This window comes from Monodelphis domestica, chromosome 1 (genome assembly GCF_027887165.1).
Source record: "Monodelphis domestica isolate mMonDom1 chromosome 1, mMonDom1.pri, whole genome shotgun sequence".
Lineage (NCBI taxonomy): Eukaryota > Metazoa > Chordata > Mammalia > Didelphimorphia > Didelphidae > Monodelphis > Monodelphis domestica.
Genome location: NC_077227.1, coordinates 752,614,540 through 752,902,897, shown reverse-complemented (window position 1 = coordinate 752,902,897; position 288,358 = coordinate 752,614,540).

Below are 288,358 nucleotides of genomic sequence, written 5' to 3'. Positions count from 1 at the left end.
AAAAGTCCAAATATTTTATATCTATAGTTGCAAGGTGACAGGGATAAGCAAGAAAGGTAGAGCTGTCCATCTCCAAAAGTTCTGCTAGAGGCCCTTGTATTTTTATTTTATTTTTTAAATTATTTAATTAATTAATTTAGAATATTTTTCCATGGTTACATTATTCATGTTCTTTCTCTCCCCTGCTTCCCCACCCTGTAGCCAATGAGCAATTCCCCTGGGTTTTACATGTCATTGATCAAGACCTATTTCCTTATTATTGATAATTGCACCAGGGTGATCACTTAGAGTCTACATCCCCAGTCATATCCCCATCAACCCATGTGATCAAGTAGTTGTTTTTCTTTTGTGTTTCTACTTCTATAGGTCTTTCTCTGGATGTGGATAGCTTTCTTTCTCATAAGTTTCTCAGAATTGTCCTGGATCATTGTATTGCTGCTAGTAGAGAAATCCATTACATTAGATTGTGCCACAGTGTATCCGTCTCTGTGTATAAGGTTCTCCTGGTTCTGCTTTTGCTCTGCATCAGTTGATGAAGGTCTTTCCAGTTTATTTGAAATTCCTCCAGTTTATTAGTCCTTTCAGCACAATAGTATTCCATCACTAATAGATACCACAATGTGTTCAGCCATTCCCCGATCAAAGGGCATCCCTAGAGGCCCTTTTAGCAGCATGTCAGGTAAGCTCTTCTGTTCTCCCACCATATGGGTATTATACTTCCCTGCTTACTTCATTTCCATCTGAGGTGAGCTATTTTTCCTTTCAAATTCTGGCCTTCCAGAGAAAGAACAAAATGGTTATCTCACCATAGATCTTGAATTTCTTGGATCATACTGGTTTGGACTAGCTAAAGGTACCTTTTCAGAGATGGATATTTATCTTTTTTTTAGGATATTCATTACATCTTAGGTACTTTTACCTCAATTAAAACTTTCTCTGAATATTCATTCAATCGACATTGGCAAATTCCAGATTGAGCTTACAAAACCTCAGTAATCCTGTCTCTTCTAGACTATACATAATAAAAATGGTTATAGTTATTAGTAAATGAAATTTATGATAGATGATTTTTAAAAATTCCAAGTTGAAAATAACCAGTAAGTAGCAATTCTTTCCCTGCTCACTAGACTACTTTCTAAGGAGTAAATAAATTTTTTCCCAGTTAAAAGGGATTAAATGTTTCCTTGAAAATGGCTTATCTTTTGGAAGAGATCAAGAAGAGGAAACATGTAGGTGTGATAAAAGGAGGATTTATCTAATTATCTCTTGGCTTTCTTTTCTCAGCCTTGGATTGGGTTTGTCTTGTAATCTGAGCACTACTTACTCACAACTATTGCTTTTATCCATGCTGATCAGCGCTCTGCAGTTTTTCAAGATTTCCTTTTCAGCAGTTGCTCCTATTGGCTTTCTATCAGGTGGTTCCTGCTAACCATAGCTTCCTACTTCTTCCCATCAATCCCTTTCCAAGGCCAGAGTGCTTAAGTCCAAGACTTATGGAATTCTGGATGAAGCTCACCCTGCATAGCAGGGAACCACCTGGATCCCACACCGTTGAAGTCACCCCAATCCTAAATGGGGTCAAGCATGAACCAATGAATTTCTTCCTAGAAGAATTAATTTAATTTCCCACAAATTCAAGGTATTTGCACAAATGTCATATATGCAGTGTGAAACAACAGAACCATCACTTAATTTATAATAATAGGAGTCTCCAAATCTTTAATCTTCCACTTAATATCTGCAGGTGTAACAATGGATAAAGTCCTAGGTCTGGAGTCAGGAAGAAGTCAAATTAGATCTGAGATATGTTCATCTTCATTCCTACTCCAACAGTTCCTTGTCTCTAGGTGGATAATATTCTTTTTCATAAGTCTCAGAATTATTCTGGATCATTTATTGCTGATAGTAGCAAAGTCTATCACATCTGATCATTCCACAATATTGCTGTTGTTATGTACAATTTTTTCCTACTTCTGCTTATTTTACTTTGCATTGGTTCATGTAGGTCTTTCCATCTCTTTCTGAAGTCATCCTGTTCATTCCTTATAACACAATAGTATTCCATCGCTATCATGTACCACAATTTGTTCAACCATTCCCCAATTTAGGAACATCCCTTTAGTTTCTAATTCTTTGCTACCACAAAGAGAGCAGCTCTAAATAGTTTTGCCCAAGTAGATCCTTTTCAATTTGTTTTATCTCTTTGAGATACAGACAAAGTAAAGGTATTTTTGATTCAAAGAGTACACATTGTTTTATTGCCCTTTGGACATAATCTAAAATTTCCCTCCAGAATGGTTGGATCAGTTCACAACTCCATCAACAATACATTAGTGTCCCCATTTTGCTACATCCCCTCCACCATTAATCATTTTCCTGTATGTCATATTGACCAATCTGATAGGTGTGAGGTGGTATTTCAGCATTGTTTTAATTCATATTCCTCTAATCAAGAAAAATTTAGAACATTTTTATATGATTATTGATAACTTTGATTTCTTCATCTGAAAACTGCTTATTTATATCCTTTGACCATTTGTCAATTGGGGAATGACTTGGATTCTTATACATTTGACTTAGTTCATTATATATTTGAGAAATGAGAACATTATCAGATAAATTTATTACAATTTCCCCCCAAGATTGTTGCTTCCCTTCTAATCTTGGTTGTATTGGTTTTATTTATAGAAAAAACCTTTTTAATTTAATATAAAAATTATTCATTTTATTAATATAAAATTTATTCATTTTATGTCTTGTAATGTTCTCTATCCCTTATTTGGTCACAAATTCTTCCTTTCTTCACAGATCTGACAGTTAAATGATATATCCATTTTGACCTTATTTTGACCTTATCTTTAGCCATTGATCTATACCTAATTCTTGCCAGACTCTTTTCCAATTTTCTCAGCAGTTTTTGTCTACTGCTGAGTTCTTGTCCTCAAACCAGGGGTATTTAGATTTATCAAACTCTAGATTGCTCAGGTCATTTACCCTTAATCTATTACATTGATCCACCCTTCTGTCTCTTAGCCAGTACGAGATTGTTTTGATGATTACTGCTTTATAGTACAGTTTAAGAAGTGGTACTACTAGGCCACCATCTTTCACATTTTTTTCATTAGTTCCTTGCATATTCTTGACCTTTTGTTCTTCCAAATACATTTTGTTATTATTTTTTCTATTTTTATAAAATAGTTTTTGGTAGTTCGATTGGCATGGCATTGAATAAGTAAATTAATTAAGGTAGGATGATCATTTTTACACCCATGAGCAGTCAATGTTTTTCCATTTGTTTAGATCTAGTTTTAATTGTGTGGAGAGTGTTTTGTAGTTGTGTTCATATAGTTCCTGTGTTTGTCTCGACAGATAGATTCCTAAATATTGTATATTGTTTACAGTGATTTTAAATGGAAATTCTCTTTCTAACTCTTGCTGCTGGGCTTTTTTTGGAAATATATAGAAATACTGATGATCTATGACCTTATTTTGTATCCCTGCAACTTTGCTAACATTATTATTTCAAATAATTTTTCATTTGATTTTCTAGGATGTCATAATGTCATTCACAAAGAGTGATAGTTTCATTTCTTCATTGCCTACTTTAATTTTTCAATTTTGTTTTCTTCTCTTATTGCTAAATCTAGCATTTCTAATAAAATATTAAATAGTAGTGGTGATAATGAGCATCCTTGCTTCACTCCTGATCTTATTGGAAAGACTTCTACTTTTCCCCATTGCAGATGATACTTGCTGATGGTTTTAAATAGATACTACTTATTATTTTAAGGTCCTTTTATTCTTATGCTTTCTAGTGATTTTAATATCAATGTGTATTGCAGTTTATCAAAGGCTTTTTCTGTATCACATAATCATGTTATTTCTGTTGGTCTGATTATTGATATGATCTATTATGCTGAAATTTTTCCTAATATTAAATAAGCTCTGTATTCCTGGTATAAATACTAACTGGTTATTGTGAATCATCCATATGCTATATTGCTATAGTCTCTTTGTTAGTATTTTATTTATGATTTTTTCATCAATTTTCATTAAGGAAATTGATCTGTAATTTTCTTTCACAGTTTTTGGTCTTTCTGACTTAGGTTAATTAGCACCATATTTGTGTCATAAAAAAGTATTTGGTAGGAGGCTTTCCTTGTTTATTTTGCCAAATTGTATGGTATTGGGGTTAATTGTTCTTTAAATATTTGATATAATTCACTTATGAATCCAACTGGCCGTGGAGATTTTTTCCTAGAGTTTATTACTGGCTTGTTTAATTTGTTTTTCTGAGATGATTTTATTTTCTATTTTCTCTTTTGTTAATCTATGCAATTTATTATTTTTGTAAATATTCATCCATTTGATCTATATGATCAGGTTTATTTTCATATAATTGGGCAAAGTATCTCCTACTCAGGACTCTTATTTTGTATTTATTGGAGATAAAAATCATTGTTTTTATTTTTGATACTAGTTATTTGATTCACTTCTTTCCCTTTTTAAAATTGAATTAACCAATGCTTTATATTTTACTTTTTCATATAATCAGCTATTAGTCTTATTTATTTAACAGTTTTTTCATATTCAAATATTAATTTCACTTTTGATTTTTAGGATTTTCAATTTAGTCTTTAACTGAGGATTTTTAGTTTGTTCTTTTTCTATTATTTTTATTTGCACACCCAATTCATTGGTCTGTTCTTTCTCTATTTTATTGATATAAGCATTCAGGGAAACACATTGTTCCCTGAGTACTGCTTGGCTGTATCCCATAAACTTTGATATGTTGTTTCCTCATTGTCCTTCTTTTCAATTAAATCAGTCATTTTTTCTATGATTTGTTCTTTGACTCACCCATTCTGAAGGATTAGATTATTGAGTTTCCAATTAATTTTTAATTTGCCTTCCCATGAACCCTTATTGATTATAATTTTCATTGCATTATGTTCTGAAAAAATTGCATTTATTTTTTATGCTTTTCTGTATTTGGTTGTAAAGTTTTAATGACCTAGCACATGGTAAATTTTTGTGTATGTACCATGTGCTGATGAAAAGAAAATAGATTCCTTTTTATCCCTATTCAGTTTTCTTCATAGAACCATTAAATATAACTTTTTAAAAATTTCATTCACTTCCTTTTCTTCTTTATTTTTTTATTTTGGTTTGATCTATCTTGTTCTGATAGGGGAAGGTTGAGGTCTTCTACTAGTATAGTTTTACTGTCCATTTCTTCCTTAAACAGTTTTAGTTTCTCCTTTAAAAATATGACTGCTATACCATTTGATGCTTATATGTTAAGTATTGATATTACTTTATTGTCTATATTTCCTTTTATTAAGATATAATTGCCTTCATTATCTCTTTAATAAGATATATTTTTGCTTTAGCTTTGTCTGAGATCATGATTGCTACTCTTGCTTTTTTAAAATCTCAAGTGAAGCCCAAGAGAATCTACTTCAGCCCCTTACCTTTATTCTGTGTGTGTCTACCTGCCTCAAATGTGTTTCTTGTAAACAACATATCAAAGGATTCTGATTTTTAACTTACTCTATCTTCCACTTCCATTTCATCCCTTTTACATTCATAGTTATGATTACCAGCTATGATTTCCACTCCATTTTGTTTTCTTCTTTGAATCCTGACCTTTGTTTTTTTGACTCTCTCCCTCTACACTGGTGTTTTGTTTTTAATCACCTCCCCATTACCTCTCACTAACACTATTCCTCTTCCCTCCATCATCCTTATTTCCTTCCTACTTCTCTATGGGGTCTTTTAACTACCCTCTTACACTTGAACTTCCTCTTCTCTTATATTACTTCCATTCTTACCACACCTTTTCTTATTGCTCTTCTACTTCACCATAGGGTAAGATAGCATTCTGTACTCCAACAAATTTGGCTGTTATTCCCTCTCTGAACCAGTAAGGTTTAAGTCTTACCCATCACTACTCTCATCCTCCCCTCCACTGTAATAGTTTTTCTCCCCTTCATACTTCTTTATGTGATATTATTTACCCCATTTTACTGCTCTCTTCTCATTTCTATTAGTGCAATTCTCTTTTTCATCCCTTATTTTTTTACATATCATCCTAAACAACTTACTACCACATACCCTCTGTCTATGAATATTTCTTCTATTTTGATAATGACAAAAAATTACAATATCATCTTTCCATATAGTAATATAAACTATTCAACCTCATTGAAACCCTTAATTTTTTCTCTTTCTTATTTACATTTTTAGGTTTCTCTTGAATTTTGTATTGTGAAAGAGAATTTAAACTCCCTTTGTTTATTTTAACTTAATCAATCAATAACTTGGAGTGCCCCACCTTTCATACTTAGTCAAACTCTTGAAGAAACCTTTACTAGAAAAGGAATTTCACACCCTTAAAGACCACAAGTGGCAGTGCTGGGCAAATTAATGAACTTTGATTGATCCTTGAGACTTGACAGAGAGAGCTGATTGGTGGAGAAAGCTGCATTTAAGTGGGAGCCTCTGGGAAACTCAATCTTTTTTGCAGCTGAGCCTCAAGGAGTTTGGAGACTTTTGGCAGCTTGTTTTTGTTTTTGTTTTTTTTTTTTTTTTTGGCAAGTTGGTCTTTTGATGGCACAATCCTTTTGAGGCTCAGTTGATGTGGCTCAGCTTGATTAGACATTCCATTTTGCTGTGGATTTAGTGTTGGTGGCTCAAGGAATTCGGCTTCAGTAACTCTCTTGGGTTAAGGAGACCCTGGACAGAGACACTGGCTCTTTGGCTCTTCTCCTGTCTTTGGTGGGACAATCTCTTTTGTGAGGCACTTGGATGTGGGCTTAGTTAATTTATCTAGGCAATATTTTCTCCCTCTTTCCTACATTTCCCTCTCTTTATCATCTCTACTCTGCTGTAATAAAGCTTCTAAAGCTACTAACAGTCTCTTGACTTTAGTTAAGTTTTATAAACAGTGACCTCAACAATTTTTAAATTCATATATTTGTCAAACCCATTTTAATTATTACAGTATGTTGACATCATATTTTCTGTTTAAGTCTGGCCTTTTCTTCAGAAATGTGTGGAAATCTTCTATTTTGTTAAATGATTATGCTTTCCAATGAAAAAATATAGTCAGTTTTAATGAGTATGTTATTCTTGGTTGTAAACCCAGTTCCCTTGCCTTCTGGAATATCATATTCCAAACTTTCTGATCCACTAATGTGGAAATCCTGACTGGGACTTTGTGATATTTGAATTGTTTCTTTTTGGCTGTGTGCAATATTTTTTCTTTGGCTTGGGAACTCTTGAACTTGGTTATAACATTCCTGGGAGTTGTCATTTGAGGATTTAATCTATTTAATCTATGAATTCTTTCAATTTCTATTTTACTCTTTTGTTCAAGAATATCAGGTATTTTAAAAATAATTTCTTGTAATATGATGTGTAGGCTTTTTTTTATCATGATTTTCAGGTAGTCCAAGTTCTTAAATTGCTTTCCTGGATCTATTTTCCAGGTCAGTTGTTTTTTTTTCACTGAGATATTTCATATTTCCTTCTATTCTTTCATCCCTTTAATGTTGCCATTTAGCATTCCTCTAGGCAGGTAGACGGTACAGTGTATACATGGCAAAGCCTGGTGTTATGAAAACTCATCTTACTGAGTTCAAATGCAATCTCAGACACCTACTAGCTGTGTCACCCTTGGCAAGACACTTTGTCCTGTTTATCTCAGTTTCCTTATCTGCAAAATGAGCTAGAGAAGTTAATGGAAAGCCATTTCATTAACTTTGCCAGGAAAACTCAAAAGAGGTCATGAAGAGTCAGACATGACTGAAAAAAAAAAACTAAGCAACAGAGGTCCCTCTAGCTGTAATGACTGTAGCTTTTATCTGAAATTAAGGAGCTGGGATTTACCTCATAATTAATAAATCAGACAAACATTTATGGTGTGTCTTAGATGTGCCATCATTGTATTAGACACCAGATAAACAAAGACCAAAATGAAATAGTCAGTGCCCTCAAGGAGTTTACTTGTATAAGTGTACTTATACTCATTGTACTGAGTGGAAATAATATGTATTGTGGTAGGGAGATTTTTGGGAAGGGAAGATTAACAGATGGATCACACTAACAAAATATATAAAAAAGGGTTTATTAAACTAAACATGGATAAGGGGAATCAGGGAGTGACTTATTTCTAATCCACCCAGAATTTAGCACACTAATGTTTCTAATCTAAGCAGAGCAAACTTTAAAATATATATTATATAAAGTAAATCCAGGATGAAAAGGTGGAGGAGGATACCAGAAACTGAAGAATCAGGAAGGACCTTTATAGGAAGTAACTCCTTAAATGAACTTTGAAGGAAGTTCCATATTGCAAAAGATGTTTAGGGAGAAGTACATTGAAGACTTTAGGAGAGAGGCTGTTAAAAGATGTGGTAGTGGGAGATTAAATATGTAACATCAAGATCAGTTTAGTTGGAATTCAGTGTATATAATGAGGATAACATGAAGTAAAACTGGTCATTTGGGCTGGGATTGATCTGTAGCAGTAAAGATGCAGAGAGACATAGATGTCTAAGGCTTAAGAAAGGGCTGCATGTTGGAACAGTTCTGAGATCATGGTATCTTGGAAGAGAGCTGTTTCAGGTGAATGATAGGGTCAGAAGATTGAATGAAAGGTATTAAGAATTGAGGACCTAAAGAAAAGTAATCTAGAAGACCTTTTCCTCTCCTCTCCTCTCCTCTCCTCTCCTCTCCTCTCCTCTCCTCTCCTCTCCTCTCCTCTCCTCTCCTTTCCTTTTTTCTCCTCTATCTTTACCTTCTGCCTTCTAATGCAGAACAGTAAGGGCTAGGTAACTGGGGTTAAATGACTTGCACAGGGTCACAAAGCTAGTAAGTGTTTGAGGCCAGATTTGAACCCAGGATCTCCCATCTCTAGAACTATGGAAGACCTTTTCCCAGGAGTTTGTCTATGAAGGAGAAAAAAATATAAAGAGTAATATTTTAAGGGGATGACAGGAGAAAAGACTTTTTTTCATGATTAGGGGGATGTAAACAGATTTGGAGGCAACAGAAGGAAGAAGTCAAAGAGAAGGGTGAAGTTGAAGAGCAAGGAGACAAGATACTCCAAGAGGACCTGCCATGCATTTGATAGATATTCAGTTTTCCATCCTCTCTATCCTTTTGCAGCTATCATGCTTTTTCATCAGATCACTCCCATCTTTGACCTCTGAAGTTGATTTGGAACCTAAATGTAGGACTTTACATTCATGTCTATTAAATGCCACTCTTTGGATTCAGTGGGATATTTTAATCTGTCAAAATTCCTTTGGATCCTTATTTAGCTATCTCCTGATTGTCACAATGAAGATACTTAGCTCTTTCTTTATTGTGAAGATAGAATTGTAATCTCCTGATTGTAACAATGAAGGCACTTCGCTCTTCCTTTATAGTGAAGCTAGAATTGTAAGCTACAATCTATTTTTAGATTTTAACTACAAAAAGGTGTTAAGTACCTACAAAAGATGAACTTAACAAAAGAGGTGTTAAGTAACCCCAAGGGAGAAAATCTAACCAAAGAAGGGCAGTCCTGGAGAAAAGTGTCTGCTGTGATTGGTAGACATGAAATTTAGGGGAGTTGACACAAGAGAAAAAGATCTTTAAAAAGAGGACCAGAAGGCAGAAGAGTTCATTTGGATTTGGATCATTTATTTGGATTCAGACATTTGGATGAGTTCAGAGACAGTCAGTCACCTGGGCTTGGAGTGAAGGATCAGTCACTGGTAGCTGAAGACATTTGGAGATATGGACATTCGGGCATGTGGACATTTGGACACTGACTCGGGGGAACAACTGGAAGGCAGACACCCAGACTTCTTTAAGACTCACCATTGGTGAGTAAAAAGCTGACTTAGTGACCCTGCCTTTCTGGAGGCATGAAACCTCCAGGTAAGGCCCATCTTCTTGAGACTCTCTTACCCTGACTGGGACTTAGAAATTCTAAGTGGTATAAGAAGCCAGAGTTCTCTCTTGTTCTCTCTCATTCTCTCTCTGTCTCTGTCTCTGTCTCTGTCTCTGTCTCTGTCTCTGTCTCTGTCTCTCTCTCTCTCTCTCTCTCTCTCTCTCTCTGTCTCTCTCTCTGTCTCTGTCTCTGTCTCTCTCTCTCTTCTTAATATCTTCCTTCTATTGTAAATATTGTAAATAAACTACCATAAATTCCACTTACTTTAGTAATTCATTTTGGGATTTAGAATTAAATCCCTGGTGACCACCTAATTAATATATTTCAGAATCCAACCACAATTTAATTTAACACTGATCCTCATTCTCTTATTCAGTGTTAGCTCTCTTGACAGTTTTATATTTTTTCCAGATGTGAGCCAAGCATGCCATACTTGATATTTGCACTAGGGTGATCATGTAGTGTCTACATCTCCAATCATATCCCTATTGAATCATGTGATCAAGCAGTTGTTTTTCTTTTTCTGGGTTTTTGCTCCCACAGTTCTTTCTCAGGATGTGGATAGTGTTCTTTCTCACAAGTCCCTCTGAATTATTCTGCATCATGGCATTTCTGCTAGTAAAGAAGTCCATTACAACTGATTGTACCACAGTGTCTCAGTCTCTGTGTACAATGTTCTCCTGGTTCTGCTCCTTTCACTCTGCATCAATTCCTGAAAGTTGTTCGAGTTCACATGGAATCCCTCCAGTTCATCATTCCTTTCAGCATAATAACATTCCATCCCCATAAGATACCACAATTTATGCAGCCCTTCTCCAGCTGAGGGACACACCTCTCATTTTCCAATTTTTTGCCATCCCAAAGAGCATGGCTATAAATATTTTTGTATAAGCCTTTTTCATTATTATCTCTTTGGGGGTATAAAGCCAGCAGTGGTATGGCTGGATCAAATGGCAAATAGTATTTTAAAGCCTTTTGGGCATAATTCCAAATTGCCATCCAGAATGGTTGAATAAATTTACAACCCCATCAGCAAGAGCATGCTGTACTTGAATGGATCGAAGTTATCAATAAGATGCCTGCAAAAGAAGGGCTTGGATTAAATTATCATGCTTTGCCATCAGCTCTGACAGTCTAATTAGCCAAGAGAGTCAATCAATGAATGCCTTTGTGCCTTAGATTTTCCTTTGCCAAAATGAGGACTTTTAGTATTATTTTCAGAGAAATTATTATTTTGTTGTTGTTGTTCATTTGTTTCAGTTGTATCTTACTCTTTTTGAGTTCATTTGGGGTTTTCTTGGCAAAGATCCTGGATTGGTTGGCTGGTTTGCTTCTCAAGCTCATTTTACAGGTGATAAAACTGAGGTAAGCAGGGTAAAGTGAATTGCCCAGGGTCACACAGATAATACATGTCTGACACTGAATTTCAGTTTAGAATTTAGGATTATCACTTTCTTCCCTGAGCAACCTACCTGCTCCTTTAATTACTTAAAAAATCATAACAGTTCCTTGAGTAGACTAGTGGGGACCCCTCTATAGAGTTTGAGGACACTGTGCTGAACATTTGAGATCAAGGGACAAATGAACCTAGAGTGTTCAGATCTTTCTGGAGACAGAAGGACACTCCCTCTTGACATTCCCAGAGAGCTGTGAGTAGAGGCTGACTCCAAACTCACTGGCCCTGGGGAGGAAAGGAGAGAACAGCAGCCCCAGGAAGAGAATTCCACATCCAGAGTCTGAGCAGAAGGCAAGAAAGAATGATAATGGTAGAGACTATCAATTTAATTCATGTTCTCATTTCAGACAAGGAAACTGAAGTGAGGACATCAGGAAATTAAAATTCCTGAAGGCATGCAGCAATTTAGCAGCAGAATTCAGGTTAGAATCAAGGTCACAAGATCACATTGCTCCAGAGCTGAAAGGAACTTCAGAAAACATTTTGTAAAACTCTTTTGTTTTTAAAGATGTAGAAACTGAGACTGGAATCCATTAAAGTTTGCTCAAGGGACATACATAATTATTCTGAGATAGAATTTGAACTTAGAGCCTCTGATTTCAGAGACCACTGACTCTTCCCATTATCTTCTAGGCTACCTATGGCTCCCCATATCTGTGTTGCTCCTCCCTCAGCAATAGGAAGAAGGTAATTATTATTATCTAAGTGAGCAAGTTATTATTCTTATAACTGGTATTGATAGAGAATATAAATGCTTTCTAAGTATTTCATATCCATTCTCTTCAATGATAACCTTCAGAGGAGTGAGTTGCTTTTTCTTTTCTTCTTTTTTTTAATTGTAATTTATTTATTTAGTTAATTTAGAACATTATTCCTTGGTTACAAGAATCATATTCTTTCCCTCCCTTCCTTCCCTCCACTCTTCCCATAGTTGGCACAGTTCCACTGGGTGTTACATGGGTCCTTGATCAAAACCCATTTCCATGTTGTTGATGTTTGCACTAGGATGTTCATTTAGAGTCCACATCCCCAACCATATCCCCTCAACCCATATATTCGAGGAGTTGTTTTTCTTCTGTGTTTCTACTCCCACAGTTTTTCCTCTGAAAGTGGATAGTGTTCTTTCTTGTAGATTCCTCCTAGTTGTTCAGATCACTACATTGCCACTAATGGAGAAGTCCATTACATTCGATTGTGCTACATTGTATCAGTCTCTGTGTACAATGTGCTCTTGGTTCTGCTCCTTTTGCTCTGTATCAATTCCTGGAGGTCTTCCCAGATCACATGGAATTCATCCACTTTATTATTCCTTTGAGCACAATAGCATTCCATCACCAACATATACCACAGTTTGTTCAGCCATTCCCCAAATGATGGGCATCCCCTCATTTTCCAATTTTTTGCCACCTCGAAGAGTGCAGCTATGAATATTCTTGTACATGTCTTTTTCCTTATTATCTCTTTGGGGTACAAACCCAGCAGTGCTATGGCTGGAACAAAGGGAAGACAGTCTTTTATCGCCCTTTGGGCATAGTTCCAAATTGCCCTCCAGAATGGTTGGATTAATTCACAACTCCACCAGGAATGCATTAGTGTCCCTACTTTGCCACATCCCTTCCAATATTCATTACTTTCCTTTGTTGTCATGTTAGCCACTCTGCTAGGTGTGAGGTGATACCTCAGAGTTGTTTTGATTTACATCTCTCTGATTATAAGCGGTTTATTTATTTATTTTTATTTTTACTTTTTTTTTCCAGAAAATCAATCAGCCAGCATTTATTAACCTACTGTGTTCCTGGAAATAAGGGACAGTCTTTGAATTCCAACTTGAAAATTTACCATCTGACTGCAGGCAAATCATTTAGTCTCTTTCAGCCTGAGTTTCTTCATCTATAAAATGGGGATCATAATGTTTATGCTACCTATCTCATAAAGGTTGTATAATAATATCTTGTATCATGTTACTGTGAGCATTTATTCTTTTTTTAAAAATTAATTTATTAAGTAAATTTAGAACATTATTTCTTGGTTACAATTGATTATAAGAGATTTAGAGCACTTTTTCATATGCTTATTAATAGTTTTGATTTCTTTAACTGAAAATTGCCTATTCATGCTCCTTGCCCATTTATCAATTGGAGAATGGCTTGACTTTTTTGTACAATTGGTTTAGCTCTTTATAAATTTGAGTAATTAGACCTTTGTTGGAGGTTTTTTTATGAAGATTGTTTCTCAATTTGTTGCTTCCCTTAATTTTGGTTGTATTGGTTTTGTTTGTACAAAACCTTTTTAATTTCATGTAATCAAAATTATTTATTTTACATTTTGTGATTTTTTTCTAGCTCTTGCTTGGTTTTAAAATCTTTCCTTTCCCAAAGATCTGACATGTATACTATTCTGGGTTCACCTAATTTACTTATAGTTTCTTTCTTTATGTTCAAGTCATTCACCCATTCTGAGTATATCTTGGTGTAGGGTATGAGATGTTGATCCAAACCTAATCTCTCCCACAGTCTTCCAATTTTCCCAGCAGTTTTTTTTTTATCAAATAGTGGGTTTTGGTCCCAAAAGCTGGGATCTTTGGGTTTTTTATAGACTGTCTTACTGAGGTCATTTACCCCAAGTCTATTCCACTGATCCTCCTTTCTGGCTCTTAGCCAGAACCAAACTGTTTTGATGACCACTGCTTTGTAATATAGTTTGAGATCAGGGACTGCAAGGCCTCCTTCCTTCACATTTTTTTTCATCATTTCCTTGAATATGTGAGTTGCTTTTTCTTAGAAGTAGAATGATCCAATGGAAAGAGCCCTCAAATCTGGAGTGAGAGAGAGAATTAATCTGTGATTTCTTTGGTACAAGTAGCTCTCCTGTGAGGAAATTCCCTTTATAAATGCAGGTTAAAACCTTCTTTGAGGGTCAGCTGGATGGCTCAGTGGATTGAGAGCCAGGCCTAGTGGTGGGAGGTCCTGAGTTCAAATCTGGATTCAGACACTTCCCAGCTATGTATGGGCCAGTCACTTGACCCCCATTGCCTAACCCTTACCACTCTTCTGCTTAGAACCAATACATAGTATTGATTCCAAGATGGAAGGTAAGGATTTTTTTTAAACTTCTTTGAAAGTTTCTGGTCTTAGGGAGTTTCTTAGAGCACTGAAAAGTTAAATGACTTGTTCTGGTGGGACTTGAGTCTATGTATTCTCGCTTCAAGGCTATATTTTTATCCTAATAGGATCTGGAGTAGATTGCCATTCCTGATGCTTATTACTTCCTTCATACTGAAACTCTCTGGTTCACAGTCTCCTCACTTGTAACATGACCTTGATATTTATGGTTTCTGAGATCCCTTTCATCTCTAATCCCAATATCCTTTGATTCTATATTAGGAGAAATATTGTGGTGAGGTGGGAAGAATATTGGCATGACTGTCCCCAGATCTGGGTTCATATCACACCTAGGCTACTGAAATCCTTGGTAAGTCACTTGCTTTTCTTAGGGTCTGAGTTTCCTCATTAGAAAAACAAGGCATGTGGATTTAATCAGGTGTTCTGACCTTGTTGTTTCACAGACCCCTTTGGTAGCTTCTCTGGTGAAGCCCATGGCTTCCTGTCTCAAAATCATGCTTTCAAAGACATAAATAAAAGACAAAATAAAATAAAAATAAAACAAAATAAAAGACATAAATAAAAGACAAAGGATATGGCCACATGGACCACCAGACAGCAGAAAGGTGGTGCAGTAGATAGAGCATTAAGTCTGGAGGCAGAAGGATTCATGCTCCTGAACTTAATCCTGGCCTCAAGCTTACTGGCTTTGTGACTCTGGCAAGCCACTTAACCCTGTTTGGCTCCATTTCCTCATGTCTAAAATGACCTGTAGAAGAAAACGGCAAATTTTTGTTTTCATTCATTTCCAGTATCCCTGCCAAGAAAAACTCAAATGGAGGTCCCAAAGAGTCAGACCTGACTGAAATGAGTTCTCAACAACAACAATGACAAAGAAAACCAATTCTACTAAACAACAATTATTATTATTATTATTATTTTAAACCCTTACCTTCTGTCTTGGAGTGAATACTGTGTATTGGCTCCAAGGCAGAAGAGTGGTAAGGGCTAGGCAATGGGGGTCAAGTGACTTGCCCAGGGTCACACAGCTGGGAAGTGTCTGAGGCCAGATTTGAACCTAGGACCTCCCATATCTCTAAGCCTAGCTCTCAACACACTGAGCTACCCAGCTGCCTCCTAAACAACAATTATTGCACAAAATAAAACGAAGAGGCCACATCTTGTGACATCTAGATGAAAACAAGATCATAAATGTCAGGCAACCACTGACTAGATGATCTTTAAGGTCCTTTGCAGAGCTCACATGCTCCTCACCAATGATCTCTTATCTCTTCATTAAAGTCTTTCCCAACTGGAGATATTTGGTTCCTCAAAAAGTAGACTACACTGGGGATATGAGTTATCTTCAAACATGTGAATGGCCATTGTGTAGAAGGGGGATTGGATTCGATTGGTTTCTTCTTTTTTGGTCCAGAAAGTCAAAAGGAGAGTAATGGGTAGACATTACTAGGAAATTTATTAAGAGTGACGCCATTTTTCAGCAATGAGAGCTGTCCTGATGGGCTGCCTTGGGTGGAAGATGATCTTCCCTCTTTAGAGATCTTCAAACAGAGGCTGGATGACTCTATGTTAGATATGTTATAGTGGGGATTTCTTTTGGGGAATGGCTTGGACTAGATGTCCACCAAAGTACCTTCTAATTTTCCAGTTCTATGATTCCAATGATCCATATCCTATATTTTAAGACTTCTCCTAGCCTTGACATTTTCTGTCCTAAGAATTCCCTGAATTCTGATATACTCTTTTTACTTGAAGATATCAGAACTATTTTAGTTTAGAAATTCTGTATTCTAAAATCTTCTAGCTCTGGCATTCGATGTGTTTCCCACATATATGGCAGATCTGTTATAGACACCATTCCAAGTTTTGGCATGATCCAGATAAGCACAGTGGCAGAGGCAGTGGCAGTTCTAGCAGGAATCTGGAGAACAATCTTACTAAAGCCCTTCACCCTGGATGGAATTTGCACTCAAGATGTCATGAATTACATGTAACTATCAGTAAAGTCTGTGGTAAAAGATAGCAAAATCTTCCTGTTCTGAGAATTGGATATGGAATGCTTCTGTTACTCTGGGATTACTTCCTGAATATTGAAGGAGAATCTTTGGCTCTCAGCTTCCCTTTGAAGTCATTGGAATGAATAAAACAAGACACTGGTGGTCACACAAGGCATATTTTTTATTTATGCAGGAGGGTTTGGGAGTAGGTGCTAAACTAATATAAAACATAACATTAAAATTAAGGCAGAGGGGGCAGCTACGTAGCTTAGTGGATTGAGAGCCAGACCTAGAGACTGGGTTCAAATCTGGCCTCAGATACTTCCTAGCTATGTGACCCTGGGCAAGTCACATAACCCCAATTGCCGTACCACTCTTCTGCCTTGGAACCAATACACAGTATTGATTCCAAGATAGAAAGTAAGGGTTTTAAAAATAAATAAGTAAATAAAATAAAATTAAGGTAGACTGTGGTACAAAGTTTTGAGAATGATCAATTCAGTAGTACAAAAATACCAATAAATAGGATCTCAGACTCTAAAAGAAGGGAACAGCTTTCTTTTAAAGTTCTGGGGAGTGGAGAACAAAGAATAGGACTGTGTAGAGAGAGAACAAGTTGTGATTTTTTTTTTTTAAGAGCTCACCATTATGAAGGGCAAAATCGACAATTGGTTATAGAGCTGAGGTGTGGGGGAGAACATGATTGGTTGGAAATTGGGAATGAAGGGCTAACAACAAGCCCCTCCTTTCTTCCTGGGACTAAAATGTATTCATTGTTTGAATCCATCTGTAAGGTTAGAGATAGTTGACTAGACTTCTTTAGATGAAAAAACTAGACATACTAGGATAGTTTGGTAGAATCAGATTCCTTGGTGTCCATCTATATCTTTTAAGGGTAGCTGATTTCTAGGAGGTGAGAATAGCACAGTGGTCAGCAAGAGAACTGTATCTGTGAATTCAATACATTGCTGGCCAGCTGAATTTTGAAATAAGTTCAGAGATAAAGAATCATGACTTAGGCAGTTACTGGGCAAAATGAATTAACTCAAATAGTATAAACTATAAAAAGACAGAATCAGACTGATTATTTCAGAGGTTAGGATGGAGATTGGATCTAGAATTGAGATCTCATCAATACAGGAAATTCTCAGAGGAATTATTATTACCTATTATATTATATTATATTATATTATATTATATTATATTATATTATATTATATTATATTGTATTGTATTGTATTGTATTGTATTGTATTGTATTGTATTGTATTGTATTGTATTGTATTGTATTGTATTACATTACATTACATTACATTACATTACATTACATTACATTACATTATATTATATTATATTATATTATATTATATTATATTATATTATATTACATTACATTACATTACATTACATTACATTACATTACATTACATTACATTACATTACATTACATTACATTACATTACATTACATTATATTATATTATATTACATTACATTACATTACATTACATTACATTACATTACATTACATTACATTACATTATATTATATTATATTATATTATATTATATTATATTATATTATATTATATTATATTATATTATATTATTATCATCTATTATAATATCTATTAATGGACATTGGCATCTTCCCTCTAAATTAGAGTCTTTGTTGCTAGGGCATTGAGAAGGCAGGTGTCTTGCCTTGAATTACACAGCCAGTCCTGGCCAGAGGCAGGGTCTCCCTGGCTTCCTGGTTAGCTTTTCCCCGTCTATGTCACACTAGCTCTCATATATAGGGTATGCCAGTACTTGTGTTCTTCTTTTTTTTTCCTAACGTATTTTCTTTTTGTTATTGTGTCTTGATTTAGGCTCTTGTTGTCATAAAATAAGTATGGGGACAAGAAATTTGCTCAGCATCCATTTCCCAATGCTCCTGGGTAAACAAAAAGGCTCTTTGGACCAACATAAGAATTGTTTTACATTTTGTGATTTTATTTGGAGATTTTTTTCATTTATGACCATGAAAATAGCTTCTATGCAGTGGCATTTTATGATTTACGCTTTCCCCCAAACATTCCATATATATATGGATCCTAACTTGTGATTCTATTAGCACAAAGAAATCCCAGAGAGCAAGCCTCCTCTACCAAGGCATAGCTGTGAGAATTCTGCAGCTTCAAACTTTCCTTAGATGCTGATCTGAGCAGAGAACTGCCGTACTCAACAATCCCTAGTGGCTCCCTATTCCTTCTTAGATAAAATATAATATCTTACAGTCTTTCACAGACAAAGCCTAAGCTTTCTTTCCAGGCTTTCAGGGTATTATTGCCTCTCCTGTACTCCATCATCCAGAAAAACTAAATATCTCTCTTTTCCTTACATCTGCCACCTCTGAGCTTTTGCACTAGTTATCTTACATGCCTCAACTACATCCTCATCTTTCTTCCATCTCATGAAGTCCCATATCCCCCTTTCCTTTTCCCCTTGATATTGGGGCCCTCCCTTCCTCTCTCTCTTCCCCACATGAAATTGCCTTGATTATATACTTTTGTATTTATTCATGAGATATGTGTGCATGTGCCTATGCATCTGTTATCTTCTCCATTAGAATGAAGTCCCTTTCTAATGGAGATGCTTTCATTTTTGTATTTGTACCCTCAGCACATAGTTCATAGTAGACACTCTTGAATAATTGATTGATTAGAAGGTTCTCTGGGGGCACTGAGAAGGTGTGGAACTCACACGGAACATATGTGACAGAGTCGGGATTTGAATCTGCATCTACCATAGAATCTAAGGGACCTTTTGTAGATTTTTCTTTGTATTCTCAATACTTAGCACAATTTTGGCATTAGGCAATTGATTCCTGAAATAGACTATCCACTATACCCACTTCCTCTTGTTATCATTATTATACCCATTTAATAGAGAAGAAGATTGAAGCCACAAAGAGACTGGAGGACTTGTTGAGAGTCACAAACTTAATAAATATTAGGAATAGGACCTGAAGTGTGATCTGTCCTGGCTTCAAGCTCAGTGCTCTAATCCTCCATCCTGCTCCATCATTCGACTCAATTATTTAGAAATATTTCTTTTTTTTTAAACCCTTACCTTCTACCTTAGAATTAGTTCTATGTATTGGTTGCAAGGCAGAAGAGTCGTGAGAGCTAGCTAATGGGGATTAAGTGACTTGCCCAGGGTCACACAGCTGGGAAGCATCTGAGGCCAGATTTGAACCCAGGACCTCTCATCTCTAGACTTGGTTCTTTATCCACTGAGCTATACCCCATAACATTTCTTATGAAAGTGAAGTTTTTAATAATCAACAATGATTAAATGAAATTGATACCTGAAAGCCCCCATCAGATATTCAGTGAGTGTTGCAGTCAGCAAGAAGCAGTGTCTTCATCCATAGAGGAAACTGATTTGGCTGAGACAAAGACTTCTAGCAACATGTCAGAAATCATGATGGGGGCCACAAGGCTTCACACAGGTAACTTTTCTGAGACAAAAGAAGTATTTCTTCCAGATGTTTGAACTTATATTAATTCCCCAACCCTTATGAGGCTACCAGGGGAAGTGCAATGAAGAGAATGGATGCTCTGGAAAGCATGAGGTGCTTAGAGAGTCCCAGATCCTATTTGCCCAGATTTTGTAACCCAAGCTCTCCCCATAGGTGACCTGATCATCTGACAACAGGTCTGTCTCCTCTCTGCTGCCTGGAATTTTGAAGTGGGTGCAAGTCTTTGCCTCTGGCATTCCTTGGATATTTCCTTTTTAGTATTCTTTTTTAGAATGTGATGGGTAGAATTTTTCTCTCTGCTTTTGTTCTATTACAATAATTGTAGGCAGTTGTCATTTATGCTATCTTGATATATGGTACCCAGGCTTTGCTTTTTTTTTTATCATGGTTTTCATAGAATCCTGTGACTTCTAAATTATCCCTCCTTAATGTGCCTTCTAGATATTTCTTAAACATATCAGCTAGTTTACATTTTCTTCTCTGTTTTCAATCATTTGATTTTATTTCAATATTTCTTGCTGTTTCATGGACTCACTCAATTCTCTTTAGCCTATTATAGTTTTTTAGAGTCCATTTCTTGGATAAGATTGGCCAATTTCTCTTCTAAGTTACTTATTATCCTCTAAATTATTTCCTCCAAAACTTTTATTTAATTTACTTTATCTCATTTCATTTCTTTTATGTATTCATGTAATCTTTGTAGAAAATTCATTTTTCCACTTTGAGTCTCTGCCTGTAGTTGTTATGAAATTACTGGCTTCTTGGAGAAGCCTTTCTTATTGGTTAGTGCTTTATTTAGTTTATTTAATCTCTTCAGCATTAGTTGCTGGCTTGGGGACCAGGATCCTTCCACTGATTTGTTTTTGGGTAGTGTGGTTGGTGCTGGTTGGTCTTGCCCTGGGTCCCCTGGGCTTCCTTGGTGACCTCCACCTCTCAAGGTCAGTCTCTGCCCTAGAAGTCCGAAGTACAGAGCAATGGAACCTCAGAGCCCTCTCTGGCACTTCAAATGGAGTTTGAGGGACCTCTGAGACTCTGAACTTTCCTATCCTGAACCTCCACATTCTTCCCCAAGTCCTGTCTGACCACCACTTGAATCTTTCTAGATGTGGGGGGAAATCTCCTCTTCTTGATACCCCAGGAGACAGCATCTTGCATTGTACCCTGATTTTGATGGTGGGTTCCCATCACCATCACCCCATTGTAGTTTCCATGTCGTTCTGAGGAAGAAAACTCACTTCCTTTAGGTTTCACTTGGTTTCCTTTGTCATTAGTCAGTCTGTGGAGAACTTCAGCATTTTAATGGAGTGAGTGTGGGAGTTAGACAGACTTCTTCTTGTTCATGTAGTAATGGCAGCTCTAAATCTCTTTGCAAGGCAGGCTGAGTCTATTATTCCTTCCAAATATTATGAGCAAAGCTCTCTACCACTGTCTCCACAGCTCTACTCTGATGGGAGGTTGAGGCATTATTATATGCTGAAGTTTTTACTTGTGAGCTGGAGTAGCCTACTAGTTTGGGAAGGAAAGCATTGAGTTTGACTTAGGAGACTCGAATTCAAGACCTAACTCTTTCATTGAGTCCATACATGACCCTGGTCAAATCACATGCTTTCTTTGGATTTCATTTCCTTCCCCTTGCAAATATAAGCTGTTGATCAAGATGATTATTAAGTGGATCAGGGTTGATTTTTCTAAGCTCTTTGATAAGTTTGCTGGCATGCAGAGTCCAAACCAAGAAGACCTGATCCAAAGTGGCACAGTGGATAGAGTGCCATGTCTGGAGTCAGGAAACCTCATCTTCAGGTTTGAAGCCAGTCTCAGACTCTTAGCTAGGTGACCCTGGGCAAATTGCTTAACTCTTTGGGGGCAGCTAGGTAGCTCAGTGGATTGAGAGTCAGTCCTAGAGATGGGAGGTCCTAGGTTCAAATCTGGCCTCAGCCACTTCCCAGCTGTGTGACCCTGAGCAAGTCACTTGACCCCCATTGCCTAGCCCTTACCACTCTTCTGCCTTGGAGCCAATCCACAGTATTGACTCCAAGATTGAAGGTAAGGGTTTTAAAAAAAAAAAAAGTACACCCTAGACAAAAAGAAACTAAGTCTAAAACTGAGGGAAAGTCCTGTCCCTGTGATGATCTACTGGTAGAGACCTTCTTTTCCACATTTGATACAGCTGCTACCATCTGGCTGGGAAATTGTGCTTCCTGCTATTCTAATTCCTGGGACTGAGTCTCCAGGCCACCATCCTGCCTTCATCCCTCTGACATCAGGGAGATCTATGTCTGACTTATAGTCTTTCTCAGCAGCCCAACTCTTGCCCTTGGTGTTTTGGATTTTTGGAAAGCCATATGTGCCTTTGGTGTTGTTATTATTGTTTTAAACCCTCACCTTCCACCTTAGAATCAATATCGGTGTATTAGTTCCAAGGCAGAAGAGTGGTAAAGGCTGGGCAATGGGGGTCAAGTGACTTGCCCAGGATCACATAGCTGGGAAGTGTCTGAGGTCAAATTTGAATCTAGGACCTCCTGTCTCTCAGCCTGCCTCTCAATCTACTGAATTACCCATATGCCCCCCATCTGTGCCTTTGTTAAAAAATTTCAGAATTTTGCCCCTGACAGAAAGACTGGGACCTTAGAACATCCTAGTTTTTCCTTTAATTTGTTTCCTCAATGAATGGGAGGTTTACTTTTGCTCTCCTTTAGCCATCTATAACCACAGTTGAACATTGTCTCTTTTTCAATCCTAAACTTCTTGCCTTGGTAATTGTGCACCCTAAAGCAATTCCATTTGATCACAGTCTCCTGATCTTCCATCTTTCTGATGACATCACTCCTCTCAACCCTTTGGTTGAGTTTCCCTTCATGACTGTCCCTCCATTAGCCCAGAGCTCATTTTCCTTTCCCCACAATCTCCTCTAGATAATCAGTGGACCCAGGTATATCCTATATCTTCAGTTCATTTCTCTCCTTGTCTTTCCATATAACCTGACCTGCTGAGCTCCTACTGGGTGACCCCATCAGTAACCTTTTCTATTCTTAAATGAAATTGGGAAGTACTGTGGCCTGGGTATATTAAAGGTATGTGTTATCTTGTCTCAGCTGGGGCCTCTGTGTTATGCAGAAAGCCTTTTATTAATCTCTCATAGAATCATGATTCCATTTGTTGAAATGATTTTCCAAAGGTTTCCCTTCCCTTCGCAAGCCTGCAGGCTACCTTAGCCCCTTCTCTCTGAGCAGAGTACATTGGTACCTTTGCTATTGAGAAAAAAAGCAAGTCGGTGAGTTCCCCGATTTACCCTCTTGCACACCTCAGTCTCTTAGCATCTTCCCTTCTTGCTTCCTTTGCTACTGAGCTATATGACTTACTTTGCTGTTTGGCCCCTCTTACCAAGCTGAGCTCATTTTTGATCTCTTTTGGGAGTCTTCCCCTAAGATCTCTCTGTCTCTGGCTATCACTTTCTCTTTCTTTCCTTCTATCCACTGCTTTCAGTTTCCTCATTTACTGACTCATTATCAAAAGAAACAGTTGACCCAAAGTCAGTCAAGCAATAAGCAATTATTAAATGCCTACTGTATCTCAGGAACTGTGCTGCACTGTGCTACAAAGAAAAAAAAATAGTCATATTTTAAAGGACTTTATAGACTAATGGATGAGTAAGATATGAAAGTTAGCAAATGAATTTAATGGAAGCGATGGCCATTTAAAAAGATTATTGCATTTAACACCAAGCAGAAACTGACATTATCAATTTAAAAATAAATTTTCAATTCACTGTAAAAATAATTTTGAATTCCTTAAAAAGGTTTTTGTTTCACATTCTCTTCCTCCCTCTTTCCCACTTTTCTCCTCTAATTAAGAAGGCAAACAATTTGATATACATTATGCCTATGCAGTCATTCAAAACACATTTCCCTTTTAGTTATGTTAAAAAATGAAACAGACCAAAAAAATCCAAGAAAAATAAAGAAAGTAAAAAAAAGTGTGCTTTGATCTGAATATAGATGTCATTAGTTCTTTCTCTGGAGGTGGATCACATTTTTAATGATAAATCCTTTGGAACTGTCTTGGATCATTGTATTGCCTTGAGTAGCTAAATCATTCACAGTTCATCATCGTACAATATTTCTGTTACTGTGTACACTGTTCTCCTAGCTTAGCTCACTTCATTTGTCATCAGTTCACATTAAGACTTTCCGGGTTTTTCTAAAATCATCTTGCTTAGGATTTCTTGTAAAAATATTCCATTGCAATGACCACCACTTTTATTTATTTTAAATATTTATTTACCAATTACATGTAATAACAAATTTCCACATAATTTTTCTGAAGTTATATGATGCAAATTGTCTCTTTCCCTTTTTCCCTCCCCCCCCCCCCCGAGCTAGAAAGCAATTCAGTCCAGGTTATACATTTCTTACCATGCACATATATTTCCATATTATTCATTTTTATAAGTGAAAAATCTCCCAAACCCCCAAACATAAACTCAAATAAAGAAGTGACGAATCATATGTTTCATTTGTATTTCTATGCAAACAGTTCTTTCTCTAGAGGTGGATAGCCTTCTTTTTCATAAGTTCCTCAGACTTGTTCTGGATCATTGTATTGCTCATATGAGCTAACCCATCAGAGTCGATCATTTCTCAGTTTTTCAGTTGCTGTCTACAATGTTTACCTGGTTGGGCTCATTTAACTCTGCCTCAGTTCATGTTCCAGCTCTTTCTGAAATTATCCTGTTCATCATCCCTTATAGTATTCCATCACCATCTTATACCAAAACATTTTCAGCCATTTGCAATTGAGGGACATCCATTTAGTTTCCAATTGTTTGTCACCACAAAAAAGAGTAGCTATAAGTAGTTTTGTAGAAGCAGGTCCTTTCCCATTTGTTTTTAGCTCTTTGAGATACAGACCTGGTAGTGGTATTAATGGATCAAAAGGTATGCATTGCTTTATAGTCCTTTGGAAAAAATTTCAAATTGCCCTCCAGAAAGGCTGGATCAGTTCACAACTCTGCCAGCAATGCATTAATGTCCCTATTTGGCCACATCCCCTTCAGCATTTATCATTTTCCTTTATTGCCATATTGGCCAATCTGATGACTGTGAGGCAATACCTTAAAGTTGTTTTCATTTCCATTTCTCTAATAAAGAGGGTTTTAAAACATCTTTTCATACGATTATTGATGGCTTTGATTTATTCATCTGAAAACTGCTCAAAAATCTAGTGTTTGAAACCCAAAGGTCCTAGCTTTGGGGATAAAACTCAGCATTTGACAAAAAAAATGCTAGGAAAATTGGAAAACAGTTTGACAAAAATTAGGGTTAGATTAATATCTCACAATGTATGCCAAGATAAGGTAAAATGGGTATATAATTTAGACATAAGAGTGATTGTTATAATTAAATTAGGGAAGCAGAATAGTTAGTCTGTCAAATCTATGGAGAAGGGAATAATTTATGATCAAACAAGAGACAGAGAAAATTCCAATATGTAAAATTAATAATTTTTATTATGTTAAAAAGTTTTTGTACAAACAAAACCAATGCAACCAAGATTGGAAGGGATTAACAACAATCTGAGGAAAAATTATAACAAATTTCTCTGATAAATGTTTCATTTCTCAAAAATATAAAGAATGAATTCAAATTTAGAAGAATCCAAGTCATTCCCTAATCAACAAAGGGTCAAAGAATATGAATATCACAATTAATTAATCATTCCCCAATTGCTGCACATCCCCTCAATTTATAATTCTTTGCCACCATGAAATGAACTGCTACAAATATTTTTGGTACATAAAGGGCCCTTCTTTTTTCTTTGATTTCTTTGGGATGCAGACAAAGTAGTGCTACTGCTTAGTCGAAGGGTATCGTTCCGAATTCTTTTCCAGAATCATTGGATTAGTTCACATCTCTGTTAACAGTACATTAGTGTCCTAATTTTCCCACATCCCTGCTAATATTTATCATTTTCCTTTTTGGTCATATTAGCCAATCTGATCAATGAGAAGTAATATCTCAGATTAGTTTTAATTTGCATTTATCTAATTCATAATAACAAAGCATTTAAAAAAAAGGCTGTCCATAGCTTTGATTTCTTCTTTTGACAATTGTCTGTTCATATATTTTGACCATTTATCAATTGGGAAACTATGAATCAAGTTGTATAAGGCTTTCCAGGTACTTCTGAAAAAATTTGCTCATTATTTCTTATAATATAATACTGTTCCATCACATGCATATACGACAGTTTTTCAGCCATCCTGCAATTAATGGTATTTCTGTGCTACCATGAAAAGAGCTGCTATAAATATTTTTGTACAAATAAGTTCTTAAACTACCTTTTTTTAACTCTTTAGGCTACAGACTGATTGTGTACATATATGTGTGTGTGTGTGTGTGTGTGTGTGTGTGTGTGTGTATTATTGGGTCAAAGAATATTCATGGTTTTATAACCCTTTCAACATAGTTCCAATTTGCTCTTCAGAATAGTTGATCTAGTTCACAACTCTATCAACAGTGACTTAGTGCCCCATTTTTCCATATCCCCTCCAATATTTGTCATTTTTTCTTTTCCATCATATTAGCCAATATGATATGTGTGAATTGGTATTTCAGAGTTGTTTTTATTTTGTATGTTTCTAATCAATTGTAATTTAAAGCATTTTTTAACAATGGTATATAGTTTTTATTTCTTCTTCTGAAAACTGCCTGTGCATATCCTTTGATCATTTATCAGCAGATGAATGACAATCATTCTTACAAATTTGAATCAATTCTCCAAATATTTTAGAAATGAAACATCTATCAGAAAAAACAAACAAACTTGTGCTGATGTGTTGTCTGTTGTCTTCCTATCTTCTCTTCCACTATAAAAGCTTTTTTGTTCTTCTTGTAGGTTAGATAGATTATCTCATTTTACCTATTACTTCTCTCTTATCTCAATACCTCCTTCTTTCTTACTCCTTTGTGGCTCCATGATATTTGAATTATTTTTCTCTCTCTGCTTGCCATATATTCTCTTTGTCCTGGGAGCTCTGGAATATGGATATAACATTCCTTGGAGTTTTCACTTTGAGAGCTCTTGATTGACAGATTCTTTCAATTTCTATTTTACCCTCAGGTTCAATGATATCAGGGCAATTTCATTTAATAACTTCTTGTACTACAATGTCTAAATTCCTTTTTTGGATCATGGCTTTCACATAGTCCAATATGTCTTCACTTACATCTTCTGGATCCATTTTTTCAGGTTATTGTTTTTTCAATGAAATCTTTCACAATTTATTTTATTTTCCCCAATCTTTTGATATGTTTTATTGTTTCTTGAAATTTTCACAGATTAATTAGTTTCCATTTGCCCAATTCTAATTTTGAAGATATTGTTTTCTTCATTGAGCTTTTATACTTCCTTTTTTGTTTGTCCAATTCTACTTTTTAAGATTTTTTTCATGAATTTTTACACATTTTCTCAGTTTACCATTCTGATTATTTATGTAGCTCTTCTCTTCATTGGATTTTTGTGCCTCTTTTGCCACTTGGTCTACTCCTGGTATTAAGGTACTATTGTCTTCAGATTTATTTGTGTGTGTGTGTGTGTGTGTGTGTGTGTGTGTGTGTCTCCTTTACTAAAGTAACTCTTTTTTCATGTTTTCCTTCCATCAATATATTTATTTTCCCATTTTTTTACTCTATCTCTTTTATTTGATTTTTAAAATCCTTTTTAAGCTCTTCTATGTCTGCTTTCTGGGTTGGAGGAATAATTCACATTTTCCTTTGAGGATTTATATATGTAATTATTTTGATTTTGTTGTCTTTTTAATGAATTTTTGTTTTAATCTTCCCAGTCACTACAGTTAACTTAATATGATGGAGTTCTTTTTCCTTTGCTCATTTTCTAGGATATTTATTTATTTTAAACTTTATGTTAAAGTTGGATTCCAAACTTAGGGTGGAAAGGGTACTGTTCCAAGCTTTAGACTTTTAATACTGCTGTATACAAAGCTATTTCTGGGGGATCTGTAAGTTTTCAATTTCTCCAAGATGGTATGATCTAAGGAAATTTAGGGTGGATGCTCTCCTGGCTTGTGCTCTGGTATATGAATGACCACAAATACTCTTTTTCTTTCTGTAACTGTGATCAGCGTCCCTCCCCCACTATGTCTTCACACTCTGGTATGCTAGTACTCATCCCTTCCCTGGGACTATAACCCAGAACAAGGTATAAGCAATGCAACAGTCTTGCATGTAGCCAGCCAGGAAAATCTCCTTCTGTAATCTCCTTCTGATTAATTTTCTGATCTCTTTATTGGCTGTGTACTAAGAGCTTCAAAACCTGACACTAACTATTAATGTGCTTCTAAGGCTCTTTGTTGGCTTGCCAGGTTACAATCTGTGTTGGACTTTATTCCACTCTCATCCCAGTTCTGCTGATTCTCTAAGTTGTTCTATGGTTGAAAAAAATATTTCATGTCTTTCTTTTGCTGGTTTTGCTGCCCCAGGATTCCTTTTGAGTTGTTATTTCAAAGTTGTTTGTAGAGGAATTTTGGAGAGCTTAGGTGTGACCCTGCCTTTACTTTGCCATCTTGTCTATACCTCCATATATATCAAATTTAATACAGACAGGCATAAAGTCTTAAATTTGGAATTGACTTCCTATGATCAAGCTGGGGGATATTTGGTTGTGCAGAAGTTCATTGGAAAAGATCTGGTCATTTTAGTGGTCTTTAAGCTTAGAAGGAAGTGGAATGGCACTATGGTAGACAAGAAGCTAGTGTAATTTTGACTGAAGACAGAGGAGAAAGAGATTCCATGTTATCCTTCTATAGCCTATCTTGTGCAGATCATGTATAGAGTTCAGTGGTTCCTGATTGCCACAAATAATGAATAACATTAGTAAGTTAAATTACATCCCAAAGAAGTCAACCAGGACTGGAAAAAGAGAAACCTTTGATCCAGACCATATGAATTTGAGTTCAGGGAATTGGGACGTTTTGCCTCATGAAAGGAAACCTTATGGAAAGACATCACAATGTAAGCAGGTTGTAGGAAAGTTTTCATATGATAAAGGAATTAGGTTTGAATATTATATCTATTGAGGTCAGGACAATTGTTTGGATATTTTCAGTCATATAAGACAGTTAATGTACCCTTTGGGGATTTTCTTGGCAAAAATACTGAAATGATTTGCCATTTCCCTCTCCAAGTTCATTTTGCAGATGAGGAAACTGAGGCAAACAGAGTTAAATGACTTTCCAAGAGTTGTATAGCTAGCAAGTATATGAGGCTAGATTCAAACTCAGGTCTTCCTGATTCTAGGCCTGTCCTCTATCTACAGTGAGACCTAACTGCCTTCAGGATAGAACTAGAAATCATAACTGGAATTTGCCAATTCCAGGAATTCTGGAAAGACATTTGAGAGGTATTCAAAAATGGTGTTGGCTGACTTGGGGGTCGGTAAGTGTACTCTGATTGGGCGTATCTATAAAAATCTGATTGATGACTCATTGTGGATGCTGCTGCTTTGTGGCTCTGGGGTTGAAAGGCCTCTGAGATTTCCTCTAATTCTGATATTCTGTGATTTTCTTAAACTCAGCTCTCCCCCATTATTTTCTTTTTCTTCCTTCCTTCCTTCCTTCCTTCCTTCCTTCCTTCCTTCCTTCCTTCCTTCCTTCCTTCCTTCCTTCCTTCCTTCCTTCCTTCCTTCCTTCCTTCCTTCCTTCCTTCCTTCCTTCCTTCCTTCCTTCCTTCCTTCCTTCCTTCCTTCCTTCCTTCCTTCCTTCCTTCCTTCCTTCCTTCCTTCCTTCCTTCCTTCCTTCCTTCCTTCCTTCCTTCCTTCCTTCCTTCCTTCCTTCCTTCCTTCCTTCCTTCCTTCCTTCCTTCCTTCCTTCCTTCCTTCCTTCCTTCCTTTCTTTCTTTCTTTCTTCCTTTCTTTCTTTCTTTCTTTCTCTTTCTTTCTTTCTTTCTTTCTTTCTTTCTTTCTTTCTTTCTTTCTTTCTTTCTTTCTTTCTTTCTTTCTTTCTTTCTTTCTTTCTTTCTTTCTTTCTTTCTTTCTTTCTTTCTTCCTTCCTTCCTTCCTTCCTTCCTTCCTTCCTTCCTTCCTTCCTTCCTTCCTTCCTTCCTTCCTTCCTTCCTTCCTTCCTTCCTTCCTTCCTTCCTTCCTTCCTTCCTTCCTTCCTTCCTTCCTTCCTTCCTTCCTTCCTTCCTTCCTTCCTTCCTTCCTTTCTTCCTTCCTTTCTTTCTTTCTTCCTTTCTTTCTTCCTTTCTTTCTTCCTTTCTTCCTTTCTTTCTTCCTTTCTTTCCTCACTTTCCATCTTGGAGTCAATACTGTGTATTGGCTCCAAGGCAGAAGAGTGTTAAGGGCTAGGCAATGGGGGTCAAGTGACTTGCCCAGGATCACACAGCTAGGAAGTGGCTGAGGCCAGATTTGAAGTCAGGACCTCCCATCTAGGCCTGGCTCTCAATCTACTGATTGAGAGTAGCTCTCAGCACTACAGCTGCCCCCTCTCCCCCATTTTTAATACAACAACAACAACATGTGTGCCAAAGCAACACCCTTTCCAACAATGATGCCTCTTTGCTCTGCCCTATCTTTCCCTTTCTCTTCATCTTCTCACCTCTGCAGTATCCAACTCACTCAGTTTTTTTTTCTGTCTATTTAACCAGGGGGGAAGAGAAGAGTATCATGAATAAATCAGGAGGGAAGAAGGGAGAAGTTCTAGTCCTACCTTGGGGTGAGGGAGGTGCCTTGGTGAATGCTAAAAGTAGTGAGATTGCAAGAATAAATCAAAGGAGAGTTTCTAGTTGGTTTGCCTGAAACATCGAATGCGTACAGGAGGAATGAGAGACCGAGAGGGTGTATTTGTTCTTCTCTTTGCTTGAAATAATAAACCTGCTAAATAATACAAAACAGCATTAAATAACACAATATAAGCAACTGCATCCAGACACAACAATAATATCTGGACTTGCTCCCATGAAATATGGCGACCATGATGGCCTCTTGCCTTAGACTTTGAGGGAAGTTCCCCTATTTAAGTCTGCCTATTGCATCATCCAAGAGCTCTTGTTGCCATACAATGGGCACTTGGGTGGGCCTCCACGTTTCTAATTACGGTGGCCTAGCGCAGAGTCAGCCACCAAGAAGAGATGTCTGGATGCTTCTTAGGAGGCAGAAGGCAACAGACTTGTCAGCACCAGAGACAGTTTCATTGTAACCCTGGGGATGCTGCTCTGGGTGACTGAGCTGTCTGTTTCCTATTAACCCAAATTTATTTCACTGAGCAGCATCCAGCCCCCCCCACATGCATACACACATTATACAAGCGCATATCCAAGTGGTTATTTCAGCCAGAAAATTGTGGGTTGCTCTGCTCACAATTAGTGACCCACACATGTCAGATGCTGTTTTCTCTTGGTACCAAGTTCAGACTCTTCATTTTCATTGCGAAATTCTGGCCACTCTGCCTCCCAACAGAGCTCATGCTCACTCCTTTGGGGCATTGCATGCTGCTGAGTTTAGAGCTGAATTTGCCTCTGGTTGTCTAGTCAGCCTCTTCATATTTAAATGATGAAATTGGTGGGAGAAAAAGAAGGGAGCAAGCAAGCATTTATGGAGTGCTATTATGTGCTAGGCACCATGCTAAGGGCTTCATAAATTTTCTCATTTGATTCTCACAACCACCCAAGGAAGGAAGCAATATTATCACTTCCATTTTACTGATGGGGAAACTGAGGCATTGAGAAGATAAGTGACTTTCTCAGGATCATTTAGCTGGGAAGTGTTTAAGGCTGGATTTAAACTTTGCTATCCCTGACTCTAGGTCTGGTTCTCTTTGGTAATGTATCACCAGTTTTCAACATGACTTAGAGAGGGGTGGTGATTTAATCAACATCACACAGATTGATGTGAAATTTGAACTCAGATCTTTCAACTGCAAGTCCAATCCCCTTTCTAATTTATTGGTTGTTTGGAGGCAAAAATTGGTGTCATACTAGGTCCTGGCCTTAAGCTTTCCCCTAAAATGTTTTAGATTAGAAGGAAGGAAACCAGGTCAGGCTTCTCTGACCTGGACATCAATCTGAATTCTACCACTTGCTGCCTATGTGATCCTCCTGGGCAGGTAAATGAGCCTTTCAGAGACAAGATTGGAATCCGGGTTTCCTGACTCAAGTTTTGTATTCTTTCCAATAGACAACGCAGTGCCTGTAGCCAAGTCTCTTGAGAATACTGATAGCATTTCTCACTCACATGTGTAAATCTTGAAATTTCTTAGACTTGTGAATGTTAAAAATTTCCACATTGAGGAATCCTCCATTGGAACAAATTCCCTACTGGAAACATTCCCCATTTTGATGTGAGAACTCGCCAGGATCAGAAATGGGAGGACCTCTACTCCACCCGTACTTAAGACTGCTTTAGGGGAGAAAACTCCTTGCTATGGGAGGATCTCTGCTCCATCCATACTTAAGACTGCTTTAGGGGAGAAAACTCCTTGCTATGGGAAGACCTCTACTCCATCCGTACTTAAGACTGCTTTAGGGGAGAAAACTCCTTGCTAAACAATGAAAGTACTTGGACCCATGCTTATAATAAGGCAAGGAGTTCTTTGAGCCATGCCTGTTTTTTAGAATTGATACAATGGGATGCTAGGTACCTAAAAGGGTCGGGCAAGTTTTCTCCAAATGAGATTAGTTGACTCAGCTGTGTTTTCTCTGGTTCAGACTTACTGAGGGGATTAGTTGACTTAGCAGGAATTCAGATGGGCTGTCTTTTAGAAAACATCTACAGTGATTGGTAGATGGAAGAACTTAGGAAAGGTGACATAGGAAAAAACCTCCTATATAAGAAAAGGAATCTCTTGAGCAAGGGATCCTAGGAGGCTTAGAGAGGCTTGGAGATCCTTGGAGATAGATTCCTTGGAGATAGATCCTTAGAGATAGATCCTTTTGGAGGAGGCTTTTGAAGGCTTTGAAGGAGATTCTTTTGGAGATCGCTTGAGAAGGAGCTCTTGGAGGAATTCTCTAAGGAGGTCTCTCAAGGGAGGCTGACTCTGGCTGGAACTCCCTCTGGGGAGACTCTGTCCCTCTGAGTCCCTTACTTGGACAATCTTATGGTGAGTGATAACTGACTGGTTTCTCTCTTAAGGCTTAGGACTGGGTTGGCCAGGCCTGCCCTGGGCTGACCTATTCTTTTCTCATTAATTCCCTTTCTCTCTCCTCCTTTTCTTTAATTCTTCATTGTATTATTAATTAAATTCTCTATAAAACCCAGTTGACTTGGGCATATTCATAATTTGGGAATATATTCCCTGGCGACCACCTTATATTTGATTTAAAAACCAAGACACTGTAGTGAAATATGTTTCTGTGGTCAAATTTACTCACCCTCTCTTATATCTATCACAATTTATATCTTCCACCATTTTAACTCACTACAGTTTACAACATCAACCATTTTAATTATAACACATGCATATCGCCCTTGATGACTTGTAAAGTACTTGTCAGAACATCTCACTTAATTCTCACACTAACACAGTGAGGTAGGTTTATTGTCATCCCCATTTTATAGACAGTAAGACTAAATGTCAGAGAGCCCAAGTGATGTGCATGGGTGGGTCACACAACTGGTAAGGGAGGAAAGATTGAAACTGTGATTTCTCTGAATCCAGATTCAAACACATCCCTTTTCTGGTCACTGCAAGAAAGAACTTCCTAATGAACAGTCATGGCCAAGGTGGGAACGGCTGTCCCACAGAAGGATTCAGTAAATAAAGTACTTCATCTTGTTTTCCAGTCTCATCTCCCAGGATCCAAAGAGATCACAAACATAAATCCTTTTGAAAGCCTGAGACAGCAATAGGACCACTTTGATTGTTACTGTTACTGATCATCAATTATCTCCTTTCACTCTAATTCTAGTCAACTTGGGTTACAAGCTATTATTTAAACCCACCCCATTCGCTTCCACTGTAGGACCTTTGCTCATGTGGTACCCTAACATCCAGCCTCGTATCTCTTTATCATCACAGACAAAGCTGTGCATGGATCCAGGAGGACAGTAAGAAGTTCTGTGCCTCTGGCGCCATATACCATGGCAGCCAATGGTAGAAGAGTTGATGTCAAGTCACAAACAAATAAGATGATGTGAAAGTTTCTTCATGGGAAGTCAGCTACTCAGGTTCCTGGAAGTACTGAGTTCAAATTTCAACTTTATAACTGGACAACTCATGCTATAACTTCGAGCCTCTGTAGTCCTATAGGAAAGAGGGATTGTCATTCCTGCCTGCCCTCAGTTTCCAGGTCCTTATAAGGATCAAGAAAAATGATGCTTTTCAAGAGATTTGTTTATCCTGAAGGAAGACATCTGTACTAGCTACAGGATAATTTGAGGTTCTCAGTTACTGTACTAGTTTGGCCCTTCATGGATATCATGTGATCTTTGGATGGACACTGACAAAGATTCAGTATTATAGATCTAAAGAAAGGTCAGATGTCCAGTGTGCTGACTCTAATCCTCTGAATCATTTGGAAAGGAGTGTAGGCAGGCCTGCCTGAAGCATCTCCTGATCTCATCCCCATGGAGTGTCCCTTTACCCTTCAGTCTGACAAGTCTATCACAATCACACCTGCCTGTCTTCCTCTTTCTTCCCAGGAGATATCAATCAGTTGAAACATTAAGAAGAAATCCACATCCAATTTTCAGTTTGCCATTTCATGTCTAAGTGGATGAAATCAAGATGTCAGCAATCTGCCAAATGTCAAATTCTTTCTTTATATCATTCCGCACAGGAGGATGACATGAAATCACAAGGGTCTGTGTTCTCCTCTCCCTTACTTGAAATGGGGAGAACAGTGACAGGCAGACACTACCCTCCCCAAGACTGCCAGCTTCTCAAGACATCTGGAGGCACCACCAGTGCAGAAAGGCTAGAAGAAACCAGTGTTTGCATGCCCTGATGGGTGGAAATGGAATTCCGCCTTCAATGGAAACTAGCTTCTCACATTTTCTCTTCTTTTCCCTCTCAGGGTATCAGTGTTTCAAAGGAGTATTTCAGTTGGTCAGTTTTGGCTAATTTTCCAAATTGTCTTTGGGAAGATACCTGTGGAGAAAGATCATCAACCTCACCTGCCACTAGAATGGGCATGAATGTGTTCATAGGCATCTTGACCTAGTAGAACATTTGGTTCATGGTCATTTATTATTATTATTATTATTAGGTTCTAATGAATAGTTTGTAGATGAATTGCTACTATATATAATACCTGAGTGGTAATATGGTGTAGTACATCTGGAAACAAAAAGGAAGTCCGGGATCGAGTAGTACCTTTGACTCTGGATGTCTGATCCTGGATGATTTACTTGACCACACAATGCTTTAGATAACTCTTTAAAACCATAAATTGTAGAGAATGTACTAATACCCATCAGTGGAGAGAGAGTTTTCTCACCCGAGAACTCATTGTAACAATGAAATCAATGCCCAGCCCCCTGTCCCTAATAATGCTACTCACCACCATAATTCCCATTGTCCTACCTAGCTCATGTGCTTTTCTGTGGTTATCTAGGCTGGACTTTGAGTCTTGGACTCAAACAAGTCTTGGACTTGGACTTGGACTTGGACAAACAAGTCATTGTAGGGGTCATACTGGAAGTCTTCCTAGAAGGGTAGAAACTTCTAGACCTGATGCTCTGTTGACTAAGCCTTTGAGAACTACACATTTGTCTGTAGTGGAAGCAACAACTCCTGTGAAGGTACCAAATGACTAATGCATAAAGTTCTAGAAGGACAAAAATAGTCAAAAAGCTTAGGAAGACATTAGCTCTTATTACTACAAAATAAAAGTGCCTGTTCTCTTATCTAGAAATCATTTCTCTGAAAGGCATCTGTTATTAGAAGGAAGTAAATAAGCTTTTCCTAATAATGTCCAATGATGGACCACATCCTTAGCAGAGAATTGGAAATTGAAGGGTTAGTCATCATTTGGGGAATGGCTGACCAAGTCATGTATGATGGTGATGGAGTACTATTGTGCTATAGGAAATGACCAGCAGAATGACTTTGGAAAAATCTGGAAAGTCTTATATGAGCTGATGCAAAGTGAAGAGAGCAGAACTGGAAGAACATTGTACACAGTGACAATATTTTTTGATGAAGAATTGTGAATGGCCTAGTTATTCTCAGCAATGCAGTGATCCAAGACAATTCCAGAGACTCAAGATGAAAGATACCATCAGCCTTCGGAGACAGGACTTATGGGGTCTGAATGAAGACTAAAACAAACTGCATTTCATTTTCTTTCTTCTTTTTTTATTTGAAATCTCTTGCACAAAATAACCAATATGGAAAAATGTTTTACATGATTGCATATGTAAAATCTAGATCAGGTTCCTTACCATATCAGAGAGTGGGGACAAAGGAGGGAATGAGGGATGGAGGATACAAAAGGGGAAGAGAATTCATAACTCAAAATTTAAAAGAAATTCTTTCACAATTGTTTGTATGTTTTGTTGGGAAAATATTGGACCCCATCTTTATCATATTAGAATTCACTAGAAGATATAGAGAATATAAGATCTCATTGGGCTTATTATCCCCTCTGCCCAGCAGCCATTAATGGAAGTACTTACTCCCTCCACTGAGTGGAGTGCCTGGGACACTCCCTCCCATTCTCCCAACTCTATCTGAGAAAGGCAGGAGGGGTCACTTAGTCTTTGGGAGGGGGGCAGAGCATTGAATCCTTTCTGATTCTGGAGGGGGGTAGGGCACAACATGCAGTGTATAAAAGGTTCTAAAAGATTCACCATCACTGCTGTAGCCTATATTTCCATTAGCTTTCTTTCTTTTTTTTAAACCCTCCCTTCCATCTTAGAATCAATACTGTAAATTGGTTCCAAGGCAGAAGAGCAGTAAGGGCTAGAGAATGGGGGTCAAGTGACTTGCCCAGGGTCACACAGCTAGGAAGGGTCTGGGTCAAATATGAACCCAGGACCTCCCGTGTCTGGGCTTGGCTCTTAATCCACTGAGCCACCCAACTGCCCCCTCCCATTAGCTTTCTTGACTGCCATAGCACCCTGTTGTCTCCCATTGAGTTTACAGTCTGGTCAAACCATTAGCTTTTTTTCTCCCAGTTCCTGCTAGCTAGCCAGGCCTCCTTTGCCCTTAACTTTGTCATTTGGTTCTTTTGAATGGCTTTCTAGGATTTTATATTTCTGCCCGTTCACTTTTGTCCTGTGAGCTATGACTCCATGCTCTCCTCTGGACCATTTCTCTATCCTTTTTAGCTCATCACTACATAAAAAAGAGGAAATTAGCTCATCAAATAGATATGAGCTCAGCCTGTAGAGTTCAAAGGTCTTCGGATCTGTAAGGATGCTGGAATTCTCTTCCCTGGAGTAAGGCTACTGTGAAATCTCAGTCCATCGTTTCTATCTGCTCATTGAAAATCCAGTTCTATTCATCTCCGAGTCAGTTCTACCTCGACTGGTTCCCCTGGAGATCTCGTCTCCTTGTCAGCTGTTTCCTGCCAATGGGACTCTTTACAAAGCTGCACCTGCACTCATTTTGGAGGAGGCAGCCAACGTGGTGGAAAGGCTATTGGAATCTTGGCTTAGAGAGATGAAGGAGCTCCCTCCAGGTCAGCTGGCAGAAGCTAACAACTCAGTCTCTAAGAGTCTTGGAGCTCCCAGGATGTTTCCATTTTATGACAGAGACATTTTCTTCTTTTACTTCATATTCCAGAATTTTTCCCTCTGCCCTGGACTCACTAGTTGACAAGCATTTATTAAGCACCTACTATGTGTCAGATTGGAGATTCACTGGATTTAGAGACTTGAATTTTCAATTAGAAGATTCAAATTTTAATGAATTATCTTTCATTTATTACCTTTGTGACCCTGGCCATGTCTCTTTCCCTCACTGGGTCTCAATTATTTTATCTTTTTTTTTTAAAAGCTTACCTTCTGTCTTTGAATCAATACTGTGTATTGGTTCCAAGGCAGAAGAGTGGTCAGGGCTAGGCAATGGGAGTCAAGGGACTTGCCTAGGGTCATACACCTAGGAAGTGCCTGAGGCCAGATTTGAATCCAGGACCTCCCATCTCTAGACCTGGCTCTCAATCCACTGAGATACCCAGCTGTCCCCTCAATTATCTTATCTTTGAAAATGAAAAAAGTTTGATAACTTGAATCCTGAGAGCCCTTCCAATGCAACTCTCCAGGATTCCATCTTCCAGGAGGCAGGGACAACAGAGCCCTAGCTGAGAGGCCAGTGAGGAGACCAAGACAACTCAAACAACATGTAACCAAGAAGAGATCTTTCTCCACTGGATAATCCAGCCCCAATAATCAAGCACAAGAAATGGCCGACAGAGACACATGGGCTTTGGAGGAAACATTTTCTGTAGTGTCTCTCAGCAGCCAAATCTCGATCTTCTATTGTTTGTGGCTTGACAACTTTCCAGATGAAATGTCATTTTTTTCTTCTGAATTAAAAAATGAAATAATGTTTCTTCCAGCCATTTTTCTCTCTCTTGCCATTAGGAATGAATAAGACTTGCTGCCAATATATGGATTTATATTTCTTAGAAATAGTAGAAGTAGACTTGCAGTAAGAGATAGGCTAGCATCAAAGGAACCCATCCTGTACTTCCACGGCTTCTGTGACTCAGGGCTACAGGGCAGGCTCATCTTTTTCATATAAATTGTTCTTGAGGAGGGATGGGATTCTGGAGGGAAAACCATTTACTCACCTCAGTTTCCGGGCCCCAGGGCCAGGGAAGGAAAGGTCAAAAGGATTTCTAAAAGCTCTTAGACATTTATTCAATGAACATTGATTGATTAGGCTTCACTGCATGCAAAGAACTATAGTGTTTCCTGGCAAGAGATACTAAGTATAGCAGCTAGGACTTGTAGTGGATAGAGGGCATGGCCTGGATTCAGGAAGACCTGAGTTCAAGTTCAGCCTCCATAGACTGTCTGTATAACCTTGGTCACATCCTTTGATCTCTGCATACCTTATTTCTTCAGTTATAAAATGGAGATAATAGAACCCACCTAGCAGAGTTATTATAAAAGATCAAATAAATTAATGTTTATAAAGCACCTGACATGTACATGATGCTATCTGAATTCTAGCTAGTATTGTTTTTCTCTAGGTAATGGGTCCCTGCCCCAGTGGAACAGTTAATCTAGGGATGGGGTGAGGTTCAGGCACTGAGAACTTTAATACAGCAGATAGTATCTCATGGAAGGCATGGTAGAGTGGGCAGATGCCTAGATTTGGCATCAGAGGACCTATGCTCCCAAACCAGCTCCTAAGGTACCCCTTGCTATCTGAATGACCTCGGACAAGTCATTTAGCCTCTGGGCCAGGTCAATTTTTTTTTCATTATTGGAATGAAGTTTAGAATTAGATGATCTGTAAGATCCCATTAGTTCTGACTCTATGATCCTACAATGTGAAATATATCACAGAAAGACAAAAGCCAAATTGCCATGCATGAGACAGGAACAAAAATGAATATTTCAAACAGGAATTTAGGTTCCCTGGAGAGAAACTACATTCTAATAAAATGGATTCGGATGAGACCTGTGATGTGATTAAGATGTTATCATTATCATCCCCATTTTACAGATGCAGAAACTGAAGGAAGCTAAGAGATTGTGACTTGTTTTGCCAGACATAGCTAAGTGTCTATAGCAGGGTTTGAATTCAAATCTTCTTAACTCCAAATTTAAGAGCTCTATCTACTATCCATTTCTAGGTCCAGTAAATTCCCAATCTGGCACATAGTAGGTGCTTAATAAATGCTTGTCAACTAGTGAGTCCAGGGCAGAGGGAAACATTCTGGAATGGGAGGAAAAAGAAGTGTGTAATGGAAAGAGCCTGGGAGCTTCTAGTCTCTTATTCACTGAGTCATTGGCCCTTGCTAGCTGTGCGACTTGGAGGGAGATCCTTGAGTTCTTCAAGCCAGGATTCCAATAGTCTTTCCTCCTCTTTGGCTGACTCTTCTAAAGTGAGTAAGTGTGCATGAAAACAAATGCTCTCTCCTGGCTTTGAAGTGAATCCCACACTATCTGCTGCCCCTTCTGACAAGTAAAGATCTAGCAAAGAGGGATGACTGGCTCCAAAGGGAATCGGGATCCTCTTACTGGTGGTTTGTTCCTTGAAGGCAGAGAATCAATTATATATCTATATCTATATCTATATCTATATCTATATCTATATCTATATCTATATCTATATCTATATCTATATCTATATCTATATCTATATCTATATCTATATCTATATCTATATCTATATCTATATCTATATCTATATCTATACCTACATCTACATCTACATCTACATCTACATCTATATATATATCTATATCTATATCTATATCTATATATATATATAGAGAGAGAGAGAGAGAGGGAGAGAGAGAGAGGGAGAGAGAGAGAGAGAGAGAGAGAGAGGGAGAGAGAGAGAGAGAGAGAGAGAGAGAGAGAGAGAGAGAGAGAGAGAGAGAGAGAGAGAGAGAGAGAGAGAGAGAGAGAGAGAGAGAGAGAGAGAGAGAGAGAGAGAGAGAGAGAGAGAGAGAGAGAGAGAGAGAGAGAGAGAGAGAGAGAGAGAGAGAGAGAGAGCTTCAGCATCCCTATGTAGGGGTTATCTAATCACATATTTAGAGCTGGAATGGAACTTTGAGGGCATTGTGGCCTCTACCACCACCCCAACATATTTTAGAGGTAAGGAGTGACTTGGCCAAGATTGTGCAGATAGCAAAATGTAGAGGTGGGATCAGAGCCTCAACTGAACCTAAATCCTTGTTATTTCTATCAAGCCAGGATGTTGAGGAAATCACAACATCTTGTGTCTCCCTTCCCTCTCTAGACTCCCTCAGCTTCTTTTGTATTCACCCTCCCTTTACCACCAGTCACTCCAATAACCTACTCTGTGCAATGAGACTGTGTTTGTCATGGAGTATCAAGATAAATTTTGAAGAGACTCTTCCCGTTGGGGCTTGCTAAGGAAAATCAAGTTGGAGCTCACTGGAGTCTACTGAGAGAATTCCACCCAGAGGTAGATGGGTATAGCACAAGATAATTAAGGGAGAGAAGGGTTCCCCAGAGGACTTCTCACCTGTGCTGAACCATGAAGGACAATCAATATTCTCAGAGTCAGAAATGCAGAAGAAACACATTCTAGGCTCAGTGGATACCCAATTCTGACTCTGCCAAATCCAGCTCATTCCCTTCCAGAATATGGCTGGTCACCTTTAGCCTCCCCTTTCATTTTCCCTTCAGAGTTGCCAAATTCACTCTGTTCTTTCCACCTACAGTTCCCAAGAAGCAAAGAGTGAAGACTTGGCCAGCTCTTCTGAAAGGTTGCCAACTCCCAGTCAAAAGAGCTATTGCTGACTGTTTAATTAATTATTAGGGGTTCAATAGTGCAGATTCCTTTTCCTGGCTGTGGTTGGGTTAGACTCTTTCTGAGATTCTTTCCTTGCAACCTTTGGATCCTATATTTTCCCAGAATAGCCTTACAGGTAGCACACGCTGATCCTCACTTTCCTTCCCCTGAGTTCGGTGTGATTTAGAAATGAAACTCCTCAGGTCATGTTGAAACGGGTGTAAATTCTTGGCAAGAATTAAAAAAAAAGAAAAAAATTGTAGGTTGAAAATGCCATTTTTCCAGGGTGATAGAAGCTTGTCTGAAGAGACGTTTTCGCTCTTTCTCAAATATTTCATATATGCCAAGTGTTCCCTCACCTCCAGCCCCAACTAAGACACACTTAACACAATCCTGATCCTTTCCTGGCATCCAGAAAAACACATTGACTGGTGTGACTCCATGCAAACAAGCTCACTTTGAAGTCCACCGAGTCCAATGTGCTGGATGATTTCAAAGAGGACTTCTTTCCACACCTCTTTAAATTGGATGAAATCCAAGAAGCTGACGATGGGCATTTCAAGCCAAGGATGTCAGTGACCCTTACTTGTTTATGTCTTCAAAGAGAATCATAGAACACAGAATAAGAAAGCTGGAAGTACCCCCCCTAGAACACAGAATAGAGAATATCAGAGCTAGGAGGAACCTCAGGAGAAAGAAGGCTGAGGGTGCCAATATAGATCATGGAACATATATATTCGAAATAAGAACAGAATGCCGATGTTTGGAGGGAACACGAGTGTCTGTTGGGATGGATCTTTGCATATAAAACATAAAGGTTTACAAATGGGACAGAATTTAGATTACATAGCAAAGAATGTCCTAAAAATATAGAACACAGAATACCAAAGCTAGGAATTTCCTTAGAGCATAGAAATTCAAACATGAGATCAGGGAAAGATCTTAGGAAACAGAAGGTCGGCATCTGGAGGAAGCTCATTACACAAAAGCATAGTGGTGAGGAGCTTAGAGCCTAGAATAAAGGATCAAGGAGAACATGAATCACTTTCATCCAATCCAAAGTCTGCCTGAATCCCCATGTTGTTAAGAGGTTCTTTCTTTTTAAATCTACCTTCAATTATTTATTGCTGAGTTTTTATTTTTATTTTTCCATGTTACATGTTGTTCCAACTTTTAATAACTATTTACTCACATTTTTCTCCTTCTCACCCCTCCCTATCCCCCAAGAAGAGAGGAAATATGTGTATTGTACATGTATTATAACATAATATAAATTCACATGTTCATTGTGTTGTGAAAGAAGATACATACCACATAAGAGAAAAAAATGGGAAGAAGTAAAGTAAAGAATGGCAATGCTTCAAATCTGCATCCAGACTCCTTCAGTTCCTTTTATGATGGAAGAGAGGTTTTTTTTGCCATGGCTCCCTTGGAATTGTCCTGGATATTTTCATTATTGACACTAGTTGAGTCATTGATCATACATTATTGCTGTGTACAAGATTCTCCTGGTTTGGCTCACTCCATTTTGTGTCATTTCACATAAATCTTTCTAGGTTTTTTATGATTATCATTTTCATTTTTGTCATTTCTGGGGTCTCTTTTATTCCTTTGTATAACTTTTGTACTTATTTATCAGTGGATATGTTGCTTCTCCCTGTGGAATGCAGGTAATGGGTGGCAAGTGCAGATTGGGTTATGGTGGTTCTTTTCCAAGTCCATACCAAATGGATCTGTAGGTAGGGCATATGTGTCTCTACCTTCAGTGGCCAAATCTTCACTCATGGTGATTTCCATTCATTAAGAATTCCTACAGATCTTCATTGAAGTGGACCTCCATTTGTAATTAGACTCAGGGTCTGGGCTCTTTCATTTGGAAGCTATGAGACTGTATGAATGCCAACACTTCTGATACCAAGTCCTATACTCTTTGGCATTGAATAATATAGAATGAATAGTTAAAAGTGGTGTACTGCACTGGCATCCTCACAATTTGAAAAGAAAGTCAAGGCATTTTACAGTAAATTTGGTGTATTCATTACTTATGCTGAACTTATAGAAGAAAATGAGCAAGATGGCTAAAAAGAGAGGGGGCTAGATAGGCAGGGTAGAGATAAACAGATGATAGAAGCTAGCTAGATAAATAGACTAGAAATAGGCTGGTAGGTAGATAAAGCTTATTATGTGTCAGGAAATGTGCTTAGCTAAGAATACATATATAATAAGAAAAATATAAGAAAAAAAGAAATAGTCCCTATACCAAAGAAGCTTACCTACTATTAGTAGAAAGCAAGAAATGAAAGGGATTTGTAAAGAGGGGAAGGGAAAGATGAGAAACACCCAGAATCCCTCCATCTGGCTGCTGGACAGAGGGGCAGTTGATGAGACGTGCTTGTGGAGACAGGGAGGAGAGTGGCCCCAGTGCTCTGCTCCCCTCCAGCTCTGCTTCCTGTGAGTCAACCACCTTAACCCCTGTGCCCTCCCTTTGGGCTGCTGGGCAGAGGGGGTGGGTAATGTCAAAAATGCATTTAGGCACAGTGGAGAGGGGGATGGGAGCAACTCTGACCAAGTCCCTCTGTCTTTCTAGTAAGAACTCTGGATTGGGGTAAGTGTGGGGGATGGGTGGCATGCATGACCACAGAGAGTGCTCTGTGTGCCATCTTTGACACTTGTGCCATAGGTTGGCCATTACTGCCCTAGGCATTTCCTTAACTGATTGGTATAGGAACTTGCAATCAGGTATGCAAGGAAATCAGGACAAGAAGGCTGCTGCATAAAAGATAACAATGTTTGGAGAGTGCCAGGGGCTGATTGATTTAGGAGTGAAATCACAAAGGATGACATGGGTATGTCCGGCTCCAATGGAGAGAATATCCTTATGGATGAGATCCATGGCCCATTAGTATCCCAGAGTATCTGGAATAGGCCAAGATTTGAAAGGCTCAAAAAGAGGTTTAGGCAAATTGTTTGGAGGTATCTGAGGAGGGGATAGCCTCAGGGGTGGAAGTGGACAAATGTTCTCCAAAGTGAGACCTAAGTTAGGCCCTAAAGCAACAGAAGATCTTCAGTAAAGATATTCCAATTTTTTGTTGTGATGTTTCTTGAGTAGCAGAAAAAATGATGGAGCAGTGACTTTGTTTTCTGTGAAGCTGACCAGCTGAGCATCATATGGGGAAGAGACTAGACATGAGCATCTCCCAGGACAGAGCCCCCAGAGTTCAGTGGGAGAGAGGAGCTCAGATAATCTGTGTTCTGTTATCCAAATTTTCTCCTTGCCTTAACATTCTGTGTTGGTAGAGCCCTTTCAGTTCAGATAGTTTCCATGCTAAGGTCCTGCTCTTCTTCTACTACTACTTCTTCTCTGGTGTTCTGCTCCACCTTTTTGTGTAAAGCCCTCCTCACCATTCCTCAAAGGGACCTGACCTTATCCTGTGACTCAATGGGAGGTGAATTCTTGTCATTTATACTAGACTCTTCAAAGCAGGTCTGATGACTTCCTTTAGGCTGAATTAAACACACCTTGATGTTGTTCTTGCCTTCCCTGTGGGGTGGAAACTGCAAGTGAAGGACAGAAACTACTGTCTTTGTGGCACTAATCCAACCTTTCTGTTTGTTTTGTTTTTGCTTTGTTTTGCCTGAAGCCTTCAAACTGGCTGGCAGGGCCCCCTACATCCCTTGTAGAGGTCCTGGATGGGAATGAGTCATTGGGAGCTGACAGCAGGTCCTTCTTCTCAGGGCCACCCAGTTCACTTTGAACTCAGAAGGGCAGACTGGATAAATTTCACATGATTAGCTTTCTCTCTCTTTTTAACATCTGGAAGCCTGGCTTTCTGAAAGGACAGCCCTAATTCTTGAGCATGAAAGGAATACTCTTGGGGAAGGAGGAAAAACAATGAAAATTAACCCCCATTTAAGGGTGTTTTAGAATTCAAAAAACTTTCAAAATTCAAAAAACTGGGTTTCCCCAAAGCCCAGGGACCTTTGTAGATTCATACTTCTAGAGCTAGACAATCAATCAGGCAGTCAAAGAACATTCATTAAAATGCCTACTATGTGACAGCACGATTCTAAGCCTTGGGAATACCAAGAAAGATAAAAATCTCCATCACTGCTCTTCAAGAGATCAGTCTAATGTGGAAGCTATGCAGATAACTATGTACAAACAAGATCTATGTATATATACAGGTTCATTTGGAAATAATCATCTTGGGGAAGGCAATAGCACAAAGGAGAATCATCAGACTTATTGCCAGAAGTAGGATTCATCCATTGTTCTTTTTTTGTATTTAAATGATTGTTTATTAAATATTTTTGACTTTTTAAACATTATTTTATTTGGTTATTTACAAACATTATTCATTGGAAACAAGGATCATTATCTTTTCCTCCCCCTAATCCCCTCTCACCACTTCTCCCATAGCAAGTGCACAATTCCCCTGGGTTTCACATGTGTTCTTGGTTTGAAACCATTTCCATGTTGTTGGTATTTGCACTAGAGTGTTCATTTAGAGTCTCTCCTCAGTCATTTCCTCTCAGCTCCTGTAGTCAAGCAGTTGCTTTTCTTCTCTGTTTCTACTCCCAGTTTTTCCTCTGCTTGTGGATAGTGTTTTTTAGATCCCTGCAGATTGTTAAGAGACCTTGCATTATCCCTAGTGGAGGAGTCCATTACCTTCGATTGTACCACAGTGTATTAGTCTCTGTGTACAATGTTTTCCTCGTTCTGCTCCTTTCACTCTGCATCACTTCTTGGAGGTCATTCCAGTCTCCCTGGAATTCCTCCACTTTATTATTCCTTTTAGCACAATAGTATTCCATCACCAAGATATACCACAATTTGTTCAGCCATTCTCCAATTGAAGGGCATCCCCTCATTTCCCAATTTTTGGTCACCACAAAGAGTGCAGCTATGAATATTCTTGTACAAGTCTTTTTCCTTATTATCTCTTTGGGGTACAAACACAGCAGTGCTATGGCTGGATCAAAGGGCAGACAGTCTTTTATCACCCTTTGGGCATATTTCCAAATTGCCCTCCAGAATGGTTGGATCAACTCACAACTCCACCAGCAATGAATTAGTGTCCCTACTTTGCCACATCCCCTCCAGCATTCATTACTTTCCATAGCTGTCATGTTAGCCAATCTGCTAGGTGTGAGGTGATACCTCAGAGTTGTTTTGATTTGCATCTCTCTGATTATAAGAGATTTAGAACACTTTTCATGTGCTTATTAATAGTTTTGATTTCTTTGGCTGAGAACTGCCTATCCATGTCCCTTGCCCATTTATCAATTGGAGAATGGTTTGATTTTTTGTACAATTGATTTAGCTGTTTGTAAATTTGAGTAATTAAACCTTTGTCAGAGGTTTTTATGAAGATTGCTTCCCAATTTATTGCTTTCCTTCTGATTTTAGTTATATTGGTTTTGTTTGTACAAAAGCTTTTTAATTTGATGTAGTCGAAATTATTTATTTTACCTTTTGTGACTCTTTCTATGTCTTGCTTGGTTTTAAAGTCTTTCCCTTCCCAAAGGTCTGACATGTATACTATTCTGTGTTTACCTAATTTACTTATAGTTTCCTTCTTTATGTTCATGTCATTCACCCATTTTGAATTTATCTTGGTGTAGGGTGTGAGGTGTTGATCTAATCCTAATCTCTCCCACACTGTCTTCTAGTTTTCCCAGCAGTTTTTATCAAATAGTGGATTTTTGACCCAAAAGCTGGGATCTTTGGGTTTATCATATATTGTCTTGCTGAGGTCACTTGCCCCCAGTCTATTCCACTGATCCTCCTTTCTGTCTCTTAGCCAGAACCAAATTGTTTTGATGACCGCTGCTTTGTAATATAGTTTGAGATCTGGGACTGCAAGGCCACCTTCCTTTGTATTTTTTGTCATTATTTCCCTGGATATCCTTGATCTTTTGTTATTCCAAATGAACTTTGTTATGTTTTTTTCTAAATCAGTAAAGAAATTTTTTGGAAGTTCTATGGGTATGGCACTAAATAGATAGATAAGTTTGGGTAGGATGGTCATTTTTACGATACTGGCTCGTCCTACCCATGAGCAGTTAATGTTTTTCCAATTGCTCAAGTCTAGTTTTAGTTGTGTGGCGAGTGTTTTGTAGTTGTGTTCATATAGTTCCTGTGTTTGTCTCGGGAAATAGATTCCTAGGTATTTTATTTTGTCTAAGGTGATTTTGAATGGGATTTCTCTTTCTAGTTTTTGCTGCTGAACTACGTTGGAGATGTATAGAAATGCTGATGACTTATGCGGGTTTATTTTGTATCCTGCAACTTTGCTAAAGTTGTTGATTATTTCGATTAGCTTTTTGGTTGAATCTCTGGGATTCTTTAAGTAGACCATCATGTCATCTGCAAAGAGTGATAACTTGGTCTCCTCCTTGCCTATTTTGATGACTTTAATTTCTTTTTCTTCTCTAATTGCTACTGCTAGTGTTTCTAGTACAATGTCAAATAGTAGAGGTGATAATGGGCATCCTTGTTTCACTCCTGATCTTAATGGGAATGGATTTAGTTTTTCCCCATTGCAGATGATATTGGCTGATGGTTTTGGATATATACTGTTTATTATTTTTAGGAACAACCCTTCTATTCCTATGCTTTCTAGTGTTTTCAATAGGAATTGGTGTTGTATTTTATCAAAGGCTTTTTCTGCTTCTATTGAAATAATCATGTGATTCTTGTTGATTTGCTTGTTGATGTGGTCAATTATGTGGATGGTTTTCCTAATATTGAACCAGCCCTGCATCCCTGGTATAAATCCTACTTGATCATGGTGGATGACCCTTCTGATCACTTGCTGGAGTCTTTTTGCTAGTATCCTATTTAAGATTTTTGCATCTATATTCATTAAGTAGATTGGTCTGTAGTTTTCTTTCTCTGTTTTTGACCTGCCTGACTTTGGGATCAGTACCATGTTTGTGTCATAAAAGGAGTTTGGTAGAACTCCCTCTTTGCTTATTATGTCAAATAGTTTGTATAGTATTGGAGTTAGCTGTTCTTTGAATGTTTGATAGAATCCACTTGTGAATCCATCGGGTCATCCATTGTTCTACTGAGCTTTGAGCTACCTCTATTAGGCAAGAGCTGGGATAATACACTGAAAACTTGAGATGGCTCCCCATCTCAAAGGGTTTACAATCTAACTGCAGGAGAAAATGCAGAAAAGAGAATTCAGTCACAGAACATGAAAGGGGGATTTTAGGATAAGGTCCAGGGTTACTTATATCATATCACTAGGCTATGTCTGTTCCTGAAGGCCTTGAGTGTGTAGAGGGAGGGAATGTTGTAAGCACTGATGGATCTTGAGTTAGTGGCAGGGCAGATGGTTAAGTTAGGTGGTCCTCAATCTTACTGGAAGGAATAAAGGTGGTGACTTCCATCTCATCATCTAAGTAGTGGGCAGCACAGGGTTGGGGACACAAAACATGAAAGCAATTCACAAGGCCCTCCTTTTTTATCTCTTCCTAAACCTTTGTAGGATAAATGAAGTCTCGTTTCCATTATTCCTTGCTTCTTATGATTGTAGGTACTATTATCTTCAGTTTGACAATGAAGAAACATCTTTATAGAGGTGATATCACAATATGACATAAAGAGGAGCTGAAATTTGACTATGCTCATTAGTATGCATGATTCTAGGATAAGAGTCTTCAAGAGGCTAGTCAAGAATAGAAAGTATTGTCTTGGAAGTGAGTGAGCTCTCCATCTCAGGAGGTATCTTAGCAGGCTAGATGCTCACTCGTCAGGGAAATTTTAGGAGCTATTGCTGTTGGGATAAGATTTGTGTAGATGACCTCTGGGGCACTGCCTTGAAATTGGACCTCATGGACACAAATATGCAAAAATCACAGAAACCCAGACTTGGAGGAGATCACACAGTTCAGCTATCAATAAATATCCTCTATAGCATATTAAAATCAATCCTTTACTCTCACTACATTAGACATAAATGAAAGTACAAGAAAGTTAAGGAATTGAATATTTCATTAAGTATTTTTTGAGGAGCATCTATGGTAGGATAACAAGGGTTTGGCAACCTGTCCAAAGCAGCAAATCAAGGCTTCCATTGTTCACTCATTCTTGTGGGCAGGGTGGTGAATAGCTTTTTGCTGGGAACTTCATCTCTTATGAAGGGGACTGAGTGCCTGAAAGGATAACTCCCCCACAAGAATCTTCCTCAGTGGCCATGGGGAGCTAGTTCAAAATTTGTTCTTTCCAAGTAATGTCATATCTGAACTATTCATTCATTCATTCATGAATGTCTTAACCATTTATTAATTATCTTATATTCATATACAATGTGATTATACATACATATTCATTCAAGGTATATTTTATTATATTCTATTCTCATTGATAGATATTATTATTGCTCCTATTTGAATATAAGCTCTTTGGGACTAGAGATTGTTTCTTTCTTTGTACTTGCAACTCTAGCTTCTAAGACAGTGCCTGGCACATAGGAAACAATATGTTGTTGATTGATTGATATTAATGGCAACTAATTTTTATTTCTGCTAGTTGCTTAATATAAAAAGCAATCAATTCTATTGTTTGCAGAGTACTACGCTCTTTCTGGTGGGATGAAGCTAAGACCAACTCCTACTATCATGGAGGCCATGGCTAACTGAGAGATTATTTATCAGCATGGAGGACTGATTTTAACTTGGGAGAGGGACTCTACTTATTTGATTTGACTGCAGAGGACCAATAGTGGCAGCTGTAGAGGTAGATTTCAACTCCATATAAGGGAAATTGGTTAATGTTTTGAGCTGTCCAAATGTGGAACTAGCTGCCTCAGGAGGTAGTGAGTGCCCAGTTTCTAGTGGATAACCAATTATTTTCACCATCTTTATAGAAGGCATTCATGTTTCATATATGGATTGGGCTAGCAAGTCTCTGAGGTCTCTTCTCACTCTGAAATTCAGTGTCCCTTTGGTTACTGAAAGAAAGCCTTATGTTTCAAGTTTGTCTTTGAATAGCTGCTTGATAAATGTCTACTGAGTTGAATTCAACTGTGGTAAGAATGGGAAAGAAAGAAATGTGATAAGCCATACTAGTTCTCTTTCTCAATATATATATATATATATATACATATATATATATATATATATAATAAAAGAAATAAAAATCTACAGAACCATTGCCATTTTTATTGTATCCATAGAATACAGCCCAGCTCATTAGCAGACATGGATTATTTGAAATGTGACTTGGAGGACCAAAGCAGTTCACTCACATGTTTAATTCTCAATGTCCATTAAAAAGCCTTTCTGTTACCCTGGTCCCATCAATTTCTATTGACTATGTGACCCCAGGGTGACTGTATCTGGGCTTTGCTCTCCCAGGGCTGTGTTATTTAAAAATCCATCTCATTCTCCATTCATCAATGATGGCTGAAAAGAGGCCAATTCCCCAAGAAGCCCATACTCTTTTGTGCTTGCTTACTTTGAATAAACATCCATCTCACAAAAGCACTGAACCTCTGGGGTGGCAGAGAGATCAGAGTCCTCTGTGGGAACAAAAATCCACTTGATGAAATTCTGGATAAAAGTTCACCTAGCCTCTGTAAGAGACTTTCAGGGAAGGGGATGCTACTACTTCCCGGGGAAGCCTATCCCTTGGGATGTCAGAAGGATGTTTCCTTACAAGTAGCCTAAAGTCACCTAAAGCCCATCCATTCTGATTGTTTGTATGGCCAAAAGCATAGGTTCTGACTCCTTAACTCTCACCTGGAAATTTGCAACAAGCTTATTCCAGACTTTTTGCTTCAATTCTATTTCCTACCCAATCCACCCAATCCATTTTGCCCATGGCATGAGAATAACATTCCTACTAATGTAATAAGACTGATGGAAACAATACATCCTATCTCTGCCTTCTTCTCCCATTTCTTCTGTATGAATCTTTTTTTGTCCCTAGTCTTCCTCAATAGAATGAAAACTCCTTGAGGCAGGGGCTGTTTTCTGGCTTGCTTTGGTCTCTTTCGGTTCTATATATGTACTTTAGGTCATTTCCATGTTATTTCCCTCAGTGGGCTGGTTGCTCCTTGAAAGCAGGGGTTGTTTTGACTTTTCTTTGTATCCCCATGTGTTAGAAATGTACCTGACATGAAGCAAACTTTTTTCTTTTTTTTTCTTTTTAACATTATTTTATTTGGTCCTTTCTGAGCATTATTCATTGGAGACAAAGATCATTTTCTCCTCCACCCCTCACCCCCCACCTATCCCATAGCTGACGCGCTATTCCACTGGGTATCACATGTATTCTTGACTCGAACCCATTTCCCTGTTGTTGGTATTTGCATTAGAGTGTTCATTTAGAGTCTCTCCTCAGTCATATCCCCTCAATCCCTGTAGTCAAGCAGTTGCTTTTCATCGGTGTTTTTACTCCCACCGTTTATCCTCTCCTTGTGGATAGTGTTTTTTAGATCCCTGCAGATTGTTCAGGATCACTGCATTGACCCTAATGGAGAAGTCCATCACTTTCGATTGTACCACAGTGACAAAGCGAACTTATAATGAATCCTTGTTAACTGACTCATTCTCTTTGAACTTCTGTACTGGTATCACCCTAAGACGATTGTCCTTTCTAATGTTCTCCATATCTGTAAAACACTTTTCTAGTCTCTCCTTATCAAAATAACAGAGTCTGAGATTTGGGATGGGCCCAAGTGATCATCTACTTTGGTGGCTTCCAAGTGATTTTTTTTAAATTTTGTACTCCTATCAGTAATATTTTAAAAATGTTGAATACCCCAATTATACACATACACAGATATTTATATATTCCTTTACACATTATGTACTACCATACTAATGATTGATAATATGTAACATAATTGAGAATGTAGAAGTTAAATCTTGTGTTATTCCAACTGGATCTATATTTGAATTGTTTTGTTTTGAATGTTTGCAAGATTTTTTCTTTGATTTGGGAGTTCTGGAACTTGGCTATAATATTCTTGAGAGTTATCTTTTGGGATCTCTTTCAGGAGGTCATCTGAGGATTCTTACTATTTTGATTTTACCTTCTTATTCTAAAATAGCTATACAGATTTTATCAATAATTTCTGAAACGATGATATTTAAGTTCTTTTTTTAAAAAAAAACATAGATTTCAGGGAATTCAATAATTTTTAGATTATTTTTCCTGGATTTCTTTTCCAGGTGACATTTTCCCAATGAGATATTTTACATTTTCTTCTATTTTTAAATTGTTTTGACTTTATTTTGTTGTTTTTTTAATAGCTTCCGCTTTCCCACTTCTAATTTTTAAGCCATGATTTTATTAAATGAGTTATTATACCTTCTTTTCCATTTGACCATTTTACTTTTTAGAAAACTCTTTTTCTAAGTGAATTTTTGTACCTCTTTTTCCATCTGGGAAATTCTATTTTTTTTAAATTTTAAGGAATTTTTATTCCTTAGTATATTAGATGACCTATATAATATATCATATATAACATTATATATTATAAAATTAAGAAATTTTAAAGAATGCCTCTGTTCAGTGGATTTTTGTGCTTCTTTTACCATTTGGTCTTTTCTTTTTTTAAAAGATAATTAATTAATTAATTATCAAAATTAATTAATGAATTAAGATAATTCCTTCAGTATTTTTTTGTGCTTCCTTTACCAAGCTGATGACTCTTTTTTTTGTGTGTGTGATTTTTCTGTATCACCCTCATTTGCTTTCCCAATTCTTCTTCTACCTCTCTTATTTGGTTTTTATAATCCTTTTTGAAATCCTTCGTGAATTCTTTTTGGGTTTTTGGACTCTCTGAATGTAGCAGTATTGACTTTGTTGTCTTTTTCTGAGTTTGTTTTGGTGTCCCCATCACCAAAAAACAAACCTTTGTATATTGTTTCTCTTTTTATTTTTTGTTCATTTTCCATGTTTTGCTTTTAACTCTTAAACATGGGCTCTGTAACAGTGGTGAAGGGAGCCCTGTTCCAAGTTTCAGGTTCCTCATGTAGCTGCCTTCCAAGCTGGCTCTTGGGATTTAAAAAGCTTTCAATTGTTCCAATGTGGCATAACCTAAGGAGAGGTGTGTCTAATGCTCTCCTGGCCTGTGCTCTGGTCTCTGAGGAGTGGCACGTGCTTTTTTCCATTGTGTAACTGACCAGGGTCCCTTTCTACTTTGGGACCACAAGCAGTAAGGTATACTAGAGCTCCTCCTCATCCTGAGACAGCAACTCAGGGCTGCCACCTGGGTTTATGTATGGGCAATGCAACCAGAATCTGGCATCCAGAGATGGCAAAGGGAGCCCTATAATTTCTTCCTGAGAACTTGTGTGATCGACACCCAGAAACTTTTGCTGCTGATTCAGCTTCCCCCAAGGCCTGTTGCTAAGGTGGGGCCCACCTTGGCATACTGCTTTGCATTCCATTTCAACCCTGGTGCAACAGACCTTTCATGCCAGCCTTTTCAGATTGTTTTAAGTTGAAAATGACTTCTCTCCAATGATTTATGGGTTATGTTGCCCCAGAATTTGTTTAAGCAGCCTTTACCAGTCTTATGCCTTGGAACCAATACCGATTATTGATTCTTAGAAAGAAGCTAAAAGTTTAGGAAAAAAATCACTTGATGTGGACTTGCTTTCATATTCATATTTTTAAAAATCTCATCATGATTAAATCCTTTGATTCCATCAGCATAGTTGGAGGAATGCTAAACATGCATTGTTTATTCTTTTTTCATTTATTCAACAACCATATGCCAGATACCTACTATGAGCTAGGCACAGGCCATATGATAGAAAGCATAATGGCCATAGAGTCAAGAAAACCTATATTTAAGGCCCAGGTTTTCTATCTACTGGCTGCATCAATCTGGGGGACAGATCTCCTAATTTTTGAGTGCCTCAATAATTATTTAAGCCTTTCCATGGCAGAAGAGATACTCCTTTATTCTCATAGAGGAATTGCTTCATGAGTTTGTTGCTCTACACAGAGGAAATCACAAAAGAACAAAAATAACCAAATGGATTTCCAAGTATAATCCTAGGCACTGCCCTCATTGAGTGACATAGTTATGGTAGCCATGTTTGATTTGCTGTTATCTTTCTCACTATATTGTGAACATGGACCATGTATCATTCTGGCTTGGGCTTCCAGTGCTGAGGCTAGGGATTTAGGCATGCTGGGTACCACATCAACAATGTTGAATGAATGACACATCTATTCATTCACCTCTGTCCTTCAGGTGGAGAGGAATGGAAAAATATGGCTTCCAGAAAAAGAGAGAGGATATCTGTGCTGGCCTTTGCCCTGCTTAGAGCACAGTTAGAGTCTTGTGTCTAGGTCTGAGGACCATATTTTGGGAGGACCAAAAGAATCTAGAGAATGACTGAATGAGGGTAATTGGGGTAGTAAAAGGCATCGAGTCCCCCTGATTCTCTTGGAAGAGTCTTCCACATGGGATTTCTAGGCACACATCCATTTCCTTTCTTTTAACTACAAAATGGCCAGATTTCTGTATTATAACCTTCCAAAGACTTATTCCCCTACATCGAGGAAGAATTGCCTGGAAATTTGGTGTGTGGTAGAAGCTTTGTACATATTCACTGCTACATTCATTCTGCAAGCACTTATCATATGTCCATTAGGTTAGTTACTGGGGATACAAACAACCTAAAAGGGTCACCTTTTCCCGAAGTTTTCTTTTACTGGCTGAAAACAACAGTAAGAGAATAAAAGCAAAAATCCAAGTAATTTCAAGGCAAAAGAGGGGATAAGTCCAACCTCCTCCTCCAAGTGCTGGCACTTGGGCTAATCCTTGAAGGAAGTTAGAGATTGGGTTCGAAGAGGTGGAGGAGAAGAGGGAGAGCATTGCTGTCTAGGAGGCCAGCATTTAAAGGCATGGAGGTGGGATATGGAGTGGCCTATAAAGACAACTGCAACTAGGCTGATTTCATTGTAATATAGAATACAGAAAAATATACACAAAGCTGGGAGATACAATGGAGAGGGACATTAGAAAGAGTTTTTATTTCATGTTAGAGGCAAGAGAGAATCTCAGGATGTTCTTGAGCAGGGAAAGGAAGTGGGGGTCAGCCATGTGACTTAGGAATCTTGATTGGGCAGCTGTGAGGGAGGAGTGGAGTAGGAAGGCCAGGAGAGGAGTCAACAGGTATTGCTGCCATCAAAGAAAGGATGAAACTCAACCAGAGTGGTGGTTGTGTGTGCGAATGGAGACAATGGGGATAGATTTCATATATAACGTGGAGGAATAACTAATAAGAACTGGAAACTCACCAGACTGGGGCTGGTGGTGGTGAGAGTGAGGAGAAGAGTTGAGGATGACTCCAGTGTTGCAATCCTGGTTAGCCATACCTTGTTGATATTAACAGGAAAGTTCGATAGAGGACAAGATTTTTCATTGGTAGGGATGGGGTTGGGAAAGAATATAATGAGTTCTGTTTTGCTTGGGTTGATTTTGAGACTGTCATTAAGTACTTCTCTCTAATGACAATTATTCAACTTTGGTGAATTTAGGAAAATCCTTTCTCCAGCTTTCTAAATCGTAGGTTGCTCTGCTGCCAAACGAGATGGCCAGATTAAGTGGTTTCTAAGGCAGCTGGGTAGCTCAGTCGATACAGCCCCAAGTTTGGAGTCAGGGAGACCTGAGTCAAAGTCTGGCTTCGGTACTTACTGCTCTGTGACCCTGGCTAAATCACGTAATCCCGTTTGCTTCAGTTTTCTCATTTCCAAAATGAATTAGAGAAGGAAATGGCAAACCACGTTAGCATCTGTGCCATGAACACCCCAAACGGGGCCAGGAAGAGTTAGACAGGACTGCAATAACTGAACAACAACAACAAAAGTCAGTTTAAATCAGCAAACTCTTATTAGGTATCTGCTGTGTTCCAAACTTTGTGGTAAACAGGTATATTGTATTTATTTGCATATGCATACACATACACTATGACATACTCTGTACACATATGTGTGCAGATATACACCCATGCAGATATTTTTATATACAGAGATATCATTCCTAAGGGGGATCCTAGGGTCTCAAGGAGCAGAAACATGTGTTTTGTGAAAGTGTATTTTTATAAGGAATACATCTTCTGAAATCAGCCCATGCACTGGGGGCTCTATGCAGTTCAAACGTTTCTGCTAATCTTCAGGAAGGCTGCTTTAATCCCCTTGAATCATCGGGGCCTTACATGTTTAACACTCTTGCTGAAGACCAATGATCTTATTAGGTAGTATAATCCGGCACTTGGAGGTTCATGAGAAATTAAAATGCAGAACTTCTGATTAACCACAGGGTGATCCTGAGAGGGTCTGGGGAACAGACACCATTATTATCAGAGCTGCATCACAGTTCCAGTTAAAGAAGCCCTTTGTTTCCCTCCCTATTGCTGAGACCTTTTTTCTTCCCTGATTTTGAGCAATCCTGTGTTAATAATGGCGCAATGACGTTGGTGATGATGAGGATGAGGATGAGGAGGAGGAGGATGAGGAGGAGGAGGAGGAGGAGGAGGAGGATGATGATGAGGAGGAGGAGGAGGAGGAGGATGATGATGAGGATGATGATAGAGATTATGGTTGTGGTCCTGATTATAAGGCTTAAGTTTATGACACTGGTAATAGTGGGGGAGCCCTGGCAATAATGATTATGGGGGTGGTGACATTGGTAGATCACACTTCTTAATCATTTGCAAATTTGTCACGTTCCTTGCTCACAGTTATCCTGTGAGATTGGTAATACAGGGATAATTATCTCCATGTTCTAGATGACAAAAGTGAGGGATACTCAGGAGGAAAAATTGCCCCCACCCATGGTCACTCACACAGAGAGCATCAGAAGCAGGTATTGGAACCAGTTCTTTTTCTTCCATACCGTGAGGCCTCTCTGACAAGCTCACACTGCTAATTAATGAAATTCCACACTTTTTTTAAGTGCTAAGTATGTGCCAGACACGAGAGGTTATATGGTCTCAGAGTAGATAGCTGAGTTCCAATCCTGCTTCTGACACCTACTGGCTGTGTGAAGCCCCTCAAAGCCCCAGAAAATACTCAGACGTTGAATTTCAGTTGAGTTGAGGTTATGCATAATTAGAGACTTTTCATATTGGGAGTTGTCTGATAATGAAACCAAAGGTCTCTTAGAGAAACAGTCCAAGAAAAGTGTTAAGCAAAAGGGATACAAAAACAGAAACTGATCTCAAGGATCTGAAGAAATACCTTCTTCTGAAGGGATGTGTTCTGAGACAGGCATCAGGGAAATTGGGACAAAGCCTGGAGACTTGAAATCAAAGGGCATGCCACCTGTTTTCAGGTAGGAGGAGACCCTCCTAAAGAAGAGGAGAAGACTTTGTGGGACTTGGACTGATAGCAGAATGAGGTATAATGGGAGGAATTTTTGAGAGAGATTTTTGACTTAATGTAAGAAACCTTTGTTATTTCTATCAATCAAAAAGCCAAGCAAATTGCCTCAGTTGTTGAAGTGTTCTCCTAAATAAGAGGCTTTAAGCAAATGATGGATGATATCTCTTGGGAGAAACATTGTTCAAGAGTTGTTTGGCTGTGATGACCTATGTTTGAGGCTCTTTCCTACCTGAATATTTGGAAATTTGAAATCCGGAGTTTAAAGTCCTGGTAGACCAGCCACTTCTCTCCTGGGCCTTAAGCTGAGCTTTGTGTTAGGTTTTCTCTATGTTAGTAAGCCTGTCTAATTCTCCCATCAATTATCTAACTCCATTACGCTCCACCAGAAATTGGGAATGGACTGCAGTTCTCTATTAAGGTTGAGAGTGTCATCCACCAAAGGATCTTTGCAAATGGTGTCTGCCAGACCCTTATTTGACAAGCCCATTGGGTTTCACTTGAGAGAAATAGGTGTTTCAAGAGAACCATGAAGTACCTGGACTTGAATTGACTTGCCAACAGGAAACTCCCAAGTCTGTCCAAACATACTCATATTAAAAATAAAAATGATGGCTATGATATCCTTCCTGTATAAATGAAGATTTTGAACCCTAGACTTCATTCTCCAGAAGTCCTTAGTATTTCCCAGAATTCCCTACAATCTCTCCTGTGTCTCCACATTGGCGAGATCATGTTATTGGTATATAACTGGCAGGAATGGCTCCCATGTCCTCTCTTCTTGCATGATAATGCAGCAAGTACGGTGGTAAGCTAAGTGCGGGGATTTTAAATGGGTTAATCAGCCATGGGCACGTGGTTTTTATTTTATATCCTCTTTATTCCTTGATTTCTAATGATCCTTAATAAACTTCATAAATATAATATTTTTATTATTAGAGATATAATTTAATTTTTACATTCCCAAAGGTCCTAAGGGGCAGAGAATGCTATGAATGCTTCTGGTCTCATCCGGGCCAATGGTCACACAAAATCTGCTAGATGAACAGAGACCCCCTGGACCATTTTTGTAAAGAATAATTAAAAAATACATGTGTATAGCATGCACGAAACACACATATATAAATGATTAGGATACACATGCACATATGACAGCCACGTGCTTATTTAGGTACATACACCTTCAACTACACACATATATTTGCTGGTTTTCATGATGCATAACTCAACAGAGCTTTTCTTATATGCATATATATACATATATGTGTTTATGATAAACATGTAAGATAGGACTAGATGTGCACCTAGCCATGCTTGTGAATATCTGTATAAGTATGTGATTATACAGACATACATATTTCATATGAATATCTGTTCTAATTTTCATTAGCTCCATCGCCAACAATTTTCTCCTACAACTTCGCATGTGGCTTCCCAGGTTTGGTATGAGCTCTGCATGCCCACGTTGCTTGGCAGCGGCTAGTCATTCATTCGTCACACTCACAATAGGCACTCGTGAAGAAAGCATTCTCTGATTGGTGGTGAGCAATCCCATGGAGTACCCTGTACCCCAATCCAGTCACACGAGAGATTCTGGCCGGTGCTCTGGCAACCTCTAAGCAACTGATCTTCCACATCCCTCCAATATGCCATGGTCTGACTTTCATGGAGAGACTTATCCTAAAAGCCTGCTATATTTCGGGAGACGAGTTAAAAGCTGAAGGGGTTAGCATCAGGTAGATACAGGAGTCAGGAGTAAGGGGCTCCATTTAATCCTCTGAATGTCAATCAGATAGGATGCTGGGTTTTCTAATTGCAGGAACTATTAAATTAATAATAAAATTCTAGTAGCTAAAAATGATGATAAGAATGGATATAAAGGCTTATCCGAGTGTTCCAAAACAGAACCCAAATCCTCTCCCAGCTAATGCCATGTTGATGTCATCACAGGTGATCCCAGTGGGAGCTACTAGGTCTGGTACCAGCACTCCTTTGATTAAAGCCGCCACAAGTGAGTGAGTATTCTGTAGCAGATACTCAGTACTAGAGACCGGGTGGGGTAAGCCGGTATTGGTCAGGGTTCAGTTTAATGACACCGCAGAAATTAACAAGTGCTACAAATCAGGACTTGATTTCTTATTTTGCTGATTGTCTGGGCTTCAGAGAGTGATGGAGAAATGATAAGAATGCAGATTGAACTTCAGTGTGTCCTGTAGACTTTGCCACATTTTATTTTATTTTATTTTTTCAAATCTTGATTCTGCTGCTTTTTATTTATTTTTATTTCTGAAAAAAATTTAATGAATTTTGAATATTTTTCCATGGTTACATGATTCCTGTTCTTCACCTCCCTTCCTCCCCTCCCCATAGCCAATGTACAATTCCACTGGGTTTTACATTTATCACTGGTCCAGATTAATATTTCCATATTATTGATAATTGTACTATGGTGATCCTTTAGACTCTACATCCCCAATCTTATCTCCATCAACCCATGTGATCAAGTAGTTGTTTTTCTTCTGTGTTTCCGCTCCCACAGTTCTTTCTCTGGATGTAGATAGTGTTCTTTCTCATGAGTCCCTCAGAATTGTCCTGGATCATTGCATTGCTGCTGGTAGAGAAGTTCATTACGTTCTCTTGTACCACAGTGTATCAGTATCTGTGTACAATGTTTTCCTGGTTCTGCTCCTCTCGCTCTGCATCACTACCTGGAGGTTGTTCCAGTCTCCATGGAATTCCTCGACTTTATTATTCCTTTGAGCACAATAGTATTCCATCACCAACATATACCACAGTTTGCTCAGCCATTCCCCAATTGAAGGGCATCCCCTCATTTTCCAGTTTTGGGCCACCACAAAGTGCAGCTATGAATATTCTTGTACAAGTCTTTTTCCTTATTATCTCTTTGGGGTACAAACCCAGCAGTGCTATGGCTGGGTCAAAGGGCAGACAGATTTTATTGCCCTTTGGGCATAGTTCCAAATTGCCAAGGGATTCCTTTTTCACTGTAGAGCAAACATGAAGTCTTTTTTAAGAGTAATATTTAAAAATAACAAAAAGCAAAATTAATTGTAACTAGATATGCATCACTTTGTGTTTTCATTTGTTGTGTACCTGCATATGTAAATATTTATATATGTAAGTGTGTGTGTGTATGTGTGTGTGTATAATTGGGTGACAGAGTTAGAGGGAATGATGGATTTGGAGCCTAGAAGACTTGAATTAGACTTGAATTCAAATTCTGTCTCAGCCACTAATTAGCTATGCAAACTTGGGAAAATCATTTCATTTCTTTCAACCTCAGTTTATTCACATGTTAAAACCTACCTCACAGGCTTGTTGTGAGGATCAAAATAAATAGCATAGAAAGAACTTTGCAAAACATGAAAATAGTTTTAAATACTTATAATTAATCTAATATATATGCATCATTATCAGATCATAAAAGATAAATTTGTAATAAAGTATACAATTTAACCAATTTTTTTTTGCTTTCTTCTAATGTTTACAAAGTGAAACTGCCACTCCCTCTCAGTGGTTGGCTTAAAAATACAATTTATAACTACTTTCTTTGCAATTTAATAGAAAGTAGGAAGTATTTCATCTCCCAAATCAATTTCTCTTCCAAGCTTCCTTATCTCCGTTGGACATACTACATTTCTGCTAGTCATTAATGTTTGTATCTTCCATCAGCTTCTACTTTTCACTTTTTCTGGTCTCTGTATCCCATCAGTTGCCACATCCTATCAGTTATTTCTCCACAGTCTAAATTCAGCATTAATCCATATAATCCTCTCCTATTTCTCCCTTTCTCTCCAGGCCCATGGCCGCCATTGCTTTTCAGGCCATCATCCCCTTTCCCTGGATTATTTCAACAGGTTCCTAGTTGGTGTCTTCTCCTGCTGGCTCTCTTCTCTCTTCTGCCCATGTCATATTTCTACTGAAGAATCCCTCTCTTCCTCCCAAGCCTCGGCCACACACCATGACCTGCAATCTTCATCCGTCTATTTATTTCTCATCAGTGGAATTTCTCTATATTTTCTAAGGGCTTCTTTTTCAGCAGCTGCTCCTGTCAACTCCTCGGGAGACTTTCATCTCTATCAATAGCTTCCCAAATTTGAGAATCGGGTTGACTGTCCAACCACTAGTTCAGTTCCTTCCCTTTTGTCTCTCTGCTTCTCCAGGGTTTGGCCAAAGTCTGGCCTACACACTTACACATGTACACGCATGTATATGTAACATGTATATATGGAGAGAGAAGGGAGGTGGGGGAGAAGGAGCTAGAGATGGGGGACGGGGTGAGAGGGAAGAAGAGGGGCAGAGAGAGAGAAGAGAGAGAGAGAGGGAGACTGAAGCTTGGTAGATGAAAACAGGGCCAGCACTCCAGCCCAAAGTCGTTGCCTTTCAATGTCAGATGCCAAATCTTCATTGTGCTCAGCTCTCAGATCTGCTCTTGTTCATTAGGCACAGTGGGGGACACAATTGGTTCCATTGCCCTGGTTAGGAAGCTGCTATTTCATACATATGTGAGGCCCGCTCAGGACGGCTCCTGTTCCACACTGAGGCCCCCCTGACAGGAAGCTCATCTACCCTCCATTAGCTCACAGCAGGTGCCCCTGGAACATGGGGTGACCTTGTGGCTACATGGCATCACAACAGGATTACACAACAGGCTTTCTAGATCTTCACCTTGGCCCTGTTTCCAAATCTAACACAGTCTCTCAGATCTGGGGGACCCGGCATGTAGAAAGAGGGGGGCTCCTCTCCTGGGCCTGCATTTCAGCCCATTTTATCACTTAATTGCAATGGGTGAGCTGCTCAATTCCTTTATTTCTCAGTTTGCCCCAGTGTGACACGGCTGATTTGTACTAGATAATTTTGAGGTCCCTTTCAATGATGATATCATCTATTGGCTGCTTCTTTCTTTTTATTTTTGGAAATCATATTTCTTTTTATTTGTATATATGAACATCTTTCTTTTTATTTTTGGAAATCATATTTCTTTTTATTTGTATATATGAACATCTTTCTTTTTATTTTTGGAAATCATATTTCTTTTTATTTGTATATATGAACATCATATAATGTTCCATAACAATAATGGGATATATTTAAGATTTGACATAAATATATAACACATATCTCTAAAGATGCTTATTCAAGAGAAACAAATTCTCACATTAGCTCTGTCCAAAAATCTGAGCATCCTTCCCCCACCCCCACCCCTGTCTTCCCTTCCACCCCAAGATGGCAGACAATATTACAGAGGTTGTGCATATATCATCATACAAGACGCAATTCCCTGTCTGGAAGGTTTCTTTCAACATTCCCTGTTCTAAGGACCTTCTTTGCTCTGGCACCGTACCATACATGGTGCGAAGAAGTGTCAGAAATAGTTAATATCCTGGCCAGAAGCAGTCATTGGCAAATGAGGCAGTTTCAAATTTTTAGACTTAAACGTCACTCTAAAATAATTCCAAAAGTTTTAATTTCATTTTCTGGTTTTAATGAGGATCCTCATATTATCTCCTTATACCATATTAATTTTCAAACAGCAATTTAAACAATTCTTGCAGTGTGATTTCAGACCTACACCTTTTCCCCTTTGGGATTCTTGCATTTCTTTAACTTGAGGGAAATCAACCATCCCCATCAAGTCTCTATGATAAAAATAATAGTAAAGTCAAAATTTAGAGAATCCACAAAAGTGTGTAATATCAAACATTATTCCCTAGGGAGTAACCAAGAGATAGAATTGATTTTCAGAAGTGAGAACTATCAACAGTCACATGTAATATTGCCCCAAACACCTAAAATTAAGAGATAAAAATTAAAACAATTCTAGAAGTTCATTTCCATTCCCCCAAATTATCAAATAAATTTATAAACAGAAATACTCGTAAAGGAGGAGGTTTTCCCCAATGTCAATTGTGTGGCCCAAGATGTCGTCATAAAGCATTAATGAGATATTAAGCTTACTGGAGAGATGCAAACAACTCTGATTAAGTCAAGAAGAGAACAGCATGATCAGCTAAGCATAGAAATTAGCCACAGTTCTGAGGGTTTTACCTAGGTAGGAACTAGATGCATTTCAGAATTTGAAAGTCAGGCATTGAAAAATAGGAGTGGAGTGCGGGGGAGACTATGGAGAAGGACTTTCTTTCTCTTTACTCCCATTAAGCATCTGCCATAGAACTTTGAACAATACTCACTAAAGCAGTGAGAGACAAAACATGAAACGAGGAGAATCACAAACTCCAGAGAGAAAAACACAAAGAGACACTTGAGGTTGGAAAGAGTTTTAAAGGATGTAATGCTTGGCAGGAGAGAAGAAAGTCAGGCTATAGAGAAGGTATAGATCCTAGAAACATAGCTGTTTCCCAGGAGAGACGCTGTATCCAAGGGAGAAACTTTGCCAGAAGAGACCCTTCCTAACTGGAACTGTATAAAAGTTCTACAAAGATACAATAGTCTTCCTGGCTATTGAGTATCTAGAAATACTAATTTACTTTAGGTCACCTGCATTCCAATTGTGTTTTGCATTATCCTTGTATTCTACTTTTGAACTCACTTGACCTGTGGCTAGTATGTCAATTTGTGGAAAGGTGTGCCCTAGGTTTATGGGTAAACTATTTTATGGCCAATGTTCTTATTATCCTATCATAGATAATACAGAGAATGTCTTTACTAAGACTTATGAATTTCTGCTTAATTGTTAATTGGAATCACACTGATGGGGGCTCATGAGCTATAGTTTTAGAAGTGTAGATCCCAAGAGTTACCCCTTAAAATCTAGGTAATAGCCATTAGATCCAAGAGTACAAGTAAAACGATGGGAAATAAACCATAGAGATACTACATAATTAATGCTAGATGGGCTATGGGCTGACATTTTGTCAACTGATCCAAACATCAGGAAAACAATTTTCAATTATTTTCTAAGCACCATTCAGTTGTCTATATCCTTTAACTCAAGTCATCTCTCTGCTGGGATCTAACTATATACCTCAAGAAGAACAATGACAGAGGTATATATCACTATATTCTTAATTACTTTAATTACTGGGAGATAAGGAGACTTGAAACATATCTAGTGCCCTTTCCTTTGTGAACAACTGGATAAATTATGGCATATGAAGATAAAAATATTTTGCATTTTAAAAGAAAAGACTACCATTAGGGATCCTGAGAAACATGAGATCACTACTATGATAGGACAGAAACCTGACCTGAGATTTCATTTATGTAGGGAACTCTCAGGTAAGGCAACTCCCTCTGTCTATGCAGGTGGTCCCCTTCTCTGTGTTGATGCAAATGGAAGTAACCAATAAGAGGTGACTGATGCACAAGATGAATCTAATAAGGGAATGGAATAAATGTGAAAAGGAAGCATAACATTGACTAATTGCAATGATGACTCTTGGCCTGAAAGAGCTGAAGCAAAAATCAGCTTTTCTTCTTTGAGTAGAGTGGGAAGAAACCCAACCTGCAGAAGGTAGATACAGTCAGATGTGGTTATTATGCAGGCAGGGTTTGCTTTAACTGTTTTTTCTTTTTAGAAAAAAAAAAGGTGGGGGGCAGCTGGGTAGCTCAGTGGATTGAGCCAGGCCTAGAGACGGGAGGTCCTAGGTTCAAATCTGGCCTCAGACACTTCCCAGCTGTGTGACCCTGGGCAAGTCACTTGACCCCCATTGCCTAGCCCTTACCACTCTTCTGTCTTGGAGCCAATACACAGTATTGACTCCAAGATGGAAGGTAAGAGTTTAAAAAAAAAAGAAAAAAAAAAAGAAAAAAGGGATCAGTGTGTGTTGGGGAGGTAGGGTGAAGAAAAGACAAATACAGAAATGACTCTAAAATAAAAATAAGAGAATCAATAAAAACTGATTTTATTAAATAAAAATGAACATTTGGGGAGGATGATCAGCATTATCTCAAAAGTTCTTTTATTTCTGACTTTCTGTGTTACAAGGTCCTTTCCAGGTTTTATTTTCTCATGATTCAGTACAATTAATTTCAAATCAGGTCTATTGGTATGGCTATCTCTGGCACTCATTTAGATCATCTCTAGTTGATAGTCAAAAAAGTCATCATCAGAACAGCCTTGACCTCTTGCTTTAGGTTGGCTGGTTCTGAGACAACAGGCACATATTCCTTTCCTGACCTTGTATTGGAAGTGTTTTCCAGCTCATTAGGATTTGACCAATTTTGAATTCTACTGCCTTGGTTTTTCGGAGTTCTGTATCCTCTCCACAAGAAGTTTAGTCATCACAGCAGGCTGTTAATGGAGAGAGCATGTTGTAGTTAAAAAAACAAACCAAAACAGAACATTGGGTGTAGAGTCAGGAAACTGGAATTTGAATCATTATTTAGAGACTTGGTAAATGTAAGACCTTGGATTGACCACCTAAATATAACTCTTTTAAATATATTTATTGGTCTTCTGAATTTGAAAATCTTAGGGTGGTTGAAATATATTTACTCTATTTTTTTGGGGGGGCAGAACCTAGTTTTAAAAGTTGGATTATTCCCTTATTCAGGAAATTCTACTTACATTATGACAACAGATCTGTATAGTATCATAAGGTTCCTTCATTTGCATATTTCTTTACTCATTTCTTCAGTTTTTCTTTTTTTTTTAAACCCCTACCTTCCATCTTGGAGTCAATACTGTGTATTGGCTCCAAGGCAGAAGAGTGGTAAGGGCTAGGCAATGGGGGTCAAGTGATTTGCCCAGGGTCACACAGCTAGGAAGTGTATGAGGCCAGATTTAAACTTCAATCTCCAGGTCCAGCTCTCTATGCATTGAGCCTGTTAGTTGCCCCAGAATGAGCTTTTCATTTATGTATTTATTTTTATAAACCATCACCTTCCATCTTGGAGTCAATACTGTGTATTGGCTCCAAGGCAGAAGAGTGGTAAGGGCTAGGCAATGGGGGTCAAGTGACTTGCCCAGGGTCACTCAGCTGGGAAGTGTCTGAGACCAGATTTGAACCTAAGACCTCCCATATGTAGGCCTGGCTCTCAATCCACTGAGTTACTCAGCTGCCCCCTTCAGTTTTTCTATTGGATTTTCTATGAGGTTTTCCTGGTGAAGAATTATTTCATTTTCTTTTTCTCTCTCTACTTTATTTAGCATATTTTTCCTTTTTTTCAGTTATAATGAGAAGCTGAGTTTAGAAATGTCGACTCATTCATCCATTGTGCTCAAACTCATCCTTAATTCCTTAACCAATCTTCTTCTGACATGGGCTCCAGTTATCTCACCATCTTTTTCACTCCCCTCTGGACATGTTCCAACCTATTCTTTTTCTTCTTTAAAGTCATTCCCAGAATGGAACACCATTTCCTAGGTGTGAGCAGGGCAGAAAGGAATAGAACTAACACCTCCTTTCTTCTGGATTCTTTTCTTCTAATAATGAACCCTAAGTTGGCATTAACTTTGGTGGCAACCCTGTTACACTGCTCCCTCATATTGAGTTCACTAAACCCATGACTCATTTTCCCTTTTTCACAGATTCCCTATGCAGACACCTGACTTTGGCTGGTTGACTTTTGGGACCATAATTCCATTTATCCTTTAAAATTTTAAATGGTCATCTTAATGCACTAACTAAATTCTCTGAATCATAGCTGAAACTGAAAGGAGACAAGGCATCTGTCAAGCATCCTGGCATAAGCCAATGGATTTTCACTGAGCTTTTTCCTACCTTGAGTAAAAGCTTCTGATATTACCTTCATCCCTCAGCTATTTGCTTCTTCTTTCTCACTTGAAGGGGTGTCCTTTATCCCTCCCTCAATTTCTATACTCAAATCCTGTACATACAGTTTCTGTTCAGTCTTGGGCTTCTTCTTCTTTTTTTTTCTTTTGTCTTTCTTGTGTTGCTATAGATGAATCCTGAGGGCTGCCCAAATGCTAGGGTTAAGAGGCTGAGACACTCGGGCCTCAACCAATTCAAAGTGGTGGCACTTGGCTGAGCTCCAACAAATAATGACAAATAATCTAGATGCTTCCCCTTCTAGGTTTGATATCCTGGTGAAGTGGGCCCATTGGAAATGAGCTGAACAATGCTAACTACTATTTTCCCAATATAATAGTAAGAGCCCTAATATGGGAAATAAGAGACCTGTGTTCTAGCCTCCTGTCTGCCACCAGCATGCTGTGTTATCTTGTATAAGTCATTATCTGTATTTGGGCCCACAATTTTTCTTCTGTCAAGAAGAGAAAATAATTCCTTTCTCATCCTATCTTGTAGGATTTTGTCGATGATGACTACTACTTGAGAGGCATGAGAAAATGGTGAAAAAATTCTAGATTGAGAGTCAAGGGATTGAGTTCCAATCTGAATTCTCACCTTGGACAAGTTTCAGATTTTTTTAGGTCTTACTTCCCCCATCACTAAAGTGAGAAGATTGGAGATTAGCTATAAACTTTCAGTTCAAGGATTCTAAATCGTCTGTGCCAAGATATTTTGAAAAGGATCAGTCACAATGTAAGAGTTAAGAAGGATTTGTATCTAAAAGATAACTCAGAAGAAGTCAAATGGCTAGAATTGCAGTCCAGAAGAACACTGGACATAAAATAATGAATAAAAAATCTTATGACAAAAATAAGGCCAATAGCATCATTAAGGATTCAAAAAATTAACTGAATGAGACACAGATGAAATTTCAGAGTGCAGGAAATGCTTAGAGAATAAAGCACAGAGGGAAATGACCTTTGGGAACACTTTTCTCCTTCCTTAAAATGGTGGGTACAAGAATGGAAGGAAATAAGTATTTATTAATAGACTGCTACATATCAGGCACTGGAGTAGACACTTGCCCAAGTATCATCTCATTTGACCTTTATGGCAACCCCGGTAAGGATGTGTTATTATTATCCCCATTTTACAGTTGAGTAAATTGAAGTATACAACTTTTAAGAACTTTGCCCAGGGAAAAGTATCTGTGGAAAGATTTGAACTCAGTTCTTCTGGACTTCAGGTCTAGTGCCACCTTGCTATAAATTTAACTTCATTCTAAATTTTCTGTGTTGAGATGTTTTTAGGGCCTAATACCCACTTTGATATTTACCCTCTCTGACATACTTCAGTTCTGATTTTAATTTTTCATTTTCAGCTTCTTTTCAATCTCTTTCTTTTCTCTGGTACATGTAGGGACATAAACACTTAAGTGCTACTGCTCGACTGATGGTTCTCATTGCTCCCTCTGATGGTAGCTCTGTGGCAGTCTTGGGGATGATTTCACTCTGTCTTAGAACTCAAAGATGTTGACAGTTTCCTTTTGTTCTAAGGATTGAAAGCAAAGACATTTCCCTCCAAATTACAAAGCCCAGGTAGTATGTTCTTAAATTTCCATTACACACACATGGAGAGAGGATACACACAAAGACACCCAACTGCACCCTTACTTGCTGATTGTACCCTTTGGATATTTCTCTTCATTTGAGGATGTATTAGAAAGGAAACCTGCTTCAAGTTGAAGGATGACTTCCATTTCTGCCTCAAAGAGTTTCATTTGAAAAGAAACACTTTGTGAGTATGAGAAGATTGTCTACAGTTGAGATGTGTCTAAGAGAAACAAGCACTGTAAACTTGTCAGTGGTGATTGGAGGAATGTAATAGGGAATTCTTAATCTCTTTCTTCTAATTTAAGTGGGGACTTGAAGGTCCATTAACCATAGAGATGTGTGAAGCTATACCAACCCACAGTGAAAGGAAGTAGAAACCAGAGGGACAGGAAGTGAGGTAAGAAGGGTATATAAAGGAGCCAGCACGAGGACAGAGAGAGGCTTTTTTGACTTTTTTTGGGTTAGGAGGTGGTTGGTTGTTGGTAGTTGGTCTTTGGGGGTTGGTTGCTGGTGGTGTGGGTTGGTGTTTAGTTGGTGGTTGGGATATATAGATATAGAGATAGATAGATGAATAGATAGATAGATAGATAGATAGATAGATAGATAGACAGATGATGGATAGATAAATAGATAGATAGATAGATAGATAGATAGATAGATAGATTCTGACTACTGAACTGAGCTGAAGGGTTTTCAGTTGGACTTTCTCTAATGGCTGTTATAGGTAGTGATAGGGTAGTTGGCTAGGTATTAGGCAATTTCTTTCTCTGCCTCTTTCCTATATTTCTCTCCTTTACTATATTCATTTTACTATATTCTTTTACTATCTCTATTTTAATTGAACTAAGTTGTTAATTGTTAAAAGCTGCTACAAATTTTCTTTACTCTGGATTAAAGGGATAATATTAATTTACAGCTTTACCATATTCTCATTAAAACTTAAGTTATTAAAAGCTGCTCTCTTATTTTGTCAAAACTCCTACTTCAACTCTTACAGGAGGAAGAGTCAGATAAGAAATCCTGGAGCATTGGACTATAGATTGAGAATTTGCATGACCTTTGTGTTTGGTATCAATCTTTTTTTTTTAAAGATGATGAAACAGTCCAGGTACAGTTAAGTAATGTTAGGGGTAAAATGAGGGGTTATTGACTGATTATATTATACTAGTGGTCACCAGGGGTTAATTCAATCCCATTAAATTACTCAAGTCAGTTTGGGATTTTTATGGTGGTTTAAATTAAAATAGAAGGAAGAAATTAAGAAGAAGAGAGAGAGAGGAAAGAGAATTTAAACTGCTCTATCTCAGGCTGAGCCAGACAGGAGTTTAGAGGCCTTGGCCAAGGGGCCTTTTCAATCTAGCTTGGCTACCAGCCATGAGATCTCCTCTATGCTACCAGTCATGAGGTTTTCTCCAGATAAGGGGTCTCTTAGGAGGATAGCACTTTAGGAGGTAAAGGAAAGGAGGAATCAACCTAACCCACTCACTGAGCACTCTGAGGCCACCACAAGCTCCTCATGATGCTGAGCCCTATGTCTCCGAGAGAGAGAGAGTGAGAGCCAGCTTGAGAGTGAGAGCCCAGAAAGAGGAAATGATGCAAAATATATAGACTGTTCTTTACATCACTTCCTGTATCTCACATGTACCAATGGTAGCTTAAGCTTGACTTAGGACAGCCCAGGGGGTTTGTCAGTTGTTTATGATTTGTCACTTGCTAGCACATGTCAGTCATAGGCCATCATCCTCAACACTTAATCCTTAAATAGGGGTGTAGACATTCCTGGTTGCTAGAATTCTTGACTAAGCAGAGTGGAGAAAATCTAAAATTCATAGTAATTTGGCTCTGGCCACACATATATCAGAAAAACCTTGAACTCAGGGCTTTTGACTCCAAATCCAATATGCTTTCCATTTAGGCACTCTGAATGCTGCTTTTTAAAAGACAAAGAGATTGTAAGGATTATATGGTGGTAAAGATGAGAAGATTTTCTTTACCATCTCATCATATGCTCCTTTTAACCCAGAAATATGGCTTTCCTATAATTGCTTTATGCTCATAATTCATTTATTGCATTGGTTTCAGTAAACCAACCATTTGGCCTTCCCTTTCATCATCTCCCTCCAGATACTTTCTTCTCCAGTCAAATTAGAAAGTTCCATAGACCTAGAATATTCCCTGAACTTCCTAATCCTTTCACCTTTAGCTCACACTGATAGTTATGAATTCTGCGAATGTTCTCCCTCTTCTGCTTTGTTCCCTGATTGATATATTTGCTTCTGGGGGAAGAACCAAGATGGAGGAGTAGCCAGATTAATCCTCTTTTTTTTGTCACCAAGAGAATTCTCTCCAACCAAGATGAAAATATCACTACAAAATAAATACAGGGGTAAAAGAACCAACAAGGAGAAAGAGTGGAATAGCCATCAAGAAAAGAAAAACTTAAAAGGTAGACAGAGAACATCTGGGGCACTGGGGTGAGAGGAGAGCAGAGGCAATAAGAGACTGTAGCAAGGAGGGAAGAGCAAGACAAGAGCAAGCCACACCCCCTCCACCATGCCCCAACCCACATCTGCTGTTACAGGTTTGGAACATAATCCCAAGTCAACATTCAGAACCTGAGATCCTGCCTGGGCAAATAGTGGTGAAAGTCAACCCACACCCCTTGAAATTTTAAACCTGCGGAGAAGTCTAGAGTTCTAGTCCAGAGTAATCTGGGCTAAAGTTGGCTGATTTGTGTGGGTCCAGAACAAATCCAGGAATCCAAGTCTGGGTTTGGGATGAGAACATAGTTCATACTTTTGGGTAAGGAAACAGTTCACAACCCTTCTCCCATCTTTTTGCCCCAAACTAATGGCAACGCTCCAGGAAGGGCAATTAGGGGTGTGCCTGATTGGGTCAAGTACACAGTGAGACCAAAAACTTGAGCCTAAACCTGGGGCTAGAATTTGATCAGCCCCTGACCTGATCAAGTGCAGAGCAAAATTAAAAAAAAAAACAACTTATGTCTAAGCCTGAGGCAAGTCCTTAAGCCATCAGCATCTCAAGGTTCAATTGAATCAGCACGGGGAGGGGCTCCCAAAGCTCTCCGCCCTCAGTCTCAGAAAATAAGCTAAGATAATTCATTGCTGGTGGAGTTGTGAATTGATCCAACCATTCTGGAGGGCAATTTGGAACTATGCCCAAAAGGTGATAAAAGACTGTCTACCCTTTGATCCAGCTATAGCACTGCTGGGTTTGTACCCCAAAGAGATAATAAGGAAAAAAGACTTGTACAAGAATATTCATAGCTGCTCTCTTTGTGGTGGCCAAAAATTGGGAAATGAGGGGATGTCCTTCAATTGGAGAATGGCTGAACAAATTGTGGTATATGTTGGTGATGGAATACTATTGTGCTAAAAGGAATAATAAAATGGAGGGATTCCATGGAGACTGGAACAACCTCCAGGAAGTGATGCAGAGTGAAAGGAGCAGAACCAGGAAAACATTGTACACAGAGATGGACACACTGTGGTACAAGTGAAGGTAATGGACTTCTCCATTGGTGTCAGTGCAGTGTCCCTGAACAATCTGCAGGGATCTAAAAAACACTATCCACAAGCAGAGAATAAACTGTGGGAGTAAAAACACCAATGAAAAGCAACTGCTTGATTGCAGGGGTTGAAGGGATATGACTGAGGAGAGACTCTAAACGAACACTCTAGTGCAAATACCAACAACATGGAAATGGGTTCGAATCAAGCACACATGTGATACTCAGTGAAATCACACATCAGCTATGGGAGAGGTGGGGGGGGGAGGGAAGAAAAGAAAATGATCTTTGTTTCCAATGAATAATGTTTGGAAATGACCAAATAAAACAATGTTCCAAAAAAAAAAAAAAGAAAAGAAGCTAAGAATAACATTAAGGAAGGACTAATGTTTAAGAGAGTATCCTAACTTCCCAGAAAACAGAATCTACTTATAATTAGATAAGAAAAATGAGCAAACAACAAAAAACTCCACCTAATTCTAAATAATTTTTATGGAGACAAAGAGTAGGTACAGACACAGAAGGGAACAGTAAAAGCAAAGGAAACACATGCAAAATCCAAAAGAAAAATATAGATTGGACACAAATTCTGGAAGAACTCAAAAAAACTTCCAAAACTGATTAAGAGGGGAAGAGGAAAAGTGGGGAAGAGGAGTTAAAGTGATGCAAGAAGAAATGAAAGTGATGTAAGAAAAAAATGGGCCAATTGAAAAATGAGAACCAAAAACTGACGGAGGAAAATCATGTCTTAAAAAATCTAGAAATGAATTATTTCATGAGAAATCTAGAAACAATAAAGCAGAATGAAAGGAATGGAAAAAAGAGGAAAACATGAAATTTATTTCTTTTAAAAATTATTTATTTAATTAATTTAGAATATTTTTCTATGGTTACATGATTCATATTCTTTCCCACACCACCTCCCCACTCCTTCCTTTAGCCAATGAGCAATTCAACTGGGTTTTACATATATATTTGGTCAAGACCTGGTTCCTTATTATTGATATTTGCAATAAAGTGATCATTTAGAGTCTATATCCCCAATCATGACTCCATCAAACCATGTGACCAAGGAAATGTTTTTCTTTTGTGTTTCTACTCAAACAGTTTTTTTTCCCTCTGGATGTAGATAGCCTTCTTTCTCATAAATCCCTCAAAATGGTCCTGGATCATTACATTGCTGCTAGTAGAGAAATTCATTATGTTAGATTGTGCCACAGTATATCAGTCTCTATGTACAATGCTCTCCTGGTTCTTCTCGTTTTGCTCTGCATCAACTCCTGGAGGTTGTTCCAATTCACATGGAATTCCTCCAGTTCATTAAAACGTGAAATATCTTATTGAAAAAAAGCAAAACAGCTGACCTAGAAAATAGATCTAGGAGGATAATTTGAGAATTATTAGACTACCTGAAAGCCATGATCAAGAAAAACCTTGGTCATCATATTGCAAGAAATTATCAAAGATAACTGCCCAGAGACCCTCCAACAAGCATATACAATTGAAATTGAAAGAATTCATAGATTGCCTCCAGAAATAAATCCTTAAATGACAACTTCCAGGAATGTAATAGCTAAACTGAAGAGCCGCCAAGCCAAGTAGAAAATACTACAAACAACCAGAAAGAAACTATTAAAATACCATGGAGCTACAATCAGGATCACACAGGACCTAATGGCTTCTCCATTAAAGGACTGAATGTCATGGGATATGGTATTCAGGAAGACAAAAGATTTGGGTATATAATGTAAAGTCACCTATCCAGCAAAAATTAGTATATTCTTTCAGGGGAAAATGGACATTCAATAAGATAGAAGATTTCTAGGCATTCCTGAGGAATAAGCCAGACCTAAGCAAAAAAATTGAAGTCCAAATATGAGACACAAGAGAATCCCAAAAAGGTAAATAGGAAAAAGAATATTTAAGGGACTCAATATGGTCAAAGTGTTTATATATCTACATGGAAAGATGATTTCTGTAATTCTCAAAAAATTACTCAGCAGTAGAAAAGGTAGAAGGAATTTACTCAGAAACAAGTTGGGGAAATAAGCTGATTATTTTTATTTGATATATATTATGCTTTGTTCCTTGATTAATGACAGATGATTTAAGGCCTAAAGGAAATCCTTCTTTCTTTAAGGAATCTTCCTGATCTAACCAATTCAGCAATATCCTCTTTTGACTGAAAGCTCAAGATATCATAAATGGTATTCATTTTCTAGCTCTCCAAACTGGTGCATCTTCCTAATTTCTCCATCTCTTAGCATTAGGGTCTAGGTTCACAATCTCAGTCACCCATTACTCTTGCCTGTCAATAATCCCTCCTTATCACCCCATATCTAAAAAGTTGTCAAGTCTTATTGAATTAAACAAATTTTCCTCTATCCATTCCCTCCTGTAAAACTAAAAGGAAGATTTGTCAGAAATCTGACCTTCTCATCAGGTTTTAATTTGAAGGGGGCAGTGACTAGGTAAAAAGCTTTATTTTAAAGTCCTACATATTCTGGGTCACAAAATCAGAGAATCACAGAACTTCAGAGCTAGAAGGGTTCTTCAACCAGATGGCAAAACCCACACATATAAAAGAACTCTCCAAATGAATCTGCTCATCATTTCTTATGATATAGTTGTATTACTTCACAATCCTGCAAAGAACAAACTGATCAACTGAAATAAGTAAAATAGTTTTATACATACATGTAAGTCAAATAATGTTTTTTTTTCCTAATGGGGGAGACCAGGGAAGGTATTTTAATGTAATAGACAAATGGATAAATATTTACAACATCCCAGATAAGCAATTATTCAGTCTTTGACAACCTACCAAGACAACAAATGTATGTCATTGGACAGCTCTAATTGTTAGAGAATTTTCCTGATACTAAATCTTAGTCAGTCTTTTTGCGATTCTTCCTTCTCCTTACCCCTCCCCATCACTCCTGGTTGTTCCCTCTGGGACTAGCTGCAGTAAGTTTGTTTCTCTTTGATATAACAATGCTTTACATCCTAGAAGACAGGTTCCATGTTCTTCCTAAAGACCCTTCATCATCCTAGTTTCCCTCCTGTGAACAATCTTCCCTGATCAATGCCCTTCTTAAAATGCATATCCAAGAGCTGATTATAATACTCTATATGAAGTATAATCATAACAACACAAAGAGGGACTTGTACTCCTTGGCAGAAAGTCTAGCACATAGTAGGTCTTAATGCAAATTCAGTAAATTAATGAAGTCACATTAAACTGCCCATCCTCTACAGTATCTCACTCATTGGATGGGGGCTTGGGTAATCAGTCTTGGAAATAGTCATGCTCATTCATGTGTGAATTATGCCTCATCTTCCCCCACCTCCCTTTTTTTCTGTTCATTTCAGCATAGTGCCCTGAAGTGAATATAACTCTCAAAACATTTGAGCAAAGTGGTGACTGTCAGAAAGATTTGTTTAACATTCAAGTCATCCCCATGCCATTTTATGCTCAAACAAATCTTCCTTTGGTCCCTGGCCCAAGGACACCCACTACTGGAGACAAGACAGGTTGTGTGGAGTAGCTTATTCCATGGTTGCATATGTCTCTGATTTCCTCGAATCACAGAATGTCAAGACTGGAAGATACTTTACAGTTCATCTTTTCCAACCCCCTCATTTCACAGAGGAGGCAGCCAAGGCTCAGAGAGGCAAGATGCTTTTCCAGAAGTCATATATTGACAGTGGAAAATGAAATACAAGAATACAGGTTTTCTGACATTCCCAGTCTTTTTCCTTCTCTACAGTAGAGCTGCCTCTAATTAACAACAACAACAACAACAACAACAACAACAACTACTACTACTACTACTACTACTACTACTACTACTACTACTACTACTACTACTACTACTACTACTACTACTACTACTACTACTACTCCTCACACCACTTTGCTTCTGCTATTCTATCTGGTTTCAACTCCATGGAACAGGACGCTTTCCCCACCTAGGTTAAACTCAGCACTCTTAATCTTACCACCATGCTTCTAATTTAAAACTTAACTTAACCTTCCTCATCCTCCTTTTCCCTCCAATTTGGAGATCTAGAGACAGAATACCAAATTCCTTCCAATGACTTTCTTGTCATAGGATAGAAACTGGACTCTTAGCTCATTCCACTCAGTGTCTGCTGCTCTGTCTTGTTTCAGCTTCTCAGAAAAACATGTCCTCTTATGTTCCTCACTCTCTTTTCTTCCCCTTTTGTGTATTGTCTCCTCCATTAGACTGTATACTCCTTGCCTGCAGGAGCTGTCTTTCTTTCTATTAATTGCATTCCCAAAACTTAGCCCAGTACCTGAAACATAGTAGGCATTTAATAATATTTCTTGGATTGGATTGCATAGAATAATGATGATGATGATGTTATTCATAGCTAGTTTTTATATAGGCTCTAAGACTTACAACATACTTTGTACATATGTCATTTGATTCTTACAACATGACAATGAAATGGATGATATAGCTATCTCCATTTTATAAATGAGGAATCTGAAGCTCAGAAAGGTTGACTGCCTTAAAGTCATAAAACTGGAAAATGAAAGAAGTAGGATTTGAATTTGGATTTCTTTCTTTCTTTCTTCCTTTCTTCCTTCCTTTCTTCCTTTCTTCCTTCCTTTCTTCCTTTCTTCCTTCCTTTCTTCCTTTCTTTCTTTCTTTCTTTCTTTCTTTCTTTCTTTCTTTCTTTCTTTCTTTCTTTCTTTCTTTCTTTCTTTCTTTCTTTCTTTCTTTCTTTCTTTCTTTCTTTCTTTCTTTCTTTCTTTCTTTCTTTCTTTCTTTCTTTCTTTCTTTCTTTCTTTCTTTCTTTCTTTCTTTCTTTCTTTCTTTCCTTCCTTCCTTCCTTCCTTCCTTCCTTCCTTCCTTCCTTCCTTCCTTCCTTCCTTCCTTCCTTCCTTCCTTCCTTCTTTGTTTTTTGTTTGTTTGTTTCCTTCTTCCTTCCTTCCTTTCTTTTTGTCTTTTACCTTCTGTCTTAGAAAGGATAATAAGTATGGATTCAAAGGCAGAAGAACAGTAAGGGCTAGACAGTTGAGGTTAAGTGACTTTCCCAGGGTCACACAGGTAGTAAGTGTCTGAGGCCATGTTTGTACCCAGTAACTCCTCTCTCCAGGCCTGGCTTTCTATCTATTATGCCATGTAGCTGCCCCAAATTTGGGTTTTTCTAATTCATAATGCTCTATCCACCATGGCAATTAATTCCATGTGATGGACTCTGTTCTTGGCTCTTTCATAAACTGAAGGAGGAATCAGACCAATCATCTTTTATTTTTCAGTCTTTGACACTATATCTCCCCCCGCCTTCTACTCATGCAGCTCCATGTGTGAAGTTCTTCCTGAAATTTCCATTTTAAGGAAGGGCCTAGACCAGTGATGGCAAACCTTTTAGAAACCAAATGCCCAAACTGCACCCTCATGCTGCATGTGAGCTGCCCCCATGTCCCAGACAGGGGAGGGAGGAACTGCTCCCATTGGGTCATGGTGGAGAGGGGGAAGGGAGCAGCTCCCTCTGGCATATATATCACAAATTCACCAATACAAGCCTAGATATTTTTCATCCCCTTGACTTAATCACCATGCCCTGATTGATGCCTCTGCCAATTCTATCCTCCACAACAAGATCATTATTTACCTTTCTTTGTATATAATTTTCCTCCATTAGAATATAAACTCCTTGAGGGCAAGGAATGTCTTTCATTTGCTTGTATTTGCATATTCATTGGTGACTGGGAAAACAGTAGAGCATCACCTATTATCAAGAACTCATGTAAAGAAGCTATAAAGGAACTGGGGTAGAATATTGATGAACTTCTCTGAACAACACAATTTTGCCATGATTCTCACAACTGACAATATCAAGGTCTTAGTCAGATCAATGAACATTGTACTGACCTCTGTTCTGCTTTTGGCATTTCTCCTGGAGTTGTCATGTAGGATCAATCATTTCTTGGCTTTTTCTGAAGTCATACTTCTTGTTCTAATTTTGGCCTGAAAGTTAACCCCAAGAAAACATATTCTTTAGCAGTGAGGATTATACATTCCAAATGTAGAACCATCAGCCACAGTAAATGGAGAAATTCTGAATGCTATGGATAAGTTCATTTACCTTGAGGGCTAGACGTTCCAGGGATGTCCACACAGATGATGAGGTTGACACACACACATTGCCAGAGCACCCTCAGTGTTTGGGAGATTCTGAAGGAAAGTGTAGGAGAAAAGAGGTATTAGGCCACCTACCAAACTAAAAGTCTACAGAGCCAGTGTGCTGACCTCACTATTGTGTGTTTGTGAAACTTGGATTGTCTACCATTGCCATGCAATGAAATTGAATGGCTTCTATTTGAATTGTCTTAGGAAGATGCTGAAGATCACCTGTCATGAGAAGGTACTAGATACTGAGACACTGGATACTGGACACTCAAGCTGAAGTACCAGGTGATCAGACTTCACTTCAGAGAGTGTAGCTCTGCTGGGCTGACCACATTGTTCAATTTCCTAATATATATTTGCCCCAAAAGACCTTTTTTTGGAGAACTCACCCAAGGCAAGTACTCACATGGAGGTCAGAATCAGGATAGAATGACACTCTAAAGGTCTCTCTGAAGAACTTTGATATCAATTATGAGACATTGGAGACACTGACACAGGACTGTCCAGCATGGTATGCCCACATCAAAGAAGGTGGTATGCTTTATGAGCAAAGCAAAAATAGAGTAATGCAAAAGAAACATGAGATGCGCAAATTTAGACATCTCCATCTTGAATATCCAGATGGGCTATTTGTGCCTGAACCTTAGTAAAGCCTTCTGATGAACTGAATCTAAGTATTTGTCTGATCGGCCTCAGTCAAACATATTGGATATTGACTCTGACATATAAAGTCATTTTGATCCTCTTCAAGTACAAATGATAACAATCAATCATTTGCATTTTCAGTGCTTAGCATGGAATGTGGAACATAGTAAGTGCTTGATAAATATTTGTTGGTTTGATTTGATTCTATGACTTTTCTAAAGTTCTTTTCCACCTTTGATATTTAGAACACTAACTTCTCTTCCATTTCGGTGTTCTAATTCTGTGTTCTAAGCTGTCTGATCTCTCACTCCAGTCTATCCTTTATTCAGCTTTAAACTGAGCTTCCTGAAGAGGAGACCTGACCACTTTATTAGCCTACTCAACAAACTCCAGTGGCTCCCCAATACTTTGAATATTAAATATAACATCTGCAGGCATTTGAAGCCCTTCATACATGGGTTATTTCTACCTTTCCAGGTTATTTATATTTTACTCACCACCATATACTCTTTGTTCCCATGCCATTGGTTTTTTTGTTCTTCGCAATGCAAGACATACCTTCATCTAACTCTATCTATTGTAACTCCTCTACATGCCTGAAATGTTTTCTCTTCATTTACAACTTCATTCAAGTCCCAGAAAAATTCCTATTCCTTACAAGAAAAATTTCACCCCCCCTTAATTCTAAAGCCTTCCATCTTCTGACAATGATCTCCAATTTACACATATATTTATGCCAATATAATGTGTATATGGTTGTTGAAATGTTTTCTTCTCCATCGATCTAGAAGCTCCTTGAATAGACTATTTTGGACCTTTAAAGAAAGGCAGAGTGCCTGGAGCATAGTAGGCACTTTTTGCCGGACTGACTTGCTGGCACATGCCAGGTATAAGACAGTTCTGTATTTCTTCTACCACAAGAAATGTTTAATTAACAAAGGACTCATGAAAATAGATCAATAAATACTTAAGATCTGAAACAATACACTTGTGGAAAATTGACCAGGTCTCTCTCTTTCCATTCTGACCTGTATGAGCAGCTACTCAGAGTCCAAGTCTTGTGGCTAGCCTCCTGACAGTTGTCATCTTCTCCTATGCAAAGGTAAAGTTACAGGGAGCACCTCCCACTGGACTGACATTCAGTGCTTTATTTAGTGGCTCCTGAACTCTAGCAGTAGGTGTCAAGACAGTCATGGAAAAAGGGACACAAGACAGAAGAAACAGTTAGCAAATGGAGTTCCAGTCTCAGACTTATCTAGTCAAGCACTCATTCTCATTGGCATGTGTAGGCTGCTGTCATAGATGCTCCTGATAAGTGAGAAGGAGAGAAAAATCCCTTTCTGGTCATCTTCCCTTTTCTGGATATGTAATGGAGATCTATTGATGTCCCATGCCACATATTCAAAAGAGGCAAAGGAAGAACTAAAGAGGTGTTTTATTTCTCCTTTAAAATATTGAATAGTCAACTTTTGCTTCTCAGACATCAATAATCTTCAATACAGTTCTCAGGGACAGGTACTATGGGGACCAACCAATCAGGAGCCTCTGCTTATGGGTGGGGCTTCAGCAAATTGTCCAATGAGACTGGAACCTAATAAAGGAGGCCAGGGCACAGGTTCAACTCCATGGGAAGCACCTTCAATCAGATTACAGATGAGCTATTTCCCTGCAATACTTCTTCCCACATCTTACTCCATTGGGCAGTATGGAACATGAGAGATTGAGAGGATGTCATGAAAAAGATGTAAAGCGCGCTTCCCTGAGACAGAAGAAATAGGGTCAGAGGATAATTTCTTTCTCTTTCTTCCTTCAAATTGAGTCTCTTTCTGTCCTATGCTGACCTTCAAGGGTGGGCCCTCTTGTTCTTTAAAAGATATCCCTGCCTCCCAATTCTTATTTCCTCAGCACTAGCCTAAGGGACTTCTCCGGTATGAGGGATCAATCCTATTTAAAGAACTGTAAGAAAGGAAATTCCCTGACTTGAATTACAACTTGGAAAGACTAGATATTCCAGTTAATTGTATTTTCTCTTTCAGATACAATCAGTCAGAATGTACTCCCTGGGCTCTGCGTTAGGAACAACAGCCACATATTCCCTCCAGGCCCAGCGAGGCTTGCTATAATTCTATAACTGTCATTGCCCATGAACCATGAGGATACCTTTAGGGGAGTCTGGGCACTGGGTCCGATTATTGGTCTTAGACACACACAAAGAAGATTTTCCATTGCTATTGGTTAATCATTCCTCAGGTTATCTCTGGCATGGTCTTTTTTGGCCCCTTTATGAGAAGCACTGCAATGGTAACATTTTTTGCTGTAACAAGAGCCAAGTAAGAAGGTCGTTTTGTCTAGTCTTTTTATTTTGCAGATGAGGAAACTGAAACCAAGAGAAATAGAGAAATTAAGTGATTTATCTAAGGTCATAGGGATGGAATATGACAGTCAGGATTTGAACTCACATCCTTGTAAAATGAAAAGATATTTCTCCTGAACTTTGCCAATTGTTTCTGTGGGAGTTGAGTACTTGTTTCTTGAATGAAAATCATTTTTTCCCCTTTGGTCAAACAATTTCCTAAATCCTAGAATGTTAAATGTGGAAGAAACTTTGGAAACAGAAATGAACATATCAGTGTTAGAGAGAACCATCAAGATCATTTAGGAATCCTGGAGAATTAGAAGCAGAAAGGATCTGGAGATTCAGTTGGTACTCCTAACTCATGTTATTGATGAGGAAAATGGTGCCCAGTGAGTAGAAGAGACCTAACAGAATCTTAGAGTGGAAAGAGTGCTCAATTACCATCTAATCCAAGCAATATTTGAAAGAAGGCATTAGGTTTTCCTCTCAATCTAAGGCAATTGGATGAAAGTATCTTTCCCTACTTATATAACCAGAATCTGTGGATGGTCCAGATATCTTTTCTACTTGTGGGTGGTGCCCTAACTTCTTGAGGAGATGCCTCAACTACTTGCTTGGTCATTAGAGGTCTGTGGTCACAATTGCTCCTCCCAATGTACCCTATACGGTGAAAACCCATAATTAATAGGTCAGCAAAGATTCAAGATTCCCCATCACTGGTCACCTGGTCATGCTTTATGCCACTGGTAGGTCTTCTCCTTACTTGATGGGGCACACTCAAATGCAGAATGCTAGCTTATTGAGAAAAACATTATAAAGGAAAATAACTGAATATATAGAATTAGCCTAATTGAATAACCTTATATTATTTTTGCTAATTTACAAATTCATCCTTATTCCAGATCAATCACTTCCTCTGGCTAGATACTGATTAATTCTATCATTTGGGGTCTTATTTAAAAGGGTCAGGAGATTCCCATTCTCTTGATGCATACTTTTCTTTGTGAGTGCAGGGGAGCCAGATGCTAAATACCTAACAATATACTGGTGCTCTCTTTTTGTGGTGGCAAAAAATTGGCAATTGGGGGAAAAACCATTCATTGTGGACTAGGTGAACACGTTGCAGTACATGATTGTGATGGAATGCTTTTGAACTATAAGATAAAACCAAGCAGGTTGCTTTCAGAAAAACTTGGGAAAACTTGGGTGAAGTGATACAAAGTGAAATGCGCAGAACCAGGAGAACATGGTAGTCAGTGACAGCAACATTGAAACAATGATCAACTGGAAGTGACAGAGATAATCTGATCAGTACAATTTTGAAGGACTCAACAAAAAAATACTATTTACCTTCTGAGAGAAAACTGATGAAGTCTGAGAAGATCAAAGCGTTATGCATTTCACTTTATTTTTTTGGCAACATAGCTAATATGTTTTCCCAGTTTTATGTGTACAATTCATATCACATTGTTTGCCTCTCAAAGGGGTGGGAAGGGGGAGGTGGAAGAAAATTCAGAACTCAATATTTCTTAATGAATGTAAAAAATAAATAAATAAAAATTTAAATTTTAAAATAAAATAAAAATAAATAAATAAATAAACATTTAAACATTTCCAACAAAATACTGCTGTTCAGAATTGAACTGTATGCCTCAGATATGATCTGACCTTGTCACACCACAGTAGAATTCTTACTTTATCACTTTTGGATGTCATGTTTTGGGTGAGTAGCTGTATGACCCGGGGCAAGTCACTTAACCTCTGTTTCCCTTAATTCATTGGAGAAGGAAATGGCAAACCACCTCGGTATCTTTTGCCAAGAAAATCACAGATGCTTTTGGCATGCTATGATCCACAGGGTCACAAGGAGTCAGGCACAAACTAGAATAACTGAACGGCTGAAAAACAACAACCTGCCTCTCTTCCCTATCATACTGCTCATTGTGCCTTTTGGAAAGCCTAAATCCATTCCAGTCTTATATCAGATGATAAGTTCTACACAAACCGCTTCCTGGTCCCCCACACTAGCATTCTCCCTCTCCAAATAATACTTATACATACTCGCTCTCTATTTTTTTATATGAGGGCAGATAATTTCCCTTCAAAATAATATAAACTCCTACAGGTCATAGATTTAAAAAATCTTTTAAAAAAAAATAAAAAAACAAACAAACCAGGTCTTGGAAAAGTGCTCCAGACGGAAGTGGTGCCCGCTGGATTTAACTGGCCTGAATTCGATTCACTAGCCTCCCAGAAGAGGTATTAGGCTGCCTCCAGAAAGGAAGGTCTCCAGAGCCATTATGCTGAATTCCCTGTTGGATCCCTCTGAATCCTGGAAGTCTGGGAAGCCATGTACAGGAGCCATTCCAGAAATCAGAATCATCCCTTTGGAATTCTCTTGGGAAGTTCTGGGAGATCACGTGTCCAGAGAAGACACTGAGCACGGCGGCCTTTTCTGTGGCTCTTTATTTCCTCCACACAAATGAGATGCTGCAAACACAAAAGCTTCAGGAGCGAACATTGCCAAAGATTCTGAACATCAAACTAGCTTCTGCAAGATACTGCAGAGGAGGCTGAGAGTTGAATATTCAAAATGGAATGCTGAAGAGGGTGGTTGACTCAGCATTTCTTCTTCAGCTTGACTTTCAGGTTTGTCGATCACTTTCTAAAGATGTGTGTCCATCTGGGGTATGGGCTTAGCCTTCGGCCAGTGGTCCTCTTCTCCAAATAAAGCATTACAGAAAACTCCTCTTGCTCTTAGCCATCTTTCATGGAGGGATCCAAGAACTCCACACTCCTGAGGCAGACCCTCTTGGAAAGTCTCTCTTGGACTCTGTGTTTACTCATCTATGTTCAGCAAAAGAAACACAAGTACATGAGGTAGACTGGGTCTCGCACTCAAGACTCGGGCTCCCTTAGCCTGTACTTAGGGCAAAAGCTGTCCATGAGCAGGCACCATAGCTGGGAGTGGCAGGATGATGGCTAGAGGAGAGGAGAGAGGGAGATGCTAGACTCCCCAAGAAATCCAAGGGATAGCTGTTACACCGTCTTCACATGCTCAGCAGAGGTGAATACAGAGTGGCACAGGGTAGACGATGCTCTAAGTGGGCTGATCCTCTTTGATTTAGGTGCCCTTCTCCCTCCTGCCATCATGAGGTCTAAGAAATTATTGCAACATGCAACAGTCTTCCAGCCTTGAGAACTCTATCCCCAGAAATAGCTGAGGGAGTTCGGTGCAATCCCAGCAATGTTCTGGGAGGAGGCAACCCCAGTGAGAAGTCTGATGATCCCTATTACATATATGTATGTGTAAACATAAGTGTGTGTGTCTATGTGTGCTTATATGTGTGTAGGTATACAACACGTCTCACCCAATAGAATAGAGATTCTTTGAGAGCAGAAAACTGTTTTGCCTTATATTTGAGGTGTCTATCACTGAAGAATGTATAGCAGCCCCTGTGTGTATAGAATTTACATTCTATTAGTGCTCCCACCTAAGCATATCAAAGTAAAAACATCCTCCTGGCAAGTGTGAGGCCACTTTGTGAGGGATGCACCCAGGGTGGAGGGGATCTGAAGAGGCCCCATCTGGAGGGAGCTGATTGATTTTAGGCTCATCAGGAACCCGGGTGGGGAAGGAGTCCATTCCAGAACGAGGGCAGCCAGTACCAAGGCATGGAGGAAGAAAGCCAAATGTTTTGTGACAAAAGGCATGATGGTCAATTCAACTGGACCAGGGAGTGCATGCTGGAAAGTCATGCGAAATTAGGCTGGACAGGTAGGAAGATGTCACGAAGACCTTTACATTTCAGAAGAGTTTCCCCAGAGGAATAGGAAGAAAAAGGGAGCCACTGGAGTTTATAGAGAGGGCAGGAATAGCATCAGTCTTATCCTTTAAGAACATCGCTTTGGCTGCTAAGTGCAAAACAAAATAGAGTGTGAAGAGATTAGAGGCAAATTAGAAAGCTATTTATTGCAACAGACCGCGCTAGAGGTAACAAGGACCCGAACTCAGGTGATGGAAGCCAGTTCTTGTTGATGCTATTTGTGGCTGCTAATTCACCATCATCATGATCCATCCCACTGTAGGGAGTCAAATCAGAGGGGGTTTCAACATGGTTATGGCTCCAAGGAAAGCAGAGGACCTCATCTTAAAATCAAGAAAATAAACCCCAGGCAAAAAAAAGATAAACTGTAAACAAAAAACCAGATATGAGAGCGCTGTTTTTGGATTGGCTGATGGTTCTTCCCTGCTGTCCACAGTCATTGGGGGTGTGCTAACTTTAGCTTTAACATATGCTCAGCAATTCAGCAGCCATCATTGGCTTTTCCAAATTCTCAACCCCTTGAGGAACCCTCAGATGACTGTTGCTCCCATAGGCAACAAATCGATGCAGATGGAATTATGGTAAGAAACTTACACTGAGCTGTCTGACCACAGACATCATGTGTTGGCCTCTCACTTTTCTCATCTGTTAAGTAAAAGGATTGAATTAAATGACTTTTGAGGTGCCAGTCCACTAAAAATCTCTGATCCCCAAGAAACCCTCTAGGGATTGTCAAAAACATTTGGCCAAAATGTTAAAACTTGCCTTTAAAAACACAATTACAGATGAAAATATTTTTATTTTCTTTCTGTTATCTCCCCCATTCCTTTTCCTTTCTCCTTTCTCGCCCTCCTGCTTTCCCCCCTTTCCTTCCTTCCCTTCATACCTCCATCACTCCCTCTACTTTCTTCTTCCCTCCCTTTCTTCCTCTCTCCCTTCTTCCCTTTCTCCCTCCATTTCTTCCTCCCTCCCTTCTTCCCTTTCTCCCTCTCTTTCTTCTTCCCTTTCTTCCATCCTTCCTGCCTCCCTCCTTTCCTCCCTGCCTTCCTTCCCCTATGCAAAGTCTAGTTAGTTCCTTAACATTTAAATCTCAGCTCCAATGGGCAGTTTGGAGATAAACTCTCACTGCCTTTCATCTTGTTATAGCAGGATCAAGGATGGGGTGTCAGGGGTCAGGAAGGAGCCATGGAAATGCAACCTCATAACTCAGAGCTCAATTTATTAGCTAGTCAGGAAGGCCTGGCAACTGAAGGCTGTGATCCTATCTAGGGAAAACCTAGGGGAGGAGGTCCCCACAATTGAGTCTGGCATGCTTTATTTCCCATTAATCCTCAGGATGAGTGAAGGGAGGGCTGTGATATTTCAAAGCTCAGTCTTGACGTCTGTGCCTTCAGCAAAAATGGCTCACGTTGCCACTATATGTTATATGTGCTGTATTTGTGTGAGTGTGAGGGGCAGTGAAGAGTGAGGGGAGAGAGATAAATGAGAGAGACAGAGACAGAGACAGAGACAGAGACAGAGGCAGAGAGAGAGAGACAGAGACAGAGACAGACAGAGAGAGACACAGAGAGAGAGACAGAGAGAGAGACACACACACACAGAGAGACAGAGACAGAGAGAGAGAGAAGGAGAGAGAGAGAGAGAGACAGAGAGAGAGACAGAGAGAGAGTGCTACAGAAAAATTAGAGACTGAAGTGAGACAGAGAGACAGAGATATAGAGAGACAAAGATGGACAGAAAGAGAAGAGAAAAAGTTAGAGGCAGAGAGAAATAGAGAGACACAGAGGGAGACAGAGAGAGAGAGAGAGACAGAGAGAGAGACAAAGAGAGAGACAGAGACACAGAGAGAGAGTGCTACAGAAAAATGAGAGACTGAAGTGAGACAGAGAGAGACAGGGACATAGAGAGACAAAGATGGACAGAAAGAGAAGAGAAAAAGTTAGAGGCAGAGAGAAATAGAGAGACACAGAGAGAGACAGATCCAGGTACAGAGAGATGCATACAAGAAAACATGCACAGAAAGGACAGAGAAAGAGACAGAGATAGAGAGATGATGACAGAAAGATAAATAGAGATAGGGACAGAAAGGTGAGGAGAGACAGAAAGAGAATGCATAGATCAAATCTGAAAAGGCACAATTGAGCAATCAGTTGACAAGCATTAATTAAATTCCAGGAACATTGCTAAATGCTGGAGTTAGGACTAGGAATAAGACCCGTGAACTCCCTTTGTCAAGGCAGGTCAGCATCTTTCTGAAATGTTGTCTTAGAGAGTTGCCCAGAGAACTGAGAGTTTGAGTAACTTGCCTAGGATCACTTAACTGGGTTGTTGGAGAAGCCGACCTAGAATCTGGATCTTCTTGGTTCTAGATTTTTCTATGCCTTATTGCTGGGGATAGCAAACCAAAAGCATGTAAAGTGCTGTTAAATTAAAAAACAATAGATGTGATCCTATGGACTCTAAGGAGTCACTGGAATTCATTGAGTTTGGGATGGTCATGATGGAACCTGTATGTTCTGGAGAAGAGCCATAGCTGTGTACTGAGCTCTTTCCTAAGAGGGGTTATGGCTGGAATCCTGTCTCTCCATCTATTCCTCCTCTCCCACATCATTCAATCAATGCTCTATAGAAGCAAGGAAGGGATTAAATGAGAGTCCGCTGCTTGGGTTTGGTTTGGAGTTCCTCATCTCAATCTAGTCCTTGGTGGGACATGGCATGGGAAAAACAGGAGGTGTGTATGAAGTGTGTTGACTTTCCTCCCTCCTTGGCCACTCCTTTATTTTCTACTTTGGGGTTTTTTATTTTCTAGCTTTGGGGTTCCAAATTTGTCTATATTTGGTGGCTCTTCTGTTGGAATCTCATTTGGTTTGGATGGCTGTTAATTTCTGCATTCTCTGGTGTCTTGGTTTCTTCCAAAGTAAACTTGTTTGCAGGCACAGTGAATCAGTCCCCATCCCTGGGTCTCATCTCACCCAGTGCCAGTAATTAAGCAAGTGCAGTGGATGTTTTCCTTTGGGCAGTGGGGGAGAGTATTTCCTGCCTGGAGTAAATGAAGCAAGATTGGAGTTTGGGAGGAGAATAAGCATCAGCCTAAGCATCCAAGCGAAGTTAGTACCAGGATGTGTGCAAAGTGACTGAATGGAGGGACAGGACCAGGGATGCTCTACTAGCTTCATGGTCCTTCCAAAAAACGTATTCATGTGAGGTGTTTTCAATCTTTTAAAATGTCATTTTTAAGTTTTTCCATGGTCTCCCTCATCTCTGTCTCCCCTCTTCCCTCCTGGAGTCAACAAGCAATTTCATCTGGTTTCACATGAGGTATTTGCAAGTTGTATCCGTATTCTTCACATCTTATCTATCATTTCCTTAAGTTAAATGTTCAAGAAATCAATGAATTAAGCCCTGATTTGTTCCATTTGTGGATTTCAGAAGCTTAAATTCTCATTCTGAAAATTTAACAACTGGATCTCTGGAGCCTGTATGAAGTGACTCCAGCAAAACAGTTTTCTGGGGGAGGAAAATTGGACATTAAATAAGCCCAATAAAGAGAGGGCTGGAGAGTTTGACTGAATGACTCAACCTGATTCCCCAAATCTTCCTAGAGAGTGGCATTGCTGTTAATGGCTGCTAATGACTTGACTCCCCCTCAGACTTCTTACTCTCCCTCTGGTTGGAGTGGAGCCCCCAGCTTTTAAGCCCCACCATTCCACTTACTAATGGCGAGCTATGACAATTAAGCGGAAGAATCAACTTCTTGAACTCCATAGAAGGAGGCCACTCTTCAAGATGATAATGGGGAGAATTTCCAATTTTGCTAAGTGAATTCGACTTGGACTTGACCTGCTCTTTCCCCAAATGCAGGCTGTGCTAACTTAGCTCTAGTTTGGGGTTGCGATTTAAGCCGACATCAGCATTACAACCCGGAGAGAGCAAACAAAGTAGATGATTCTTGACTACTCCCCCATTTATCTTCATTCACTAAATGGCCTGCACCTGTTCATTTCTTTTTCAAAATTTGAAGTCTTCAAATTTGAACCTGGTTGTCCATGCTTCCTTTCTCTTCTCCCCACAGTTTCCATGACAACCCTTAAGCATCTCTCAGGATAAATAGCTCTCGTTTATATTAAATAATGCATGGCCTGTTCTGATTAAGCATGACAGTGTGAGCGGCAGCAAATATTTCCAAGAGAAGGGATTCAAACTTTATTGTTTTTCTCCAAGTTGACAAACTCCGATAATTTGTCTCCACTTTAAGCCTTTCATCCCAGGGGGACCACTTTTCTTTCTCTATTATAGTATTTATCTCACAATAAATCACTTCCAGGAAATGGGGGAGAGGGTTGTTTCTCCCAGTCACAATGGCTGCATTAGTCTGAACTCTCAAGGACAGAGCTATTTCTGATCAAGTGCTGTTCAGCGTAGTCGTTCCCCTCAGTGCCTCCATTCATATCCAGTCCCTTCAAGTCATGGAGTCAGCCAGCTTTGTTCTGCTTCTGCAATGGGGAAAAGCTCTAAAGATCCCCTTCTGAATGTGCTGTGGTTTTGTCTCTCTTTAGGCAAGACCAGGCCGTGACTCACAAGTTTTATGATGGTGGAATAGACATTGAGCTTCCCTACCTGCATATGAGAAAAGAAGTTGTGTAAGAGGTGAGAAAAACCAACCAAACAAAAAGCCACACCTGAAACAAAACAAGAAGGCCTGGATTCAAATTTAAGCTTTATTCTAATTCCAGAATGACTTCAGAACAGAGACAGTCACTTTCTTTAGGACTATTTCCTTATCCATGAAATGAAAGCTGGTACCTAGCTGACAAGGAGGATAGAAGACTAGGCCTGGACTCAAGGACATCTGTGTATAACATTACATCACATACTCATTAGCTGAATGATCTTGGGTAAGTCATTTTACTTCTGTTAAGCTCAGTTCTCCTGGTCTTTAACATGAGGACAATAACAGTAACTCTGTCCTAAGGTTTCTGTGAGGATGTAAGGAAGTAGCATCAGCAGAGGATCTATAGGCTGTGATGTATATAGTAACCCTATAAAGGCTGTGATGATAAAGATGATTATTGTTATTAAGTGAAAGCATTTCTCCAGTTACATCTTGCCTTGAAGTCTTGGATTTTTTTTGTGGAAAAATGCTTAGGAGTTACTGGACTAGAATGATGGCTCTGGAACCTATCTCAGCTTTTATCAGAAGAATCGGAATCTCTTCTGGAAAGTAGGAGGTGGGGAGGGGAGTATAATAGAAAGAGCTGAGAACCTAAGTTACCATGTGGGCCCTGCTCCGGGGTCAATGGATGCTTTTGGACCTGCCACATATTCTTTCTCGGACCCTTTTTTCACACACGACCCTTTATGAAGACTTTGGGCTAGATCACTGCTTCCATTTCTCTAGCTAAGAGAACACATGCCACTCATTAGCATCAGACATCACTCTTTTCCTTCAGTGACTTTATTTTATTTATGTTTTTTAGCATCATGGTGACAATTTATTTTTATTTTTTTTTACTATTTTTTTTACCATTTACCATTTTTTTACCATTTGTTTATTTTTTAAATTTAAATTAATTTATTTAGTCAATTTAGAACATTATTCCTTGGTTACAAGAGTCATATTCTTTCCCTCCCTCCTCTCCCCCCGCCCTTCCCATAGCCACTGGGTATTACATGTGTCCTTGATCAGAACCTATTTCCATGTTGTTGATGTTTGCATTAGGATATTCATTTAGTCTATATCCCCAGCCATATCCCCATTGACCCATGTATTCAAGGAGTTGTTTTTCTTCGGTGTTTCTACTCCCACAGTTTTTTCCTCTGGATGTGGATAGTGTTTTTTTCTCCAAGTTGTTCAGGATCACTGCATTGACACTAATGGAGAAGTCCATTACATTCAATTGTACCACAGTGTATCAATCTCTGTGTATAATATTCTGCATCAATTCCTGGAGGTCATTTCAGTTCCCATGGAATTCCTCCACTTTATTATTCCTTTTAGCACAATAGTATTCCATCACCAACAGATACCACAATGTGTTCAGCCATTCCCCAATTGAAGGGCATCCCCTCATTTTCCAATTTTTGGCCACCACAAAGAGCGCAGCTATGAATATTCTTGTACAAGTCTTTTTCCTTATTAACTCTTTGGGGTACAGACCCAGCAGTGCTATGGCTGGATCAAAGGACAGATGGTCTTTTAGTGCCCTTTGGGCATAGTTCCAAATTGCCCTCCAGAATGGTTGGATCAATTCACAACTCCACCAGCAATGAATTAATGTCCCTACTTTGCCACATCCCCTCCAGCATTCATTACTTTCCATAGCTGTCATGTTAGCCAATCTGCTAGGTGTGAGGTGATACCTCAGAGTTGTTTTGATTTGCATTTCTCTGATTATTAGAGATTTAGAACACTTTTTCATGTACTTATTAATAGTTTTGATTTCTCTAACTGAAAATTGTCTATTCATGTCCCTTAACCATTTATCAATTGGAGAATGGCTTGATTTTTCATACAGTTGGTTTAGCTCTTTATAAATTTGAGTAATTAGACCTTTGTCAGAGGTTTTTGTTATGAAGATTGTTTCCCAATTTGTTGCTTACCTTCTAATTTTGGTTGCATTGGTTTTGTTTGTACAAAAACTTTTTAATTTGATGTAATCAAAATTATTGATTATACATTTTGTGATTTTTTTTTCTAGCTCTTGCTTGGTATTAAAGTCTTTCTTTTCCCAAAGATCTGATATGGATACTACTCTGTGTTCACCTAATTTGCTTATAGTTTCCTTCTTTATATTCAAGTCATTCTCCCATTCTAAGTTTATCTTGGTGTAGGGTGTGTCTTCCAATTTTCCCAGAAGTTTTTATCAAATGGTGGATTTTGGTCCCAGAAGCTGGAATCTTTGGGCTTGTCATAGACTGTCTTGCTGAGGTCACTTACCCCAAGCCTATTCCACTGATCCTCCTCTCTGTCTCCTAGCCAGTGCCAAATTGTTTTGATAACCACTGCTTTATAGTATAGTTTGAGATCTGGGACTGCAAGGCCACCTTATTTTGTATTTTTTTTTCATGATTTCCCTGGATATCCTTGATCTTTTGTTCTTCCAAATGAACTTTGTTATGTTTTTTTCCAATTCAGTAAAAAAGTTTTTTTTTTTTTGTATTTCAATGGGTATGGCACTAAATAAGTAAATTAATTTGGGTAGGATTGTCATTTTTATTATGTTAGCTCATCCTACCCATGAGCAGGAAATGTTTTTCCAATTGTTTTGATCTAGTTTTAATTGTGTGGAGAGGTTTTGTAATTGTGTTCATATAGTTCCTGTGTTTGTCTCGACAGATAGATTCCTAGGTATTTTACATTATCTAGGGTGGTTTTAAATGGAATTTCTCTTTCTAGTTCTTGCTGCTGAGATGTGTTGGAGATATATAGAAATGCTGATGACTTATGCGGGTTTATTTTGTATCCTGCAACTTTGCTGAAGTTGTTGACTCTTTCCACTAGCTTTTTGGTTGATTCTCTAGGATTCTTTAAGTAGACCATCATGTCATCTGCACAGAGTGATAGCTTGGTCTCCTCATTGCCAATTTTAATACCTTCAATTTCTTTTTCTTCTCTAATTGCTACTGCTAGTACAATGTTAAATAATAGAGGTGATAATGGGCAACCTTGTTCAACTCCTGATCTTATTGGGAAGGCTTCTAACTTAATTCCATTGCAGTTGATGTTTGCTGATGATTTTAGATATATACTGTTTATTATTTTTAGGAAAGGCACTTCTTATACTTTCTAGTGTTTTCAATAGGAATGAGTGTTGTATTTTGTCAAAGGCTTTTTCTGCATCTATTGAGATAATCATGTGATTTTTGTTGGTTTGCTTGTTAATATGGTCAATTATGTGGATGGTTTTCCTAATATTCAACCATCTTTGTATTCCTGGTATAAATCCCACTTGGTCATAGTGAATAACCCTCGTGATGACTTGATGGAATCCTTTTGCTAGTATTCTATTTAAGATTTTTGTGTCTATATTCATTAAGGAGATTGGTCTATAGTTTTCTTTCTGTTTTTAACCTGCCTGGCTTTGGAATCATTACCTTCCTTCAGCAACTTTAGCTTTCTGAGTGAACAATGAATGGCTGGACTGCTAAAAAATAAAACAATATTCATTAAGCTCTTACTGTGTGTGAGACACTGTGCAAGGTGCTGTAATTACACATACAAAAATGAGCTACTTCCCTAGAAGGGAAAAGTTCTCTGATGTGATAAAGAAGTCCCAGAAGACAAGCTTTCCCTCTTAGTGCACAATAGCTACTAATTGATTTGTAGCCAGTAGAATTGCCTGGGGGTCTTGAGAGTTTAAGTGAACAGCCCAGAGTCAGACAGGTTAGGTAATAGACTGGATTTGAACCCAGTTCTTCTTGACTCTGAAATCATTTCTCTCCACTCTGTGAACCTCTCACATTCCCTCCCTTGATCCTGTGGAGTCACTCTGAACATCTCAGCCCTCCTCTTTTTATAGCCCATCTGATAGGAGCCCTCTTTGCCACACCCCTTTGCCCCCCCATCTTTAGTGTTCCTCTGTCTAGTTGGGAGAGCTACATTACATATCACAAGTCTGCTCAAACAACGCCAGTGAATCTGTGTTCAAACACCTCCAAACTCTCCTGGGAACTTGGAGGCTCTTCACATCCTGATGTCATCTTCTTCCTTCTAGCCATATCTCGTTATCCTTGACCCTCAATCCACCCTGGCCCAAGCCCATGAAATGCCAGCTGCCCAGCAGATATTTAACCTTCAGACTGTGTGGAGGGAAGTTCATCTCCTCCCTCTCCTGGAAGGCCAACCCAGTTTGTCAACATTTTCCCCATACCAGAGTTATGTCCCTGAAGGTCAGTAAAAGAAAGGGGGCAGAGCCCAGCTGGTTCTCTTTTGGCACCTACCGGGGCTGGAGCAGACAGGCAAGGGACAGAGGAAGATTATTGCAGGTTTGGACACATGGTCAGGACTTAGATTAAAGAAGAGTCTTTAAATCTATGCTTATCTATCTTTTTATTAATAAAATTTATGAAAAATAATAACTGGCAGACATATTAATTTTAATTATAACAAATTATAATTATAACAAAAATATTTTTTGTTGGTTGTCTCTCGAACCGAGGATGACGATTGTCTTTGTGCGTTTTTGTGCACAAAGACACCTGTGCATGAAGATTTAAGTGGAAAAGTCGATGCACACAGACAGTCCCACTCCCTCGGCGTTGGAAGCCTGGGTCCAGTGACACGTTACACCTGGAGACTTCCTCAGCTGCATTGGATGGCTGTGTTGTCCTTTGTGCTCCAACACGCCCTAAGCACTCCACAGTGCTTTGCTGCGTCGCCCTCTCAGCCGTTGAACCTTCTTATTGGTTTCTTCCTCCTGTTCCGCCGAAGCAGTCTTCACATGCTGGGTGAGCAAAGCCCTGGTTCACCAGGGGTCGATGTCGACCCGATGGCTACCCTCACCAGGTTTAGCCGGCCTGTGGAAGCCGTTGCCCGGGGTGTGGCCCCTGTCGCATGCTAGCAGCTACTGGGAGCCAAAAGTGAGAGCTGGGTGTCAGATGAGGGTCAGAGGCTGGAGAGCTGCCCTAGGAGGGCATGACAAGCCCTCCATACCAGAGATATTACCCCTCCCTGAGCACCCCATACACCCCAAAATATAATGATATAATAATAACAAAAAATATAACTTAATCATAACAAGACTTACTCCTTGGTCTCCATACTTTCCCTTGTGCTTTTTCTTGCAGCTTTAATGACCTCATCCTTTTTGCCTACTGAATTTCCACCTGGAACCATAAGAACTAAAAAACACACTACCTCCTCCAGGAAGCCTTCCTTGGTCTCCATTCCTTAACTCCCCCCTTGGTAATGATCATCCTCCTCACACCTCATATAACAATGTGTTTCATATGTATTAAGCTTAGCAGGCAATTTTGTATATTATATTTACCTCTACACGTCCAAATCTCTCAGCTAGATTGGAATCCCCATCAAGACAAGGGCTGTGTATTTGACATATTTGGACTCAAACATGTACAGTCATTAAGTGACTTGTCCAGGGTCACACAGCTAGGAAGTATCTGAGGCCAGATTTGAACCCAGGACCTCCTATCTGTAGGTCTGGCTCTCCATCCACTGAGCTACTAAGCTGCCCCCTCCTTTTAGGATTTTTAATAGAAATGATTGTTGAATTTTGTCAAAAGCTTTCTCAGTGTCTGTTGATGTAATGTGGCTTAAAATTCTTCATAATAACTATTACTATGAAAAATTATTTTGTGTTTTCCATTATATTGAACCTGAATTCCTAGTGTTACTAATTCAAGACGATCATATATATTTATATATTATTTATATAATATTTATATGCTGAGATAACCTTTGTGTTGATATTGCATTTGATATGCTTTGCATTAGTCCCCCCTCTTGTATATGATTCTTACAAATGCTCACTTTCCCCACTTGTGGTGGGTCTACGAACCCTTATACTTATTGGGATAGAAGAGCATATGGTCCAAAGGGAAAAAAATCTTACTTTTCTAATTCAATACATGCCTTAGTTATGAACTAATGACAGCATCTGGCAGACTAAGGGAAATCTGGGCTCATCAGTTGGGGCTCATGAGCCATTGGTCGGGGTAGACGTAGACTCACAGAGTATCTTGAACATAGAGCAGTTAATCTGGGAATTCCATGTGTGAAACCATGATGAACAGACATATCAAGACCTCAAACTTCCCTGCCTTGGGGTCTCAAGTGCCATTTGGCCATACTATATACAATACTACACGAGTAGACTAGAAGGTCCATTTTGCATCCTCACAGCCTAGCATGGTGCCTTGCACATAGTAGGTACTTAATATTTTCCTTTGGATTCCATTCCAATACTACATCTAACATTTATGAAATAGATGACAATTTCCCCTCTGTGCCAAGTTTCCTCTTCCATAAAATTGGGAGCAAGAGTAGCTCTAATGACTGTCTCACAGGCTGGGAGGCTCAAATGAGAAAATATATATATAAAACTTTGCATGATTTAAAACTGTTATTTACATGCTCCATGTGTATATATGCTACAGATAAAACTATGGTAGATACACATAACACAGTACACATACTCACCATTCAGGAGCATCCTTATCCCTTCCCTTCTCCAAACGAAGACATTGCAAGAACCTGAAATAAAATAACCTTTTAATCCTTTGTGAAAAGGGCGTCTTCTGGGGTTTTGTCTATGACACAAATTCACTACCCTGTTCAAGGTGGGATTTTAAAGAAATTGGAACAGAAATGTGGCTCAGTAATGACCTTGTCCGGGTTCAGTTCAATCAAATTAATTTGATACAGCTGGCCCTAATGCTCTTCATGACCATTTTCCAGCTTGTTTCTACTTTGGGTGAGCCCTCATTTTAGGAGACCTGCAATGTGCGTTGGCCGTTTGCCATCTCTGGAGACCATCAAAGGCTTTGCACCAGTTTTGTGACTATTGTTGTGGTATTCATCCTGGAACTTGGTTAAATTTGGGTTGCCATGATTAGAGTTTAGCAAAGTTTTTTAGTTTTTGCTCATTCATCTTTCTCAAAAATGAGGTTGAATAAAGAGAGAGTCCTCTTAGAATCTCCAACTGCTGGAGCTGGAAGGGAGCTTTGAAATGATCTAGTCTATCTCCCTCTTTTAAAAATGAGGGGGGAGCAGCTGGGCAGCTCAGTGGACTGAGAGCCAGGCCTAGAGATGGGAGGTCCTGGGTTCAAATCTGGCCTCAGACACTTCCCAGCTGTGTGACCTTGGGTAAGTCACTTAACCCCCAATGCCCAGCCCTTATCCCTCTTCTGCCTTGGAACCAATACAGGGCATTGATTCTAAGACGGAAGGTAAGGGTTTAACACAAACAAAGAAACAAAAAAATGAGGAAAGCAAAGAAGAGATTTGGGAAGGATCTCAGTGGAGTTCATGGTTGATATATAATAAAACCTCAAAACTCTTTTTATTTTTTATGTGTATATATTTATATAAAACACATATGTATTTATGTACATATATGTGAGTGGATCCTTTTGCTTAGAATACTTATTTTACATAATTTGACAAAGTTAATAAGATTTTGAAAAAAAAATTACTTTATCATGGCATTAATACTCTTATCCCTTGAATAGTAACCATCACTTTAGCAAATTGACTGTTTTCCTAGCCTATCCTTGATCATAGCTTGTAGATTTTTCAATGGAGTTTAAGTCAGGTGAGCTCCAAGTCTTTTAAAACATGTTTATCTTATCTTCACTTCTTGGATACATTTTTTAACTTTTTCATGTGTGATATGTCACAAAACTGAGCAGCCATGCCCCACTTCCAGGAAGGGATTTCTGCAATTTTGGATTAATTCTTTTTAAAAAAAATTATCTTTATTTTATTCCAATAACATTTTTTCACATAAGTTTTCCAAGTTATAGGATTCATATTGTCTCTCTCCCCTCTCCCATCCTGGAACTGTCAAGCAATCCCGCTGGGTTATATATGTATTTTCACTCAAAATATATTTCCAAATTGTTCATTTTTATAAGAGAATAAACTAAAACCCCAAATCATGTACCCCAATAAACAAGTGATAAATCTTCTGTTTCTATTCAACACTTCTTTCTCTGGAGGGCGATAGCATTCTTTTTCATAATTCCCTCAGAGTTGTCCTGGATCATTGTAATACTCTTAGTAGGAAAGTCTATCACAGCTGATCATCCCACAATATCGCTGTCATTGTATACAATGATCTCCTGGTTCTGCTTCTTTCACTGCACATCAGTTCATGGAGGTCTTTCAGCTCTTTCTGAAATCATCCAGTTCATCATTCCTTATAGCACAATAATATTCCATCACCATTACATGCTACAATGTGTTTAGCCAGTCCCCAATCGAGGATCATCCCTTTAGTTTCCAATTCTTTGCCACCACAAAAAGAGCAGCTAGCAATGTTTTTGTACAAACATGTCCTTTCCCACTTTTTTATTTCTTTGGAATACAGACCTAAGAGTGGCATTGCTGCATCAAAAGGTATACATTCCTTTAAAACCCTTTGGGCATAATTCTAAATTTCCTTCCAGAATGGTTGGATCCATTCACAACTCCATCAGCAATGTGTTAGTGTCCCAATTTTGCAACTTCTCCTCCAACTTTTCCTTTACTCTCATATTGGACAATCTGCTAGGTGTGAGGTGGTACCTCAGAGTTATTTTAATTTGCATTTCTCTAATCAAGAAGAATTCAGTTCACTTTTTCATGTGATTATTGATAGCTTTGATTTCTGCATCTGAAAACTGCCTATTCAAATCCTTTGACCATTTGTCAGTTGGGGAATGAGTTGGTTTCTTATAAATTTGAATAATTCTACTTTTTATTATATGCACATGTTTACCAGAATTGATAATTTTATCAATACATAAAAAGACTTCCAGGCCCATGAGATGTTACTAAAACTCTCCATCACTCTTTTGGAGGATGGGTATCTTACACAAACTCACCTGAAAGTATTCTCTCCAAGATTACTCTTGAATAAAATACTGAGTTTCTTTCAGAACATTACTATTTCCAGTATTTTGTATTGTCTTGCCTGTGAGAAATATATATTTGTTTTCCTTAAAGCAGAGGTTAAAAGCCTTTAAAAATTGTCTTTCTCTTTGTTTTCCTAAATTCAAGTTGGGCAGCAGCGTGGAAGAATCAATAGCAGCCCTTCCAGCTTCTCTGGCCCTTTGAAAGTCTGCTTGTTTCCTAACAATTCATTGGGCTGTTTTGAAGCAATAGTTTTTCAGTTTGGGGTGTAACTCAAGATTCCAATCCTGACATTTACATACAACTATCCTTATTGGTGGAGGAATTTTCTCAAAGTTTTATAACTACCTGAAAGCAAGAGATGGTGAGATCTTGGGAGAGGAGAGTTTTTCTTCCACTGGCTTCCATCTTTGAGAGAGGAAAAGCAAATGTCCAAATTTTCTTTAGACAATGGAAAGAACAAAAAGGTGGCATGTAGTAGGGCTGGTGCCTCAGTCATATCCCTATTGCCATCAGTAGAGACTTCAGTAAATTTCCATTTAGGTGAGATCAGGGAATCTTTTTTGGTTAAGTCGAAGCATTTCAATCTCATTGGAAGACTTCATTCATTCTGTGTATTGTTTGTTGTATCCTCAAAAATGTGATTGTTGTCCTTCACATTTGAAGAAGTCCTAAAGATATCACTATGTTAGGGTTGATGTATAGGGTGTTTGGCTGTGGCTGATCAGGCCATTGTCACCTGGGAAAGTCTACCACAGGTTGGGCACAATTTGGCCCGAACCTTAGGGAAAGAGATCTTTCTAAGTTTTCACATCCAGTGTTTCCCTTGACCTACTGCAATTCTGTTTTGTTCATAGAACACTGTATCTTCTTAGATGAAGGCATACGAGGCTGAACTATCCTGTGGCCATGTCTCTTATGTCACATAATCAATACTAAAGTTATTCAGAGGGACCTCTATTTGAGTACTTGCCTTTTCTTCTTTTTTTCCACATTATTTAAAAATTATTTTAGCATATTTTTCCATGGTTACATGATTCACGTTCTCATCCCCTCCTCTTCCGTCCTTCCTCCTAGAGCTGACAAGCAATTCCCCTGGGTTCTACATGCCTTATTCCTCAAAAGCTATTTCCATAGTATTCATATTTGTAATAGACTAATCTTTTAAAAACGAAAACCCCAAATCATCCACCCATATAAACAAGTGCTGAGTCAGATATTTTCCTTCTGTGTTTCGACTCCCACAGTTCTTTCTGTAGATGTGGAGAGCATTTTTTCTCATAAGTTCCACAGGATTGTTCTTGATCATTGCATTGCTGTTAGTAAGTAGCAAAGTCGATTGCATTTGATCATCCCAGTGTTTCAGTTTCTGTGCACCATATTCTCCTGGTTCTGCTCAGTTCATGGAGGTCTCCCCAGTTTTTATAGAAATCAGACCATCCATCATTCCTTCTAGCACTATAGTGTTCCATCACCATCATATGCCACAATGTGTTCAGCCATTCTCCATCCAAGGGCATCCCCTCATTTTCCGATTTTTTGCCACCACAAAGAGCGACTTGAGTTTTCTTCTTGAAGAAGAGTTTTGAATAGTCATTTGAACAACATGCCCAGCCCGTGGGACTTGTAGAATCTGAGTCCTTGACAGTTTAGCTTGAGAAAGAAGCTCAGCGTCCAGGACCTTCTCTTGTCAGCTGAGCTTTAGAATCTTTGTAAGAAAATTAAAGGGAAGCAATTCCGTTTCCTGGCACGGCACTGGCACTGGCACTGGCACAGGCATAAAGTCCAGGTTCTACAATAAGGAAGTCAACATTAAAGCTGTGTAGGCCTTTCCTTTTGGAGGCAGCCTAATACCTCTCTCCAAATATACCCTTGGAGCCTCCCAAACCTTGAGCTAGCTCTGACAACGTATACGCCAACCTCCTCGCCTGTGTGGACGCCCCTGGACAGTGTATTGCCACGGGAAGTGAACTTATCAATAGCAACCAAAACGTTTCCAGTTGTTATAACCAACAGTTCCAGGTGTGGAAGCTGTGATGCTGGCTGGTGGAAAACATCTGCTTTCTTCATGTTAATTATCGGGCCAAAATGAGCACAAGTGACAGAGAATCAATCTTTGCTCTGTTGGATCTCAGCCTCAGAGGCTGCACTGAATGCACAATCATGTGTGAGGAGAACCTTGTCCGCCAACGGTCTCTCCACTTTAGTCTTGACTGTAGCCTTTGCAAGTTAAATGATTTCTTGTCAGTGCTGGGTTTGACCTTGATGCTGTTTCCATCCTCATTGAAGACTTCTGACAACCCCATTAAACAGGTCATGCTAAAAAGCATGGGAGCAAACCCAGAGCCCGGCTGTACTCCGTCGATGACTGGGAAAGCACAAGAGCATTGCCCATTCTCCAGAGCCCAGGCAAGCGTGCCATCATGCAGCTGTGGTACATCTTGAGGAACTTCTATAAGCACCTACATTTTCCCACAGAAGCATAACTTCTCTGATTTCTTTTTGTTATATGGCCATTATCTGCAGCCAGAATTGGCTTTAAAAACCCTTACCTTCTGGTTTAGAATCAGTACTGGGTATTGGTTCCAAGGCAGAAGAGCAGTAAGGACTAAGCAAATGGGATGAAGTGACTTGCCCAAGGTCACATAGCTAGGGAGTGTCTGAGGCCAGATTTGAACCCAGGACCTCCCATCTCTAGATCGGACTCTTAGTCTACAGGAGTTACCTTGTTACCTTGTTACAGGAGTTAAATTGGCTTTTTAAAAATTTCTTTGATTTTGGGTTTAATGATCCTTGGAATCCTTGACTTCCCCATGCCAGGAGAGGATGCAGTATTCCTAGCAGTTCTTGTAGGGTACTCTTAAGAGCCCCATTTGGCACATGCTTCCTTGGAGTCTCATCCAATCTTAAAAGCCAGAGAATTAAAAAGTAAGAGATGATCCACATGGAGATCACCAAGTCAAGTACTCAGCTGCCAGAGGGAACTGACTAAAGGTGAGGAAACCAGCTCAGGAGGGTTTCATTTAGTGAAGGTCAGACCTCTATATCAGCCTTGTGTAGGTGGACACACAGTGCACACACACACACACACACACACACACACACACACACACCTGTGATCATGACTATCACAGAATAAAACTATAGCAAACACATAGTTTGTCCCACACCACTGGAAGAAGGGCTAGTGCTAGAACTCAAACCCAGGACCTTTGAATTTTTGGTCAGATAATCATGGCCCTTCTCCCTCACTGCTCCCACACCTTTTAGAATTGCACATTCTCCTCTATTAAAACAACATAAAAGATTCCTGGCCTTGTGCTTCCCTTAGATTCTCTAGAGTATGACCTATTCTTTCCCATGCCCCTTACCTAATTTGAAACTTATTCAATTCATTCATTCATTAAGTAAGCAGTTATTAAGTTCTTACTGGGAATCGGGGAACACCAAGGCAAAAATGAAGCAGTTCCTGTCCTCAAGTGGCTTACATTCTGTTGTAGGGATGATTCACACATAGGTAAATAAATGTCGACACATATGTATTTACTTATATCTATTTGTGTAGCTCACCATTTTTCTCTCTTCTTTTTCCTTTCCTGTCTTTTCTTCTTTCTTTTCCTTCCTCCCTTCCCCGCCCTGCCCCTCCTCTCTTTTCCTTTCCTTTCCTCTCCCCTCTTCTCTTCTCCTCTTTCTCTTCATCATAGAATTGTAAAGGAATTGTCTGTGTGGGTGTCCTTAGCTCTTGGGGGATCAGTTCAGATTTCTATCTATAGGGGCCAGTCTTTGAACTCAGGAAGGTGAATATGAATGGATTTTTGCCAGCTTTCTCTAAACAAAGTGGCCAAGATTCTGTCATTTGCTTTTTGGGGAATATATCTGTCTAATGGAAAAAGAAAAAAACAACAACTTCTGGATGCCAAAATTCCCTCCCACTATGGCGGAGTTGTTACTTGCGGATTATAATATATTCATTGTCCTTTATTGCTCCTTCTGTCAGGGGTGAGAAGCATTTACCAATGTGTGTAGCTGGCATTTCTAAGGAAAAATAAAGAGGATGGAGAAGGTGCTCTTCTCGAGATAATATTACAGGGAAGTCTGTTGTAGAAATCCCCACAGAAGCCATTCCAAGCCTCCCAGGTGCCTTCAAATTCAGCCATTCCCTACTTGCAAACCTATTTAGAACAGAGACTCAAGGAAAAAGCAAAAGCCATGACAGCCTCAATCTATTATTTGTATTATTGTTCCATGCTTTGGACTATATTATGCCACCAGAGAATTTGGAATTAGTTTTCTAAACATAGCAGTGACATGGGGTCGCCCCATCTTATCCAATGAAGTTATTAAGGATGGATATGGCAGTATTGGGTAGTAGAGAAAGAATAAATGAAGGCACTTGTTGGAATATTTTTTTCCACTCTCAGTGATGTTTTGTCTTTAGAGGAGTGACAAATTTGGAAGTCTGTTAGATCAGAGGCAGCTGGTAGTTCAGTGGATAGAGCACTGGGACTGGAGTCAGCATGACTTGAATACAAATATGGCCTCAGACAGAAGGTCTGTGATCCTGCACAAGTCACTTAACTTTTGTCTAGATCAGTTATTGAACTATAAAATGGGAATTATAATAGGAACTACCCAATAGGGCTGTTTATGAAGATCAAATGAGAATATTTGCAAAAAGTACTTAGCACATTGCCTGGTACACAGTAGGTACTATATAAATGCTTACATCCCACCCCCACCCCACTAGATTCTCAAATGCAGAATGGCCTAAAACAAAGCATTTCTTCTCAGAAGTTTGAAAGGCCACAATATTTAGTGTCAGAAGATTTGGGCTCTGCTACCAGCTTTGCCACATATTGACTGTATAACCCCAGATAAGAAACTGCTGATGCAGTATCTCTAATAGTTCTTACAGAGTACTCTTTAACAGTTTTTGCATGTAAATAAATTTGTAGCAACATCCATTCTTAAACACCAAAGAATGTAAAAGGAAACAATGATACACATGTAGATCACCAAGCTAGTATTGTACTATCAGAGAACTGACAAAAGGTGAAGAAAGTAGCTCAATCAGGTTTCATTTAGCCAAGGTCAGATTTCTCTAGGGCTGTCATGGCAAACCTATTGCACATGTGCCAAAAAGGCATGCAATGACCTCCTTGTGGGTACACCTGCAGTTGGTCACCAGGATTCATCACTAGAAAGGCAGAGGGACTATAGGCAGAGCTTTTCCCCTCCCTCTCTCCATGCACCTGAGGACATTCCTCACTTCCCCCTCCTCTCTGCCTAGCAGCCCAGTGGGAGGGTTTTTTCCCTCCCCTGTCTTGGGTAAGTGGAGGAGTCCAGGGGAGGATGTGGGGGAGGGGGAGGTTACAGAGCACTCATTCTCTGTGGGGGCAGACTTGGCACTCTGTCTGGGGTTGGGGTTGGGGTGGGGCCATCAGTGTTCTAGGGTATGACTCTAGGGAAGGCTTAAGTGTGCTCAGAGTTCTAAGAGAAGAAATTATGTAGAGTTTTGAGGTAATAACTGATCATTGCTGAATGAGATAAGTTCTTGAACACTGAAGTGAAAGAATATGAAAGAATATTGTATACTTCATTAATGGGAAAATGAAAAATTGGGTAACTTTTAGTTTATTTTTTAACATGATCTCAACTGCTGCTATCAATTTTTCCTTTTTTCCTTTCAAAATTATTTTATTCTTTTCTACCATTACATGTAAGAGGTTTTAAATCCCCTGCTGAGTTGGAAAACAATCTGATAAAGATTTTACATGTTCAATCATATAAAATATATTTTTCCACATTAATCCTTTTGTAGAAAGAAAGCCAAACCCCCCCCAAAAAAAAGAATTAAGAAAGTGAAAAAAATTGTTTTGATTTAAATTCCATTAGTTTCTTTCTCTGGAAAAAGATGACATTTTTTTTTATCATGAATCATTTGGGAAAGTTTGGGATCATAATGTTGCTGAGAAGAACTAAGTTATTCAGACTCATTCATTGTTAAGTATTCCTGTCACTGTGTACAGTGTTCTCTTGGTTCTGCTTATTTACTCTGCTTCAGTTCATTTAAGTCTTTCCAGGTTTTTCTTATATTCTACTCATCATTTCCTTTAGCACAATAATATCCCATTACAATCATATACGATACATTATTTAGACATTCTATAACTGATGGGTGTCCCCTCACTTTCCAATTCTTTTCCCCCTGAAAAGGAGCTGCTTTAAATATTATTATATGTATAAATCCTTCTCTTTTTTTTTGTTTTTTATCTCTTTGGGACACAAACCTAGTAAAAGTATTTCTGGATCAAAGAGTAAATAGTACTTTCTAGCCCTTTGGGCATGGTTCAAGTCACTCTCCATAAAGGATGAATGAATTCATAACTACCCCAACAATGCATTAGCCTCTCAGTTTTCCCATACCCCCTACAAGTTTTGTCATTTTCTTTTTTTCTGTCACAATAGTCAATCTGGTAGGTGTAGGATGATACTTCAGAGTTGTTTTAATTTGCATTTCTCTAATTAATAATAGAGCACTTTCTCATGACGATAGAGAGTTTTAATTACTTTGAGAACTGCCTATTTATACATTTTGACCATTTATGAATTGGGGAATGAAATGTATTCTTATACATTTGACTCATTTCTTTCTGTGTTTGAGATACGAGGCCTTTATTAGAGAGACTTGTAAAAATATTGTCACCAATTTGATAACTGTGTATTACTTGCCATCATATTTCCTCCTGTTTTGTTTCTGACTACCACATCCACCAATTTGTGCTCTTTTCCATCAGCTCCACCCCAAAATCTTATATTTTCTCTCTCCTACTTTTCTGTAGAGTTAGACAGATTTCTAGATGTAATAGAGGTTCCTTCAACTAGGTTGCTTAAGGTAAGAGAAATGCTGGACAGATGACACTAGGAAATAAGGTTAGAGGAGAAACTGGGATTCTCATTCCTCCCTCCACCCACTTCCTGTCTTTCTGTTCATCTTAACAGCTCTTCTCAGATGGTAACTTAACAGTAGCTTTCAATAGACTAATTTCACTCTATAGTATTTTTAAAAAGGGATTAATTTTAAAGAAAGGAAGTTAGGGAGTTGGGATAGAGCAGAGGGAATTTATGGTTTCCCTAATCTATTATAAAATTCAATATAAGGAAGTAAGATTGATTTGTCTCTGAGGGGATATTGTTCATAAATTGCAGAGGAGTTTCAGAGCTATGCCCCAATCTTTTTCAATGTTAAGTTATTAGCCAGGACTGTAGAGCAGTGGTCTGCTAGCTCCTTCTCTCACAGTTCAGGAGAGCAGAAGTGAAGTTTCAGATGTGGCCTTTCTTAACTGTCTCCCTGACCAAATTCTTCTTTGGGATCTTCTCTTCTCTCCTTGATTGACAGTCCTTCAAGCTTCCATTCCTTGCATCTGCTTGCAAATCTCTGTTGTGGCAATCAGTTTCTCACATAAACCCAATTGATTGTGTATGTTCTCCCCTCATTGAACCAATTCCAATGAGACTAAGGTTCTTGGGCTCTTCTCTCACCTCCGCCATTTTCCCTGTTATTGTAAAAGCTCTTTCATGCCTCTTTAATGTATGATAATTTACCCCATTCTATGTTCCCTTTATCCTATGCATCCCTCTTTCTCATGCTTTAATTTTGTTTTTTTAGATATCATCCTATTATATGCAGCTCACACCTTTTCCCTCTGTCTCTGTATATTCCTTCCAACTGCCCTAATAATTAGAAAGTTATTAGGAGTTACAAAAATCAGAGGTATATACACAGTTTAACCTTTTTGAATGTCTTTTGAGTTCTCTTTTCTATTTACATTTTTAAACTTCTCTTCAGCCTTGTATTTGAGAGTCAAATTTTCCTTTTCTCTCTGTTTTTTTTTTTAAAATCAGGAAAGTTTGAAAGGCCTCCATTTCATTGAATTCCCATTTTGCCCTGAAGGATTATGCTCAGTTTTGTGGGCTAAGTGATTTTTGATTCAAGTCCTAGCTCCTTTGTCCTCTGGAATATCATATTGCAGGTCTTTTGATTCTTTAATGTAGAAGCTGCTAAATCTTGTGTTATCCTGACTGTGCCACCATGATATTTGAAGGTTCTTTTTGACTACTTGCAAGATTTTCTCCTTGACCTGGGAGTTCTGGAATTTGGCTATTATATTCCTGGGAGTTATCCTTTTGGGGCTTCGTTCAGGAGGTAATCAGTGGATTCTTTCCATTTATATTTTATCTTCTGGTTCTAGAATACCAGGGCAGTTTTTCTTGATAATTTCTTGAAAAATGATATCTAAACTTTTTTATTGTCAAAAGTTTCAGGCAGTCCAATCATTCTTAGATTATCTTTCCTGAATTTATCTTCCAGATAAGATATTTTTTCAATGAGATATTTCACATTTTCTTTTTTTTTTCTTTTGACTTTATTTGTTTCTTGATGTCTCACTGAGTCATTAGTTTTCACTTGCCCAAATCTAATTTCTATGGCATGATTTTCTTGAGTGAGTTTTGTACCTTCTTTTCCATTTGGCCAATACTGCTTTTTAAAAATTTCTTTTCTTCAGTGGATTTTTGTGCCTCTTTTAACAATGTGCCTATTCAGCTTTTTAATATATTTATTTTCAGTATATTTTTGTGCATCCTTTAATAAGTTATTCATTTTATTTTCATATATCACTCTCATTTCTTCTCCCTATTTTTCTGCTACCTCTTTTATTTGATTTTTAAAATGCCCTTTAAGTTCCTCCATTGATTCTTTTTGAGCTTGAGATCAATTCATGTTTTTTAGAGGTCTGGGATGCAGCAGCATTTGCTTTGTCATCTTCTGAGTTTGTGTTTTGGTCTTCCTTGTCCCTCAAATAACTTTCTATGTTGAGGGGTTTTGTTGTTGTTCTTTGCTCATTTTCCAGCCTTTTTCTTTTCTTTTAACTTCACAAAAATATTAAAGTTGGGCTCTTAAGTTGTGGTGAAGGGAACACTGTTCCAAGCTTGAGATTCCTTGTATAGCTGCCTTCTGAACCAGATCTGGAAATCTATCTGCTTTCAGTTCTTCTAAGGTGGTATGATAATGAATAGAGATGTGTTTAATACTGTCCTGACCTGTTCTTGGTCCGTGTTCCACTTTGTAACTGTGACCAGAGTCCTCTACCCCTTGTCATCACAAGTGCAGTGTGTGTTATATGTGTGAGTCCAGCAATGTGCTCTTCTTCACTCTGAGACCCTGATCTAGGACCATAACCTGGATCTGCATATGGCAATGTGACTAACGTCTTGAACCCATAGACAGCAAAGGGACCTGTGTAACCTCCTTCTGAACAGTTGTCTGTCCTCCTTTCCATTCCATTGCTGAGAGTTCAGGTAGCCTTGGCTGTTGATTCAGTCACCACCAAGGCTATTGCTAAGGTAGGGGCTGCTTCCTGTTCTACTGCCATCCTGGTGCAATAAATCCTTTGAGTTTGGCTTCTAAGTTGTTTTGGACTGAAAAATCATTTCACCCAATTTTTGGGGTAATGCTGCCCCAGAATTTATTTTGAGGTGTTATATCACAGTTTTTTGGAGGAGAATTTAAGGGATCAGGCAGATCTATGTACCTTCTCTGCCTCTTTGCCTCTGCTCCTAACTTTCAGTTTAATAACTGTATAAATACAAATCCAATAACCAGTCTATGATTATAGGACAAATGTAATTTACATGATCCTTGGCAGAAAATAAGAATTTGGCTATTCACTGTAACCTAAGCCAGGTTTGTTGGCAGAAAAGGTAAATGGTTTGAACGCAGTTAGAAAAGAGTAGCAAGAGCAGAGATTTCAGAGCTTTGTCTTCTGAGAGTGAAGCTAAAAGTGGTGTTGCTTTGGGGGAGTTGGTTCACCGAGAAGAAAGCCACAGAAACTATGAATCAGAGAAATCATCCAGGAGATCAACTCATTTGCCTCAGTGACCAAGCCTAGTAATGTGTTCGTCAAGCACAGTAAGAATAGATACAGCTGGCAAGAGTAGGGCCAAGTGAATGCCATAGTAAGGTGCCTGAGGGCTTCAATTGAGAGCGGTGGGGTGGGATTACATTATAGATATGTAATAAATGAGAATGGAAGGAGTTCCATGTTGATTGTTCAACAGATGTAAAGCAGGTTCTTTGTAACCCAGAAATCATGTTAATTAAGGAACTTTTTATCGTCAATTCCTGAAATAGAAAGAGGACACTAATGTTCATAGTACCATAGTTATTAGTTACCCTTAGTGGATGGGTTTTCTTTACTTATGTATTTCCTTTCCAGGTTTCTGTATCCATCCAGATCTCTATCCAGTCTTTCCTACAGATAATAAGTCATTGGTGGAAGACTATGATTCAGGTTTATGTGAGATGATGTATGTTTTGTTTCTGTCTTTGCTATAATGTATGAGTATCTGTGATGGCATCATTTATATGTTGTTTTAATACTACATAAATGGTCATGCATAAGAGCTAAGCGTATCATGCCTGAGCAACCCTGAAAAGGGTTCAGCAAGGCCCTCATGCCAGAGGTGTCAGTCCTCCCTGAATCCCTACACACTGCTGTACAGCACAATTGCCAACCCCCACTGAGTGTAGTGAGACATCCTTGGCCACTTATGCTGGAATTGGGAAGAATGATATAAGCAGAGGTTGTTGCCAGTTCTCAGCGAGGAGAGACTACAAGGCTGGGTGATGCATCCAGGACAGTCACTCGAAAGGAGGAGTTGGGGACAGATCTCAATGTTCAACCAAGACTGGTTTTCATGAAAAGAGATCAGAATTCACTTTCTGACTCTGCCACTTGCAATCTTTTCCCTTTTTCTGAATCTCTAACTTAAACTGTGAAGATTGGCCCAGATCAGTGATGTTAAACTCAATTAGAAACATATCCTTTCCATCTACACACTGAATTAGGAAACCAAAAATTAGCATCCTTCCTGCTGTATTGTATATCAATTTATTTTCTTGAATATTTCTTAAGTACATTTTCGCCCGCCCAGTTCAGGCTGTGAATTTGATTTCTCTATCCTAGAGCTCTCATATACTATGATGATGTGACAAGCTAGAGATCCTTATTGGCAGTAGTCAATACCAACAGATCCTTCCTTCCTTCCTTCCTTCCTCCCTCCCTTCCTTCCTCCCTCCCTCCCTTCCTTCCTCCCTCCCTCCCTTCCTTCCTTCCTTCCTCCCTCCCTCCCTCCCTTCCTTCCTCCCTCCCTCCCTCCCTTCCTTCCTTCCTTCCTTCCTTCCTTCCTTCCTTCCTTCCTTCCTTCCTTCCTTCCTTCCTTCCTTCCTTCCTTCCTTCCTTCCTTCCTTCCTTCCTTCCTTCCTTCCTTCCTCCCTCCCTCCCTCCCTTCCTTCCTCCCTTCTTCCTTCCTCCCTCCCTCCCTCCCTCCCTTCCTTCCTTCCTTCCTTCCTTCCTTCCTTCCTTCCTTCCTTCCTTCCTTCCTTCCTTCCTTCCTTCCTTCCTCCCTCCCTCCCTCCCTTCCTTCCTCCCTTCTTCCTTCCTTCCTTCCTTCCTTCCTTCCTTCCTTCCTTCCTTCCTTCCTTCCTTCCTTCCTTCCTTCCTTCCTTCCTTCCTTCCTTCCTTCCTTCCTTCCTTCTTTCCTTCCTCCCTCCCTCCCTTCCTTCCTCCCTTCTTCCTTCCTTCCTTCCTCCCTTCTTCCTTCCTCCCTTCTTCCTTCCTTCCTTCCTTCCTTCCTTCCTTCCTTCCTTCCTTCCTTCCTTCCTTCCTTCCTTCCTTCCTTCCTTCCTTCCTTCCTTCCTTCCTTCCTTCCTTCCTTCCTTCCTTCCTTCCTTCTTTCCTTCCTTCCTTCCTTCCTTCCTTCCTTCCTTCCTTCCTTCCTTCCTTCCTTCCTTCCTTCCTTCCTTCCTTCCTTCCTTCCTTCCTTCCTTCCTTCCTTCCTTCCTTCTTTCCTTCCTCCCTCCCTCCCTCCCTTCCTTCCTCCCTTCTGCCTTCCTTCCTTCCTTCCTTCCTTCCTTCCTTCCTTCCTTCCTTCCTTCCTTCATTTTCAATTCTTTGTCACTACAAAAAGAGCTGCTATAAATAATGTTGTACAAAGTAGGTCTTTTCACTTTTATTTGATCTCTTTGGGATTGAAATATAGTAGTGATATTCCTGATCCAAAGGATTTTTTAAATAAATTTTTGGATGTAGTTCCAAATTTTTGTACTAATTCACAACTCTACCCGCAATGTATTAGTGTCCCAATTTTTTCCATAACTCTTCCACCATTTGTTGTTTTTCTTTTATGTTATGTTAGCCAGTGTAATGTGTGAAAGGCAGCATCTCAGAGGTGATTTTTCTAATAAATAGTGATTTAGAGCAATGTTTTTATGTGACTTTTCTTATCTTTGATTTCTTCTTCTGAAAATTGATTGTTCATATCCTTTGACCATTTATAAATTGTGGAATAGCTCTTATTTTAGAAATTTCTTTTATAATTTTAGGAATTGTTTTATTAATAGTATTATTAATATTAATAATTAATTAATTTTAAATTTTAAATTAATACTATTATTACTAATATATTATATATAAATTATTTATAAATAACATAGTATATTAATATATTATAATAACTATTATACAATATTCATCATACAATAGAATATAAAATTAGCTAATTTCTTTACATATATGAAATTAACCATTTTACTTCTCATAATCCTCTCTTCTGTTTGACCATAAACTCCTTAATCATATATCTGATAGATACATTTTCAACACTTCTCTAATTTATTTATAATATCATCCTTTATGCCTAAATCATTTATTCATTTGTACCTTATCTTGATATATGGTCTCTAGTTTCTTTTAAGCGCCACCTCGCTGAAGCATTCCTGATTCCTCTAACATCTAGATCCTTTCCTTCCAAATTAACTTGTGCCAGTTCTGTATTTACCAATATGTTTGTAACCCATAAGTTCTAAGAATCTGTATCCCAACTCTCACTCTTTCAGATAAGTCTTGTGTCTTGGAAAAATCTCCTCCTTAAGGATTTTCAGAGCACCTTTCAGAAATTGGGAGTCATTCTGGTATCCTGATCAGTATTATTTCCTTCCTCAACATTATCAATTGAGAATCAATTTAGTCAAACAGTCTTAATTGTTAGTAGAAAGGGTATTTACTAAAATCACATAAGAATAATAGAACCCTTTATGCAAAATTCTATAATCTACTTTCACCAAAGCAAAGAGCCTAGGGGAGAGTGAGCTGAAGTTGAAATTGTACATGTAGCAAAGGGGCATCTGCCAGCTTCTGATTGGACTGTTTGCACTGAGTTTAAAATTTTTAGTTTTATGAGTGATTGAGTTATATTCTCACCTAACGAGTATCAAGGTTAAAGTAGAGTGTGGGTTTTCCATGAATGCACAAGTAAAATCCATATCATATTGCTTACCATCTCAGGGAAGGGGAAGACAGGTAGGGTGGAAAAAAAGGAGAGAATTTGGAACCAAAAATTTAAAAAAGAGAATGTTAAATTGATTTTACAAATAATTTGGGAAAAAGAAAATTTTATTAAAAAAATAAATTGGTGTGGGTGATCAACATCTCAAACATAAATAGGTATATGCTATCTTTTTGCCTAGATTATATAAGTTCCTGGTGAACAGGGAAAGTTTTCATATTTGCTTTTCAATCCTTATCATCTAGCATACAGTTAGTACTTAATTAATTCTTTTTGATTGACTGAATAGTTGACTGAAGTGTGTCTTAATTTTTTCTTGGGCTACCAGCTTTGGAAATGATCTCCTGAAACATTTCCCCAGATGAATTTAGAATTTCCCCATAAGTAAATCAATGTCGAGACTCATAGAATCCTCAAAGCTCACTGTTAGAATTTTCAAAGATCATCTAACACAGTGATGGCAAAACTTTTAGAGAACGAATTCCCAAACTACAACCCTTATACTGCATGTGAAGTCCCTGCCATACTCTAGACAGGGGAGGGAGGAAGTGCTCCCATTGGACTGCTGGGCAGAGGGGTGAGTGATGGGAGAAATGTCCTCAGGCATGCATGGAAAAGGGGAAGGGAGAAACCCCTCTGGCATGTGATCCATAGGTTCGCCAACACGGATCTAACCTAACCATGACCATGGCAGTGTAGCTGTTCTCTCTAGACAGAGAGTGTGCTCTTCTGTGGCTTAGCAGCTAAATCCAAGGCACCTGCCTGAGGCAATAGAAGATTCAGTGACTTGCCTAGGATCACATAGCTAAATAAGAATTTGAACCCAGGTGTTTTTGCTTTAAAGTTTATTTCTTATTTAATCCCCCTAATCAGTCTTCTACAAGTTTTTACTGAATCACATTGAAATGAAACAGTTCTACATTGCTTCCCTTAGACTTATTTCTGAAATGATTCCCAGTGGAGACACCAATAAATCCTGCAAATCATGAAATCCAACAAGTACTGATTGTTTTTTCCCCCCAATCTCTGAGATGGGCCAGTTTTTGTAAGTGCCTCTGTCTGTGTTAATGGATCCATCTGCTGAACCATTTCAGACAGAAATGTATGGCCCCCCTCAGGCTGTCAGAACCTAGGAGTTCACCTTTGAATTTTCCCTCCGATCCAATTATGACACCAGGCCTGCTGGCGCTGCTGTGGTAAAGGGCCTGTCAAGTTTCCCATTATAACCCCCCTTCTGCAGGAGGTCATAACTCAAAAGGAGAAATCGACTCCAGGCACAAAACGAGTCTGCTGTGGCAACAGCTCAGGCCCATCCGTGCATAGCTTTGGAAGACTCAGCTCCCTTGATTTTAACAGGGAACTAATAATTACAAAGAATGGAAAGTGTCTGTGATCCCTGGGATAAAGTCAGAGCTTCGCTCCCCAGATTTCTGCAGCCCTTTAGGACTGCACTAAGCACTTGGGTCTCTATGACTTAGTGAGGGAGATGGTGCAATTGTTATCGGCCCTGTGTTGTGGGAGAGCCATCAAAAGGCAGAATGGTTGGTGGTCTTGCCCATACGTCACACAGTAAGGCCTTGTCTTTCCTCTAACAATCAAGCTGTCATTTCTTTCTATCAGTTCTTATGTGTCAGGGACTGTGCTAAGGGCCAAGGATATAAAGACAAAGGAGAACCAACCCTTGACCTCAAGCCATTCTGTTTTAGTTGGTGAGAGAAAAAGATCGATGGTCAACGTGCATGGAATGCATACAAAATGAAAACAAGGTCATTTGGGAAGAGAAGGGAGAGCCGCTGGGAGAAAAGGAAATTCTTCACGGAATTCAGGCGCTGGGAGAGGTAGAGCTAAGGAGGTCACTCATTCCAGCCCTGGAAGAAGAAGAAAACTTGGCTTGGAATCTGACGCTTGCATTTGCTTAGCTGAGGGGCTCTGGGTAAGTCAGAGGGCTTCCCGTAAGACGGGGTTCTTCCCTCACATGTCCCAAGATTGGCTCTATAGCAACCAACATTTGCTAGAGTTCCTGTGCTAAGAAGTCATTAAATCAATTGACTCAACATGGAATCGAATTGAACAACCCTGCCATGTGCAAGCTACTGCTCTGGAAGGTGGAGAGACAAAAAATGAAAATGAATAATAATAGTGATCATTCTGATAGCTCCTGTTTCATTCTCCCACTGCTTTATACTTCATATTGCTGGCTGCATTGGTGTTGCACCCTGTTAAGGAAACCTCTGGGTTCCATGCCCTGGAGGAGCCATGAAACTCTGGCTGTCCTGGACTGATGACCTGAGAGGGCTTCACCCCTGCCATCTTCCTACCACCTGCCCCACCATCTCCCTCTTTCCATTGCTCCGGGAACAGGAGTATCAATGTACTACCCGATGAACACATTTCCCATCCCTTGAAACAGTTCCTGGCCACCAGTGCCCTATGGGTGCTGTCACCTCCATCAGAAGGAAGCAGGCATCATCTCTCTTTGTATCCATGTCCCAATTGCTCAGTTCATTGATGCTTAATGAATTATTCCATTCCTCATTTTTTTCCACAAGAGGCTCATGAGCTAGAGTGGAAATAGGAATATCCCCACCCAATTAATAGAAAGCTCCGTTGCTATTGTCAGGAGACCAAGGGCTAAATTCTAACTCTGATACGTGCTACTTGTGTGGCCTTTGACGCATCTACGCTCAAAGTCTCACCTTTAGTTTCTGCTTCTGTATCATGTAGGAGCTGAGCCCATTTTCCCTTAAAATCTGTGACTTTACTCTTCCTTAGGCCTTCCTTATCCAAATGAGACCATGCATAGGACATCCTCTGATTACCTCAGAGTACTATATGAACCTTAACTGTCATCATCCTTATTAGTTAGTCCAAGTCCCCTAGTTTACAGATGAAGAAATTGAGGCCTGAAGAGGTTGAGATTTTTCTAAGACCACCTATGTGACTTTGGTTCAAATCTACCTCTGCTGATAATCTTCATAAGGAGGAAAAAGTGGAACAGAAGATAGACAACCAAACCCCCTGCCCCAACTATTATTATGAAAACATTCCTCAATCTGTAGTGCTATGGAAATGGGGGAGGAAGGCAAGGGAGGATTTGGAAACCATTGCTTCATTCCAGCCTGTGTGACCTTAGGAGGTTACTGCCCCAACCTGGACCTCAGTTTCCTCATCTGTAAAATAGAGAGGGCTAGGCTGATCTCTAAAACCATTCTACCTTGAGACTTCATAACACATTTAGCATTTTTAAATTCCAAATTTAATACCAAAAAGAGAAGCGTAAAGTAGAAAATGAAAAGATTCTGTTTGAACCTGTGAATATCTATTATGCAGCTTGTTTTCTTTAAAGTCCATAATAAATTCAACATGTTCTTTTTAAAGCCGTCCTGCTTAGGTATTCTGAACCCTCTTTTGTTCCCTTTGGGGTGTTTTTAAGATGCTTGACTGACTCCCTTTTGTTCCTTTGCTTCCTTTAGGACTAGCTTCCTCTCTCTTATTTTGTCCTTTTCCTTCAGTAAAGAGAGAAAAATAATCCACAATCCTTGTAAGAGATGAGCATGGGCAAGCGGAAGAGACACACATGTTGCCATGTTCAACAATACGCTTCTCATTGGGCACCATGACTACTCCGTTCTGGGCTGCCCCTGTTTCCGTTTTCGAGATGAAAGAATCGATGCTTAATAGCAAAATAACTTGCCCATGAATGCCAGAATAATACGTGGGGAGACTAGAGGAACCTGTTTAATTGAAGACTTACCTGCTGCCCATAGAGCTGGGCAAATATACCCACTGGGAAAATGACATGGCATTGGAGACACAACTTAGAGGCTTGGGATCAACTCAATGTCTTAGCGGTGCCTGTTTTAGAAGCTTGGAATTACCCAAAGGCTTGAGGGAATGGCGGGCTCATGGCATCCTAACTTTCCTCTAAAGACCCTCCTGCCCTCCCTGCCACATGACCTTGTCTTGCTCTTGCCAGGAGATGCATGCCTTAGTGCCCAAAGGTTCTCTGGTTTTAATGTACAGTGTTAACATTCTCTGTGCTAATACACACTCCAGGGGACAGAGTTCACCCCTGGGCATGGTAAACACCATCTTTTATTTTTACTGTGTTGATGTGCCAGAGTGGGAACGATGAATTCACGTTGGATTTCTCAGGCAGCACGCATCCTGAGTCAGAAGAGGAAGCAAGAGTGAAGCCGATGGCAGGACTGAACAATTAATAAAGTCACACACCCACTTACCACCACGGACTCAGAGCTTTCCATCTTTAATTAGGAGCAAAGTGATGGGAATATAATACACTTCCTCTGAGCATCAAAGAGATGAGTTCTGCCCATGACTGCTTAATGGGACCAGGACACTGTTCTCTTTGGCAAATACGCAAAACAAATGACTTAGCATCTTCTTTCTAAGCTAGGATGGCACCTATATTTCAACTTGTTGGAAACTTTCCATTTCCACACCCTCCTCCCTGCCTCGTTAAAGGACTGAGTCACAGCTCTTCTGTTTCTGTATTAGCATTTTATTTCAATCACCACCCCTCCTACAGTCAGGAGGACCTAGGTTCAAATATGGCCTCGGACACTTCATAGTTGTGTGACCCTGGGCAAGTCATTTAACCCCAAATGTCTAGCCCTTACTGCTCCTCTGTCTTAGAATGGATACTAAGAGATAAGGTAAGGGTTTGAAAAATTCCTACCTCTCCTTTGCATCAGTTTAACCAAAGTCCCTATTTCTCTGCACTTTCCTCATCTCAGATCCAAAAAAAGAGGTAGCAAAGATAACATAATCTCCAGTATTCTTTTGGTACTACAGCAATATTCAACAATACCAGCCCAAAAGCTGGGCTCTCCTTTTCTTCTTCTTTTTCTGATAGGCAACTTGAGCATGGAGTAATGATGGGTACCTTAACTAATAGGCTTATGTATGGAAGAGTGCTTAGAGAACAATTATTTCGATCTGTTCTTTTAACAGAAGAGAAAAAATGACCTTAGAGTAAGTGATTTGCCCAAAGTTATGATACAGGTAATAAAACACATAGCCAACACTTGAACCCAGGCCATCTGGTTCAAAATCCAGAGGCTATTCTACCATTCCACTTGGCATCTTAACCCTAATTGCTTGGTATTATGGAAAGGGTGCTAGATTTGTGATCATAAATTTTGGATTCAAATCTATACTTAGTTATTCTGTGCCTGTTGATCTGAGGCAAGTCACTTAAGTTTTCTCTACCTCAGTTTCCTAGATCATGACTAGATGACCAATTTTAGGAGTTCTTTTAGCCCTCAATCAATGATGCTACATTCAACTGGCCCAACTTTCATATTATGTTCAGTTGCAGCTTAGGGCTAACGTCATAAATGAAAATACTATCAACAGTATTACAAAGGGGTGTACACATCGGATTTTCTCATTTTGGTAGTTGAAGATCTTCTGAAATTTTGTCTAATGAACCTGTTGAAAAAGGTAGCTATGTACCATTTATTACTTGAAGGGAATAAGGAAAACAAATCCTTCATTTTTCCTAGATGAAGATTTCTTGGTCAGGTGCCTGAAGCTCAATTCTACAAGCTGTTCTTTTAGACCAGAGTTTTTAACCTTCTTTGGGTCATGAGCCCCTTGGGCAGTCTGGTACAATCTATGGATCCCTTCTCTGAATAATGCTTTTTAAAGCTAGAAATAAAATATATGAGCTTACAAAAGAAGCCAATTATTTTGAAATATGGTTGTCATTAGATTAAAAATAGTTCATGGATCCCAGGTTAAAAAAAATCCCCTGCTTTCAAGGGGAGGAGTGGCTCCATCAGATAAGGAACAGGTAGCTAGATATCTGGAAAAGATGTCCTTAAACTCCACCTTTCCAAAACAGAGCTTATGATCTTTCCTATTCCCCAACTCATCTCTATGTTGAACTTTCCATTGTTTTTCTGAAGAATACACTCTTTTCATCCCTCCTCCCTCCCCTCCCCTCCCCTGGTTTTATAACTTCTGGGTTATTTCTGGCTCTCTCCTCCCTTAATCTAAAGTATTGTTAAATTTATTGTTGAACTGAATAATATTTTAGTTGGTTGCCAGGGATTTAGTTCCTAAATCCCAAATGAATTACTAAAGTCAGAATGGAATTTATGGTAGTTTATTTACATTAAAGAAGGAAGATATTAAGGAAGAAAGAAAAAGAAGAAAAAGAGAAAGATAGCTGCTCGGGCCTCCTCTGAGCCAGACATGAGTTCAGAGGCCCCATCCAAGGGAAATGAGTCTCAAGGTCATGGTGCCTCCAGGAAGGGCAAGGGAAAGGGAGTCAGCCTTTACATTCACCATGTGTCAGTTCAAAGAAACAGGTTTACCAGGAAAAAAAAAAAACAGGTCCAGTCAGCACTCTGCTGAATGAAAAATTATTCTCCACTCCAGTAGAACTGCCAGTAGAACTCCAGCAGAAGTGGAAGTTCAAGTTGAACTTCCAGAAGAACTATCTTCCAGCCCTTGTCACTTTATTTTAACCTTTTTTCTTGTGTCATTTCCCTTAATCTTTATGTCTACCAATCATAGCCAACACTCTGCTCTAGGACTTCCCAGAAGGCAGTCAGTGGCTTCTGATTCATTACCCACTCTTTCATATGTGGGTCACAGACCTCCCACTCAGTGTGTGAGATGGTGTTTGTACCTTTTTTGATTAAATCCCAAATGGGCAGATCTCCATACTCAACTTTAAGTACTATGCTTACACTTTTTGGATTAAATTAAAAAAAATAGACAGGGGATTACAATTGAATCTTCACAATCAAGGAAGAGCTAAGTACCTTCATTGTTGTAATCAGGGGAGAGCCTAATATAATTTTCACAGTATAAAACCTTGTATTTCTACACCCACAAAATCTGAATCTTTCCTTCACTTACTCCTCTCACAGCCACCACCCTAGCATCTTTGCTGCTGTTGTCATTCAGTCATTTTTAGTTGTTTTTGACTCTTGGTGACGCCATTTGGAATTTTCTTGACAAAGATATTAGAGTGGTTTATTTCCTTCTCTAGCTCATTTTATAGATGAGGAAACTGAAGATCACATAGCTAATAAGTGTCTGAGGTCAGATTTGAACACAAGAAGATGAGACCTCCTTATTCTAGGCACTCTATTCACTATGCCATCTAGCTGCCAATCACCTTAGTACAGACTCTCATCACCTTTCCTAGGAGAGACTTTAACAATCTGCTAGTTGCTCTCTTTCCCTTCCATCTCTGTCTTCTCCAAATGATTCTTTCCTCAGATCCCAAATGGTTCCCCTGTGAATATTTGACCGTGCTACACCATACTCAATAAACTGCTGTGTTTTCCTGTTTTCTCAATGATAAAATATAAATCTGTGTTTGGCATTTAACATTCCTTGATATACCTTTCTAGCCTCCTTCTAGAAAAACCTGCTTTGTCTACATTCAAGTTGTCTTCTTCATATATGACATTCATCTGCTATCTCTGTGCTTCTGTATTCATTGTCTCTAATGCCTGGAACATAGGCCAGCCTCATCTTTGGGTCTTGGAATATCTCATCTCAAGGGCACTTTCCATATAAAGTCTTCCTTCCTTTCCCCAGATGCTGGGTGGATCTTTTTTGGTTTATATCCTTTCTGTTTCTACATGTACATATTGTCTTCCAGGAAAGAATGTAAGCTCCTTGAGGGTAGGAATTTTGTTTATGCATGTATATATATATATATATATATATATATATATATATATATATTAGGGGAGGCAAGGTAGTCTTTGTGTCTCTAATATCTACCAGTGTCTGGAACAAAACAGGTCTTTGATAAATAAGTGATGGTTTGTTGCAGTCCCTAGATCTTCACCATCCCACCCAGATGGTCATCTTGTCCATCCAACATCGCTGACACATGAGGAAACTGAAGTTGAGTGATGGTGCCTGATTGAAGTAGTTGGCAGCAAACTTAGATTTGAAACCAGGTCCTTTTACCTTAAATTCATTGTTCTTTCCACTATGCAGTAGATTGTAGAATTTTTTCAGGGAAAGCATTCTGTGAACCCTAAACTATTGTAAGAATGGAAATTGTTGCTCTTATGTTGGATCTTACTATTCCCATCATGCTATGGGCCAGTTTCCCTGGGTCAGCAGTGCTGCCTGGTTTATTGTTTTCTGCTTTTCTAGACCTACTTAGAGGAAAATAGTGGCAATGGAGGGTATGGCTGCCATTTCTTCAGGGAAAGCAGGCATAAACTGGGTGTTCAAAAAACCTGAGAAAGCCCTTTCAGAATGCCTCATGAAGCAATAGGGAAATCAGGCTCCTATAATCAATCCCCAAAGGAAGATAATGGGATCATAGCTCTTTTCTTGTGGGGCATCAATGGGCATCTAGTCTAATCCCTACTTTTTGGAGGAGAAAACAGAGGTCCAGAGACTTAGCCAAAGTGATCAAGTTTATTAACAGAAAAGCATGAATATCAATACATGTCTTGTGGTTCCTACATCAGGGTTCTTGCTACTCTAATCACTCCCATTATCTCCTACTTCACAGTTTGCAAATCACTTCCCCCATAATAACCAAATGTAACAGGTAGGGAAAGTAGTGTCATTCCCAGTTTACAAAAAGAGGTAACCAGTATTTAAATAGAACTTTAAGAGCTATCAAAGCACATGAAATATTTAATCCTTACAGCAATGCTGGGAGCCAGGGGCTTTTTGTATCCCCCTTTTATATATGAGGAAACTGAGGCAAACAGATCAAGTCACTTGCCCAGAGATACACATCTAGTAAGCATGTGAGGATGGATTCAAACTCAAGTCTTTGTTATTAGATCCAACCCTCTATCTACTGTGCCACCCAGTTGCTTCATAAGCTACCCTTCAATTCTGCTGAAGTTTAAAGAGTTGTTGAAGTTGAGGCCCCCTGCATGGAGAGTACAAGGGCCAGAACCCAAGATTGAGGGTCCTGATTTTGGTGCTCTTCCCTCCTACTAATTCAATTCACCAAATTCTGTGAAGTTGCTACTGCAGGCCATTCAGTGTAGTAGTCACTGGGGATATAAAGACAGAATGAAACCAACTCTGCTCTCAATGAGCTTCCATTCCACTGGGAATAGATAACATCCCCATCCAAAGAAGTCAGAATCCCACAAAGCGTCCACAGAGTAGTTTCAAGAGGCAAAGGAGCTTAGCTTTGAAGGAAAATCATAATTCTTAGACCCAGAGATGTGAGCAGCACTGTACCGCACTGCCTTGACTCACCTCTCTGGGGGGGAAGCCTCACCCCCGAGGAATGGGCCTGCCCGACAAATGCCTTGCTTGTTAACCAGCCAATATGAGGAGAAAGCTTTCTGCTGCCAAGTTTTCCTTCCAGAAAGTCTTCCATGGGAAGGCGAGGGCAGAATGCAATTTCAGGAGCAGAATAGGTTTGGGGAACTCTGTCATCACTTCATTTTCCTTCTATGCAAAGAAAATTGCATGTTGCAAGCCACACTACATTTATCCTCAGATACATTTTTGGCTGTGGTCCCCATGGCCCATTTTCTGTCAAAATGTTTATATCAGCCTCAGATCAGTTGCAGAAACTAATGAAAATTGGAAAGCTGAGTGAAAGACATTTCAATGAGTAGAGAATGGCCGTTGACTCCCTAAGCAAATTCTGCTACGTCTTAGAAATCCAACTGGCTCCAATATACTCTAAAATGCAATGGGAGTAATTGGGTGATAAAGGAAAGAGATCTGTACTTAGAGCTAGGTGAAAGAACTGAACCAGCTAATGACTGGTACAATCTTGGATCTTCTAGTCATTATCTGTGTGACCTTGGGCAAGCGAAGAAGTGAACGAAGGAAGCATTTATTAAGCAGCTGTGGCGCCTAGACTGAAATTAGGAAGACTCATCTTTCTGGTTTCAAGTCTGGCCTCAGAAGCTTCCTCACTGTGTGACCCTGGACAACTCACTTAAGCTTGTTTGCCTCAATTTCCTCATCTGTAAAATGAGTTGGAGAAGGAAATGGCCAATCATTCTAGGTTCTTTGCCTCAATTTCCTCATCTGTAAAATGAGCTGGAGAAGGAAATGGCTAATCATTCTAGGTTCTTTGCCTCAATTTCCTCATCTGTAAAATGAGCTGGGAAGGAAATGGCCAATCATTCTAGTTTCTTTGCCTCAATTTCCTCATCTATAAAATGAGCTGGAGAAGAAAATGGCCAATCATTCTAGTTTCTTTACCTCAATTTCTTCATCTGTAAAATGAGCTGGAGAAGGAAATGGCCAATCATTCTAGGTTCCTTGCCTCAATTTCCTCATCTGTAAAATGAGCTGGAGAAGGAAATGGCTAATCATTCTAGGTTCCTTGCCTCAATTTCCTCATATGTAAAATGAGCTGGAGAAGGAAATGGCCAATCATTTTAGGTTCTTTACCTCAATTTCTTCATCTGTAAAATGAGCTGGAGAAGGAAATGGCCAACCATTCTAGTTTCTTTGCCTCAATTTCCTCACATATAAAATGAGCTGGAGAAGGAAATGGCCAATCATTCTAGTTTCTTTGCCTCAATTTCCTCATCTGTAAAATGAGCTGGGAAGGAAATGGCCAATCATTCTAGTTTCTTTACCACAATTTCTTCATCTGTAAAATGAGCTGGAGAAGGAAATGGCCAACCATTCTAGTTTCTTTACCTCAATTTCTTCATCTGTAAAATGAGCTGGAGAAGGAAATGGCAAACCATTCTAGTTTCTTTGCCAAGAAAATCCCAAATAAGGACATGAAGAATCAGACATGACTGAAACAACAAAAAATGTGCAAAGCACAATGCTAAGTGCTAAGCAACGTAAGACAATCCCTGCTCTCCAAGGACTCACATTCTAACAGAGGAGACAACATATAGGACAAATCTTGTCTGTAAATCAGATGGAAAGGTCTGTGAGTCCTTAGGGATCAACAGAAAAGCACATGGTTATGACTCTTCTGTAAAGATATTTCTGCTGATAAAATCATATCATTTTCTGGTATTGAACTATTTGACAGTGCCAAAGTTCTGGAGTTGAAAATCTCTTTTTGGGGTCTTTAGTAGCTCTAAGTGTATCATTTCATGCAGGAGTATTTGTCAAGCTCCATCTCCACAGAGGCTGCTTCCCAGATGCTGGCTGAGGGCACTGGGGTAGAACATTGCTATTCCCAAGGCTTTTGCTTCAGTGTCCTGGGCAGTTTCCAGAGAGATGTAAGATGAAAGTGAGGTCAACTTGGTGGTACCCTGACTTGCCTGCCATAATACCCCCTATCTCTGCCTCAGCTGCTTCCTTGCTGCTTCAGTTAGGCTGGTACTCCTGTCCTGTGTATGGCAGTTGGTTGGCAATTTGTTGGAGATAGCTGGCTTCTTCTTTATAGAATCCCCTTCTTGGATGACAGCCGTAAAGACTGTGCTGGAAGCAAGACTGATGGTCAGGGAGGGTGCCACTGTTCCTGCAGCTCCTGTGCCTCCCTCCACCTCTTGCCAAATTCCTCAACCTCTCTGACCATCAATTTTCTTCTTTTATGAGCAAAATGAAGTCTGTAATACTCACACAAGCTACTTTACTAGGAGGAAAAAAATGACTGTTAACTGCAAAGTGAATAGAAATTTGATAACTCCAATTCATATAGTTCTTTATGATTATTCAGCACTGCAGGGATGCTCAAAGAATAGCCCAATATAAAGTGGAAGGGGGAGAGGATGTAGTCGATGACTTTTATTTTACAGATGAGACAGATGAATAGCAGACAAAGATCATAGCACTGTAAGATGTAAAGCTAGGAGATCCAAATGATCAAGAAAAGCCCTAATATAGGAAAAGGAACCAGAGCTGTGCCTTGACTAATACAATGGGGTATATGAAGTAAAGGTGATTCCTGCCTCATAGAATAGCAATAGCTAGCCTTTATAGAGCCTTTTCAAGTTTTCTAAAATGTTGCATACATGATATCTCCATTTTCACAGTAGCCCTGTGAAACTGATACTATCCTCCTTTTCCCAGAAGAGGAAACAAGGGCCAGAAAGCTTAAATGATGGGCCCCTATAGCTACTAAGTGTCAGAAACATTTAATTCAGCACATCCTAAATCCAATTCCAATATTCTATCCATAATACATCCATTTAACTGCCCAAAGAGGTATGGTGAAAGAGGTGTGGATTAACCCATCAATATTATTCAGTCAGTCTGCAGTGAAGACAGGGTTAGAATTTAGACGTTTTCCTCAGTGTTGACTTCTGTAAAAAATCAAACGTATAAAAACAAAACAATAAAAAGGAACAGACATATAAGAGGTGTCTGGTTGAATGAGAGCTGTAAGCCACTCCTCATCTCCTAGACATTTGATGATTTCATTACCAATTTCTCCTCCTCCTCCTCCTTTTTCTTCCTTCTTCCACTTCCTCTTCTTCCTTTTCCTCTTCCTTCTCTATTTCATTTTATCCATTTCCATGTCTTTTTTTAATCCCCTTTATCTTCTAGTTCTCATCTGTAAAATGAGGGAGTTCACCTAGATGAAGCCTAAATCCCTTTCCATTCGCACTTTGCCATCTTGTACTCATGAATTTTTATGGATTCTATTTGGGCCCAAGTTGCTCTTCTGCTATGATTCTTTTCCATTTAAAGTTCTATGGCTATCTACCTCCAGAGAAAGAGCTGTTGGAGTAGAAAAGCAGATGAAAATACATGATTTGTCACTTGGTTAGTTGGGTATATGATATGGATTTTGGTTTTATAACGTTATTCACTTACACAAATGAATAATATGGAAATGTGCTTTGCGTGATAATACATGTACGACCCAGACTGAATGGCTTGTCACCTTTGGGAGGGGGAGGGAAGAAAGGAGGGAGACAACATGAATCATATGACTTTGGAAAACTTATGTATAAATTTGTTATTGGAATAAAAAAGATAAAATTAAAAAAAAACAAAAGAAATAGAGTTCTGTGGACAAGATCCGCTTTTTAAGGAATAAATGGAGGAATTTGCATTTAAGTTAATTTTCTGTTAGTTTACTCCAAGAAGACTTGGTTATAAAGTTTTAAGGTTAAAACTCAGTAGCAGATCATGCCATAAAAAGCACAATGGGAATGAGGCCAAGAGGTGCAGAACATACATGTCCCAGAAAACTCAGAACTCTGACAATGTTCTTTCTCCCTCCCCTAACATTCCTTCCTATATCTTTGTGCCTTTTCCCAGGCCATACAACAAATCCTCCACCCCTCTAGAGTTGGACTGCTTCCCCTCAAATCTATTCTTTAGTTCTTTCACTTCCTTCAGTTCATGGACCATATCTGACTTAACAAGTCTGTTCTGCCTCATCTGTCATTAATCTCTTCCTTCTATAGGGATGGAATCAGAACATCCTCATGCCATTTTCACCTGTTACCTTGACTAGGTGACAACATGCCTTAGTCATCTGGAGGCCTTTAACAAGCTGCTAAAAGCTTCTGAGCTACAGGCATGATGCACAAGAATCATGTTTATGTAAAGGAATAAAAACTTGGCTCTGCTGCAAGGATTCAGTATAATCGGCTTTCTAGCACATCCTGAGGAGGAAGTACCAGCAGGGAGGATGCCTTGTTTGCACCTTCCTCAGGTTTCCTTCTCAGTCCGTTGACTGGAGGAAGGCACTGGAAACTTTGAAAGATGCAGAAGAAACAAGACCTTCTCTCTTCCCAAAGGGGTCACATCGGAATCCATGGACACATATTTCTTATACTTAAGGGAAACTGTCAGGTGTCCCACAAATGGGAGGAAAATAAAACCAACTGCCAACACCCAAGAGATGTGAATTAACCCTTACTACATGTGCCTTCTTCTTTGAACTTTCTGTTGCACTGCATATGTGATTTGGGGACAGTGTGTCAAATTTTGGAGTAGAGGTATATTTCATACCAACTGTTATTAATGTATTCTCTCTGTCCATTAGCTCTAATTCATGCTACTTGTCTGGTTGATTAAAATATTTTTAATGTATAAGTTTGGAGGGAAATACACTGCTAAATATGAAATTAGAAAAACCAATGAAACTAGACGAAATGCCCCATTGTCTATCAGTGATACCTCCCCCTGGTCCTAAAAAGGATATAAAGCTAGGCTGTCTTGGGGAAACTGACTTCTCACTGAGAGTGGGATCCTCAGTTTCTATGCACTATACCTCTCAAATTATCTTGCATTTACTTATGCAAATGTCATATCCCCAAGGAGAGGGTATAATACTTGAGGGAAGAAAGTAATTTAACTCTTGTATTTGTATGTTGGATATTTAGTGCTGATTATTGAATAAAATTTAATTCAATTCCACCTGTATAACTCTCTAGATTCTATTGATGCTGGGTTTTCATTCTTGGGGGAAGGGATGTAGTACTAAAAAGAATAGTATTGTTAATAATAGTAATAAACATTCATATAACATCTCTTATGTTCCAGGCACTGTACTAAGAATTTTATGATTATTACTTCACTTCTTGGAGTTAGGGGTACATGGTCGGTGTTTAATGGATTCTTGTTGATGGAGTGATTGACACCAGTTGAAGTCAGAACTCAAAGAAGGGAGGAGATCCACAATTTCTTACCCAGTGAAACATTACCAGGAATAATAATGAAACCATGAGGCTAACATAGCAATGATCCATAAAATCTATTCTTCCATCAGAGCATACTGTATACAACGTAAAACCAATGCCCTAGAGTCACTTTGGCAAACCTATAGCACACCTACTAGGTGGAGGGGGATGGTCTCTTCCCCATCTCCACACACACTTGAGGACATTTCTCATATGACTCCCCCCTCTGCCTAACAGCCCAATGGGAGTACTTCCTCCCTCCCCTCCCTAGGGTAAGTTGGGGACCTCACACTCATGGTGGGATTGCAGTTTGGGCACTCAGTCTTTAAAAGATTCACCATCACTGCCCTAAAGGGTAAATGTGTGATGAAAAACAGGAAGAGACATTTCCAACATCAGAAGCATAGTTACCCTACATGTTTGGACCAATGACACCCATTTCATTTATATTTTATCTCATTGTATTCTACATGTATGCCTTTGAACATAAATCCCTTGTGAGCATTTATTTTTCCATTGAAAATGCAATTAATTGTGGAGGAATATGTCCCATGTTTACAGGGATCTGTGATGGCTATTTTTCTGAGTATGATGATTCACTGAATATTTTTTATTTGAATTAATCATATTCTTGGTCTAGTGAAGGTAAACACATTGCTGTGTTTTCTGAGTGAAAACAGACCCAGAGAGTAACTTAAGCCTGAAGTGACTGTCTGGTGAGACCCAGTATATGAGTTACTGGCATTCAACCCACATCTTCTTGTTCCAGTTCTAGAGCTTTTTGCCATTACTCCATTCCTCTTCTGTGGATGAAGTCAAGGTTAGTAGTAGTAGTCTCTCGGTAACCGAGGATGACGATTGTCTTTGTGCATTTTCATCTATGGTGTATAGATGAGTGTGCACAAAGACACTTGTGCGTGAAGGAGATTTAAGTGGAAAAGTCAATGCACAGAGACAGTCTCACTCTCTCGGCGTTGGAAGACTGGGTCCAGTGGCACGAAAAGTCATTACACCTGGAGACTTCCTCAGCTGCATTGGATGGCCGTGTTGTCTTTTGTGCTCCAACACGCCCTGAGCACTCCACAGTGCTTTGCTGCATCGCCATTTCATCCGTTGAACCTTCTTGTTGGTTTCTTCCACCTGTTCCGCTGAAGCAGTCTTCACATGCTGGGTGAGCAAAGCCCTAGTTCACCAGGGGTGGATGTCGACCCGATGGCTACCCTCACAAGGTTTAGCCTGCCTGTCGAAGCCATTGCCTGGGGTGTGGCCACTGCCACAAGCTAGCAGCTACTGGGAGCCACAAGTGAGAGCTGGGTGTCAGGTGAGGGTCAGAGGCTGGAGAGCTGCCCTAGGAGGGCATGACAAGCCCTCCATACCGGAGATATTCCCCCTCCCTGAGGGTTAAAGATGGAAAATAAACCTTCTTCCTATTGTTCCTTGTCATGTTTAATTCAGTGGGTGAAAAATGCCCATTGCTATTGTCTAGAATCTTTTGTAGCTCCCACTGGGATGGGAGATTAGTCCTATCCAAGCATAATATCAAAGTAGCCTACAGATGGGGGAGGTGGCTTGCGCTGAGATAGGATGGCTTGGAAAAGAATCGGCTGGAATTCAAGGGCTGACAATGGATAATTCTAATCAGAGTTGAAGGAAAGACATGAGGAATGCTCCCCTATCTCCTCCCCAGTCTTACTCACTAGCAAACTAGCTATCAATGACTGATTACTAGGGCAAACTAGCCTGGATAAAGAGGAGAAAGAGGCCATGGCTAAGGGATGCTAGCAGGAAGAAGGGAAAAAATGAATTAAAGCTTAGAGATTAATTTGTATATCTGGAAAATGAGAGGATTCGATACCATTACTTCTGAAGTTATTTCTATCTTTAATTCTATGGGCCTATGGAAATAGGTATACACACATACATTTGTATGTGAATTCATATGTATATATACACAACATACGTGTATATCCTGCTGTATTGGATGCATGTGTATACACATGAGTATACATGTATATATGCATGTATATGTTCACACCCATATCTACTAGGTATCCATGCATATAATCATGTGCTGATGATAAATATGCTTGCATGCTGATGTTCAGGCACAGCTATGTCTATAGCCATGTAGCACATCTATGTGTATTCACCACTTTAATTTTTATGGGTTTATTGTGTGGTAAATCCGTATTTAGACAGTGGGGTAAAAGCAGCCAGTGTTCCCAACTAAATATCTCTCCTTTATGCTCTAGCTGAGTACTTGAAGTTCTTAATTAATATAAATGAATTAGAATGAAGAAATGTAAAGCAGAGAGTGAGTGCTAGAGCAGAGCTCTCAAAAAATGCCACATGTGGGGCATGGAGGGGGCATGAGATGAAATGCGCTCTATTCTAAGTCCTTTGGAGTGGGATGAGATGATCTCCAAGACCTGTCCAGTTCTGAATTCTAGACTCATAAAACCGAGAGGGAACTGGGGTTCCCACCAGAGAGGCTAAGCCCAGAAATCAGTGAGGCTCATGCACAGAAGACCCGGCTCCCATTAAATATTCCCAGAGGAGAGTCATCCCTTTAAAAAGTACCAGGAGAAAGGGGATGGTTTAGAGCCCCAGACACAGTCATTGGCAGGCTGGCTTTCCTTTGGTAAAGGGCTCTTCTCTGCTTCTGCTGCTCCTGCATGCTAATGAATGTCTTGGGACTCCAAGCAGGGGTGAGGCTGGTGGTCCAGTTGATCAGGAAAGTTGTGGCTTTTCCCCCTGTCCTGAGGGCTCCCATCCTTAAAGCTCAAGGCTCAGCCTCACCAAATAGCCAGGAAGGGAAACTGAGAGGGGCTGTGTAGAGGCTTCTCAGTAACTGGAAACTCCTAAGGAAAGAGCTGGACTGTGAATAAAATGCCCTTTGGTCCTATTGGTGCTCGCCCTGGTTCTGGCCCGAGGAAGCCTCCTAGACCTGAGTAAACAATTAACCCACTTGGGTTTATTTTCTGCTTCTGCTATTCTCTGGACTGCTTGTTTCACTGAGGGTTTTAGGGGATTGCCTAGCAACCAGCTTGTTCAATTAGAGGCATTTAATTGTCTTATTGTTTCCACACAATGAGGGCCATTCAGGTTGGACCCAGCTTGGCTGAGAACAAAGCCAGGCTGTGCCTAGATCCCTTTCAGAAGGAAGGCAGCAACATTAGAGATATTTTTGGTCATTTTTTTTTTTGGGAGGATGGAGGAGAGAGAAAGCTAATTTTCAGAAATCCCAACATTGAATTCACTTAAAAATACTATTATCATTTTCAGGCAAGGGCTACTTGACAAGATCAAATCAGTACTTCATTCTCTGAAACAGGAGATGCTTTAATCTGCAGAGTTTTTAAAGTCATCGTGACTCCAGCTACGAGTCTGTTTTTATTAGGGAGACAACAAAGAGACTTTGAATCTTGTCATGACAGACTCGTGAAATTTAGGAATAACGGAATCAGTTTCATAGAACTTGAGATCGGTTAGTGGGAGGAAAACATTCCAAAGATCACTTTCTCCAAGGGAGCCCCTTTACAAAATCCCTGACAAAGTCACCCTCAAATTCCAAATCCATTATTACAGGATTCCACCTGGTTCCTGAGAAAATCCATTCCTTAATGCCTAACCACTTAGCTTTTTTTTTTTTTTTAACCTGGAATCCATCTCACTCTAACTTCTACCCATTGCCTTGACTCACTGTATTATAGACCTAAAACTAGAAGGGAGGGTAGAGGTTGGAGGAAGCTGAGAAGCAGGGAAGAAGATGGATTTGCACCAAGTGGGGATTCAGATTCAAGTGCCCTCTGGAGCTCTCCTCCATCCCTAGCTTGCTGCTCCCATTATAACAATTCAAATATTCAGACAAGCACCTTTCTCCCAGAACAAAGTCAGCTGTAAACTAGACAGAATATCGCATTGTTTCTCTGTCTCTTCCCTGAAATGGATCTTCCTGTTTTGGGTTTGGATTCCTTTTAGTTTCTTCAGAATGTGTAACCTCTGATGAGGTGTTCCATCTTAAAATGACTGCCCATACAAAAGCTGTAAACCTCAAAAAATCTGGACTAGCAAAGGAGTTACAATGACAAATCTTCAACTGAGGCAGGCAGATTAATCTGGGAAGAGATCCACATGTGTATTCCTGTGACTTCCACTGAATAAGAGAAGATGGGATGCTTATTTAGATCTTAGAAGAGGAGGGAAAGCTATGTAGAAATGGAGATTTTGAACCTTTGGACTCCATCCCCCGGAAGTCCCTTAGTATTTCCCCAAATTCCCTTTAATCTCTCCTGCACCACCCAGGAATTTTGGGAAATACTAAGGGACTTCTGGGGGATGACGTCCAAGTGTTCAAAATCTCCATTTCTACAGCTAACAACCATAGTATGGATTTCCTGGAATTTGGGAATGAAGCACCATTTACGGAAAGTTGAGCAGCACAGCAGAACTTGAAGATAGAGATGAGGAGGTACCACATAGCTACCTGCTCGGTCTAGGACAGGGTCAATCTGGGGTTTCTTGAAGACAAGGCTGTCAGAACAATATACCTTCCTTCCCTTGTGAATGTGGAATATTGAATATATTTGAGAATGTGATCCAGTGGTTGGTCAATTGGGCAAGTCACGCCATTCTGATTCTTTTTTTTAAATATCCATTACAAGAGGTCCTACATTGAGTGTATACACACACACACATGTGGATAGTTAGATAGACAGCCTAGAACTGAACCAAGTTGCCTTCTTTCTTTCATTTCTTCCTCTAGCCCAAAGATCAACTAGTGTTTTGTGGATACATATTTAACGTATTTGGGGGGCAGAAACCATTTGTCCAGTAAACTATCTTCCCTTCTCTTTTCTTAACCTTGAAAAGTTTTTTCTCTTATTTTTGGTATTTTGGAAAAAAAAAAAAAACAAACAACTTACTTCTTACCATCATGTGCTCAGCCCTGATGGCCAATCAGTATTCAGGAGAGGCTTCACTCAGTCTGACACTTAGGGAAGTCACATATCTCACCTGTGTGAGGTGTCCCGCACTTGGGGAGAAACTGAGTGGTATGGACCCACATCTTTTGCTGATGGAAATCGATTGAGATTGTCCATCTTATTATGGAATTTGTATTATAAAAATTCAGGACTTCTAAAAAATTTGCTGATCTCTAATGATTTAGAGTTGCTATCTTGACATATTTTTGTAATATGCTCTTAATTTTCTTAGTTTAGGGTGCCACCTCATTAATTAGGGGAAAGGCCCAAGAAGGAAAGCCATTTTCTTTCAATAATATCACCCCTGAAAATAATCAGTGTAGGAAATTCCTGAAGACAAAACCATCTCTATACATGCAGACTGGCATTTTCTCTGTTATTTCGTTTTAGAGCTCTTCCCAGGCCATTGAGTCAGAGATGACTTGTTGGTAGTTGTCAGGGATGGTACTTAAACATAGGACATTTATATCTATTTTTTATTTTTTTAAACCCTCACCTTTCATCTTAGAATCAATACTGTGTATTGGTTCCAAGGCAGAAGAGTGGTAAGGGGTAGGCAATGGGGGTTAAGGGACCCATCCAGGGTCACACAGCTGGGAAGTGTCTGAGGTCAGATTTGAACCTAGGACCTCTCGTCTGTAGGTCTGGTTCTCAATCCACTGAACCACGCAGCTGTCCCCAGGACTTTCCTATCTAGAAGCTGTGTTGCTTTCTACTATGTCACACTGCTTTTCTATATATGAATACTATCACAAGTGATATCAATGATCATAATAAATAATGTGGTAGATATTATTATAAATAATATTAACTTCACTTCTTTGAACCTTAATTTCTTTTTGGGTAAAACTGATTGGACTATAAATCTTAGGTCCCCTCTTTCTCTGTCCTGAAAAGCTAGATCTCTCCAATTGTCGCCCACTCTCATGACTCTAGACAAGAGAGGTTTTTGTCCCATTGTATTTAAATTCTCTTTTACAAATTTCCACTGAAATCTCCAAGACTATCAAAATCTTCTGGACTCATATATAAAAATTGAATTATGTCTTTTCCCAGTTTGTGAGGCAGACTTACAGTTAGGCCCATAATACATATAAAGTTATAGAGGGGGCAAGGAATCTGAGGATGGATTTGGGTTGGGGAATGGCAAAGAGCTTTCCAACCACCTACATTCAGTGAATAAATATTTATAAAGCAGAATGAAGTCCCAGATATCAAAATATTTTGAGGATACACCAGGGGACAATGTGAGCTTTCCCTCTTGTCCCCTGCTAGCTACAATTCTTTAGGTCTTAGCACTTCTCCCATACAACTCTCCCTCTTCCTTTCCCTCTCTCCCCATTCCCCACTTTCTCTTTCTCTTTAAGGGGACTTCAAGAGAACTCTGCCCACAAAAAAAGAAAGAAAGCAAGAAAAAGAGGAAGGAGCCTGAAATGTAGATATCCCTCCCTCAAAGGGGGCTATCCAATGGAATCTTGAAGCTGAGGTGGGAAATCATCTGAGGTGGCATCAGTTTCAGATTTTATTTAATCTTTCTGATGATGGATTTTTGGAGATCATATAGTTCAGGAGAGCAGCCATGTGGAAAATTATGAGTTGACTACCCTGAGTTTCTTCCTTGAATGGTGGAAAAAGATCTATTTTTATGTTCATTCATTTATTCACTTATTCATTTGTTCAATCCAAATAGAGTTAAGGGGTGGGTCACCAAAGCAAAACTATCAGGCACAAGAATAAACTTTATAATCCAGGGATGAGCTTCATCAGTGACAAATTCTTGGTCAGTAATAAGTATATATAAAACATTCACCACTCTTCTCCCTGCATTATCTGACATAGCAAGATCAGTTCTCCACACTATTTCACCTACTTATGAATACATGGCTATTAAGAATGTTACTCTAGCCTAGGATTTTGACTGTCTTATGGAACAGAGTTGAAAAATTGGTTCCAGGCTTTAAATCCACATTGATACCTTCATTGGGGACACACACACTCTTTTTCTTCACCAATCAATTCTCTACAAAAAAATCCCAAAGAATTTTGCTAAATGTAATTTTTGCCTATTTCACAACCCAGCTCTGATGATCCTGGTACTTCCTCCTTGAATATATTCTGATCTACTCCTCTACTTACCACTTTGTTGATGTTCACTCCTTCCTTGGATAACCTAGTGCTTACTTTGTTGTTATTTCTAACTAGGAGAATGTAAGCTCCTTTAGGGCAAGGGATACTCCCTTTTATGTCTTCATAACATTAGAGGGAAACACAGTCCCAGAAGGAGGTAGACACTTCATAAATGGTGGTCGATTGGATTAAGGAGGTAGGATCCCCTCTTCCTCTTTTGAATTCCTCCATATCCTTTCAAGCCTAACTCCAATGTCCATTCATATTTCCCTCCTACCACTTTGATCCACTTGATTGATGAGGATCTATTCTTTAAATCTCAGTGAGCTCTTTGATTTCCAGGGCTATGATGAAATCAGTTAACTTATACATTGTACATTTGTGTCTATGTTTCATCCCTTGCTAGACTGTGATTTCTATAAAGGCAGAGATTGTCTTCTTGAACTCTGTACCTTCTCCAAACACGAGCACAATGCTTTGCACAAAGAATTTAGATCATTCATAAAATGTATGAATGCAATACAATGGAAGGGAAATTAGTGCTGAATTCAAAGTGCTTAGAAATTAAATTCCTAAAGCACAAAGTACAAATTCCTAAATTGTAATGCACAAGGAGAAACCTCGAATGGTTAGAAAATAAAGAAGAAGAGGAAAAGTTGTCTAAGGAAGCAAATACGAATGTACAGAGAACTCACTGACTTGGAATTTAAAGACATACAGGGAAAATGGGACTAAGGCATTTTTGGATGCAAAGGTGGAGCTCAGTTCAATAAAATCATTTTCAGATGGGCTGATGCTCAAAATGAACTAAGTCAGGTGGTAAAGCCTGAAAACAGAAGATGATTTAAAAAAAACTTTTTTATTTTGGGGAAAAAAGAATATGATCAAAGAAGGAGTAGGTCTATTGCTTGGGATGGATCAAATAATAACTGAAGACAGGGGAGGGCAGGCCTACTTGATTTTTCTTCCTTTCCCCTTACTTGTTTTCTCTGCTAAGAATGACCTTTAGGATTGGAAAGGACAGAACAAATATGACTAATAAGGAGTTGATACCCAATATGAATATAGGGATAGTAAAAGATCACCTAGCTGCCTTTGAAGAATTCAGATGACTAAGTAGCATTGAAAAAATTGGCAGCTGGGATTTCTGAGCCACTCTCACTGATCTTTGAAATCCTAGAGAACAAAGAGGTACAGAAAGACCAGAGAATGACAAGTGTCTGGATTTTCATAAAAAAGGGGAGAGAGGAGTCTGCTAACTAAAACCCAATGATTTTGCTATTAAATTTTGCCAAATTTCTATCCAAGGCTTGGTTTTTCATAAATTCAACCCTACAGCCCACCAATGACCTAATTTTCCTAATCTCAGTTATTAAGATCTCTAAGAATCTCTTAGAATCAGATCTCTAAGAATACTTAAAATGGGGAAAATAATGCAGGTGATACCTTAAGAGGTATTGTGAAGATATTCCTTTACATAAACTTTAAAGAGCTATAAAGTGACATTAACTTTTATAAAAATAAAACTAAACACGAGGCAAAATTCTTAATCTATCTCTTATCAGGAAGACAAAGAATTTGATTCAATCTTTTCTTTAAACTAAAATTGTAGTGTCTACTTATATGAAATCCTCTAGAGTGTATAGAAATGTATATCTTGTTACTTTAATTATATAAACTTTGTCCTCCCCAAACACAATATATTGAAATGCTAGTTTTTCACTATGAGGGCATGTAGTTTTAAGTGTTATCACTCTTCAATACTCAACTCACTAGGTTGAGTCAGTTCAATACAATGAGTAAGAGTCAGGTCCTGTGATGAGGCAGCAATATGGCATCCTTTTACTGCCATATCCATGGCATCAATGCCACTGGAGTGACCTGCTAGTCTAATGTGATCACTGAATTGGTGAATGCACTTCTAATTGCCTCTTGATTTAGTGCCATTTTTGAATGATAGATCACAGGCCATTGTCCAGAATGATCTTAAACCCAAACTATTTATATCAACTCAATAGTCAGATGAAATGCCTTCTCAGCATAGCTGATGATATTCTGTCACCTTCTTACCAATCAGAATGCCTATGCTGAATAACTCAGGAAATTAGAATTTCTTCTCCTGATCAGCATGTTTATGATTAGATTCCTTGCTATCTCCTTCTCACCCAATGACTTGGTGCCTTCCCTGACACACATGTACCTAGATGCTCCATTCCTAGCAAGCTGATTGATTTTTTTCAGAGTTAATGTCAGACTGACATAAGAAACAGAGCTCTCAGAACCATCATGGCAAGGATAACTTTCCAGGATCCTTACTGCTTAGGGGCATTTCTCATACAACTTTACGTCCTGACTCTATCACTGTTCAGTAGGGAGATCTCTCCATTAGATAGGCATGTTAGTTCTGTCCACAGCAGGGGGTATACTACATTGTTAGTTGTGCATCCAAAACAATGAAGTTTCCTTTTAGGACCCTTCTTGCATATGTGTCTCTATGACAAGATAAGCTAACCAAGGAAGGCCTGGTCTTGGGTTTATTGAATCCATAGTGGCTTGGTGATTGTTGAAGAATCCTAACAAGCAGAGTAGGTTCAGGTAAGGGTATAGATTGCTCTTGTAATAAAAGAGAGGCAAAATCATGTGACTTTCTTAACTCACATTTTGTACCTTCTCAAAGCTTGATTATATCTTATTGTATATCATTCTTAGAATTGTGATGTTCAAGGAAGGGACCAAATGGACCTTAGTTAAATGTCCATATCTATATAGATAGATGAAAGAGAGAGAGAGAGAGAGAGAGAGAGTTGAAATTGGATAATAGTGTGAGGATGCCATAGAAATATGTAAATAATGTTATAATTCAAGTATGCATGAAAGTCATGTAAAATGTTCTGACAATTAAAAATTATGAGAGAATGGATTCTGGGTAAGAAAATCAATTTATTGTTCAAGTTAGCAATAACCAAGCAAATAATTGGTCAGTAATCTCTCTTAGTAATCAGACACAAAAATATGGTATTTTGAGTCATTCAATACAATTTTCAAAGATCACTATTCAGCCATTTTCTTGACCTCTCTCATTGGTGAATATCTACTGAGGAGGAAGAATAATTTTCTCTCACTCCCTTCCCAATTCCCAATTACAGTAGTGTGGGAGTCATGCCTGCTCATATGATTCCAGTAGACTTTGGTGATCTAGATGGGATGATCAAGTTATCAAGGTTACATTTTGATCCTTATAGCTCATTCTAATGGGGAATCCAAGGACATGTGCCTTGCTGCCATCCAGACATAAGTAACTTGAGCCAGTTTTATTTACTGTACTGAATTAAGCTCAGAATCTTTCATTTCAATCACCCCAACTTAGAAGATGCTTTGGGGGTAGGGAAAGTTAAAAGCATTCCTTGGATTTGTTAGAAAGGAAGAAAGGAACAAGGGAAAAAGGTTTGAAAGATGGACCCAAGTCTCAAATTATATAAAGCATTACTTAGAAATAATGTAATATTAGAAATATATCTCATAAGTACATGACGAGTTGTATCTTTCCTAAGCCTCCTTGGGTATTTTTGGCATTTGGAAATCCAGAAGGGATTTTTAAAATCATATAGTAAAAAGCAGAGTGGAACAACAATTTAATTGACAATAGCTTGGAAAAGGATTCAGCCTCCACTTATAAATCCCTGGTGGTTGAGAATATACCACCTTCTAAGGGATTCCCTTTCATAGCTTGATGATTCTTATTAGAAAGTCTAACCCCTTCTAAAAAGAGTTTATTCCTTCCTCTAATCGTAGATGGTCTGACATGAAGTCAACACAATAAATTAATTTTTAAGCATTCAATCATACAATTGGTTGAAAGAACAGGGAATGTTAGAGTATGGTGAAGCTAAGAACTATGTTCAAATATTTGAATGGTTGGAGTATGGACAGAACATTAGATTTGTTCTCTCTTTAGTACTAGAGCACAGAACTAGGAACAATGGATTGTTATTGCAAAGACGGTAATTAAAGACCAGAAATGTCATGAAAACAAAATCTTCCCTATATTTAGAACCATCCAAAAGTGGAATGGATTGGAAGTTGTCCAGCAGACAGTAGATGATCTCTTGTTGGGTACACTCTACTGGGAATTTATCTGAACTGGAAAAGATGGCTGCCAATCTCCTATAATTCTGAAATCTGAGACTTTGATTTTCTTTAATTTCTACATATTGTTTCTAGTTCTGCCTGCTGGGACCAAGAAGGGCTTTAATTTCTTTTACTCATAATGCCATTCAAGTAACTCACAACAGGGAATCCTCAACTAAAATTTTCTTCCCTAAATTAAAGCTCTCCAGTTTCTCTTACTGATTCTTCTAGGCATGAGGTCCTTCCCCTATCTTATTCAAACTCCTCATTAATAGTCTCTTTTCTTCTCAGAAGAAAACGTATTTTGGACATAGTAGAACTAATTCTGTCTACAAATTTTATCTGCCAAGATAAGTTCACACTACTTCTTTGAATGGCTAAATTATTTAAGAATATTTATTATTGAACATAATTCTGCATTTTGATCTTATGTGATTCCCATGCTTTTGATTAAATTGTTTATTTCTGAAATCTTCACCTTCTTGGTGCCTAAAGAAATCCCTGTAGAAAGTATGCTGAATTGAGGAAAGACAACATTCTGGCCAGTGGGTACAATCAGAAAAAATGCCTGGAGCCCAGAGATGGGCTGTCTTGTTCATAGAACAATCATCAGGATTTTGTAACTGAATTAAAAAGTAAGGTATGATAAGGATGTAAAAGTAAGAGGTACCAGATTATGAAGGGATTTGAATGACAAATAGAACATTTTGTATTTGATCCTAGAGGCAATAGGGAGCCACTGGAGTTTGTTGATCCTGTATGTGTATAACCTTTGTTTGGGGACAAATCAGATTAGTGGCTGGAGGAGGTATTGAAACAAAGAGAAATCTAAGGCAGGAAGGATCCACCAGCAGGCTATTACTGACAGTCTAGGTGTAAGGTGTAGGGGACTTGCCCTAAGGTGATGACAGTGGCAGACTAAAGGAAAGGGTGTGCAGGAGAGATGTTACAGAGGAGAAATCAACAGGCCTTACAAAGGATTGGATATGGGAGATGAGGAATCATGAAGAGTACAAGATGATTCCTAGATTTCAAGCCTGAGGATCAGGGAGGGTGGCATGGTCCTCTATAATAATAGGGAAAGTAGAAGGTGAGGAGAGTTTAGAAAAAATGAGTTTAGTTTTTGAATTTAGTTATGAATTGAACATATTGATATTTCTGACCTCTCACATATATTTGGACATGTTAAACTGTCTCCTGATTATCCAGTTTAAAATGTCTGAGAGGCCAGGGGACATACAGTGTTGGAGCAAAGAACATGAGGCAAGATAGGTAGATCTGAGAATCTTCTATAATGAGATGATAATTAAATTGATGGAAGTTTCTGAGATTACTGAGGTAGTATAGGGGAGAAAAGAAATGGGTCTAGGCCAGAACTCTAAGCACATCTACATTTAGAAGGTATAATCTAGAAAAGGTTCTAGCAAAAGAGGCAATGAAGGTATAACCATGAGAATCAAAAGAAGGAGATACCCCAAAATAAAGCAAGAAGATGGTATCAAGGTGGATAGGCCAAGGAAAATGAGGATAGAGAAAAAGTGCTCTGGATTGACAACTAAGGGGTCATTCAGAACTTTGGACAGAGCTGTTTTGGTGCAATGAGATTGGAAACCAGATAATTAGGGGTTACAAAGTGAGTGGGAGCAAAGAAAGTAGAGGGAGTTATCACAGAGGAGCTCTTCAAGGAGTTTAATTACAAAGGGCAGAAGAGATGTAGGGCATTAATTAGTAGAAATAGAAATTTCCAATGAGGGAAACCAGGGGATGTTTATAGGCAGAAGAGAATTAGCCATTAGTCAGAGAGACTGAAAATAAGTGACAGAATGAGAATTTAATGTAAAAATACTACTATTTATATTTATATAATTACCTCTTTTTCTTCTTTATATCTGACATCCTCAGGGCATATACTTATTAGTAATAATGCTGGGTCAAAGGATATCAACATCTAAATGATTTTTGAATATTATTCTAAATGCTTTCCAGAATGACTTGTCAAATCCACAGCTCTACCAACAGGGGGTGTTAGTGTGTGTGTGTCCCTCCACTCCAGTCCCTCCACAAATGATTATTTTATTTTTTCCTCCATTATTCTCAATTTGATAGATATTGTAATTCCAGAGTTTTAAATATCTGCATTTTTTCTTTTCTTTGTGTGTGGGGGGTTGTGGTGATGGTGGTGGAGGTAAGGTAGGAAACATACCCATAAATATAAATATAAATATAAAATACTAACTGTGTGTGTGTGTTTCTGTGTTTTGGAAGAGGGTGCACTAGCAACCTTAAGAATATGGGTAGGGGGCAGCTGGGTGGCTAAGTGGATTGAGTGCCTGGCCTCGAGACAAGAGATCTTGGGTTCAAATCTGGCCTCAGACACTCCCTAGCTGTGTGACTCTGGGCAAGTCACTTAACCCCCATTGCCTAGCCCTTAGCACTCTTCTGACTTGGAACCAATACACAGTATTGATTCTGAGATGGAAGGTAAGGGTTTTAGAAAAGGATCAGGGTAGCCTTTCCATTAATAATTCATTCAAGAATTTAGTAAGTAACCAAAGATAAGACTGGATTATATAGTTGTTAGACTGTTGAGTTCCGATTCAAGAAACCTTTGTTAGAATGTCACCTACTCATGAAATGTGTGACCTTGCATAAACTGGCATTTAATACCTCAAATGCTCTTTATCTTAAATGTGGGGAAAATAATGCCTGACTCTCCCCTGTAGGACTGTAGGAAAGACAATGCCTAGCAATCTTTTAAGGACCATCAGAAACTGGGATGCTATTTCACTGACCTCTAACTAGTTGAAAATACTACATTCTGGGCTGTAAAATCTCTTCTAGCCCTAGGAAAAGTATATGATTTTATGCAATCATCTCTGTTCTATGTTGACATTCTTCATTATCATGTCCTTTTCTGAAATAACATTTGATTTTAAGCTCCCCCTCAGATCTCTTAGACTCTATGTTCTAGAGTTCCCCCTAGCCCTGACATTCTCTGCTCCTGGCTTCAGTATTTTCTGTCCTCTTTTCTATGATGTCCCCCAACTCTGGCCTTTTGTGTTCCATAGTCTCACCCAGCTCCAATGGATTCTGTTTTCAAATCTCTCTCAGTTCTGCCCATTGTTCTCTCTTTCAAGATCCCTTTTAGCTATTCTGTTTTGCATTTCCTGTTTCAAAGTTTTTCTCAGCTCTGCTATTCTGTATTTTTTTTTCTGATGATATATAGTCTAAAGACTTGTGTCGATCTGATATTGAATTTTCTAAGGTCTCCTGCAGCTCTGATATTGCCTATTCTCTCGCCCTTAACTTCTTTTCTATTTCACATTTTGAAGTCCCTCCACGTTCTGTAACTTCAGATTCTAAGGCCCTGGAAATTCTCTGTTCTATAAAATCTAAGGGATCTTCTGCTTTGAATCTTGGACTCAAAGTTCCCTTTCTGTTCTAAATAACTCAATGAATTGGGCTACGAGGATTAATGAGGGGTACATGATGGTCTAACCTCAAGACCAGAGCAATGTGCATGAGTTCAATTTTTTTTGGAGGTAAAGATAATAAAATCCAAGGATGGTTCATTTTGGCTTCAGAGATATAGTTTCCCATTCATTATTTATTTCTGAACACCAAGCATAGATAAATGAGCAGCTCTGGTTTCATATCACCAGAATCTGATTAATCCCTTACTCGGCATGTTTTGCCTTTCCTAGAGATAGTATGCACAAGACACAGATTGCCTTTGTAGAAAAGGGCTTAATGGCAGAGCTCATGAGAGTGATTTTTTTTTTAATGAGTGGACCATGGGAGCAAGCAAATTGCTCAATGTGGTTTTCTGTGAAGTTTCCCAAATTCAGTTGGAGTAAATAATCAAGTGTGCACAGGATGGTGTCTGGGAAGAGAATCCACCCTAGGGAAAATAAGAGACTTGGAAGTAGTAACGTAAGCTCGATATTCAATAAAGCTGAACATAGCTTTGGCAGCCAGATATAGGTCTGTGGATGTAGATGTTCAACGATGGGTGGATGATTTGGAATCTTTTTGGGGGGGAATAATGCTTTTTTTTAAAGCTTTGCAAGTAGGAACCTTTTTAAAAATAGATATTTCAAAGTATGATTTTCAAAGACCTTTTATGAGAATGTGTGTCCTTCAGTTGTTTTATCTTTGTAAAAAATAATTTGACTTTTATATTTGCTCTTAACCCTGACCAGCATAAGGGAGAGGATAGCAAGAATAAAAGGAATCGGAAAGTATTATTGAGGTACTTCAGAATATAGACCTTAGAGGACTTCAAAATACTATGCAATTTGGAAACGGGCACAGTTCTTTATTGAAGATTTAACAAAAGATAACATTTTCAAGTCTGGGTCAAAAATGCTTATACACACACACACACACATATGTATCCATGTGTAATGGGTGTGTTTATGTACCTACCATGATGTGAGTTGAGACTTTTTCCCTGTGGGTTTTCTTTATTTCTTCCACCATGGGAAAGAGTTTCCTCAGGTACCTGAAAGTCATTGAAGACATTCTTGATGATACATCCCATGAAGAATTATGATTGTTTTCACTTTTTCACAGTGATTCTTTTCAAATGAGAATACCAATTCAGTCTACAGATGGTGATGAATAATAATCACATCCATTTCTATAGAGCTTTATGATTGCAAATCCACAATCTTTTTAAATTGTTCCAACCTCACCTGTGAGCTAGATGATTTTGCAGTGTCAGAAACAGAGGCTCAGAGAAACAGAATGGCTGGCTGGCTCGGGATACAACTGACTGAATGAGATTTGAACCTGGGTCCTTAAATCTAGAGCTCTTTCTACTTTCTAAAATACTGTCCTTATAATAATCTATTAAGGTGCTACTCCATAACAAACACTGTTTATCCCTCCTCCTATTGGCATGGGTCCAATGAGAGGTATTGATATTAGACATATACCAGACCTGAAGTGAGAAAACAAACCTAAGGGGAGATGAGCATGGTAAAGAGTCATGATGTGAAAGCTTAAAATGAATGGTCACCTAGTCAAGGGCAGAAGTTCATTAGGTTAAAGAATTGGAGGATATTGCTCAAGAACAGGTAAAGAAAGGCTACTTGAGTTCTGCAAAATACCTGCACAGCATGCTTCACTCTTTATCACTCATGATTTCTTGAAATGAATCATAAATTGAACTAATTTCCACTTCCACTCAATGGTCCTGGTTCTTCTACCTGGGGCCAAGCAGATCCAGTTACTCAGAAAAGCCATCTAGCTGATTCCTGTCTTCTCCAGTGGCAAGTTTCCTTTCTATTTCAAGGTAGTGATTGGCAGAGAACTAGAGAATCTTATAATGGGAAAATTCTCAAGGGCTCTGGAATTCAACTTGAAAATGGATAGCAACCCTCTTTACAAAATATATAACTAGTGGATATCCAGCAATGCACCAAGGAATCAAGTGAGAAGAGACTGATGATGATGATAATAAGGCCAATAATAATAACAAAGCATTTACTCTATGCCAGGCTCATTGAGGATAAGGACCATTTATTGTGCATATATTTGTAGCCTGTAACTGTGAAAATGTGGTTTGCCAAGACTGTGAATTGCCAAAATTCTGTAAAGGTTTTGGCCAAACTGTAAAGATAATTTTTAGTGTCTTGATTTAAAAATCTAAAATTAAGTGGTTGCCATGGTAAAATTCCCAAATATGAAAATACCCAAGTCAGCTGGGTTTTATGGAGTTTTTTTTTTTATAAAAATCCTTACCTTCCGTCTTGGAGTCAATACTGTGTATTGGCTGCAAGGCAGAAGAGTGGTAAGGGCTAGGCAATGGGGGTCATGTGATTTGCCCAGGTTCACACAGCTAGGAAGTGGCTGAGACCAGATTTGAACCTAGGACCTCCTATCTCTAGGCCTGGTTCTCAATCCACTGAGCTACCCAGCTGTACCCTTTTATGGAGATTTTAATTAACACAAATGAAGGAATTAAGGGAAGGAGAGAGAGAGAGAGAGAGAGAGAGAGAGAGAGAGAGAGAGAGAGAGAGAGAGAGAGAGAGAGAGAGAGAGAATAGTAGAAAGGGCCTAGGCCATTTGGCCTAAGCCTGAGCCTTAAGGGAGAGCGTGTCAGTCTCTATCACTCACCACATGATCATCTCAAGCAAGCTCCAGTCCTCCACTGAACTCCTGAATTGTAATTCAACTTCCAAACTGAACTAACTCCAAACTGAACTGAATTATCCTTTTAAAGAAAATTTCTCTTATGTCACCTCCCCTAAATTTTCACATCTACCAATCATAGTAGACTCTTTCCCCCCAGGACTGCCCATTCATAGTTCTCATCTTCTTTGGTTCTCACCTTCTCTGGTTAGACTAAAACTTCACACCTCTTTTGTTAAGCTTGCCTTTTGTAAGCTGCTTGACCTTTTAGTGATTAATTTAACCTTTATAGGCATTTAGTACCTTTTTGTATTAGATCTAAAAATAGACCTAGCTTAAGGTTCAAGCTTCACTATAAGTATAAGTTAGGGACTTTTCATTGTTCAATCAGGAGTTTGCAACTTTATCTTCCCCTAAGGCACTGTCTGAGTAGGGTGGAATAATTTTAAAGTTCCCAATACATTCCTGACCAAGTACCTCCATTGTTAAAATAGGGAAATAGCTTAACCAAATCTTCTATGGTACGATCTGAGAAATTTTAAGATTCACAAGCCTTGTCATTTAGTGCAATGCCTTGAAATATAGTAAAGCAATTAATAAAGGCTTTTTGCCTTGCCTTGCCAGAAATAAGCATATATAAAGGATCTGAAAATACTCGTGGCTCTCACTAGAGTCACTGTCGATGTCAGCATGGCAAAGGTTTTTGAGTTTGCATGCTCAAACTATAACTTCAAAGTGCCTATGAACCCAATACATCACCCCAGAGTGGAGAGAGAAAGTCCTCCATTTGAGTGGCTGGACATAGGAGTGCAAAAAATGTTGAGAAGATGGGGACTGGATCAGCTCCCCTGTGCCAGCCTGGCACACATGCCAATACTTCTCCAACACCGTTCTATGGTATTAGAAAGATAATGAAGAATGGAGGAAGTACTGCAGGACAGAAAGAAAGGGGAAATGAGGATTATTTTTATAGGAAGAGAATAAAATTAAAAATGACATCTGTAAGACAGATTGTGACTTCTCGAAATGTTTTAGAACATACATCTAAAATGGTGATTAGTAAACCTCTACAAAAGGAAGTGGAAACTAGCCTGGGTTCATCAAGAAAAGGTCTCATTAAACTCACCTTATTACCTTTTGGTCAAGGTTACTAACCTAGAAGTTGAAGAAAATGCTGACAATATAGTTTACCAGGATTTCTGCAATGCATTCAATAAAGTTTTTCAACCTATTTAGGCCACTTTCTTCTTTTAAAACTTGATATTTGCTTACTTTAAAAGGGATCTTTTAAATCCAGTTTTAGGAAAAAGGATAGCAAATATCTTATTTCGTGAAAAGAAATAAAATCTCCGCAGATGAACTGTGAAATATGAAATCTTTCCATTAACCCTGTGTGTAATCCAATCCTTTTAAAGATCAGTATTATCTAAAGTATTAAAACAGTCCAATAAAAGAGACTCACTTGACTGTTAAAAGCATAGATGCAAGTCAATATTTATTGGCACAATTCATCTTTTCTCTATTCTTTTTATTATGCTTCTGCTCAAATCAAGCTAAACTATTTCAAGGGTTGTTACTAAATATCATGACATGACCTGATAAATTCTAAAACCATCTTTCATGGAGAATAGATTGCCAATGTCTTGAGTGACCTATAGAAAATTACTTTATAGACTTGCTTCCAGTTCCAAATAAACTCTCTGAAGCCCAGGAGATCTTTTTATTATGTTCTGTCATACCAGTAGCACAGAAAATAGTAGGATTAATTTTTAGGGGAGTTAATTTTTCTATTCTGTGACATGTCATACTGGGGTGGCTGAAACATTAAACTTGGATATAGAAAACTTGAGTGGGGGCTCATCAATTAATGTTCATACTTCAAACATGGTGAACATTGGAACCAGAGGATTTGAAGTCCTGAAATTCTTTATAAGATCTTGAAGATTTCCTGACTCTTTGACCTATCTCATTTTCATCATTCATTCATTCATTCATTCTTGACTCTGTACCAGATTCTCTACTAAGATACTGGTATATAGAGTCAAAAAGTAAGATGTGTTGGCTTTTAAGGAGCATATATTACTTTTGAGGCAAAGAAAAATGCACATAAATGTATCCATATTATAGATCTCTAATCCTATCCCTACATATGTTATGGGATAGGACTAGAGACATCAACAGTCATTTCATTGGTATAGAGAATGCATGAGTGGGGGGACCTCATTCTATTATGTAGTCTTTTACCTTCATTGCAGTTTTAGTTGTAGAGGATGCCTAGAGAACTGAGCATTTAAATAATTGTCCTAGTATTGCACAACCCATGAGTGTCATAGGCAGGATTGGAACTTATGTCTTGTTGGACATTTTTCCATTGACTACACCATAACTTTAGAGTATAAAGTACTAACATTTTAAATGATTACTCTCTAAGTTTGGGATTGCTCTGAAGGACAATCAAGGGATATCAGAATTAGACTGTTATCCTTAGTAGCTATATAGTCTAACCTATACTTGGAGAAGAATTTATAGTTTTCCTGAGGAGGAACTCTGATGGGGAGAAGGTACTAATTACAAAGTCAGTATTTGGACAGCTCCTATTGTTTGGACATTTATTCTCCCCTCCCCATTCCCTATCAAACTTAAGCCTTCCTTATATTTTGCTACTTCCTCCCATTTTATCCTTAGGTCTGCTGGTGAGGTATAAGCAAGAAGAATCAGATCCCTTTTGATAGTCTTCAAACTTTAAGCATGAAAGTGAACATCATCTGCTATAATTTAAAAGCATTTATTAAGTAATGTCTGAAGCAGGACACATGCTAGAGGTGCAGCTTTGACTCTATGGAGCTGGAACTCAAATTCCTTGTATCAGGTGATTATTCCAGAGAAAGAAAGCAAATGGAAAATTTGGGGTTGCCATATTAATTTGATTTATCAGTTTATATAGTTGTACAAATATTGGAACTAAACCAAGAGATCTTTGTTCAAGTCTTTCTCCTGGGTTTTATAAGCTGACTTTTTGCAAGTTGCTTAATCTTTTAGACTATTTATGTGTGTAGGCAGAAGGGTTAACAGTGGAGTAGATAGCAAGGTTCAGAGCTTTTTTTCCTTTACATAAGGAAGCCAAAAGCCATGTCTAGAAGGGGTGAGGAGATTAGAAGCAGGACACATGGCAAGGCTTGTTCATCCTTTATTTCCTCAGAAGTTATGGAAACATTTGCTCTTTAATTATTCAAGACCTTTTTTGAAGTTAGCCAGACTGGGCTAAGGAGACTGTAAAGGAAAATGGTGTGTGTGCCTCTTCTTCCTGTATCCTTGAGTGCTATGAGTATTGTTTGTTTGCTGGGGAAAAGTGAAGCAGTAAAATGCTTAGCATACCCCTGTGATGGCTCTTTTAACTCTAAGCTCCATTCCAGCTCTGAAACCTATCCTACTGGGTCAGGTACAAATACCAGCTTTTTCAACTTACAATTTCCAAAGTATTTAACTAAAGTTCCATATGCAAAACTTCCAAGCTAGATATACTAGATATCATGGAGACATTGGGGCATTTAAGACATAGAAGAGAAGATTTGAGGGTGATGTTGGGAATATATTAGATGTTTTCATGTAATTGCAAAGGTATTATGAGGAAGAAGAATTGGCTTTACTTGGGCCACAGAGGGAAGAAGTAGGAGCAATTGATAGAAATTGAAATATACTTCAGCTTGAAGTGATCCACTGCATTAGAACAGAAAGGAAGCTGGATTAGGTATCAGAACCTTTGATTCAAATCCTTTACTATTTACTTCCTATATGACTGGGGACAGGTCAAAAATTCTCTTGCCCTCAGTTGATCAACTATAAAATGAAGGTCTTTACAACATAGTCTAGAAGGTTTCTGGCAGCTCTAAATATGTAATCTTATTAATGTGCAATACACACCCCACCCCATCCCTATCCTAAGAATTAAATCCATCCCAAAGTGGAATGAAATGAGTAAACAAGAGAAAAAATTAATTATCAAAAGGTTCAATGGGGGAAAAGAGCAGAGAGCAGAACCATTAGAGGATGCCAGGAGGCAAGGAACTACAAGTAACACCTAAAACACCCCCCATGCCCCCAGAAATTGGGCTTTTGCTCTGAAGAAACTCAAAAAGGAATTAAAAAATAAAATAATATTGGTTGAAAAAATGGGGAAAAGAAAACAACAGCTTAAAAAGCAAAATTGATCAATTGGAAAAAGCACAAAAATCCAATGAAGAAAAAAATGTTTTAAAAACCAGAATTGATCTACTGGAAAAAGAGGTAAAAAAATCCAGTAAGTAAAAGAGTGACATGAAAAGAAGAATGGACCAAATGGAAAAAGATCATAAGGTCATGAAAAAAATTCAGTCTTTAAAAATTAGAATTGGGCAAATAGAAACTAATTTCTTCATGATTCATCAAGGAACAATAAAACAAAATCAAAAGAATGAAAAAAAAATAGAAGAAAATATGAAATATCTTAAGGAAAAAACAATTGACCTAGAAAATAGATCCAGGAGAGACAATTTAAGAATTATTGGACTACCTGAAAGTCATTATTAAAAAAATAGATATCATATTATAAGAAATTATCCAAGAAAACTGCCCTGATATTCTTGAAATAAGAAGGTAAAATAGAGATAGAAAGAATTCACAGATCATCTGCTGCAATAAATTCTCAAATGTGTCACTTATAAAATAGAAGATTCCCAAGGATTCCTGAAGAAAAGACCAGATATCAACAGAAAATTTTATTTCCAAAATACACAATTCAAGAGAAGCATAAAAAGGTAAATAAGAAAGACAAAAAATTAAGGGGTTTAACAAGGTCAAATTGTTTATATTCCTATATGGAAAGATAATATCTGGAACTCTTAAAAATTAGAAGAGGAATAAGAAATGGGTTGTTGAGGAGGGGAGTAACGTAAGGGAGGGAGAGGCTGCGGGGTAATCAAAAGATCCTATAGAGAAGTAGGGGGGAATAAGAAGGGAGGTGATGGGAAGGGGAGTAATAAGGGAGAGTAACAGACGGGGACTGATCAAAAGTAAAACACTGGAGGGGAGGAAAATAGTGAAGAAGAAAGTTAAGAATTAAAAGAGGAAATAAAAATGGAGGGGAATACACAGATAGTAATCATAACTGTGAATATAAATGGGGTGAATTCACCCATAAAATTGAAAGGGATAGCAGAATGGATTACAAAACAGAATCCTACCATATGTTGTTTACAAGAAACACATTTGAGGCAGATAGACACACAAAGGATGAAACTAAGAGGCTGGAGCACAGTTGATTGGTCTTCAACTGAGACAAAGAAGGTAGGAGTATCAATCCAGATCTCAGACAAAGCTAAAGCAAAACTAGATCAGAATAAAAGAGATAAGGAAGGTAATTACATCTTGATAAAAGGCAGTATAGATAATGAAGAAATATTAGTGCTAAACATCTATGCACCAAGTGGTTGAAAATCCAGATTTTTAAAGGAGAAACTAAAGGACCTTAATGAGGAAATAGATAGTAAAACTATACTAGTGGGGGAGCTCATCCTTTTCCTTTCAGAACTAGGTAAATAAAAAAATAATAAAGAAATAAGGGAAGTAATTGAAATTTTAGAAAAGTTATAGTTAATAGATATTTGGAGAAAATTGAATAGAGATAAAAAGGAATATACCTTCTTTTCAGCAGCAAGTGGCAATATACAAAGATTGACCATGTACTAGGGCATAATAACATCACACATAAATGCAGAAAAGCAGAAATAATAAATGCAACTTTTTTCAGATCATGGAGAGGCAAATTAAGTTTTAATTAGAAACTAAATAATGTTATTCCTCAAAACTAGTTTGTCAAAGAACAAATTATAGAAACAATCACTTATTTCATTGATGAAAATGACAATGAGGAGATAGCATATCAAAATTTACGGCAAAATAATATAACCAAAGAAGTATTCAGGGAAAAATTTATATCCTGTGTGCTTATATCAACAAAAAAGAGAAAAAAAGATCAATGAATTGAGCATACAAGTAAAAAGCTAGAAAAAGAACAAATTGAAAATACTCATATAGAAACTAAATTTGAATCCTAAAAATCAAAAGAGAAATTAAAATTGAAAGTAAAATAATCATTGAATTAATAAATAGGACTAGGAGCTAACCCCCCCACAAATAAAATAAAGTAATTTGTTAATTTGATTAAAAAAAGAAGACAATCCAATTATCAGCATCAAAAATGAAAAAGGTGATTTTACCTCTAACAAAGAGGAAATTACAGCAATTACTAGGAGCTATTTTGCACAATTATATGGCAACAAATATGACAATCTAGGTGAAATGGATAAATATTTACAAAAATATAAATTATCTAGATTAACAAAAGAGGAAATACTTTTTTCAGAAAAAGAAGTTGAAAAAATCATCAAGGAACTCCCTAGGAAAAAATCCCTAAGGTCAGATGGATTAACAAGTGAATTATACCAAACATTTAAAGAACAACTAAACCCAATATTATACAAGCTATTTGACAAAATAAGCAAAGAGGGAGTCTTACCAATTTTTAGGCACAAATATTGTATTGATTCCCAAGTCAGGAAGACCAAAACCAGAGAAAGAAAACTATAGACCAATCTCCTAAATGAACTTGGATGCAAAAATCTTAAAAGACTAGCAGAGAGACTATAGCAAATTATCACAAGAATTATTCACTATGAGCAGGTGGGATTTATAACAGGAATGTAAAGCTGATTTGATATTAGGAAAACCTGTATAATTGACCATATTAATAATCAAACTAACAAAAATCATATGATTATCTCAGTGGATGCAGAAAAAAAGACTTTGACAAAATATAATACCCATTCCTGTTGAGAACACTAGAGAGCATAGCAATGAAAGGGCCTTTTTTCAAAATGATAAGTACTAATTATTTAAAAACATCAGCAAGTATCATTTGCAACAAGGAAAAGTTAGAAGCCTTCCCAATTAGATCAGAAGTGAAGCAAGGATACCTGTTATTAACATTATTATTTAATATTGTATTAATATTGCTAGCTGTAGTAATTAGAGAAGAATAAGAAATCAAAGGAATTAAAGGAATTAAAGTACGGAAATGAGAAAACTAAATTATCACTCTTTTCAGATGATATAATGATATACTTAGAGAATCCTAGAAAATCAACTAAAAAACTATTGGAAATAATAATTTTAGCAAAGTTGCAGGATACAAAAGAAACCCACATAAATCATCAAAATTTCTATATATTTCCAACAAAAATCAGAAGCAAGAGTTGGAAAGAGATACTCCAATATAAAATCACATTAGGCAATAAAAAATAGTTCAGAATCTCTCTGCCAAGCTAAACACAGAAATTATATGAACACAAATACAAAACGCTTTTCACATAAATAATATTAGATCTAAACAATTGGAAAAATAGTAATTGTTGATGGATAGGATGAGCTAATATAATAAAAATAGCAATCCTATCTAAATTAATTGACTTATTCAGTGCCATACCTATCAAACTATCAAAAACCTTTTATAGCTCCAGAACAAATAATAACAAAATTCATAGATTGAGAACATAATGAACCAATGAAAAAGTGTGATGGATTGTGGTCTAGCAGTACTAAATCTTGTTTTTTTTGTTTTTGTTTTTTTTTAAATAAATATAATTTTATTTGGTCATTTCCAAACATTATTCATTGGAAACAAAAATCATTTTCTTTTCCTTCCCCCCCCCCCACCTCTCCCATAGCTGACTCATGATTCCACTGGGTATCACATGTAGCAGTAATAAATCTTATACTGTACTATAAAGCAGTGATCATCAAAACAATATGGTAGTGGCTAAGAGATAGAGGGGTGGATCAAAGTGTGATATTTAAAAGAGTGGATGCCTTAAACTGTAATAGTTAAAATAGTTGAATGTCATAAACTGTGAGAGTTAAAATGGTTGAGGTTGTAAACTGTAGTGAATTAAAATAGTGGAAGATATAAATTGTAGTAGATATAAGAGTGGGTGAGTAAAATTATGACCACTGAAAATATGTTTTCACCACAGTGTCTTGTTTTAAATCAAATATAAGGTGGTTACCAGGGAAATATTCCCAATTATGAATATACCCAAGTCAATTGGGTTTTATAGAGATTTTAATTAATAATACAATGAGGAATTAAAGAAAGAGAGAAAGAGTAAGAAAGGAATAAGTATGAAGGGCCTTAAGCCAACATGGCCTAGACCTGAGTCTTAAGAGAGAGAGATCAGTCAGTCTTTTAACACTCACCATAAGATCTGTTCAAGCGAGGATTCAGGGGGACAGAGTCTCCCCAGGGGGATTTCCAGCCAGAGTCAGCCTCCCTTGAAAGACCTCCTTAGAGATTGTCTCTCAAGAGCCTCTCCTTCTCAAGAGATCCCTTTTTCTTATATAGGGGGTTTTCTCCTATGTCACCTCCCCTAAGATCTTCCATTTACCAATCAGAGTAGATGTTTTCCAAAGGACAGCCCATTCTGAATTCACAGCTGAGTCGACTAATCCCTTTAGTAAGTTTGAACCAGAAAAAACTTCTGAATATGTTTTTACCTCTTTGCTCCTTGGAAATTCACAAGTTGCCTGACCTTTATAGGTACTTAGCACCCTATTGTATTAATTCTAAAAATAGGCATGGCTTAAAGAACTTTTTGCCTCATTATAAGTATGGGTCTAAGTACTTTCTTTGTTTAGCAAGGAGTTTTCTCCCCTAACGCAGTCCTAAGTATGGGTGGAGTAGAGGTCCTCCCATTTCTGATCTAAGTAGAGTTCTCATATTTTAGATGGGGAATGGTCCCTAATAGGGAGTTGTCCCAATGGAGAATTACCCAATGGGGAAATTTTTAACATTCACAAGTCTGAGAAAATTCAAGATTCACAAAAGGAATAGGGTTAAGTGACCTTGGAAATCTAGTGTTTGATTAAACCTAAAGATCCCAGCTTTGGGGGTAAGAACTCACTATTTGACAAAAACTGCTAGGAAAATTGGAAAAGATTATGGCAAAAACTACATTTATATCAACATCTCATACCTTATACCAAGATAAGTTCAAAATATCATATGACTTAAACATAGTTATACTATAAACAAATTAGATGAAAGTGGAATAGTTTACTTGTCAGACCTACAAGGAAGGGAAGAGTTCAAGACCAAATAAAAGACAGAGAATATTGCAAGATCTAAAATGAATAATTTTGATTATATTAAATTAAAGAGGTTTTGTACATACAAAGTCAATGCAATCAAGATTAAAAGGGAAGCAACAGATGGGAAAAAATATTACAAAGTTTTCTGATAAAGGCCTAATTTCTCAAATATATAAAGAACTAAATAAATTTTTTTCATAAAAAATCAAGTCATTCCCTAATTCACAAATGGCTAAGGAATAGGAACAGGCAGCTTTTAGATGAAGAAATCAAAACTATCAATTATATGAAAAAAATTTCTAAATCCCTCCTGATCAGAGAAATGCAAATCAAAACAACTCTATTGTACCTCCTTACAACTAGCAGATTGGCCAAAATGACAATAAAAGAAAATAATAAATGTTGAAGGGGATATGGAAAAAATGGGACTCTAATGTATTGCTGGTGGAATTTTGAGTTGATCCAACCATTCTGGAAGGCAATTTGGAAAGATGCATGTCCTTTGATCCAACAATACCACTACTAGGTTTACATCCAAAAGAGATAAAAAAGTGGGGATGGACATGTTTGTACAAAAATATTTATAGCTGCACTTTTTGTGGTGGCAAAACATTGGTAACTATACAGATGCCCCTCAGTTAGGGAATGGCTGAACAAATTGTGGCATATAATTGGGATGGAATACTATTGTGCTATAAGGAATGATAAACAGGATAAGTTCAGAAAGGGCTGGAAAAACCCAGGTGAACTGATGCAGAGTGAAAGAAGCAGAAGTAGGAGAATATTATACAGTAACTGAAATATTGTGGGATGATCAAATGTAATAGACTTTGCTACTAATAGCAACACGATAATTCAGGACAATTCTGAGGGACTTATGAGAAAGAGCAGTATCCACAGCCAGAGAAAGAGCTTTGGGAGCAGAAATGCAGAAGAAAACATATGATTTATCACATTTTTATATGGGTATATGATTTGGGATTTAGTTTTTAAAAGATTACTCTATTACAAAAATGGATAATATGGAAATGGGTTTTATGTGATAAAACCCAGTGGAATTACTTGTCACCCCTGGGAGGGGGAAGGGAAGAGGGGAGAGAGACAACATGAATCATTTAACTATGGGAAAAATTAAAAAACTAAAACATATTGGCCATATGACCCTGAGCAAGTAAATTAACCTTTCTGTGTTGTGAGGACCTCTCCAAATTTTAGGCAAGGTACTCACCTCTATTAGAATTGGGAATTTATTCATCAATGAGTTCAATTCAATTAGCATTTATTAAGTACATACTATGCACCAGGCACTGGGCTAAGCACTGGGAATACAAATGAGACAAAGAGATAGATTGTGCCTTCAGAGCTTAAAAAGCACAAAAGGAAGTTCATGAGAGTGTGTATGAGAAACAGGTGTTACCTGTAATTGGAGAAGCCAAGCAGAGCAATGGATGGGAAATGGAATTACTGAGAAGGTGGTAAGCCCTGATATAGGAAGTCTTTGGGAGGGCAGAGCCAACTGAGGGAGAATTGAACAAGTATAGATTACCAATCTGGGCAGTCAGCAGGCACAGAGGATAGAGAACAGGGTCTGGTGTCAGGATGACAGTTTGGTTTCAAATGCAGTCATATACATTTATTAGGTGTGTGACTATGAGGAAGTCACTTAACCCTGTTTGTCTCAGTTTCCTCACCTGTAAAATGAGCTAGAGAATGAATTGACAAAATACCTCAATATCTTTCTTGAGAAGACCCAAATTGGGGTTACAACAAATCAGGTATTTCTGAAATGACTTAACAACAACAATAACAACAAATATCAAAATCTGTATCATTCTTCTTGGTGATGAGATTTTGGGTGATCAGAGTGGAGATATGTTATTCCCTGGAGACAAAGCCAAGCAAAACACCAGATGGAAAATGGACTTCCCTATACTAGTGAAGTCACAGTTTATGTCCCTAATCCTAGAGATTTCAAGATCTTCAGTGCAGTCCTGGTACATCATCCATGTATTATGTCTATCCCCTTTTATCAGCTGAATGTAACTTTTGGCCTTCAAGACTTTGTATCCTGGGCTTTCACTATAGTACTCTCATGCACATAGTAACTGGTTAAGAAATGGCTTGGTTTGATTTCTGAGTTAGACCTGTGATTTTGTTTATGTAGGGATCTTCCAATGAGGAAATTCCCTCTACCGATGTAAATCAAGTGGAGGAACCTATATACTTAGGGAGGCACATGGGGCAATGAGAGGGGTCACTAATCTAGGATAAAGTTTTGATACCAAACCTAGTAATCCTAGATCTAAAACTAGTTCATAATGATCTCTAACCAGCTTCTTTTCAAGAATTATTCTATAGCTTTGGAGTCAACCTTCTTATTTTACAGATGAGAAAATTGAAGAAGAAGAAATTAATTGACTTCCCACAGTTAATACTTTGAGTGAGGCCACAGTTGATGTCATCTTCCTGACTCAAAGTCCAGCACTACAACATCTAGCTGCTTCCACTGAATTAATTGGGAAAATAAAACCCAATATTTAAAAGGGAGCTCAGAGTTTATATCTAAACTGAGATATTTTGAACTTCAATCCTGTTCATCTTGTACCCAGTTGAAGACTTTGAATGATGGGAAATTCACTGTTTCCTTAGAAAGTTCATTTTATTTTCATTCTTTTGATTCCTGCTCTCAATCATGGACTTCTACTTTTTAGAACTCCCTTAAGATTCAGACAGAGGAACAGATGGGGAGTTGAGTGAGTAACTTCCAATGATTAACTGGGAAGCCTCATAATGTTGTTTGTACAAAATGTGGATTCCTTTAGCTCATTAATTTAGATGTCAAAATAAAACTGTGCCTTGGCCAAGTTATTCACTCATTTTCTCTGAGTCTCCTTGGTGCAGAGATGAGAAACATTTTTCTATATTTTTGTTCTATTTTAATTTTGTAAATCATTGACTTTAGCAACACAATCTCTGTTGGGCATGTTATAGAGGGAGAAGTAGCATTTGGTTTCTGCTTGGGGGAGGAGATTAGCATTTTCAGTCTGAAACCTACCTTTCAGAATGTAATTTAGCCATGTGAGTGAAATGTACCTCTACATGCACCCCAGTCACTGGGGAGACACATGAAGTTGTGTCTGCCACTTCTCAGTTAAAAAAACAGATATACCCATAACATTATGGTACTGCAAAAGTCAGCCTTCCATTCTGAATACCTGGGTAAGAGTCATGTTAAAATCTGAAGGCCCTTCCATATTATAAAGTCTATCATTTAACTGTTGAGAAAGTAGAGATAAAGAAAGAAGAAACTAGGTTTCCTTATAGAGAATGACAGCTCACTCATTAGTTCACTGTGTGACCTTAGGCAAGCTATTTCCTCTCTTAAGCATGCAGTTTCTTCCAGTGGAGGATGAGGAAACCAAATTTTTTTATGGACTTGGACCATATCGTTTCACTTTACCCCCCAGATATAACATGTTTGAGTTCAAATTAAAAATGACTTCAATAAAAGGAGTGTCCTAGAACAGGGATGAAAATGGGAATTAAGAAATGAAAAGGACAGTTGGTAAGTAGAAGAAGAACTTAATTTGGTGGAACCTACACTATATTTGTCAAGGGAACATCATTTAACTCCTACCAACTGGAAGAGGAAAATGAAAATAAAATAAAAGGAAGAATGATGAAGAGGAGGCAAAAGAAGATGAACAGTGAGAAAGATGGATTAGAGTAAAAAGGAATTAAATGGAATAAAGTGGAAGAGATGAGAAATAAGAAAGTAGAAACAAGAAGTAAAAAATGAAGCTAAAGAGGGGGAGAGAGAAAAGACAGATAGTGAGGAAAAACAGTAAAAATGATGTAAGAAAGGAAGATGAAGAAGAGAAATGGAGAAAAGAAAAGGATTAGAAAGATGGATGGGGTCAGAAGGCAGAAAGATGAAGGAGGAAGAGGAGGAAAGGAATGCAACCACATTCTAGTAAAGTTTGAACAAATGTCCTCAGTGCATTAGGCATTAAACAAGAATTTGGAAGCCCAAGACTCTTCTCAAAACAAGGCAGAAAGGATTTAGGTCATATCATTTCATTCCATTTTTCCTCTTAATTTGTATGCAATCCAATGTACATTTGATGAATGGTGTTAATTGAAAAAAAGACAGACTGAAAATTCTAGGTGAATGATCTTGACTTCTATTTCTCAGGATGTTCTATATCAGATAATTAAAGGAATGGATTGATGATCACTTACAAAATATAAATATTAAGACTACAATATAGAAACATAAGAAATTTCTAGGCACTTATTTCCCTGCGTAAAAAGCTGAAATGATGATTGGAAGCCATCAGGGTTTCATCTAGAAGAGGTGTACCAAATTCCCTTCATTTCCTTTTCCAAAAGCACAATTACATTAGTAGATGAAAATGATGTGAATAGAATTTAGCTACATTTCATATTTCTCTAAATTCTTTCATACAATTCTTACAGATGTAAAAAAGAGACATGGATTAGACTATAAAATAATCAGACAGATTTTGAATTGTTGGGATGTCTGGACTCAGAGTAATGGTTCAGTGTCACTATGGTCTCTAGTGAAGTACCTTAGGGATCTTTTCCTTGCCCTCTGCTGTTTAACATTTTTCTTCAAGGATTTTAATAAAGGTTTGGTGATGTACTTATCCACACTTCAAGTGACTGAGTTGAGTGAATGGCAGAGGCAAAATTCAAAAACCTTTCAGAATCCTAGACCAAATATAATGAGTTCAAATCCATTAAGGATACATATAGTCATGTGCTTGAGTAAACAGCCTGATTTCCTAAGTTTCAAATCTGGAAGGACTGCATAGACAGTAATTATTCTAAAAAGGATTTTAGATTGAGGACCAGGCCTAGATATGGGAGGTCCTGGGTTCAAATATGGCCTCAGACACTTCTTAGCTGTGTGACCCTGGGCAAGTCACTTAACCCTCATTACTTAGACCTTACCACCCTTCTGCCTTGGTACCAATACACAGTATTGATTCCTAGAAGGAAGGTAAGGGTTTGAAAAAAATAAAAAGGATCTGAGAGTTTTAGTGGATTGTAAGTTCAATTTGAGCCACTATAGTGTGATATGATATCCACAAAATCTAATATAAGTCAGGCAGTCAATAAACATTTGTTAAGTACCTACTGTATGCTAGACACTATAATAAGTTCTGGAGATAAAAAAGTTCAAAATATAGTTTTTTCTCTCCAAGGAACTCATAATCTAATGAAGACTACACCAATTTTTATGTACCACAAACTATAGATAAAATAAATCAGAGATGATCAATGTTAAACTTGAAGTTGCTTAGAAGTCATAGCACCCAAGAATAAGTTGGTATCACAGTGCCACAGAGTAGTTATTTAGTACATTGTTATTGATTGATTTTATTGATTGATCTTTCTGCCATTTGTCCTGGCCAGAACTCTTCTAGAGTATTCTGTGGAATTTGGGGGGAGTAAGAAGAACAGTGAAAGCTGTAAAGGATCCAAAAGGCACCTTTAGTCACTGCCATTTGAAGACCAGCTAAAACAACCAGGTATTTTTCATCTAAAGAAGGGAAAGCCTGGGGTGGGGCTAATCTTCAAGTATTTGTAGGCCTGGCATGAGAAGGAAGGGCTACGCTTATTCTATTGCCTCCCAGAGAATAGAATGATGTGGAAGTTGTAGAGAAGCAAATTTAATTTCAGTAGGAGGACAGACAATGACAACAGTGACAGGGCTCGCTACTTCTGATTGTGCTCCCAGAGGGAAGTCGACAGCATAGAGAGAAGGATACTCATCGTCAAGGATACAGCTTCAACTCTTGTACTTTGACCTCATCAGTCCAAGAAGTAGCTTCTTCTTTAGTGGTTGGAGAGTTGGACAGAGCGAAAAACTGCTTCCTTTTAGAGCTGACTCAGGATGCTTAGCCATCTTTTTCTTTCATATCAGCTGCTTTGCTCGGTTTTGACTCCAGCATCATCATGCCTTGTGCCGGTGTGCCCTCTGCCTCACGAGCACACATTTTCTATGCATTGTTTTCCTTTATTAGACTGGAAGCTCTTTGAGAGGGAAGACTTTTTGTTATTTGTATCCCCAGAACTTAGCATATAGCCTGGCACATAGTAGGTGCTGAATAAATATTTATTGTATTATATTGGGTTCTCTTTGTTTGGAGGTCTTCAGCTAGAAGCTAGAAATATAGATATTAAAGTCCTAGATAACTTGACTTCTGTAATTCTGTAATATTAACTGATATATTTATATATGAACATATATATATATATACACACACATATATGAGAGAGAGGCAAATGTTTAAGAAGAGTTACAAATGTTTGATATTTTATTTTATGAGTTCTATAAAGTAGGTATTATAAGCATTCTCATTCTCATTTTACAGAGGAGGACACTAAGATTTAGTGTGGGGAAGGGCCTTTCCCAGGTCACATGCTATTTAGTATCACAGGCAGCATTCCAACTTGGGTCTCTTGAATCCAAGGCCAGCGATCCTGCTGTTTCACTATACTATCATCTGTGCTTACCAAGGCAATGGAGGGGATAATAGTGCATCAGAGCTTTTAAAACAGATTTGATTGAAAGGCATGAAAATATTTTGTGTTTGGACTTTTTCATGAATCTGGTATCACAAAAACCAATTAAATCACTAAAGATGAAATGGGACATGGATTGAAGGGAGAAAGAAATGATCATCTGGATCCAGGAAGTCATTTGAAATGTTATAAATATTTATTATACAAAGATGATTTATTGGGCACAAGCAAGGGGGAAAAAAAAACCCCAACAAAACAAACGGTTTGTTCCCTAGTGAGATGACCAGGGTATTTTCATCAGTCAGACTCCCCGGACTAGAATTATGTGTTGAATTGTCAGCACTTTAGGATTCAGGAAAATAGTATGGCAGAGTGAACGGGTCATTGGACTTGCAATCAGGAAGGTCTGGTTCCAAGTTCTATGTCAGGCCCTTTCTGTCTATGTGACACCAAGGAAGTTATGTTGTCTCTGCATTTCTGTTTTATTAGTGTTGGGTCGAGTGGCCTCTATGATATTTTCCTGCTCTTAATTTGTGAACCTATATGCTTTGGGAAGTAGGACAATCTTTTGCTCTTTAAATCTATTTTACTCACTGTGTCATCACAGCAACCTATGAGATAGATTATTATTCCTCTTTTACAAAGAAGCAACCGGAGTCCCTGACAGAGGAAGTGGTTTGCTCAAGGTCATTCAGCAAGTTCTCTTTTGATGCAGGAGGAGAGTTACTTGAACACTTTGTTAATGAATGAGGTCACAGTTGGGAGCCTGTGTCCCTTGCACCCTTCAGTGTTGGTAACAAGATCTCTTTCCCATCACTTCATGTAACCACCATATGACTTCATCCTTGTGTCTTTCTATATCTTCTGAAGCCCTACAGGGATAGCCCTGGAGCCTGACTTCAAGCAATGTCTTCTATATCACCATTCTTGCTTCTAGCCCAGGCCTTGTGCTCATCAACCAGGGAAGTGAATCCCTAGAAAAAGGGCCGGTCATTTCTTCCAATTAGCCAACTACCAAGAAAAAGGCAAGCAAACTTAGTCCTACTGAAGAAGAAAGAAAACCAGAGAGGCTTTTGAGGCAGCATGTGCCAAGAGAGGCAAGCTACCACTGTGACTTCCCCTCAGATACAGTGGAGATGTCTCAGTTCCTTAAACTCAAGACCCTGGGAGGAGCAATCATAAAACTAGTCATGCTTTTGACCTTGGCCCCAAAGCCATCATTCAGAAATCGCTATGGAGAACAGAACTACCATTCTTGCCACTAGCAGCACCACCTGCTGTTCAACTGATCACCAGGAGAGATGAGTCCAAAATGTTGGGATGTGGTGGCATCCCTCAGAACAAATGTTTTGCTTCCAACTGATCCCCCAAAGCCATCATCCTGGGAAGCAAATATCATGGAGCTACAACCTGGCAATGATGACTACATGCATTAGGACCACAGCTACTGAAAACTCAGGAGGGAAAGTTCTTGTTACTAAAGTCCTTGGAACTATCAAGTGGTTCAATAGCAGAAATTGTTATTAGTGTAAATCATTTTAATGGCTATTTGCTTCTGTGCCCTCAGAGTCATGGGGACTTTACATCTTACTTGAAGTGGAAATTTTCTTTATGTGTGGTTTTTCCTGTGGGAATATGCACTCTCCTAGAGCAGGGACTTATTTTTTCTATTTGTATCCCCAGAATTTAGCAAAAGCTTTTGCATTTACTACTTAATAAATGAATTTTCATTCATTGATTCATTTATTCATCCATCCATCTATCCATCCATGCATTAATTCATTGGCAGCAGAGCCAGGACAAAGAGTGAGAGCTTTTTCATTCATGTTCTGAGTCCTTCAGCTGGGAGACTTTTGCAGAACTTGAACACTGACTAGGAGTCTCTGCTGGCAGCACAGGGTACCACAGATTACTTTAGGAGAATATGGTGGTCCCTAACAGAAATGCCTGAGGTCAGAGATATCTGTCCCATCCTCCTGTTTCCTACTAATACTATATAATTAGACTGGCATGGAATAATTTACCTCAGCTATTTTGGAGGATAGAAATAATGCTGAAGGAATAAACAGGTTAAGATTGAGATCATGAGCCCTGTGAAGAACCAAATGAAATTTGCCTTCAGGTCACAATTTTTTTTGACTAGTACCTCATGGGTAGAGACATTAGAGGGAAAAGAGACCAGGAAAATCAGAATAAGTCAATTCTCAACTTTGGGCTGATGCAGAGGATCAGGGAAGGAATGAAGATATTTGGGAACAATGTTTTAACGAAAATCACTTTTTAAAAACTATTTCTTATTGCTAAATAGGTACCAAACTTAATTATCTCTATTCCGCTGAAGGATAGATATTGTGACAGTGCTTTCTAATTTTTTTAAAACCCTCACCTTCTGTCTTGGTCTAGAGATGGGAGGTCCTGGGTTCAAATCTGGCCTCAGACACTTCCCAGCTGTGTGATCCTGGGCAAGTCACTTCACCCCCATTGACTATGTATTGCTTCCAGGGCAGAAGAGTAGTAAGGGATAGTCCATGGGGGTGAAGTGACTTGCCCAGGATCACACAGCTGGGAAGTGTCTGAGGCCAGATTTGAACTTAGGACTTCCCCTCTCTAGACCTGGCTCTCAATCCACTGAGTTACCCAGCTGCCCTCTGTGCTTTCTAAATTTGCCACCCTTTGCCAAATCCTTAATCACCCCACCTTAGTCATGCCTTTGTTTCTATGCCAAACAGTAGAAGGAATTGAAACTGTTTGATTTGAGGTATTTTATTATACCTTCAGATAGTGTAATTACTGGCTTCAATTCCAGGTTAGGTTTCCAGGAGAATATGCTGAGTCATTTCTTTAGGACCCATAATGAAGCAGATGAGGAAATGAATTTGGAGTTGGCAGAATATATTTCAGTTCAATGTGGAAATGAGCTTCTTGGTTATCTGAGGGCGGACTGGTCTGGAAGGCTGGAAGGGTGAGGTTGAAAGGCTTTTGTAGATAAATGAGGAATGTCCTAGCATCTCTAATCCAGCTCTCTTTTAGATCTGCAGATGGTCAAACAATCAACAATCGGTATAAAATGTGTATTTATTAAGTGTCTGTTGTGTGCCAGGTACCAGGGACAGGAGTACAAAGAATAAAGCAATCTATATCCAGAGAAACTTTTACTTCTAATGCCTGGATATATAAGGATATACAGCAAAAATAACAAGAGAATAAATATGAATATTCATGAAATATATAGCTAAATGGAAGGTAGTTTCTAAGAAAGAATACTCACCCAGGGATCAGGAAAGTCTTCATGTGGAAGATTGAAGAGAAAAAGAAAAGGGCTGAGCAGTAGGTATGCAGACTTCTTTTGGGAATTCTGAGAGGTCACTTTTCTTATTTTGGGCCTCAGTTTCCTCTTGCATAAATTGGTTTTATTGGGCTTGATGGTTTCTATGACACCTTTCAGCTCTGATTTCTGACTTTATGACATATTTTATGTGCTTTGACCCTTCTCACCTCTGACATTCTAGGCTATATGTCCCCCAAGGCCCTGGCGTTCTGTGTTCTTTGTTACAAGGCTCCTCCCAGGTCTGAGATTTCTTTGTTCTCTGTCCCAGAAAGCTCTGACATTCTCCTGTATATTTTCAATGTTCTCAGATTCTTCCAAGTAATAAAATTCTCTCTTGCATTTCAAGATGATTTCCAATTCATATATTTCCTGGTCACTTACTAAAATCATTGGCACTGTCCATTAATAGTTCAACATCAGAAACTAATATGATTTTATCAAAGGGAATGTCAATAAAGAAGAAGCCTTGCCACTATCCCCTAAGAACCATGAGAGTTTTCCATTGATAGACATACAGAAATATTTTCTGATATCTGTATATATGTTCCGAGCTATGTCCACATATAAATATATACATAAATATGCATATAGATAACTAGATCCCTAGCACTTGGCACAGCAGACATGTAAATGTGTCATTCATTCATGAAATGTCTTGAAGTCTCTCATAGCTCAGCTATTCTCTCTGATCAGTTCTGAGGTCTCTCCCACCTCAAGGATTTCCTATCACAATTAGGCTATCCCTTATTGGTTCCATGTTTTAAGAGCCCTCCTCAATCAGCCATTCTCTAGTAGAAGATTCCTCCAAGGATTGCCCTTCCTTATTCCCCATTCCAAGTTTCCCGCTATCTGTGACAATCAATGAGATTTGCAACTAAGGGAAGGCAAGAATCCTTATTTGCCTTTGTGACCCAGTCGAGCAGATAGAGTTTCAGTCTCTTGTTCAGGCAATCTCTAAGAGTCTAACAATGGTGAGATGTAAGTCTTCTTATATAGAGGATTTTTCAGAATCCTTAGCAATGGGAATATCCATGAAGAAAGCATCTTGTGGCTGAATTACACTGTTTTGTAGAATGAGCTAGTGAGACCCAGTGTGACATAGAAGAGAGAGCCAAGGTCTTGCAGTCAGAAGCCCAGGGTTTGACTCTCCACTACCAGATGCATTACTAGTTAATCTTCTGTCTTGAGTCCCACTTTCCCCTTCTGTGTGATAGAAAAATATAATTCTTGCCCTACCTCCCCATAGGATGATTTTAAATGAAACTCTTTATAAACTGTTAAACATTATAGAAATGGGAATGATTGTGTCAATAAACACTAATATTCAGAGCTTTTAGGAAGCAATCTCTCTTCCAGCAAGGGGGGGGGGCAAGCAGAGAGCATGTGGTGTCCTGGTCCCTCTACAATGTGTCAATGATATAAATCCTGAATTTCATGTGTGGAAACACCTATTAAGCAGGAGAAAAGGTGTGCTGGAGCTCATTGCAAAGACCCAGAAAGTGAGATTAATACTGTATTTTTGTAGGAATGGGGACATTAAAACGCTGTCTCAAAGCCAGAGGGATGATCACCTATCGATAGACCCCTTGAGCCCCTGCTTCTCGTCTCCAATTACATTTCAACACTGATCCTGACAAGTCATTTGCAGAGAAAATGTAACACTGATGCCTTAAGCTCCTGGTAATGCGAATGGCAGTTTGAGAATGGAGATAAAATTGAATTCTCCCAGTCAAGCTTTTAGTCAGGGAGGGGAAAAATAGCCATAAATTATTTGTGTCTGAAACATCTAATGTAAAGCTAAAGCCAACAATTACATCTTGAAAAGGGGAAGATATATAAAATAAATACAATGTGATTTTGAGAGGAGAAACTAATACCTTGGTGGGGCATGGATCAAGAAAAGACTCTTGAAAAAGATAATAGTTGAGTTGAGTTTTGACTGGAGCTTGGCTTTTCAAGATGGAGAGGTGAAGAGGAGAAACATTCCAGGCTTGAAGATGTTAAATTTTTATGGTTGGACCTGTTATTAAATCAGTGGTTGCCAGAAATTTAATTTCTAAATCCCAAAATAAATTACTAAAGTAAAATGTAATTTATGGTAGTTTATTTTTACAATAGAAGGAAGATATTAAGGGAGAGAGAAAAAGGGGGGGGGAGGGAGAGAGAGCGAGAGCTCTGGCTTCCTCAAAACCAGGTAGAAATTCTAAGCCCCAGCCAGGGGAAAGGAGTCTCAAGATGATGGGCCTTTCTCAGAGGTTCACACCTCTAGAAAGGCAAGGAAACTAAATCAGCCTTTCACTGACCATGGTGACCATCTAAAAGGAAAGGCAGTCTGAGGTCTTCTGCATGAGCTCCTCCAGGGGTCCAATTCCACAACCAAGTGTCTTCATTCCAAGTCTGAGTGTCTGTCTTCCAGTCTCTCCTCCTAGTGACTCTTCTATTTGAGTCCAACTCCAAGTGACTGAATGATCATCTATCTTCTGGCTTCTGTGGTCCTCTATTTAAAGATCTTTTTCTCTTGTGTCACCTCCCCTAAATTTCACATCTACCAATCACAGCAGACACTCTCTCCAGGACTGCCCACTCTTTAGTTCATAACTTTTTTGGTTATATCATACCTTTTGTGGTTAGTTCACACCTTTAGTGGTTAGTTACATTTTTGTAGTTTAAAATGGGTAGTTCTACTTCAAATACTGAGTTAAAACTTTTGGGGATTAAAATCTAAAAATAGACAGGGGGTTACAATTCAATCTTCCCAATAAAGGAAGAGCTAAGTACCTTCATTGTTACAATCAGGGGAGAGCCAAATACAATCTTCATAGAGATGAGTCTTGGAAAGAGTTAGAGACAGGATATGGGATGTCCAGAAATGAAAACAGAAAGTTGACTGGTTTGGCTAGATTCCAGAATGTGTTAAGGGATATGGAGACAGAGAGGGCAATATGCTTAGAAAGGTAGGTTGAAGGGGTGGTTAGATATCTCAATAGATAGAGTACTAAGGTCTGGAGTTGGGAGGACTTGTGTTAAAATCTGGCCTCAGATATTTCTGAGTTGTGTGATCCTGTACAAGTCATTTATCCCTGATGGCTTAGCCCTTCATGCATTTCTGTCTTAGAATTGATAGTAAGACAGAAGGTAAAGGTTCAAAAAATAGGAGAGATATCCTGGATTTAGGTTGTGAAGGACATTAAATGCCAAAGCCAAAATTTAGAGCATAGAAAAAGAAGTGAAGCTTCTTATAGGGGATATGGGAACTTTGTAGAGAAGGAATTGGAGAAGGGAGAGACTAGAAGTAATAAGGGCACTTATAATGCTATAACAGAATTTACTGGAACTAGAACTCAGGTGGAATTGGTGAGAGTAGCTGGAAGGGCAAAGAAGTCACATAGACTCTGATATAGAATCAATAATAGTTGACAACCAATTGCATGTAGCAAAGCGTGACAGAGAAAAAATAAGAGAAAGCTCTGATGTGAACAACCTGAATGCCTAGAAGAATAATGGCACATTGGGCAGACAAAAATGGAAATTAGGTAGACAACTGGATCTAGGATAAAATTCCGAGTTAGGTTTTAAGTTTCTAACATATAATCAGAGTTCCAGATGAAGATGTCACGATAATAGGCACCCAGGGATTGGGAAAATGTGGCTTAGAAAACAAATGAGAGTATATATTGGGAATTTCTTTATATCTAGTATATATTGCCCAGGAAAATAATATGTCTACAAATAGTATGGACTGGCATTCCTTTTCTCTTTGTTCTCCAGTCCCCATGGGATGATGTCACACCTGGAAGCCCCTTCAGAGCTCCATCATGTTATGTTTCCTCAGAGTTGAGAAGCTGCTCCCACATCAGAGTTCTCAGCTCCCTCTTTTAGGAAAAAGTCATCACTTTGGTTTTGACAAAAGAACACCTCCAGGATATTGGGATAAGAAATCAACATCTTCCACAATAAGTAATGTGGCAGAAAGTAGGTATAGATCAATATCTTACACCATTCCGTAAGATAAGACCAAATGGAGACATGACTTAGATTTAAAAGGAAATACCATAAAGAAATTAGAACAAAGAACATATTACCCATCATTCAGAAAGAAGAGCAGAAAATTGGGGGAAAATTTCCTAGAGAGTCACTTGGATAGAGGTGTTACATATTTGTGTGTGTGTGTGTGTGAGAGAGAGAGAGAGAGAGCGAGAGAGAGATAGAGAGAGAGAGAGAGAGAGAGAGAGAGAGAGAGAGAGAGAGAGAGAGAGAGAAAGAAGAAGAAGTAGGAGAAGAAGAAGAAGAGAGAGTGAGAAGAAGAAGAAGAGAGAGAGAAGAGAGAGAGAGAGGGAGGAGAAACTTTGTCATATTTATAGGAATAAGAGCCCTCCCCCAGTAGACAAATGGGCAAAAAATATGAATGGACAGTATTAAAAGCAGCCATATGTAGATATTTTTTAAATGCTCTAAATCACTACTGATTAGGGAAATGCAAATCAAAACAATTCTAAGGCATCACCTCACATCTATCAGACTGGGTAAAAATGACAAAAAGGGCAAAATGACAAATGTTGGAGAGGATGTGAAAAGGTGGAGACATGAATACACTGTTGGTGGAACTGTGAACTAATCCACTGATTTTGGGAGAGCATCATCCAGTTATTTGCCACTGCAAAGAGTTGCTCTAAATATTTTAGAACATATAGGTTCCTTTCCTATTTCTCTGGTGTCTTGGCAAAGAACTGGAAATTCGGGGGATGAATATCAATTGGGGAATGGCCAAACATATTGTGGTATATGATTTTAATGCAATACTACTATGCCATAAGAAACAATGAGCAAATTTATTTAAACAATCTTGGAAAGAACTATATGAGATAATGAAGAGTGAAATGGGTAGGAACTTAGAGAACCAGCTATGGATTTAATATTTAAAGGAAAACTTTGAATGTTCACCTCCAGAGAATGAACTGAGAAGTGGAAACAGAAAAGCTATAATCTAATTATAAATTTGTTTGCTGAAAGACTCTGTGTGAGGAGGGGAGAGAGAAGCTGAGATACCTGGAAACAAATTTGATTAATAAAAAAATGAAAAAAATAACTATTGACTCATAAAAGTGAAAAAGATTATCATTATCATTAATATTAGTTCCATGTTACCTGCTGGCATTTCTTTCCTTCTCTGTCCCAATTTCCAACCTCCTAACACAAAATTTCCTTCTATAATTTTAAGTTAGTTATATTTCCATTTTTTCCCTTTCATTTAGAGTTTCAATATTTTATTTGGTTTTGCTTTTGAGTAACTCTTTATTGTCCCTTATTGACCTGGAGATCAGAGGATTCTTTAAGCCTTTTCATGAGTATAGGAGAGATGCCAGCATACAATTTGAATACAGATAACAAAAACAACCACAAGCTATCATATTTATAGCACTTTGAGGCTTATGAAGCACATTGTATGTATTATTTCATTTGATCTTCCTAATGATCCTATGAGGTTTTAATGAGACAAAGGTTAAATGACTTGTCAAGGGTCACACAACTAATAAGTATCTGAGGCATAATTAGGATTCTGATCTTAATTCCGGCATTCTATCCACTATAACTTTGAGCTTCCCCCCTTGTCTTTTTCTCAGAAGAGTGTGTAGGCACATTCCTACCTGGGGAGGAGAGGCTAAGATCCTGCCTGATGACCAAGTAAGTAGTGACAGAGGGACCCAAGTTTTCTGAGTTCACATTTAGTACTCCTTTCATTGTGCCACATGGCCTTATTTTTTCCAGTTTGGAAACTGAGGCTAAGAAGAAGTAAAATAAATCGCTTCAGCTCAAACAATTAACCAGTGTCAAAGCCAGAATGTTGTCTCTTTCCAAGCATTCATAGGTCTATCATGCTAAAGTCAAATTCAATTTGTTCTACTTGACCATGAGGGCAGAACCAGGATCACTGGGTGCAAATGGAAAAACTGAAGGGGAAAAAAGACTAAACCATAACATAAAAACAAGGGAAATTTAGGCTTGGGGAGAAGAAAAATGGCCTAAAACTGTAAAGTGCTTGCTAACAGAGTGGGCTGCCTTTAATTGATGGGTATACTGATAGCCTCTCATAGTGGAGGGCTTCCAGGGGAAATGGAGGACCACTTGGCAGCCATGCTGGATACAGGATTCTTTTTAGGTATGCATTGAACCAGGCAGCTGTGGAGGTTCCTTCTAATCTTTCCACCATGAAAAAAAAAATCAAGGGTAGAGTTTGATGGAAAAAATCACATGAGGATCCTTGCAGGGGAGAGAGAAGATTGAATCAGATTGTTAGAATCCCAGGGTTGAGGTGAGAAGATAGTCAGAACTTGAAGGCTGTTGAGGAAGGGGTGAAAGATGGGGATGATAGAAGAGCCTTTCTCCAAAAAGCCAGTGTCCACGCCAAAGCCATTTTCATAGAGATCCTTCTGCTTGTATCTGCCATAGTTTATCACACAAATATGCAGCCTGAAGGCCTTGACTGCCATCCTGATTCTGGCGGTTACTAACTTTTTTTTTTATTCTGTCTTTCTCTGTGATGGGAGTATGACTATCACCACCACCATCATCATCACCGTCATCCTTATCACTTGTATTTCTATGGTACTTTAACATTTGCAAATCATATTGTAAGGGTTAAAGGAGGAGTTTTGACAAAATAAAAGAGCAGCTCTTAAATTTAACTTTTAATGAGAATATAGTAGAGTTGTAAATTGATATTATCTCTTTAAGCCAGAGAAAAGAAAACTTCTAGCAGCTCTTACTAATGAACAATTTAGTTTAGTTAAAATAGAGATAGTTAAAAATATTGTAAAATGAATGTAGTAAAGGAGAGAAATGTAGGAAAGAGGTAAAGATAATTTCCTAATGTCTATACTAGTTATTCTATAACTACCTATAACTACTACCTAAAATTGCCTATACTTATCTGTAATTGCCATTAGAGAAAGTTGAGCTGATCACCCTTCAGCTTATCTCAGCAGGCAGAATATATATATATATATATATATATATATATATATATATATATATATATATATATATATTTCCCAATCACTAACTAATCACCAACCCATACCATTAGCAACCAACCCTCAATCACCAACATACACTCAGCATCCAACTTCCCCACAACTGCCCACCCTAACTATCAGCAACTGACACCTGGATCAACTTACACTGGCCCTTTTATAACATTTTCTCTCCTCACTTCCTGTCTCTATGGTTTCTACTTCCTGTCACTGTGGGCTGGTTAATCCCTACACATCTCTATGGTAAGAGGACCTCCAGATCCCCCATTAAATTAAAAAATGAATAAAGAATTCCTTTTAACGATATTATATATATTATCACATTTAATAAGGATGATAGCTAGCATTTACTTAGCACCTACTCTATTACAAATAACTGCAAACTATTTTACAAATATTTCATTTTTTTCTCCTCAATAACCATTGAGGGTAGGTTCAATGATCATCCTCATTTTATAGTTAAGGTAATTGGGGCAAATAGAAATGAAATGACTTGCCTAAGGCCCTACAGTTAATATATGTTTGAGGCTGGGCTTGACCTCAGGTCTTCCTGGCCTCATTCCCAGAAACCTATCTACCTAGCCACCTCCTCATTTGATTCTCACAAAACCCTGTCAAGTAGAGGATGACATGATCACTAGTTTTTACAGATGAGGAAATTTTACTAAGAAGTAAATTTGATTTGTTGATGGTCATGAAGCTTGTAAGTATGAGAGACTGAATTGTGATTGGTTCTTGTTGATCCCAAGACCATCATGCTCTGCACTGTGTCACCTGCCTGACTACATCAAGAATGAAGGACCCAGGTGGGGGTGCTATTGGAAGTCAGAGAGGTAGGAGATGGTATGTCCTACTATGTGCAACCTGGGCATAGGAATCCTTGTACTACTTATCATGTGAAAGAAGTTCTTATGAGAATTTAATGAGCTTATTGATTAATTACTTCAAAAGTCCTTTGAGACCACAAAGAACTACAAAAAAAGGACCTTTTATTCTTATTACTATAAAGCGATAACCTCCAAAGGGGCTTTCATTATCAGAGGGTAGTGTTAGCTCTGAGAGGGGCATCCTTGGCTTTTCTTGCTCTCAGACTCAGACTTCCAATGGACCAACTTTCTCCATTAGAGTTTGAGGCATGAGACTTATTTTCTCCTCCTATAATTCAGGTATTCAGTCAACATACTAGGTACCAGACACTGTACTAAATGGGGAGGATACAATGATAGGGACCTCCAGGAGACCACAGTCTTATGGTTATGCAACATGTAAACAGTTATAAACGAACAAGACATGGACAAGGCCAATGGAGACCATCCATGAGAGCAATCCCTCTCTTCTTCTGCAGATGAACCTGACAAAGTCAATAGGGAATTTGCATGCAGTGTGGGTATTGCCCTGACCTTTGAAACAATGATAAAATATTGGATTTTGTGATATTGCTGTTTAGGCTGTCAATAACTTCGTCATAATAGCTGTGATGGATTGTACTGTGTTCCTCCTTTTATTAACATAAAATGCTAATGGTACTGCTCATTGAATACTGTCTGATGTCCTGGGCATCCTTCCATTTCCAACCTGCCCCAATTTGCCTGATCATTCCATTCAATGATGCTTTGCTTTGTGCAGGATGGCTTCTTCCTACCATCTGATGTCCGATGAGAGTGAGAATGTTTAAATCTCCATTTTCTGAATGAGGAAATAGAGGTGCAGATGAGTGAAATGACCAGATTATGGCTACACAATGGCTGAGGGGCCTCAACCACTAGTCTACCAATTCCCAGAATTTTCTGCAAACATTTGAACCATTTTTTCACAGAATATAAGAGAAAAAAATGGGTATAAGTTTCACAGAAGCAAACTGAATTTGGTTTTAGCCAGTAAGCAATCAAACATTTATTAACCAGTCACTAAGTGTCAGAGTAGGTGGCAAAGTGCATAGACCACTGGACTTGGAACCAGGAAGGCACATCTTCCTGAGTTCGAGTTCACATCTGGCCTCAGACACTTATATAGCTATATGACATGGACAAGTCACTTCATCCTGTCTGACTCAGTTTTCTCATTTATAAAATGAGCTGGGAAATGAAATGGTGAACCACATCAGTATTTTTGCCAAGAAAACCCCAAAAGAGATCATACAGAGTGGGACATGACTGAAAAGAACTGAACTTCATGTGCCAGATCCTTTGCCAAGCAATGAGGATTCAACATTCCTCATCTTGAGAAACGTCCATTCTAATTGGGGATACCATAAGTAAATCATTAGGTAGAAGATTAGATAGATTAGATAACTGGGAATCTTACATGGAAAAGAATATTCTGCTAGAGGGAACAAGAAAGGCCTCTTGAAATAGGCAGTACTTGGCACAAACCAAGACAATACATTTTGCTTGGTCTCTTTTAAGCAATATGGCCCTGGTCTAAAAATCCTGAAGTTTGGAGTGTATATAATCTTCAAAGAATGTTGGTCATTAATCTTCCATGTTTTAGTAGGTAGTTTTAGAGAATCATAACATGATAGAACTAGTGATAGAATGGTCTTGGGGATCATCTATTCTAATTTTATAGATAAAGGAACTAAGTTTCTAAGAGAGAAACTATTCTATGGTTACAATGATGCTAAAGCACAATGAGCTAATGAAGTTACAATGAGCTAATGAGAAAAGAGCTGAGATTTGAATCCACATTCTCTCATTCTACATCTAGTTGTTAGTATGAATTTCCTTCTCTCTTTCTCAAGAACTCCATCTCATGATAGAGCTACTGGATTTCAGAATTAGAGAAGACCTAAACTATGATATCGTCAAACTGTACCTGAAAAAATAATCACAATTACTCTAGGCCTGATATGTGGTATATAAGAGGAAAAGACCAGAAGCAATGGAAAGATTGAGTTTGAAAGACTGTCTCAGGAGAAGAGGAAATGGAACCCCAGCTGACATCCGGGGATGGTGTGGAACTTTCCAGATAAGCTCAAAAAGGCAGCAGTTGGGGAAACCAAAGCTGAAGGGAGAAGAAACTACCCTTTGCTCTGAAGATACATATTTCTCAATCCTTTTGCCTGAGCAACAGAAGATCTTATCTTTCAACTGGTGACACCTTTCCCATAAAAACTTTTTCCCTTAGGGGAAACCCAGAGCTTATTCTAAAGAAGACTCCCTAGTTCAAACCCCCAAGAACTGTATAGGGAAATAGCTAGGGATTTCCTCTTTCCCTTTGTCCTCATTAATCTTCAACCTTTTTTTACCTAAACAAATAGACATCTTGATTTTAATTAGAGACTTCAATCAGATTCGATGTATTAGGAAGGGAAGTTCAAAGAACATCATTTAAAGAAGGAGTGCTGAGGGGAATTTTACTTACCCTTTCAGTCCAGTCAGAACTGACTCCATTTGTTAACAGCACAATTTGGGGAAGGGGAGGAAGGAAGTGGTGTTACCTTATATTTACTCCCCATGTATCTGACAACTTTGGTTCCTTCTCAATTTCCCCATGAATACAGTGGTTACCCATTTTCTGCCTCAAGACCTCTAGTGGATATGTCTCTGCTCTCAAGAAGTACACATTCAAATGGAGGAGAACATATGTAGATAACTCAATCCTTATACGACAGCATAAGACCACATTTCAGAGGACCAATATGGTACCAGACCCACTATAAATTGAAAATTGTGCACAATAGTGAACCACATTGTTTAATTTTCATTAAATGAACATATCAAGGCACTCCATGACTTTTCTTATCAGAGCTGTCAATGTCATTACGCTTGTACTTTGGTGTCATTATTAATAACGAAACAGTGACCCAAAGAGAAGCATTACTTTGATGCAGACACAACTTGCGACAAGAGAGAACTCTGGATAAAGAATAATGTGAGAGCTAAAGTTTGGTATAAAACAGTCTAATGACTCCTACCAACACTTCTCAGAATGAGAATGAGTGTCATTGGGAGAATTGCTACAAGACTTGCAGGTTCAGCAGGTCATTAAACATTTTTATTTTACATATCTTTCGGCCTCCAATTTTTATGATTGCCTATCATATATACCTGGGTTCATGTGTTTTGAGTCTGTGAGTTCTGGAAGGCCTTAGCAGTTGGAAAAACTCTCCAATGAGGCCACCTCCTGAGACGTCACACTTTGGGACAGTTGTCATTTGAAGATTTTTTTTTAACATAAGGCCTAAATTGTCCTCTTTTGCAGTGTTCATCCATTATGGCTCCTGGTTCTGCCTTAGTGTTCCATGTAACAAGGTAATCTCTCCTCTGTGAAATATTGTTTTAGATTTTAAAAAATCACAGCATAGTTGAAATCTGGAGGTAATCAATAAATAGAGGTTTTGAAATCTGAAGAACTTTGAAGATCATGACTCTGCTGCTGCCTGTGTGACCTTAGGCTAGTCACCTCCTTTCTGGACTTTAGGTTGATTTTCTATTAAAATGCAGGTAAAGGTTGACTTGATTGATCTCCAAAGACCTCTTCAAGTTCTGGAATGTATTTGTGCTTCTGTGGTTGGCTGGACCTCTTTCCTAGAAAAGTCTTCCTCCTCATCTCCTTCTCTTAGAATCCTTTCTCCAAGACTCAGCTAAAGCCATACCTTCTACATAAAGCCTTTTCTAATCCTCCAAACATTTGCTCACGCCTTCTTTTCTCAATCTCTTTTAGATTTGTTTAGCCTGTATTCTGTATGTTTATATAGCCATTTATCTTTTCCCTCATTTGAATGTGAAATTGTTGGGAGAATGGGCAATTGAGATTTTCTCATTTTTTGTTTGATTTGATTTGATTTCCATTATTCAGTGCAGCCTCTGGCAAATATTAAGTGCTTAATAAATTATTGTTGGTCTGTGTATCAATGTGAACAATCACTTTTTTCATATAGTTGGAATGCATTTATATGTTTTCCATGAGGAAGATAAACCAAAGGAAAGGAAGAGCATTTCTCATAGTAGCTTTGAGTGAGAGAACAGACACCGAAGTCTTAGCCAACTGCTGTTGGAAAAATGTCAAGTTTTCTCTGTGGCTCTAAAATACTTTGTGTTTTTTCACTCAGGCAATCAATGAACCTTTGGGAAGCAGGTTTATTGTTTGTTTAAAAATGATAGCAAATGGAATGATTAGATCATAGGTTTGATCATGTCTGGTCAATATCTGATAAATGTTCTAATATTAATAACTGGAGAAATTGCTTTGGGCTAGATAGATACTTACAAGTCCATTGCCAGAGAGGCAGAATAGTTGAGATGAAGAATTAGGGAAATAGAAATATAGGATTCAAAAGGGAAGCAGTCTCTCCCTTTTCTTGATATTGTTTGAACATTAATCCTCAAAGCAAAGATAGTTCAGACGTTTTTTGTGCTGACTTTTATCAAACCAATCCTCGATCAGTCTTATTTTCTTCCATCTGTAGTTCTATAAACATAAGAAAGCAAGGTACAATGTCTAGAAAGCCTCAAAACTGAGATGAGACTCTGGGTTCAAGTCCCACCTTTGATTTACACACACACACACACACACACACACACACACACACACACACACACATACACACACACAAATATATATCTTCTACATGTCTTTGGATAAATAAGTCATTTCCCTGTACAGTGCCCCAAACTGCTCACACAAAATACTGGCATTAAGAGTTGTTATCTTCAATATCTTCACAGTTGAACCACGGGTTCATAAAAATGAGCATAAAATTAAGCCTTAGGGAGATCTTGAAGAAAGAGGAGAAGTTGGCCCTAGAAATGGACAAAGAGCAAAAAGAGGCCTTAATGAAATAGAAGGCAACTTCCACAGATTTAACTTTTGTGTGGCATGACATGCTTTCACCTTGATATGTTCCCCATGACACTACAGGGCCATATAGCAGCAAAATCTTTGAAGAATCAAAATGGTAGATAAACCAAAGGACTGTGAGGAGACGCGAATGTGCCCAGACTAGAATATGTATTTTCATTGTTCATCTTTTGTGGAAAATGGCGAGGAAATATTAGCATCCAAACATGTGGGTTTGCTGGGCACGTGGCGAGGGCAGTAGCTAGCAAACTGGCAGCCAAGGTCATGGCATATGAAATAATCAACTCTTTGTTGGTAGCCATATATTCTAGGAGAGCTTTTAGAGGATATATGAATAAGGATCACAGAGAATGGGTTCAGTTCATCCTTCATTGTCAGAGAATACATTCACTATAGCACATTCTTGGGTCCATTAAGTTATCAAATGAAAGTCAAGTATTTGTAAGCTATTCTGCCTTTACTGGAAAGGAAATCAAAGGAATGTTCTCAGGGTAAAACGTCCCCTCTTTGTTTGGATGTTAAAGCCCTTCAGAGCTTGGCTTGAACCCTTGTCTTCAACTAACTTCATCTCCTTCTTGCTTTTACAAGGGCTCTTCTCCAGGAGAAAATGGAGCTCAGACTCTTAGATTATCCCATTTCCTTCAAGCCTTACCCAAAGTGGAAGTACTTATAGGAAGTTTCACCTCATTTTGCTTTTTCCTAGGATCAGAGATTTCTGACCTCATAGTGCACACAGTCCAACACCTAAATTTGACAGATGAGGCAACTGAGCCATAAAGATGACATGACCTGGCCAAGTCATACAGCCATTAAGAGAGACAGCATGTTACAAGAATATTCAAAACTGTGCTCTTTGTGGTGGCAAAAATTTGGAAAATGAAGGTATGCCCTTCAATTGGAGAATGGCTGAACACATAGTAGTATATGTTGGTGATGGAATACTATCGTTCTCAAAGGAATGATGAACTGGAGGGATTCCATGTGAACTGGAAAGACCTCCAGAAAGTGAGACAGAGTGGAAGGAGCAGAACCAGGACAACATTGTACACAAAGACTGATACATTGTGGTACAATCGAATGTAATGGACCTCTCCATTAATGGCAATGCAGTGATCTGAACAACTTGCAGGGATCTATGAGAAAGAACATTATCCACATTCAGAGGAAAAACTGTGGGATCAGAAACACTGAAGAAAAACAATTGCTTGATCACATGGGTTGATGGGGATAGGATTGGGGATGTAGACTCTAAAGGATCACCATAGTGCAAACATCAACAACAAGGAAATGGGTTTGGATCAAGGACACATGTAATACCCAATGAAATTATGTGTTGGCTATGGGAAGGGTGGGGTGAGGGGAGGGAGGAATAGAATATGATTTTTGTAACCAAGGAACAATGTTCTAAATTGACCAAATAAAATAAAAAAAAAGAGAGGCAGCATGTAACTCAGTCCTCAGAATTTCTGAACTATTTCACCACTTATTATATATACATAAAGCATATATCCATATAAACATATTATATAATGTACACATAAGTCAAACACATATATCACATCCCTAAATACTGAGCTCAAGGTTCTCTAGCAGAAGATGTTTAGCTGGTTCTTGTCAATATTTATTTAATTGAATCCATTGGATGAATCAGCCCTACTATTCATAGGTCACTGACTTTAGTAAGTGCTGTTAAAACAGTCAGCCTGGTTGGGTTTGAAGACAGAGTCTTTGGTGGTCCTTTGTGAAGGCAGCAGGAAGAATGAAACGATTTCCCAAGGTCCCTTTCAATCCTGCAATTCAATAGTCCCTTTGAACTGTGGAGAATGCAGATAGAGTCTATGAATTAAAAAATGGCCCCATGGAACATACCCCAGATTTAAAAGTCTTATCATGATGGCAAGAAGTTGCTTTGAAGGACCTATTGGAAGTTATGTTTAAAAGAAACTGTCAATCTGATCTCAGTGTTTGATTTCTCCAGGGCGGTGACGGGAGTCTCTCAAGCTCATGGCAAGAAACTTCTTTCCATCTTTGAATGGCGTGCTCCTGATCACTCCTTCCAAGCAACCTTGTTTTAAAATACTGTCTTTCATGACATTTCTTAAGGTCACACTCTGTGTCAGGGCCTGTGTCATAGACCTCAGAAATCCAAACCCAAAACTAGTCTCTACCCTCCAGGAGGTTGTAGTCTACAGGAAGGGAAAAGGTGTCTATAGATCAGCACTTAGACATGATCTAAAAAAGTCAGCACAATTGTAAGTTTAGTGTCCAGAAAAAGCACTTCCAAGACTTTGAGGCTCAGGGAAGGATTTTTCAAGTTAAATTTAAGCTAGAAAGACATACAGATCGCAGGAGAAAAGGTAAGGAAGCATAACATTTTCAGCATGGGCATACAGTCTGTGAAAAAGGATAAGATGAAACATTCTATGCTGAGAACTACACACAGTAGGCTCTTTGGTCAGGAATAGAAATGGCTTTAGAAGCAATGTGGATCAGCCTGGAAAGATACTTTTGAACCACTCTGTGAAGGTATTGAGGGGTCAACCAGCAGCATTTTTAAAATGGGCTCTGCCAGGACAATATATCTTAGGATGTGGGGGAGTAGATTAGCCATGTGGTCCCCTAAAAGATCTATAACCAAACAGATAACATTATTCCAAGAAACAAGGACATAAATTACTGGCTATGCTGGCCAGTGTGAACCCCTGCAACCTTTCATTCTGTCCTCAGAGTTTAGGGCAGTGCCTGGCATATAATAGGCACCCAATTGTTGCCTGCTGCCTGACCGATTTCACTTGATAAGTACAGTGACTGGAGCTCTCGATCTCCATTCTCCTTGTTTCTCCGAATGAACTTCAAATGTGGACAGCTCCTGCCTGAATTCAGAGATTCCAGACTGGAAAAGAACCCATCACCGGAACAAGGACAGACACACAGACATCTCCAGAGAGCAGATATTTGTTTTATTATGGTCTTTTTGTGCCAAATGCCTAGCAATATGTCTTCAACATAGCATGTGCTTAATCAACATCTTTTTGGCATTGTGTTGTGGCAATCCCCCAAGTGAACAAAATAGAAAATTAAAGCTTTGACACTGAAGGAAAACATGTGAATTCTGACAAGTATGAGTCCTACTACCTTAGTATAGTGCAGTGAATTGGAAAGAGCACTGAACTTAGATTCTAAAGACATGTATGAACTTCAACTCTGACACTGACCAGATTTCTGAATCTCAGATTCCTCATCCATACTTCAGGTTCCTGTGGGATGCATCTATCCATATGTCCCCCCCCCCCCATATATACATGTCTACCCAAATATATCCCAAACACACACATATATTGCTATATCAATTTAGATTATTTTCATAAACAGAAAAGCTCTCTATAAAAGGAAATTGTTGTTTTAGACTTTTCCTGGTCTAAATGATTATTTTTTAATCCATTAGAAGAAATCTTGGTGTTAAAAACTCTCTAATGATACATATCAGCAACTCACCCTAACTTATATTTGAAGAGAATTGCATGCAGGTAGGGTGGGAACTGAGGTGGGGGGAAAGTGACTTAACCATGGATACCTCTCCAGTGTGCAACCGAGGCCAGAATTAACATCCAGACTTCCAGTATCTAATGACAGTCTTTCTGATGATGATGATAATGATGATGATGATGATGATGATGATGATGATGATGATGGCAGAAGTAAATTAAATCATTGTTGGGATTTGTTTATAAAGTTCTAAATTGAAGATTATAGATGACATTAAACCAAGCCAGGATATCCTGGTAGTAGATTTTTTTCCTTGTCCATGAATTAATCATTAACTCAACCCTCTTGTCCTCCCATAGACCAATGATCTCATTAAAGTGAATTTTTTCCCCAATGGTGCAGATCATGACATTTCCATTTTTGCTTATGCCAAAAGAATCCCACTTCCCAAAGGGTCACCACAAGGGTTTGATTTCATGTGTTTGGCAGCCTTCTCCTTTCTTTTGAGTGAATTCCACAAAACTGTAACCAAAGACATTCCAAATTACAGTAATAAATGCCAAGATATTTGGCAGGTGCTCTCTATTCCACTTCCAGAGAGAGGCAGGGGGAGAGAAGCATGAATAATTTGATTTTTTTCAGAATTATTTTGTCTCTTATGTAGAACATTTATTTGAAATTCAGGAGTCTCTGGGACATGTTTTATTTATTCCCTCTTCACTTCCTATGCTTTCACACAATACAAATATCTTGATGAAAGTTACACACAGCAGCACAACTTGCTAAGTGAATTTCCCTTGGTGCAGTAGAATAAAATGACTCTCCTCATTGTCCCACATGATTCCATATTCATAGTCACCTTCCTCTAGTGAAGAATAAAACTTTATGAAATTTAGATTTTGGGGAGGGATAATGATGATGCCTTCTTGGGACAATGAACTACCAGGACTTTGGTGGCCTTCTCCAAATCAGTAGGGCTCTAGACTCTCTACACTCTCACTGTCTGTTTAACTACCCACTTATGCTATTGGTGCAATAATACCCTATCTCTAGGGGTGTATGGGGTGCTCAGGGAGGGGTAATATCTCTGGTATGGAGGGCTTGTCGTGCCCTTCTAGGGCAGCTCTCTAGCTACTGACCCTCACCTGACACCCAGCTCTCACTTGTGGCTCCTAGTAGCTGCTAGCATGCGGCAGCAGCCACACCCCAGGCAACGGCTTCCACAGACCGGCTAAACCTTGTGAGGGGAGCCATCGGGTCAACGTCGACCCCTGGTGAACCAGGGCTTTGCTCACCCAGCATGTGAAGACTGCTTCAGCTGAACAGGCGGAAGAAACCAACAAGAAGGTTCAACGGCTGAGATGGCAATGCAGCAAAGCACTGTGGAGTGCTTAGGGCATGTTGGAGTACAAAAGACAACACGGCCATGAGGAAGTCTCCAGGTGTAATGACTTTTTGTGCCAATGGACTCAGGCTTCCAATGCTGAGAGAGTGGGACTGTCTCTGTGCATCGACTTTTCCACTTGAATCTTCATGCACAGGTGTCTTTGTGCACAAAAACGCACAAAGACAATCGTCATCCTCGATTTGAGAGACAACCAACACCCTATCTCTAAATACAAGTGGAACTCCTGAAGCAAGAGCTTCTATAAGTATATATTTTGTGATCAGATACTTAAATATCCATGACTTCACCTACATAGGCATTTGCTCATGTCTATTAAATTCCATCTTTTTGTGTTTTAGGAAGTATTACAATTCAATTCCATGATTATTTAGCATCCATTTTGTGCCAAATACTGTAATAAGTATTGGAAGTATTATAGAGATAGAGATTACATCTCTGATTCACTGGTAGAGGGAAATTTCTGAGTTGGGAACTCCTTTAATACTACAGGTTAACATCTTCTCTTTGGCTTCAACTGTAGTTGTTTAGCACTATCACAGCTTGCATCTTGTCAACCTGGAATTTCAGTGCTTTGAGCACTGTGAAAAATAACCTGGTTAGGAGGCTTATACTTGTCCATATGGCTGTTTGAAGATTCTTTCTAGAACCTTCTAGAAAAATGTGCTTTTAGCGTCCTCTTTTCTGGAAGGGCTTACTTCCTAGTCATCTCCTCCCAGTTATCTGTTAAATTCCCCAGAGAAGACTTACCTTGGTGGAAAACTTGTCTGTGTCTTTTTTAAATAATCAAACACAGCTGATAAAAGTGGGGCATTGCTTTATAACTTCTCAGCTAGTAACTCCTTTCCACTGACAACTGGCAGTGAGATTGTGACACCTCCTCACCACCCATCTTCAATATTTAAAGGGCTGTGATATTTCTTACTCAAGAATCTTTTCTCAACTATGACCAAGAGTTTGCCTACTGAGCAATAGTACAGAAAATACCTAAGGGCTTGAGAAGAGAAAGAGTAGGGAAAGGGAGAGGAAAAAGAGGGAGGAGATTGAAGACACAGGAAGCAAAGAAAAAGGAGAGAAGACTGGGAAGAGAAGAGGAAAGAAGGCAAGAGGACAATGTAAAGAAATCATGAATAATATGAATTATTTTGGGAAGGGCATGGGCAAGTACAAACATAAACAATAGATTTCTTAACAATGAATCCAAATAACTCTTCTTGTTAGTGTCTATTTCTTTCAAAGAAGCCACCACGGACCTTGGCTTGTGTATATGTGAAAACAGAGGCAGAGAGAGCTTAAATGACTTACTAAAAGTCATTGGGTAAGTAGCTGCAGAGCCAGGAACAGATCCAATTATATGATTACTATCTGGATACTCATTCTAGGTAAATTTGAGAGACAATTAGAGGACTGTTATGATTTTTAAGAAAGGCTTCAGAAATGTCTTATTTCATCCTCAAAGGAGGTTTCATCTCTCTCAAGACTGAATCTTTTAGTAGAATTAAGGGAATTGCCCATCACCTCAGACATAGAGACAATCACTGATCTACTCGAAGACACTTTCTCCTTTCCACACAGGATCTATTTAGCCCAAAGAAGTCTTTGCCTTTAGTGAAGCCTTGTCTTTAGGTTTGAAAATGCTACCAATGTTTCCATGAGTTCCTTACTGAATAACTCAGGATAGACCTGACAACTGGAAAGATGATCCCTAAAAGTGCTCTTAGCTGCTAACTCACTTGGAGATCTTAGGTAAGTTAGTCTCTCCTTTGACACATGATTCCCTTTTATAATGCAAATAATAATTGGTACTCTTATAGTAACATTGCAAAGTACTTTTCATAAACACACACATATATATGTCTATCTATCTACCTACCTATTTATCTACCTTCCTCCTTACCTTCCTCCATATCTGTCTGTCTATCTATCTATCTATCTATCTATCTATCTATCTATCTATCTATCTATCTATCTATCTGTCTATCCATCCATCCATCCATCCATCCATCCATCCATCCATCCATCCATCCATCCATCCACCTATCTATCTATCTATCTATCTATCTATCTATCTATCTATCTATCTATCTATCTATCTAACCTTTATCAATCCACTCTAAGATAGGCACAGAGACTATTGTCTCCATTTTACAGAGGAAGTACCTGAGATGTTGAGACTTAAAGGTATTGAACAACTTGTTCAAGAGGACTCACAGGAATCAAAGGTGGGGTTGTAACCCAGTTCATTTTGCTCCAGAGGAAGCACTCTTTCTTCTCAAATCTCCTTTGTGAGTCTTTCATAGCCCAGGAGTCTATTTCATGAACTTGGGAGGCAGGATAAAATGCTTTCTAAGGTCTTTCTGATATTCTAATTCTAATGTCTTTGTCCCACTTGTTAACAGTTTATGTTCTATGTCTTAATGTCTTAGCTACCTCTATCCCATGCCTAGTGGACATTTCATGATTATATGAATCATATGATCCCAGGTATCAAGCTGGAAAGAATCTTAGAAATCATCTAGTCTAGGTCCTTTCATTTTACAGGTGAAACTACTGAGGATTGGATAGAGGGGGTGTGACTAAAATCTCTTAGGTAGGAATGGGCAAAGTCAGAATTTGAAGCCAAGATCCAAAAGACAAGAATAAACAGGTTTAGGTTCCATTAAAATGGGGATTGTGTATAGGAATGAGCCATAGTTCTGTATTCTTGATAGGTCTGACTACAATCTGAAGGGTTAGGGGACAGTTCTAGGTGTTAAATTTTAGCCAAGACTTGAAAAGATAATGATTTGAGAGAAGAACAAAGAAACAAAGAAAGAGAACATATATTCCTAAAGCATTGGGTTCAAGGATTATTCTCCCTAAACCCTAACCAATCAACTTATTTTCCCTATACTTATGGACAGCTAGGTGGCATAGTGGATAGAGAGCTTAGAATCAGCCAGGCTTATCTTTCTGAGTTCAAATATAGCCTCAGAAAATTATGACTTGGGGGATCCTGAGCATCCTGTTTGCTTCAGTTTCCTCACCTGTAAAATGAACTACCACAGAATTTTTGCCAAGAAAAATCCAAATAGAACTACAAAGAGTTGGATATGACTGAAACAACTGATAAAAAAACTTTCTCTCTCTCTGTCTCTGTCTCTCTCTCTCTCCATCTATTTGATCTATCACATTAGATGTAATATAAGATCCTGAAGAAGGGATCTATTCAATTTTTTTAACCTATGTATCCTTAGAATCTAGCACAATGCTTGAAATGTAAAAAGTAATGTGAACAGACTTCAGATTTCATTAGTTCTAGAAATTTCACCATTTTTTTCTATGTTGATGAGGAAAATTCCTCTTAACCATGCAGTTCTAAATCTGCTTCTGAAATTGCTGAGAGGAATAAGAGGTTAATTATCTTTCCCCAAGACACACAGTTAGTCTATGTCAGAGGATGTGTTTTATCTCTGAACTTTTCTAACCAGCAGCTAGCTTTTTAACCACAATCTGCACTTAGATCGAATCTTATTGGCAGGCTGTGGAAACTTAATGAATGGTTTTGATTGATTCATGAATTATTAATGTAGAAAGTGCCTATTCCACTGGCTCCATCTTTCCAGTGTATAATTGAAAACCTGTTACCCTAAAACAGAACTACATTTCCCAGGAGCCCACTGACTTCCTGTCATTACTGACTTCCTGTAGATAGTGGATATTAGGTGGGGATGTGGAAGGTCCCACCTCTTTACTTCTTGTCCCAAGCTTGGTGGTGGTAAGGTGGGTGTTTGAACTGGTTAATCAGCCATGGGCTCGTGGTTTTATTTTGTTCCCTCATTATTACTTGATTTCTAATGATAATAAATCTCTTAAAATATGATATTATTATTGAAATTTAATTTTCACTTTTACATTGATGGTAACCACTAGTTGGAGAAGAACCTCTCAAATTTTTAAGATAGCCTAGATAAATTTTTTTAAGCCACATTTCTCCTGCCAAGGCTTTTTGCCCATCACACCCACCCTCACAAACTCCAACTCTCTTTGGAGCTTATGTAGTTTTCTTTTCCTACTTTTTGTCCAGTTGCTTGTTCTCCTACTGGCTATGCTATTTTTAGTGAGGGGACTCTTGGCGAAGAAGAAATAAACTGCTTCTCTCCTCCAACTGCTTGAGTCTTCATTCCTTGCTCCTTCTTTGTTCCTCCTCATTGCTGACTCTGGCATTGCTGATACTGCTTCCTCCCAATCTTCTGGACTCAGATCATTCACCTAGCCTCAGCCCCTGGCCTCCAGAAATCTTCCTCCTGATCTCCAGCTCCAAACGTAAATTGGCCTCCATCCCTACCTGACCCTGACCCTGACAGTTGATTGCTGCCAGGCAACGATTAGTCTCCTAATTCCCTCTGGGGAAACTAGTGTTTTACCTCAGGTGGGATGAGGAGAAGGAAGATACTCTTCCTAACAGGAAGTTGATTACATGCATGGTATATTCTATGAAAGAGCAGAGCATTGCCTATTTCAAACAGCTTCTACCATTTATGAGTGCACTGATTTTACTTATTGTATCTGAGATTCAGGGGAGGAATTCATCTCCCTGCAACTTTTTGCCATTTGGGCCTGCCATGTTTGAGATTCCTAAGACCCATGTTCTCCCTTGCTATGGGAGATTCCACAGTGCTGACAATAGGGATCTGAATTTTAGAAAAAGGAACTTTAAAGGGCCTGGAGGTGAAATTTTAAGCCTTTTAAGGCTCCATTTTAAAAAATGAAAGTCTTTGTATTTTATTGTATTTTGCTGATTGTTTTGTTTAAGATTTAATTTTGTTGTTTTAAGTTTATATTTTAATGTATTTAATACTATTCTGTTACACTGAATCAGTTTAATCTACTGTGTTTTAACTATTAAATATATTCTGTTACCTTTCCCCTATAACTATACTGAACAAAATGTTGTAAAGCCCATTAATAGCTTTTTCTTCCATTTTGCATTTGTTAAGTGTCACATACATGATGGTTGAATTCAACTTGGCTAACAGCCCTTTGGAGAATTTAATGAGCTAAGAATTTAAATGGTAATTCTAAGGGGTCTTCAGAAATAATTTTAATTAAGTAGTGGTTTCTGAATGGATGATTTTTAAAATATTAGAAAGACTGTTGTATTAAAGGTAGAAAAACAAAGAAATATTCCTACCAAGGTGTTTATATGAAGCAGAAAGTCAAAAAGAGCTCCTGAAAAATTCTTCAGTTTAATTTACTTCAACCAGAACAATTTAGATTTCTTGGTGATTTTCTAGACTCAAATAAGTTTTACTTTGTTTAAAAATATATTTGCCAAGGTTGAAAGATTTGCTACATCTGTAGACATTGTGACAAATATCCATCAGTTCATAGTTGTTGGGTTTTTTTTGTCATAGAGCAACTTATATGAAATATGATAGTTGGTTTTTTTGCTATTTAAATTAAATGGGCTATTATAACTCTGGGGATATTGATACTTTTTGAATGTGCATTGCATGTTGTACTATTGTTCTTTATAAAAAAACTGTTACTTTGTGAAAATCAATTTCTTGTACTCACAGTGTATCATGGGCAGGCATGAAGAGGAAATGCATCTCATTTTTGGCGAGAAACCTTGTATTCTACATTTCCTTAGCTGATGCAGTGTGTCAATGATTTTAAGTTATATATATTTTTTATTTTTAAAACTCTTTCATTATTGTTTTTGCTTGCATGTGCAATATACTATTTCAATTTTATTTTTTCTTTCCTTTTTGTATTTGAAGCACATGTCACCAGTATTGAGATTTTCTTTAACTTTTTTTTTATTTTGCAGCAATATTTTTATAATACCTTTGCTATAATGTCAATGCAAATCCAAAAAGGTTTAGACTATAAAAATTATGCCATTGATTGTTTAAACAATTATGGGACTTTGCTTAATGATTCTGTCTAATTCTAGGACAAGAGAATACAAAAAGAGCCACTGCATAGTGCCAAAGAAGCACAAAGCTAAACTGCATAATGCCAATTAAGCATAAGGTCAAAGAGACCAACCAATCTTAATGGGATTGATGAAAATTTTTAGCCAAGACAAGAGATTTTGAACTTGTTTGGGGTTCAAGTTTGTGGCTGTTTAACATGTGTTAATGGCAGGTCTTCCTTGTCCCACATTCTACCAAGTATCTCAAATTTGGCTCCTACTTGGCTCCTATAATCTAGTCCCTATTCTGTCTTTCATAGTGTGGCAACTTTCTGTAGTCCTGGCTATTGATTGGGTAAATGCTTAATTGCTTATATCATTTTAATTGGGCCCTGATTCAAGGACCTGTTATAGATTTATTTTTCCCTTACTTAGAAATTTAACACATAAGACTTTGATAGTCTATATTTCATCCAGAAATTATCTTTTTTTATTTGGATTTTTTTGATATTTTTGATTTCTCTTGCCAATTGATTCATATACCTTATAACTCAGCCATGCATTGCTAAGTGATCCCTGTGTTTTTTAACAGCCTCTTCAGGAGGGAATCTATAATTATTCTAAATTACAAAGTTTAAATTCTTTTTGAGAGTAATTTTAAGTTAAGAAACATGCTACCTCTCCAAATCCAGAAAGTGAACTGTTTGGAGAAGGCATCAAGAAAATGCCTCCACAGACCACATGCTGCACCAGAAGATCCAGAGAGAACTTGGGGATGTGGTGATTTGAACTGTTTGGGGTTGAATGCATTTGTTTTATATGGATACTCTTATGCCAAAGGGGACTGTCCCCTAACTTTTTGTCAATGTGCCTAGCAATCATTGGTTTTGTTCTCTTTTCCTTTTCTCCCCAAATTATTGTAATTTCCATGTTGGTTATGTTTACAAGATCCATTGGAGAGACCAGTCTTCCACAGATCTCAGGGAAGAAATGTAAAATTGAAAATCTGTTACCCTAAAAAAGAACTAAATTCCTAGGAGCTCACTGACTTCCTGTCATTACTGACTTCCTGTAGATAGTGGATATTAGGGGGAGATGTAGAAGGTCCCATCTCTTTACTTCCTGTCCTGAGCTTGGTGGTGCTAAGATGGGTGTTTGAACTGGCTGATCAGCCATGGGCACATGGTTTTTAATTTGTACCCTCTTTATTCCTCGATTTCTAATAATCATTCACAAATCTCTTAAAATATAATATTATTATTGAGATTTAATTTTAACTTTTACACCAGGGTCTTCAAGAAAGTTGGAGATAAGGGCTGAAGTGGAGGTGGATGCATCCATGTATTGCTTTTCCTAGGTAACATAGTGAATAGAGTGCTGGGCCTGGACTAAAGAAGATCTGAATTCAAATAAAGTCTCAGGCCCTTACTAGATCCTAGTTAAGTCATTTTACCTCTGCCTATCTTAAATTAATCAACTGTAGAATGAGGATGATAATAATAGCTCCTACATCAAAGGGTTGTTGTGATGATTGAGAAATTTCTAGATAACATGGCATAATGGCTGTCACATAGTAGGCACTTAATGTACCTTTTACCACTTTCATTCTTCCAGTCCCAGTGGGTGTAGCAGCCCACCCTGAAGTCAATCAATTGAGGTATGTCCATTCCCCAGAGAAGATTTTAGTGGAGTTTGAGAGAAGCTTCCTACAACTTAGATTCATAGATTTTGTGTTATGGGAGGGATGTTATAACATAGAATCTTGAATGGCAAAAATGAAAGGGACATAAGAATGGAGAATGTCAGAAAATACCAAAGAACTTCAAAATACCACAGAATCTCAAACACATATATAATGTCGAAGTTGAAATAACATGGTCTTTAGGATGCCAAAGATGGAAATGACCAAGAACATCGAACTGCAGAGCTGGGAGATCCTCAGAACAAAGGACATGGCATATTAGGTGGTAGATGGAGGGTTAAAACCAAGAATGTTTGATATTGCTGGGATGTTAAACTCTTTGGTTGAATACTCATCAATTAGTCCCACTGGCTTGGCAGAACCTTTGCTGTAGCCCTATTTTCAGAAAGTCCTCATCTACCTTTTACTCCCATCTACATCTCAATTTAAGAACTACTTTTATGTACTTTTCTTGCATTTAGTAATGACTGAACCCATATGAGGTTGAACAATTTGACTCTTTAGAATGAGATCAACTAATCTGCTATTAGGATATGTAGGAGGAAATACCAAATGACACTGATTCTATTGCCATCTTCCCACCATCCAAACCTTGGTGTTGCTGGCAAAATTGACCACTTGTTTCTGGTTTGGAGCATGTTCAGCTCATCTGGCTTCCACAGATGAGGTCCTAGACAAAAGGATTAGGACAATCAATGAGTGCCATCAACAAGCATTAAATACCTAATGTGATCTCCTCTAGTCTCTGGAGACACTGGGATGAAATTAGCCTGAGTCCCACCTCCCAATCTCCAGGAGCTTCTGATCTGGCCAAGAACCCTCATGGGAGCTCCTGGCCATTGAGGGGAAAGATAATCAAACACATCATAGGGAAGAGAGACAGAGAGACCGAGAAGAAAACTGGCAGCTAAGCTAGGTAGAGGGAGGCTCTTCTCTAATTTAGCAGAGGTCTTTTCCCAGAGAAAGACCTCGGCTCCTTGGGGGATTAACGCAACTGCCAAATTGACAGTTTTATTTCTCCATTAAAGGAATAATTATGTGTTACAGTAATTGCCCACTGTCAATTTTACCCATCTGCTGATCGCCCTGTAAAGCTTCCCCCAACATGATTTTGAGAGGCATGGAGCAGCTTGCTATCCAACAGTGCCAGCAATACCATCTCAATACCATCTATCTATCTTGGGTGATTAAAGGTCTGTCTGTCTGTCTGTCTGTCTGTCTGTCTGTCTATTTCTCTCTCTCTCTCTCTCTCTCTCTCTCTCTCTCTCTCTCTCTCTCTGTAGGCAAGTTTCCTATTCAGAGCCAGGCGTCATGTTAAATCCATTCAGTCCTCTACATTCCAAAAGTCCAATTCAATAAGCATTTACTAGGTGCATACTTTTTGCCAGGATCTAATAAAAAGAAAGCCCGTCCCTTCCCTCAAGTGGTTCACAAGCTAATTTGGAAAAGAGAAGCTGAGAAAAGAGGGGTGCGGTGGGAGACCCAGGCGAGAGTCACCAGGGAGGCGTCTTGTTTCTTGGGAGTGAAAGCAGGTAGAGCAGCGAGAGCCCAGTGGAGTGAGTTGCAAGTCCCTTTTCTTCCCTTGGGAGACCTTGGTACTCGGCTCTCCAGATCTCTAATCTCCAAAGTAGAGGAGCCAGAGAAGCAGTGTCAGTCGGAGTTTGAGAAAGAAGCCTGAGGTGAGGGTGGGGTGATTAGAAGTGATGAGTATATCCTAGGGGGTGCAGGAAATCAGGCAGAGCTGTAATGAATGAAAACAAAAGCGACGGGCCACAATTTGCAGGGCCACATGGCATTATGGGTGTGGAGAGGATCTCCGCGTTTTAAATTCCTGCCTCATCTATGCTGGCTCTACGCGCTTGTGAAAGATGGGCGTTGGGTGAGAGGCGGGCACGAAAGAAGGGCTCCACAGTCCCGCACAGGTTGCATGTGGATACAGTTTTTAATATGTGCTTTCTGACATTTTGTAAAGTAACTTCGTTCCCTCCTTCTTACCCTTTCCCCCTCCGGAAGAAGACAGGTAATAGGACATAATTTCGATATTAACGGATACTACGGATTCATCATATCATGAAAAAGCCGCACATAGCTCCCATGGGACAGATTCAGGCAGGGAATAAAGAATGCCGTGGTTCAGTCACCCTGCAGACTCCCTCAGGGATTCCTTTGCATCACGAGTCCCTTGGAGTGTCCCGGATCCTTGCCTTGCTCATAATAGTTGTCATTCACAGTTGATCATCATCCGTGATTGATGTTTTTGTGTCCAGCATTATTCTGCTCCTGCTCGTTTCCCCTTGTATCGCTTTGGATAGGGCTTTCCAGGTTATTTTGGTGATCATCTTGTTTGTCATTTCTTATGGCACAATAGTATTACATTCAATCATATACCACAACTTCTTCAGCCACTCCCCAGTGATGGACAGCCATCCAGTTTACAGTTTTTTGCCACAAGAAAAAAGAGCTACCATAAATATTTTAGAACATTTACAGTTTCTTTTCCTTGATCGCATTTGGAACTAAACCAGAGTGCTACTGTTGAGTCATGATTTTGTAGTTTCAGATTGCTTCCAGAAATGGTTCCATCAAAAATGTATTAGTGTCCCTATATGACTATCTCCCATCTAACATTTGCCATTTTGCCCTTTTATCATTTTAGCCAATCTGACAGTTATATCATGACATCTGAATTGTTTTGAGTTGCATTTTTCTAATTAATAATGATATAGAACATTTTTTCATATACTTATAAAGAAATTTAATTTCTTCATCCAAGAACTGTCTGGTTGTGTCTTTTGATAATTCTTCTATATTTAACAGAACTTTCCATATATTTTAGATATGAGATCTCTATTTGAGGAACTCTATAAAATTTTATCCTCTACATTACTTTCCTTCTAATCTTGTCTACATTACAAAATCTTTTTAAAATTTAATGCATTCAAAATAATTCATTTTACATTTCACAATGCTTTCTATCTCTTGTTTATTCATATATTCTTCTTCTATTCATAAATATGATAAACAATATGTTCCCTGTTATTTGTTCATATTACCCTCCTTTATACCTAGGTCATGTATCCATTTTGATCTTATCATGATATATCTGTCTGATGTATATCTCAAACTGCTTTCCAGTTTTCCTAATAATTTTATTAGTGAATTTTTATTCCAAAAATTGTATCTTTACCTTTGTCAAACACAATATTAATCCAAACTTTTATAATTATTTCCTGTACATCTAATCTATTCTACTGAACTACTTTTTTTCTTTTATTTCTTAGCAAGTACCAGATAGTTTTGGTAATGGTTGCTTTAAAATATACTTTAAAATATTGTATGGCTAGATCTCTTTTCTTAACCTCTGTATTTCTTTTTTCCACCTCCATTATTTCCTTTTATATTCTTGACACTTTGTTTTTCCAAATGATTTTTTTAATACTTATTCTAATTCAATAATTATTTTTGTAATTTAATTGGAATAGCTTTGAATAAGTAGATTAGTTAAGGTAGGCTTGTTATTTCAGTTATATTGTCCTGCCCATTCACAAACTACTAATATTTCTCCAATTATTTAAAATCTGACTTCATTTGCATAAAAAGTATGTTATAATTATGTTAACATGGATTCTATATTTGTTTTTGAATATATGCTCATAGGTATTTTATTAATTCTATCATCAATTTAAGTTATCTCTTACTAGCTCTTCTTGTAATATATTGATATATAGAAATGCTGATGATTTATATGCATTTATTTTACGCCTTCCTACTCATCATATTATCAGCAAGAGATTTTTTTATCTCTTTATTCATTCCAATACCTTCAATTTATTTTTCTTTTCTTATTGCTATTAGAATTTCAATACAATCTTAAATAATATTAGTGATAATGGGCATCCTTGTTTTACTCACATTCTTATAAGGAAGACTCCTAATGTCCACATTACAGATAATGTTTTCTGATTGTTTTAAGAATACATTTCTTATTAATCTAAGGAATACTTCCATTATATCAATACTTCCAGATTTTTTAAATAGGAGTGAGTGGTGTATTTTGTCAAATTTTTTGTGCATCTGTTGACATAATCATAATTAAAAAAATTTTTGTTGTAGTTGTTTTCTTTATATTAAACTACTGCATAACTGGTGTATAAATCCTATTTGATCATAATGTATAATCTTTGTGGTATATTGCTTATCATCTTGTATAGTATTGAACTTTTGCATCTATGTTCATTAATGAGATTAGTCTCTTTCTGGTTTTGTTTTTTTTCCAGTTTATATATTTGCACCCCATTTATTTCATTAAAGAAGTTTGGCAAGACTCCTTTGCCAATTTTTCTAAATAATTAATTTAACATTAGAAATTAGTGATCTTTAATGCTTCATAAAATTAACTTGTAAATCCATCTGCTGCTGATGTTTTTTTTCTTAAAAAGTTCTTGTATAAACAATTTAATTGCTTTTTATAAAACAGACTTATTTAAATATTCTATTTCTTCTTCTGTTAGTATAGGCATTTTATTTTTTATAAATATTCATCTGTTTCACTAATATTAAATTTCTTGGCATATAATTGGGCAAAATAATTCCTAATAATTACTTTTATTTCATCTTTATTAGTGGTAAACTCAATCATCTATTTTGGTGCTATTGCTTTGGTTTTGTTCTCTTTTAAAAATCATATTAACAAATGGTTTTTCTATCTTGTTTTTTTTTTCAAGAAAACAGCTAAGTCATATTTATTAAATGATTTTTATTCAATTTTGTTAATATTGCCTTTAATTATCATGATTTCCAATTTAGTATTTATTTGAGGATTTTTAATTTGTTCTTTTTCCTGTTTTTTAAATATCATGCTCCACTCATTGATCTCTTCTTTTTTCCATTTTATTTATATAAACATTTAGAAATATAGATTTTAATATAATTATTGATTTTACTATACCTAATAATTATTTATTTTTATATCATTATTATAATTTTATTTAATAAAATTATTGTTTATATGATTTGTTTTTCAATTCACTCACTCTTTAAGGTTCTTGTTTAGTCCCCACTTCAATTTATTCTGAGATTCCATGGTTCTTTGTTAAATAAAATTTTATCTAAAAAGGATGCATTTGATGTTTATTTTCCATTCTGAATTTAAGTATAAACTTTTTGTTTTTTAATATCTGGTCAATTGTAAAAGCTACCATGAGCCACTGAATAGGAGATACATTTCTTTCTTTCATTGTACCATTATCTCTAAATATTTATTATACATGGCTTATCTAAGATTTTATTTATTTCCTTAAATTCTTTCTTTCTTTCTTTCTTTCTTTTTGGTTAGATTTATCCATTTCTGAGAGGGTAATGTTTAAATTCCCTACTATTATAATTTTACCATCTATTTCTACCTGTAACACCTTTAATTATGCCTTTAAAATGTAGATGCTATAAGTGCATATATGTTCAATATTAATAATGATTCATTTTATATGGTACCTATTTATCTCCTTTAATTAGATCTATTCCAGCTTTCACTTTGTCTGAGATTTTCATGGCCACTTATCTTTTTTTCATCAGCTGAAGCAAAAGATACTCTACTTCTTTCCTCTATTTTTATTCCAGATGTACCTCTCATTTTGTGTTTTTTTTAACAACATATTATGGGGTTTGTATTTTAATTTATTCTGTTATTCTTTTCTATCTTATGGGCAAATTCATCCCATTCACCATCAAAGTTGTAATTATTAGTTGTGTATTTCCCTATTCTCTTTTCCATTACTGTTTTTCCCCTTCTTTGTGATTCTTTTTCTCTTATTCCTCATCAGAAATCTAATTTTCATCTAATCATTTTTCAATTCTGAGACAATCAGTTGGTTCAGTGTATAAAGTATTGAGGGTAGAATCAGGAAACCCCAAGTTCAAAGCCAACATCAGAGTTAACCTGGTAGCTACCTGCCCAGGATGAAGTCATTTTACTTAAACTGTCTGCCCAAGATTCCTTGACAGTAAAATGATGCTCACTATAGCACCTCACTCACCAGGATGTAAGAATCAATTGAAATGTTATCTATACAGAGATCTCACAGTGTCTGACAAATAATAAATGTTTAATACATCCTCCTTTTTTCCCTTTGTCAATATTTTCTTACTTGATTCTTACATCTACATATGAAGTTGGTGCTATTATTTGCATTTTACTGATGAGGAAAATGAAGGTGTTAAAGGTTAATAATGACTTGACCAATTCCAAGTAATTTGAAAATTTCTAATACAAGAGTTGAACCCTCCTCTTCGTACTCTGAGGGTGATCATCTACCTACTCTTAATTCATTATTGCCTCTATTGATTCTGAGAAAACAAAGCCAAACAATTACCAATATCTGCCCTTAAAGAGCTTGCATTCTATCCAGGGGGTGCCATATACTCTATTAATTATTTCCTATTCATCCTGTGCTTTGCTTTGCATATATTATTTATATGTCATCTCCTTCATTAGAGTGTAAGCTTCTTGAGGGAAGAGACTGTCTTTTTTCATTTTTCTGAATCATCAGCACTTAGCACAGTGCCTGAAAAATTACAGGTCCTTAATAAATATCTACTGATTAACTTATTGACATATTTTCAGTTGAGGGATAAGGAAGGGGCTCCTGCAGGGTAGGACCCTTTTGTGGATCTTTGAAGAAATTGAAGGGATTCTTCAGGTCGGGGATGTGATAATGATGTGCATTCTAGATTATCAGGGATAGTCTATACACATGTAAAAAACCAAACAGGTGGCCCTTCATCATCAACTCCAAATTCCTACTATGTCTCCCATGTCCTCATTATTTAGGTGTACATTTCACAAAAATTCATTATTTTTTGGAAGACCAGAATTTAAGAACTTCGACTACATTGACACTTGGTTTCCATTCGGGCAGCTGCCATCTCTATGACTTTGGATTTTGCCAATGCCTCTTTATATTTGGTTCCAGGATTCTCTTCCTTTTTGTCCTTGTTTCCCAGCCAGAATGGCTCTCTTTTGGCTTCAGCTGTACTCATCCTAGTGACCCTGTTATTTAAAATTCCTTTTGGGATTACAGGGACATTTACAGTTTCAAGTGCATCAAAATCACCCATTATTTACACATTGTTACTAAATTAGCTAATTGACCATGGCTTGTAATTAAATCTGAGATGGATATTAAATTATTCATGTTGTAAATAAATTAATGCTCAGAGAGTTTCCCTGGCAGTTCTTTGGAATTCCTGATTACTCATCAAGTCCTCAGCCACTTATCAACGATTCTCTCTAATGGAGCCTAATGTTCCACATTTGGATGGTATGGGGTCATTAAAAGTTAGTTCAGCTAATTCGGATTCTCCAGGTTTGGACATACCTTTTTCTCAGATAGTTCCCTCAAATGTTGCCAGTTGTATTAAAATTATCTGCAAAATATTCTAGGAAAAGAATGAAACATTTTGAATTGAGATACATTATGACAGAAATTATTCAAATATAGGGAAGAAAGAAAGGACAGAGAAGAAAGGACAATGGATTTTGAATCAAGGGACTTCAATTTGACTCCTGGATTTGTATCATATACCTGTACTCTGCCCTAGTCAGAGAATATCTGGAGGTCAGCTCTAAATACCTTAGTTAAAGAACATTGACAGGTGGATGGTGTCCAGAGGATGGCAACTATGATAGGGAAAACTTAGAGTGTGTGCCACATGGAACTGGGTAGAAGGACCTGAGGATATTCAACCTAAACAAATAAAACTCATTGAAAAGCATGAGGTCTAGGTCCATATATCTGAAGGGCTATCGTGTGGCAAATATTTTTTTTTGTTTGGCCCTATAGGACAAAACAATAATAATAAGTGGTGTTTGTAAGAATCTAATTTTAATTCTGTTGTCTAGGAAAAATAATCTCAATAATTTGGGCAGGACAGAATTGGAATGAAGACTGGCTAAAAAGCTGGTAGGTTCTCGGTTCTTAGAGGTTTTGAAGTAGGGGCTAGACAACTTGCCAAAATATATTATAATCAAATTTTATTTATTGTTTGAGTTTGATTAGTTTACTGCTGAGGGCTTTTCCCTGCTCTAAAACACTGTGGTCTCAATGACCTGTATGATTTTCTACAAGCCCCAAATGAAGAGGTTAAGCAAGATAAGTGGCTCTTAACCTGGAGTGAATGAACTCTAAAAAATATTTTTCTTAGTATATAGTTGGTGCTTAATAAATGTTTGTTGATTAACCAATTTCAATAATTTTCATTTTATATATTTCTTTTTTTATCATATAAAAACATGTTTCTGAGAAAGAGCCTATAGATTTTATCAGAGGGTCACAGGGATTCATATCATCCAAGAATGGTCAGAACCCCTGGATTAGATGATCTCTAAAATAGGCTTTTTATGAAGGTGAACTGACCATAATTCCAAAGGAAGCTCCCAACCCATATTTCATCTAGTCCAAAATACTCATGATTGGAGATAAGATTCAACTACCTTAGAGTGGAATATTCAATGTCCTTTGTTATCCTTGGTTTAAAATTCTTCAAATTATTATATTTGTGGGTTATTTAGAAGAAAGAAAGATGGTGATAGAACCACTTGTTTTCATAGATAAAGTTGTTCACCCAGAATTCAGTGGTGCAGTTATGCAGTACTTGACACCATAGTCCAACATGGAATTTCAAGATGACATAAATGGGAGGCAGAGGATGATTTGCATGTCTTCTTTCATTTCTGCATCAATTAATTCACTGGTATCTCATATGGCATTGGAAAATCCTGTTGTTAAATCAATTTATTATGACATTTTGTTGCTATTCCTTAAGATTCCAGCCACTATTTATAAAATATTGAAAGACAAACAATGTAAAATTGAACTTATGGAATTTTTAGTTCAATCACATGGGCTGAGTTATCAAACTCCTTTAAGGCTCAGATTCCTCATTTTTTTAAATAAGAATTGATTTGATGACCATAAATGTCCCTCCTGTTTCTACATTTATCATCATCTAAGCAAAATTTGGTATCTAACTGCTGGAGACAATATACTATGTGCATAAGGCACTTATGAAAGGTATTTTGAATTCATTTGATCAAAGGACCCTATGTTTAGAGGTAAAAGCAATTTTGAAAATCATCTAATTTGGTACTCTCATTTTTCTGGATAAGAAAACTAAGATCTAGAAATAGGAAATGTAAAAATTAGCCAAGTTCACATGGGCAGTAATTTATAGCAGGATTCAAATCCAGACTGTCCTCTGGAGCCTCTCCTGTCTCTTACACACACTCAAATGACTCAGTTTTTATATTATATCATGATGAATGATTGACTATGGAACTTAGAGGAACTAATTAGAGCTCTACTAGCTAACATTTCTAATATACCTACTAGGTGCCAGGCACCATGCTAAGCACTTCGTATGGTGACTCAAGCTTTACTGAGCTGGAACTCAATGGGTTGTAAGATGGACAGTTCTTTCACCATCTCTATTTATTTTTATTATTTTATTTTCCCTCACCACGGTTAAGGGAAAGGGATACTTTATACTTTTTCCCAAGAGCCAGGTGGGCAGAAGGCTGGCAGCTCTGTCTCTTACCCAACCTCAATGGCTGCAAATAAATAGATGCCCAATCAGTGTTTGTTCCTGGTCAATCTTAGTGAAATGCCAAATGAGTATTCCAAGATGATGATGTCAAACCAACTTTGGAAGTCTGAGAAATTCAGAGATGCCATCAGAGGACACATCAATGTTCAGTATTGTGATGGATGGCAGTAGTAACTACGATGTTAATGTTTCCACCATTACGCTCGTACCTAATCATGTGCCCACTTTCCAAGGGCCAGGGGTTCTGTCTGTACCTGTGGGAGAGTGTGCTCAGTTTCCATTGGTATTGTTTCTTTTTCTTTGGGGGTGGTTTGGCACATTCTACCAAGTGCTTTTAATATAACAATATAGTAAATATCTTTCCTAAAAAACAATTTGTCTGGTTGGCTAGTTAATACACAGCACAGCAGTTATTGGGAATCCCTTCCAGTTCCACAGCCAATTAGTTAACCCTTCATCATGAAATATTACAAAATCTCGAGTCATTTAAAACTGGAAACAGGCTTCCACCGAGGCTCCGTGTGGTTGTTTGGACTATAAACAGGAAAGGACTGTCTGCGCACACTTTAAAGTCTGACCCCATTGGTCAGTTTGCTTCTTTTACACAAATCATCATGCATTTCAAAGGCATTCAGGAGCCACATAGTCCTAATCCCACCTTGGCAAGAATACATATCACAACACATGAACCAGGTGGTCATCGTGGCTCGTCTGCCTGGAGATGCCCAGGGAATACCACCCACCGCCTCTGAAGGCAGTGTAGGCCACTTTTTTCAACTTTTAGAAAACTCTGATTAAGACATTTCCCCTTTTACATTAAACCTAAGTCTGTCCTTTAGTGATTACCATCCACTGCTTTTGTTTCTGTCTCTGGGGACAAACACAACAAGCCTTATCCCTCTTAGCAGGCAGCTAGACAGAGTAGTGAATAGAGCATTGGGCCTGCATTTAGGAAGAGGTCAATTCAAATCCAGCCTCAGACACTTCCTAACTGTGTGACTCTATTGTGCATGCCATTTATACTCTATCTGCCTCAGTTTGTTCAAGTGTAAAATGGATATACTAATAGCCTCCCAGAGTTGTCCTGAGGATCAAATGAGATAATACGATAAAGGCATGTGACATACAGTCACTTCCTTCTTTTCCTCTTCCAAATGACAGACAGCACTTCAAAGATTTGAAAACTACTCTAGTCCTTCCTTAAGTGTCTTCTTCCTTTGGATAAATACTCCCAGTTCCGTCAACTGATTCTCCTATGACAGAGATACAAGATTCTTTACCCGCCTGATTACCTTACTTTGGATACCCTCCAGTTTGTCAGTATTCTTCCCCAAATGTAGTGCTTTGATCTGAATTCTGTCCTCTAACTATAGCTGGACAAGAACAGGACTCTTCCCTTTTTAGGCTTGAAAGCACTGCTCTCTTCCAAGCCAAATGCTCGTGGGCCTACTAACCTATTGACATTTGGTGTAATCTTTCCACGTAGCAGGTCAGTTCTATGAGACAGCCATTGGTTTTTCTTTTGTTTCTGCTTTTTTCCTGACTCCCCCTCATCCCATTCCCCATGCCATAGACCCAACACATAGGAAACACATAACTAATCATTGCTTGTTGACTACTAGAAGTGAATTGATCTAAATAAATTGGAAGTGCATGATACAGGAGAAAGACCATGGGCTTTGAAGTCAGAGAAGTGATCAATGAATCACTATGTATCAGTATATAAGACCCAAGTATATACAGTCTGAAATATTGGACAAGTAACTTTCTCTTTTAAGGACTCAGTTTCACATCTATGTAATGAAAAGTTTGGACTAGTTGGATTCTGAGATCACTTCTATGTCAAGATCTTGGAATTTTGGATCACAGAATTTTGAACCTGGATTTTTAAGACCTGATAGTATTCCCCTTCCTACCTCTGGATCTGTCCTATTTCCATTTCTATTGGGGTTTCTGTTATTTCCAAAAATACCCAGCAAAAAAAAAATTAACCCTGAATTGAGGGGAGTCAAAGAGCTCTGACATAGCCCCATGCTCTCAGCACCTGGTAGGCTACTTATGGTACAGCATCCAAAAACACTGATCACCTAGTTCTCTTGTGTCCTAAGGTCCAATCTATACCTCCTTTATAATTTAGCCACTCTGATTAGAATGTGATGGAAATTTTTTCATCACCTGCTTTGATTGTAAGAACAGAAACATGGACTTCTTCTAAGGGTCGAGGAGCTCCTCCTTCCCAGGAGGCTCGGATTAGATTGTCTGACCGAGGCATAATTCACCTAAAACACTGTAAAAATAAGGAGGCCTAATTAGGAGTGTTTCTGAGAAAGGAGCAATGATTTCCATTTCCATGATGGTTTTCAAAAGAACCATAGAGTTAGGGAAACTTGTGCCTGCCCTACATAAAGTTTTATGGCTGAGGGTGCAATGGAAAATATTATAACTGAAAGTTTGTGAGAATCCAAATCACATTATCAAGTGTTCCTGTATAAATATGAGCTGCTTCCCAAGATATGTGTCAGAAGGGCACATTAAATTCAAATCAATCGATTTTTCTATTAAATTAGTCATTGCAACCTTTGTCATTCCATGTGGAATGGACCTAATAGTCCTTCTGACTTTGACATTCTATGCTCTAAGATCTTTTCTAGCCTTGGCATTCTTAGTTCTTTGATAGAAGGCCCTTCTAGTTTTGACATGGCATATTCTAAGTAACCTCTCTGGGTTCACATTCTATTTTCTAAGATCCCTTTCAGCACTGGCACTTTTCTAAGTGCCTCTCAATTCTAACTTGATAGCTTCTAAAGTCCCTTCTAGCTCTAATGTTCTACCACCAGAGTTCTTGAATTCTATATTTGGAGCCCCCCCTACCCAAGGCCAGACACTTAAAATGATAAAAATATCTTAAGAAGTAGTGTTGGAAAGAAGTCTATATTTGTAATCAGGAATATTGAGGTCCAAGTTACAGTACTATAGTGGAGGTGTAGTTATGTGTTAAACTAAATGGACATCAATCATCAAATTATGTGATCTATTCATCTATTTTGAAATTTCAACTTCATCCAACTCCTAATGTTTATGTAACCAGGACTAAGTCACTTCTCTTTTACATGCTCCAGTCATTTCCTTGAGATGTAATCTTATTAGTGATATGCTAATCTCTATTAGTGAGGGAAGTGTCCTTACTAGAACTTCCTTGTGGAATTATCCACACAGTTTTGGGCTTGTATTATTATTAACTTCATAATCATTCTCACCAGCATCTGTCATATTACTGATAGCCTTTTCCATTGACAATATATGGATAATTCTCTGTTCCTATAAGCTTTAACAATGTTTACCAAATGAATAAATATTTATTTAATATAAATACTATGTTTAATTTAATTTAATATAAATAATATAAATACAGTTAACTTTTCCAAACCTTGGTAGATAAGAATCATCACTGTTCATTTCATAAGTGAGGACCCTGAGGCAAAGAGAGATGAGACTGAATAACTAAGACTACATAACTAGTATTCGCTTAATGTTAATGGGCCAAATCAGCCACTCACAGCACTACAAATACTCCAAGAGTCAATACTAGAACTCCAGCCACCTGCTTCTTGGTCTAGTACTTGGCTAAGTATGCAATAACTTTCTCCCCTCTGAGATGTGGTGTTTTTTTTTTTTCAGATAGAAGTGAGAGAGGAGTTAAAAAAATCTGCAGCCTAAAAGCCCAATAAGATCATCAAATCCCAGAGCTCTACCTATTTGGTTTTTGTCTAAAAAAGACAAATCTGGACCCAGAGCAAAAGATGAAGTTTATCTCCTAAGCCAGGCTCTGTCTCAACCCTGCCACTTATATCAACCCTTCTGCTTCTTTCCAGGCTGGAACTATGTGACTTGCATTTCTTTTACCCTTAAATTGCCTTCTTTCTCTTCCTTCCTCCAGGTAAATCTATTCTAGTGTTACTATAAAAAGAAGATGCAAATATGCTCTCAAATAAGGTTAAGACGAGCCAAGGGAAATCGAGGGTATTAGCCTATTTTCCTGTCATTGAAGACTTAATTCTCCTGCTAGACACAGCAGAGCAGATGCAGCAGCTCCAAGTGTATCGGTATGCAAGCCAGGTACCTTGATGGAAAATTCAGTTAGAGTTTCCTGGCATAATTTTTTATTAGGAATTAACTCTCCCCTTCCTTTCTTTTGGATTCATTATGAGGGTGATTACCTTTCCTTTTCAAAGCCTCAGTTCCCAAATTGATAAATGGAGCTCACATCATTCTTTGTGCTTGCATCCCCACTACCTGGCATAGTACCTGGAACATAGTAGGTGCTTTAAGGAATATTTGTTGATTTATTGACGGATTGACCTAATTAAATTCATTTGAACAACTATCAGTTTAGCAACTACTATGCTCTAAGCACTCTACTAGGTGCGATGGGTGCAAAGGCTAAAACTAGAATGGGCCTTGCCCTCAAGGCACTCTCATTGAGGGACCAGGGGCTTGGTGAAAAGCATAATATGATTTTTGACCCAGGATTTCCACTGAGGATGGGCCGATGTTACCAATAACAAAAACAACAGTAATAATAACAATGTTGATATTTATAGCTGATATTTATATAATGTTTACTATGTGCCAGGTATTCCACTAAATACTTTACATATATGTATGGTCACATTTGATCATCACAAAAATCCTGGGAAGAAGGTCATGTTATTATAGCTATTTTATACATGAGAAAACCGAGACAAAGGTTAAATGACTTGCTCAGGGTCACATAGCTAGTAAGTGTCTGAAGCTAGAGTTGATAAATTCTTCCTGTCTGCAGGATCAATGCTTTATTCTCTGCTCCCCCTAGTTGCTAGGAAATGCCAATAAGGAAGTGCTATCAAGAGATGCCCTGGAGAATCCAAGTCATTTTTCTTCTTATTTTAAACAGGGGCTCTTCATCTTATGTGTGTTGTTTCCTTGTTGCTACCAGATCCTTCCAACAGTCTTCTGAAGCCTTAAGAGAGTTTTAAAGGCATAAATAAGCTACCCAGGATTGTCAAGGAGACCGAAGTCATTATCAAACTATTAAGAACATGGGTTGAAGAGTCCTGATTTATGAGTAGATTCAACAGATGAAAGATAAAGGAAATCAGAGTGGGCTTGGCCTTCTTTATGATAGTAGGGACAGAAATCCAGGAATGCCATGTTCAAATCTCCATCTATCCAATAAATCACCATACAAACTAGGGTCAGTTAATCCTCTTCCTCTATTGGATGATGTATTTGATTCTAGAGAGGCATGGAAAATAAATAGCTATCTTGATATTTCACTAACCTGTAGAACCTCAGGCAAGTCATGTTATCCCTCTGGTTCATGATTTCCTTCTCTGTGAAATAAGCCAAAGGAATCTATGCGCTGATGAAAACCAATGGGCTTCAGTAAGAAGCAAATGAGGGGGAGCATGCCCAGGGCTTAGTAACAGAGCAAAACTAGCAAAATGTGTACTATTGCTATTATGACAATGGGAATACGACGTCTACTACAATACTGCTGGTTATGGAAGGTATTCTTTATTATGCTATAAAAAATAACCTCATTCCACTTGCATTTGTGGGAGAGTCCATTATTTCTAACTATGTTCCTCCATTCAAAGGACAGCAACGATGTATTTCTGACTGGGACCATTGCCTTGTACATGAACTTAATGTTGGTTACTTGGTAGGCCAGCCCACCAGTTTGCCCAGGGCAGTACCTACTTTGTACTAGTTAATAATACAAAAAAATCTTTGCCTTACAAAATTAACTTGGGGCAGTACTGCCCAATACTCTACCCAAGAATTGAAAAGACTTTTCAGTTTCCTGGAAGGAAGCTGATTTTGTTGCCATTTTTGCATGTGTAAACTGAGTCACAGGACCATGGAATGAAGAGAAACATGATCATGGTATCATGATGTCCCCTCTTCTCTCTTTTTGGGGTCATTCCCCACACCTGTCTCCATGTCCATGTAACTCTTTGGCCTGATATTGTTGGCTATTTAGGATCCTAAAATCAGAGACTTTGGAGCAGGAAGGGATCATTGAGATCACCTAGGGCTATTTCCAGAATGGGTGGGTACTCATAAAATCTCAACGAACATCAGACATGGAAAGGACCATAGAACAGCTGCTGTCAAAACTGAGAACAACCTCTGAGGATAGACTGTTACAACATGCCATGGAGAAGTCTTAGAACCTAGGAGGGAAAATGGTAGAGCTGAGAGGGCTCATAAATGAAAATACCAGAGCAGGAAGGGAACTTGGCACAAAGGCTTCAGAAGACAGAACATTGGAACTGGTAGGAACACAGAAGGGTAAGTAAAGGATTCCAGATTCAGTGGGTGGAGGGAGTCAGTCTGGGATGTGAGTTGAGATGTCAGTGCTGGGATGAACCTTATAGAATACAGAATATCAGAGAGGTATAAGATATCACCAGTTCCAGACACTGCATCATCTGATGGTTGAGAGAAGAAATGGAGGATGGAGAAGGACCAGCATGAAAATATGGGTCTTGGATAAAGACTTTGCTTTTTATGGCTGTGAACTCATAAACATACTGAAGCCACTTCATAATCATTCAATGACAAGCCACATTTGCTTGTTTCCTTCTAAATACACTCCCCATTTTCAACTGTTTAGGCAAATCCCTGTAGCCCACGCAGACTGAATGAAAAGCTGTTTCTCTTGATTTTATTTTAAAAATTGGGGGTGATTATATAATTAGTGGAACTTTTAAAGTCCCAAAATAATGTTTTAAAAGACAAAATTTCATATCCTGAATTTGAAAGCTTTTCTATGAAAAGTTCCCTTTGATGTCTTGTCAAGGGCGGTGAATTCTCTATAAATTACACCTGACAAAATGAATCACAGATTCGTGTGTCTTGGAGATGAAGATAAAGGTGCCTCAGTGTTCTGCGTTTTTGCTTGAAATCTTTAATCAGGCCCAAAGGCGGCAACAGTAACACAGTGAGCCTTCTCCAAGAGGAAGAGGCTTGCTGAGAAAGTAGCTGCCTTCTGGCCCATCTTCCAAATGCCATTTCTCTCACCTCTGAAGGAGTGAAAAGGGAGGCCTCCAGGCTCCCAGATTTCATGTTTTCTCCCTAAGTATCCAGAACATTTCCTAGCTATTCTCTGAAGCCAAGGATTGGCTCATCTCAGAAGCCTGCATCACTTAAAGGATCTCCTCTTCCATCAGGGTCTGTGAGAACTTTTGTCTCCTTCCCTTGTACTCATCTCATTCTCTGACATGTTATTTTCATAACATCATTTTCATTTTTCTACAGAACTCTGTGACTGACAAAAACACTACATCTCTCATGGTCCTGTGAAGATTGGTAGAGCAAATTATTCAGTACATCTTACAAATGAGGAAACTAAGACTCAGAGAAATTATATAAGTCGTCCAGCATCATTTAACTGGCAAGCAATAGAGACAAGGTTAGAAAAATCGGGCCTTCTCATGCCAATTCCAATTTGAATTCAACTTAAACCAATTCAATTCACAGGGCTGAAGAGCCAGAAATGGAAGGAATGTCAGAGAGCATCTAGATCAGCCTTTTCATTTGTGCATATGAGGACCTGGAGGCCCAGATATGGGAAGTGGCTTCTCCAAGAAGTAACTGTCCCAGGTGGCCAGATCCTCTCACTTCAGGGTCCATTGGCCACCTCCTCCCTACCACACTCTCATGCTTCCCTTCTACTCAAAGAATATATTATTATGTACAGTTCATGGCAGGTACTGGAGATCCAAGTGCAAAATGTGGGAATGGGAGGAGTTCCTAATTAAAACAGCTTGTATTATCCTGGAGAAAAACAATAATAAAGCATTTACAGAGGGTTGGCATGGTTCCTCAAGTTTTTCATAGGAATTATTTACTTTGATCATCACAACGGACTCATGAAATACAGTATTATCATCCCCATTTTACAGATGAGGCAATGAGATTGAAAGAAATCCAAAATCACCAAAATTTTGATTTTTCAGGGGCCAGACACAAAACCATGCCTTCTATAGTATCAACTATGGCACATATTTGTGGCTATATACAGTAGAGAAAAAATGAGAGTCATTCAGTGGGCAAGTTCATGGCCCTTAGAAGGAGGAGGATAGGAGAAGGAGAAGGAGAAGGAGAAGGAGAAGGAGAAGGAGAAGAAGAAGAAGAAGAAGAAGAAGAAGAAGAAGAAGAAGAAGAAGAAGAAGAAGAAGAAGAAGAAGAAGAAGAAGAAGAAGAAGAAGAAGAAGAAGAAGAAGAAGAAGAAGAAGAAGAAGAAGAAGAAGAAGAAGAAGAAGAAGAAGAAGAAGAAGAAGAAGAAGAAGAAGAAGAAGAAGAAGAAGAAGAAGAAGAAGAAGAAGAAGAAAGAAGAGAGGGAGGAGGAGAAAGAGAAGGAGGAGAAGGACATCTAATTTTCTGGGGACATGATTTGTTGATCATCTCTGCCCTCTTGTTGGCATCTAGGTGGGTTTGGGAGGGGATATCTGGTCTGCAGGTAGGAGGGAGCAACAACTCAGACATTGATTCTCCTTCCCCTTGTATTTTATGAGTTATTTCATAGTTACTGTGTTAGGGAAAGGGAATATTATCAGAATTAATGTTTGGTTATAAAAATTGCATGAAGAAAAGTGTATTTTCAGCACTCTCTAGCAAAAAATTCCAGTTAGTGCTGGTCGCAGGAAACTGCCTATTTCCCACAGGTTCAATGTATCAATACTCTTGGTTTTGACTTTCATGCATTTCCTAGGAACATTACTCCAGTGAAAACTGAGGATTACCTGTAGTATATTAACACTATAAATTCCATGGGGACAGGGACTGTGTCTCATCTAAACCTTTTATCTGTTTCCAGCACCTCCCATGGTGTTTTGCATAGAACAAATGTTTCAGAAATATAGGTCAAATTGAATTAAATGTAAGTGAATAACTGTAAATTTCTTCTAACTGGAAGGTTACTGATTAATACAGAGCAAACCCATCTCTTAAATTGAGTGAGTGATGCAGGCAAAACCCTAAAGATTATACTTCTAGATCTGGAAGTCACCTATGGGACTATCTAGTCCACCCCTTACTTTTGGAGGTGAAAGAATGGAGAGGCTCATAGAGGTTGACTGGCTTGTCTAAGATCACACAGTTATTAAACCATGGAGATACAGGTTCACTGAATCCAAAACGTTCATCCTTTTCATTATGCCATACTTCCTCCAGTCACTTCTCTGACTTCTTATGAGGAAGGGCTGAGAAAGAAGGGAGCCATTCATTGACATCTTTGTTGGAATTTCATTGGGATGGGATGGTCGTATATTCCAATCAATTGCTATGGGGACACTCACACATCCTTATGAAATCGTGGCATGAGATAGTAGGCAATGCCCATGTCCACTTCTTATGCTTCTCATTCAGGGGAAGAGAGGATGTTCAAATTAATTTGGGGGGGAATATATATTTTTAAAATTTCTGTTAACCTAGCTGTGCAAAAGCCATCCACTGTGTGCTGTTTTCACTTCTGGAAATGAGGTGCATCTAGAGTATGTATATATCTTTCACACAGATGGACAGATTCCAAGTATGTACTTGGAAGGGTCCTGGCAGGTGATTAAGTAAATCTCTTTCCTAAAACTAAAACTCCTCCTCTCACTTGGTGAATATTCAATGTCTCCTTTGAGCTATCAAAGAAAGCCTTTCATGAGGAGCAGCAATGCAATCTCCCCCCTGAGTCAAGCCTTTCTTAAATAGCTCGAATCATTAGTAATTTCCACTCTATCTTGAGTCAAACCTAGCAGTGTGGTACAGTAAGGAATAGTCTGGGTTTGTTGACTAAACATTTTGGATTTGCTAGCTATGAAATCCCGATTCTTCTGTTTCTTCTTTGAAAGATCTTGAGGGAGTCACTGAACTTCACTAACCCTCAGTTTCTTTATCTGTACAATGGATGGTGGTGGGTTTGATGATCTCCAAGGTAATTTCTAGTCTTAAATCATGTTCTTAACATCTATATATAATTCATAACTCTCCAGGTAGATACAATTCTCTAAGTTTTAGTAAAAAGTTGATGCCTTCAGAAATGCAAAATATATTTAAGAATGATATAAATAGAAATGTTAAGACCTGGAACTGGAAGGGACTTTGGAAATCATCCAGTCCCAACCCACTCACTCATCATCACTCTTTCCATAATAGTACAAGATGTACCAATCGCTTTCCTGAAGCATCACAGATGAGAGGGAGGAAAGGGATTGTTTTCACTTTGCAAAGGATAAAATTGAGGCAAAGAGATATAGACTTAAGAGTTATAATGCAAGCCCCTTATTTTTCAGATAAGACAACTAAGGCACAACACAAGAGTCAAGTGACTCTCCTAGATTCACACAACCCATATGTATTGTAGGTGGGATTTGAATTCATCTTTATGATTCTTAAGTCGGGTATCTGATCCACAACACCAAGCTATCTCTTCCTTTGGCTTGCTTCTGATGTGGATAGGGAAGGGAGAGTGGGAAGGGAAGGCAGTTAGGGACAAAATTGGGGAGAGAGCACAGAAACAGGTTGTGAAAAGCCTCGAATGCCAGGCTAAAGAGGCAAAATCTTTTTTTTTTTTTTCAAAATGGGTTTTGTAAATGAACCAATTATACAAATTTGACTGAAAGGAAAAAGAAATGAATGAAGGGCACTCATTGCTGAGGCAGGAATGGGGAAAACATTAGTAAAAGGCAAATGGACCTGCTGCCAAATCTCTTACAAGAATGATTTCTCAGCAATGGATTATGACTCTTGGGTGTCAGCCGATGTTTGGGTCTTGTTTATGCATTAGAATGGCAATAAACACATTCCAAGTGCCTGGTGCTTTTGCATTGATGAGGCAGTTATGACAGCCAGATTCATGCTGTATTTTATGTCCCATAGAACAAGCCCGTGTCTGAGATGGGGGCATCGAACATCAGTGGCAATAGCCACTTTGTATAAAATGGTGCCATGGCAGCTAGTTATACTGATTAGCTGTCTTTGTTGTAAAAAAGTATTTGTATGAGAAAGGAGACAGAAAGACAGATATATATATATATATATATATATGTATATATATATATATATATATAGAGAGAGAGAGAGAGAGGAGAGAGAGACAGAGAGACAGAGAGACAGAGAGAGACAGAGACAGAGACAGAGACAGAGACAGAGAGAGAGACAGAGAGAGAGAGCAGAGAGGAGAGAGGAGAGAGGAGAGAGAAGAGATGGAGGGAGAGGCAGGGCAGAGAGAGAGAAACAGACAAGGGGGGACAGGAGAAAAAGAGACACATTGACAGAGACAGAGACAGAGTTACAGAGGTGTTAGAGAAACATAGCCAAAAGAGCCAGAGTTAGAGAGAGGGGTTAAGTCCATTATGATGTAACACAATACAATAAAAATTTATTAAGTGCCTAGTATGTGCTAGGCACCATCCTAAACACTGGGGATACCCCCCCAAAAAAAGACAGTCCTTGCCCTCAGTTACATTCTAATTTTGGATAGAAACACAGAGAAAAGGCTAAAAAGTTCCAGGTTGAGATCAGGGAGGGAATGAGAGTGATGGAGTTAAAACCAATTAGAACACCTGGTAGGAAATAAAGACTAGTCCTCATTTAAAGACCATTCTGGGTGTTTTTGTTTGTTTGTTTGTTTTATTTTGTTTTTGCTCTTCCTTCTAACTTTATTAGAGAGGCAGAGACAACTAAGTCAATCAACATTTCTTAAGCAGCTACTTTGTGTCTGGAACTGTGAATAGAAAAGGACACAAAAATCTGGTCTTGGTCTTTGCCCTCAAGAAGCTTACAGTTTAATGGAAGAGAAAACTTACACATTGTACAAAGGAAGCTATATAAAAGATGCTTTGTATATATTTGTGTGCATATACAAATATGCAATATACATAAAGCAGGAAATATAGAGGACCCTTTCCTGGATCCCTGCCTTGTCCTGGAAGAGGGGTGGCCATAGCTTTTTGATTTTAAGTGTTGATTTTAAGATGGAAGGGTTAAAACCCGGGGTCCCCAAACTTTTTACACAGGTGCCCAGTTCACTGTTCCTCAGACAACTGGAGGGCCAGACTATGAAAAAAACTATGAACAAATCTGTATACTGCTGTCTGGGAGAGTGGAGGCTGCAGCACTGGCTGGGATGAGCCTGTCACACCTTGCACAGACCCATCACTGCCACCACTATACTGGGCAGCAGTATACACAGTGCCAAATCTCCTCCCCCAGATTGCCTCTCACCATGCTGACATCTTACATTGTGCAGCACCTCATTCAGTTACTCTCAGAGCAAGGTGCCATGCAAAGGATTATGTCACCCGAAGTAATACTGTACATGAGTGATGCTATGCTTTGTGGCGTCACCAAATTCAGTGTTCCTCTCACTGGCCACCAATGAATGAGGTGTCCCTTCCAGAATTGCAGTGGGGGCCAGATAAATGACCTCAGGGGGCCACATATGGCCCATGGGCCATAGTTTGGGGACCCCTGGTTAAAACAAAGAAACAATAAACCCGTGAGCTTTGCCAAGCAGAATTATTCAGGAAAGAGATCATAGGAAAAAGTTCTGACAAAAGGTGATCAAATGACAAACAACTCCAGTATTTTTGCCAAGAAAATTCCCTGGAAAACATTAAAATGACAAAAGAGATGACATCAGAAGATAAACCTCTCAAGGTGGATGGTGTTCAATATGCGACTAAGGAAGAATGGAGGATCTCCAAGTAGCTCTAGTACTAATGAAGATTCTGAGTAAAAGAAAAAAGGAAGCTCTACTATGGTTGCATCTGGTGATAAAAGGAAACTCCAATTCAACAAAGAACACTATTGCTCAGGAACTTAGAATGTGACATCTATGAACCACAACTCAGCTGGATGTGGTCAAGGAGATAAAAAGATTAAAAATGAACATCTTGGTTGTCAATGAATTTACATGGATGAGAATTGGGGAATTTATTTTGGGTGATCACCACACATATTGCTGTGGGCAAGAATTCATTAGAAAAATTGGAGTAGCCCTCATAGTCAATAAGAGGATGAGAAAAATGATACTGGAGTATTAATCTCAAAAATGACAAAATGCTGTTTGTTTGAATCCAATGCAAACTGTTCAATATCATAGTAGTATAAGTCTACGTTCCAACCACTGATCTGGAAGAGGCTAAAGTTGATCAGTTCTATGAAGACCAACATCTTCTACCAACACTACAAAAAAAGGTCACATTTATCATAGGGGATTGGAATGCTAAAGCAGAAAATCAAAAGGCCATTGAAATAAGAGGCAAGTTTGGCCTTAGAGTACAAATGAAATAGGATAGAGACTAATAGAGTCTGTAAAAATAATTTGCTGGCAAAAATAGTTTTTAAAAATCATTAATTTTTAATTTTTTTCCCAGGTTAAATGTGAATGCATTTTTCTAAACTTTGATTTCCTCATATTCCGCAATCTTTGTTTTTTCTGTCCCTCACTCCAAGAAATCAGGTAAAATAATATAGTTTGTACATATATTATCATATAATATTTATTTCCATGATTATCTTCTTATGAAAGAAGATACATATTGCTTACACTAGAGGAAAACTCCTGCAGGATATAAAATAAAGAATGATATGTTTCAATTTTTTCTTAAGTCTTTATCAGTTCCTTCTATGGCAGTGGATATAAGTATATGTCCATTTCCTTTTTATTTGTTCTCTTTCAGATACAAACTTAGCAGAGGTATTCCTGGATCAAAGGGTATGCACCAGTTTTTACTGCCCTTTGGCCACAGTTTCATACTCTTTTCCAGAATAGTTGCATCAGTTCAGATTCCAGAGAGTCATTTAGTTTTCCATTTTTCCATCTTCCCTCCAACATTTGTTGCTTTCTTTTTCTGTCATATTTATCATTCTGATAGGTATGAGTTGGTACCTTCTCTCTAATCAGTGGTGACTTAGAGCATCTTATCAGATGACTATAAATAGCTTTGATTGCTTTTTCTTTGAACTGCCTGTTAATATCCTTTGGCCATTTAAAAAAAATTAATTTATTTAGTCAATTTAGAACATTATTCCTTGGTTACAATAATCAAATTATTTCCCTCCCTCTCCTCCACCCACTCTTCCCAAAGTTGATGCACAATTTTACTGGGTATCACTTGTGTACTTGATCAGAACCTATTTCCATGTTGTTGGTGTTTGCATTAGGATGTTCATTTAGATTCTATATCTCTAACCATATCCCCTCAACCCATGTATTCAAGCAGTTGACTTTCTTCTGTGTTTCTATCCCCATGGTTTTTCCTCTGAATGTGAATAGTGGTTTTTCTCATAGATTTCTCCAAGTTATTCAGGATCACTGCATTGCCACTAATAGAGAAGTCCATTACACTGGATTGTACCACAGTATATCAGTCTCTGTTTACATTGTTCTCCTGGTTCTGCTCCTTTCGCTCTACATTAATTCCTGAAGGTTGTTCCAGTCCCCATGGAATTCCTCCACTTTATTATTCCTTTTAGCACAATAGTATTCCATCACCAACATATACCACAATTTGTTCAGCCATTCTCCAATTGAAGGGCATTCCTTAATTTTCAAATTTTTGCCACCACAAAGAGTGAAGCTATGAATATTTTTGTACATGTCTTTTTCCTTATTATCTCTTTGGGGGTACAAACCCAGAAGTGCTATGGCTGGATCAAAGGACAGACTGTCTTTGGGCATAGTTCCAAATTGCCCTCCAGAATTATTGGATTGATTCACAACTCCACCAGCAAAGCATTAATGTCCCAATTTTGCCATATCCCCTCCAGCATTCATTACTTTCTTTGAATGTTTGATAGAATTCACTTGTGAATCCATCTGGACCTGGGGATTTTTTCTTAGGGAATTCTTTGATGGCTTGTTCAATTTCTTTTTCTGATATGGGGTTGTTTAGGTAGTCTATTTCTTCCTCTGTTAGTCTAGGCAATTTAGATTTTGTAAATATTCATCCATATTTGTTGCCATATAATTGGGCATATTAGTTTTTAATGATTGCCTTAATTTTCTCTTCAATAGAGGTGAGATCTCCCTTTTCATCTTGGATACTGTCAATTTGGTTCTCTTCTTTCCTTTTTTAAATTAGATTGACAAGTACTTTGTCTATTTTATTTGTTTTTTCAAAGTACCAGCTTCTAGTCTTACTTATTAAATCAATAGTTCTTTGACATTCAATTTTATTAATTTCTCCTTTGATTTTTAGGATCTCTAATTTAATCTTCATCTGAGGATTTATAATTTGGTCACATTCTAGATTTTTAATGTGCATGCCCAATTCATTGACCTCTGTCCTTCCTAGTTTTTTAATATATGAACTCAAGGATATAAATTTCCCCCTGACTACTGCTTTGGCTGCATCCCATAGGTTTTGAAAGGAAGACTCATCATTGTCATTTTCTTCAATGAATTATTGTTTCTATGATTTGTTCTTTAACTAATCAATTCTGGAGAATCGTATTGTTTAATTTCCAATTAATTTTTGATTTGCCTCTCCATGTATCATTACTAATTATTTTCATTGCATTGTGATCTGAGAAGGTTGCATTTATTATTTTTTGCTCTATTGAACTTGTTTGCAATGTTTTTATGTCCTAATACATTGTCAATTTTTGTGAATGTACCATGTGCTGCTGAAAAGGTGTATTCCTTTTTGTCCCTATTTATTTTTCTCCACATATCTACTAATTCTAATTTTTCCAAGATTTCATTCACTTCTCTTACCTCTTTCTTATTTATTTTTTGCTTTGATTTATCTAGTTCAGATAGAGAAAGGTTCAGGTATCCCACTAGTATAGTTTTTCTATCTATTTCGTCCTTGAGCTCCACTAGTTTCTCCTTTCAAAATTTGGACGCTATGCCATTTGGTGCATACATGTTGAGTGCTGATATTTCCTCATTGTATATACTGCCTTTTATCACAATGTAATTACTTTCCCTATCTCTTTTGACTAGATCTATTTTTACTTTGGCTTTGTCACATATCATGATTGTGACTCCTGCATTCTTTTTATCAGTTGATGCCCAATAAATTTAGCTCCATCCTCTTATGCTCACCCCATGCGTATCTACCTTCATCATGTGTGTTTCTTGTAGACAGCATTTGGTAGGGTTTTGGATTCTAATCCACTCTGCTATTTGCTTGTGTTTTATGGGTGACTATTCATAGTCAGAGTTATTATTACCAGCTATGTATTTCCCAGCATTTTGATTTCTACTCCTAGTCCTGCCTTTTCTTCTTTCACTATTTCCTTCCTCACCAATGTTTTGTTTTTTAATCAGTTCCCCTAATTCCCACCCTTATTTTACTTCCCTTTCTACCTCCTTCCCTTCTTATTTCCCCCTTAATTTCTTTACACTCCTTTTAAACCAACCCCCACCCTCCCCCTCCCTTGTACTGCTTCCCTCCCCACCAGTCCGTTTGTTACTCTTCTACTTCCCTATAGGGTGCAAATCAATTCTCTGCCCCAATGGATTGGATTGTTCTTCCCTCTTTGGGTCAATTTCAATGCACATATGAGTTGAGTATTTCCTATCTCCAACCTCTGTACCCTTCCAATGTATTGATGTTCTCCCCCTCCTCTCACAATGAGCTTCTTTGTGACATATACATTTACCCCCTTTTGTTTCTTTTTCCATTTCTTTTAGTATTAACCTCTTTTTTAGTGCTAATTGTATATATATATATACATATATGTATTTATGCATACATATATCTATATACCTATTTATGTCTTGCCATTTCATCCTATACATTTTGTCACTGTTCCCTCTAAGTGTACTTCTTCTAGCTGCCCAGGTGGTAATAACAATATTTAAGAGTTACTAATGACCTCTTTTCTTATAGGGAAACATATTTTAACTGGGTCTCTTATAAAAGAAGTTTTTTTTTCTGTTTTGTTTTGTTTTTCTTTTTTCCCTCTTTTTAAATTACCTTTTGATGATTCTCTTGAATTCTGTGCTTGGACATCAAATTTTCTGTTCAGGTCTGGTCTTTTCTTTACAAATGCTTGGAATTCTTCTATTTTGTTAAATGACCATACTTTCCCCTGTAAGAATATAGTCACTTTTGCTGGGTAGTTGATTCTTGGTTGTAGACCTAGTTCCCTTGCTTTCTAGAATATCATATTCCATATTTTTTGGTCCTTCAGTGTAGATGCAGCCAGATCCTATGTTATCCTCACTGTGGTTCCATGGTATCTGAATGACTTTTTCTTAGCAGCTTGTAGTATTTTTTCCTTGGTCTGATAGTTCTTGAATGTGGCTATAACATTCCTGGGTGTTGTCAGTTGGGGATTAAGTATAGGAGATGATCTATGGATTCTTTCAATCTCCACTTTTCCCTCTTGTTCTAGAATATCAGTGAAGTTTTCTTGGATATTTTCCTGCAGCATGATGTCCAGGCTTTTCCTTTTGTCATGGTCATCTGGTAGGCCAATGATTCTTAAGTTGTCTCTCTTGGAACAATTTTCTAAATCTTCTGTTTTGTGCATGAAATGCTTCATATTTTCCTCAATTTTTTCATTCATTAAATTTTATTTTAGAGTGTCCCACAGCCTTGTGAAGTCACTTGATTCTAGTTGTTGTATTCTGGTTGTTAAATACTGGATTTCATCCCTGGATTTTTGGTCTTCCTTCTCCTTCTGGTCTGATTTTCTTTGGAGATCATCTTTCACCCTCTTTATCTCATCTTTCATCTCCTTTGCCTCATCTTTCATCCTCTTTGTCTCATCTTTAATCTCTTTTGCCTCATTTTCCAGCTGGTTGATCTTGACTTTCAGGACACTATTTTCTTGTTTTTGTTCAAGTGCCTCTGTTTCCAGATGACGTATCTTCATTTCTAAGTTCTTTGCCAATTGTCTTCAGTCTCTCTTAATTGCGTTTTGAATTGTATTTTGAGTTCTTCCAAAGCCTGTGTCCAATTCGCTGGGATTTCTGTTTTATTGTTCGGTGTTTCCTTCTTCTCTATTCCATTTGCTCTTTGTTCATTGCCTGTATAGAAGCTATCAATTGTAATTTCTTTTTTCTTTTTCTGTCTGCTCATATTTGCCCCTTCTTTCCCCCCCATACTTGCTTGCACTCTTGATCCTCTCATTCTGTGTTGGATCTGTGGGTTTGGGCTTTTCTGTCAGTCTTCCCTCTTGGAGTTTTGTCAGCAAGTGCAGTCTGTGGGGGAGGGGTATTGGAGCTTTTGCTTCCCTGTGCTCTGGAGGCTTTGATTGGATTAAAGTACAGCAGTCTTTGAGGGAGGGGTGTTTGAGCTTGAGATTCCCTGACCTCTGAAAACTGTTGATGGGATTAAGTCCTGCTGTGTTGGGCTGGATGTGCCCTGAGGCTAAAGCCTCCTGGAAGGGGAGAGCAATATGGAGGGTTTCCACTGCTACAACCAGGCTGCCCTCTCTGCACTCCCTTTCCAGCTCCTTCTCCATCCCCTGTGTTTGATGCTCTCAGCCTGTCACAGCCCTGCCTGCAAGGTACTCCCTCCAGATCAGCACTTTTGCCCACCCAGAGGTTCCAGCTGCTGCTGGAGGCACAGGGCTCTAGGTGTGTGTGTGGGGTCCTGGGACCTGGGACCTTTCTCCTCCCTTCCCCTTAAACCTGAGTGTTCTTGAATTTTGGGTGGGAATACCTTTTTAATTGAGTCCAGCAGGAGGGTTCCTTGGCTCTGTCTTGTTGTTAGGTTTGATTTTTCAGTCCCCTGTTAGCATTTAGTTTGTAATTGGTAAGGAAGGGTTTTCAGAGGTCTGAACTTTCACTGCCTTTATGCCACCATCTTGACTCCGCCTCCTTTGGGCATTTTTGTCAGTAGGAACATGACCTGTATTCTAATAAATTCAATTTAGTTTTCTGTATATTTAAGAAATAAAGTTTATGGCAGAAAAAATTGTTGTAAAATGTCTCCCAGTTTCTGGTTTCCTTATAATCATGAATACATTGACTCTGCTTATGCAAAAAAAAAAATGTAATAAAAATTGTTCACTTTAATTCTTGTGATCTTCTCTATTATTTGGTCTCTTATCCATAGGTCTATCAGGTAAAATTTTTCCATGCTTTTCTAATTTTCTTATGGAATAACCCTTTTTATCCAAATGATATAATCATTTCAATCTTATCCTGGTATACACTGTGAGATGTTGGTCTATATGTAGTTTCTGCCAAACTGTTTTCCAGTTATTCCAGTGATTTTTATCCAATAATTAGTTCTTCAACCAATAGCTTGGATCTTTGGGTTTGAGGGATACTAGATTAATATGGTCATTTATACTGTATAATATGTGACTAATCTATTCCACTCAACACCCTACTCTATTCTTTTATCTAGAACTAGATTTTTCTTGAACATTTATTCTTCCAAATGAATTTTGTTATTATAGTTCTGTCTTTATCAAATAATTTTGGGTGGTTTCATTGGTATTGTGCAATAAATTAATTTATGTAGAATTGTAATTTTATTATATTGCCTTAGGATGCCTTCAAGCAATGGATATTTCTCCAATTGTTTAAATCTGTATTTCTGTGAAGTGTTTTATAATTATGTTCACATAATTCCTTGGTTTAACTTAGCATGTAAACTCCCAAGTATTTTATATTTTCTGCAGTTATTTTAAATGCCACTTCTCTATCTCTTTTAGCTGGAGTCTGTTAGTCATATATAGAAATGCTGATGATTTTCATTTATTTATTTTAAGTTCTTCAACTTTGCTAAAGTTGTGAATAATTTCAACTTACTTTTTACTCATTCTTTAGGATTCACTAAGTAAACCATCATATCATCTGCAAAAAGTAATGATTTTGTTACCTTATTTTGTTTTCTAATTTATTCATTTTTTATCTCTTCTTGCTATAGTTAGCTTTTCTCATACAATACTGAATAATGGTGGTGAAAATAGATATCCTTGCTTCACCTATGATCTTATTGGGACAACTTCTACCTTATCCCTATTGCAGATAAAGCTTTTTGATGGTCTTAGATATTATTTTCTATTTTAAGGAAAGGTTCATTCATTCCTGTTTTCTAGTGTTTTTAATAGGAATTTATTATATTTTTTCAAATAGCCTTTTTTACATCTTTAGATAATCATATGATTTTTATTGTTTTGGTTATTTAAATGTTAATCATGGTGTTAGTTTTCCTATATTGAACTATATCTACATTGCTGGCATCATTCCCATCTGCTCTTAGTGCATGATTTTTGAAATATATTGTTTTAATAATCTTGCTAGTATCTATTTAAAATTTTTGCATTACTATTCATTAGGGAAATTGGCCTATAGTTGAATTTTTTGTTCTATCTGGTTTACGTATCAACACCATATTTTTGTCATAAAAGGGATTTGTAGGACTCATTATTTACCTAATTTCCAAATAGTTTGCATATAATATTTAATTGTTCTTTAAAAGTTTGGTAAATGGAAAATGAAGGGGTGTCCATCAGTTGGGTAATGGCTGAATAAACTGTGGTATATGCTGGTGATGGAATATTATTGTGCTCAAAGGAACTGGAGGGATTCCATGTGAACTGGAATGACCTCCAGGAATTGATGCAGAGCAAAAGGAGCAGAACCAGGAGAATATTGTACACAGGTACTGATACATTATGGCACAGTCAAATGCAATGGATTTTTCTACCGGCAGCAATGCAAAGACTCAGGACAATCCAACAGGAAATTAGGAGAAAGAATGCTATCCACATTCAGAGAAAGAACTACGGAACCAGAAATGCATTACAAAAATATATAATTGACCACATAGTGTGATAGGGATTTGATTCAGGTTTTGATGTTAAAGATTCACTCTATGCAAATATGAATAACATGGAAATAGGTTTTGAACAATGATACGTGTATAACCCAGTGGAACTGCTTGTTGGCTTTGGGAGAGGGGAGGAGAAAGTGAGAGCAGAGATCATGAAACATGTAACCATGGAAAAATATTCTAAAGAAAAATTAAAAAGAAAAGAGAAATAACTGCCAATGATTTAGCTATTCTCAGCAATACAATAATCAAAGACAATCACAAGAGTTTCATGATGAATAATGTCATTTACCTCCTGAGAAAGGACTGATGAAATCTGACTGCATATTAAAGCATACTATATTTCATTTTCTTTCTTCTTTTTTTCTTTGAGTTTTCTTCCACAAAAGGACTAATAAGGGAAAATGTTTTGCATGATTGCACATGAAAAATCTACATCAGGTTGTTTGACATTTTGGGGAGAAGGCAGAGAAGGGATGGAGGAAGGGAGAGAATTTGGGACTGAAAACCAAAAAAAAGTTCATTGTTTTCCCAAATAATCAAAGAAAAATAAAATATCAAATTGAAAAAAAAAGTTTGGTAGAATTAATTTGTGAATCCATCTGGTCTGGCAATATTTTTCTTAGAGAAATAACCTATGGTTTGTTTAAATTCTTTTTACTAAGATGGGGTTATTTAAATGTCCTATTTTCTTTTCTTGATCTAAGTAATTTATATTTTAGTAAATTTTCATTCAGTTACTCATCAAATTTATTGGTATATAATTGGTCAATATCACTCCTGATGATTGCTTTAATTCTATCTTTATTGGCAATGCATTCACTTGATATTGGACTTTTGGCTTTTTCCCTTCTTTTAAAAAATAAAATTAACCATTGATTTATCTATTTTAATATTTTTCTTTCCACCAAGCAAGCTCTTTGGTTTATTTATTAACTCAAAGTTTTTTCTTTCAATTTTATTAATATCTCTTAATTTTTAGGATTTTCAATTATATGTTTAATTGATGATTTTTAATTTTTAATTTTCCACTTCCCCCCTGCACTTCAATAATCTGCTCTTTCTCTTTTTATTGACAAGCATTTAGCTATATGAATTTACCACTCAGCACTACCTTAGGTGCTCTCCAAAAATATTCATGTGTTATCTTAATTTTTCCATTCACTTTGATGAAATTATGATTTGTTTCTATTATTTATTCTTTGACTCACCCATTCTTTAAGATTAGGTTAGTTAGTTTTCAATTAATTTTAATCTATGTTTCTATAACCTTTGTTGAATATAATTTTTTATTGCATTGGGGACTAAAACTGATACATTTGACATTTCTGCCTTTCTGAATTTGTTGGTTAAGTTATTATGCCCCAATACATGGTCAGTTTTTGCAAAGGTGCAATATACAACCAATGTAGGCTTCTTTCTATTTCCATTCAATTTTCTCTAGAGATCTATCATTGGTAAAAAAATTTTTTATCTCCAAAACTTTTTTCTTATTTTTTGGTTAGATTTTCCTAGTTCTGAAGATTAAAAAAAAGTTAAGGTTCTCCAACTCTCATTGGTTTAATGTCTGTATTTTCCTGTAATTCATTTAATTTTTCATTTAAGAATTTGGATGCAATGCAATTTTTTGCATGTATGTTTAGTATTGATAGTGGTTTTCGATCTATGGTAACTTTTAGCAAAATGTAATCGTATCTATTCATTAGTTTTTTTTTTAATGCTTTTGCTTTTTGTCTGAGGTCATGATTGCTACTGTTTTTTTTTTTTATCTTTGCTGAGGAATAATAGATTCTTCTGCATCCCCTTATTTTTACTCTATATGTCTCTGTTTCAATTTTTTTTTCTTGTAAACAATATTTTGCTGGATTCCAGTTATAAACCATTCTGGTATATCAGCTTCAGTTTTATATGTGAGCTTATCCCATTCGTATTCATAGTTAAGATTCCCAGTTGTATATCCATCATTCTTTCCCCTGTTTATCAGTTCCTCTCTCCTTTAGCCTGTCCCTTCTCAAAATTCTGCTTTTCTACATATAGAGAAAGAACCATGGGAGTAGAAATCGCAGAAGAAAACATGATTTATTGCTTGTTTATATGAGTATATGATTTGGGATTTTGGTTTTAAAGGATTATGTCTTTTTACAAAAATGAATAACATGGAAATGGGTTCAAGTGAATATATATATATATATATACACACACATACAATATACATATACAAAATACACATAGCACATATGTATAACCCAAAGGAATTGCTTATTAACTCCAACTTTGGGAGAGGGGAGAGATAAATGGAGTGAGAAAACATGAATCATGGAATCATGGGAAAAATTAAAAACAAAATATTTAATAGAAAAAACAGTCTGTCTTCTGACTCCTGCCACCCCCAATCCTATTTCTATCAGCTCCACCTCTTCACTAATCTCCTTTCTCTACTACTTTCAAATATGGTGAGACAGATTTCTATTCCCACATCAGTATGTATCCTATTTCCTTTTTGAACCAATTATGGTGAGAATAAGGTGCAAGTGTTGTCTGCTACCTCTCTACTTCCCCCTCCATTGTAGAAAGCTCTTTCTTTTGCACTTATTTTATGTGAGATAGCTGGCCTTATCCTTCCTTTCCTTCTCTTTTTATGCTAGTACATCTCTTTTTCTTATGTGATGGGAAAATAAGAGTTCTAGTCTATTGTCAATATAACTGTTCACTGTCTTCTTGCCTAAGATTATCTTGATTCCCTTCTTGATGTTACTGTATGCTGGCCAGAGAGCAACTAAATCCCATATGCAGCAGGAAAGGCAAGCCATAATGTGGCTATCTCTAAGGATATTTGATCCCAGTATTTTGTGAAGTTAGAAACCATCACTATAATGTTATATATTATTCCAGTGATGCTATAGTAAATGGAATAATACCACCAATGAAAGAAAATGACTAACACCAGTAATGTCCAGGGTATTTTCTGAATCATATTTGTTTTTCAGTTATGGCTATCCCCTTCAGTTGTTGTTTTATTGTTCTTCTTTATAGGAATCAAGATGTCTGCCTTGATCCTATGTATTCACTTTGAAGTTCCTACCCCCCAAGATGGCTACCTTATCCAGTCCAAATGCCAGTCATTGACAGTTGGTAATGGATTCTTTGACCATTGGGGTACTACTGTAATTTAATTGTAATATGAGGGCAGGGAGAGAATGGAGTCTTCCCTCCCTGCTGGGTCAGAACCAGAGTGAGGTAAAGATGGAGTTGCGTCAAGTAGAGACAGAGAGAGGATGGATTGTCTTCCCTCTCGGTTCTCCCTGAGAAAACCCACTCTGGTTTCCTTTCAAGATCTTAACTTCTGTTCCTTCAGAGACTTTGACTAAACAGGTTTGATATAGTTAACTTCTTTCTCCCTGGGGAGAGGAGTGTTACTTCCCTCCCCCCAACTACATCACTCTCTAGTTATGATGGAGTCAGTCCATCATATTAAACTGTGTATTATAAGAAAAACAAGGCAAGGGATAGGGCAGAATGAAGCAGAAGGGAAGAGGGAGCAGGGGGTCCCTAAAATAACTGAAACCCCTTCTCCCCAAAAGTCTGGCAGATCAGGCTTTGCTGATCTGACCCCCCTGGGGTAAGTTAGTGAAGAAGCCCTGGCTCTCTAGCTGCCTTCTCAACTGTAACCAATACAGGACTTTAGGGGATCTGGAGGAAATCTTTCTTCTAGTGAGCAACTTCCAGTTGAAGTCCTTTTCACTTAATTGTCTTCTTGGGGTATTTGGTCAAGCTTTCATAGGAGGAGATGAGTGCTGGTTCAGAGATCCATCCAGTCCACCTTCCTGGAGGCTTCTTAGAGAGGAGAAGAATCTTTCCAACTGTTCAGATTAGTTCACTTCCTCTCCTTTCCTCAGAATTCTCTACCCTTCCTGCCTTTCCTCCATTCCTACAGAATTCTCCAGTTTGCCAGATATGCTTATCTTTCTTCAAATATTACAAATCTTTACTTACAGTAGGTTATTCCTGGTTGAAATCCTAGCTTTTTGTTTTCAGAAACATCATATTCCAAGCCCCCTCTGCTCCTATAATGTGGAAGCTTTTCAATCTTCTGTAATCCTAAGTACTCTGGTTTCATGATATCTAAATTATTGTTTTTTGGTTGCTTGCAATTTTCCTCCTTGATAAGGGGACTCTTAAATTTGGCTATAACACTCTTGAGAGTTTTCATCATGGGATGATTTCAGGAAATACATCTATCAATTTCTATTTTACCTCCTGGTTCTAGGATATCTAGTCAGTTTTTCTAGATAATTTCTCAAAATATGATGTCTAGGCTCTTTTTATCATCAATATTTTAAGGTAGTCCAATAATTCTTAAATTAATTCTCCTCGGTCTATTTTTCAGGTCAATCAATTTTTCAATAAGATGTCTTACATTTTCTTCTATTTTTAAAATTCTTTTTTAAAAACCCTTACCTTCTGTCTTAGAATCAATACTGTGTTCTACGGCAGAAGAGTGGTAAGGGCTAGACAATGGGGGGTTAAGTGGTTTTCCCAGGGTCACACAGCCAGGAAGCCTCTGAGGACAGATTTGAACCTTGGACCTCCCAGCTCGTGGCCTAGCTCTCAATTCACTGAAGTATCCAGCTGATCCATATTTTTTTATTTATTTATTTTTTACTTTGGTTTTATTGTGTCTTGATGTCCCATGGAGTTATTAGGTTGTACTTTTCCAAGTCTATGTGCAAAGGAAATTTATTCCCCCCCCTTTTTGGGGTTACACAGGTGACATTATCTCCCATAGACTACCTGCATACCTGGAATGAGCCTGAACTTGACCTGGAGGCAGAGGACTGTGCGAAAGAAATCCCTGAGTGGATTGGGTCATGAGGATAGAATAACAGCCTGAAAAGAGCAGCAATAGAGAGAAGAGATCATGAGATGGGGTAGGGTGAATGTCCCCTTCACTGCCCCTGGACTGCCCCCCTGGGTGGTAAAGGCAAAAAAAAAAAAGAAAGTCACAGTAAGTTCCCCAGACATGATGTGTGAGAATTAGTGGGTGAAGAAAAAGTTTTATAAACTGAGGCAAGAGGGTATTTCACTCTCTTCTCTTCCATGTTTATTGCTTGCTGGACTTTCCTGTGAGCATAACTAGGGGGAATGGTGGCCACAGAATAGCAAGATAAATTGAGCATCAAGTTAAGTAACCTATGTATATCTCTCCTATTTTTCCATATTTTGCCCCTACTATTTTGGATTTAATAAAATTATTAATTTATAGCCATTATCATAATTTTCTCTCTTATATCTAATATTTATGGAATTTTTTCAGGAGGCTTGTTCCTTTTTGCCATTTGCCCTATTCTGCTTTTAAAAGTGTGGTTTTCTTCAGTATTTTTTATGCCTCTTTTGACAAGTTGTTGACTCTCTTTTCATAATTTTCTTGAGTCATTCTCATTGCTTTTTTTCTTCTACCTATCTTATTGGATTTTAAAAAATTGAGCCCTTACAGGAATTCTGTTTGGGCATGTGTCCAATTCACATTTTTTCAGCCTTTATTTGTAGCTGTTTCACCATTGATGGCTTCTTCTGTGCTTGTGTCTTGATCTTTTCTGTCACCATAGCAATATTTCACATTCAAATTCATGTTTTTGTTGTTTGCTCAGTTTTCTAGTACATTACTTGTCTTTTAACTTTATGTTAAAGTTAGACTTTTCTTCTCAGGTAGAAGTTTCAGATTTTTTTAAAACAACATTTTATTTTTCTAATTACATATAGTAATAATTTTCTAAAATGTCACTTGAAGTTATAGCATCCAAATTGTCTCCCTGCCCACTCCCAAAGATGGTAAGCAATTTGATCTGGATTATACATGTATTATCCTGCAAAACCTATTTCATATTGTTCATTTGTAGGACAAAATATTCCTATAAAACCGAAATCCCCAAATAAAAACACAAATAAAATGAAAAATAGGATGTTGATTTACTGCTGATGGATAAGAGTTCTTTCTCTGGAGGTGGATAACATTCTTTGTTGTAAGTCCTTCAGAAATGTCCTGGATTATTGGCTGCTGAGAGTAAGCTTCAGGTTTTTTTGTGCTTCTGTTTTCAGATTCAGTTCCAATGCTTTATAAGTTTTGAAACAATTTTCTCAAAGGTTTTTGATGCTTTCAAGGTTTTCTGACCCAAGGAGAGCTGGGGCCATTTGTCTTCTACCCTGTGCTCTGTTCTTTACACAGAAAGGACTCTTGTTCCCTTCCATCTGCAAGTTTTAGTACTTCTCTTGATCATGAAACTACAACCAAGGTCCCTATTCTCTTGTGCTGTGAAGTGCTAGTATCCTTTTCACCTTGGAAATGTGACTTGGAATTGCATATAGACAATGCCAGAGCATTCTGTGGTTGGAACTAGCAAAGAGTTTCCTTTGATATCTTTTTGGCTAGCTATCTGAAGCCCTTTCCTTCTTCAGGCTGAGAGTTACAGAAGCTTCTGCTGCTACTGTCCAAGCTGCCTCCAAGCCTGCTGATGGTTTTGACATCATGTGCTGTGCTATGGGCTGACCTGGTTTCCCAGACAACTCCTCTTAATACTCTAAGTTGTCTTAGGCTAACAAAGTCTCACTCCTGCTTTTTATTGACTCTTCCAAGCTAAAATTTTATTTACCCTGAGATTTGTTTTAGAAGGGATAAAATGAAGCTGAGTTGCTGCTTCTACTCCGCCATATTGGTTCCGCCCCTTCTCATAGAGCAATTAGGGAGCAACCTTGAATGGGAAGGAAAGGCTGAGTTTCAAGCAGAAAATTAATTTTCTGAGCCCACTCTCAGGATCAGCCTTCTTCCTCTCCTCATGGTAGCAGAGGATAGATTTGGGAGGTGCTTTCTCTTTATTACTGACAGCAGTAATCTCTGCAAGCTCTGGACCCTTCCTTCACTCTCAGCACCCCCAACATTTGAAAGGGCTAGTATTCAATTTAACACCAATTAGATTTTATTACAGGATATTTACTTCAATAATACAGCAAAAATAAAGAGACATTTTCCTCTACACTTTGGTGGTGGCATAATCATTCCTATGCCACCGCCGTCTCTGAAGAGGGATATACCTCTAACTCAGCTTGGTTGTGTAAGAGAAGGTATGAGATCTAGGAAGGAAAATGAACTTGGAAGAGCTGCAGAAGTCTACAGCAGTGGGGGATGGGCAAAGAGGAACACAGAACTTTGGAGAGAGAGGGGGAGAGAACTGATCTAGGTGGTTGGAGACAGATGGCAATCTGGGATTACCCCACTAGAGAGCTTGGCTCTAGTTAATTCCCTGATCCATTGATCTCTCTCCCTGTAATTCCTGACTCCAGATCCTCACAAGAAGACAAGCCAATTGGATAGGTCTTTGAAACATAAGCTGTCCACTAAAAATTATTTCCATCAACTTCCTTGAACCTTGAACTTGGAGACATTCATTGTGAAGCCAAGAAACCAGAGCTTCTTTACTCTGACCCCATGGGGGTCATGTGAACCAAACCCTGATCTGTCTGACTTTGGGGGTGACTATTAGGTAGAGACCCCTTCTCCCTCCTTCCTTCTTGAACCTCAATTTCCTACCCTTCATCTGCCCTCTTCCTTTTCTGTTTCCCTCAAATAAATTCAGTTAATAGGACCCAGAAATGGACTCAAAATTTTTACTAGCGGGAAGCTTGAGATTGAGGGGAAGAAAAATGATATTTCTCTCTCCAGAAAGAAAGGAGGCTTATCACCACAAGCCTCCTCAAACAAGATCCTTCAGAGAACACAGCAGTTAAGAGTTTAAGGCAGCCATAGTGGGAAGGTTTTGTCAGACAGTGCTGAGGGAGGAAAGACAAACCCATCCTGTTTTCTCTCTCTTGGCTTATCAACATCACCTCCTCACTCTGTCCCTGCCCTAGAGGGAGAAGATTCCATTCCCTTTTCACCTTTTCTTCTTTATCATAAATCTCTCCCCTTTTACCCTCTTTATTACAGTTGCAACACATGATTGGATCTGAGGTAGCCCAGCAGTTGATTGAATCCTCCCCCTAGTCTACAGTCCTGATGGACACTTTCAAAATTCACTCCTTGTTCCTCACTCTTGGATGATATCTTTGCCAGCTGCTGAATTACACCTAGATTCCAACTCCAATCTTCTTATTCGTAAAAAAACAAAACAAAACAAAACTCCACTACCTCACCTAGAATAGAAGTGGACAAAAATAGCACAAAGGCCCAGTTTCTGAGTGGTAATATGGCCTGGTTTATGGGTGAGATAGAGAAAGTGTTATTATTCTTCCACTCATGGCATTGTATCTCCCTCAAGACTATTCCACCACCAGAGAGCAACTGAATTACCTGGGCTAAAGGATGCCAAAGATGAAATTGCCAAAGCTGTCAGCTCTGGGTACCCAGAGAAGAGAAAGGGGATTCTTTCATTCACATGGTTAAGGAACTGAAACAAGTTGCAGAATGTCCATTTAGGTATACCTTTGTCTCTCCAAGGCATGTGCTTTATGTGTCATCACCATTCTTCTGTGGACAGATGCCCTCCAAGAAAATTGATAGGATCTGCTTATGTCCCAGATTTTCACTATGTGAACCTGAGGTTTTCTCAGGGAAAGAGGAAAAAGTAGTTGGTAGGTACCACAAAGCCTATTGTCCATTAGATCACAGCCAAGCTCAGTACACACATAATCATCCATCACCATGACTCCTACACATTGAAAACAAAGTTCTTCCTGACATTCCTGTAAGGTGAATGGTAATATTAGTTCTTCAGAAAGGTAGAGAACTCAAGGGCTTCTCCTCTATACCTAGCGAGAAGAGAAGGAAGCAGTAAGACAGGTAGTGAATTCTGCTTTCCTCATCCACTAAAAAGGGAAGCATCAATCAATAAGAATGCATTAGATGGTAATTATTTGCCAGGCCTTGTGATAAGTTCAAGGGATGCCGATGAAAAGACAATCATCTTTACCCCCAGAAAACTCCTATTGGAATGAAGGTGATATATGTAAAAAACTATGTATACACAAGATATATACAGTGAAAATGGGAGATAATCTTGGAAGGAAGCCACTGGAAATGCAGGCAAAAGTGAGAAAGATCTCTTGCAGAATATTTTATTTGAGTTGAATCTTGAAGGAGATAGACATGAGGGAGAAAAGCTTATAGTCAATAAATGGTATAATGGTGGGAGAATAGTAAGGAGGCCAGTGTTGATTTATCTTAGAAATGTAGAACAGAGAAAAGGGAAAACTGAAATGGTAGGAAGGTGCTAGATTTTTATTACACTCATAATCCAAACAAATATCATATTTGATTTTGGAAGTAACAGGCAGCACTGGAGTTTATTGAGGACGGGAGATTAGAACTAAAAGTTCTCAGCCTCCAAGATAACAAGTAGAAAAGAGAAGAACCAAATACTTATTCTCTCGTTCAGCTTGAAAATAAAGGGGAAAGAACAAAATCTGGAGTCAGAGAAACTACATTAAAAACAAACAGCTATTATACTGCTTAGATCTGTGTGATCCAGTTTGCTTCTTTCTAAAGCTAGGATGTCAGACTAGATGACCTGTAACATAATTTTCAGTTATAAATCGGTGATGCTAAGCTTAATTAATTGATCAGCAAACAGTTGTTAACCACTTGCTATATGTCAGACAAGGCAAAGCAAAATTAAAGACTGCAAATCATCTTTGTCATGAATCACCATCTACTCTCTTTTTATGGAATATTAGGTCACTTGCCATGACCAAGAAACTGCCTTCATGATCTGAAGGTTAAAAGTTATGTTTTCTTTTCCATTCCAATTCCAGATTGATGGGGTCAGCGGATAGTCTTAGCTCTTTTCTGGGTTCAAGTCATTATTGAATCTAGGGATTCTGCCTTTTTCAAAATAGAAATGTGGCTCTGCTATTCAGCCACTTTAGTTGGGTCCTCCTATTTTTCAGATTAGACGTGAATGATAGAGGAACAGATATTTATTCTCCAAACCCATTATAAACATTCCACAAAAGCAACTGGGTATATGTCAGTTGTGCAAAAATATTAAGTAGCATAATTGGAGCAGCTTCCTTGAGCTAGAGAGTGACACCAATGGAACTCAAACACAGGGGCTTTGGTATCTCCAAGCCCAGTTCAATTTCCCAGGCTTTTGCTCTCTTGAAAATGAATCAACTGGTTGAACAGAGAAATTTAAGTATACTCTGCTCTTCTTTCCTCTTGAAAATGAAGTCAGAATTTATTAGCATGACATTTTCATTGAACTTATGAAAGCATAACCTTTCTCTGAAATCTTATGACTGGTTCCACAGATGTTATTGGACCATTTATTATAAGTTATGGGAATTTGAGATTGATTTTGAAACATTCATTCCTCCATTTGGCAAACATTTACCAATTTCCCACTGTGAGATGCACCTTGTCCTAGAGGTTGAACCCTGCCCCCCCAACATCAAGGATATCACTGTCTGGTACCTGTGTAAGACATAAATATAGGTAATGTGAATGCATGAATTGAATCAAACAACCCATGAGGAATCAACACATATTTGTTAGAGCTAGTAGGTGTCTGGCACTGTGCTCCAATTCTAGAAATAAATGTAAATATTTTCTGCCCTTCAGGCTCTTACCTTCCACTGGGTAGGATACTCTAGGTATGCCTAGGGACATGCAAGTTACAAACAGAGAAAACTGAGATAGATTAGCTATTGCCATAATCCAGGCATGAAGTGATGAGGATGTAGAGCTGATGTCTGGCAGTGGCAAAGGAGAAAAAGGAAAGTCTCTGAGAGATGTTGGGAAGGTGAAATGGACAAGATCAGTATTGCAAAATGAGAAAACAAGGAGGTTCTGCATCTCAGTGGCTAGAAGGATGGTGGTTGCCTTGATATTAATTTCTCTTTTTTGAATCAACATTTAATTTTGTTTTTATATATATATTATATAGCGTAACAATAATATATGTATGATTTGTTATAAATATGTGATAAATATGTTCATCTAAAAGAAACAAAGTCTCAAATTACCTATGTCTAAAAATCTGTCTCATTCTATTCATCCCTCTCTCCTATGTCCCATCCCTCCCCAAGAAGGCAAGTGATATGACATAGCTTGTACATATTTTATAATATGCTACATATTTCCCTGTTGATCATGTTGTGAACCAAAAGACATATTGTTTACACTGAAGGAGTGTCCATCAACTGGAGAATGACTGAACAAGGCATGATTGATTGTTGTAATGGAATACTATTTTAACATAAGAAATGACAAACAAGACAATCACACACACACAAAGACAACTTGGAAAGACATATGGAAAGTGATACAAAGGAAGTGAGCAGAACCAGAAGAATGTTGTACACAATAACAAGAATAATATATGACAGTCAACTGATTAATTTACCTATCCAACAAGACAAAGATCCAAGAAACCTCCAAGAGACCCATGACAAAAAAAGAGTATCTATTGCCATAGAAAAAAGAGATGGAATCAGAATGAAGATTGAAATATTCCAATCTTCACTTTATTTTCTTGACATTAACTTCTTTATGAAGACTTCAGAGAAGTATAAATGTACTTGATATAGACTATTTTTATCTACTAAGAACATTGAGGAAAACTCTCTTAAAAAATCTGGTATTTGAAGTTGGCATTTTATTATTGTCATTTAGTTGTTTCAGTGGTATCTGACTATTTATGGCCCTATTTGGAGTTTTCTTTATAAACAATACGAGAATGGTGTGCCATTTACTTCTCTAGCTCATTTTACAGATAAGGAAACTGAGGCAAGTAGGGTAAAATGACTTACCCAAGGACATACAGCAAAGAAGAGTCAGAGGTTGGATTTTAGCTTAGGAAGAGGCACCTTCCTGACTTTCATCTTGATGTTCCCTTGATTTTATCACCTAGCTATTCAATCTTAAGCTTTATATTTTAGTAAATGTATTAGGGGTGGGAAAAGGAAGATTCAAAGCTCCTCTTGGAATTTTGAACTTGAGAATAATGAGAGCTAGGAGAGTCACAGTGAAGTCTAGAGGTGGATGTGTTATTTTCTAACCTAGACAGAGATTTAGGAGTGCTTCTAGAATGCTTCCCAAAGCAAATATCATCATTAATGAAAGCATGAAAATACATGTTAGATGAAAGATCAAGTCATGTTTGAGTTACTTCACAGGAGATGAGCTGGCAAATTTAGTTATTTCAGCATCTTCTTGTCAATCAAAATAAAATTTAAATTGACTGGTGGAACAGAGCTGGGGAAAAAAATCAGTAACAAATATGCTAATTGACTATTGTAATTATGGCTAGGGAAAAGTAGTAATTTCCTGAATCCTTACTGTTCAGACACATTTCTTAAATGCCTACTGGGTTCCCAGTACATAAATGCACTCAGTGCTCAGGAGAACATGGTAGATAAGGTTAAAGAGAATTGGTCTATGTGTCAAAGAAGCAACAGGAATTAAGAATTTGGGTCATAGTGGTTATGGATTTTTATCAATATTCATTTTAATGCTCCTTGAAACACCTTAAAACCGTACTTTCTCAAGTTTTCTTGCAATCCAGTACCTTCTCCTCCAGCACACAGACAATGATTAGTATATTCTGAACGCCACCATTACCTTTGTTTTTTGTCTTCTCTACAACAACAAAAACAAACAAAAAAATCCTAACACTCCTTTACCTTGCTACTCTACCTCTACTTCTCATCATCAATCTCCCTTTTCTTCACTTTTACTAAGGCTTTCCTTTATCTTTACGGGCACCTCCAATTCCTCTGCCCTGTGATACTTTCTTAGTCCATTATTATATTCAGTCTTCATTTTCTTTCCTTCTCAGTATTGACCCTGTAAGTGAATCAATTCAACTCTACATCATCATCTGAACTCAAATCCTTCACCTCTCTGCATTGTACCAATCATTCTTGACCAAACTGTAGCTCTGGTTGGCATTTGTTGCACACCACCTCCATTCCTTTCTATTTAGTTCTGTTTTCCCCTCCACATGTTATTCTGAAGTTTCTCCTTTCTCCTGAACCTCCCACATCTTTCTTTATCCTTCAGCTTTCACAAATGAAGCCTTCACCTTTTGCATTAAAATTGAGGCCATCATCACAATCATCTTATCGCTTTTGATTTATCTCAGTTACTTGATGTCATTCCCTATTTTCTCCATTTTATGAGGTGGCCTTTGGCCAATCTCTTTCCTTGTAGATGATATCTTCCATCATTATCTTTCACTCTCTCTCTGTCTCTCTGTCTCTCTATGTGTCTCTCTCTAAAGACACATGTAATATGCATAATATCTGAAAACATATTATTTTACATGCTGATATTATTTTAATAATTGTTTTTCCAACATTTTGTGATCCATGTTGTCTCTCTCCATCCCACATCTACCCATTTATTTATTTAAAACCCTTACCTTCTGTCTTGGAGTACCCATTTATTAAGATGGTGGGTAATATGGATAATATGATATAAAGGAAACACTGGAAGGAGGGTGAAGGCAGAGGCAAAATGGGGGGCATTCTAAAATAAAAGACTAACACAAGGAAGAGCTTTTATGGTGGGGAGGAATGGGGTGTGGGCTTTTCTTGAACCTCACTCTAGTTGGAATTCATTCAGAGGGAAGTGTCGACACTCTCTATCTTTGTATAGAAATATAATTTACCCAACAGGGAAATAGGATGGAAAGGAAGCAAATATTACTACTATGTCTGCATCTCAAAGAGAAAAAAGGGAAAGGAAGAGGACTTATTTGTACACACATATTTATAGAAGTTCTTTTTGGACTGACAAAGATTAGGAAATTAAAGGGAGACTCACCAATTGGGGTATAGCTGAACAAGTTGTAGCATATGACTGTGATGAAATCTTATTGTGTTATAAGATATGACAAGAAGGTTGGTTATAGGGAAACAAAACAAAACATGGAAAGACCTATATGAACTGATGCAAAGTGAAACCAGAAGAAGCAGGAGATCACTGAAACAGCAATATTATAAGACAGTCAATGCAAAGGACTTGGCTACTCTGAGCAATGCAATGATCCAAGAGAATTCCAAAGATCTCTTGATTAAATAATACTACCCACCTCCAGAGAACTGATGAACTCTGAGTACAAATTAAAGTACAATTTTATCAATTTTTAATTTTCCTTGATTTTGAAATATGCCTAATATAAAAATGGTCTTGCATGAATTCACATGTCTATTGATGCTTGACTTCTCAGTAGTTGGAGATGAGAGCAGGAAAAAGAAAAATAATTTGGAACTCAAAATTTAAAAATAAAGAATGTTAAAAATAAACAAACAATAAGTTAAAAGGTTTTAAAATGGTCAGTTCCCCTTAAATGATCACTTATTTTATTTTCAAAAATTTACCAGGATCTGGCTCAGTGATTAGATGCTTATGGATTGATTTCTAATCCCCTTTACTTCAATTTTATCATTTGTAAAATTGATTTATATCCATTATCACACTATCAACCTGTCTAGTAGGAGTGTTGTGAGGAAACTGTATTGTTTGTATCTTGTAGTTCATCTTGTGATCCCAAAGTTGGATCCTATCATAAAGAATCATCTAAACCAGCTTCTCTCTGCTCTTCTATCTTGGATGGAATCCATACAGATAATCTAATCTCTCATTGTATCTTGCTGCTCAAGGAATAATGATAACTTCTTGAATAGATATTGGTATGATTCTCTAAATTTTCAAGACACTTATTACTTATTATTTGCCTTTGAAACTTGTGATGTGGGTGCTGTAAGAAGATGCTGTAGGTAACTGCTGCAGGTGTTATTAATCCCATTTTATTGAAGAACACACAGAAGGGGTCATGATGAAGTGATTTACTCATGGTCAGAGTTACTAAGCTAATGAAAAGGGATTCAAACATATGTTTCTCTGGATCAAAATTTTAAAAAATGAGAATTGAGGTTGGAATTGGAAGTCCTGGCTTCAAATCTAGCCTCCTTGAAATATAAGTTTCAGCATATTCTTCCCTTGCTCTCAAATATTCTGTAGCTCCCTCTTACCAACTTCTTCAGACTGGGCATTTGTCACCGACTGTAATCCATTTTTCAGGATTTATTTCACATTATTCTCTTTTATGGAGTTTCCATTACACACACACACACACACACATACACACACACACACACACACACACACACACACACACACACACACACATATATATATATATATATATATATATATAATGGCATGCTTATTGTTTCCCAAATTCAGTATTCTGTGGACTACCTCCATACTTTTCTCCAGATGATTTTTCTTGTGTGGGATGCTCTCCTTCATTAGCCCCATTGTCCTGAGCTTCCTTAAGGGCTCTGGTCATGGGCCACTTCATAAAGAATGTCTTTAGTGAACTGACTCCCTCAAGAAAAAAGAAAGAACAATAAAACCATATTCTCTTTCCTCAAATTCCCCTGTATTTTTCATTCCTGGAATCAAGAAGATATGAGTTCAAATTCAACTTCAGAAACTTACTAGCTCTGAACCTAGGCAAGACATTTAACTTCTGACTGCCTCATTTTCCTCAACTCTAAAATGAGGTAATGATAGCACCCACCTCCTAGGGTTGTTATGAAAATTTGATGAGATATTATTATTAGTAGTAGACACTTTTGCATAGTACCTAGAACATAGTGAACATTTAATGCTTGTTTCCTTCCCTTCCTTTCTTGATTTGATTTTTGTCTATGTCTGTTTGAGTCTTCTCTCTTTTACACCTCTATGGCCATGGAAGAGGAAACATCACTGCCCCATCTCACAATTCTCCCTCCCCCCTCCCTCCATCCCCCTCCTCTCTTTCTCTCTCTCTCTCTCCCTCTCTCTCTCCCTCTCTCTCTTTTCTCTCTCTCTCTTTCTCTCTCCCTCCCTCCCTCCCTCCCTCCTTCCCTCCCTTCCTCTCTGTCTCTCTGTCTCTCTCTCTGTCTCTCTGTCTCTCTCTCTCTGTCTCTCTGTCTCTCTGTCTCTCTGTCTCTCTGTCTCTCTGTCTCTGTCTCTGTCTCTGTCTCTGTCTCTCTCTCTCTCTCTCTCTCTCTCTCTCTCTCTCTCTCTCTCTCTCTTACTCTCTCTCTCATCAAGTTGCTTATTGTGTGAGCTTCAGCCATCTCAGCATCCTATAGGGTTCTTGCTATAACAAATAATGAAAGCTGCTTGCTAAGAAGGTAGGCAATTCCAATGAGAAATCCTTACCAAGTCCTTTGTTATTGATATATTATTAACAAGATACACAGTACAGAGAAATATAATTGACCATGAACAATGGCCACTTGTGACTCATTTCTTCAAAGGTCAGGCATTAGAGTCTCCCTTTTCTCACCTCCCATCATGTCTCTCTCTTCTCTTCTGGCTGACACAGGGTTCTCATCACACACTCCATCACAAAGAATGGCTGGTCTTTGCTTCAAACTGCAAGTACGCCAGATTTTGTAATACTTCACAAATCCTGTAAACACCCCTAGGGAAATATTGGCACAAATAGCTGCCCCCTTGCCAGCTGTTTCTATATGATTGTAAAGGACATACAACACAGGATTTTGTCTCAGATGACATGAGTTTGAATATTGCCTCTGATATTTCATTTCCTGTATGATTGTGGTCCAAGCACTTTCTCTCCCTAAACTTCAGATTTCTCATTTGCTCAATGACAAGTTAGACTCAAGAGTCTATCCCACTGCCCAGCACATAGTACATATTTAATATATTCTTGCTATTTGATTAATTGCCAGGGTGAGTTTTAAAATCCTTTCCAGAGCTAGATTCAATGAACTGTCCTCTTCTGGGAATGGTCGCCAATGACAGTGCCCTAATTTCTGTTGGAACCTAATAATTTTTTGAGTGCAAGTCTTACTATACTCTAAGAAGACTCCCATGAAACCTCCTCCCTCTAAACACACAATCACCATATTAGTAGCCATTGTATTTCCCACAAACATAACATAACATTTCATTTTTTCCCTCTTCAAACACTTATCTAGTGTTAAGCTTTTACAATTCCTTATTTTTCGGTTGTGGGACAACTAGGTCATACAATGGATAGAGTATGAGGCCTGGAGTCAGGAAGACTCATCTTCCTGAGGCCAAATCTGGCCATAGACACTAACTAGCTATGAGACCTGAGCAAGTTATTTGACCCTGTTAGTCTCAGTTCTTTTATCTGTAAAAGAAATTAGAGATGGCCAAGAAAATCCTAAACTGGGTAAAGGAGGATTAGACATGACTGAAGTGACTGAACAACAACAAAAATGTATCAATTTTACTCTCCTGACTAGTGTTGTTTCCTGCAGATATAGTTAATATCTAACATGAAATCTCTCTTCTCTAGTACTAAGAAGGGTAAGAACCCCCCAAGATAGGCAATAGAGACTATACTGGCCATCTCATTGGTGTAAGGAACTCACCAGTAAGGAAACTTTCTTTTTTTTTTTCTTAAAATTTATTTATTGACTAAGAAAATTTTTTCATACTTACATGATTCATGTTCTTTCCCTCCTCTCCTCCTACCCCCCTCCTGTAGCCAATGAGCAATTCCAGTGGGTTTTACATGTGATATTGATCAAGACCTATTTCCATATTATTGATATTTGCACTAGAGTTATCATTGAGTCTACATCCCCAATCCTATCTCCATTGACCCAGGTGATCAAGCAGTTGTTTTTCTTCTGTGTTTCTGCTCCCACAGTTCTTTCAATGTAGATACATTTTTTTTCCTAAGTCCCTCAGAACTGTCTTGGATCTTTGTATTGCTGCCAGTAGTGAAGTCAGTTACATTCTATCGTGCTACAATATATCCATCTCTATGTACAATGTTATCCTGGTTCTGCTCCTTTCACTCTGCATCAATTTCTGTAGGTCATTCCAGTTCACATGGAATCCCTCCAGTTCATCATTCCTTTGAGCACAATAGTATTCCATCACCAACATGTACCACAGTTTGTTCAGCCATTCCCCAATTGATGGGCATCCCCTCATTTTCCAACTTTTGGCCACCACAAAGAGCGCAGCTTTGAACATTCTTGTACAAGTCTTTTAAGGAAACTTTCTGCCAATTTGGGTCACTACCTTTTTACACTCTATATGAGAATAGTCTAGAGAACTGAGATGTCACATGACTTTCAAAGTCTCTCTTTCACACACACATGGGTACACATATATATGAAAGAGAGATAGACAGACAGATAGAGACAATAGTAGAGACAGGAACCAGAACCTGATCTTCTTAGCCCTGAAGCTCTCTGTGCACTATGGTGCCACTCATGAAGAGTAAGTATATACGATTTTCCTCCACCATACTTACTTACTTTGGGTTTACTTGTGAATTTGGTCTCTACTGCTCTCTCCTTCTGAAGAGAACAGAGAGCTGTAGCTCACTAATTGGAGTCCCCCTCCCATAACTTTACAAAGGCAGCAGCAGCACCCATAATTTGTGCCTGGCTTCAGCAATGTAAGAAGTTAGGTTAGACTCTAAATGATTGCAAACATTAACAACATGGAAATAGGTTTTGATCAAGGACACATGTAATATTTAGTGGAATTGTAGTCAGTTATGGAAATGGGTAGGGTAGGAGAGGGAAAGAATATGATTCTTGTAACCAAGAAATGATGTTCCAAATTGTATAATTAAATAAAAATTTCAAAAAAAAGTATGGTCAACAAAGTAGAGGAATTTATTTTTTTTAGTTTTATCTTTATTTTATTTTATCTATATTTTATTTTAATATCAAATTTTCATGTTTTCCAAATTTTTATGATTCAAGTTGTCTCTCTCCCTTCTACCCTTCCCCCTCCTGGAGTTGACAAGCATTTCAATCTGGATTATACATGTATTATCACTCAAAATACTTTTCCATTATTCAGTTTTGTAAGTAAATAATCTTATAAAATCCAACAACAAATCATATATCTAAATAAAAAATGATAAATAAAAAAAAGATGTTAGCAAAATCTCTGAAGTGAATGCCAGATCTCAGATTCCACCTGGTTTAATCTCTCTCTCTCTCTCTCTCTCTCTCTCTCTCTCTCTCTCTCTCTCTCTCTCTCTCTCTCTCTCTCTCTTCTGTCTCTGTCTCTGTCTCTATCATTTATCTATCCTCTCCCTGACACACAAATATAGCCACATACATAAAACAAACAAATAAATGTATGAGGAAGAGCTCATCTCTCTTCATTGTCATGGCCAGTGTGGGAATTTATTTTGCTAGACTATATATTTTGTTGTAATAAATAAATAAATCAATATATATATACACACACATATATATATATACATGTGTGTGTATATATAGTATATATGTGCTGTGTATGTGTACATATACATAACATATACACATATGGGCATTTATGGACACAAGCACACCATTAATATACACTCATATATATACTCATATACACATATATGTTCAATAGCTCTCTCTTTCAGTAAACTAGGTTGTACTTGGGGATTTTCCATGAGGCTGCATCCTAGTATGTTAGCTTAGGAGGGTTTGCTGCTTGCTCTACTATGAGGCACACCAAGAAAGTCTCTCTGTAACTAAATGCCTTTTCTACTCACCTTGATGAGGCCTTACTTGGATATGATTCATCAATGGGATTTGGGAGACAAAGTAGGAAATTCAAGCTCAAGATAAAGAAATAGAAGAATTCTGTTTAGAACCACAGAGTGACTATCAACTCAGTATCCTGGGCTTCTGGAGAATGTCATGTGGGCCTGATATTTTATATATTAGAATTAGTCCAGAGGAAGAGGATCAGGATGGTGATAAAAGCAGACAGTCTGCCACATGACAATTAAGTGAAGGAAATGACATTGTTCAGTTCCATGAGAATGGAAGAAAGGAATTAGGAGGGACTTGCAATTCAAACATTGGAAGACTTTCTATAAAACACCGGAGAAAGATTTACTCTATTTACTTCACCTATATTGCCTTATATTCCTCATCTGTAAAATGGAGATAATAATAGGATCTACTTTAGAGAATTGTTATGAGAACTAAATGGTTTGCACGTTGTAAATCTTAAAGCACTGTAAAAATGTGAGCTATTATTATTTCTACTTTCAGCCTCCAAAGGTAGAAGTAGGAGGGGGAGGGGAGAGAGAGAGAGAGAGAGAGAGAGAGAGAGAGAGAGAGAGAGAGTTAGATATATAGTAAACAGATAGACAGGTTGATTGATAGAGAAATGATCTTCCTACTAATTTATTCTATCTGAAAGTGGATTGCTATATATCAAGAGTCAGAGAGTTCTCCCTCATTAGAAGGCTTCAAGAAAGATCCAATCTTCATTTAGTCAAGGTTTTACATCTGAGGTCCTCTCAACATCACATTCTCTCACTCTGTCTACTTGCCTGTTTGTAATAAAGAGGATAGTCTTCTATCCCTCAGTGAAAAATCTTATGACAAAAGGACATCATATATTCCCAGTGATGGGGGGATGATTTTTCATTAGGTGAGCATCTGTGTGAAGGGGGTAGAGTTTGGGATCCAATACTGAATATGAGCATTACTGTGCCAACTTCACGATTTTGCTCCAATTTCTTTCTTTGCTGCTTGGATGAAATGCAGGCCCTTACAAACAGGGAATAAGATGAATGCCAACACTCTTTCTGGGCCTGTTCTTCCAAAGAGATTAAAGGAAATTGGGAGCAAAATCATAAACATGATAACATTTGATTAATGTGATGCTATTCTAATTTAAAAAAAATATTAACTGCATGGATATGTCCTCCAAAGTTTCTTATAAAATCACAGAGCTGGAAGGGTATTCAAAGGGCATCTCATCAGAACTTTCCCTGATCAAGAATCTTCTCTTAAACATCTTTATAAGAGATCATCAAGTCTTTTCTTGAAGACCTCCTGGTTGGTGATTGTTGTCTTTTTTTTTTTACTCAAAGAGGAACAAAAAGACATCACTGTACTGGAGTCAATGTTCAGTGTGACCAATTGTGACTGATAAGACCAATATGACCTTGAAAGACTCTACCATAGGTTAGGCACAATAATAGACCGCATATACATTTTGAATGAAGATGACTCTAAATGTACACATGTTTTATTTCTTTGGAGTTACTACAATTTTGATTAGTCAAAGAGCATTAGCGCCATCTTTAAATTCAGGCATCCATGCTGGACCATCCTATTTCAGTTTCTCCCATATCTCTTAATAGACACTAACGTTCTTCAGAGAGACCTTGAGAATGTCTTGGGTCACTTTTTCTGACTTTTGTGTAAGTTCTTGCCTTATATGAGTTCTTTACAACATAGTCTTTTAGCAAGCATGAATTTGGCATTCAAACACTGTGGCCAGCCCATCAGTAAAGTCTGAATTCTTGGCAGCTTACATGGAGAAAGGACCTCAGTTTATCCTCCTATTTTCCAACATAACTCATGTCAATCTTTCTTATAGATGAGCGCAATTGATAGGAAGTGTCCCCCTCCTCTAAATAAGAAGCTTTCATTGTTCTCACCATAGCTTTCCTCTTTTACTTCTGACTGCCCTTTAAATCCAAGCAGACAAATTCTAATCTTTCTTTCATGCAAGAGTTCTTCAAAAACAAAGAGATAACTTACACCTAGCAGAGTGGCCAATATGAAAGTAAAGGAAAGTAATAAATGTTGGAGGAGACATGACAAAATGGGGACACTAATGCATTGCTAGTGGAGTTGTGAATTAGTCCAACCATTCTCAAAGGCAGTTTGGAAATATGGCCAAAGGACCTTAAAAGACTGTCTGCCCTTTCTTCCATTCATACCACTACTGGGTTTGTACTCTAAAGATATAATAACGAAAAAGACTTGTACAAAAATATTTATAGCTGCACTCTTTGTGGTGGCAAAAAAAAAATTGGAAAATGAGGGGGATGCCTTCCATTGGGGAATTGCTGAACACATTGTGGTATATGTTGGTGATGGAATACTCTTGGGCTCAAAGGAATGATGAGCTGTATGAATTCTATGTGAACTGGAACAACCTCCAGGAAGTGATGCAGAGTGAAAGGAGCTGAACCAGTAGAACATTGTACACAGAGACAGATACACTGTGGCACAATTGAACGTAATGGACTTCTCTACTAGTAGCAATGCAATGATCCAGGACAATTTTAAGGGACTTATGAGAAGGAACACTATCCACATTGAGAGAAATAACTGTGGGGAATAGAAACAGAAGCAAAACATTTGACTTTCACTTGTTTATATGAGTATTGGATGTGGGGTTTTGGTTTTTAAAAGTTATTAGAAAAATGATTCATATGGAAATAGCTATTGAGTGATAATACATGTATAATCCAGGGGAATTGTTTGTTGTCTCTGGGAGGGTGGAGGGGAAACAGGAAGGGAAAGGACATGAATCATGAAACCATGGAAAAATACTTAAATAAAAAATAAAGAGACATACATTTATGCCATCCTTCAGGCTGAGTCTCCAATTTTCCAGGCAGAACATTCCCATCATTCCCATTTGAAAGTAATCTTCAGATGACATGGATTTGTGTCCTTTCCCTTTGTGATTGCTCTTCTGGGAAAGTTACCACAATGGGGAAAGTGCATGAATACTTATTGTCCTTTCTAAATTGTGATACTTAGCAATGAATACCATCTTACAGATGTGATCTGAGCAGGGCAGCACATAAAGGACCATTACCCCCCAGGTCTGGATAGTAGATCTCTATATCTGAGTCCCTTAATCTCTTAACACATGATGTGGTCCCTAACCCCCTCTGTGCTCAAGCACTCTTATTTGAAAGTGAGTCAGTTTTGCCTATCAAACTCCTGAAAGATATTGCATGGAAGCTTCCACAACGCTCCAGAGATGATAGTGCCAGAGTTAGCTTTTTATGAACTCTTACATCCAAAGGAATTATCTGTTACTGGAGCCCACCTGTTGTGAGGATGACATAAGATAATATTTGCAGAACACTTAGCACAGTGCCTGGCCTATAACAGATGCTTAATAAATGTCTACTTCCTTTCTTTCCTTCAAGGCTCTGGGGATGAGCCTTTTTTTTCCCAAAACCTTATTAAAGAAGACAAAAAAATAATCCAGCCTTAAAGCCTTTGCTGTAGGGCCTGCCTCACCTTTTCCTCTGTTATCATAGATTTTGAAATGCAGGTGTCAGCAGATCAAAGCAAATCACTCTTCATTTTACTCCCTCCATGAATTTTGCTCTAGTGCAAGCAATATAGGTCTTGTTTCACAACATTTCAAACATGAAATATGTATTGCATCATAGCATATGCACAAGCTATATCTTATTACCTACCTTCTTGTAGAGTGGATTGGGGTAGAAGGGAGAGAGAGAGAAAACATTGATTGCAAAATGTCAGAAAATAATTATTAAAACTGTATAGACATATAATCTAGAAAAAAGTAATTAAGAAAAGAAGACAATTCCAAAGGTCAACTCTATGTTGACATGAGACAAATCAGGCAAGGACTCATGTGGAGAAATAATAACAATACTATAATTACATCAAAACAATGGTAATCTCTCATTTTTGTTTATGTGTACATATAACATATATACAGATTTATGTACTCATACATGTTACATATTTACATATAAATATGTAAAATAGATATTAGTATTTTGATATGGTGATGGTGATGATGAAGAAGAAGAAGAAAGAGAAGCCAAAATCAGACGGAGGAGTTAATTTACCCATGGTCACATAGCTAGTAAATGTTCAAGTTCAAGTCCTTCTGGATTCAGGTACAATAACCTACATCCTCTGCTCTATATCAGTGGAGGGACTGTTTACTTAGATTCAGTCACAGGTTCTCAACACATCCGAATATCATTAAAATTGTTATTGTTGTTCTGAGGGGTCATCTGAAATTTTACACAAGATCTTTGGGAAAAAATAATTCAAATTATTTTAATGTCTAGCCCTTCTTTATGATTTTACATGATAACTTGTCAAATATGAAGTGGGACTTCCCTGAGAGTTGATCTAAACTAAAGTGAAAACTGGCCTAGACCCAGCATCATTACCCAGCAACACACATCAGTTCCCTCTGCTACTCCACACATCTGTTTTCTTGTTAGATCAGTGGGAGGATGTTGCTTTAAGTCAGTGCTGGAAAGCTGGATCATGAAGCTTCCGAGACTCACTGACAATTCACCATTGCCAAAAACTTGTTCATTTTCAGTTAAGTCAAAAGAGAGATAGCATCATAGCTTTGGAGGCAGTGAAAGCCCAGGAAGGACCCCTGAATGCCATCTGCCCATAGCCAGAGGAGGCTGGCTGCTTCCACACAGCAGTTCCCTATGAGGCCACAAGTACCAAGCTCCAGAAATTTGACGGATTCAGATGTCCTTGAATGAAAAGCTGAAGTTGGTAAGAGGTGTGTGGATGCCAAGTTGAAAAAGGAGGGAAGACTATCCAGTGTAAATGGCTACTGCAATAGTAATAGGGAAAGATAATGAAAACCTGGGAAAGGATAATGAGCTGTGTAATTTGAGAAGAGAGATAGAAGATAAACATTTCAAGGTGTTGCAACTCATTGGAATTGTAGGCTGAAAAAGTGTGAAGAGTTAAAGATGACACCAACTTGTGAACCTTAGTGATTGGAAGAATGATCGTACTGTCAGTGGTACTAGGATAGTTGATCAAATGGTGGTTTTGGTGGAAAGATAATGAATTCTAGTATTTAACATGTGATTAGGACATTCACTTCCAAGTTTCTCATAGACCATTGGTGGTAGGAGATTGGCTCTTAATAGAGACTAGGGACTTCTGGGTTAAGATGGCTACGGTGTAGAGGCAGGGCTCTTCCTCTCCTCACCACCAACCAAAATAGAGTGCCTCAATAGGACAAAAAACCAAGGTCAGATGAGAGAAGGGACTCCACAGGAGGGCATAGCATTGAAAGTAGGTGGAATTTGTGAATTTCCACAATATAAGGGGGTGAAATCACTCCAACCAAAATGTGAACTGATCAATCCTCCCCCACTCCACTTTGGGGCCAGAGTCAAATCCAGAGTGCTAGAATCAAAGCACAGGGGAATCTCTAGGTTCTCAGGAGCTGTCTAAGAACACCACGGGCTTACCTCTGAGAGCAGCTAAACTTGTGACCCCAGTAGGCTGAGGAATGTGGACTTTGGGTGCAGAGATAGAGCAGAGAGGTGTGGCAAACAGCGAAAGTCACAGAGACTCGAAAAACAGTCTCAGGCAAAAACCAATCTGTAGATCAATACATAGAGAGCTTGCCCTCTTCACTCATAATTCTGGCTGGGGAAGGAAGGAAAAATCAACATAGCAATGGACAGCAATACCCAATGAAAACAATCTTCAACCACCACAAAGAACAAGAGAAAAGCATTGACCCTGGATAATTTTTATGGAGAAAAAATCCAGACTACAGAGGATACAGCAGAGGATGACAAACAAGTAAATATATCCAAAACTTCCCAAAAAGTGAAAATTGGTCACAAGCTCTTAAGGAGCTTAAAGTTGAGATGATGAATCAAATGAGGAAGATAGAAGAAACCTGGCAAGAAAAGTGGGAAATAATTTAAAAAGAAAATTACATTTTAAAAGACAGAAACTCCTACTTGGAAAAAGAAGTCCAGAAATCAAATGAAATGACAAGCAAATTGGAGACCAGAATTAAATAGCTGGAAGGCATGAAAGGCAGGATAAACCAAATCAAAAAGGAAAAGTAAATGATCATAGTTGAAAACCAGTTTTTAAAGACCAGAATTCTGCAAGTAGAAGCTAATGATCTCACAAGAAATCCAGAATTAATAAACCAAAATGAAAAGAATGACAAAATAGAAGGAAACATGAAATATCTCACTGAGAAAATGACTGATCTGGAAAACCAGTCCAGAAGAGAAAATTTGAGTATCATTGGTATACCTGAAAACCAAGAAATAAACAGAAACTGTGACATCATACTACAAGGGATACTACAAGAAAAATGCCCTGATCTTCTTCAACAAGAGGGTAAAATAAACAATGAAAGAATCCATAGATCACTCTCTACTTTGAATCCTCAAAAGACAACCCCCAGGAATGTAATTGCTAAATCCAAGAGGTTCCAAACTAAGGAGAAAGTATTATAATAAACCAGAAGAAGAAAATTCATATATCAAGGAGCACCAATCAGGATTACATAGGATTTGGCAGCCTCTACATGAGGCTTGGAATATGATATTCAGAAAGGCAAGAGAATTAGGTCTACAACTAAGGATCACCTAACCATCAAAATTGACTATATATTTCCAGGGGAAAGTATGGCCATTCAAAAAATAGAAGATTTCCAAGAATTTGTAAAGAAAAGACCAGAACTAAATGGAAAATTTGATATCAAAATAAAAAAATTAAGAGAAACCTGAAAATGTAAATAAGAGAGGGGAAAATTTTTTAATTTTTTTTGAGGGCTTCAATAACATCAAATTGTTTATATTCTTACATGGAAAATGTTATTCATAACTCTCAAAAATTGTATTCACTATTATAGTAGTTAGAAGAATTATTCATAGGTAAAAGTTGGGGTGCATGATGACATGCAAAAAATGAAAAGGGGGGAATAAAAGATGGCATCAAGAGAAACTTGAAGGAATAAGAAAAAATGGATAACATACCATAGAAAGAGATGCATGTGAGGGAGAGGAGAAAATATTGTTATAAGAAAGAGAGGGAGAGAGTGCTAATAGGTAATACTTAAACCTTACTCTCAGTGAAATCATTTCTGAGAGGGGAAAGCATCAGATCCATTGGGGTATCCAATTCTACCTTACCCTACAGGGAAAGTGAGAAGGGAAAAAAAACAAGGTGGGGGAGGGTGGTGGGGAGTACAATAAGGGAGGGATAAGAGTGGGGAGGGAATTTAATATATCCTAAAACATAATAAGAGGGAAATAAAAAAGGAGGGGATGGAAAGAGAAGAAAAATATGGGTGGGGATTAGGGGGACTAATTAAAACCAAACCACTGGTCTAAAAGGAAATATCAAAAGAAAAAAAGGGCACAACTAGGAGAGGAAATCAAAATGCTGGGTAATAAACAGGTGATAATTATAACTCTGAATGTGAATGGGATGAACTCCCCCATAAAATGGAAACAAATAGCAGAGTGGATTAGAAACTAAAATCCTACCATATGTTGCTTATAAAAAACACACAAGAGGCAGATAGACACACACAGAGTAAAGGCAAAATCTATTGGGCTTCAATAGAGAAAAAGAAGGCAGGAGTAGGAATCATGATATCTGACAAAGCCAAAGTAAAAATAGATCTAGTTAAAATAGAGGGAAAGTAATTACATCCTGATAAAAGGCAGTATAGACAATGAGGAAATACCAATTCTCAACCTGTGTGAACAAAATGGTATAGCATCCAGATTTTTAAAGAGGAAACTAGTGAACCTCAAGGAGGAAATAGATAGTAAAACTATACTAGTGGGAGACCTGAACTTTCCTCTATCAGATCTAGATAAATCAAACCAAAAAATAAGTAAGAAGTAGGTAAGAGATATGAATGAAATCTTACAAAAATTAGAGTTTATAGATATGTGGAAAAAACTAAATAGGGACAGAAAGGAATACACTTTCTTTTTAGCAGCACACGGTACATTCACAAAGACTGACTATGTACAAGGGCATAAAAACATTGCAAACAAGTGCAAAAGAGAAGAAATAATAAATGCAACCTTTTCATATCATAATGCAATAAAATAATAATTAGTAAGAGTGCATGGAGAGGCAAAAAATTAATTGGAAATTAAATAATATGACTCTCCAAAATTGGTTAAAGAACAAATCATAGAAATAATTAATAATTTCATTGAAGAGAATGACAATGATGAGACATCCTATCAAAATCTATGTGATCCAGCCAATGCAGTACTCAGGGGGAAATTTATATCCTTGAATTCATATATTAGCAAATTAGGGAGGGCAGAGGTCAATGAATTGGACATGCAAATTAAAAAAAAACCCTGAAAGTGAACTAATTAAATATCCCTAGATGAAAACTAAATTAGAGATCCTAAAAATTAAAGAGAAATTAATAAAATCAAAAGCCAAAGAACTATTGAATTAATACATAAGAATAAAAGCTGGTACTTTGAAATAACAAATAAAATAGACAAAGTACTGGTTAATCTAATAAAAAAAGGAAAGAAGAAAACCAAATTAACAGCATCCAAGATGAAAAGGGAAATATCACCTCTAATTAAGAGGAAATTAAGGCAACCATTAAAAATTATTATGTCCAATTATATGGCAATGAATATGGCAATCTAGGTGATATGGATGAATATTTACAAAATTATAAATTGCCTAGATTAACAGAAGAAAGAATACTTAATCTCATATCAAAAATAATTTGAACAAGCCATCAAAGAACTTCCAAAGAAAAAATCCCATAGTCTAGATGGACTCACAAGTGAATTCTGTCAAACTTTTAAAGAACAACAAATACCAATACTATACAAAGTATTTGATAAAATAAACAGAGAATGAGTTCTACCAAATTCCTTTCATGACACAAATATGATACTTATTCCAAAGCCAGGCATGTCAAAAACAGAGAAAGAAAGCTAAAGACCAATCTCCTTAATGAACATAGATGCAAAATCTTAAATAAAATACTAGTGAAAATTCTCCAGCAAGTGATCACAAGGGTTATTCATTAAGATCAGGTAGGATTTATACCAGGAATGCAAGGATGGTTCCATATTAGGAAAACTATCCACATAATTGACCATATCAAAGAGCAAACCAACAAAAATCACATGATTATCTCAATAGATGCAGAAAAAGCCTTTGACAAAATATAATAGTCATTCCTATTGAAAACACTAGAAAGTATAGGAATAGAAGGTCCTTTCCTAAAAATAAAAATATATTAAAAATAAATAAATAATAAAAAGCATATATTTAACACAATTAAAAACATCATCTGCAATGGGGATAAATTAGAAGCATTCCCAATAAGACCAAGAGTGAAACAAGGATGTCTATGATCATATCCATTAGTTAACATTGTACTAGAAACACAAGTAGCAGCAATTAGAGTAGAAAAATAAATTCAAGTTATTAAAATAGGCAATGAGGAGACCAAGCTATCACTCTTTGCAGGTGATATGATGGTCTACTTAACAAATCCTAGAGAATCAACTAAGAAACCAGTGTAAATAATGAACAACTTTAGTAAAGTTGAAGAATATAATATAAACCCACAAAAGTCATCAGCATTTTCATGTATTTCCAACACATCACAGGAGAAAGGGTTAGAAAGAGAAATTCCATTTAATATCACCCTAGACAATATAAGATACTTAGGAATCTATTTGCCAGACAAACATAGAAATTATATGAACACAACTACAAAACACTTTGCACACAATTAAAACTAGATCTAAACAATTGGAAAAATAGTATTTGCTCATGGGTAGGATGAGCTAACATAATAAAAATGACAATCCTATCCATATTATTTTGCTTATTCAATGCCATACCTATCAAACTAACAAGAAACTTTTTTACTGAATTAGAAAAAAAACTATAACAAAGTTTTTTTGTTAGAACAAAAGATCAAGAATATCAAAGAAAATACAGGAAAAAATGTGAATGAGGGGATTCTAGCAGTACCAGATCTTAAACTGTACTATAAAGCAGTAGTCATCAAAACAATATGGTGCTGGCTAAGAGACAAGGGAGGATCAGTGTAATAGACTTGGGGTAAATGACCTCAGCAAGACAGTGTATGACAAACCCAGAAATCCCAGAATTTAGGACAAAAATCCACAATTTGGCAAAAACTGTTGGGGAAAATTAGAAAACAGTATGGGAGAGATTAGGTTAAGATTAACATCTCACACCCTACACCAAGATAAACTCAGAATGGGTGAATGATTTGAATATAAAGAACAAAACTATAAGAAAATTAAGTGAACACAGAACAGTATATATGTAAGATCTTTGGGGGAAAAATTTTCAAGTCCAAGCAAGAAAAATTGCAAAATGACAAATAAATAATTTTTATTACATTAAATTAAAAAGTTTTTATACAAACAAAACCAGTGCAACCAAAATTAGAAGGGAAGCAGCAAATTGGGGAAAAAATCTTTATAACAAAAACCTCTGACAAAGGTCTAATTACTCAAATCTATAAGGAGCTAAATCAGTTGTACAAAAAGTCAAGCCATTCCCCATCTGATAAATCAGCAAGTGACATAAATAGGGAGTTCTCACATGAAAAAATAAAATTATCAATAAGCACATGAAAGAGTGTTCCAAATCTCTTATAATTTGAGAGATGCAAATCAAATCAACTCTGAGGTACCACTTCACACCTAGCAGATTGACTAACATGACAGCAAAGAAAAGTAATAAATGTTAGAGGGGATGTGGCAAAATAGGGACATTAATGCATTGCTGGTGGAGTTTTGAATTGATCCAACCATTCTGGAAGGCAATTTGGAACTATGCCCAAAGGGTGCTAAAAGAAAGTCTTCCCTTTAATCCAGCTATAACCCTGTTGGGTTTAATCCCCAAAGAGTTCACAAGGAAAAAGAGTTGTAAGAGAATATTCATAGCTGCGCTCTTTGTGGTGGCAAAAATTGGAAAATGAGGGGTTGCCCTTTGATTGGGGAATGGCTGAGCAAATTGTGGTATTTGCTATTGATGGAATACTATTGTGCTCAAAGGAATAATGAACTGTATGAATTCCATGTGAACTGGAATGACCTCCAGGAATTGATGCATAGTGAGAGGAGCAGAACCGGGAGAACCTTATACACAGAGAGGAATATACTGTGGCATAATCTAATTTAATGGACTTCTCTACTACTAGAAATGCAGTGATCCAGGAAAATTCTGATGGACTTATGAGAAAGAACACTATTCACATACAAAGGAAGAACTGTGGGAATAAAAACACAGAAGAAAAACAACTTCTTGATCACATGGGTCAATGGGGAATTTATTGGGAATGTAGACTCCAAATGATCACCCTATTGCAAATTTCAATAATATGGAAATAGGTCTTAATCAATGATACATGTAAATCCCAGTGGAATAGCACATTGACTATAGGTGAGTGGGATGGGACAAGGGGAGGAAAATAACATGAATCATTTAACAATGAAAAAAATTTTCTTAATTAATCAATATAATAATAAAAATAGAGACTAGAATTTGAAATATGTATCTGGGAATCATCTTCATAGAAGTGATAATTAATCCCATGGGAGCTAATGAGACCACTGAGACAGTCCAAGGAAAAAAAAAAACCTTGAGGAACATATACAGGTAATAAAATGGATGAGGTTCAAACAGAGAACTGAGAAGAAGCAGTCTGAAAAAATAGGAGAATCAAGAGAGAACTGTGTCATGAAAACCAAGGAAGGAGAGAATATTCAGGAATTGTCCACTTTTGATCGGTAAAAGAATTTTAGAATTGAGTGAAATCTCTTCGATTTGGCAACAAAAGTTTTACTGGTAATTGTAGAGACGAGTTTCAGTGGATTGACCATGTTGGAAGTCAGATGAAAGAGGATTTAGAAGAGGAAGAGATGAGAAGATATAGCAGCATGGAGTATCGATATGTTTTTCAGAGCAGAGGTGAGAAAAGAGAGAGAGAGCATGATAGCACTTCTTCATCTCCCCAGCACTGAACAGTGTACCTGGCATATAGCAAGCAATTACTAAACATTTATTGACTGACTGACTAGTTGGCAGAGATGTAAGACTTAGGAAGGAAAGAGTGTTCAGACAGAGGTGGAGTTTGTTGATAGTATAAAAAAAGAGAACTTCTGTAAAGCAATATAAAGACAGTTAAAAGGCATTAGATTTAGCAATTAAGAGATTGTTACTAAACACAGTGAGAGTAATTTTGATAGATTGGTTTGGGTTTTAGCCATATTTCATGGTACTCAGGAGCAAATGGAATGCAAGAATGTGGAGGTAGCTAGTGAAGATAATTCTTTCTGAGCTTTCATCAGTTAAGAGAGAGAGAGAGAGAGAGAGAGAGAGAGAGAGAGAGAGAGAGAGAGAGAGAGAGAGAGAGAGAGAGAGAGAGAGAGAGAGAGAGAGAGAATGATAGATGGAAGTGATATCAGTGTCAAAAGAATGCTGTTCTTATTAAATACAAAGTAATCCTGAGCTTGTTTGTAGGTAGCAAGGAAAGAGCCAATAGATAAGGAAAGATTGAAGATGGGAGAAAAGAACAATGACAGATGGAGTAAATTCTCTGAATACACAGTAGGGGAATGTATCAAAGATCTAGGAATGGGAGTAGGCCTTGGAAAATAGAAGAAACACTTTTTTTTCCTCAGAAATTGGGAGTAAGGAAGAAAACCTGTAAATGTACTATAGATGAATTCACATAAGGCCATTAATAAGTGCTTGTGATAGGTGTCAGTTACCCAATTTTTTCAGCCTCAGTTTCCTAATCTGTAAAGAAGGCACAATAGCACTAACTTCCCAAGGATTTTGTGAGAATAAGATGACATAATATTTTTAAAGGTCTTTGCAAGTCTTGGAACATTAAAGGAATCTTACCTGTTGTTTTATAAAAATGATAGGAGGGGGCAGCTGGGTGGGCTCAGTGGATTGTGAGCTAGGCCCAGAGATGGGAGGTTTCAGGATCAAATCTGCCCTCAGATACTTCCTAGTTGTGTGACCCTGGGAAAGTGACTTAATCCTCATTGCCTAGTCCTTACCACTTAGAACCAGTACTCAGTTCTAAGAGAAGGTAAGGGTTTTAAAAAAAGAAAAAAGATAGGAAATATATTTTTCTTCCCTTGCCCTCTAGAAGTTTATATTCTACAAAGGAAAGTTAGCATGTTGATATTTTAAATTTTAAGTATTTTTAAAGTAAATATCAAGAAGCAGCATGTCATGGAAGATAGAATGATGGAAACCATGGACTAAAGTTCTATTTCTGACTCGTGTTGTTTATATGGCTCTAAGCAAAGGACCACAACTTCTCAGTGTCCCTCAGGAACTATCTAAGACAAGAAACTTCAGGTAGTTAACAATCTATATCAGTGGGGGGATTACTATGGGGATTAATTATGCCAGGGAAACCACAGAGCCAATAACTTCTGATACAATCCCATTTCAGTTTCTGGGGTTGAGGATGACATAAGACACAAGTATAATATCAAGGCAATGTTTAAAAATAAAACAAGTTCTGAGGGAAAAATGGAAGGGCTCAGTGTAATAAAATATTGGAAGAATGGGCCTGCTATGGATGTGGCTGAGGAAGGCAGGTCTGGTAGTTGCAGAAATAGAAGCAAGATTTTCAGTCTAAACTAGTAAGATATTGAAGGAAGTCATAGGGAAATAAATTATTATGCTATTTCCTTGTATTAAAAATGCTGATTTCATCATTTGTCCTTAAAAAAGGAAATGGAAAGCAGAAAAGTGTGGTGGGTATTGTCATCCTCATGGTAGGACAGATTAAGCAATGTGATAAATGGATACTGGAGAATTAGAATGTAATTTCCATGGATATATTCCTCTCCTTTTTTCTCAAACTTAAATATTAGTCACTAGATGCCCTTCATGCTATATTTAATTTAAAAGTTATCTTGCCTCCCTATCGTTATTATTTAGAGCAAAGTCATTTGCTTAATGTAGATTCATCAAAATATCTGTGAGAATAGAATAGAGTCTGAGAAAAGAAAATTTTACATTAGCTCTGTTCCTAGAAATTTATTTCTAAATAAATTCAAACCCCAAAGTCCTTACAGGCTTTTTATATCTTTCTTCCACAAGTGGGATGGAGCAATATGAAATGTTCTCAGTGACTACTGAGAAAGGAGAGGTCAGAATTCATTGTGATTGTTTTTGGAAGAACTTGTCTATCAGTAAAAAGATCTGTTTTACATTCATTAGGAGATCAAAGGTTCCAAGAGACCTTTCATATCCTTTCCAAGACAGAAAGTAGGGATTTTTTTTAAGAAACTAACTTTCTGGAGTTAGCAAGAATTTGCTAGTCTATACAAGGATTCTTCCTCTTAGGGGATGAAAAGCATTGACCTTCTACTAACAAGACCCCTGATGAGTTTTGCCTGGCAATAAATTCAATACAAGCCATCTGACAGACAAGATATTCAAAAGTCATTGAGATAATTCCATGTTCTCTCTTCTCACTGTTATAAACTCTCAATAATCTGACTTCCAGCATCATTACTCCTCTGAAACTGGCTTCTCCAAAGTTATCAATAAAATCTCAAGTACCAAATCTAAGACATTTTGATTAAATTCTAATTCTTTGACCTCTCAGACAGAAATAGATTTTGGCCCCCAACTTATGTTGGGATGTCATTAGTCACTTCAAATTCCATCCACCGGGGTTGTGAGCCTTTCATACAATCTCATAATTACCTCAGTTTGGGATTTTTTTTTCCTTGAACTTTTTCTTTGATCTTTTCCCCTTCCTCTAACCTTAATTTAGGTAGTAAATTTCCAGGTAAGGAAGCTACTCTTAGCCATTGCAGGTAAGTAACTTTTCAGTAATCTATCTGGCACACAGAAAAAGGAAGTGATTTGCCCATATTAACTCTGAAACAAACTTTTTTTCTTGTGTAGAAGAACTTTTTGCCATTTTAGTGTTTTATTATTCAAAATCCCATAAAATATTAAAAACCCTTTTGTACTAGCCTGGGGATGAGAGAATAAATGGAACAAGCTAGGAAGATCATAGATTCAGGAGTTGAATTAATATAGCTTGGGGTGTATGGGGTGCTCAGGGAGGGGTAGTATCTCTGGTATGGATGGCTTGTTGCCCTACTAGGGTAACTCTCCAACCTCTGACCCTCACCTGACACCCAGCTCTCACTTGTGGCTCCCAGTAGCTGCTAGCATGCAGCAGCGGCCACACCCCAGGCAACGGCTTCGACAGGCCGGCTAATCCTTGTGAGGGTAGCCATCGGGTCATAGACCCCTGGTGAACCAGGGCCTTGCTCACCCAGCATGTGAAGACTGCTTCAGCGGAACAGATGGAAGAAACCAATAAGAAGGTTCAACGGCTGAGATGGTGACGCAGCAAAGCACTGTGGAGTGCTTAGGGCATGTTGGAGCACAAAGGACAACACGGCCCTCCAATGCAGCTGAGGAAGTCTCCAGGTGTAACAATTTTTCCTACCACTGGACCCAGGCTTCCAATGCCGAGATAGTGGGACTGTCTCTGTGCATCAACTTTTCCACCTAAATCTCCTTCACACACAAGTGTTTTTGTGCACACTCATCTATAAACCCTAGATGAAAACGCACAAAGACAATTGTCATCCTCGGTTACTGAGAGACTACTACCAACCAATTATATAGCTTATGATTACATTAGACATTTGGGGCTATCTTATTATACTGTTGATTCATATTGACCTTTTAATCCACTAAAATGCCCAGTTCTCCTTTTGAAGAAACAAGTTTAATGGACAGACCACACTCAAATTTTAATTTTAAGTGATTTTTTTTGAGGGAAGAACATTACTTTCCATTTTTCTTGATTGAAATGAATCTGTTTCAAAACTAGGTTCATGTCTATATATTTTTGGATTCTGATACTGCAATATGTAATTTAAAGCAAGCATAATATGCTTTTGTAAGGCAATGCACCTTCACAACCAAAAGCAGAAATATTACATGCATTCTTTTCAGACCATACTACTATAAAAAGTAGAGTAAATAAAGGGTTGGAGGGATAAAAATATTTAACATTCATTTGGAAACTAAATAACCTTATTAAAAGAATAATTGGGTCAAAGAATAAATCAAAGAAATAATCAAAAATTTTATTATAGAGAATGACAACAAAGAGACAACATACCAAAAATTTTGGGATACATCCAAAGCAGTACTTAAGAGACAATTTATATCTCTAAATGAGTACATTAATAAAACAGACAAAGCACAGATCAATGAATTGGGTATGCCACCAAAAAGGTAGAAAAGGAATAAATTAAAATTCCTAATTAAACACTAAATTAGGAATACTGAAAATCAAAGGAAATATTAATAAAATTAAAGCAGTCAATGTACCTTTAATAAGGATCAGGCACTACAGTGTCCCAGTAGTCCATCTGGAGAGAGAGAGATTCTGTACTCAAATGTAGCTGCTGCTGGAGCCTTTTACTAGGGGCTTCAAAGGAGAATAAAGCTGATGAGCTCTGCAGGAACTTGAGAAGAGTTGATTATTTTTCAAAGCCAATAGACAGACTCTCCTGTACTGTGTATATAACATTTTTAACATATATATATATATATATATATATATATATATATACAGATGAATGCAAATTACTCCCCATGAATCCATTTCCATAATCCCATATCATAAGGTTTCTGAAGATTGTTCTAAAATATTTTTAGAGAAGTGGTAGAAAGTATAGTGAAAGAGAGGGAATGTTGGACATGAAGTCAGAAGACCATAGTTCAGAACTTATTTCTGCTGTTTCTTATTAATGTGGTACTGAGTGTATTATTTACCCTTTCTGATCTTTGTTTTTATGTGGACATATCTTTAGAGCTGGAAGAAGCCTTAGAAGTGGCCTAGTCTAGCACTCTTATTTTGCAAGTTCCTCAGTGGTAAAGTGCCTTATGTCGTAGCATGTGGGGGATGCTAGAAATCAAATTTAAACTTGTGGAGTTCCAGGGCTGGGTCCTTTCCTGTATACTATATTATCTTTATCCTTTAAACATGAAGTAACTCATCATTAGGGTTCTTCCAGACTTGAATATCTTTGATTTCATTACTGGAAATGTTTTCTCAACCACTGTCAATGACATCCACCCCTGTACTTCATAGATGAACATCTTGGCATTTTATAGTAATGGAAATCTATCACTTATTGACCAATCTTTGGTTCTTATCTTAATTCTTTCATAAAAACAATGAATGAGGATGGGGCTCTCCATCTCTAAATACCATTATCACCAAATAACCAATGTGGGAAGGTGAAATAAACTGGGAGGAAGGCTACTATTTTTTTTCATTAATCGCTCATCCTGTTCATCTTTAGTGTTTCTTTCCTTTACTAGACAATTAGCACATTTCAGACATTTTGCCCTTTTAAAAAGGTGTTGGATTAATACACATAAACAAATGCATATCTTAGAGCCCAGGTGTTTGTCTCATTCAATTAGTGTACTCTTGTTCCCAGACTCTGTCTTGACTTGCAGGCTTTTTTCTTCATTTGGAAGATGGAAATCAACATCCATTTGTCCATTAGAGGGACCCTTGGGGTGCTCATTAACTGGTTTCTAATTGGATTCTTTTATAAGTCTGTCATTCACAATTGAAGGTAAAGCCAAAGCTGATGGAAAGGTAGCACTAAGGAATATCAGGTAAAAAGAAGGGAGGAAGGCAAAAGTCAATTACTGGGGAGGAAGGCAGGGGAGAATGGTATTTGGGACAAGTGGTAACTGAAATGCAGTAGGGCTTGGAAGAGGTACTGCTTCCTGCAGCTGAGGTGAACAAAAAGCATCCATATCTATAATTACTTCAGAAAAGCAGGACATAAGAGTAAAGTTCTCCCACAATAATGCTAGAATCCAAGATCTAGGGCATGAAGGAAGCCCAGAAGTCACCAAAAACAACCCTCTCATATTACAGTTGAATAAAATGAGCACCATCGATTTATAGAAAGCCACAGAGAATTAGCATCAGAGACAAGATCTGAACTTGGGCTTTTTAGTTCCAAATCCAGTGCTCTTTTCATTTTACTTCATTGTTTCATAAGAAGCCCCTTTCCTTTTAGGAATTAAGGTTCATTTCCTTGATTCTAGATACTGAATATGTATTGTGCCTATTTTATGAATGAGGTCATTGAGGCTCAATGATGTTCAATAATTTGTTCAAGATTATGAAACGAATGAGGATTAGCAACACCAGCCTATTTCATGTTCCTCTCTTTCAATGTGCCATCTCACAACCTGAGGCCTTTGCATTAGTTGTCTCTAATAACTTAAATGCTCTGTCCTCTCAACTCCACCTCTTGCTTTCTCTTTCTCTTTCTAATTTTTCAATAAATAATTAATTTTTCCAATGACATATAAAACAATTTTAACATTATTTTGTAAAACATTTAATTCCAAATTCTCTCTCTCCTCATTGAGAAGGCAAGCAACTTGATATAGATTATATATATATATATATATGCATATATATATACACACAAAGCCCACATTGTATAAGTTCTATTGTAAAAGAAAACAAAAACCAAAAAAAATCCAAGAAAAATGAAGTTAAAAATATGATTTGCTCTGTATTCAGACTCCATCAGTTCTTTCTTTGGAGATGAATAGCATTTTTCATCATAAATCCTTTGACATTGTCTTGGATTATTGTATTAGTGAGAATAGCTAAGTCATTCAGAGTTGATCTTCCTAAAATATTGCTGTTAATGTATATGATATACTATTGCTTCTCCTCAATGCACTTTTCTTCAGGCTATACAAGTCTTTCCAATTTTTGATTTTTCTTTTCATGAAGCCGACCTGCTCATCATTCCTTATAGCACAATGCTATTCCATCACAAACCTGTTGATGTTTTAGTGATGTCCATCCCACGCATGAGAAGATTTCCCTGGACAGCATGTATGAATCAGAACAATTTGTTCCACGAATGATGAAGATAGCTGAAGCAGGCTCTTTGGAGTAGTTAGAACTTGGTCAGATGTCTAATACATAAACATCCTCCAATGGGTCCTAGGCCATCCTCAGTGATCCTGATTTTTGTCTCAACACTGGACTTTGATGATTATGGAAGAGAGTGAGGCTAATAACTTTGCAACTCTACCTCACCTAAGTCCATCTCAACCACATATCACAACTTGTTTAGCCATTTACCAATTGATGAGAATCCCCTTGATTTCTTTTTTTTTTTTGGCCACAACAAGAAACTTTAATAAATATTTTTGTACATGAAGATCCTTATCCTTTTTACTTTGATTTCTTTGTGACAAAAAGTAGTTGTATTGCTGGGTAAAAGGGCATGCACTGTTTCATTGCACTTTGGACAAAGTTTGAAATGGTTCTTCGGAATGGATGGATCAGTTCACAACTTCAGCAATAGTTTTGTTTGCTATGTGACCTTTTAGCAAATTACTGAACCTATCTTGACCTCATATCTTTATGCTTTAAATGGTGAGATTGGATTTTATGGCCACTGAGGTGCTTTATAGCTCTGATTTTGTGATACCAACAAAATTCAGTTCACCTACAGTGATAATAATGGCACCAGCATAAAGGCCATGAATATAGGAGGTGATTTCTATCAATGAGACTTCCTTCATCAACTGTAGTTGGACAAACACCGTAACTTAAGTGACAGAGAATTTCCTTGGATATTTGGCTATTAAATCACTTCTCTGAGAATACAGAACAAGTATGTATCCAATAAGAATATTAATTTGAATCTTTCTTGGCTCCAAGATTGTCCCATCCTAAAGTTGAATTTGGATTCAGAGTTCCTGATTTCAAAACTCTTCACTTTCACCTAGGACACATGTAAACTTAGACAAATGGTTCATTTGTTCCAAAAATAAAGCCCCTCCTCTCCACAATGGGCTAGCCTTTTTGGTCTAGATATGTCCTTCAAAATTTGAAATCTATGACTTCATGATCTTGGAATCAATACTAGCTCAAAAAACAATTATTCAGAATTAAGGGACATCAAACTCACATGCTTTTCAAGGATTCAAAGAGAATATTTTCATATACATAATGTTAACTGGAAATATGTATTTGTTCTTTGTCTAATTCAATATGTTCCTAATAAAGAGAGTTTCTCTCCCTTTAATATACTGGCATTATTGGTATTCCTTTGAAGCAAATTCCCCCAAAAATCTACAGGAAAATACTTTTAGCTTATTTATGGATAGTATATTTGCCAGAAATAAAAAAAAAAACTGTTTAATAAATGTTTGTTGATGGATTAATTAAATGATTGAGTTTCAGGTTCCCTTTCTATAACATGAGAATCCAATTGAGACACCACTTGGTTCAAATTCCTGATACACTGGGCTTAATCTAAAACTAGCAGAGTCTCAATTGTAGTTTCATTTTAAAGAAGATAAACTTGAAGCTCAATCAATTAATTAATCAATAAACAAGCATTTATTAACCACTTGTTGTGTGCCAAGAATTAAACACTGAGGAAATAAAGAACAAACAAATCATTCTCTCCCATCCAGAAACTAACAATCTAATGAGAGAGACAATGTGCGATCAGTTATATGGGCCTGATTTATAAATGGGATTTAATTCTAGGGAGATGGTATTAGCAGAAAGAAATCAAGAAATCCCTTTATAAATCTTAAATATAGATCTACCTGTATGTCTATCTACCTATCTACTAGCTATTAAGTATTAGGTGTGGAATTGATAGCTGTATCTACTGACTCAAAATCCAGAATTCTTTTCATTATATCATTACAATATTACCCCCATTTCCTAGATGAAGGAACTGAGGCTCTGAGGGTGGGAGTGACCCAAACAGCACACAGATGGTAAGTTAGTAGAGCGAAGACAAGATTCCAGGGCTAACTGACTAGAAGTTCAGTACTCTGCATCTCATAGTCCCTGGCTGCCTATATTCAGAAACAATGGGCACTGTTGAAGCCTCTTCTCAACCTCTTCTTTCACATATGTGAGGAAAGCAGCAGGCGATTTTTGGTGCAGAAAAGGTAATTCATGCCATGCCATTGGCTGAAAGTAACTGGAAAATTCAGTGGGCTTTTAAACTGACTATAAGATAAAATGTTCGACATTTTTAATCAGAATGAATCGGAGGGAATTTATAGCCCGTATTATCCAGCAATTGACTGGCTGTGCTTTATTTGGGGAAGAAATTGAATATATCAAGTTAAATAAAAATGGTCCATTCACCTGCATCTGGTAAAATGGAGTCCTGGTTAGCTCACAGGGGGGGGAAAGGGTCTAATAGCATCATTAACCCAGGAAGACTGAAATGTAAAACTTGGTTAGATAATGTAATCTCTTGCTCTCCTTGCAAATGTCCTCCTCAAACTAAAGCAATTTGCAGAAGATCAAGGCCTCACTGTGCAAATTTGGTTCACTTCTCATTCCCCTTAAAGCATTAATTAAAGCCTCTTCTGCAGGTATTTCTAGGCTTATAATTAGACATGGCCTGAAATAGTTGAAAAAGCAAGTGAATCGGTGTGTATGTGTAAGGGGGGGATATTGTAATTGGGAGGAGTAATGGGGTCTGCAGTAAAATATCCTGACTTTGACATCCAGATTTTAATTTTTATGAACCTGCACAACCTCACAGATGTCCTTTTTCTCTGTACCTCAGTTTCTTCATCTGTAAAATGAGAGGTTTGGAGTACATATTTGGATAATGTAATATTCTTCTTGGCTTAGTTCTGTCTCTCAGAATTCATCTGAGAGACTATCTAATAGTCTTTAGAAAAGATGTTATATTCAAGTTAATTTGTGGAAAAGTGGGCCATTGAGTCTTCAGATGGTAAAAAGCAAATTGAGATGGTAGAGGGATTTTTAAAAGTCCTTTTAATATTAAGCTAAAAATCAGCAGATGTCATTTAAATATAGAAAGAACAAATACTAAAATTATATATATATAAAACTGAATATTTCTCTCACTTAATTGTATATTGAATTAAATGTGATAGTAAAAATGTCTCTATTTTTGTATCTTCTGAAATTCACTGTTTTCTTATGTGCATTTTGAAATTATTTGATGGATGATCCTTATTTTTTCTCCATTCCTCTTTTCTTCCTTTCCACTCCTTTCTTCCTTCCTTCCTTCCTTCCTTCCTTCCTTCTTTTCTTCTTTCCTTCCTTCCTTCCTTCCTTCCTTCCTTCCTTCCTTCCTTCCTTCCTTCCTTCCTTCCTTCCTTACTTCTTTTCTTCTTTCCTTCCTTCCATCCTTCCTTCCTTCCTTCCCTCCTTCCTTCCTTCCTTCCTTCCTTCCTTCCTTCCTTCCTTCCTTCCTTCCTTCCTTCCTTCCTTCCTTCCTTCCTTCCTTCCTTCCTTTTCTTCTCTATGACTATCCACAAACTTATTCCATTCAGATCCCAAAGCACAGAAGTTTAGAAGTGTTAAGGATCTCATATGCTTTCTAGTCTAAATCATATTTAATGGTAAATCCCACATTATCATGCCTTAGTGATTATCCAGCCTCTACTTGACAGATTCCAAAGAGTGGAACCCAACTGCATTGAATCACCTCTTATAACAATGAAATAGATTCAAATACACAAGATCAGCAATGTGACTATGTCTGAATATTATATCTCTTTTTGCGTCTCTAGTTTTTGTCACCATGTGGGAATCAGCTTCATCATCATTCTTATGGTCAGTTCTGACTGATGAATTAATCAAAGTCCAGAAGTCTTTCCAAGTTCTTTTGCTTTACACTGTTGTGATTATTGTATGAATTAATCTTCTTTGGAATTTCACTTAGGTTTGGTGGATGTGTTTGCCCAAGTTTCTCCTAAATCTCCTCTTTGTTATTTCTTTTAGAGCAATTATATTTCATTCTATTTACTTTCCATCATTTATTCAGATGTTATCTAGTTGTTGGACACTTTAATGCTTTGCCTCCTCTCATCAACCCCTCAGATTTCCTCATTCCCTAAAAACTTCAGCTCCTCAAATGCTATCTTATGCGTGAAGCCTATTCCTGTCTCTTTCTCTTTCTCCCACTTCTTTGCCCTCAGAGTTTATTTTCTATCTATTCTCTATATGTATTTTATATACTGAATTATATACATCTTATATCATACATTTGGATGTGACCTCTTTAAGGGCCTTTTATTGTATCCACATGCTTAGCACACTGCCTGGACAATATTTAATAAATGTTTGTTGACTGACTGATAAACATCCCCCCTTTCAGTTCTTTGTTACAGGAAATGATGCTCTAACCATTTCTCTCTGTATAAGTATTTTCTCTTTTTGTAAAGTTATTGACTTTCTTAGTCTTGACACTAGCTCTTACTGCTATTTAACATCATGTTATTTCTGTTGTTTGCTTGTTGTGTTAGAAAACAAAACAAAATAAGTATTGAATGTAAAATCCTTTTCACTATCCAAGATGCCTGAAAACAGCCCTTTTCCTTGCTCCCTGGTTATATAATCATCCCCAGCCTTCTCATATTCCTAAGTTCTTTAATAAGCAAGATGGAACATTTGTGTCTGTCTGCACTCGCTGAGATGGAATCGAAGCCCAGGCCCAGAGATAGCATCATTTTGTATTTCCCATCTCTCCTTATTAAACCTGATAGCTGGTGGCTTCTCATTCAGAGAGAGCAGGTGCACCCTGTGGAGTCTATGAGAGCACTGATGAATGGCTTCTCCTTCCTTTATGACAATGGCAGCTGGCATTTTACAGTTGTTGCTTCATAATTTGTTATCCCAAACATCCATAACAGAGTCTTCAGTAAAGGAAAACTTATCTGCAATAAATGGCTGCCATAGAAGACTCAGGGCCACAATTTGAAGTCAAGGAAGGCTCCCTCCTGTCTACAGAATGAGACCCCCAAAAGTTGTTAGGAGGCTTCTAATAAAGACCACACATGATGAGGGCCTGATCGAGGGCTTTAGCAGAGAGGCCAGAAGAGAGGAGTCAATTTTGTGAGATAACAGAAAGGTAAAATTAATTTTCATTGATGATATCGCCTCTTTTATTTTTCTGGCAGATAGGCATAAAGAACTAGAGAGAGAGTCAAGATAGTGATTCATATAGCTGAAGGCAAGTAAGTTGAAGGTTTAAGACATTTCAGTTGTCTTTGGCCGATCCATCCATTTTTGTTTCTACAGTTTAGAAGAGCCTTATAGGAGAGCGTGGCAGAGTTTTAAGGCAAGATAAAAACACATTTCTAACAAAATTTCCTTCAATTCCTTTTCTTTTTGAGAAATAGAAACCTGGGAAGATTTGTTCCTGTAAGAGGATAAGGATGAATTTCCAGTTGTATAGGAGAAGCAGTGAATAGAATACTTCATCTGTGGTTAGGAAGACATGAATTCAAATTCCATTTTGGGGCAAGTTACTTGGCTTCTGGTTGTCTAAGTTTCTTCATTTGTAAAATGGGAATAATATTACCACTTATTTCTCAGGGTTATTATTAGAACAAAATAAAGCAATATTTGTTAAGTACTTTATATAATTTATACTGATATTTAAATGCTAGCTATTATAAATTTAAAATTGAAGTTTTATTGCTTCACTGATGCATTTTGATTTCATTATTTCTCAACATGAAATTGAAGAAAAAATTGAGACACCAATCCTTTCACTTTCTCATTTTCCAATACCTTATAATTCCTTTCTTGTTTACCTTCTTATTGTTCTTGTAGAACAAATTTTCTAATGAGTTCTGATCTTTCTCAAAAATATTTAAAATTCCTTTATGTTGTTAAATGTTTATTTCCCCGGGTATAAATATACTTAGGTGATTCAGTTATTCTTTGTTGTAAACCCAAGTTTTTTGCTCTTCAAATATTGTTTTCCATGCTCTTTGTTTTCTTTTAATTTTGAAGCTGCTAAGTCTTGTGTTATTCTGAATATATTTCCACAGTATTCAAGTATTTTTTTTCTCATTGCTCATAATATTTTCTCCTTAGCCTAGGAGTTATAGAACTTAGTAATGGTACTACTATTAAATTTCTTGATATCTCTTCCTGGTGACAATTGAAAGGATCTTGCAATCCTTATTTTACCCTCTAGTTTTAAAACTTCTGGGAAATTTTCCTTGATAATATCTTGGAGTATAAGGTCTATACTCTTTTATTTACTATAATTTTCCAGTCATCCAAGAATTCTTATATTTTTTCTCCTTAATCTATTTTCCAGATTAGTTATTTTTATAATATTTCATATTATTTTTATTTTTAATTTAATTTTGTTTTATTATTTCTTATTGCTTTAGAAAGTCATTAGCATTCTCTTGTCCAATTCTAATTTTAATGAATTGTTTTCTTCCATGAGTGCTTAGATTTCTTTTTCCAATTAGATGATATTTCTTTCATAATTTTCTTTTATATTTTTCTTTAATTTTTCTTCCTCATCCAATATTTGGGTTTTGAAGTCTTTTAAAAACTCTTCTAAAAAGTATTTTTGGGATGGTTATAATTTGATATTTTCCTTAACTATTTTAGAAGTAGATGTTTTAACTTCACTGTCCTCTGAATTTGAATCCTGGTCTTTCTCCTTATAGTAGTTATTTATAGGTGGGTTCTTTATCTTTTGAGTGCTCTTTTTGAAAATTTTAGTGGTCAACAGGCTTAGTTGTTCATTATTTACTAGCTTTGGGTTCTGCTCACAGGGTGTGGGGGATAATTCCTAAGATTTCAGGATTTTTTATATTTGTTAATTCCTGAACCCCACTTAGTTCTTCTAATTTCTATAATTCAGGCCAGGTGTAGTGCCAGCTTCCCTTAGTTTACATTCCAGTCTGTGATTGACCTCCAGTGCTCCAACCAGGCCCTCCTTGGCAATTCTGCCTGCCAATAGAAGCAAACAGCTCTACTCCATTTGATATCTAGCTGTCTGAGATCACCTCTCCCCTTGAATGATAGCCCCAAACAGTACTCTCTTAGTGGTGACCATAGTCAGCATTCCCCTTTCTCTCACTATTCATTCCTTTTCTCCTAACACTGCAGCCTGAGACAGGGTTGTGCCTTCCCAGTGTTGCTGGACCCCCAAAATCCTTCTCTAGTATAACTTCCAACTCTTGAATTGTGAGTGGATAGATATTTCAGAAGCTGAGGCTTTAGCCCACCTGGTCACTCTCAGTACTTGCTCCCTTTGTATCTACCACTGGGGGGTAGGCTCCCACATAAAACAGAGAACTGCCACTAATTATTGATTCTAGGGAATGTAATCAAGGATGTTGGCACTTCAAGCCTCAAAAAGGTGAGGTAGTCACTAGGAATGATAGAGACTTTCCTCCCATGTCCTTGGCTTTGTTCCCATGTCCTCTTCACTTTGGATTCCTAGCTATTAATCTTTTAGCATTGATTTTGTAGCTTTTTGGGCCTCTATTTACATTTGACCCATTCTAGCTTTTAGGGAGTTTTTTTTTTCTTTGGTGAATTTTATAGACATTTTGTTGAATATTTCTATAATTTTTTTATTTGATTTCTTCACTTTTTTTCAAATCCTTTCAAGAATTATTTTGGAGCCTCACATCCTTGCTCGCTTTCATTTTCTCTTTTACATGTTTCCTTTTTTTTGCCATTGGTCTCTTCTGAGTTTTAAAGTTTGATTTCTCCTGTTTCTAAAGTAACTTTCTAATATTGGGGTTTTTGCTTTGTCTTTTGGTGAATTTTCTATTAATTTTTCCCTAATAACTCCTCTATATTTTGAGGTTCTCCTTTGATCCTAGGTTAAATAGAGTATTCTAAGTTTGTAATGTATCTGTCTCTGGTGGTTGGGATAGGTTGTGAATTTCAAAACTATTCCACCCTAATCATACCATTCTTTAGAAAATGTGATTTAGCTATTTCCTGATCAGTAACAATTGGAATAACAGAATCGGGTCTTAGAAACTCTACATTCTCCACCCTACTCAGTTTAACAAGATTTTTAAGGTCTGCATAAAACTCAAGATTTAATTATCTGAGGAGATGGCCTTCAACAGACATGTGCAAAAAAAAAAAAAGGACAGACCTCTGGGCTGTCCTAAGTCAAGCTAAGTCCTCATTGGTACAGATAAGATGCAGAAAAGTGATGGAAAACATCCATATAAGGCACATCAGTTGCTGTTGCTTTCTCTTTCCCAGGAGAAATGACTCCTGCTGGCAGCATGCTAAGTATTACAACATCTTGGAGTGTTGGGTGGTGAGTTTTGCCCTGGAGCTGATTTCAGGTTCAGGCATCTTAGCTGAGCCCCTTTGGAGGTCAGACTGATTCCTTCCTCCTTCACACTCCAAACCCTTACTCCCTTATTTCCTGATCTCCCTGCCTGATATTAATCAGGTGGGGGGAGAGTGAGAGAAAAAAAACCTACTCCTTCTTCTTCCTTCTTAATATTCTCTACTATATCAATTAAATTACCATAAAATTTGGCAGATGACTTGGGTATTTTATTATTTGGGTTTTTCATTAGGATTTTTTATAAACAAAACCCTTGGTGACCTAAATTAATTATGCATTCAGTCTCAGCCATAATTTCACCCTTTACAAGGTCTGTATCTAACAATATACACATCAAAGTGGTGACTTGACTGGTTTCTTGTACAGAAGTTGCAGTGATTTTGTCCACCTGAATAGTACCTCCCTGATGTTGGTTCTCTTCATCTCCTGAAGGGGGGCTATACTTTGCTCTGCTGTTTCATTGCATAAGCCTACTGGGGTATTCTCCACTCTGCTGCTTTATTGTTGCAGACAGCTTCACTGCACTTTGGGTTACTTCCTTGCTCTGTTATTTTTGTTGCCTCAATCCATTTGAAAATGTTTGGCTGATCCAAGTTGTGCTGGTTCCCTCATATTGCACTTGATGGCCTATTCTCTGTTCTCACACCAATGAGACATGTTCCTCCTGCTTTACTTTATTTTGGGGTGATTTCTTCTCTATTTTTTATGTATTTTGAAGGTTTGGATGAGTGAAGGTTCCTTTACTACACTATCTTAGATCCTAACATTCAATTGCCTCCCCACTCCAATTCTATATTTAAATATTTTTAAGGAATATTTTCTTCACTAGACTTTGTATTTCTTTTTTTTTTTTTGCATTTGAGCAATTCTGCTTTTTAAGGATTTGTTTTCAGTATATTATGCAGTTTTTTGTCATTTGAATAATTCTCTTTTTAATGTTATTTTCTTTAGCATTTTTGTTCTTTTATTAAATTTTTGACTTTTCATGATTTTCTTTGCATTATTCTAATTTCTTTCTTTTATTTCCCCCCTCTATATCGGTTACTTGATATTTAAAATCCCTTTTGGGCTCTTTTAGGAATTTAATTTGGACCTGTGCCCACTTCATTATTTTTCTTTGATTCTTTGTTTTTACCTTTTTTTGGACATAATTTTCATTGTCTGAAATTTTCTTTGTATACCCTATCCATATAGGAACTTTTAATAGTCAGATTCTTGTTCATTCATTCATTCATTTTTTCCATCCTATTTTTTTTTTTACTTTTTGTTTTAGACTATATTTGGAATCTACTTCTACAGTTGAGGTGGCTCTGTCCCAAGCTTCTTGTTGTTCATGTGCTGTTTTGAGACCTATTCTAGGTATTTAAATTTTTTTTACAAGGTATTATAATCTAAGGGCAAGTATGGTCACTTCTCTACTGTACTTTGCTATAATCTTAAGCCAAGCAGGGACCATATTCTCTTGTGGTAAAAATGCTAGTGTTTCTCTTTTCCCTGGAACTGTGACCTGGAACTTCACAATGGAAAAGCAACATGGTCCTGAACCTAGTGCATGCCAGGGGTCTTTTTAATCTCTTTATGATACATTGTCCAAACCACTTAACATCTATGGTTTAATAGATCAAGAAGCTACTGCTACTTCTATGCAACTGACTCCAAAGTTTACTGTTGGCATTGCCATAGATACAGCTTTCTGCTGAATTGAGGCTTGACTGATGCAACAAACCTTTTCTCCCAACCCCAAGTTGTTTTGATTTGAGAAAAATTTGTCCCAATGTTTTGTTGGCTCTTTTGATCCAGAATTCAGTTAGAGGCATTAATTTTATATTGTTCAGAGGGGAGTTTTTGAACAGTTCATATGAGTTCTTATTTCTATTCTACCATCTTGACTGTGCTGTCCAAATGGTTTCCTCAATGTCTGTCAAGTGATAGTTTAGTGAAGTAGATTAGAGGGGATAATGAGAGATTCCCTAAGTACCATATTTGTTACATTTTTGCTTCTTTGATCATAGGTATTGTGATTTTTATATTTTCTCCATTTTGCTTAGTCTAGCACCCAGTAATGTGTACACCCACACTACAGTGGCATGTGCTAGCAAGTGACAAATCAGAAACAACTGACTGTCCCCTGGGCTGTCCTAAGCCAAGCTTGGGCCACCATTGGCCCATGTGAGATGCAGGAAGTGATATAGAGAATGGCCTTTGGAGTTCTCATCACTTCCTGTGGAGAGAGCTGGGAACAAGTTGACCCTGGAACTCGAGCCTAGAGGAGCTCCCTCAGATGGCTTCCTTGAGACAGTCACATGGTGAGTGATAAGACTGACTCCCCTTTCCCTTGGCTCTCTGGGGAGTCCCCCTTGGCCAAGGCCTTGAACTCCTTCCTGGCTCAGCCTGAGCTGGAGCAGTTTAGATGAACACTTTACCCCCCCCCCCATTCTTAATTTCTTTCTCCTATTGTAAATAAATCACCATAAAATTCCATTCTGACTTGAGTGCTTCATTGAGATTTAAAAATTAAATCCCTGGCGACCAAATGAATTTATATTTAGTCTCAACCCAAAATATATCCTTGACAGTATCAATAATGGTGCTCTTTGACTCATCCATCTTCCCCTTCCTACTCATTTAATTAAACATCAAGCACTGGCAAATCTACCTTAATAATTTCTCTAATATTTTCCCCTTTTCTCTTTAACCATCATTTCCTTAGTTCAAACCCTTATTACTTTCCACTTGACCTATTATGGGAGCTTCAATGATCTCTTTACATCTTGAGTCTTTCTGTCCTCTTATCTATCTTGTTCAGAGTTTTCAAATTCTTCTTCATAAAACAATTCTCAATTCATGGACTCATTAAACAAATACATACTAAACACTCACTAAATTCATGGTCCTTTCCACATGGTCCTTAAGCACAAAAAGAAGTGTAAAACAATAGAGGGTATGTGGTCTTCAGCTACTCTCCAATATTTCTGAATATCACCAAACATGTCTTATTGACACCTCAAGCTCAATGTATGAAAATGGGAATGATCATCTTCTTTCCTAAATCTCCCCTTCCTATTTTCTTCTGGATTTCCTATAGGACATCTTCCATGAAACTGGCAAATTACTTAATTCCTAATGAAAAATATTTAAGATTGTTGACTTTCCTTTCTTTATCCTCCTACCTATATAATCACTCCTCAGTCTCCTTTCTGGTATTTTCATCTAGGTCAATACCACAAATTGTGAATGTCACACAGGGTTCTGACCTTGGACTTCTTTCATTCTTTCTCCACATTCTTTCATGTAGTGATCTCAACAGATTCTGACTCTAATTCCAACACTTTCTCTATGCTCATTATTCTCCACTCTACTAACACTGCCCTAATGACTCAGCTGACCTCCAGTCTTGCATTTCCAATTAACTTTCAGACATTTCAAACCAAATCTCCTGTAGACATCTTAAACTCAAGACATATGAACCTTGATTTATTATCTTTTTTCCCAAACCTTAACATCTTCTAAATGTACCTATTCTTGAAAAGCACAGCACTGCCCTCTCAATCTCAAAACATTAATGTCATCCCCCAATTAACTCTTCAGTTTTTCTCATCCAACATATTCAATTTGTTGCCAAGGGCTGTAGCATCTCTTCTATATGTACTGATCTCAGGGTACTGCAGTGGTTAGAGTGCTGAGTCTAGAATCAGTAAGATTTGAGTAAAAATTTAGCTTCAACATTTACTAGTTATATGATCCTAGACAAGTCTCTTGATCTCTATCATCCTTAGTTTCCTTAATGAAAATGTGTTTCATAATAGCATCTACCTTACAGTTGTGAGGATCAAATGAAAGAAAACTTATAAAGAACTCATCAGGGTATTAAGGACATAGGAGGTGCTGAATAAATGTTTGCTTACTCCTTATTCCTATGACTCTACCACCAAGACATCATCACCTGTCAAAATGGTCTGCCTGAAGTAGAAGTCTGACTATATTACCTTCTAACTTAATACATTTCTGTGCAGCTCCAACACTTCCCAGATTGAATCTCAAACCCTCATTTTGACATTCAGTACCTTTTATAAACAGGACTATCCCATGCTTCCACTTTTCTTACATCTAGCATTCACTTCTCCATCCATACATTCAACAATCCAGTGATAGAAATCTTCTTACTGTTCCTTGAACAAGATACCTCATTCCCTGCCTATGAGTATTATTCTTCTTTGGTGCCAATCCCTGGCATATTCTCTTGTCTCATTTCTGCATCCTACATTTTTGTCCTCCTTCAAATGCCAGATAAAATCCTCATTTCTCTGGGAACCCTATTTTGAATCCCTTTTAAATCTGTTGTTACTTCTCTGACCATCTCCAAATTATCTTGTACATATTTTATCTGTTTAGGTCATTGCATATGGTCTCCCCAAATACATTGGGAGTTGCTCAAGGGAAGGGACTATCTTTTGTCTTATTTTATATCCTCCTCATCCTTTGTATCAGTGTCTGGCCCATGAACAGAAGAACTTTCTGTTTATTGATTTTCCACAGGACTGATTCTTGACTCAGTGCTTCTGCTATGGAGTTCCTGCTCACAGTCTCTTGACCACATTTTATTTTTTATCTCTAAACTTGTAAAGAAGCAGAAGAAATTTATGTGCCTGTAGACATTTAGGAAATCAAAATTCTAAACTTTAAAAGCACCTTCATGACAAAGATTCTGTTTTATTCTCACAATATTCCTGTCATAGCAGATAAAAGGGGTGGTGGAGTATCATTACTATGATTTGATAGAAGTGGAAAGTGAAAAGCACAGCCAGGGAATGCACCTTTCAGCCCAGTTTCCTGCTTTTTGTCCACGTCTACGGACTGTATCACAGGGCCTAACTGGGAAGTGTTAGCATGGTTGTGAATTCTCTTTATAAAGGGCACAGAAACAGATGTTCCAAGTATAATGACAGAGAATCAGAGGGTCTGAGATTTTGAGTTGGAAGGTACTGGGAATTCATCCTGTCTTAACTTTATGTTATAGAAACAAGGAGGAAGGTCACAAAGGCTGTAAATTGGAAGGGTTAGGGTTAAATCCAGCATACCCTCCAATGTACCACAGTAATCACAGAATGAGAGAATTTTAGTGTTGGGGCAAACATTATTATCCATTTGGTCTTCTCCACACCAAAAAAAGATTTCAGGGCATCATATCCTTGTGGTTGATTGCATGGCTTATGCTTGAAGAACTTCAAGATATTGGGATTCGCCCACCCCCATCCCCGCCAATGTCTGGTACTCCATTCTGTTTTGGGGCAGCTCTCTTTGTTGGGAAGGTTTTCCTTACATCAAGTCTAATTGTACCCATTTTTAACTCCCACGTCTTGTTTCTTCCCTCTGAGGAAAAAATGTTTCAAATCTTGGAAGAAAATTATCAAGTTTAAGCATTTATTGTTCCCTTTAACCAACCCTAGTTAAGGTGAATAGTATAGCAGGGATAGAAAAGGGAAGACAATCACGAGAAGTTTGATTACTAGAGGAAGAAATGAAAGTTTTCATCATAAAAAAAAATGCACAGTGATTTTGAACTAAGGCATGAAGTATTTAAGATTTACCAAGATCTTCATGCATAGACAAAAATAGCTCAATTCACAGACACACACACAGATATACAAATAAGAAGTTGGGTATAAAAAGGAGGGACACTCTAGGCATAAGGAACAGCAAAGATTCCAATTTGACTACAAAGGATACAGATTTCTATTTAAATCATGGAAGTCAGAAGTCCCAAATACAGTTTGTACCCAGAAACTAAGATCTCTTCATCAAACAAAGACTCAAACATCCACTGACAAATGCCCTAGATTCCTAACTGCATTGATATTTCTCACAGGCTACTCTTGGTCCTATGATGGTTCCCCAAACAATAACCAAATAACATTCAAGGTAGGGGTAAGGAGAGAGAAAATTGTAAAGCACCTACTATGTGCTTTGTTCAGTAATTTTTATTATATTTTCCCATTTCATCCTCACAACAACCCTAGGAAGTAGGTATTATTATCCCCATTTTATAGCTGAGAAACTGATACAAATAAGCATTTAATGTTTTTTTTTTCCAGAATCACAAAAAATATTGAGAAAAGAAGAGAGGAGAGGAGAGGAGAGGAGAGGAGAGGAGAGGAGAGGAGAGGAGAGGAGAGGAGAGGAGGGAAACGGGACAAGGAAGGAAGAACAGGTTGCGAGTTTGGGTTATCAGGAGGATGGTGATGTCCTTGACAGTAATAAAGAAGTGTAAAAGGGGTTAGGAAATCTCAATTGTAATATACTTGACTAGGAACCATTTGCCCTTTGCTTCCAGCTCATCAATGAAATGGGACTTGCCACTTCTCAAAGCTATCTATTTCACACTGGAACAGTTATAATTTTTAATTTTTTTTCTCACATCCAGCCCAAATTGATGTGTGGGGTCTTGTGCCCATTTCCTGTTCAACTATTGGAAGACAAAGAGAATAATTCTTCTTCCTCTTCTATAAGTAATCTTTTCAAATATTTGAACACAATTATGATGTCCACCTTGTGTCTTCTATACACCAGATAAAATATTATTTCCTTCAAAGGATCCACATGTGGCATGAATTCAAGGAGTTTACATCCTTTTATGGAGTGGTATATGGAGAGGTCCAACTATCCCCAGATTAGTAAACAAATAATATTAAGAATACAATGGTACCTCGATACAAGCAACTTAAGTCATGAACTGTGTGGATATTGAAAAACGAGCTTCCACCACTCTCCACTAGATAGGCTGCTGAACATTTGGTTTCCCAAGTTACCGGAGGCTGTCTCATTTAGTTCAGTGTTTATCTGGTCATATGAGCATCTGGACTGAATTGCTTTTGCTTTTTCTTTACTTTTATTATCAGTTATTTTGGGGGCAAATTTCTTAACTTTTAACCATGATTCCTGATGATGGAGGAATTGAAGGAGTTATAGCAGCAGTAGCAGCAGCGTATGGAGGTTTTGCACAAAATTAGTGGGGAGGAGTCTGATGTTGATGAGGTAACACTATAGTCACAACTAAGGAAATGTTGAGGATTCAGAAAAATATTAACCAGTTTATTGAAAAGACACATGCAGAGAAAGTTGCAACAGGTGGTGCATTGGAGCTGTGTGGTGACACTTGTTTCAGATAGTACTGAGAAGTTCTGAAAGGGAGGAAGGAACAAACTTCCACAGAAAGGGTTTTGTTGAAACAGCCTCTGTGACATTGAGGAAAGTGTGGCAAGACAGCCCAAATTTAATGAAGAAAATGATGATAAGGAAGTAAAATAAAGAAATACAAATGAAGTTTAGCAACAAAGGTGTATATCATAAATAATGTGCAAGGTCAATTTGGCATTTGATTGTGCAGAGAGTAAGTTATGGTAAGCAATAGTGCACAAAAGGAAAACCTATTCCACCAGCGTCTTCATCTGACTTTGAAGGTAAATAATATTTCATAAGCAAGCTTATGTCTTTACACCCTTTCTTATTATCTGTAAATATATTTATTTGACTTTGAAGGTAAATAATATTTCATAAGCAAGCTTATGTCTTTATACCCTTTCTTATTATCTGTAAATATAACATTTTTGTATTTAAAAGCTTTTATGTAAAACAAAAATTCATGTGTTTTGGGGGGGCTGGAATGGATTAATGCATTTAATCCATTCATTTAAATGGGGAAGTTTGAGTTGACACACAAGTAAATTGAATTAGGAGCTTGGCCATGGAGCAAAATAAACTTGTGTGTCAAGGTACTGCTTTACATATATGCAATGTAAATGCAAAATTATGGTGGGAGCTTAATGCTAACTAGAGGAATTCAGGACCTGTAAATTAAGCCTTGAAAGAAACTAGGGATTCTAAGTTGTGAGGAAGAGGAGGAAGTGTATACCAGGCATGGGCAGGAGCCTTGCAAAGACACTGAGTCTGGGGTCTGTAGAGATGGAAGAATGGTATAACTGTGCATCCATGAAGTATCAAATTCACATTTATGATAAATGCTCCTTCCTTTGTTTATATTAAGAAAGAGCCTTGCTCAACAAATCTCTGAACGATAATTCTGAAAAATGAACCCTACAAAGAAAACCATTGGCATCCTCCATCCTTGTTCTCCATCTCCAAAGGATTGTCGTCAATAATGCTTGTGTTGGGGGAACAAGAGTGAGAGGCGAGAGAAAAGAAATGATTAGTTCAGGTGATTTGGTCAGCAGCTTAACAAAGTGACTGATGACATGTTCCTTTATATTCGGCCCTGGCAAGGGCCTAATAGAAATGAATTAGATGCCATATTGAAGAATGAGCTCTCATATTTCTATATTGCATTTAAGAGTTTTATAAAATATTTTCTTCACACCAGTCCTGGGAATTATTATAGATAGGACAGGTATTGGTGCCCCTATTTGAAAATTAGGAAAATAGTTTGAGAAAGGGGAAATGATTTCTCCATGGTCACAAAGTAAATGAGTAGCTAAGGCAGGATATAAACCTTGTTTATCTTGAGACTCTTGTCTATACTCTCTGAGCCTCAGTTTCCCCTCTTTGCTAAACATGGATACAGGAACAGCACAGCAGGGGTGATAAAGGTTTAAAATAAAAGTCAGGGGAATCTGGATTAAATGGTACCTCTGAAAATTCTGTAGTTGGTGGTCTCTTGGCAAGTCAGTGTACCTCTATTTGCCTCAGAGCATCTAAACTGTGCCCCAATCAGAGCCCTTTTCTTCTTTTAAGATGCAGTTCAGGTACTTTCTTCTACATGAAGTCTTTTCTGGTTCCCCCAATTACTAATTGCTTCCTCCTCAAATTACTTTAGCAATAGTCTGGAGTCAATAAACATTTATTATCTGTCTATTATGGGACAAATATTGTATATTTAACTACTCTGTGTGTATGTGTGTATACAAATGTATACATATTTCTTAGCTTTGTCCTTATACATTTTATATATAAAATATACATATATTTAAAACTTCATATATTTTATAACTTGTTAAACTATGATTTTTGCAACTGGCTATATTTACTTCTTAGCTCCATCTCCCAATCTGAATATGAGCTCCTTTCAAAGAGGGATCATTTCTTGGTACTTCTGTCCACAGCCCCTATAATAACGCCCATGGTAGTAATTTAATGCATGTGTGTTGATTGACTGATTGATTCTAGATTTCCAGTCTACTTCAGTGGAAAACCCCAGAATGATGACATGAAATTCTTCATTTCGGTAATTGAGGGTTTATGAGAGCAGTACTAGTAACCCTCAATTCCCTTCCAGCTTTTCTGAAGGGATCGGATGATATCATGGGCCGAAAGTGCTTTTTAAATATATTGTTACTTAACACTAGTTATTCTGATTGCAGAGATGGAGCATGGAAGACGTTTCTTTCTTCTGTGTAGTTGTTCAGTGACTTTCTAGATCACTCATCCATGTGGTACAAATTTCAGGTTTTTGCTGAAGTAGATATATGGGAACTAGTGTCTCACATGGCGCTAATGGTCTCTGTTCTAAAGTATCTACTCTGACAGGAGTTAGCTCTAGAAGAATACAAGCATCCATAGTTATTGGAATAAACAACACTGCTATTAACTCATCGCAGTAAGGAATAGAGACTTGTCCATTGATTATATGGTCAAGCATATACAGGGGCAGCTGGGTGGCTCAGTGGATAGAGATCCAGGCCTGGAATTGAGAGGTCCTGGGTTCAAATATGGTCTGAGACACTTCCTAACAGTGAGACTCTGGGCAAGTCACTTGACCCCCATTGCCTAGCCCTAACCACTCTTCTACTTTGGGGCTAATATTCAATAGTGAATCTAAGATGAAAGATAAGTAGTTTTTTATTTTAAAGAATCAAATTAACACAAATACATGAAAAAGCAAGCATGTCCTTACTATTCTGTCCCCACAGATTCTTTGGGAATATTCTAATTGTCCCCATCTCCATCTTTGACTTCCTGTCGGTGGTCAGAGAAGCCGAAGCAGCCCATATGATGGATGGCTCTTTTCTAATCTTCCCATCAGTTACCTCGTTACATTACTGCCTACACCCACTGGGATTTACGGAACTCTTATTGACAAGATGCAGGCTGCTTTGGCAAACAGCAGCTTACAACACCCGGGAGCAGGATTTAATTTAGCAGGATGTGAGTGCTTAAAGCTTCAAAAAAAAATCACAAATAATTTATTACTTTCCATTGCCCATGGGGAATGTTACAGCTTTGTATTCAGATAGTCATATATGTAATTGACTTAGAGAATTAAAGCTGTGGCCCTCAGTGTAGTAGCTAATGGAGACCTTAATAAAATCATTGTTTCTCTGTGTCCATGGGAGTGCTTGTTTTTATTTCTTAATTGTTGTAAAGGAAACAAAATTATGTCCAATGCAAATCAATACACACTCACATATGTATATGTGTATATATAAAATATCTATTTTTCTAATTTTCATCCATTCCCCTATTTCTATTCTGCCTCTCTATGTCTGTTTGTTTGACTTTCTGTCTATCTATCTGTCTATCTATCTATCTATCTATCTATCTATCTATCTATCTATCTGTCTGTCTGTCTGTCTGTCTGTCTGTCTGTCTGTCTGTCTATCCAGCCATCCCTCCATCCATTCATCCATCCATCTATCCATCCATCCAACCACCCATCTATTTATCTATTTATCTATCTATCTGTCTATCCATACATCCATCCATCCATCCATCCATCCATCCATCCATCCATCCATCCATCCATCCATTTGTTCTTCCATCCATCCATTCCTCTGTCTGTTCATCTATTTCTCTGTTGATTGATTTATCTCTCAGGGTTGCTAATTATAGGATCCCAGATTTTCAGAACTGCAGGTGACTTTCAATCAGGACACATGGAATACTGCTGTGTGTGAAGGGGGTAAAAATGTTGAGGGGTTTTTATAAAAAGGTTGGGCTGGATTACTTAAGAATCGAGTTATCAGGAATTTAATTAATTCCAAAGAGATTTATTTTAGCAATTTATTTATAAAATATAGGAAGGGTGAAAGTAAAAAATCGGAGAGAGGATAGGGTAAGATATCTAGGCTACACCCTTAGTATTTTGCTCCAGCCTTGGCTCAACCCAAGCAGGGATAGTTAGTCCTTAGCTGGAGAGACCTCAGCCTTGAGCCGAGAACTTGGGGATGCAGAAGCCTCCCTCAAGAGGATAGGTCTTTCCTGAGGCTAGTCCATTCAGAAAATCCAGGAAAGGAGTCAGCCTTTTCACTCACCACATGTCAGTCCAAAGGGAGAGATTTAAGAACAGTCTCACAAAGTCCAAAGTTTCAGGTCCAATAAACAGATTCTTCATCTGCCTCCAACTTGAACTCAGAACTCCAGAACTCCCCACAGGAAGCTATAACTCCTTTTAAAAGACACACCTTTTGCATCACTTCCTGTGCCTTCCTCTACTTTTATGTCTACTACTTATAGCTAATGCTTTTGCTTAGGACTGCCTGGGGGCAGTCAGTCGATTCTGATTCATCACCCAGTATCACACATGTGGGTCACAGACCTCTCCAACTCAAATGTGAGTGGGGTGTTTACACTTTTGGTGATTAAATATAAAAATGGAAGGGGGGTTAATTTAATTTTCACAATCAGAGGAGAGTTAATTTCACTTTCACAATCAGGGGAGAGTTAATTGATTCTTCACATGTGGAAGACTAGAAAATAGAGGGGGAAGCTATTTGGTGTAGTGAATAGAGTGCTAAGTCTGAATTCAGGAAAGTTCATCTTTCTGATGAATTTTCTGAGTTCAAATCTGCCCTCTGCCACTTTATAGCTATGTGACCCTGGGCAAGTCACTTACTCTAATTTTTTTCAGTTTCCTTTTTTGTAAAATGAGTTGGAGGACAAACTCTAGACTCTTTGTCAAGAAAACCCCAAATTGGGTCACATAGAGTCAGGCATGACTGAAAAATGATTGTACAGCAGAGCAACATAGAATGTTGGAGCAGGAAAGATTTTTTTTAATGAATTCAATAAGCTTTTATTGATTTTACTATGGGTCAGAAAATGGGTTGCCTGCTAGAGGTTAAGGAAAAAAAATAAAACTGTCCCTGCCCTGGAGCTGCTTACATTGTCTTCGCATGTACAGAATTCATATACGAGCATTATGTTCTTTGTCATGGAAGGAGTCAAGAGCTGAGAGGATGTGCACCAACATTTTGTATAGGACTGTGCCTTGCATATAGGGGAATTTTCTTCCTCTCTTTACTTCTTTGGTACCTATGTCCAGTAGTTGGATGAAGTTGAAGCTTGTCTTGCAGAATTCCAAATTGAAATACAGGACCTAAACCTATTGTTGTGTAAACCTGAAGCCTAAGGAGGGAGCTTTTATCAGCAGTTACCTTGCCAAGAATTTTCACAACTGGTGGATCCTAGAAATTTTTTAATCCTTCCTTAGTCATCTTCTTATTAGTAACTTAATCAGACATGAATCGAAGGTATTCCCAGAATACTATATACTTTCTCATCTTCTTACTACATATTCTTCCCTATATTCTCTGTGATGTTGAGACACCGGACCTCTTCATATTGCTCCCATTCAGATAGATGAGCAGTGCAGTGGCTAGAACTCAAGGCTTGTGATCAAGAAGACATGAGTTCAAATTCTACTTTATATACTTATGTGCTTTTTGGGCCAGTCACTTAACTTCTGTTTGCTTCAATTTCCTCATCTATATAATGGGGATAATAACAGATCTTACCACTTCTGATGAGGATCAAATGAGATGATAACAGTAAAAAGCTTAGTACATTGCCTAGCACATAGTGAGCCTTATGTAACTGTTAGTTATTATTATTATTATTATTATTATTATTATCTCCCTACTCTAAGCTTTTTCTCTATGATCTTTCTTTTCACCTCTACCTCCTGGCTTCCCTGGCTTTATGGGATGATTCAGCTCAAATTTCACCTTTGGTAAGACAATCTGCCTCTCCCCTTTCCAGCTATTGTTTTCTCTCTAAGATTACTTCTTTACACCCTCTAAATATTGTTTGCACATTGTTGTTTATATGTGTTTTCCCTGCCCACAAAGGACCTCATTTTCTCTCTCTTTTTCTTTTAATTCCAATGCTCCTATGGGATATTCATGGAGGACTGGCACCTTTTGTGTGAGGGCTTGCTGTGCCTTCTCAGGGCTGCTCAGCCACTTTTGATCTCTACCTTCACCTAACCCTCACCATGTTTCTCCTAGAAACTATGGTAGTCACAGTTGCTCTACCCCAGTTAAACCATCATAGCAGAAAGGCTAAATAAGGTTGAGAATAGCTGATAAGCCTCAAGCTTATTGGTGAGTTAAGGTAATATTGTTCCTGAGTATGTGAAAACTTCTCTTGGCAGATTAGGTGGATTAGAATATTTTTTTCCAGTGGTCACAGAGATCACTGAATTAGGCACTGTGGAATCCTTAGAGCTTTGTCAGACAGCATCAAAGATGCTAAGGTTACCCACCGCAGCCCCAGATATTACCAGTCATCCTGACTTTTGTTTTTCCATTGGACGTCAATGGATCCAAAAGAAAGAGTGAGGTTGATGACTTTGTGCAACTCTGCCTCATTTAAATCCAATTCATGCACAACTCAAGAGATCTCCTGTGATGTCACTTGTCATCTTCAAAAACAAAGAAGGAGCAAAAATTTCCAGTGCTCAGCACAGTGACTAGCACATACTAAGTGCTTAATAAATTCTTCTTAATTGATTGACTCATATTAATAATTGATGATAGTTGTGGCAGTGGAAAATACAAAGATGACTTATTATAACAATGCATGGCCTTGAGCACATCACATGACTCAGTGCTGAGCCACAGATGACTCTAAGGCTATAAATTGAAGAATAATTCTCTACTTTGTTAGTCTTTGGCAAGACTATAACATTGGATTCCCTGATCCAGAATTAGTAAATGAAGGAATGAAAAGATATTTGTTAAATGGTTACTATAACTCCAAATATCATATTTTATAAGATTTATTAGTAATCACTTGAAGTAGAAGATATAAAAGATAAAAGTGTAAAACTTAAGTATGACCATGTGAGTAAACTTTCCTGCCAAGCTCTCCCACCAGCCTCCCAAGCTGAATTCTGCGAAGAAACCAGGGTGGAGCAATACAAAACTTATATCTTCCCAAGGTTAGTACCATGTAAATGGGATGTTGGGAGAGAGAGTCCTGGGGAGCAAATTCTAATTATGCAAATCTCCCCTCACCTGTGACTCAATTGGGAAATGAGCAGGTAGAAATCTCCCAGATTTGCATGCCTAGTTTCTCCAGGGAATCAGTACATATAACCAACTTACATCTCTAAAGATCTTCAACTAGAGGTATATAGGATATTGCAGTTTCAAAGGGGAAATTACAATAATTTGAGGATAAGAGGGAAATAAAAGAGAAAGAGAAAAAAACCCAATGATTGCTAGGCACATTGACAAAAGCCAATTAAGTGCCAGTCCCCTTTGGCATAAGAGTGTACATTCAAAATATATGTGTTCAGTTCCCCACAGTTCAATTTAGTACATCCCAAGGTTTACTCTGGACCTTTTGGTGCAGTGTGTGGTTTCTTCAGGCATCTTCATGGCACCTTCTCCAAACAGTTCACTGTTTTGATTCTGTGAAAAGAAATTCTTGGTTCTCTTTGTCTGTTCTGAGTTTACACTTGTGAAAATGGAATCCTTTGTTCCCTTTACCTATTTTGAGTTAACCCTTTGGTTAACAATAACTTAATTACCACTACTTAGCACCTCACTAAGATTGTGAAGATAGGAGTAACTCTCTTTGTCTAACTTTTGATTGAATCAACAAAAGCTTGAACTAGGTAGAGAATTCACACCCTCAGAAACTCAAGCAGCTAGGAATCTGTGAACCCTTTTGATAAGAATTTACTCCTTCAGAAGGTGAGAAATGGGTCCCATAGACACTGACCCCCTGGGTAGTGTCTTGGCAATTTGGAAACTGTGATTGGCCCCTGTGAAGAGGGGAAGGGACAAGAAGCCATCATAAAAGGCTTTGAATTTGGGGGATGGGGTGTCGGCTTCAAGAAGAAAGTCAGCCTCAAGAGGCACCATCAGCTCAAGTCATCATCTTGACCTAACTCTTGGAGGGAACTTGGATAAGTTAATAGCTGACTTTCCTTTCTTGCCTTCTGGAGAGAGTTTAATTCTAGCTGAGGGTCAACAAGTCCTGGCTGAGTCAAGTACCAGAGAAATATTTAGATAGATAGGCTAAATGTCTTTTTTACCATTCTGTATTTCTCTACTTTCACTCTTTCCACCTCTTTTGTAAATAAAAGCTATTAAAAGTCATTTTGACTTTGAATAATACTATTTTATATCAGTGACTACCATATTATTTATAATTTTCATATATATTTAGTCAAACTATTTAAATTTAGTTCCTACAATTCAGGGAGATAGCAAGTTTCTTATCCTAAATGTTTCTCTAAAAGATTTTAAACTGTAAGGGGAAAAGGGCGTTAATTTTTAAAGGGTTGGACTTTATTATTTAAGAATTTGGTTGCCAGGAATTTAATTAATTCCAAAGAGATTTTATTTACAATTTATTTACAAAATGTAGAGAGTGAAGAAAGAAATCAGAGAGAAGATAAGGTAAGATATCTAGCCTGAGCACTAAGTGATTTACTCCCCACTCCTGGTTCAAAAAACCAGGACTGGGATAATTGGTCCTTAGCTGGCCTCGGCAAAGCCCAGGACCTGGGGAAGTCTCTCCTGAGGCTAGTCTCTTCAGAAAATATCCAGGAAAGAATAAGCTTTTTCACTCACTCTGTGTCAGTCCAGTCAGCAGATTCTTCTGCCTCTCTTCACCAGCCTCAACTCAAAAGCATGAAGAATTGACATCCAACAGAAGTGGAAGTCCAAGTCGAACTCTGCTCCAAGAATCCCATCTCTACTTTTAAAGACATTTTCTCTTGCATCACTTCCTGTGTCTTCCCTTAATTACAGGTCTACCAATTATAGCTTTTGCTCTTTCATAGGACTTCCCAGAAGGCAGTTAGTCACTTCTTATTCATTATCCACTATCACACAGACCTCCCACTTATTATTAAGTAGGATAATTGCACTTTTGGTGATTAGATCTAAAAATGGGCAGATCTTCATACTTAACTTTTTTTTTAAACCCTTACCTTCTGTCTTGGAGTCAATACACAGTATTGACTCCAAGGCAGAAGAGTGGTAAGGGTAGGCAATGGGGGTCAAGTGACTTGCCCAGGGTCACACAGCTGGGAAGTGTCTGAGGCCAGATTTGAACCTAGGACCTCCCGTCTCTAGGGCTAGCTCTCAATTCACTGAGCTACCCAGCTGCCCCCTTCATACTTAACTTTTAAGTACCATGTTCACACTTATGGGGATTAAATCTAAAAATACACAAGGTTTACAGTTTAATCTTCACAACCAGGGAAGAGCTAATTATTTTCATTGTTATAATCAGAGGAGAGCCAAATCCAATCTTCACAAAACCAAGCCTTATAGGATAAGAAGACATTACTATGTGGTAGCCACTCTGTTGAGCAAAAGAGTTTGCAGATATTGAGAGTTCCTGCTTGCAAGGAGTGTACATTCTAATAGAAGAAGACCACATGTAGAAGGGAATTTTGAACCTGGAAGGGGATTTCTTCTGGGGCAATAAGTCACAGGCAGTAGAAGTAGAAGGCAGATGGTGATGTGTCTCAGGGTTTTAGCTAGAAGGTTTGGGGCATGAAGTTAAAGGTACATAAGTTACTGTAGGCAGCCAACTGGTAGAGAGAATATGTAAGTGAGCTTTTGTATACACTCATTCACCAACCAACTGGGTTATACTTTAGGACAAAAGTAAAAAAAAAAAGAATGGATTCACTTCCTTAGGACCTGGGAATTCTCAAGTCTACTTTGAAGGATGATGATATAGCTAGGAGGAGCAGGTCAACAGAGAGAGTCTTTCTTTTAAGACTTTCAGAGCCCAAATATATGGCAATAAATATACCAACCTAGGTGATATGGACAAATATTTACAAAAATACAAATTGCCTAGACTAACAGAAGAAGAAATAGATTTCTTAAATAATCCCATATCAGAAAAAGAAATCCAACAGGCCATCAAAGAACTTCCTAAGAAAAAATCCCCAGGGCCTGACGGATTCACCAGTGAATTCTATCAAACATTCAAAGAACAGCTAACTCCAATACTCTACAAACTATATGGCATAATAAGCAAAGAGGGAGTTCTACCAAACTCCTTTTATGACACAAACATGGCACTAATTTCAAAGCCAGGCAGGCCAAAAACAGAGAAAGAAAATTATAGACCAATCTCCCTAATGAATATAGATGCAAAAATCTTAAATAAGATACTAGCAAAAAGACTCCAGCAAGTGATCAGAAGGGTCATCCACCATGATCAAGTAGGATTTATACCAGGGATGCAGGGCTGGTTCAATATTAGGAAAACTATCCACATAATTGACCACATCAACAAGCAAACCAACAAGAACCACATGATTATCTCAATAGATGCAGAAAAAGTCTTTGATAAAATACAACACCCATTCCTACTAAAAACACTAGAAAGCATGGGAATAGAAGGGTTGTTCCTAAAAATAGTAAACAGTATATATCTAAAACCATCAACTAATATCATCTGCAATGGGGATAAACTATATGCATTCCCAATAAGATCAGGAGTGAACCAAGGATGCCCATTATCACCTCTATTATTTGACATTGTATTAGAAACACTAGCAGTAGCAATTAGAGAAGAAAAAGAAATTGAAGGCATTAAAATAGGCAAGGAAGAGACCAAATTATCACTCTTTGCAGATGACATGATGGTCTACTTAAAGAATCCTAGAGATTCAACCAAAAAGCTAATTGAAATAATCAACAACTTTAGCAAAGTTGCAGGATACAAAATAAACCCACATAAGTCATCAGCATTTCTATATAATTCCAACACAGCTCAGCAGCAAGAACTAGAAAGAGAAATCCCATTCAAAATTACCTTAGACAAAATAAAATACTTAAGAATCTATCTCCCGAGACAAACACAAGAACTATATGAACACAACTACAAAACACTCTCCACACAACTAAAACTAGACTTGAACAATTGGAAGAACATTAACTGCTCATGGATAGGACAAGCCAATATAATAAAAATGACCATCCTACCCAAACTCATCTATCTATTTAGTGCCATACCCATGGAACTTCCAAAAATTTTTTTTACTGATTTAGAAAAAACTATAACAAAGTTCATTTAGAATAACAAAAGATCAAGGATATCCAGGGAAATAATGAAAAAAAAATACAAAGGAAGGGGGACTTGCAGTCCCAGATCTCAGACTATATTATAAAGCAGCCGTCATCAAAACAATTTGGTCCTAGCTAAGAGAAAGAAAGGAGGATCAGTGGAATAGACTGGGGGCAAGCAACCTCAGCAAGACAGTATATGACAAACCCAAAGATCCCAGCTTTTGGGACAAAAATCCACTATTTCATAAAAACTGCTGGGAAAATTGGAGGACAGTGTGGGAAAGATTAGGAATAGATCAACACCTCACACCCTGCACCAAGATAAATTCAAAATGGGTGAATGACTTGAACATAAAGAAAGAAACTATAAGAAAATTAGGTGAACACAGAATAGTATACATGTCAGACCTGTGGGAAGGGAAAGTCTTCAAAACAAAACAAGAATTAGAAAGAGTTACAAAATGCAAAATAAATAATCTGGAACACATCAAATTAAAAAGTTTTTGTACAAACAAAACCAATGTAACCAAAATCAGAAGGGAAGCAACAAATTGGGAAGCAATCTTCATAAAAACCTCTGACAAAGGCTTAATTACTCAAATTTACAAAGAACTAAATCAATTGTACAAAAAATCAAGCCATTCTCCAATTTACAAATGGGCAAAAGACATGAACAGGCAGTTCTCAGCCAAAGAAATCAAAACTATTAATAAGCACATGAAAAAGTGTTCTAAATCTCTTATAATCAGAGAGATGCAAATCAAAGCAATTCTGAAGTCTCACCTCACACCTAGCAGATTGGCTAACATGACAGCAAAGGAAAGTAATGAATGCTGGAGGGGATGTGGCAAAGTGGGGACACTAATTCATTGCTGGTGGAGTTGTGAATTGATCCAACCATTCTGGAGGGCAATTTGGAACTATGTGCAAAGGGTGACAAAAGACTGTCTGCCCTTTGATCCAGCCATAGCACTGCTGGGTTTGTACCCCAAAGAGATAATAAGGAAGAAGACTTGTACAAGAACATTCATAGCTGCACTCTTTGTGGTGGTCAAAAATTGGAAAATGAGTGGATGCCCTTCAATTGGGGAATGGCTGAACAAATTGTGGTATATGTTGGTGATGGAATACTATTGTGCTCAAAGGAATAATAAAGTGGAGGAATTCCATGGAGACTGGAACAACCTCCAGGTAGTGATGCAGAGCGAAAGGAGAAGAACCAGGAGAACATTGTACACAGAGGCTGATACATCGTGGTACAATCAAAGGTGATGGACTTCTCCATTAGTATCAATGCAATGTCCCTGAACAATCTGCAGGGATCTAAAAAAATACTATCTACAAGTAAAAGATAAACTGTGGGAGTAAAAACGCCGATGAAAGGCAACTGCTTGACTCCAGGGGTGGAGGGGATATGACTGAGGAGAGACTCTAAATGAACACTCTAATGCAAATACCAACAACAGGGAAATGGGTTTGAGTCAAGAACACATGTGATAACCAGTGGAATCGTGCGTCGGCTATGGGAGAGGGAAAAGTGGTGGGAGGGGGGTGGGAGGAAAAGAAAATGATCTTTGTTTCCAGTGAATAATGTTTGGAAATGACCAAATAAAATTAAAAAAAAAAGCTGGCCCATCCAAAAATCTGGGCTGGTATCCAGTGATCAGCCCATCAATGTGTTGGTACCTTGACATATTTTAATAAACTCCTTTAATTAAAAAAAAAAGACTTTCAGAAAGGAGAACTCGCTATATTCCACAGATTTATTGTCTTTGAGTGGTTATTGTTAGGAAGCCATTCCTTAGGCCAGTGAAAGATCTATTTAAGTCATAAGCTTATTTTAGAAAAGGGAAGTAAAGTCAATCTGTCATGATTGGCTCTTGATGAAGCCTGGCTGGCCCTGTAATCAGTCCCTTCCCCCATCCTCATTTGATGGTCGCCGAGAGTTGCTGTGGATGAAATAAATATTTCTCTGAAACCAGCCTGATAGTGAGCCTCTCTTAACCCACCTGGACACGTTCTTGAAAGATAGAGATATATTCCACCCCCAGGTCCATATTACATGTTACCCACAAGCTCAAAGCTACATGAAGCTCAATAGAAGAAGCAATAAAGTTAGAACTAGACCCCAAAGAGAGATATGATGAGTTTACAGATGGGCTTCTGAATGTACCTGGCCTGGGGCTCAGAGCCTGCTAATAACAAGGGCTCCCTGACCCATTTGGCTCTAAAGCCTCAGGCCAACCTGCCCAGCTCCTTTTCATTTTTATTTCCAGATATAAAGGGATTGACTGCTTCTTAAGGGTCTAAGGCACTGACAGTTTGAGGCCATCAGAGCCCAAAGAGATGCCTTGATCTTGGTGTGGGGAGATCAGTGAGATGTTAATGTTCGAGTCGATGCCATAGAGTAGAATGTCCTTTTCACTAAACAGAGATGTGGTGTATCTTTCTTATGACTACTCTGTTGCTCTCCTCTCATCTATCCAAACATCCTTCCTATCCCAGAGGGAAGAGATTTCACCCCTGCCTAATAGAGCATCCCAGTTATTTTTGGGGTTCAGCTCAAGCCCCACCTTCTCCTTTCTCCTTACCCCCTTGACCACACTGCTTTCAGTTTGTATATATTTAAGAATAGAATGCCAATGATCATTATTGTACTAGCTTACAGTTTATACAGTGGCAGAAGGTTTACAAAGTGCTCTCCATACATAATCTCATTAGAACTTCACTACATGCCTGTGAGTTAAATTCCATCACTTTTCTTATTTTACAGATGAGGAGTTGCGGCTGAGAGAAGGTAAATTATTTCCCCAGAATCACATACATGTAAGTATTGCTTTTAACTCCTTGTCTGCAAGCCTCTTGTGTGAGTTGACTCACTTCTGCTTTTTTGTCCTCAGATAATGCAGTATACTTGGCATGCATAAGAATAAGCACTTAATAAATGCCTGGTAATTAACATATTAGGCACAGATTTGGGCAGGGTCAGATGGCATTTTAAAGAGAAAAGGGCTCTTATTCACTCTGAAGCCCAACACACACCTGAATAAAAGATCACCTTAAGTACCATCTATGAAAAGAGATCATCCATCATCCACTTGAAGCCCTCCAATGAGAAGGACCCTCCCTTCTATCCACCTTCCCTCACCCATCCCTCTTCACTTTCCTTTTGCTATTCCTTTCTCCCTCCCAAATTGAAAAAAAAAACACATGAAAATCTACAAATATTTATAAACCACACACAAAATTAATTCAAGGGAAGAATCTCATTAGCATTGTGTCTCTGTGTGTGGGAAGACTTCTTAAAGACAGCTCTTTTAGAGTGTGCCCAATCACCTGGGCAGTAAATTGAATAGCAATGATTTGAACACAGGATCTTTGACTATAAACCTAGTACTGTCCGTATCAATGAGAAAATCCTAAAGCTAGAATACTTTCACCCTCCATAATATTGCTTATGTACCTATGAATGTACTCAAGATTTTTATCCAATGTGATGATATTTTTGTAGTAAAATAAATAGTTTCAAATGGTTTGTTCCAAAGCTTCTCAATTGTTCTTACAACTCCCTTATCTTTAGGATATTGCATGGTAACAGCTTTTTCCAGACCAGAATTTAGGTCAAAATCTTTTAGTTACCAAGACATCCTTCCTGCTGACAAATGAGTTCTCAGAGTATTACTTTCACCCAGATTGTATGATTATGTGTCCATTGTAGTCCCATGTCATCATGGTGCCTTACTGAGGATCTTTAGGCAAAGTATAAATGACCACTTCAGGGTCATACTGTAAAAGGAGCTGACCTAGACAGATTCTGAAAGCTCTTCAAATTCTGAAATTCTTTGAAATGTCAATTTCTGCTCT